This window comes from Delphinapterus leucas, chromosome 13 (assembly GCF_059928025.1).
Source record: "Delphinapterus leucas isolate spDelLeu-1000000601 "Yukka" chromosome 13, BTC_Dleu_Yukka2, whole genome shotgun sequence".
NCBI classification, from domain to species: Eukaryota; Metazoa; Chordata; class Mammalia; order Artiodactyla; family Monodontidae; genus Delphinapterus; species Delphinapterus leucas.
In genome coordinates, this window is record NC_143141.1 from 54,377,227 (window position 1) to 54,612,516 (window position 235,290).

The following is a 235,290-nucleotide window of genomic DNA, read 5'->3' on the forward strand; positions in this document are numbered from 1 at the left end:
ATGGCCAATCTGGGAGGACTTCCTGGGGAAGGTGAATTAGAGCAAAGAAATGGAGGCGCAAGAAATAACAAGCTGTACCTGAAAGGAAAAACCATATATGGAAGGATGATAATTCTAACCTCAGTAACTCCTGACACCTGCAGTGCACTTTAGTGTGTATGAGATAGCTTAATACACAGCCATCAGCTTCACAAATTATGGAGAGGTAATACAGTGGCCACTGCCCATTTGTTTTGTCTTGTATTTGACCACCCAGCGTCCAAAAACCTTCCTGTTGAGGGGATTCTCTGGGACTTTTGGAAGACACCATAGAAGCCAAAAGAGCGGACGTTCTTTCTTCCTGCTTTCACCGGCTTGGGCCTAGCATAGGGTCCAGATGCAGCGATCACATGCTCCTTCCTGGGCCTTTGAATCTGTGAGGAGTGACTCACAGACACAAGAGACAGCTGACAGTCATTCAGGGGCAGCAGTGAGTGAAGAGCACCAGAAGGCGGGTGCGACATGGGCATCCTCACCAGAGGGCTCCCGGCTACGACCTGGGCTGGGATCTCTGCTTCGTGGCCCTTCCTGGTTTCTGCCACTTTCCCCATTGATTCTAGGAGCTCCCTACATCCTCTAATACACTGCTTTTCTGCATCCATCAGCCAAAAGTCTGTGTCTGTTGTTTTCAGCAGAGAACTCTAACAGGTACAGATAGGTTTTGAAACCCCTTTTTACAGATAAGGAAAACTAGATCCAGGAAGACTGACATTTTCCCAGGACCCCACAGCTAGCATGTGGCTAATGCTTTATCCATGACACTCAGTTTTCAGAATTACCAGTAAGTAATGTCTTATGAACAGCCTGTGCAGCTGTCACTGCTCTGACTTCTCTTCTGAAAACGAACACCTTTTTGATTGTAGGTTCTGCTATCAGATTTAAACAACTAATATCCAATTCTATTAAAAATTGATATTGTCAGGAATATATGTAATCTAACTTCTTGGCTAATTAGCAGCCTGTTTTCTCTCAGATACTTGTCAAGCCTCTAGGGAGGGCTTCTCCAGGAAGGATAGAGTTTTTGAGAAGCCTTTGCAGTAATTACAGTGCATCGTGCATATTCATGGCCTGGCTTCCTTCTTTGGAGAGGCCAATCAGAAGAGTGCTGATGGAAATCTCTCCCCTGATCAGCCAGAGAAAGTCACTGCCTGGGACGCCTGGCCTATGTTGTATGTTCTTACAAGAAATAGGGTCCCCTGTTCCCATCCCTGGCCAAGAGGCAATTGCAGACCAGTTCACAGCCTGAGGCTGAGAGGGTGCAGAGGGTTACCCCAGTGGCTGCCTTCCAGTTATTGTAAGGCAGAAAGGGATCCTTTGAATCACAGAATCTCAAGGATAAGATGGACTCTAACAATCACCTTGAGAATTACAACCAACGTTCCCTGACTCGATTCCACCCCTACTAACCCTTGCCCAGCTAGATCTGAATAGCACTGGAAATGCACCCGTTCCCACCTTTGCAAAGCTCCATCCATCAGAAAGTTCGTGTTTATTTTGATTCCAAATTTGTCTGCCCACAGTTTCCACACATTGGGGTCAAACAATCCAATTATGTTTTTCACATGAAAATTAAGTCTCATCCCATATACCATGTGTCTTTGAATATTAGTGGAATCCTTTCCCCCACCTCTACCTACAGACTTGCAGTTTGTCCTTACAACCCAGCTCGAGCTCCTGCAGGAATCTAGTGACGCTGTCACCACCAGCATCATCACCAGGCTGTGCTCCCAGCGTCCTGTGTTCATAACGTCATCACAGTACGTATCGGGCTGCAGCCCCCCGATTTCTAGTCTAGCCCCACTAGACTATGAGCTCCTTGAGGGATGGGTCTATTACTACAGATATCCCCAGCATATAGCCATATGAATAAATAATGTCAAATAAATAACTTTTTAAAAAAATGACTAATAAGGGTCGCCTCTGAGACTTCTTCAGGCTTCTTCTTTCCCGTGTATGGTGTTGAATTTTCTCACTGCCCCAGGCATCCTCTACAGGCAGCCATGTGAATCTCCCAGTCCCCCAGCTATAGGGAGTTTGATCAGTCAAGGGCCCCAGCTGCTGCCTCAGAAATCCACTCCCATGTTTGCACTAAGACCACACTCCCACCAGGCTGCTCTCAGCCAACGATCAAGTGCGTTAGGAATATTAAATCCTGGCAAAACACAGGGTGCTCAGACAGCTGACTTCGGCTGGAGGACTCCCTGAGGCCCTTGCCAACCCTTCCTTAGCCTGCATGACAGTCTAGAATGCTTCGACCCAACCTTTCTCCCCTCTCTCCTGCAACTGGGGTAAGACTTATATTGTGGTCTGATGGCTCTCCCAGCCTTCCCTGACTCTCTCCCTATTATTCTCCCAAGGAATTTCCCTTAATAAAATTATTACATGTTTAACCTCATTTTGGCATCTAGTTCTCAGAGGTCCCAGATTAACACATCCATCCAATTCTACATGTACATCCTTCATCTATACATAACAGCTCTATAATCAGAACAGCACCACACAATCATCTCCTTCTTCATTCTAGGAACTATGCTTTCATTAATACAACCTAAATGGAACAAGGAGGGACATGTGGACAGCAGGATCTTAAGAACACTAATTGGGTGACTCTGGAGTGGCCTGGATGAGCCAACCACTCAACTCATTCAAAAGTGATTGTGAGTAAACAGCCAGTTATACATATTGACTAAGTGACCCAGTTGCAAGATACTTTATGCTGAATTTGGTACCGAACCAGTGCAGCTATAAGACACAGGTGAGGGCTTTCCTGGCGGCGCAGTGGTTAAGAATCCGCCTGCCAGTGCAGGGGACACGGGTTCGAGCCCTGGTCCGGGAAGATCCCACATGCCGTGGAGCAATTAAGCCCGTGTGCCACAACTACTGAGCCTGCACTCTAGAGCCCGCGAGCCACAACTACTGAGCCCGTGTGCCACAACTACTGAAGCCCACGTGCCTAGAGCCCGTGCTCCGCAACAAGAGAAGCCACCGCAATGAGAAGCCCACACACCGCCACAAAGAGTGGCCCCTGCTCGCCGCAACTAGAGAAAGACACGCGCAGCAACGAATACCCAACACAGCCAAAAATAATTAATTTTTTTAAAAAAGACACAGGTGAGGGCTGCGTGCGCAACATGGTCTGTGAAAAAGGGAACAAGTGTGGCACAAAGCAGGAAAAGGGGGGATGCAGACAAGATATTGGGACAGATTACACAGCATTTTTTCAAAATTGAGGACTATCGCGCATCATTGCTTATTGCTCACTGCAGGTCTCAGGTTGAAAGAGTCCTTGCTCCCTTCAGAGTCTTTGCCCTGTCTCCAAATTCTCCTCAGCCCACAGTTTAAAATCACAGGGCCTCCTCACTAAGCCAGCCTCGTCAGCTCATGTTTAATAAAGTCTAAAAACCATCCTGTGATTGCTAAGGAAAGTGCCTGCAAAGTAGCCCACCCTCCTCTCCCTGAGCGGAGGTCCAGGTGGAGGGCTGCCACGAGAAGCCTTCCCCACTGAGCTCCCTGGGGTTTGCAGAGAAGAACAAAGGCTTGGCCAGATCTGCAAGATGATGAGCTGGCTCCGCCACCCACGCCTCCTGGCTTGCAGGAGCCATCACTCGGACGGTGGTCTAGTTGCTTGTGAGCGTCTAGCCCGCTGCGGACTTTGAGCTCAGGAAAGGGACGGGCAACTCATGTGACCACAGCACCCCACATGGCTTTGTGGATCTGAAAGCACTCACATACTCAGGTGGGAAATGTCTCTGACCACAGGTCATGTTATTAACCACTTCTTTCACCCGGTCTCCTGACACTCTCGATGCTCCTGCAGAGAGAATCTTCCAGGGCTCTGGGCCACTGAAGGACTTCGAGGTGGGTCATCCTCCTGAAACATGCCACCAGGGACACAGCCGTGAGATATCCAGAGCAGCTTCTAGCACAGACTTGGAGACCAAGGCGATAATCAGGCCGTTTCTTCTGAGCGAGAATCGGCACTGGTTTCAGGCAAGCTGAGATGGAGGAAGAGAGCACCCGGGCCCCACGGCTGGAAACAAGGAGCCGGAAGCTTTGTGAGCTGAAGATCAGACTGCTTAGTACAGCCCCCTCCCCAAAACTCTATGACAGGACGGGGGGGGTTTCCTCTTCCCGGCACACAAGACGGATGCCAGAGACCAAAGGCTCCTGAGGTGCCTCTCTGCCTGAGGCTGCACAGACATCCAGCGTATCTGTCACTGGCTACAGCCTGCAGTTAACGTCCTCAATGTCAAATCTGGACGCCTTCCTGGCAGTGCTCCCTCCACGGTAACCTTGGGGCAGGTGAACATGCTAGGCATTCCAGGCATTCAGCGTCTTGGAATGATGCCAGAGGAATACCCTCTCTCCAGCTTACTCTCTTTCCTTTTCCCGTTGGGTACATCTAAAATAACGGACAAACCATCGTTCCACGAAAGTACACTAAGACAATCAGTGGAACATGCAACATTACACCTATTTCCAACACTGAGGATGCTGCTGCAAAGACACATGGGAATTCCTGGGATACATCGGCCTGGAAAAGCCATTGCCCTCACCTGCCTCTGAAACAGGCAGAAGCGTGCCGCTTTGTGAGTCAGGGCTTCTCTGCAGACGTGATGTCTGCCTGGCCCGACACATCCCTCACAACATGGGCTCCTCTCTGCTGTAGCTAGCACCTTCTGGCAAATCTAAGAGTCATGCCCCCATGGTGACCAATTTAGCTGCCTATCTTGGTTCATGGCTTTTCATCACAGAACAAATCCGGCCGCTACAGAATGGGTGGGAGAAATTTAATCCCCTTCACGGGAGTGTGCTCTCTTTTCTCTGTTCTTCCCTTCTCTTGTTAGAGTCCCAATATCCACTGGAACCACCAAGGTGTCCACTTCTCCACAGTCTCCTGTTTCACTATATTAAAGTTGTCAATTCTGAGGCATTCTAAGTAATACTGCCCAACCTGTAGTCTCTGCTCGAGGGAAAGGCATAGGGAGCCATGTTTTGTCCCACAAGTGCCTTCCCCACCTGTCCCTTGGCCATAGCTTATGGGGCCAGAGGTGAACTCTTGAACCAAAGACAACCAAACAGCAGGCTGGTCAGCAGCCCATACAAAACACTTTCTATCTCTGAAATTTAAGCTAAGAAACATGGAAAAGACTGCTCCGTCATTAGCAGGAGCCCAAACTTTTAAAATGCCTTAAGGGGCTTCCCTGGTGGCGCAGTGGCTGAGAGTTCACCTGCCGATGCAGGGGACACGGGTTCGTGCCCCGGTCCGGGAAGATCCCACATGCCATGGAGCGGCTGGGCCCGTGAACCATGGCCGCTGAGCCTGTGCGTCCGGAGTCTGTGCTCCGCAACGGGAGAGGCCACAACAGTGAGAGGCCCGCGTACCGCAAAAAAAAAAAAAAAAAAAAAGCCTTAAGGTAGAGTGCAGCCAGGGCATGCTGAAGCCATGTGCAAACCACATAGTTATGAGGAAGAAGAAACTACGAGTAAGAACTAGAGGACCTAGTGACAAGGATGAGGTAGAGCAGTCACACAGAGGGCAGTGAAGATGTCACATGGAGGAGGAGAAACCACGCAGCCCGTAATGGTGAGGATCCCGGTACCTCGACCCTGGGGTGTTTTCCATTCCAGGTGAGGTCCAGGTTCCTGTGGCCTTATCCCTTTTCCTCTTCCCTGGGGCTCTGCTCCTTGTAGCCAGAAGAGCCTTATTAGACACACACACGCCTCCCCCTACGCACACACTCCCATATAACTCATACTCTGTTCTTCTATCCATGTGCTCATATTACACATGCATATGTAAATGCATTGAAACCCATATACACACTCCTAACTGGTGAGATGTGTGCAAGGAGCCAGTTCCCATTCCAGTAATATTATCAGATCAGCTTTAGTGCCTAGATGAATCCAATCTTAACACATAACCCACTGCAACAACCTTCTGACCTTCTTGGTCAAGCACATAAGGCACTGAAGACTTCTTTAAGAATTTACAATTTTAAGAATTAACGAGTTTGCATGTAACTTAAGATGTGTGCTGCTTACGGAATGCATGTCGTTATCTCAATAAACAAATTGTTTTGAAAAAGAATGAATTCAGAGATGTAGAACTTTTAGAAATATCAAAATAACACCTTATATCTGTCTCCCATTTTAAACTTTCCTAGACGATTTCACATTCAGTGTGCTAACAAATCTTGAATTTGGTTGAGTGGCCGATGTGAAACTTGTTTGTAGAACAGAAAAATGGCGACTCTTAGTAAATGCTGAATCACAGACACTCGTAAGCTGTCTCAGGGCCGTGTGCGGAACCGCCTCTCACCAAGCTGATTCATGGCTTCGTGGTTCCTGCTGCAAGTATCGCCTGATACTGCACATCTCAGATGACCGACGACAACTTTGGCAGTGCCACAGCAAATTCCTAACTTCTGTCATCCACCAGTGGTCCTGGAACCACTGGTCTCCCAGGAGCTATGATTCTGCAATGTGTTTTAGACGTGATTGACTACCTGTCACACAGGTAAATGGGGTCGTGCATACATTGAGTTCCCCAGATGAAAGATTCCTGGTTATCACATAATTTTGAAAAATAAAAAATAAATCATTGTCAAGAAAAAGAGAGACGATCCCATATGCTGCTGGCTTTTCTTTTTAAAACTTTTTAAAAATAGCGTTGATTTTGAACTGGGCTTCTGAAAGGTGGGCATCGATATAAGGACTGTGATGCATTTTCCCACCATGGCTTTGTATAAAGATCAGGCCTAAAACGATAGTGCTGTTTGGACTTGGATAGGTGTATGTTTCCCACAGAAGTCCCCTACCCAGTTCCCTCTGACCCTCGCAAAGACTTTGAAGACAACACAAGTACCATCCCCGGTTCACAGATGAGAAAACCAATGACTAAGAGAGCCAGTGTCTTATCCAGAGTCACTCAGCTGGCTCGTGACAGATAGAAACAAGATCCCAGATATCAGGACTCCCACTGAATAAGTACATGGCACTGGCCTCCTCCAACCACATAACAAATTATCTCCAAACCTGGCGACAGAAACCTCAAAAATAATAATAATACAGGAACTACAGCCTGAGGCTAACCTAGGATCAGCACGACTAGCCAGAAGTCTCTGGCTGCAGCAGCAACGTGGCCCTCCGCCGGAAGAGTGCTGACCTTCTAGAACCATCCTCAGCAAGTGTCCCCAGGAAGGAGACTAGATGCTGCCCACCACACACTCGGAGAGTGAGCCTCCTCAAACGTCTCTTCTGCTCCACACATGAGAGGAGAAATGGTTAAACTCTGAGGCCCTGCATAGACTTTATCTTATTACTTTGGAAACATCTGTGATTCACATCCTCATTAGATAAAAACATTGCAAAGGCTTTTAGGGTTTGGGGGGAAAACATCACATTGCAGCAATAATGACACAGAGGAACGTTAGCTTTTCTGTTTGTTCATTCAGTCCAGAGCCAGAAGCAGCAGCAGCTACTATCAATTTACAGAAATTCCTGAATGGCAATCCTGCCACTCAGAGTCGAGATAAATGAGCTCTGTGGGTGCACAGAGATAAGCACAGAGCTGTGAAGTATATGCCTATACATGTATGCTTCTGGCGAATTAAAATTATAGCTTTCCGTTACATTAGTTTTATCTCCTGGCTAATAACGAGGATGTAGTCAGAAAGTCAACAGCAAGTTCAAGCTTAGTCAACAGTTAATCAGTGGTGTGTGGACATTCAGAACAGAGCGTCTTCATACCACTTCAGATAAGGGTAAATAAACTCCACTTGTCAAGTGGGGTCCATAGACCCCTGTTTCAGAATAAGCCTGTGTGGCTGTTAAATTTTCAGGTTATGGGGCCCCAGTCCACCCAGAACTACTGAATCGGAATCACTGGGGATGAGTCCCAGGAAACTGCGATTTTAACAGGCACCCAGGGGATTCTTATGCATCTAAGGAAGAGCTGGGAAAAGAAAGAAAAGGCTAAAAGCAGGGTGAGAGACAAGGAGACACACAGAGCTGAAGGCAAGACCAAGAGAGAGGTCCCAGTCATTACCCCAGCACACCTGCCCCAGCTGCCCTTAACAAGCTCTGCTCCTGCAGGTTCAAGGTCAGTCCTGCCAAGGCTTGTGCCCACAAGAGCCAGAACTGTCGATTCTATATAAGCCCCTCCCCAAACATCAGGGGGGGCCCAGGCATGGTCTGGCTCCTCCACAGCTGGCCTCTAACTCGGGAATGACAATTTTTAGTCTCTGCACACCTATATGAGCACTGGGCTGCAAACATCCCCACCTGCACTCTTGGGGGTGGCCTGAGAGCCCTGAGTACAAATGACTTGGGGGTGGCCTTTCGACCTCAGCTTTCCCACACGGAAGCCCTAGACCTTCTGCCGCAACCCCTGCCAGCCTCTCCTCTGACTGGACTCCACACTGGGTTTCCTCTCTATCATCCTTTCTCAGCTGCTTGAGAGCCCATGGGAGAGAGCAGTTGCTGTGTGTGGGTATTGTCATTACGTGGATGCTATGACCGTTATGTGGTCAGATCTTACAAAGAGCGAGCCCTCCCTGCGCGAAAGGGCTGGGAGTCACCTACAGGCTAAGTCATTCTTGGCTTTAACTAGTTGGGGGTGTGACAGACTGGCTCTTAAACTGGAAGCCTGAACCCTCAGGGAAAACTACAAAGTGGTGAAGTGGCTGCAGTCTGCGTTGGAGGAAGGCATCAGTCGTCACCTCCTAGCGAAGAGGAACAAGGATCTGAGGATGAGGAGCTCATGCCTGCGAAGGTGTGCCCGTCTTCCCTCCCTTTCTATCCCCCAGCTCCCTGTACCCATGACGCTCCCCCTCACACACACACCCCTAGAGCGTAGGGTGTCAGGAAGGATCACAGGACAGGGCCTGAGAGGCTTGAGTACAAATGACTTGGGGCAGAATCATGCGTGAAGTATGTAAACTATTCCTACTCGTTGTTCCCTAATACTTAGGAGTGCTTGAAAAGGTCAGCTGCTTCAGCTGTACTGAGAGAAGCAAGAGACAGGATTTTTATTCTCTTGGGAAAGATGCCTTCCCATAGACTGTCCGCTTAGGTCATATCTAAGTCAAACTTCAGAGCTGAGTTATGAGTATATCCATGCTTATAAGTAATTTAAAGTCAGAGGATGGAGAGGAGGATATACTCCTGAGGGTGGCAGGGTGGTACCAGCAATAACAATTGTAAGAACCCAAAAGGAAGGGCGAAACACACCAGGTAGGATTTGAGCTTTTTGTTTCAAATTCCTCTCCATCACCGTCAGAAAACTGGGGTTTTTTTCCCGCTTAATAAAAGAGAACAAGAAATGAGGCAGCAGTGTGGGGAGATGTGTGTGCCAGGGTAAGTCTGCTGGTTTTCTTAAGTAAAAGAGGAAGATCCCCTTACCCTCTGATTCAAAAAGAGACAGAGCATTTACTGAGAGCTAATAAGGTATCAGGTATTTTTCCAAACCTTTGCATACATCATCTCTTGTAATATACACAAAAAACTCTGGGAAGTAGGTATTATTATGTTGACTCATAGACAAGAATGTTGAGCCTCACAGAAATTTAAGCCAAAATGAGCCTAAGGTCAAACATCTAGTAAGTGGCAAAATCAAAATTCAACCACAGGTCTGTCTGCTTCTCAAATGTGTTCACCTTCAACTCTGTCACATGGCCTCTAACAGGCACATACTTAACCCAGAGAATCAGCCAGAATCACTGCTGCCCAGCAGGACTGATACCACCCCTGAGCCTGTAAATCAGACTATTTGGACACCGACAGCAGCCAGACTGGATAGGCAATGGCTAGAATGCCTTGGATCCCCTGGCCTGCAGTGCTGACTACTGCTGTCTTGGTCAGCGCTCCTGGTGCCACCTGTGTTTGCTGGCACCTGGTGCTGATTCACCCACCTGCCCCACTGAACATACCATCACGCTAAGAAACCAGGAATAGGCAGTTTATGACACATAAGATGGTTTCACCTATAACACAGCTTGAAGTTCCTCCATAAATTCAAACCCACATATATGACCACATTCTCCAACCTTTCTAAAACCACGACTAACAGAAAATTTGCTGTTACAAATCTTTAAATGCTGGGTTGGTTGACTATGTTTTTAAAGAGAACCACCACGTGCAGCTGGGTTTTCTCTGGCAGCATGCCTTCCTAGAGAGTCAGCTGAGACCACACAGAAATAAAGCAGCAGAGATGCGTTTGACTTAGCTGAAATCCTGACAGTACGCTGCCAAGTGAAGCACTCATCTACCAGAGAATCTACAATATAACTCACTTTTCTTTCCTTCAAACCTAGAGAGCGATTTCTTGCTTTGGCGGAAAAAGGTGTGTTTGACCATGCCACTTTGCTGCACGTTTGCAAGAACCATGCAGATACCCACTAATCCATATGCTTCACAGCCATCAATACCCTCACTAGGTGGGAGACACGAGGTGCGTTTCAACACGGAGGCCAAAATGCACAGACTCTCCCCAGGATGAGATCCTTTGCTTTTAGCAAATTATCCAGAGACTGTGCACTCAATGGTCACATGAGGCTCCAGAACAACTGAGACCCTCCATGCTCTACTTGCCATGATGTGTGCTGCCTTCCACGTGTCGGTGAGAGGGCTTCGCAGTTGTAGACTTGATAGATCACGTGAGGTGTGGTGGCTTTGCAAATGAATAGAGAGGAAAGGGCAGGGGCAGGAGGTATACGCACAGTGCTCAAGAGGTGAACTGTCTTAGATATATCACTCACGAGACTGCCTCTCCAGCGGCCTACAGCCTCTGCTCCGGGGAAGTGGTGCTAAAGCTGACTCGCCACAGAGGCGACCACTGACTGCATTAGAGCCCACGGGGCAGCACATTCACATTCTTTTTAGTGGCCTACGGCAGGGCCTGGCACAAGACTCTGCCCAACCGGGGACAGTAGTCATTAGCTGGTTCAGATAGGAGGAACTTTCTCACGAATCTGAATTGGAAATACATAGAGAATTGGTCATTATAGTAGTGAGAAGCATACTCCAGCAAATATGTGGGTCCTATGTATGAGAAGACACCAGAGTCCACGAGCTCTGCACGTGAGCAACTTGGATCCTCATGGGAGCCTCCCAGCCCTTGAACACATCACCATCTCCGTAAGGCCCACCAGTGTGACTGCCCTGATTTTTAGAGAGGTTCATATTTTCCTTATTCTCCCATGCACCCTTACACTACACACCCCCATGACTAGAGGTAAACCAAGGGATTCTGGAGAAAGCTGCACACTGTGGCTTTCTATTGGGGGATTCACAAAGCTCAACAGTATACTAAAGGCTCTGATAAGTCTTGCAAAAAACAAACAAACAAACCTTTTTACCTTTAACGCAACATTCCCCAAAGAACTTGTTCACACCCCACCCCGACTTGCTTTCTCATAATAACTATTAGTATCTTGGGAAACTGACAGAAATCCTTCCTAAAATAACTGGCACTTTTACAGATAATATCGATCTGTCCCTTGAAGGTAACAACGTTGATTCTAATGAAAGCTTCCAGGGACAGGTGGGAATGAAAAGGATTCTTTGAACTGGAGAGATCTGGAGGGGCCAAGCATGGCACAAAAAGGGAAGAGCAGAGGCACAGACGCCAAGATGAGCACCTCGAAAGGGCAGGACAGGGGGAGAGGGAGGGTCAACAAGGACAAGTCGACCAAGACACGGTGGATCCAAGCCTCGCCATTAGTGCTGACATTATGTCCGCAATTTATCAAACAACAGACTTTTAATACATCTATGACAGCCCTTGATTTGTTTTAGTCTGTATTCACATCCCTGTTATTGTTTTAAATTCGCTGGGGATAATTTTAAACTAATCATTTTTCCAAGAGCCCTCATCAATAACAACTGAAAGGATGATTAAAATAACCCTCTGTACCGAACAAAGTCAAAATTACTGTGGGGAGTAAATTACTCAAACAGAGATATAATGTCAATGCTGTCATTTATAAAAGATTTGTTGCCAAATGCTATGTCAATTCAAAAGGATGCTTGGGTTGTAACCTGGTCTCTGCCAGAGTATCTAGGGAGAAAAAAAGATACATGAAGCCTGGGTTTTGGTCTCCACTGGCCCACCTGTGTTGTAGGAAAGGTATGGACAGATGAAGGAACTAAGGTTCTGCACAGATGAGAGAAGCCCTAGCTCTCCTCCAAGTCCAACTCTGTTCCATAAACCCAGTCACCCTCCCAGCTCAGCTCAGCCCCCGTCCCTTGAAATGATCTCTTTTCAAGAACATTTAATCCTTAAAGAGGGGGCTAATGCTGAGAGGCGAGAATGGCATAGCGATTCGAGGTATCCACGACCTCAGTCATGGACAGAGATTGTACTCAGGCTGGAAATGGCTTCCTACCAGGGCACTGTGGGCATTTTTCCCCACCGTAGGCTCCTGGGCTCCAGATAGAACAGCTGGTGGTTAGCAGCCAGCGAGGCCACTTCTGTCTCAGAGGTATAGCCAGAGAGCAGTGTAGAGAATGAATGCCAGGAGAGACGTTAGAAATCATTTACTTCATTCCCCTAAACTTGCTGAAGGGGAAACTGAGGCCCAGAAGTGATCAGCAATTCACCCAAGGTTACACAAGCTAATTAAGGCCTGAGACAGAGTTTTGCCTAGAGCTGAGATTTCCCAGCCATACTGCTCAGAATCCCAGCTCGACTGCCAGGCTTGATTTCACTTCCTGCTTTGGTCCCAAATTGCCATTTTAAATGAAAACACCCTCCGTGTCCTAGCAAAGGCCCACTGGACGGCCAGTTTGAGTCCGAGGGCTTCAACATGGCAGGGCTTGACAGGATGGCCACAGTAACCAACTGTGGCAGTGGAGGACAGGGGCTGTTAACCGGAGCAGAGAGGAGCAGGTAACAAGGAGTTCCAAAGGAGGAAGCTCTTCCTGGGGACTGAGCTCCTGCCGAGAATCTATACGCCGGTGGTGAAGAGCCCTGCACACGAGGGCAGTTACTCATGGGACTCCAGCCCCCGAAAGCCCCCCAGCAAAGAAGGTAGGTATACATTCATTCATGCACTTATTCACTCACTGCTGAATACCACAGACTGTGGTGAGGACTGCTAAGTCCAAGGAAGGAGCGGGGCAGGAGGAAATGGGAGGGGAGTTACTCTAGCTACCACCCAGAAACCAATTCAAATCAAGGAGTAGTCCAGAGGCAGGAGTGCCAGTGCAGGGACCACCAGCTCAGCTTGCCTCTGTGCTTGGAAATTCCCACCAAGCCGGAAGGGATAACGAAGTAACTAATGCTCCGCAGATCATAAAGTGCTTTCCTCTCCCCATCTTCCCCAACTGGCTTGCCTGTCCTGAAGCCCAAAGAGGAGCCTGACAGGTTTCAGGCAAGCCCCCAGCAAGGCAACAGTTGTTCCCTTAGCACATGCTGAGGGTTCGGTCTAATCTGGAGTTAATAAACCCCTAAAACAACACCTACTCCTCCCGCGAAGGGGACAGAAGCAGACTTGAAATGCAAACAGATATTTTAGGACCCTAATCAGGGGTAAATATTATTTAATAATAGAAGGTAGTCAGTGCCCTCGAAGAGTTTAGAGTCCACTGTGTGGCTGGGTTGCGGGGAGGGGGGATTATAAGACAGGGACCTGAACAAAGCCAGAAATGAAGGAAACGGCACTGGATGGCCAGTGAACAGCGCGGGCCAGTGGGTTAAAGGGATTCCACTAAGAAGAGAGCCCTTTGTGCTGGCTCAGTTCCTCCCCAGCTCGGCCCTTCCCAACACTCAGGACACTTGCCCATCTCCACTTACATGCATCTTACATACATGACTACTCACATATCTATGGCACTTTACAGTATACCAGTATGAGCAGCATCTCATCGGACCTTCACAAAAGCCCTGTGCATGGGCTAGAGAGCTCACTCTACCCTGTTTTACCTCAAGAAACTGAGGCACAGGGAGGCTGAAGAATGTGCCAGTGATGCATATGTGAAGGGTGGAGCTAAGGTTCAAAAGCAGGCTTTACCCGAATCCTTTTCATCCTCCCAGCCCATTCCAGTTCCTCCTCCCCTGAACGCATCTCCCCAGTAACTGCAAAGAGGGTTATGACTCAGAACCATTGGCTCCCACATCTTGCCATATTCTTAGTCAACTAAAACAAGCCTTCAAGATTTCTAACAATCAAGATTTTTAAGATTGCTTAGCATATATCAAGTTCCTATTACATGCCAGGTACTATGCTAGCTATATTTGCCTACAGTCCTATGAGACCAGGTTTTGCAGTTGTTCTTTGTTTTTAAATCACTGCTGTACATGTAAGACAGCTGAAATATGGATAATGAAAGATGTTGTTTATGGTCATGCAGTTGTATCAGAGCAAGAATTCTAACCCATGTGTTCCAGTTAATAATCTTTAAGTTTCCTCAAAAATTCGGTCATCCAGGCTTCCACTTATGGAATATTCCAGTGAACTGAGTTGTTCTTGGCACTATGATGGGATGTTTGGGTTTGGGGGGCTGCCTCATTTCTGCCTTCCGGCTACTCATCATCTCAAGCACCAAGCACACCTTCCCCACTTCCCGCCACAATGGACACCAGTGCATGTAAAGGCAAGTGTGCACATGTGTACACAGCCACACATACACACATATACACAAGCATGAGATGAGGCTGCAGGTTCTCAAATCAAAACCTTCCCGAGTCTGTTTGGAAGTCCCTGGCTACATCAGAATGAAGGAGCAAGTCTCACAACATGTTTTTCAATGTGAGAAACTTACTTTCAAACATCCACACTACACAGTGCGTAAGTGCCATATGATCAAAGGGGAGGCCTTTGGTAAAATCCCAGATGAAAAGAAGAAAGACACGGTGGTTTATTTTAAATGAAGTTGGACCATTTTAAAATTATGAGCCTGTCACAGGAGAATCTTGAGTGTGTAATTAATTTTTTTTCTGGCCATCTGGTTTACCAAAAAGTTAAAAAATAATGACAAATCCTGAGATACCTGACCTGCCTAAAAAGAATGAATTAACTCTAAAGGAATGTATAAGAAACATACAAAGGTCCTGGAAGTCTGTGGCCATGGGGTCAGAAAAGCATGGGTTCTAATCCCAGCTCTGCCATTTACCCAGGAGTGTGACCTTGGGAATGTTAACCTCTGAGTCTGTTTCCTCATCTTCCCTGTGGGAATGGAAAGGCCATGAGATTGTTGAGGGGATTAAAGGACAAAGTAGGTAAAATACCTGCTCCATTGCTGGTATTCAATGTTGGTCTCTCCTCATTGATGGGTCCCTAGATGCCCACACCTAAGACCTTCACTACCAAACTTAGACAGTGTAACGTCCTGACCAGTGGTTCTTCATTCTGGTTGCAGTTGGAATCATTTGGGAAGCTTTGAAAAATCTAGATGCCCAGATCCCACTCCAAGTGAATTAAACTAGACTCTTTAGAGGTGGGCCCCAGGCATAATAAGTATTTTTTATAGCTCCCCAGATGATTCCAATGGTCAGCCAGGGTTAACAATCACTACCTAGATTCCTATTCCTGCACAGTAAAGACTTTACCAGAGAAGCTATGTTATTGGAACTGAGCAGAACCCTGCACAGCTAAAACAATGGCTTGACTTTACAGAAGCTAATTGCTGATGCCAAAGAGCAACACTTCTGAGCACATTCACATACTCAGAGCCGATACGTGTGTGCTAAGCACTTCCATGCTCTCATGTGCTCTCCCCTCAACCCTAGGAGGTGAATGCTCATATCGAGCGTACATTACAGATGAAGAGATGAATACTCAGAGAGGGTATTTAAATTACCCAAGTGCAAGTAAATCCTAAGTAGAAATGAAACTTGAACTCAGGTCAGAGTGATCCCAACACCTTTTAAGGCCCTGACCACATCTTCCTAATCTTTAACTCAGCTAGTACTACCCCACGGTGCCAGCCACTGACTGACCTGCAGTCCCCATCAGCCTTCACGCTGACTGGTAGGAGCTGTGGGCCCTCCTAGAATCTGAGCTGGACAAAGTGACCAGATCACTATAACTATTCCCACCACTGGGAAAACAACCCAAAGAATAATCTTGCTTATGTTATCAGTCAAGGTCCTAGCAGGAAACAATTCTACTCACATGCTTCAAATGAAGATAAAGAAAGAACTGCCCTCAGAGGAATGGGAAGGGCTAGAGAAACAACAAGAGCTGTGGAGCTGCCAGAAATTAACAACAGGAGGAAGCCATTCCCACCCTGAGGCCTAAAGGGGCAGAGGGAAAAGGAGTGTGATTGTAGCCTGGTGAAAGAGGGGCCACAAGGAGAAGCTGTGATCACCCAGGGATGCAGCCACTTCCAGACCCCTTGGTACCTAGCAGGGAGGGAGCTGGTAAGAAAGCTCCAGCTTTCCCACCTTCCCAGCTCCTGCTGTTGCCTCAGTCTGCTCAGACCCAACTAGAAGCCTGCCAGCAAGAGAGCCTGGATCAGGCAGCCCATAAAGGTCAGCCTCCTGGGGCATGGAATAGAGCAGGGGAGGGAGTGGATGGGTCTGGACTGGGAGCATAGGGAAGTAGAGAATCATCCACATGAAGAGAAAAATGTGGTTTTACTGGGATGGATATGCACAGTGTAAATGCATTCTGCACTTTTCCAAAAGGATTTCTTTAATACCTTTCTTAGTAACAATAACTGTGGTTTAAGGTGTTCACTGTGGGCCTGGCACTGTTCTAGGTGCTATGCAGAAGTAGTAGGTATGAATCTCAGTTCAGATTCAAGGGTGCAAGGAATATTACACCTTTTTATTTTCTATAAGCTAATTTTTATTTTGAGCTCGTATCCTACCAGGATGACAGGAGACTTCACCTCAGTCATCTTTTGGGCTTTGCCAATCCAAGAGGCCGTGGTACTAGGTACCAAGGTACCATGGCACATGGTACAAGGGCCCTCTAGCCTGAGTCACCTATGCACACAGCCTCCCTCGAGAATATCCACTGTCCCAGCTGGCACAGTCTTTCAGATCCAGTGGCTCCTTTGACACACACCAGCTGAGGCCCGAGCCCTTCTACTGAGACACAGAACCCCAACAAGTCTCATGCACCTGTGGCCACTGTTTTCTGGGGTCCTGCCAGGAAGTAGGACCTGGGTCCCCACTGCCCAAAGACATGCAGAACCTCTCAAGAAATCTAGAGAATCTCCATTTAGTCTGAGGAAAGCATCCCTTCCTATTACTTCTAACAACTTTGCTTCTTCCGCAATTCCTCTTCTCCCTTCTACTTCCTCTGGAACCTCTATATTCTCTGATGCGCCTCCATTTTTAAAAACAAAAGCTGGTGTGTCTCTGAAGGCTACTTCTCCTTCCTTTCGCCCCACCCAGCTCCTCTTGGACATTGCACTGTGCTTCAGTGGGTAGTAGACAGGGAGGTAGATGGAGAAATCTAGGCAGAAAAAAGACATAAATTAATAGCTCAAAATATGATCCAGCTGCACATATATTTCTTTAAGACAACATATGCCTCAGTTCTTACCAGTGGGGCTCCGAGCAGTTCAATTATTTGCCCAAGGCTACACGGTAGGCAAGGATGCTGTACATCCTTATCCACCTGCCTCTAAAACCTACCCTCATAACGAGTCCAGAGATGGCAAACAGATTTTACCTCGTGCGCCCACTCTGACTGGCTGGTATGGCTCCCTAGAATCTGTGCTGAGAAAGATTCTGATGTCATAACTAGCTCACTGGGAAACAGTGCCATCACTGATTGCCAGTGACTCTGTGAGAACAGGAGGCATGCGTATTTTGCATCCATCTACTAGAAATTAAGTCATTTCTTATAGATAATGAAATAAAAAATTTTAAATGGTTTGAATTTGTAAAAATTAACTTTACGCAAAATTACAAGAGCACATCTATCTTGTGCAATGTATCAACAGGGCCACGAAGAGAATCCATCAAGAGGGTCTCCCAAGAATCAAGAATAAATGCTTCTTTCAATCTTTATTTTAATTTTGTACTCCTTTTATTCTCAGGGTGGAAGAAGGTATTCACTGTTCCTGCCTGATGTACCTCCCACTAGGGACAACCCTAGAAATTAACTTGTAGAATCTGCTATCTCTCTTCCTCCTGGCTTCCCTTCCCCACCCTGCAACCAATCACCTGCCCCAAGGAAAGGAGGTCAGCAAAGCATGGATTATATCATTATGTTTTTTTCCTACATTCTCCTTTCAGCAACTCTTAATTTCCTTCCTTTAGGCACTGTAGGTTTGTTGTTTTTTTATTGATTTATGTGGAACTGGGGACCTTTATCAGTTTAATTAAGAAAAAATTACACTGCTGTATATGCTTGTCAACTTAATCTTCAGGATTTGTCTTGTTTTACGTTGTAAACTTTGGGGACAATTTGTTCTGTCTTTAATCAACACTTAAAGATTTTGTTTTCTTTTTTAAAAATTTTTTGCTTGTTGGCTTCTAAGCCCAATATGGACGAAAATGCTTCACATTTTCCCTTGTTTCATAACCTGTACCATCATGTTTACACTCACTGTACTTTGAAGAAAAAGATTAACTGTTTGTATTTTTATTATAGGAAGCAGATTGAGGATAATATAGACAAGTCCAAAGAATACTCAACAAAGAGTCAAATAACCTGATTCTAGTTGGCTCCTCCAATTTTCTGGATTGCCTTAGACAGTCATGTGTCTTCTCTTTTCTGTGAAGTGGGTACAATTGAACTCACAGGATAGGTGTGAAGCCCATGTTTATTTTGGAATTTATGGATCCTGTGTTAATGTTCTTGGTTGCAAGCAACAGAATATTACTCTGGTTAATGTAAATAAAAAACTGAAAGGAGCCTGAGATCACTTACAAAACTGCAGAAAGAACTGAACTCTTAGCCCTAGGGAAGACACAAACCAAAGAAGTGTTGGAAATCCCAAGCATAGAACTTGCAGACCTTCACTCAAGGGTATTACCATGGTGTGGTTCTGCACTGACAGCCTTCCATCCTCCTACACCTTGGCTCAGGTTTAGAAGTTCCAGTAGAGAGAATGCAATTGGCCCAACTTATTCCTGGAACCAGGATGTGGGATACTATTTGGAGGCCCAGACTGGAACAGTGTCAGGGATACAGCAACTGTTAGCAGAAGAAGGGATGGGAAGGGGGTCCAGAAAACACAATAGGCAGGTAAAAACAAATTGCTACCTTGGTCCACAGCTTGGTGGCTACCCAGGACACAAATACATACACATGCACACACATTTCTCTAGGTCCAGCGCTCCTGGAAAATTCCATAATGATCATATCTCTTTGTCTACACTTATAGATTAAATGATAAACAATCCCAAAAAACCTGAGGAAGAGAGAAAATAAAAGAAAATCTTCATATATACATATAATACAGTAAACAAGAAGATTCAAGTAGAGGCTATAGTTTCACCTCCCCAGCTGGCCATAAAACTATAGCCGGTGTTTATGACTCATCACCACCTCTAATATCTGCTTCATGTTTCACTGATCTTTGACCAGAACTTCTGATAGAACCAGCTGAGGTTCTGTAATGACAGGAGAAGTGACTCTTCTAAGGGACCTTGGCCCTTGACGGTCTTTCCCGTAGAGGGATAGGACAAATACACGTTGAACTTGACCACGTGGCGTGGCACAATAATGGCTTCCTTAGATTGCACACATTTTCTTTATGTAGCAGGCACCTGACTTCTTGACAATCAAGGTGAATCACTCCAGTCAACTCCATCACCACCTCTCCCCCTTCCCAAATGGTATGAGGAGCCTAACATGGCCTGTCTCAACTTCCAGTTCAGTGGACCCATTCCTGCCCCAATGAAAGAATCTTACATTTGGTTACCAAGACCTCTAAACCAGCAGAAGCCGGATTCCCAGGAACAGGGACCAAAATTCAGAAAGCAGGTTGCTATATAAAATTATTAGATCCTCCTGACTCACTGGGTGAACAGCAATGAAGGGTGAGAGAGAACTAGGCAGATGAGGGTAACAAAGCTTCAAATAACAATGTCTTAAGCAAGACAGAAGTATACTTGTCTCGTGTATAAGTCCAGGTAGGTAGCACAGGGTTAGTATGGCATTCCATGGTTGCTATCATGGATATCATGAGGCTCCATCACGTCCAACAGGCTCCTGATGGTCCAATAGATTGATGTGGTCCAAGCCAATATGTCTGAATTCTACTAACTAGAAAGGAGAAGGAGAAGAGAAGATTCCCTCCTGAAAGCTGCACTAGTTGCTCACATCCCATTTGCCAGGATTTAGTCACCCAGTCCCACTGAACTACAAGGCAACTGGAAAATGGAATCTTTATTCTGGACAGCCATGGGCACTGCAAAATAATCAGGAGTTCTATTTACCTAGAGGAAAGGGAAAAGGGATATTCAGGGATAACCAGTGGTCTCTGCCACTGAGAGTGGGTGGGAGTTGAGATTTTTCTCCCATAGGAAAGGGGTGAGGGGGTGCGTCCTAGAGCACAGTGGAGATCCAGATTCTCCAAATGCCCAAGATCCTCTTGGAGGTCCCCCTGTCAGTTGTCTAGGTTCCAATCCTTCCCAAACAATGTTCTAAGTAGCCAGAGTGTTGCCAAAGATGTTAATCCAACTGATACTGTAACCCGGCAACTGCCTATCTCTGTGTTTCATTTTCAACATTCCCAACCCTGCAGAGTTAACAACAATAAAAGATTCTTTCATTGTGATTGCATAAAAGCTGCAGATTCATTCTCTTTGTGGTGAGAATTGTGAGATATGAACTTGTCAGAAGAGCTGTCAGAAAAACCACCCTGGCCCCAGACTCAACATTTACCATCCCCCTTGCATGAGTCCATGACAGCAACTCTCTTATCCATTCCCCCCAGATTCATCCTCAAAGAGCATGTGGTCCCAAGAGAACAATGCTGACAACTTGAGTAGCTCTTTTATTATTTAATAGCATGAGTTATAGTTTCTATCCTAAAATAAAGAGAAGGAGGAAGTCTCATTCCCTTTTGCCCCATCTTGGTCCAATAACCAATGCCAAGTGACCCATGTGTCTTCTGCTTGCAACCCTCTAATTTTGGCATCAGTTAAGGTGTCGTAAAGGAGTATTGAAAGGAACTATCCTTTAAGGCTCAATGCCATTAACCTCTATAACTCTCTATCCTCTTTATACTGTAATTTTCTGATCTCCTAGTCACCCCCTCTGTCACTAAAGATTTGGACAGCTGTGGGTCTCCTGAAATAGATGCAAAATTTTGCGTTTGTTAGTTATGTATTTTCCTTGAGAGGGAGCCTATGCTTTTTATTTTCAAGATACACCATAACTTCCCCCAAAGATAGTTAAGAAAAACTTTCCTAGATATTAAAATTGCCCTTAGTATTTTCACCTGTCCACAGCCTCCCATCTTTCTGTCTTCTTCCCTTAGCTATTCCACTGATGTCTGAGTATCCATCTCCTCTTCAATGTTTCACTTTAATCCCCATCCAATTTAAATTCCATGATCCATCCTTTCAACAACTCTTCACTCATTCGTCAATTCATTCAATCAATGTTTACTAAGCATCCATTAGTCAGGCACACACAGGCAATAGAGACCAATAGTTCCTGCCCTAATAGAGAATACACTCTGATGAGAGAAAGAACAAAAAACAGGCAAAAATAAGTAAATTCAAATTTGTGACTAATGCCATGAAAGCTAACAAGAGCTAAACAAGAGACTTTCAAGGAGATCTACTTTAAATATGTAGTAGACCGAATATGCACACACACCCGCTCCCGCAAATGTCTGCGTCTTAATACCTAGAACCTGTGAAAGTGTTAGGTCACAGGCCAAAGCGGCATTAAGACTGCAGATGGAATTAATATTGCTAATCAGATTATCTTAAAATGGGGAGATTAACCTGTCTTTAAAGGTGGAAGAGAGCATTAGACAACCAAAAAGATGGCAGTGTGAGAAGGGTGTAATTCACTGTTTCCAGCTTTGAAGATGGAGGAAAAGTTCATGAGTCAAGGACTTCAGATGACCTACAGACGTTGGGAAAGGAAAGGAAGCACATTCTCCAGAAGAAACTCAGCCCTGCCAAAACCTTGACTTTGGATTTCTGACCTCGAGATCAGTAAGGTAATAAGTCAGCACTGCTTAAACTCTAATTTTGTGTTGTTTTGTTATGTTGGCCCCAGAAAACTAATTCAGAGAGAGTGGACAGTAAAGGCTTTTTACTAAGGAAATGACACTTAAAACAGACCCCCCCCCCCAGGGCTTCCCTGGTGGCGCAGTGGTTGAGAGTCCGCCTGCCGATGCAGGGGACGCGGGTTTGTGCCCCGGTCTGGGAAGATCCCACATGCCGCGGAGCGGCTGGGCCCGTGAGCCATGGGCGCTGAGCCTGCGCGTCCGGAGCCTGTGCTCCGCAACGGGAGAGGCCACAACAGTGAGAGGCCCGCGTACAGCAAAAAAAAAAAAAAAAACCGACCCCCAAAATGAGTAAAGGTCATGAGATGAAGGAAAAGTATTCCAGGCAGAGAGAAGAGCATGTGCAAAAGCCTTGAAGTAGGATAGAGCCTGGTGTGTTTACAGAACTGAAAGTAGACCTATGTAGCTAAAGTTCAGAGACTGAGGGAGAAAGTTCCATACAATAAATTTTAGAGGGTTGGGGTAAGATCCTGCCCCTGGACACATAGGGCAGAGTGATTTTTCTAAAACATAAATCTGATCATGTCACTCTTCTGTTTAAAAAACCTTCCAAGAGTTCCCAGAGTGCCTCAGGTTGATCCAAATTTCTCAACATGTTTACCACCATACGCTTCATAACCTGGCTTCTGCACCGCCCCACTTCTTGTGTTCCAGTCACTTTTCAGTTTTCAGTGTCTTTTTTTCTTTTTCCAGCTTGCTCACTGTTATATCTGCTCCTTCCACACTTCAGTCTGCTTCCTCCCTCCCTTAGCTTTCACCTTTGGTGTCATTTCCAGCAAGTCTGGGTTCAGTGCCCCTCCCAAGTGCTTCCTTAGCATCTGAGCCCTTACTATCATCCAAGAGTTTATCATAGTGTTTAGAACCTCTGATATTACCTTGAACAAACACTGCCTGATGAATGAATCACCTTTATTCTTTGATTCCCTCTGCTCCTAAGGTATTTATCATCAGAGAGTATTTTTCCCTTCCACTGGATGAAAACTCTGGCAGGCCCTCTGATTTTTTTCATCCCTTTTAGAAACACGATGTAATTTGGTCACTTCAAGTGGTAAAGTATAGACTCAATTGAGAAAGTAGAATTTACACTCCAGTCTATCAATCCATATTCTCTCTTCATTCATAATTAAGACTCCTTTCCACTTCTTCACCAGCTAGAAACCTATGGTAGGTAGACCTCCTGCCTTAGAGAAAGGGCATATGGTTGACTTCATCTCCTGTTCCCTCTCTGCAGTAGGAACATTAAGGAGAGAGAATGGGAAAGGACTCAGAAGGTTCTTACCTGACTGGTATAATCTTAAGATGATGTCTTACTCTCACCAAGCTCATGTTTAAATCTGGTTCTTTCTTTGTGAGTGACTTCCAGGTTCTTTGGAGGTTGCAACCTCTTTGGTTCCCCAGCTGGGATCCCCTGACTTGCAACTCTGATAATGTGGGCAGTGCCATTGGTTCTTCTGCTGATGCTTCTTCTCCCTATACCTCAGGCTTTCTGGTTGTCTCTACCACCCAGACACTCGCTCTATCATCAATGTCTCCTTGCTCTGTAGTCTACCTGTACAGGAGTCAAAATAGCTCCAGGTATGGATCACCAAAAAAAATAAAAAAAGAAATAAAAAAATACCTCGAGACAAATGAAAATGAAAATACATGGATCTAAAATCTGTGGGATGCAGCAAAAGTAGTTCTATGAGGGAAGTTTATAGCAATACAAGTCTACATCAAGAAACAAGAAAAATCTCAAATAATAAACCTAACCTTACATCTAAAGGAACCAGAAAAAGAACAAACAAAACCCAAAGTTAGTAGAAAGAGAGAAATCATAAAGATCAGAGCAGAAATAAATGAAATAAATTTAAAAAATAGAAAAGGTCACTGAAACTACAAGCTAGTTCTTTGAAAAGATAAACAAAATTGATAAACCTTTAGCCAGACTCATCAAGAAAAAAATGAGAGGCCCCAAATCAATAAAATCAGAAATGAAAACAGAGAAGTTACAACCAACACCACAGAAATACAAAGGATCATAAAAGATTACCACAAACAACAACACACCAATAAAATGGACAACCTAGAAGAAATGGACAAGTTCCTAGATATGTACAATCTCCCCAGACTGAGCCAGGAAAAACTAGAAAATATGAACAGACCAATTATCAGTAATGAAATTAAATCAGTAATTAAAAAAAAAAATCCCAGCAAACAAAAGTACCAGACCAGATGGCTACACAGGTGAATTCTACCAAACATTTAGAGAAGACTTAACACCTATCCTTCTCATACTATTCGAAAAAATTGCAGAGGAAGGAATATTACAGACTCACTCTACGAGGCCAGTATCACCCTGATAGCAAAACCAGACAAAGATATCACACACGCACACACACACACACACACACACAAATACACAAAAATTACAGGACAGTATCACTGATGAACATATATGCAAAAATCCTATATAAAGTATTAGCAAACCGAATTCAACAATACATTAAAAGGATCATACACAATGATCAAATGGGATTTATCCCAGCCATGCAAGGATGGTTCAATATCCTCAACTCAATCAACGTGATATACCACGTTAACAAATTGAAGAATAAGAACCATATGATCATTTCAACAGATGCAGAAAAAGCTTTTGACAAAATTCAGAATTGATTTGTGATAAAAAAAAAAAACTTTCCACAAAGTGGAAAATACCTCAGTGAAACATAATAAAGGCCATATATAAGTCCACAGCTAAAATCACGCTCAACAGTGAAAAGCTGAAAGCATTTCCTCTAAGATCAGTAACAAGACAAGGATGTCCATTCTTGCCACTTTTACTCAACATAGTTTTCGAAGCCCTAGTCAAGCAATCACAGAAGAAAAAGAAATAAAAGGAATCCAAATTGGAAAAGAAGAAGTAAAACTGTCACTGTTTACAGATGACATGATACTATACACAGAAAATCCTAAAGATGCCACCAAAAAACTACTAGAGCTCATCAATAAATTCAGTAAAGTTGTAGTATACAAAATTAATATACAGAGATCTGTTGCATTTCTATAGACTAGCAACAAACTATCAGAAAGAGAAATTAAGGAAACAATCCCATTTACCAGTGCATCAAAAAGAATAAAATACCTAAGAATAAATCTAACAAGGAGATGAAAGACCTGTACTCAGAAAACTATAAGATACTAAAACAAACTGAAGAAAACACAAACAGATGGACAGATGTATCATGTTCATGAATTGGAAGAATTAGTATTGTTAAAATGACCACACTACCCAAGGCAATCTACAGATTCAGTGCAACCCCTTTCAAAATACCAAAGGCATTTTTCACAGAACTAGAATAATCCTGAAATTTGTATGGAAACATAAGAGACCCTGAATAGCTAAAGCAATCTTGAGAAAGAAGAACAGAGCTGGAGGCATCATGCGCTGTGACATCAGACTATACTACAAAGGTACAGTAATCAAAACAGTATGGTTCTGGCACAAAAACAGATACATAGATCAATGGAACAGAATAAAGAGCCCCAAAATAAACCCATGCACTTATGATCAATTAACCTCTGACAAAGGAGGCAAGAATATACAGTGGAGAAAATACAGTCTCTTCAATAAGTGGTGCTGGGAAAACTGAACAGCTACATGTAAAAGAATGAAATTAGAACATTTTCTCACACCATACACAAAAATAAACTCAAAATGGATTAAAGACCTAAATGTAAGACTGGAAGCCATAAAACTACTAGAAGAGAACATTGGCAGAACACTCTTTGACATATATCATAGAAATATTTTTTGGATCTGTCTCCTAAGGCAAATGAAACAAAAGCAAAAATAAACAAATGGGACCTAATTACAACTAAAAGTTTTTGCACAGCAAAGGAAACCATCCAAAAAACAAATAGACAACCTACTGAATGGGAGAAAATATTGCAAATGATATGATTGATAATAGGTTAATTTCCAAAATATATAAACAGCTCATACAACTCAATATCAAAAAAACAACCAACCCCATTAAAAAATGGGCAGAAGACCTGAACAGACATTTTTCTAAAGAAGATATACAGATGGTCAAAAGGTATATGAAAAGATGTGCAACATCACTAATCAGAGAAATACAAATCAGAACTACATTGAGATATCACCTCACACCTATCACAATGGCTATCATCAAAAACCTCAAAGTTCATAGAAGCATCATTTATAATTGCCAAGATGTGGAAGCAACTTAAGTGTCCATAAACAGATGAATGGATAAAGAAGATATGGTGTATATATGCAATGGAATACTACTCAGCCATAAAAAAAGAATAAAATTCCTCCATTTGCAACAACATGGATGGACCTGGAGGGCATTACACTTGGTGAAATAAGTCAGAGAGAGAAAGATGGAGAAAGACAAATATTGTACATTATCACTTATATGTAGAATCTAAAAAATGAAACAAACAAACGAATGTACCAAAAATAAAGAGACTCACAAGTATGGAGGAAAAAACTAGTGGAAGAAAGAAGGGGGAGGGGCAAAATAGGGGTAGGGAATTAAGAGGTACAAACTACTATGTACAAAATAAATGAGCTACAAGGATATATTGTACAGCACAGGAAATACAGCCAATAATTTATAATAACTTAAATGGAATATAATCCATAAAAATTTTGAATCACTATGTTGTACACCTGAAACTAATATAATATTGTAAGTCAATTTTACCTCAATTAAAAAGTATGAAACTAAAAAAAAAAAAAGGAAAAGAAAAAAAGCTCCAGGTAGGTTTTCTCTACTTCATGACCAATATCTAGTTCATATTCCTTTTGCCCTGACAAATTCTGCGAGTGCAGGTTAATCTCGAGCCATCCATCCTTGTTCTGCTGCCAAACAGTTGTATCCTCTAAATTTCTAGGACAGGAGTCAAACCCAAGTCCATGGTGCCAACCAACTGCAGGGAACATATATTAACCTCTTCAGGTGGTCTTACTGACGTCCCTCTCTCTAGATATAGGGTGGCAAGATATAATTACTTATGTTAATATTAGTTACCTTAACAAATAAATTCACAAATCTCAGTGGCTTAACACAATAGAATTTATAATCATGGGTGGGAGGAGTGTCTGCTCTATGAAGTCATTCGAGGCTCCAGGGTAATGGAGGCTCTGCCATCTTCAAAATTGTTTTCAAGTTTGCTGGGGATATCAATATCTTGTTAGGAAATGAGGGAAGAGGTTGAGGCTTGAGCAGCGAGGTTTACATGGGCCAGGCCTGAGGGTAAGGAGTCCTACTTCCACCCACATTCCACTGGCCAGAACTCAGTCACATGGTCACACCCAATTGCAGGAGAAATTGGGAAATGTAGACTAGCAAGAGGAAAGGAGTTTGGTGTGCAGCTAGCCAGTCTCTGCCACAAGGGAGTGGTGATCTAGCAAGACCACTGGACTCAGAATCAGGCCACCCGATTTCAGTCCCACTACTGACCACCTGTCAGGTCTTAGGCAAGCCAGTTCATCGCTCCCTAAGCCTTGGTTTTCCCATCTGTAAACCAGGGGACTACAGGACCCTAAGAACCAGTTCTCTCCTTCTATGGATCTGTGATCCTAAGTATCACAGCTGCAAATGGGGCAGAGCCATAACTCAAAGGGCAGCCATGCCATGACTGAGGTGAGGAAATGTATTCTGGTCATACAAAGAGAGCTATTGCCTTCAACAGTACCTTTTTTTCAAAACTGAGGGACACAGATCTTCTAGGAAGGGGCAGCACATGTGGAAGCTGAGACCAGAAAGTCTAAAATTAGAACCCCACCCTTTCTCACCATCTTCATCACTACTAATTTCATCTAAATCACCTTTCCTCTCACCTTGATTATTGCACTAGCTTCCTAACTGGTCTCCCTCTATGCAGCCTCTTTAAAAGTTTCAAGCTGTTGGATTGCTATTGCATTGCTCCAAATGATGCTTATTTCAGTTCAATTCAAAAAACCATTACAGAACACAACATTCTTATTTCTCCCACCACTCAAGCTTGGAATACTCACCTACTTCCCCTCATTTCAATCTCTGCATACCCCACTCCTTCAACTCACCACCCAAACCATTCCACCTGCTCCACGAAATAATTCCCGGCAATAACTTATCTTCCCCCGCTCTCAAATTCGATTCTTGGCTATTTGTCATCCACTTATGTGCTCCTATATTAGAGCCTAGTTATTTGTGCACATCTTATCTTCTCTAATAAACTGTAAGTTCCCTGAGTGAAGAGATCATAGATTATACTATTTGCACTTGCACCATGGCCAGTGCTTAATTATTTATTGAACGAATGAATGACTAATGACTGGGGAGAATTATTAAAAGGCAGAAGCAAGGCAGCCCTGTTGGAAACAGCAGTGAGCCCAGTTTCGGTTTGGCAAGGACATTGTTTTCTGATTGTTTTTTTCAGAGTCCACTGTGGTTGCACTGAACAATCTATAGGAAGAACTGTAGGTGTCAATCTTCAGCCAAGATAATGATTGCACTGGGGTCTGATTCAACTCAGTCTTTCCCAGGAGCAGTATTAGGAAGCAAGTTAAATGAGAGATCATAGTCTATCAAATCCTATGAATGCGCACCTGTGAAATGAGAAATTGCAGCTGGACAGTAATTTTCCTCTTTTCCTCTCCTTTAAATGTTAAGCTGTGTGCTCTGAAACAAAACAGTGCAAGGAAATGAGAAATTATTTGAAGCATTCAATCAACGTGGACAATTGTTCTCCTAAATTCAGACAAAATAAGCCTTTTCCCCCTCAGTAGCAGAAAATTATGAACTAGTTCTATGAACCCATGTTTCAGCCCCCATTTCCCTTTGTCCTGTCTAAATCAATGGCCATAAGTCAGGCTGCAGCCAGTCTCTCCTTTGGACAGAGCCTAGAGTTTACATCATGCCCGCCCTGAGCCTGTTGCTCCTAGGGGCCCATTAGCTACACTTCCTTTACACATTCATATCACGCCCTCAACCACAGATGGACAGCATGCCACGGGTACAAACAGGTCCAGGTGAGGTAAAGGATCAGCACAAACCCATCCTCACTATGAAAGAAACAGCTCAGGTTCAGATGACACATCCTACCTGCAGCAGCAGTACTATCCTAACACCATTAGGCACAGTAACTTGCCCACGATAGGGCTATTGTAAGTATCCATCTGATCACGCGCTCACCAGGCTCACTCTCAGAAAAAGAACAGCTGTCAGTTACCGGGCTGCTTCTCTGGACCACGCGCAGGGCAAGGTATTTCATACACATTGTTTCCAGTCTACACACCAATCCTGGGAAGTAAAATGAACCCATTTTGCCAATGGGGAAACTGAGGCTCTGAATGGTCCAGCACATAGTCCAAGATCACACAGCCAGTGCGTAGTGGAGTCAAGACTCCAACTGATGAACAACTCCAGAGCCATGCATTTTCCACTTGAGCACACTGTCCACACATTTTGCTGACTTCACCCATCCCATTTTGGGTCATGGAAATAATGGGTGCTCGGCAGACTGCAATGCTCTTTAATATATGTTTCTCATTTATTCCTCACAGAAGGCTGGTAGATAAAACAGATTAAAACCTCCACTTTACAGATCAGGAAAGTTCAGATTATATAAGAAGTGAGAACTCTTTCCCTAGATCCTGAGACTTCCTATTGTTAGACGACACGACAACTTGAGACATAAGAGTGAAAATTATTTTCATTTTCACAACAATTATGTCACACTGCCCTATTTGAAAACCTCCCGTGATTTTCCATGACTGTAGAGTTAAACCTAACCACACTATTCAATCAAATAAGACCCTTCCGAGCTGGCATCCCCTACCTCACCAGTCTCCTCTCTGCTCCCTTCCCGCCTCTCCACTCTTGCACGGCCATCTCAAGCCACAGCAAACCGTCCTCCTTTCTCCAAAATGTCATGATGTCGCACGTCCTAGCCCTCGCCTACGCTAATCCCTCTGCCTGGAAAACTCCTCACGCTTCCAGACTTCCCAATTCCCCCGGGCAGAGGTGGCTGTTCCCACTCAGCCTTGCCATCACCTCGAATGAGATGGTGCAAATGTAGGGCACTGAGTGGGTGTGCACCTCTATCCATGAGACTCCCCCACTAGCAGCGACCGTCTCCTCGGAAAGGAGAGCTGAAGCCGTGACAAAGGACCACAGAGCACTGCCCACTCTGGCCATGTATTACAGCACTCAGCTTCAGGACCCTACCCTCGTCCCCCCTCACTGCTCACCCTGCCCTTCTCACTCTTCTCCAACCTTCCAGGCAAGCTCTCACCTCAGAGCCATCGTCCTTGCTCCTCCCTTGGTCTAGAGTATTTTTCTCCCCAAGCCATTCACAAGCCTGACTTCCTGGTGAGTGAGGCGTTCTCGGAATTCCCTATTAAATTGCTACCCCTATTCCTACCCCAATACCCTTTCTCCCCTTTACATGTTTTTTTAAGGCAATTCTCAAAATCTGACAGACTGTATATTTTACATATTTTTTAAATCTTCTGTCTTGAATGAATGAATAAGTGAATGAATCTTTAGAGCCCTAACTCCTCCCACCCACAGCATAGTCCCCAGCACAATGCCTGGCCACGGAGTCACCTGGTCCCCTCCCCTGCCTAGAAAATCCTAAAGGGTTAGCCAAGCCTGTTTTGTGGCTATGGGCCAAGACAAAGCCAAAGAACCACAGGCAAATCATAATCCAGGGAGAGCTGTGAGTAAGGGCCAGCTGATTGTGTCCAGGCCGCCTTGCAGAGCAAGTTGGTCCTGGAACAATTACCATCAGGAACAAGGGTGCCGGACCATGGGAGCAGAGAACCAGGGAAGATGAAAGAAAGCCAAGGCCAATGAATCAAAACCGACACTGTATGAGAGACCTGTTTCCTCCCATCCTTGCCCACAATGAATATCATACTCTTTTAAATATTTATCAGTCTCATAGATGAGAAATTATAACTTGTTTTCTTTTCATTCCCATGATTACTAGTAGGGCTGAACATCTTTTCATATGTTTATTGCCCATTAGGATATCTTGTTTTATGAATTGCCTGCTGCTATTTTTTGTCCACTTTTTGGTTAGGTTGTTTGTCTTTTTTTTTGAGTAATTTGAAAGAGCAGAAATGCTCTTTCTTCTACCTTCCCCATACACGTTAGAACTTTGTTTCCACAGTGACTTTTTTCTTCTTGATAAGTTTGTTTCATCTGCCCAGCTGAACTGTAAACTTCTCATGAGGGAATATATTACTGCTGCTATGTTATCTCTATGTTTAGCATTGCTAATCTCATTTATTGGCTGCTTACTATGTACATGTCATATATAGTCCCATGTAGGCGGTGCTGGCAAAGTGAACAGAGCCTCACCTCTGCCCCAACAAGCTGGACATATCTTGTAACCTCTCTAGTATCAGTGACCTCACTGAGTTCTCCCAACCAACCCACAGAGTTGGATGCATCTACTTTGTACAGATATAAGTTTCTACAACCATAGGTCCTGTTGCCTAAGAAAAGCATCCAGCACAATTTTGCCTCATATCCATGTCTATCACATCTGCCTCAAGCCTTGAACTATTTTGTCACCACAGCTAAACTCTAAATAATTACTTGCAGGCTACTTTTACAGCCCATGACAAATTTGAGAGAAACCTGAGAACAGTAACCATGCCTTACAGCACCATGACAAAAGATTCTTTCCTGGTTTTTGCTCATGGAGGGGAACTTCAACTATTGTTTCATACCCAGTATACAACATTTATAAATCTACAAAATAATTAACATTCCTTTAAATATAAAGGAATCAATAGTGCTCAAAATTTACAGTTCAGTTATACAAATAATAAATCAATGCCTATGACATAACAATTAGATTTTCCTAAACATTCAAACGTTGAATACAAACATTTTTGCACAAACTCTCCTAAACATTTAATTACAATCACAAATCTGGTATGTCATGTTCTCATAAATGCTTTAATCATAGAAGTAGACAAAACTATCACAAAGTACCATAGATATTATAAACTTGTTATTAAATTTAAACTAAAACTACTTTAAGTGTTAATAACATTAGTTTAAATTCTGTATCTTCCTGGGGCTGCATAAGCAATGATATCAAATCCACTCCCCCTCCCTCTCAAAAATATATCAGACTAGTCAATTGAGTTTGCAAGTTTTGTGTTATTGAGATTTTGAGGGAGGGGATAGTGTGGGTGTCTGTTTTGATTTTTTTGTTTGTTTTCATTTTGGTTTGGAGTTTTTGTCTGACATGGGATCTGGTTAAGCTATTTTAGGAATTAAACTTCCTTTCTTATGTCAGTAAGACTCTAAGATCACACTTTTCACACAGGTTTTAATATCTCCCATTGAAATTATGTACAGCACTTGGTCAGCATGAACCTTTGTCCTAACATCGCCCCGGTTTGTTAACGTTATTAGAATAGCTTATATTCCTAAATACTATATAATTATGATTAGTAAGGCCATCCAAGTGCCCTGCTTCCTAGGAGACGAGAGATTGAGTCTGTGCAATTACTTCTCCTCCTTAGGACATCTGGACAATTGAAAACCTTGCCCACACAATGTTAACCTCTCTCTCAACTTAGTGTGGGTTATCATTGCACCAATTAAATCTTGGGCCCTCTATGTCATTTTTATGTGAGACAATGGATACTGACCAGTTTGTCCTGTTCTTAATAGTTTCTACTATTTTTCCCTGGACTATTTGGTAATCCATTTTTAACAATATCTCTAAGATGTCGTAAGGACAGATATACACTTAATAGAAGAAACAAAATACTCACACATATTAACCCCCTTGATTTTCTGATGCTCAAATTGTTACAACTTGGTTCTATAACCTGGTTCCTTTGTCCTTTTAGAGCCACCTGACATCCACGAAAGTACCTTTTTTTTCCAGCAAGCACAGAATATTCTTGAATTTTCCTGTGCCACGACATGGAATCATTTCCCCTCCAGGAAGATTTGGCTCCTACTGGGGGTCAATACGTGGGAAGCTAGGAGTGTATATGAGAGTCAGTAGCGGTCAAAAGGGCTGCTTTTGCTGCTGGACCACTTTTGGCAGTGATAGAACTGGAAAAGATATTCGTTTTTGAGCTCATGAATTCAAAATGGTTTTTTTTAATCTAGCACATTATGTTGATATACCCTACCTTTCTTAGAGATGACTTTCTACCACCTTGACAATAAACACCCCTCCAAGGCCTAATAAGATATCCCACAAATGCCTGTTGAGCCACATTAAATTGACAGTATTCTGCACAGAGGTGTGGCTTCCCATCATCCTGTTATCCCTGATGTAAGCCTGATGATGACTGATCTATGCTGTCTTCATCCCATGCTTCCCCACCCCAACCTCACACAACCTACGCCTCGCAGCTCACAAACAGAATTATTCCATCAAATAACTAACCTTCTAGGATGTAGTAAAAGTGCCAGAATCCATTCTAATCTTTGGAAAAGTTGTGATAGCCATGACTATTTTGTGCTAAGGTGAATCAGTTGGTTCAAACAGGCGCTTACCTAAAGGAGTGGGACATAAAAACTGAAGAAAGGGACAACAGATCGGTGGTTGCCAGATGAACACATGTTCATCTTCACGCCCTGCAGGGGACCCTCCTTCTTTCATTCTGTGCCCTCATCCTGCGCCCTAGGCAACCCCACTTCAAAGACATGACAGAGCTGTCCAGAACCCCGTGGCCAGAACTTTCCCTTCCCCTCTTCTCTCATCCAAATGAACCTACTTTTTGTCCCACTTCTTTTTCTTTTGTTGTACCTTTTGACCACCTTCACCCATTTCCTCCACCCCCGCTCCCGCCTCTGGCAACCACCAATCTGTTGCCTGTTTCTTTCAGTTTTTATGTCCCGCTCCTTTAGGTAAGTGCCTGTTGGATCTAACTGATTCACCTTAGCACAAAATAGTCATGGCTAATGAAGAATTAAGCTATTACTCTTCCAGGGAATCATAAGCACCCTGATAGGAAGGGGGGTTACTTGCCCCTCAATCCCATCATGAGTGATCAACCAAACTGGCTTTTATTTAGAGCTAGCACTAGGAAGTTAACCCTTAAAAAGAAAGCCAAGGGAATAATCCAAAATAATCAGATATAAAGACAGTGAAGAGAAGTGTGGCAGGAAATAAGATTGGCGTGGTAGACAGTCATTCTCCTCACAACCTCTGGTAGCATTTTTATGCAACATACAGAGGTTTGAACTTTATCCCCTTAGAACAGGGTTCTGTTGAAGGTTTTTTAGTAGCTGGTATAGTCAGATTTGTATTTCATAAGTATTACTTTGGAAGCTGTGTAGAGAATGGGCTGGGAGTGGTTCTGTGCAGAACTATAGCCTAGGCTAGAAATGACAAGACCTGAACTAGTGGCGGAGGTGGAGATGAGTAGAAGAATTAACAATACATCCAAGAGGAAGAATCGGTCAGATTAGTGGATGAATTGGATACAGAGGAACAGAGACAGGGACAAGTCTAGGGTGTCTCCATTTCTTTGATGGGTATCTTCAGGGATGGTGACCCCATTCACTGCATCAAGGATACATGAGGAGGTACAGGTTTGAGGGGAAAACACAGATTCAGAATTGGAGCTCTTGAAAGATATTACCTATTACCTATGGGTTTGTGGTACAGAATTGAAATCATATCTAGAGGTGTGAATCTGTGAGTCACCCACAGAACTGGATACCATGCGGTGGCCTAGGGTGGAGATGAGGGTGGCCTAAGTAGGAGAGTGAACCAAACAAGTTTCAAATCAGCCCAGAGGTGACAGACAACAAGGCAAAAAAATTACTATGCAGACAAGTGGTAAGAATATTCTCCTCTGTGAAGGAAATATAACTCCATATTTATTTTTTAATTAACTAATTTACTGATATTCTAACTCATTCTCACTAAGAGAGTGTGAAGCAGTTTACAAAATATAAGACAATTTGGTAAAGAAAGAAAGTAGATAAAGAGAGCAGCACAAAGGTGAAACAAGGGTAAAACAGTATGAGAAACTATAAGCAAGTTGAATATACAAAAACATGGACGTTAGAATGTCATATACAAAGGTTAAATGTCCCAAGTTTACTCCTAAGTGTCACAGCAGCCAAACTTAAAAGGGAAAAGTTATCGATTACAAGAATCACAATGAAGAAAAAATTTCTCAATTTGTTTAGGGAAAAGGTAGATATTCCTCGCATTTAGATCTGAAAAAAAAAGTCTCCTATTGGTCCTCATAAAGGGGCATGATGTAATATAGCTGAAACTCCTTCAAGAAGTACGACAAGCAACTTTCATATGACTTCTCCTTATAGCATCCTCACTGATTCACTCCAAAGTCCAGCTCTGTAAAGATTATAAGCTGTATACCTTCAATACGGTTTTATCAACAAAGCAGGCATGTAATCTCATTTTTCTGACTCCTCAGAACTGGATGAGAATAGAAGGGTGTTCTTTACTGGCCTCTGAAAACCCCAGTGTAGGATGGGGATAAGAAAGGTGAAGAATGAACTTATGAACTGCAAGTTCATTCCTAGTAGTCTCTAACAGACAACAGGAAATGGTCCCAAGAGCTGAAGCCATAGACCAGGAAGAGAGTGGCTTAAATTAGCTAAGGAGCTTCTGGCTGCTCTGGTGGACGTTAGGAAGGAGGGACATATGCATATGGCATTTCCTGTTCTTGGTACAATCTTGTAATGAGGGTGAGGTGTTGGGTGTCTCTGTTCTTCAAACTACAATCTAAGGTGACCGAGCTATAAACCCTGGTACTGTTTAGCAACTGTCTCTCTCTCCAGAATCTTCTCTGCATGCTTTTGGCTGCTAGTCTCAATTTCGGACCAGAAACTCTGAAGCCCCTCAGAAAACTCCATACACTGATGAGTAGGGTCAAAGCAAGCAAAATATAAACCTTTCCTGCCATTTCCAAATATAAGTAGATCCAAGAAGCCTCATAAAGATCCTCGCCTCATAAGGATCCTGAAGCACAGGAGGTATCTCAGTCTCCACTTGATGATAAAGGAAAACAACCTGATTACCTACACCTACCAGTTTGCTGGAAAGTAATCTATATCCCTCACTGGCACCAGTAACCTATACACAAACCCATGCCAAAGACTTCAAAGGAAGTGCTCTTCCTTAGGGAAAATATTCTTGTGCCTTTTCCTTTCCTTAGAGAAAACAGTGATCAGACTCATCAACAAGCTGCTCAGGACCTGAACCCTGCAATGCTTGAGTCAGAAGGAGCTTAGAGAATATATTCATCTCTGGTTGCAAGCAACAGAAATTGACTTTAGGTGACTTAAGTAAAAAGAGAACATTCTGAAAATCTATGGGGCTGCTCAAAAGATTGAAGGGAGGACTAGAGAACCAAGCTTGGAAAACACAGATATGAGGAGGCTCCAGAAGGTTTTGCTGCTTGAACCCTGGTCCCACAGCTGTGACGATGAATTTCAACAGCTTCTCTCTACTTGGTTCACGCTACTCAAGATTCAAAGTCCTGGGCTTCCCTGGTGGCACAGTGGTTAAGAATCTGACTGCTAATGCAGGGGACACGGGTTCGATCCCTGATCCGGGAAGATCCCACATGCCACAGAGCAACTAAGCCCGGGCACCACAACTACTGAGCCTGTACTCTAGAGCCCACAAGGCACAACTACTGAAGCCTGCGTGTCTAGAGCCCGTGCTCTGCAACAAGGGAAGCCACCACAACGAGAAGCCCGCACACCACAAGGAAGAGTAGCCCCCGCTCGCCGCAACTAGAGAAAGCCCACGTGCAGCAACAAAGACCCAACGCAGCCAAAAATAAATAAATAAATTTATTTTGAAAAAAGATTCAAAGTCCTAGGAGAGAGAGAAGCCAACCAAGCAAACTTAGGTCCTACCCTGCCTCTTGCTGTACCTGGGCTATAAGACGAAGGTCATGGGAACTGAGATAGGAGAGTCTCCATCAGCTGGCATAACGAAATGGAAAGTCTTGAAACTTACCTACCTACCACAATTGCATACAAAGGAGGGAAGTAAATTCCCCAGAAGAAAATCAAAGTGCTATTAGGAAGGGGCAATGCATGCTGGGTATAAAAATATATAAAATGTCCTTCTCAGGAATGTTAAAGCCAATTCTCTTCTTTTAGAGTTAAGGAAGCTGAGATCTAGAAGGGTAAAATAAATTTGAAAGGTCAAAGAGCAAGTCTGAGGTAGATATGGAACAGAAGTTAAGACAGCTGCTACCCAAAGTGTGGTCTATGGACCCACAGCACCTCATCCCCTGAGAAATGCAGACTCTCAGACACCACCCCAGACCTAGTTAATCAGAATCTGCATTTTAACAAGTTATCTGGGTAATTCACATGTACAGCAACGTTTGAGAATCACTGCTCTACCTGTACAGATCTCAACCTTGAATCACCCAATGATAACTGACCCTAGGTATTCCTTGCCTGAACTCGATCTATGATGGTTTTTCCTCAGTTCACAGGGGGAAAAAAATTGGCATAATTGTTTCTTCATCACTTACTAGCCTCTGGGATCTATTTCCATGTGCTAGTTAATACGCCCAGACAGAGGGAAGCTTATGTGGTCATGAGAAGCTTAACAGCAGGGTGTGCACTTAAGCCAGGTTCCAAGACAGTGGTGGGAGGAATTCTTCAACTCAAGACTTTATAAAGGCATTGTTGAGAATGAGTAGTCCCAACTGTGAAATAAGAACCAAAACCTATAGTGATATGAATTGCTCCATGGCACTCGGGTGCAAGAAATATCACATTTCTTCTTTTCTTTCCTTAAAATATTTATTTATTTATTCATTTTTGGCTGCGTCGGCTCTTAGTTGCAGCACGAGGGATCTTTGCTGAGGCAGGCGGGATCTTTCGTTGTGGCGTGCCAGCTTCTCTCTCTAGTTGTGGCACACGGGCTCCAGAGAACGTGGGCTCTGTAGTTTGCGGCACGCGGGCTCCCCCATTGAGGCACACCAGCTCAGTAGTTGTGGCGCGCAGGCTTAGCTGCCCTGTGGCTGTGGGATCTTAGTTCCCCGAGCAGGGATCGAACCCGCGTCCCCTGCGTTGGAAGGCAGATTCTTTACCACCGGACCACCAGGGAAGTCCCATAACATTTCTTTATTATTCTAAATCAAACTAAATCTTTTTCAGTCCCACCTGGTGGGCAGGAAATCTAATTGCAGTTACTCAACCTTCCCTTGGTTGAATCAGAACCAGGAGGCTTATGTATTTTTACAAAAATCAGGACAGGGCCCTTTGTCTTCAGTTGGCCATGACCACTGACTTTGCCATCAGCCCTTCTACTCAGGTTCACTGCTCTGGGAGGGTTGCAGCCATCGTGCCTGTTATCTGAAGACCTGTGGTCTCTGTATCAGCAGGCTGAGATGTCAACCTCCACCACCACTGAGGTACTGTGCTTTGTTTTGTATTGGTGGAAATGTGCTTTTGATACTCAGATTTTATTGCATACATATAATATAGGCAAGGTTTCCTTGTTTGACTGCTGGGGTAAAACATATCAACATTTTATGGTGCTCCACAAAGAACATGATGTAAGTATAGAGCACCAACTTGTCCAGGGGCTCTGTCACCTAGACAAGTTTGAGGGGCACTGCTCTTGGCTCTCTGTAATATATACATGGCCTGTGCTGCTGTTGAGCTGTGTAACTGCTGTTACTCCACTCTTTTATGTACTCTTAATTTTGAACCTATAACATGTTGCTCATCCAACTTATCACCTTTTACCTATTATTGCATACTCTTCCTCTACTGGAAAGCATAATGAAGTGTGGTAAAGCATTTATGGCTCAGATTCTTTGGGGAACTTGGAAAATGAAGGTTTCCTCAATGAACGATTAGTGTTATTAAGGCTGTATAATCCATCATACAGAAGCCAGTTCCAGCCGTGTATGTGTGTGTGTGTGTGTGTGTGTGTGTGTGTGTGTGTGTGTTGGGGGAGGGGTGAAAAGGATGGTATAGATGTTAAATTACCTGGTGTGATTTAAGTATGAGTCACTCGCCCCCTAAATTACTTTCATATTGTCAGATCTCTGGATTATCTTTACTAGAAAACTAAGTTTTTCATGCCATAATTAGAAGTAAGACTCTGTAAATAATCCTGGAATAAAGAATAGAAAGGCTGCCATTCAGACTAAGGTCTAAATAATTTATAGCAAATATTTTCCTGAGTACAGATTTAGGTTGTGAGAGGGGATACCCGAGACATGTGATGCCAGGGAAGAGGGAACCTTGAAAGTATACCAAGGATGTAGTCATCATCATCACAGTTTTGCCAGGATCTCATACTAAGTGCCAATACCTTTACTGCATCCCAGAATGCCTTTAAATATCAAACACGGCCACTTTCCTTCACTCCTTCTATATCAGAGACCTCAGAGCCAGTGGCTACCCGGGTAAGCAATCCAATATATTTACAGATCAAGAGACCTTCAGAGTCATCAGGTTCTGGATGACTCACAGTACAACAGAGGCCCTTCCAGCACATGTTCTACAGCAACCAACCAAAATGGAAGAAGAAAAAACTGTCCATTTGGACTCCTGTATATGCCTGATTATATTCTTTGACCAATCAAAGCAACATACACTGATCTATATACAATTCCAAGAGGTATGTGGCAGGGCCTTGCCTTCAAGGAGCTTTTAGTTTATTTGGGGAAAAAGAGCTTGTGCATAGAAAGAAAACAAATAATACACAGTAGTCTTCAGTCAGTACCAAATGAATGGAAAAGACAATTTCAGTGGAGTTCAGGTGAGAAAGGAAGGGGTAGGGGAGTTCTCATCACCAGCCAGAGTGATTCAGGAAGGCTTTAGGGAGGACTGAGGATTTTAACTTTACCTTGAGCAACAATTCTTAATTTAAGGTCAGTGCTCTCTTAATGGGTACATGAATCGAGCTTCAGGAGTCAATGAACCCTTTGGATATGCACTTTCCTGGGACAAAAGATAGCTTTCATCGGATTCTCAAAGGGGTGACTGAAGAAGTTACAAGCCATTACCTCGCAAGAAATTGCATAAGCAGTGCGGAAAAAAGCAGCATCCTAAATAGGGGGACAAGTAAATGAAAAAACGAGGAGGAAATGAACAAACCACATTTAAGCAGAAAATGATCACTGCCCATCTTGCGGGAGCAGTGGTCCCATGCTCATCTGAGGCAATGTCAAGAGATGGAGCTGGGAGAGCAGATTAGAACTGGTTGGTAAAGGGCCTTAACTATCGGGATTATGCTGTGGGTAGTGCTCAGATGAATGACACAATGATGTGGAATGCAGGGTGATTAGTCTGGCCACTGAGGGCAGGATGAAAGTGGAAGCTATTAAGCCTGAAATCAGAGAGACACCTAGACCAGTGATGAGACTCAAGAAAATGAGTTGAGCTGCTGGCTGTAGCCATGGAATGAATGAGAGCGATCCTGGAGCATTCGAGAGAGAAAATTTAGTAACTTTGAGATATGGGAGGAGAGAGAAAGAACCAAGGATGACCCAAAGCCCCGAGCCTGGATGTCTGGAAGGATGCAGACCCATCTGTAGAAATAAGGAACAGTGGATAGAAAGCTGGTTTCCAAGAGTATAGCAGAGACTTTAATTTCCAACATGCAGAGTTTGAGGTGCCGTCCCAGTAACAGTTGAGAGCCCCTTTATCGCTGGCGCCAAGTATCCACAAACCCAAAATAAGATAGGAGCGTCTCCAATCATATTCTTCCAGCCTAGTGCCCTCTATCCTAGACAACTGATTGTCTGACTAGTTGGGGGGACTGTTAACTGGAAGCTGTATCATTTTTGTTTCTTATTAGCAATCTTCCCTAAAGCACTTTCTCGGAATGATGTTACCACAGCGTGATTAGGAGACGTGCAAGGACATAAACATTCCAATAAGATAAAAGCAGCCCTGCTTTCCCAGTACTCTCACAGTACTTCAACTTCATTAGGCTTGTTGTTGTTTCATTAGAGTCAATGCCATTTAAATTTTTATGTTCATTTCAAGGCTATTTGTTTTGACAAAGGATTTTAAGAAAACGCAGTAAGAACTTTCTGGGTTTTATTTAACTTTATAACCATCTAATTTACTCCCCAATAAAGGGATAACTAAGCATTCCTGTTATGCTGCTAAAAACCTCTTTGCATAAGTTTGAAATACAGTGCAAGACTGCAAGGAGGAAATTCACACCAAGGAAATACTGACACAAGCTATCCAGTGTTTGGTGCTGGGGTTTAGGGACTCAATACTTCCTCTCTCCATTAGCACCCACATACCCTACAGGACCCAAAGTCACCTCTTCTACTTACACATTATTACTTTTCTAAACAAGCATGTCTCTGACCCTGCCACATAGAGAATAGATGAAGCCCCACAGCCTAGGAGTGCCAAAAGACAGAAGGTAACAGTGGGACAGGGTGATTTAGAGGGAGAGAAGCAGAATGTACGGATTTTACAGAATCATTCCTCATTTCTCCCCAATATGACACTCTAATTGATTCAGACAGATCTTCTCACTTGCCCCCTCAGGAATCAAGCCACTGCTCACCTCTTTGTTGTGTACAATGTTTCTCCCTGGTAGGTAGGACTTCCCTCTTACCCACCTAAATGCAGCTGATCTTTCAATATCCAACTTAAATCCTGCCTCCTCCCTGAACCCCTTTCTGTTTATTTCATGCCCCTGGATCACTGTCTTCTCTCAACCACCCAAGGGACAAACACTTTTGAGCACCTACTAACTGCAGGTATGAGTGTCCATTGTACCTACCCCTTGTTTTCCCCTCTGATTATTGGAGGCTATTCACTGTCACTCTAATACAGGAGATTTTCACTTCTCTATTTCTCTAAGTGCCAAACCGATTCCTAGGCAAAGTATCAATTAATGCCTGTATGTCAAAATGTGCCTGGTGTGTGCTAAAGAAAAAATTAAGAAATGAAAACACTTAGGCCAATCCAGAACTACCTATCATTTCAGCACAATCAGAAAGAAAATTCAGAATAATATATATATATATTTTTGTTTGTTTGTTTTTGTTTTTTTTTCCTTAAGAAGAAGGAACAAGAAAATGAGCCCATTGGAAAGTGTTTCTACTACAGTAAGCTGGGGAATGTGTTTGGGTGGCTTTGTGAAGCACAAGAATCTCCGTTTGAATCTCACCAAGAGTTACTGGTCTCCAGGGCGTCACGTGTCTCAGGCTGCCCTTGGATGCGAACAGCAACTTGTTCACTTCATCCATGATAACAGCCAATATGTGCTTCCAGAAATGGGCCTGGAATTCACAAACTCTAAAACTCGTGTCCAGTGAACTTCCCCTGAGGTCACCTTCTAAACACAAAGTATGAACTCTCTGGAAAAAAAATAGCATCACAAGCAAAAGAAAAAAGTCATTATCCTTAGACTAAAAAGATATTCTAAAACAGGAGACCTGTGTGTTGGTGTACCCTCACATTCAGGTTTTTTCCTAACTATGAAGTCAGTGCCACTACCCTCTTTGCCTGACACAGATGAGGGCCTTTTTTTTTTACTTCATGGCTCCCCAGCAGCTCATATTACCATAGGAAGCAATAAATACTCACCCACCTGACCTGCTAGCTTCTCACACAAACATCTGGCAAGTTTTGTGGGCCTCTTAACTATTGAATTTCCATATCAAACACATATTCTATTTAAATCATTTATTCATAATACTTTTGTGTAAATCCAAACAAGAGAATATGCTCTGAGGCAGAGATTTTAGCAGATGAATAAAATTTTTAACATTTATAACTTTCATACACTGGGTTTTATAACTCAGGGAAACAACCAGGGCAATTAATATTATCTGTGGACTCAGAATAAAGGAAAAAGAAAAGCCTTTATTCAAGCAGCCAGTGAAGGAACATCTCCTCAAACACATGATTTGTCCTTTTCCCAGAACAGAGCCTAAACGACATGAATGGGATCTTTAAGTCAGAGGAATCTCTGTGAACTGGTTGCAGACACTTATCTTTGGTTTCAGCTCTAAGAAGCCATGGACATTTCAATGATTTGTTGCAGATACTGAGGGAAAGCTTAATAACACATATGCCTGTGGGCTCTAAAATTATATAGTCCTGGAGTCGAATATCAACTTTGTCTGGTGTTACACGAAATGGACCCATTTAATGATAGCTGGATGGTCTGTGTGACTATTAGAAGGTTTCACAGCCTATCTGAGCTTCATCTGTACAAGGAAGACAAAAATACCAACCCCACAGTACTGATGTGAGGATTAGACGAGATCATATGTAATCCCTGGTACAGTCTCTGGCTGTCTGGCATACAGTAGGAGCTCAAAAAAATGTTGGTTTTTCCTTCTTAGAGATGCATACCCTCCTCCCATCCTATGGGCCCCAACTGCTCAGAATTTAGGGACTCTATTCATGTACACCCTAAAATAGCATTTATTAAAAGCATCCTTGAACATGACTCTTCACATCAGTTTCTCCCTCTGTAAAATGGAAATGTTACCTAACCTAAGAGTGCTGTGGCATCTTTGAAAAATACATAGGACTGAAAAGAATGTTAGTGAGAAAAGGGAAAGCTCTGGGCTGACCTTCAGAAGACTGGATTCTAGTCATGTGACCTCGGGCAAGCCTCTCAACACCAAGGTCCTCATTTTTCTTACGCTTAACATATAAATAACGATACACGCATTACTTGTCATAAGGTTGTAGTAAACCCTTTTTCTCCATCATGTATCTTGATCTTCACACCTGTGAAGCCAGAAAACATTTGGCTGATGGTCACCCAGCTTTACACCATGCCTGGAGTCCCAAAGTCTTGCCTTCCCCGATAAACAGGACATTGACATTGAGAACATTATTTCAGAGGGTAAGTTCTTTGAAGGCAGCGACTATGCCTTTCTTCTTAAGAGCTGCACTCCTACCTCAGCAAGGATCTATACTGTACCTTATACAATTACATGCCAATGTGTTTATCAAATTGATTTTAATGCATCCTCATTACATGTAAAAAATTTCATGTAGAATTATGAATGAATAGTTGTACAATTAAGTACACTGACACAATGCAGTGTATTGGTAAAAGCATGGACTTTAAAACCAGAGCAGCTAAATTCAAACCATAGTTGTGCCTTGTTATCTGTATGACTCTAGGCAAGAGACCACATCTCTCCAAGCACTGATTTCTTCATCTATCACATGGAAAAAACTAGACCTGCCTCATAAGGTAATATAGAAATTAGGTGAGATATCAAATGCAGGTAAAAATGAAGACATTTTGTACTTTCAGATTCTGTGCAAGGAGGGGGCAGAAGTAGAGAGCACAGCATGGGAGTTAAGAATGAAGTAGAAGTTTGGGCAACCAGAGAACTCCAAGAAAGTCCACAGTAACCCAGTGAAGGGCAGAGAGAGCTGAAAGGGCACTGGGGAGTGGAATGAAGTTGAACGTCACAGTTTTGCCTGTGTTCCACCTGCTCTCATGGTTTCTGGTTTAAAGAGATGAGCTGAAGGGCCAGGTTAAGAAAAAGAAGGAAATATTCCATCGAGGCAGAATATTACTCCAAAACGTGCAGGTCCCTCCTCCTCCCTGTTTTTCTCCCCATGTTTCTAATTCCTCACACTCACTACCCCAGGCTTACTTATAGTTCCTCGGCTAACACGCTTATTCTCATTGTACCATACTCACACAGAATCTCATACATAGCCTCACATGTACACAAAGAGACACAAACATGCACACGTGTACGTATACCCTTTACACCTGACCCCTAACCCCTCCAAACAGTTCAAGGGACCCACAACTGAGTAGTAGGAATTGATAGTGTTAGTAAAATACAACTGATAGGGCTTCCGGTTAAACTGGACAGATTGAACATGTGCATTTTTCTCCACTTCTCCTCAAATCCCATGAAAATGGAGGGCAATGCTTAAACTGTGGATGCTAGAAAGTAGATGGACAGTGGTAAGTGACTTAAGAGACCAGAAAGGCTGAAACCTAAACTAAAAGGCACGTGGTTTGTGCTGCAGACCCCAGAGAAACTGACCTGGAGTCACTAGGGACCTCTGGAGACAGGGTAGAAGAAAGGAAGGGACTGCCCAACAGAGGAGGAGGTGAGTCACTGCACAAAATGCAAGGGGTTATGTCCGTTATACGTCAATAAATCTGTTAAATTTACTGAAAAATTTAACAAAAGAGAAAAGCAAACCACAACACACACACAACCCTACCAAAAAAGGGGAGATTAAGTAGAAACTAGCATCCTAAATGGTAAGACGCCACCCCACTCCCAATTCCTGGAACTCTGGCAGCCAAGCTTATACCTCCAGGCAGAAAATACAGAGAATTGCTCTACAGAAACTGACAGGCCCAAGAACAAAGAACTACAGATGGTGGTACTTAGGGGTCCTCCAATAAAATAGCTGAGTCCCTATGTGATTAGCCATCACTTAGTACAATCCCTGTTCCCTCGTGTGCATCTTTCAATCATCTTTTTAGCACTTCCCTCTGAAATAAAATGGAAAGCCATTTGAGAGAATCTTTGAACATAAAGGAGAGAGATCAAAACAAAAGAAAAAGAACTCAAAAGAAAAGAGACAAAACAGGGAACAAAAGAAAAATTCAAACACTCAGAAAGCATTATTTCGAAGATACTGAGACCAGTGTTCCGGTAGTGCCAAGACAAAGCCTGGGACAGCAGTGAAAAGTAGAATCAAAAGAGAGACTTATCCTTTATTTGATTCATGTTTGTGTGTGTGCTAATGAATGCAAGTGTTAAGGTTATGTGTTTTACGTTGTCTTTATATATGATTTTTTTTATCCTGTACTTAACTGTTAACTAATAAGGAAGATAATTAAAGCTAAAATAAGGATCCAAATAAGGTATCCATGAATAAAGAACAAAATGCCATATAATGTAAAGACAGAATTTTAAAAATTCAATTGATTAGGAAACAAAGTTGGGAAAACATCTTACAGTAAAACAAAAAAACAAAGAGATGAAAAAAAACGAGAAATGAGAAAACAGAGAACCAGTCAAGAAGATACACCATCAGACTTATGTAAGTTCCAGAAATTGAGCACAGGAAGTTCAGTAGAGAGAAATGATCAAAGATATAATACACCGAATTTCCTGGAACTAAAAATACCTAGATTTAAAATTTTTCCAGAAAGAAAGAATCTAGCAAGTATTCCATGCAATAAACAAACAAACAAACAAAAATCACAAACCATCCTCATGAAATTTCAGAACAGTGGGAATTAGGGAAGATCCTAAAAGCACCCAGGAAGGAAAACAAAAAGCAAAACAAGGGCTTCCCTGGTGGCGCAGTGGTTAAGAATCCGCCTGCCAATGCAGGGGACAGCGGTTCGAGCCCTACTCTGGGAAGATCCCACATGCCGCGGAGCAAATAAGCCCGTGAGCCACAACTACTGAGCCTGCACTCTGGAGCCCACGAGCCACAACTACTGAGCCCAAGTGCCACAGCTACTGAAGCCCACGCACCTAGAGCCCATGCTCCACAACAAGAGAAGCCACCCAATGAGAAGCCCGCAAACCGCAAGGAAGAGTAGCCCCCACTCGCCACAACTAGAGAAAAGCCCGCGTGCAGCAACAAAGACCCAAGGCAGCCAAAAATAAAAATAAATAAATAAATTTATTTTAAAAAAGCAAACGAAACAAAAAACAGGTAAGAAGAATCGTATCCGATTTCTCAAAAACAGAAGAAATTAGAAGACGATAAAGCAATGACTACAAAATTCTGAGGAAAAATCATCTCTAGCCAAGAATTCTAGGCCAGCCAAACTATGAATCAAGTGAGGAGGTCAAAAAGATATTTCCAGACACGGAGGATCTTAAAAAAAAGAAACCCAAAAATGTATTCTTTCTTAGAAAGCTTCAGGAAGATGTGTTGCAGCCAGACAACAGGGGATCCAGGAACAGAGACTCCAGCACAGGAAGGAGGCCAAAAGGATCCCAGGATAGCATCGGAGACAGCAAAGTGTGAAGCAATCAGAGATAACAACCAGTCCACATGGGGGAGTTGTATGGAAGGCTCCAGGAGAGATGGCTTCTAGAGGAAAAAGGAATTATTGGATTACTTCATGTGTTTAAATGGAACAAAAAGAGCTTTACAGCTCCAGTGGAATGTATAGGAATGAATTACTGATAGACACATAGAAAACTAAGCAAATGAAAAAGCAAGTCAATTAACAATGACAAGAAAAGAAGTTGCAAAAGAAATGAAATTATAGAGCACTATATGACAGCTGTGAGTGATACTGACAAAGTCGTGACGAACAAAAATAGTGAGATAGCTAAATTGAGATGGAAGAAGAGACATTAGGGAAGTGTGTAAAAGGAGTGATTTAAGAAAGCAAAATCCTCATCTTTTTATTTTAGGTATTTAGTTGAATGGCAAAGGAAAAGAGCTAAGAGGTGAAAGTGGTTCCCTGTAAGAGGCAGAATAAGGATGAGCAGGCAGGAGGCAAAGAACTATTGCTTTTGCTTAAGCTAAATTAATGAAGATACTTTTGGCTACCAGTAGCAGGAAACTAAACTAACAGTGGCTTATCACATAAGGACATTTGTTGTTTACTTTAAAATATATATGCAGAAGTAGATGGCCCCAGGGTTGATTTGGAAGCTCAGTGACATGACCGGGGGCTCATTTCTCTCCAACCTTCTGTTGCACAATCCTCATCTTTGTCCACTCAGAATCACAGAATGGCTGCCACAGCTCCAAACATCATGTTTTCACAGAAAGGACATGGAGAAGTGAGCAGCCAATGACCGAGGGAGAGTTGTCCTCATGTAACAGTTAGGATTAACTTGGTAATGAGAACAGAGATTCAAAGAAAGAGTGACTAGAACAGACAGAACACTGATACATGTAAGAGTTTAGAGGTAGGTAGTCCAGGGCTGCTATGGAGGGTCTGCTCATTATCTCCTCAGAGAACAAGCCTCTTTCCCTCTTGTTGCTCCACCAGACACGGCTTCCATTCCCAAGGCCACGTCGTGGTTCCAGATGTTACTCTCAGCCATCATGTCGACATTTCAGCCAGCAGGAAGGAGGAATAAAAGGGCAGCACAGGAGAGCTTTCTTTTAGGGAAATTTCCTGAAAGCTGCTACAAAACACTTCTGCTTTAGCCCGTTGGCCAGAATGTAGTCCCAAAGTCACAAGTAGCTACCAGGGAGGCTGGAGAATGTAGTATTTATTCTTGGTAGCCACAGGCACAGAAAAAAACAATTAGAGGTTCTAAAAAGGGAAGAACAAAAGAGCAAATGCCTTGCAGTTTCTACCACAATTAAAAACGGAAAATCTTTCCTGAAAGAGCCCTGGCAGAGTCCCTCTTACATCTCATTGGCCAGAACTGGGTCACATGGCCACCCTCAGCTGAGAGAGGCTAGTAAAGGGAAGGTCTGGGTTTTCATGTTCTGTGATGGGAAGTGAGCAAAGGAGGAAGGGGTATAACCAACTAACAGAGTCTCCTAAATCTTGTAGTACAATTTGACCTTAAAAAGCTACAAACACATATTACTCTTTTTTTTTTCTTTTTTTTTTTTGCGTTACGCGGGCCTCTCACTGTTGTGGCCTCTCCCGTTGCGGAGCACACGCTCCGGACGCGCAAGCTCAGTGGCCACGGTTCACGGGCCCAGCCGCTCCGCGGCATGTGGGATCTTCCCAGACCGGGGCACGAACCCGTGTCCCCTGCATCGGCAGGCTGACTCTCAACCACTGCGCCACCAGGGAAGCCCTATTACTCTTATTTTTAATGTATATCAATAATATATAAATACATTTAAGTTTCTATGAGAAGATTATGGGAAAAGTTATTAAGAACAGCTGCCACCTCCCTCCACCTTCTTAGTCAATAAACACAAAGAGGGAAAAAGTTACAAGGTCAAAATACATACACATAAATGGTAGCAAAGGCTGCTCAAATAGTCTATTTCATTCTTTTCCAGGTTGACTTTTGTCATTCATTCAACATTTATTGACGATACCTGCTGTGTACAAAAGGACCGTGGACACGACTGAGTCTTGGCCTTCAAAAGGTCACAGCTTAGAAGGAAAGAGAGAGATGGAAACCATCTTTTACAATACGAACTGATAAGCCCTATGATGGAAGAATGCACTGGGTGATACCTCAGCAACCCAAAGCAGGGCCATCTCAGCCCAGGGACACTCTCCTATAGAGGTGATTTTTGAGATGTGGTTTGAAAGATAGGCAGAAATTTGCCAGGTGAAGAAAGAGGCATGGAAAGTAATCTAGCCCACAGATGAGTGAGGACCAAGGCATGGATCATATTACAGCTTGGAAAAATAAGCCACATTCTTATCTTGACTATCACAGATATATGAAAGGCTGCGCACATAGTTGGCACTCAATAAACACCTGGTGGATTGAATCATGATGAGGAGGAACTCTCTTAATTTATGCCAATTTACCAATATTCTAGACAAGGGGTTGGCAAACTATGGCCCTCAGGCCAAATCCCACCCCCTGCCTGTTTTGTAGATAAAGTTTTATTAAAACATTACTACACCATTTCATTTACACATTGTCTATGGCTGCTTTTATGCTACAATGGCAGAGCTGAGTTCACAGAGATAGAAACTATGTGATCTGCAAAGCCAAAAGCATTTACCATGTGGCCCTTTGTAGAAAATATACAACACTCTGAGCTCAAAGCTAGTAAGTAATAAGTAATACGCTATTTCCTCCCACCAGTTGAGTTTTATACTTTCCAAGAGTAAATTGTTCCCAAATGTGTTTCGGCATTTGTTAATGGAAGTTTTGAACGTGTAACTTTTAAATGTAACATTTATGTGTTAATTGTAAGTATCTAATTTAATGAAATATTGTATATACGGATAAAATATGAATCTCGAAAGGAAGAGTTGTTTCTATAAAAACTAAAGTGGGATGCTTAAAAAAAATCTCAAACCTCACATGCTAATAAAAACTGTTACTGAGCTAGATGGCAGTGAGACAACTACAAAAGATTGGGGGTGGGTAGGTATCGTAAAATTTTAAGATTCTACTTTGTAAGTGAATATAACTTTTCACTCCATTTTTTAAAAAAACCTAAAATTAGAAATCAGAGCTGATGCACTGGGGGGACTGGTTTATACAAGAAAGGCAACACAGAATTCTAATCAGCAACATGTCCTCTAAGAGGAGTCTTGGCCCTACATCCACAGACTGGCACTCACCTGAAAGTTGAGGTTAAAATAAGAACAACTATTTTAAGTAAGTGAGTGAGTAAGTAAGTAAATAAGTAGATAGATAAGTAAATATTAGTGTATATTTTCATCTTTTTTTTATATATAATTCTCTAATTTAACTAACTTTTTACTGTGAGGGGAGAAAAGAATGAAGTAACTATAAGGTTTGTTTGGGCAAACAAAGACACAAGATTACAACGTCTTAAGTTTGATGAGGCCAACCTAGCTCTGCTAACCTCACCCCTCACTCAATCACTACCTTGGTACTCCAGCCTATGCGCACCCATTTCAAAGCCCAAGGCTGGTTCCAGGAAGGTTAGACAACCAGCACTCAGACCTCACTCTCCTGGCTCTGGATCAGGAAGAAAGGACAAGACAAGCCCACACCATCCCAAGTAAGAGCAAAGATTAATTTAAAAGTTAGCCTGAAAATGCCACCTCATTAAATCCCCAAACTGTGACATCTAAGGTCTGACAAGCCAGCCTAGGAATGAAATGAATGAAATAAGACAGTCCCTCTCCCCCTCCAGTCGCACCAATTCAAAGTTCAGAAAGCCTTTAATTTGGTCTCTCTGCCCATCACCTCGGAGAACCCTAGATCCACCTTCAATCTGAAGCTTCAAACTCCTGCTTCCTCGGGACCCTAAAAATAATTGTTCCTTGAGGTGCCTTAACTCTTTACAACAGATAGCCAGTTACATTTAATTAGTTTTAAACAGCTGGTTATTTCCTTGAGATCCTTGATTAAACATCATTTTTCCAAAGAAGAATCTATTTGTTTTGTAACTAGACAATTAGCCTGTTTGCCCCCAGAGATGATCCCTTCCAGGAAAAGGGCTTCCTTGTTCAAAAATGGGTAAGGAAGGGCTGAATGGGTGCTCCAGGCATCCTGGGCCCTACAGGAGCCCCCTGAAGGAGGCCTGTGTTCTTCAAGGTCACTCCTGGCTCTTGGCTTCTCCACGGCCACCCATTACAGAGCTATGCAGGCAGGAGACACCCCCCCAAAAAAAAACACACTGAAGATGAGGAGCAGGACAATGATGAAAAAACCAGGGCCCAAACTCCACAGACAACCGCCCTTCAACCAAGCAAGATTCCAAATGCAGCACTGCCCTTCCGCTCTCAGAGCCTCCACCGGCATTGTTTGCCCACCTCCACTCCGACAATTTCAGGTGCAGCGAGGTCTCCCCTCTTCTTCAGTGTCTTTCCCCAATACTAGGTAGGTCCTTCCAACATTGTGCTCTGCCCACTCCTGTGTCTACCAAGAGGTATAAAGAGCATTTGTGGGCTTCCCTGGTGGCGCAGTGGTTGAGAGTCTGCCTGCCAATGCAGGGGACACGGGTTCGTGCCCCGGTCCGGGAAGATCCCACATGCTGCGGAGCAGCTGGGCCCATGAGCTATGGCCGCTGAGCCTGCGCGTCCGGAGCCTGTGCTCCACAACGGGAGAGGCCACAACAGTGAGAGGTCTGTGTACCGCAAAAAAAACAACAACAACAACAAAAACAAGTTAAATCTAATGTGGGTCTGCTCCTCCTCCTTCCCCTGCCAGACTGGCAGGAAATTATCTTATTCAGTCCTATAAATCTCTACCCACATCTACTCCTCTAGGGTCTTATCAAAGTCCCAGGGCATTTAGGACAGAATATTTGGGAAAAGGCCTCTGGTTGTTGGTGTGTACTGGTCACCACTAATAGACTCATTGCCCAACTGCACTTGGCCCTTGGAGTTAGTGGTCAGGGAGTTCCACACTTTCTCTGCTAAGCCTCAGCTTGGCCCTCACTGGGACTTTTGCTGAGGCTGGAGCCCAACATCCAGCACCCTGGGCCCAGCTTCCCTTCTGCAGTCTGGTAAGCTCCCCGTCGGGCCCTCACACACCTTCATCACTTCCCAGGCTTCTGGGATTCTCCCTTCTCTTGCCACTTCCACTCTCCTCTCCACAGGCCCTCCACGCCCAAACAGACACACACACATACTCTTAGCATAATTTCAGAGCTTCAGGTTTTTAAAAAAAAAACCCGAAAATAGATTATCTTCGAGAAACTACTACGAAAAGGAAACACAATGGCCTTCTCCAAGTTCAGAAAAATATACAAATAGTTCTCGTTCCTTCTAATGCTTCAATTGCCTCAAAAACAAAATATAAATTAATGCTTCAATAAGTAATTCCACTACAATTTTCCCCCAAATATTTAAGAAAACATTCATACCCCAAGACGGATTGCCATGCTTACCCTAGGGATCTGAATACCTTATAGTAAACTGTAGCAAACCATCACCTACTGCTCCCTCCCTGCGACCCACACACAGCCCGCTATAAAGCAGCTCAGTGATGGGGCAACATGATGTTTTGTAGTCGGAACTGACTTTTTCCTAAATCTCTCCTCACCCTGTTACAAAACAGCCCAAGCAACCAGCCATGAGACAGGCATCATGCAGGCATAACTGAAATGAGCTTGTTGCTTCTGTGTATGATTTCAGTGGAACCAAGGAGCTCTTTATTGACCCAAAATATCTTCTGAGGGTTCTGCAGCAGTGACTGAATTGGGTTGAAAGCGTTGTTACTCCAAAGTTGAATTACCCATTGACCTGTTTTTAGCCAGGAGCACCTTCTGACAGTTTAGCTTATCAGTTCTTTTCTAACAGGCAGCTTATTGAAAAAAGTGTTTGGGTTCATATGTGAGTGAAAGAATAAGAAGAAAGAGATTTTGAACAGCAGCAGTGAAGGCATCTTGAATGTAAAGCCCAAGGCGGCTTTACAGTGAGAGAGAAAGGAATAGAAAAACGCCTCCCTTTACTGCAAATGTGACATGACTACCGGGGTTATGACAATATGTACTATTATGGTTATTCTATGAAGACCAGAAAAGATGAAGGCCACTCCTAGAACCAGATAGGGTCTCATGAAGGGTTAGTGTCCAATTCTAGGAGTACAGGCTAGTCCTTGAAGAAGAAAAACCAAGAGCTGAAAGGTCTAGACATCAAGGTCCAGATGCCTGGACCGGCATCACTAGGTAATGTCTATAAAGATGGTTTCCTCCCTGTGAGGGGAGACCAGGGGCTGGGAAGAAAAGATATCAGGCTGGGTCTCCAAGAATGGGATAGCAACAGCCTGAACTCAAGAGAAATATATTGTCTAGATTGACAGTGCTCTCTCTATGGTAGAAAGACTCTCAGCTTGACGCTCAACTTGTGGTTGAGATCAAGTCAGTTGGGCAACTGCCTGGAGTGCCCCTCTAGAAGGGGCTACATCGCCACTGGAAATGCAGCAAAGAGGAGGTTGTATTTACTAAAGCTCTTCTCAAGGAAAAAGCATACTGATTAACAAATCACTTGGGAGGATGGGGAGAGATCCCTGAGGTCAGCTCTTCCATGCATGATGAAACCAGTCAATTGTTAAGCTTCTGGTTTGCTAGATGGGATATGAAAATTTGACTTAGTGGTTAAATTATTCAGGGATCATCAGCGTAAGGCTAAGCTCTACTACCGGAAGTCTTCCTGCTTCCCAAACACAAAAGGATATCAGATTAAAGGAGCACAGTGCTACTATCCTTCTTGTGGGGTTAGGCCTACTCTAGCTCTACTCATGAGAAGACCTACTTGAATGTCTACTCTTGGCTTGACCACTGAGAAACAAGGGAAAGGATACTTGTAACTCACTTGGGACAGAGGGCTAAGGGGCAGCATTCTCCTGGGGCCAGTTGTGTCTGTCTCATTTAAGAAACCTCAAAAGGAAGATGAATCTATGTACAGGCCAACACTCTCGTCGCTTCCTCCCTCCCCCAGGAGATTCTCCTCTACTTACGGCCAATCTCCGAAGAACTGGAGTTTGTCTGTTTGCTAGTAATTGAAAGGTATTATTTCCTTGTGGGGAGCACTGGCCATCCCTGATGAGAGAAGTCACAAGAGGAGAGAGAGACCTTTGAAAATAAAGATCATCATCTTGTTCCCAGATTTTCAGAGGACCTGCCTGGACATGGACTTACTGGTTAGAAAGTGCTCTCATAACAAGAATTCTTAAAAATAATAGAAGTCTAATATTCTGGGCTTCCCTGGTGGCACAGTGGTTGGGAGTTCGCCTGCCAATGCATGGGACATGGGTTCGAGCCCTGGTCCGGGAAGATCCCACATGCCGCAGAGTGGCTAAGCCCAGGCGCCACAACTACTGAGCCTGTGCTCTAGAGCCCACGAGCCACAACTACTGAAGCCCACGTGCCTAGAGCTCATGCTCCGCAACAAGAGAAGCCACTGCAATGAGAAGCCCGCGCACTGCAACAAAGAGTGGCCCCCACTCGCCGCAACTAGAGAAAGCCCGTGCAGCAACAAAGACCCAACGCAGCCAAAAATAAAAAATTTAAAAAAATAATTTAAAAAAAGAATGTTATTGCCCTTTAAAAAAAAGTCTAATATTCTATGTATTGTACATATGTATACAATATATGTATAACTGAATCACTTTGCTGTACACCTGAAACTAACACATTGTAAATCAACTATACTTCAATAAAAAATTTTTTTAAATAATTCTTAAAAATAATAAAAGTCTAATATTCCAGCTAGTCTTCTCTCCTCTTAACAGGTGAGTTTACCTCTGCAGCAGCAATACAAGCAGGAAGAAAATTAAAGACTGGCTCACGGTGTCTGCTTTTCCTCACCAAATACATTGCACTTCCACTTTCTGCTTCCTCCGCTGGCCCTACCATCAAAAGGCACCAGATCTGAGATGCCCAGAGAGCTCTTCTCCTTTTGTCCCCAACACAGACAGTCCCCAAATAAGATTCCCAGGACACAACAGTGTACTTGAGCTTCCAAAGTAGCCCGAGCTCATACAAATTTTTCATTCTTTGGTGGCCACCTCTCCTAATCCTAACCTTATCCCTAGGCTAGAAATTATAGCACCATTAGAGCTTAAAGGATCTTTAAAGAACATCTAACTCACCTTCATCTTTTTTTTTTTTTTTTTTTTGCGGTACGCTGGCCTCTCACTGTTGTGGCCTCTCCCGTTGCGGAGCACAGGCTCCGGACGCGCAGGCTCAGCGGCCACGGCTCACGGGCCCAGCCGCTCCGCGGCATGTGGGATCTTCCTGGACTGGGGCACGAACCCGTGTCCCCTGCATTGGCAGGCGGACTCTCAACCACTGCGCCACCAGGGAAGCCCCTTCTTTTTATACATAAAAACGTCAAGTCTACAAAGGAGCAGTGATTTGTCCAAGATTCCACAGCTGTTTGCAGCAAAACACAGTCCAGTTCTGTGTAGTCAACTTACAAGAGTAACTGCTGCCTAAAGCCTGGTTTCCATCTGTCCTTAGCCTGATTTCACTCAGCCTCAATTTAGTTAGCTGTGTCCTCCAGCTACCTTGTCTGAAGAACTTTCTCAAGGTCACACTCTACAGGACCACCTCAAAATTCTGCTCAAGAGGGCCAGGGTGATTCGTGAATCACTTACTAACTTCCTTAATTCAAGGTTGCTAAGGGGCTCTCAAGTAACATCCTCTTACACAACTAGCAAAATTAGTTCTCCTTTTAAAGGTTAGCTCAAAGGGGAACGACTGCTCCTTCTCCCACATGAGGTCACCGCTGAAAGGCAGCATGTGGATGAGTGTCATGGAAGTCTGCCTGGGGAGGAGACATCCACAGAGCTAGTTCTCAGGTCTCTGAATCTACAGCTTGACCTCAAATGAGGTATGAAATCCCACCCTTCATGTTTGATCTGGAGGTTTAAGACTTTTGTCCCTGTGAAAATGCAAATATCCCTGTCAACTGTGCCATCAAGACATCAACAAATGGAGAATCAGAGTGTATGGGTGGTGGCGAGGGAAGGGAGAGCAAAGAGCTAAGAGGCCTGTTTTGGGGAAGGTAAGGATGAGAAGAATAAAAGGGGCAGAGGAGTTTCTCCAAAAGCTGACGGGGCAGAAAACAAAGCAGGGAACCCCAGGAAAGAAGCTTGCCCCACTCATCCCTCAGCGCCCCCCGTATCTCTTTTAACGAGCAGTTTGCCCTCTCTTCTTGGTCGTTCACAGTTACCTTGAAGAGGCTGATCCTGTGGTGCCCATGGCAGCTCCGTTTGCAGAAAAGAGAAGCCCAATTAGCTCCAAGGAGGAATTATTTCACAATCACCCCCACCTTCACCCACTCAGGACGCCCACATCTCTGACCCTAAATACCTAAAGGGTGTGGGCTACTTCCCTCTCCTAGAAAAATAAGGGCACTCTTTCAAAACTTCTAAGCTTTAAGATGCAACAGAGGAAACACAGAAGAAAAATACCTTCCTGTCTTCCCCCAACTTTGTTTTAGGAGAAATAGGATTTATAAAAAAAACTTTTTTTTCCGTCACTTGCACTTCATTGTTTGACATAAATATTTTTGCCTTCCTTTTTCTTCTTCCGGTTATCCCTTCATTTTTCTGTTTCTCGATAGACTACTACAATGAGTGAGACAAACTGCACGGTCTGAGGATACATTCCTTGTAAGACTGCTGTCATTTCAGACACCAGTCACAAGTTTGGAGCCCCAAGGCCACTCTCACTTCACACCAGCTGACTAAGAGTTCAAGGATTTCCACAACCACTCTCAGGTTTGATAACCTGCTCGAATGACTCACAGAACTCAGGAAGGTGCTATACTTATGATTATGGTTTTATTATATCAAATGGATGTAAATTAGAACCAGCTAAAGGAAGAGAATTGTGAGGTCTGGGAAGGTTCCAAACACAAAGCTTCTGTCATCCTCGGATGGGTTACCCTCCCTCCCAGCACTGATATGTGGCAATTCGCACAGAGTAATGCCAACCAGAGAAGCTCACCCAAGCTTCAGTATCCAGAGTTTTTAACTAAAGTTTCATTACGTAGACACAATTGATTGAATCACTGCCCTCTTGATTGAACTCAATTTCCAGCCCCCCCTCCCCTCCCTGGAGGTCAAGCTGAAACTACCTGCCTCAAACCCCAACCCTCTAATCACATGCTAGGTCTTTTGGTGTGGCCAAAAGACCACCCTGAGTCATCCTGTTAGCACAAACTACCTGGTGGCCCACCATAAGTCACCTCATTAGCGTAAACTATGGTCAGGTGTGCTCTGAGGGGCCCCCCTTGAATAGCAAAGACTCCCCTATCATTCTGGAGATTCCAAGGGTTTAGAGGTTTTACCTCCCAGGAGCAGGGACAAACACCAGACTTCTCTTTGGGTAAGTTTAATTCTTCACTATATAATTACAAAAAAAAAAAAAAGTATCTGGCATGTGTTAAAAACGTACAAGTCACTGACAGCAGATGGGAAGTTCAACACAGTTGAACACATAGCACAGTTTAGGATTTTGAAAAATGTCAAACATCCATTGAAAAGCGGATGGTTGGATCGCTTAAGTAGTGCTTTGGGAGGGGAAGTGATCTGCTTTAGCTGACTGTACACTGGCCTATCTTTTTTTAAAGACAGCCAAACCTAATCATTCAGCATGGACCTCCTAGATTAGTTGGGAGGGATGACAGTGGTAGAAGTATGTGCTATTACCTTGAAACCACATAGTTGGTCTCAGTTAAAAACTGATAAATCTCTCCTAAAATATTCAAGGATTTTCTCCTTTCTTCTGGCAAAAAAAAAAAATAGTAGTGAAATATAAAAAAATCAAATCATGTGCCCTTGAGTTGATACTAAGGAGAGATTCAAAATGTGCTCTGCCAGGTCTTGGAAACTGCAAGTTCCCAGCCTTGCCCTGTGCTGGGGGCCATCCATCACAACCTCTCCTCCACTGTCCTTTCCCTGTCTGATGATCTCACAGAAGGATATGAAAATTCTTGTCATGACAGATGCTCAAACTAGACTTAGAACGCTTTTGTGAGCAACTACAGCAGCACTTAGGGGCATTGCTCCAGCAATTTCAAAGAGCATATTCTTTCTTATTTGTGTGTTTTTAAAGAAGAGTAATGATCCCCAGCCCTGCCTTCCTAGACACAATTCCCTTCCTTGGATTTTGCAAAATTTCAATTCAACTAGAGGTATATGATGTCCCTAGCACTCTGCAAAGGTGAATAGGGAAACCCATAGGAAGAGAAAATATGGTCCCCACCCTCAAGGAGTTTCTAATCCAGTTCAAAGAAATAATACTAACATATATAAATCCTGTATCAAAAAAGTAGATGACATAATGAATATCTTAGGAATCCAAGATGCAGAAATGTTAGTGCTCAATTGAATCTAGAGAAAGGCTTCTGAAAGGATGTGAAATTTAAGTTAGGCTTTGAAAAACGATAGGAATCTTAGCCCATCAGGGTGTGTTGTGGGGAGACAGTCTAGAAAGACAGCTAGGACAAGGAAGGGTGTAGACATAGGAAAGAGGAAATTGTTTGATTATTTGGGAAGGTTTTTTGGGGTGTTAGAGAAGTATAAAGCATTGTCCCTGCCCTTGGAGACATCAAAGTCTTTTTTTTTTTAATATTCAGATTAGAGATAGAGAAAAAGGATTTCTAAATAGTTGTCTTATTACTTAAGTGGACCTGCAAGTGTTTATGTGGCAGAAAAAGAATGAGCAAATATTTGATAGGGATTTGAATAGGACTATATCCTGTCATTCTATCATGAAGGAAAATTACTTTTTAGAGAAACTATATTCCTTAATTATGTGTTAGCTCAGAAGATACTTTTCTGACCCCAAGTTCCTGCTGTGAAATACAACACTGGGTTAAATTCCAACACATAAACAGGTATTCACAAGACAAATGACATCACAGGAAAAACCACTTACAAGGAGAATTCTAATTTAACAAATGTCCTTCAAAGTTCCGGTCACACTGGGTACAGGCCAACAACTTAAACTAACATTGTTTTGATGCCACAAGTCTGAGATGGCCAGAGAATACACAGGTGGCAGGACTGGAATCCATAGTAAAATATAAAATTATATGATGGCCTCAACATAACCATATATATTTCAGTAGGAATAAACCCAAATATTAAGTATAAGATGTAGAAGATATGGCTTAATAACTAAAGGTAAAAACTAGGAGTCACAAATACAATGCAGCTACCCCCAAAGAGAGCAAAAGCAAGCTCAGGCTATGTTAACAGCAAGTCAGTGTCTAGAGGCGGGGAGGGGAGTGTCCGATCCAGTCTACACAGGTAGCATTTCCCAGCATCACCACACACTTTAAACAGGGGTATAGAGATCCAGGGGTGAGTATAAGAACAATCCATGAAACTCAGCCTGAAAAGTATCAGCCCAGGGAAAAGAGGGATGTAATTGTTGACTTCAGAGATCTGAAGGGTTGCACCAAGCAAAGGCATTAGATTGTGCAGTTCCCAAACTTTCCAAACCAGAAACCAGGACACATTCCATGACGAAGAGTCTTTGTGTCACTTTCAAGTGTGAGAAACAACCTAGGGCATGTGGTTTGAATACCGAAAGCTGAAAATTTCCAGGACCTTGAGATGTTTTATAAAGGCAGTAAATATTTGAAATCAGATATTGTGTTCTAGAAAATCTGGGGCTTGTGATTACATAATATAATTACAGTGAAGGAGTCCAAATTGTAGGATGATAAATTCTAGCTCAGTACAAGGGAAAAGATGTTACGGAAAAACCCAAACGAACTTTTTGGCCAACCCCGATATTTTAACAGAAAGAGTTATCCAAAGACCAAATATTCTAAATACCTCAGGAAGAAGAGACTTTTGTATTAAAAATTTATTGTGAACCTGTTGTATAAAAGCCATTACCCTACCCTTAAGTCATTCAAGGTCTAGAGTGGAAGCCAAGCAAGGGAATAGGCAACTACAATACCCAGAGTGAAAAGTTGTATGATAGAGATAAGAAAAATGTAGGATGAAAGCCTGAGGAGTGGAGAGTAGGGGCAGCAACATTTGAGTTTAATCTCATGGTTTGGTTGAGGAATGGAAAATCTTAGATTGTGATCACCCAGAAATCAGAGATACAAGTGGAGAGGGCATTGCCACAGTGCAGGAAAGATATGGCAACAGCCAGAGCTAGGGCAGAAGTGATGGGGAAAAAGAGTAGTGGATAAATTTAATATTCATCAAAGAAGTAGAATAAATAGGACTTGGACTGGTGGATGAGGAAAAAGAGTGTCAATGAGAGCTGGATTTCCTTGAAATTTGGTAGCAGCATTCCCCAAGACAGAGAATAGAGAGCAAGCAGTTTTGCTGAAGATGAATTCAGTCCTGAACTGGCTGAATTTGAGAGTAGATATAAAAAACCACATGCAGACATCAAGCAAGCAGCTAGATATGTGGGTCTAGAGTTCAAATCAAGGACAGAGCTGGAAAAGAAAGTTGAGAGTATCTTGTCTTAGTCAGTTTGGGCTGTTCTAATAGACTAAGTGGTTTAAACAACAAATATTTATTTCTCACAGTTCTGGATTTCCAAGATCAAGGTTGCAGCAGATTCAGTGTCTGATGAGGGCCCACTTACTGGTTTACAGATGGCTGTCTTCTTGTTATGTCCTGACATGGCCTTTCCTTGGTGCACCCATGTAAAGAGAGAGAGCTCTCATGTCTCTTCCTCCTTTTAAAAGGGCATTAATCCCAGCACGAGGGCCCACTTTCTGATCTAATTTAACCCTAATTACCTCCCTAAATCCCCACGTCTAAATGCCATCATATTGGGGCGTAGGATTTAAACATATGAATTTAGGAGAAAATATTCAGCCCATAGTATAACTCATAGAAAGTAAATCAAAAAGACAAATAAATGAAAACTAAGGGATCTAAGAGGTCCAACATCCCAAACAAGGAGTTCCAAATAGAGTAAACAGAGAAAATACAAGGGAGGAAATAGTCAAAGAAAAAAATACAAGAACATATAATATGCGTTATAGAAGGAAACAAGTTTCCAGATTGAAAAGCACAAAGGCCCAATATAATGCTGAAAAAGGTTCACGTCAAGGACATAACTGTGAAACTTCAGAATCCAAAGGATAAAGAAAAGATTCTAACAAGAAAAGAACAAATGACATGAAGAATTGGGAATGGCATCAGACTTCTCAACAGCAACATTGTAAATTAGAAGATAGTGACGTATGTCTTCAACATAATCATTAAAAATAATGTTGAACTTACAGCTCTATATCCAGCCAACCTAGGAACTGAAAATAAAGATAGGAGATGTTCCCTTATATGCAAGGTCTTAAACATATACCTCCTAAGCTTGCCTTCTCAAAAAACTTCTAGAGGATAAGTTCCTGAAAACCAAAAAAGTTACTACATAACAAGAAAGAGGAAGATGTGGGAGCCATGTAACTGGGGTCTCAGGGCAAGAGAGGCAAACAGAATCCCCAGTATGATAGGAAAGTCCCATGACAGCAGTTGAGCAGCCATTTTAGAGGCAACTAGTCCAGATTAAAGCAGAAGGGTAAAAGCTGCTGAGAGGGAGGTTTCAAGAAGAAAATAAAATTGACAGATCTCCTGACAGGTTTATGGTGGGGAAAATTGGATTGAGAGTCACTTTAAAAAACTATTGGAGGATGGGCTTCCCTGGTGGCGCAGTGGTTGAGAGTCCGCCTGCCAATGCAGGGGACGCGGGTTCGTGCCCTGGTCTGGGAAGATCCCACATGCCGTGGAGCGGCTAGGCCCGTGAGCCATGGCCGCTGAGCCTGCGTGTCCGGAGCCTGTGCTCCACAACGGGAGAGGCCACAACAGTGAGAGGCCCTCGTACAGCAAAAAAAAAAAAAAAAACCCTGCAATTTTATTTGCTTATGAGTTTGTAGATTAGCAATTTGGACCAGGCCCAAAGGTCATTTCCTCACTCATATGACTGCTGTTATCTGGAGACTCAACTAAGACAGTGTCTAGGATGGCCTCACAATCATGTCTGGGGACTGGTACAGGCTCTCTTCTGATGGTAGGTCTAGGGGCCTCAGCTAGGACATCTGTCTGTGTTTCTTGTGGTCTATCACCCTCCAGTAGGTCAGATCAGATTCATGTACTTAAGAGCCTCAGGGCAGTGTTCTCAGAGGGTGAGAGCAAAGGTGCCTCCTCTTGAGGCCTAGGTCTAAAAGTCCCACAGCATTACTGCCAGTACAACTATAGGTCAAAACAATTCACATGGCCATCCCAGATTCAAAGGGTTGGGAAACAGATCCTACCTCTTGATAGGAAGAGCTTCAAAGGCACATTGCAGGTATGCATACAAGATGAGAGAATTTGTTGCAGCAGTGTTTTCAAACACTTTTTTACAATGGCATATAAGAATTAAGTCTTCATCTTCTGTAGTGGGAAAACAATATAATGTCTACTGTGGAAAAATCAGCAAATCAGCATGTAATTTAGAAATATGGTAAACAGAACAAACAGCTGAAGAGTTTAAAGGGGTTGGTTTTGAAGAAGGGATCAGGGATAGAGAAAGGCAGGACAGGCAACTGCTCTTCTTATTATAAGATATAGTGTTTGACTTTTAAAACTGTGTATATGTGACTACTTAAAAAGCAAACAAAAGTAAAAAGTTTGGCTATACCAGCAATTCCACATCTAGATATATACCAAAAGAATTGAGAACAGGGTCTTAAACATATACGGCAATGTTCAGAGCAGCATTATTCACAATATCCGAAGGTGGAAACAACTCAAATGTCCATCAACAGATGAGTGGATAAAGAAAATATGATACATGCATCCAATGGAATATTACTCAACCTTAAAAAGGAATGAAATTCTGACACATGCTACAACATGCGTTAACTTTGAAGACATTATGCTAAGTAAAATAGCTAGATATAAAAGGAAAAATATTACTTGATTCTACTTAGGAGGTACCTAGAGACAAAAAGTAGAGTAACAGTTACCAGGAGCTGGGGTAGGAGTAAGAATAGTGAGTTACTGTCTAATGAGTACAGAGTTTCAGTTTGGGAAGACAAAAAAGTTCTAGAGATGGATCATGGTGATAGTTGCACAACAATGTAAATGTACTGAATGCCACTAACTGTGCACTTAAAAATGGCTAAAATGGTAAATTTTATGTTAAGTATATTTTACCACAAATAAATACTGTTGGAAAAAAGTTTGGCTAGGGAGGGAAGGAAAGATATTGAATGGTTGATAAAGGAAGACAATGTTTGGTTGATTTCCTTACTTCTTTCTTTTTTTCTTTCCTTTTTTTAAGACTAGGGAAGATTTGAGCATACTTATAAGCTGAATGAAAAGAATCTGTGTAGATTTGGGGTTTGACAAAGCTGAGAGGAGGATAACTGTCAGAGAGCCGAGTCTGCTAAAGGGGGAGGTATCTGAGGATGTGTTTAAGACAGTTGGGTAAGCCCTTGTGGAGATGACACAGACTAGAATGGGTGACTCCTTTCCTTACAAAATCATACCTGCCTCAAAAATTTCTACCGAGTAATGTATGTCAACTGACAAGAGCGTTCACCAATCGCTTTGCCTTTATGCATTTATCAATTAGTGAATGAGTTGGAGGAAAGAGTATTTTTAAGTAGACTATATAGTCAAAATATTGGTAATCTGTTTTCATTGCAAACTTGACTGCATTTGTTGTTGCTATTTTTCTAAAGGCTGGAATATAAATACCTCCTTCATCTTCTAAGAGCAAATTTTGAAGTATTTGAAGATTTGAAGAGCAAATTCTCTTGACATCACAGAAAAACAACCAGTTTTGAATGATTTGGACTCTGGGCTTCCAGGGTCATCAGAGTCTATTGTGAATGAATGGCAGGAGAACTGGTTTGCAGGTTTTGGAGGTAGAACAAGAAGAGGAAAGAGAAGTGTCTCTCAGAAAGATCGAAAGAAAGATGATTTTCCCCAAACTAACAGCGATCACAATTTAGTGAATTTTGTTCACTCTTCACCATTTAATTAGCCCATTACTTCTGCCCCCAACTAGAATGGTACATAACCTCCAAGAAAGGTGTGACCCTCATCACTGTACAGGACAGTGGACAGGAAGCCCCCATATTTGTGTTTACATTGAGGAGAGAGGAAAAGCATTCTGGAAACTGGTCTGAGACAGGGATGATACCCCTGTTACCTAAGTTAAAATAGTGGATCAAAATGAAACAATCGCAAACAATTTGATATGCTTTGTAAAATGTGATGTTATTGATTTGGGGAACCAAAGACAACTTTGGCATCTAGAAAACCAAACTTTTTTATTCTACTGAAATAGCAACTTTTTGTGTCAGGTTTGATATGAGAGAATAGGCAAAAATTTCTTCAAACTGTCCTCAGAGACATGAACCATATCCTTTTATAAATAAGGAATCATCAGAAAAATACTGCAATTATTCTTTATTTTTTCAGCCTCTTACACTCACAGCTACATTCGCCTATATTGTTAACAGCTGATGTGATTATGGATAGTGTGAAACAGAAGAAATAACTATTTAGATGCCTTTCTCTGTGGACACTGACCTACACCTCAAATGACCTTGTGTCTCTTGGTTTTCCTTATCCAGAAATCTCAAGGACAGCCTTGGCCTCTGACCCAAGCAGGGTCTGACCCCAGATCACTCTGCCAGGACTCAAGGTCTTGGAGTCTGTGTGTTCCCATGACAAACAGCCAACATTACAGAGTCTGCCTCTTTGGAAGGCATTTTACAACTACTTTCTGGAGGAAAAGAAAAGAGGGCAAGGACAGAAGAAGAGAGAAGGAGAAAGAGAAGCAGGTGGGGAAAGTAAGGGGGAGGGGAGGCAAGTAGAGGGCATGTAGCGCTGGGGAGGAGGCGAAAACCCATTAAATACAGAACCAACACACCAAACAGCTTTAATATGAACATTATTCACAATCAGAAAGACTTTGGGGAACATTTCTATTATAATTATTTTCTTTTTCTTTCTCTATTTCTCTCTTTTCTTACCCTGAATTTCCTAGCACCCTGGCTTTTCTCAATATATTTTATCTACAGGAAGGTTGTTGGAATTTCAATCAAGGAGCACTCTCAAGTTTTCTCCCTTTCCTTTTTAACATTTAATATATAAAAATGAGCAGGGGGGTCAAGTATAACTGGATGAAATCACTAATCATTACAGTACTCAAATCACAGCCCCCTGTGGTATGGAAAATTGCTTTTTACTGTGACTGAATGTGTGAGGGTATATCCACAGCCTTAGTATGAAAGGGAGCACAGATATTGGTCATCCCACAAGCTCACCAGTAAGTTTAGAAAACTTATGAGACTGGAATGGATCTTCAAGATGCTGCAGAAACACACACACACACACACACACACACACACACACACACGAGTTTGTTCTCTGAGCAGTTCCCCCTGTCACGTAACACCACCTACTCTCCCTCCTTTTTGATTGATTGAAAGTGACACCGTGTTGCTCCAAAGTTCTTTAGTTCTGCATTTCCACTTACAAGCAATTACTTCAAAAACTGTTAAAAAATTGCAATAAAATACTGCTCAATTCTTGAGAATCTGTTATATCTCTACTGAGGGAAGGTCGGAGAACAGGAGGATGGAAAGCCATACCAACCTCTTCAGAAAAATCTGGCTCTTTAGCGTGAGGTAAGAAAGAGGCACCGCACATTTCATAACAGTTACTATTCTTTTCAATTGTGTCCCTTTAAATTTCCAAAGAAACGGTGAGGTATTGTTCAGCCTACTTTTCTTTGGTTTTTACAAAGAAATCCGAGGACATCTGATCTGGTGATAAAAGCAAACAATTTAAGACCAAATTAACTGGTTATGTTATACTCTAGCCCCCTGGACCTCCCAGTCACACAAAAGTGCTGAAAGAAATGTAAATGAGGAAGACAGAGAAGAGTATCTGGTGGATCCACCTCCGCCCCTAGCCTGCGCACAGCAGACGGGGAAGACTGCTGAATCCTCCAGGGAGAGTACGCAGTGGGAGATGAGGGTGAAGAAGAAGAGAAAGGCAAGTACACTGACAGAGTCTGAGGAGGGTGGGAAATATAAAAACAGGGAGAGAAGGTGCAGAAGAGCTGGTAAGGGCAGAGGTGGGTGGAGAAAGAAGAAAACGAATAGGGATGCTGGAGGGAAAGCAGGAGAAATCAAAGCAACAAAGGACGGAAGAGCAAGAAGCAGATAATAGGAATATAGAGACAGAAAGAAATGGTCCAAAGAGAAATGGTGGCATCCCGCAGGTGACATTAGATGTCTGACACAACCATGCCTGCCAGTAGGACACTGCTCCCATCTAAAGTGGTGGGCAAAGGAGCCTCCCTGCTCCGGGGTCCTTTGGATACTTGAGCCAGCGCCCCTGAGGATGATCTGATTAATGACTTGTGGCAAGACCTCATTGCCTCTTAATGATTTAGGAATTTTCCTTTCACTTCCTGTGTGTGGTTATGGATCTTTTATCTGTTTTATCTGCGGAGCCTAATGAATTCCTGTTAAGTCTTTATAGCAGTTGTCCCTTCCACTTAAATCTCCCCCTGATCCTATTTACCAGAGTTTACAGTTCAGGGTGTCGTGTGCTAAACTGTGTTTTTACAACCATCACTAAAGGCTGACTCTGGGAAGTGATTAAGTTGCCAGGAGAATCCACGGAAAAGGAATAAATGGAGCCGGATGGTTATGTAATGCTTCCTTTCTTCTTCCACCTGCTCTGTGGTCCCAGGAGTAGAGATTCAGCATGCCCTGAGGAGACTTCCTAGAACCTCTGCTTCCCTACATTTTGAAGGGCAGGGAGGTCAAGGAAATGGACTGTCAGTCAGGAGGCCTAAATTTGTCCCAACTGTGCCATGGCTAAGCAGGTGAGCTCAGGCAAGTCATTTAAGCTTTCTGAGCTCCCGTTTTCTCACCTGTAAAATGGGATCAGTACACCGCTCTCCCCTACACTAGAGTTGGGAGGGGAACCTGGTATAATTGGGGAATGATTTTTTTTAAAAGTGGTGTGATGGCTGCAGAAGGTGATACTAAGGTATTGAAGATAAAAAGGAATAGGTAAGCTGGAGCCAGGTAAGAGATGCCTTGAATCTCTCTGTGCTTCTCAGTTCCTCGCCTGTAAAGTGGGTAGAAATTATGCCAGTTCTTCTCTTCACAGGCAAGTTGAGAGGCTGCTTTAGCTCTCTGGATTAAAAAGTACTAAGAGGGCTTCCCTGGTGGCGCAGTGGTTGAGAGTCCGCCTGCCAATGCAGGGAACACAAGTTCATGCCCCGGTCCAGGGAGATCCCACGTGCCGCGGAGCGGCTGGGCCCGTGAGCCATGGCCTGTGAGCCTGCGCGTCCGGAGCTTGTGCTCCGCAACAGGAGAGGCCACAGCAGTGAGAGGCCCGCATACCGCAAAAAAAAAAAGTACTAAGAAACACAGAAGTGTCCCTGCTCTAATCATCCATACCCTTCATACAGCCCCAGCCCTTCAATGTCTTGTCTCCCAAATTCCCCTAGTTCTGCATACGGTCCTATCTCTGTTATGGCTAAAGTAGCCCCAAGGAAATCTCTGACTCATCACAGCGCCTCTCACTACAGGATATTCTACATCATTTTATCATGAGGTCTAGGATCCTTAGAGAATGATGCCAAATGCACCTCTGTCAGACAGGTCTGCTACAAAAACAGAGGCTTCTTAAGACAAAACAGCAACATTTGGGAAGACTGGTGTTTGGTGTGCTGCCTTTCCTGTGTCTCTCTCTTTCTGCCCTTGCCTTCAGAGGTGATAAAGTGCTCAACTCTGGTGACCATTTCTAGGCGTCCCACTGATAGTGACATTTTCAGAGAGGAAAGAGACCCTGAAAATGTGAGCTTTAACATACTACTAAGATGACTCAAGTATCTTACCAGGTCTGTGTGTTTAGGTTCAAACCAACTAGGTAAAATTTCAAGAACAGACTCCTAATATTTTGTTGCTTAATTTTTAACTGCTAACGTTAACATAGCTTCTGGAATACACACAGCATCCCCCCCCAAAAAAATATCCATTGATATCGAATAAAGGAGTAAATGATTGAGCTAATTATCTAGAATAAAGTGCAAATACCACAAAGAATGGTAACTCATTAAACAGTCTTATTAGTCTTTAGTGCCTTGTTTTGAAAGCAAGTTTTTGAAGGGAGAAAAATGGGAAGGAAATAACAATTATTGAGTGTGTACTATATGTTTGGTGCTATGCTAGACATGTTATACATATATTTGTGTAGCACTAATATATTTAATCCTCACAATTATCCAGGAGAACATTAATATAATGTTCATTATACAGTTGAGATGAGGCTGAGAATGTTTACATGACTTGCCTAGAGTCACAAAGTTGGTAGAAATGAGAAAAGAAAGAGGGTATTAGATGCTTGGAGTAAAGTATAGCAAGGAAACACTATGGCCTGGAGCCCTACTTACAGCACTCACAAAAATTAACTCCAAATAAAGTAAAAACTTAAATCTAAGAGCTGAAACCATAAAACTCCTAGAAGATAACATAGGGAAGAGGCTCCTTGATATTGGTCTTGGCAATATTTGGATATGACACCAAAAGCACAAGCAACAAAGCAAAAATAAACAAGTGGGACAACATCAAAGTATAAAGTTTCTGCACAGCAAAAGGAACAGTCAACAAAATGCAAAGGCAACCTACTGAATGGGAGAAAACATTTGCAAATCATATATCTGATATGGGGTTAATATCCAAAATATACAAGGAACTCACATAACTTACAGCAAAAAAACCCAAATCATCCAAATAAAATATGGGCAGAGGAACTGAGTAGACATTTTTCCCAAGAAGACATACAAAAGGCCAACAGGCACATGAAAAGGTGCTCAACATCACTAATCACCAGGGAAATGCAAATCAAAACCAAAATGAGATATCATTTCATACCTGTTAAAATGGCTATGATCAAAAAGACAAGAGATAACAAATGCTGGCAAGGATGTGAAAAAAAGGGAACCCTTGTGCACTACTAGTGGGAATGTAAATTGATACAGCCATTATGGAGAACAGCATGGAGGTTCCTCAAAAAATTAAAAAGAGAACTACATTTGATCCAGCAATTCCACTTCTGAATATATCCAAAGGAAATGAAATCACTATCTCAAAGAGATATCTGCATCCCCACGTTCACTGCAGCATCATTTACAACAGGCAAGACATGGAAACAAGACATGGAAACATATATCTATGCATATATATATGGAATATTTTTCAGCCATAAAAAGAAGGAAATTCTGCCATTGTGACAATATGGTTGGACCTTGAGGGCTTTCTGCTAAATGAAATAAGTCAGACAGAGAAAGATAAATACTATATGATAGCACTTATACGTATATGGAATTTAAGAAAAACTGAACTCATAGAAACAAAGGGTTGATCGGTGGTTGCCAGGGGCTGAGAGGAAGGATTTGGGATACTGGAGTCATCTGAGCACCTTCCCAGGCAGAAAAGAAGTAGGAGAAAGGGAACAACTGAAGGCATAAGAAGTAGGGGATACCTGACAGCTCTTTCTAAAAGATGCACCAAATAATTTAAGGGGAGAGCTACCTTATAACACTTAAAATAGAATTTAACTTGCAAACATTTCATTTTCTGGAAAACACATCTTTCCTAAAGCAACACATGCCAGCACTAAATGGTTCGATGTCTTAGCAGGTGACTGAAGGGCAGCATGACTAAAAATTAGGCAATATTCTCGTGTCAAGAGCCCCAGTATCCTGCCAGGATCTGCCATCTAATGTGTAAGTTGGTGCTGAGTGTTTAATCTCATGTAAATGTGTAAGTCGATAAAGAATGACTGATGGTGAGCTGATTCAAAAAAGTCTCCACTGAGGCACTTTCTATCAGGTCTTGTCAGAATTTGTAAAAGTCCATGTGACTGTCAGAGAATGAACAGAAGTTGTTGAATGAAACTATTAATATCTGAATGAGAAAAATGAAAAGGTTTAATTAAAGGATCAGACCTGGAAATATCTACTCCTCATTTTTATTTAGAGAGGCAAAGAAAAAATACACATGTGTTCCTGTGCAAATATTGCCAATAACTTAGTCGCTTTAATCTTACTGTGGTACCACAGATTATGGTCTTAAATACTTGGGGCTCCAACTTTCATTAATTTAAACCCACTGTGTTCATTTGGATATTCACTTTTAATCAGCCTCTACAAATGAGCCTGATTACCTTGAATATTAATAATAATAATCAACTTGCTAATGACTTCTTCTCTCTCTTCAATTACAGGATTAAGCACAGCCATTTAATGATACTCATTAGCATTTTTTCCACTGGAGAAACTAAATCAAATGCAAATGCAGGAGCTCATTTTTCCATGCATGTCCACACAAACTTGTCAAAAAATTTTTCTATTCTTTTTTTGTTTTTCTACTCTTATCTCCAGGTTCAAAAGCCACTAACTATACCCTCCAAAATGCACTAGATCCTATGTCAGATAATCATTAGGGGGGAGTGAAGAAGCCAGAGCATTTGTGCCATCATAATTATCATTAATTATAGCAACATTTGCTGTTGAACACTCATGTTTACAAACTACGTATACATCTCAGATAAAACTTAAGAAGTAGGTACTCACAGTATTGCAATTTGTCAGATAAGGAAACTGAGACTTACAGAGATTAATAGCAGATGGCAGAGCTCTTGTCTGTCTCTCTGACTCCAAAGACAGTGCTCTTAATCACTGGACTGCCTTACTCTCTCATGAAACATTCACATTAGGTCACAAGATCCCTGGCATAAGACCTTCAGAAAGGAAATGTCCCAGACCAAGAGCTACCTTGGATGAAATTAATACAATAAAGTGGATGCCACCCTAAATCTATCCACAGTCATGCTGAGCACCAGGTAGCAGGACCAGCTCCTGGGACCCAGAGGGCTTTGACCATCAACAACCTGAGGCCTTAGAAAAAGTAGCCTCTACCCGCCCAGTCCTTGACTGAGCCACAAACCAGTCCAGAGGCCAGAAGAAAGCAGCAGGGAGTGTTCAGGGACTGAGAAAGCCGCAGTGGCTGGGAGCATGGTATTGAGAGAAATCCAGGACCACTCTAGATGAGAGGCTGGGACCACAACATGCTGAAGGCCTAGAGAGATGATCGGTCCCAGGTGAGATGGTATGGAAGCTGTAAAACAACACTGCCTCAGATTCTATCTTTTCTTACCTCATCAACTGTCCCCCACTCCAGTCTTCCTGTTCTCCTTTCCACTCTGGTCCCTGCCCAAGACACATGTCAGTGCACCTGCCTGTGAATCCCACTCATGTCCAACCATGAGCCTCAGGCCATTTATGATTTCCCAGTTCTAACACCTTTGACCATGCCCTGGATCTGGCCCTGTCAGCCCCATTTCTTACCCTTTGGATAAGACAACTATCCATCTCATTGCCCCCTGTCTTAGTCCCTTTGGGCGGCTATAACAAAAAATACTATAGACTGGATGGCTTAAACAACAAACATTTATTTCTCACAGTTCTGAAAGCTGGGAAGTTCAAGATCAAGACACTGCAGATTCAGCGTTTGGTGAGGGCCCACTTCCTGATTTACACATGGCCATCTTCTGTTTCTGTCCTCAAATGATGAAAAAAAGGCAAGAGAGCTCTCTGGAGTTTCTTTTATAAGGGCACTAATTCCAATAATGAGAGCTCCACCTTCAAGACATGGTCACCTACCCAATACCATCACATTGGGGTTAGGATTTCAACATATGGATGTCGGGGGGGACACAAACATTCATTCCATAACATCCCCAAAGGATACATAGCTAACAGTTCCCAGTTTCTCCTGGGAATGAATCCCAGGGCTAGGCTTAGCAAGATAATTATACATAGTCACCTTTAGTCATATACATAGTCACTAGGCTGAGCCTAGTTCAAAAGCAAAATCTCCCACAGCAACAGAAGACAGCAGCCAGGCTTTTCCAACTTTTTCATGGTCTTAGTTAAAAGCAAAATGGAGTTGCAGGGTTGGTTTAACCTCCTTATTAATATAATAAAGTATTAAAAACCACATGATCATTTCAACAGATGCAGAAAAGTATTTGACAAAATCCAATGCCTTTTCATGATAAAATAATTACAAAACTTATTACAAAGTAATCAAGACAGGGTGGTACTGGCATAAGGACAGAGATATAGATCAGTGGAACAGAACTGAGAATCCAAAAATAAACTATCACATTTATGGCCAAATGATTTTAGACAAGCATGCCAAGACAATTCAATGGAGAAAGAATAGTCCTTCAAGAAATAGTGCTAGGATGACTGGATATCCAACTTGGATCACTACTTCACACCATCAACAAAAATTGACTCAAAATGGATCATAAACCTATATGTAGGAGCTAAAAATGCAAAACTCCCAGGAGAAAATATAGGAATAAATCTTCATGATCTTGGGTTATACTTAAATATCTTAAATAAGGCACCAAAAACAAAAGCAACGAAAAATATACAAATAAGTTGGACTTCATCAAAATTAAAAACATTTGTGCATCAAATGATACAATCAAGAAAGTAAAAAGATATCCCAGAAAATGGGAGAAAATATTTGCAAGAAATATATCTGACAATATATATATGATATATCCAGAACGCTTACAACTCACCAATAAAAAGACAATCCAAATTGTAAATGGGCAAAGAATTTGAACAGATACTTCTCCAAAAAAGATATCAATAATCACATAAAAAGGAGCTCAACTTCATCAATCGTTAGTGAAACGTAAACTAAAACCACAATGAGATGCCACTTCACATGCACTAGGATGGCTATGATCAAAAAGAGAGATAATAACAGGTGTTGGTGAAGATATGGAGAAACTGGAGCCCTTATACAGTATTGGTAAAATTGGGACTGTAAAATGGTGCAACCATGATGGAAAAATGGTTGGCAATTCTTCAAAAGGTTAAAGCATATAATTACCGTATAACCCAGCAAATCCACTACAAGATACGTACACAAGAGAAATACTGACGTCCACACAAAAACTTGTACGCAAATGTTCATAGTAGCATTATTCATAGTAGTCAAAAAGTGGAAACAAGCCAAATGTCCATCAGATTATAAACAGATAAACAAAATGTGGTATGCCCATACAACATAATATGATTTGGCAATTAAAGAGAATAAAGTGCCGATAGATGCTATGACCCAGAGGAAACTTGAAAACATTATGCTAAATGAAAGAAGCCAGACACACTGAAACCACATATTATATGATTCCATTTACCTGCAATGTCCAGAATAAGCAAATCCACAGAAACAAAAAGTAGATCAGTGCCTGGAAATGGGTCAGAACAGTGTGGCGAGGGAGCAAGGATAAAGAGCGACTATTAATGCGTACAGAGTTTCTTCTGGGGGCTTGTCGAAAATGTTCTAAAATTAGATTGTGATGATGGTTTTAATTTAAGAAAAATACAAAACTGAGGACGGAAACCTAAGAAAAGTGATTGAGGATAGCATGCTAAAGGTTAGGTTTCTCCTCCAGATTGAAGACTGGGAACTAGATAAAATATGCAAAAAGAAGTCCACCATTTTACATTTAAGCCCCATATAAATTTATATGGATCCATCCTACATAATCATAGGCTTTCCAAAACCGACAGGATAGCAAACCAACTTGGCTCCATCAGAAATCTGGAATTTAATCTCACCTCTATCAGTAGTTTGCTATGGAATTTGTTCATATCAAACCTGTATATCACTTCCTCACTAATATTTCATCCCTGTCCTGTGTGCCTGCACAAGTATCAAACAAGTGGATATGGGGAAAAATGTGGAAACCTTTCATGTGTTCTGAATACCCTAGGATAAGCCCATGTAAATGTGTCTGAAAAGCTGGTGAAAGAGCCACCAGGGTGTACTTGCCCAAAAGACCTGAGTGCAATGGTGTGCTGCAGCAGGCTCATTGCACCTCTCGAGAGCCAATCCTGGGGACTTCCCTGGCGGTTCAGTGGTTAAGACTCCATGCTCCCAATGCAGGGGGCGTGGGTTTGATCCCTGGTTCGGGAACCAAGATCCCGCATGCCACCTTGTGCGGCTGCAAAAAAAAAAAAACCAGCCAATTCTTTTCCTCCCTTCCCTACTCTATGTTCAATGACATCACATTGGTAGTTTGAAATCAACCATAGTGGAGGTTAAAATGATACCCATTTTCTTGTCTTACTTAGTCCAAGATGCCTCTTTGCTTGGGCCATTTCCTTTCTGAAGACCTTACAGCTGGGGATCTTTTGAGTTCCTGTGAGGGTTTTAGGAGTGAGTGGGGCAGTGCAGTGATTAAAAGCACCTCCTTTGGCATCCAAGTGACAGAGGCTCTAGCCCTGGCTCTGCCATTTGCTACTTAACCTCTTTTCTGGAGAGCTGTGGTTTTTTTTTTTTTTTAATTTTTATTTTACGTTGGAGCATAGTTGATTAACAATGTTGTGTTAGTTTCAGGTGTACAGCAAAGTGTTTCAGTTATACATATATATGTATCTATTCTTTTTTCAAATTCTTTTCCAGTTTAGGTTATTACAGAATATTGAGCAAAGTTCCCTGTGCTATATGGTAAGTCCTTGTGGGTTATCTATTTTAAATACAGTAGTATGTATATGTCAATCCCAAACTCTCAATCTGTCCCACCGCATGACTTGCAGGATCTCAGTTCCCCGACCAGGGATTGAACCTGGGCCCCGGCAGAGAAAGCCCAGAACCCTAACCACTAGACCACCAGGGAACACCTGGGAGAGCTGGTTTATGGGCACAGTCCTAGTAGCTTCCAGGGAAGCCTCTCATTCTAATGGTATAATGGCTCACAATTTGATTTAAGAACCATGGGTCAAAGGGGCCATCTTGAAAACAAAACAGTTTCTATCACTTAAAATTGTCCTCCAGCAGAAACTGAGTGCAGGTGAAACCTGAAGGAGATGCTTTACAAAGATCTCTGAACCACATGGGGCAAGAGCCCAGGGGAGCCCTGGGGCTCCTTCACTTGGGGGCAGCTAGCAGGAGCTGGGGGGACTTGAGCACTCCGCACAGGTGAACCCCACCTAAGCTGCATCTGTACCAGCCCACATTTGGAATAAATGGGAAGAAAAAGGAGACGGCCATTTGCAGACTTGTGAATTGGTTTGCACACACACAATTAATTACTAATATGAACAACCTGCTTTAAGGGTCTATTGCTAATTCTTATTCTCTGCATCCTCTCCTCCAGAGCCCAGGAGACCCTTAAAGCTTTAGGTCAAGTGGTTGACTCTTCCGTTTTTTAATAACAGCTCTATTGAGACATAATTCACATACCATACAATTCAGCCTTTTAAAGTATATAATTTGATGTGCTTTAGTATATTCACAAATACAACCATCACCAATATTTAATTTTAGAACATTTTCATCACTTCAAAAAGAAACCTCGCATACACTGGCAATCACTCCCCACTCCTCCCTCCCCCAGGCCCTGGCAACTACTAACCAATTTTCTGTCTCTATCGATTTGCCTATTCTGAACATTTTATATAAATGACCTTTTGTGACTGGGTTCTCTCACTTAGCACAATGTGTTCAAGGTTCACACTGTAGCATGTTCTGGTACTTCATTCCTTTTTACTGCCAAATGATATTCCATTATATAGATATACCACATGCTGTTCATCTACTCATCGGTTGATGGATATTTGGGTTGTTCCCACTTTTTAGCTATTATGAATAATGCTGCTATGAACATTCATGTTTAAGTTGGTGCCCAACTCTTCAGGCATTTGAATTTCTCTCCTGGCTGTGCTCCTGGCCAGATGAATGGACCTGGAATAACAGGTCTCCCAGGCTCCCCCAGCACTGCTTTCTCCACTCTACTTTTTCAAAGAGACAGGCTCACATTCACTCCTAGCTGGTCTCTCTGCCTCCAAGTTCTTTCCAACTCCAGTTCTCCACACATTTTGACACCAGGTTTACTTTTCTTGGCATTGACCTTCATGGTTTCCATTCCATGATCAAGAGCCTTGGCTAAGGCCTTGCCACTCAGGTGTGGCATCCTCATTATACCCTACCAGCTTCACACCCTTCTATATTTTGTCCTGGCAACTGGACTGAAAGCCCCTGTCTCTTCATACCACTCACTCCTACCTTCATCCAATATCTGTCTAGCAGGAGTTGCCTTACACATCCCTCTGCCATCTTATGCTCACTTCTTCATTCATCCAGGAAACATTACTAAATTCCTATTAAGTGCCTAGGCATAGTGCTAGGCACTGGAGACATCAGGATGAATTAGAAAAGATCCCTGGCCTTAAGGAATTCATATTCCAGATCTGAGTACAGCAGTGAGAGGTTGGATTGGAGAGGGTGTATAGACGTGTTGACAGAGAATGAAGAAGCAATGTAGCTGTGCAGAAATGGCCTATTTGTCTAGTCACATTAGTGACTCGCCCAGGGTTTGCAGTCTTTTTCTCACTCCAGAGGAACTTTTTGATAGTCTTTTGTCCAGGGTTTTTAATAACTGAAATTTTGAGAACTTTTTTTTTCTTTTTTTTTTTTTCCACATATATGACCCCAAAAGGGGTAAGCAAGCCCTATTTGTCCCAAGAAGTGACTGAGGCTGGAGAGTGGGAGGCACTCTTAGATTGCCCTGGACAGCCAGGATTATCAAAATTGCCATGACAATGACCCAAGGGCTCTTCCTTGGATAAACCCTGTAAACACTCAGCTGATTTCAGCCAGACCCAACTGCACACCCTTGAAATTTGCATGCTATTAAAAAAAGAAAAAAAAGGTAGTGGGGAGGAGAAGGGAGGGATAGGAAGAAGAGAAAGCCTGAAGCAAGGAAGAAGGCTGCTCAACCATGGAATAATACTCAGCTCAAGTATGACGAGAACTCACTTGACATGCTGAATTCATCTTCCTTTAAAAACGCTGAGGTACCTGCTCGCAGCTCCAGATCAAACTCCAAGTGTCTCAAGGTCTCAGAACTTTCCCTCACTATTGGCCAGACCTGTAAAGAAGGAGGGAATGTATGGAGTTTAATTCCCCAAGGGTTCTTATTCATACCATATATCTAGAGCTTGGCCTCTGCTAGATGTAATGTTAGTACATTTAGACTTCAGAGTCCTGGCCTCTTCTCTCTCAACCCTCCCACTCTCACCCTGGGACCTGATTCAAACTGAAGATCAACTCCCCTAATCATAACGATGAACACAGTGAGGCCTAAAAATAGAGAGACTAGATACTCATTAGGCAGGATTATTGTAGATGAAAAGCCTTTGTCAAAAGAAGGTTGGACTACAGAAGTAGACCTTCGGAGTTCCGGGAAGATGGCGGAAGAGTAAGACACGGAGATCACCTTCCTCCCCACAGATAACACCACAAATACATCTACACGTGGAACAACTCCTACAGAACACGTACTGAACGCTGTTAGAAGACCTCAGACCTCCCAAAAGGCGATAAACTCCCCACATACGTGAGTAGGGCAAAAGAAATAAGAATAAACAGAGACAAAAGGATAGGGACGGGAGCTGTGAAGGAGGAAAGATTTCCACACACTAGGAAGCCCCTTCGCGGGCGGAGACTGTGGGTAGCGGAGCGGGGAGCTGCGGAGCCGCGGAGAAGAGCACAGCAACAGGGGTGCGGAGGGCAAAGCGGAGAGATTCCCGCACAGAGGATCGGTGCCGACCGGCACTCACCAGCCCGAGAGGCTTGTCTGCTCACCCGCCGGGGCGGGCGGGGCTGGGAGCTGAGGCTCGGGCTTCGGTCGGAGCGGAGCAACAGAACTGGGGCTGGCGGCGTGAACACAGCCTGAAGGGGGCTAGTGCGCCACGGCTAGCCGGGAGGGAGTCCGGGGAAAAGTCTGGACCTCCCGAAGACGCAAGAGACTTTTTCTTCCCTCTTTGTTTCCTGGTGCGCGAGGAGAGAGGATTAAGAGCGCTGCTTAAAGGAGCTCCAGAGACAGGCGCGAACTGCGGCTAAAAGCGCGGACCACAGAGACAGGCATGAGACACTAAGGCTGTTGCGGCTGCCACCAAGAAGCCTGTGTGCAAAAACAGGTCACTATCCACACCCCACTTCCTGGGGAGCCTGTGCAGCCCGCCACTGCCAGGGTCCCGGGATCCAGGGAAAACTTACCCGGGAGAACGCACGGCGCGCCTCAAGCTGGTACAACGTCCTGCGAGCCTCTGCCGCCGCAGGCCCGCCCCGAACTCCGTGCCCCTCCCCCTCCAGGCCTAAGTGAGCCAGAGCCGAAGCAGCTGCTCCTTTAACCCCGTCCTGTCTGAGCGGAAAAACAGACGCCCTCCGGCGACCTACACGCAGAGGCGGGGCCAAATCCAAAGCTGAGCCCCGGGAGCTGTGAGAACAAAGAGAAAGGGAAATCTCTCCCAGCAGCCTCAGAAGTAGCGGATTAAAGCTCCACAATCAACTTGATGAACCCTGCATCTGTGGAATACATGAATAGACAACAAATCATCCCAAATTGAGGAGGTGGACTTTCAGAGAGCAAGATTTATTCTTTTTTCCCCTTTTCCTCTTTTTGTGACTGTGTATGTGTATGCTTCTGTGTGAGATTTTGTCTGTATAGCTTTGCTTCCACCATTTGTCCTAGGGTTCTATCCGTTTTTTTTGCTTTTATTTTTTTGTTTGTTTTAATTATTTTCTTAATAATTATTTTTTATTTGAATTATTTTATTTTATCTTTATTTTATTTTACTTTATCTTCTTTCTTTCCTTTTTTCCTTCCTTCCCTCCTTCCTTCATTCCTTCCTCCCTCCCTCTCTCCCTCCCTCTCTCCCTCCCTCCCTCCTTTCTTTCCTTCTTTCTCTCTACTTCTACTAATTCTTTCTTTCTACTTTTTCTCCCTTTTATTCTGAGCCGTGTGGATGAAAGGCTCTTGGTGCTGCAGCCAGGAGTCAGTGCTATGCCTCTGAGGTGGGAGAGCCAACTTCAGGACACTGGTCCACAAGAGACCTCCCAACTGCACATAATATCAAATGGCGAAAATCTCCCAGAGATCTCCATCTCAACACCAGCACCCAGCTTCACTCAACGACCAGCAAGCTACAGTGCTGGACACCCTATGCCAAACAACTAGCAAGACAGGAACACAACCCCACCTATTAGCAGAGAGGCTGCCTAAAATCATAATAAGTCCACAGACACCCCAAAACACACCAACAGACGTGGACTTGCCCACCAGAAAGACAAGATCCAGCCTCATCCACCAGAACACAGGCACTAGTCCCCTCCACCAGGAAGCCTACACAACCCACTGAACCAACCTTAGCCACTGGGGACAGACACCAAAAACAACGGGAACTACGAACCTGCAGCCTGCAAAAAGGAGACCCCAAACACAGTAAGATAAGCAAAATGAGAAGACAGAAAAACACACAGCAGTTGAAGGAGCAAGATAAAAACCCACCAGACCTAACAAATGAAGAGGAAATAGGCAGTCTACCCGAAAAAGATTTCAGAATAATGATAGTAAAGATGATCCAAAATCTTGGAAATAGAATGGAGAAAATGCAAGAAACATTTAACAGGACATAGAAGAACTAAAGATGAAACAAGCAACGATGAACAACACAATAAATGAAATTAAAAATACTCTAGATGGGATCAATAGCAGAATAACTGAGGCAGAACAACAGATAAGTGACCTGGAAGATAAAATAGTGGAAATAACTACTGCAGAGCAGAATAAAGAAAAAAGAATGAAAAGAACTAAGGACAGTCTCAGAGACCATTGGGACAACATTAAACGCACCAACATTCGAATTATAGGGGTTCCAGAAGAATAAGAGAAAAAGAAAGGGACTGAGAAAATACTTGAAGAGATTATAGTTGAAAACTCCCCTAATACGGGAAAGGAAATAGTTAATCAAGTCCAGGAAGCACAGAGAGTCCCATACAGGATAAATCCAAGGAGAAATATGCCAAGACACATATTAATCAAAAGGTCAAAAATTAAATACAAAGAAAACATATTAAAAGCAGCAAGGGAAAAACAACAAATAACACACAAGGGAATCCCCATAAGGTTAACCGCTGATCTTTCAGCAGAAACTGCAAACCAGAAGGGAATGGCAGGACATATTTAAAGTGATGAAGGAGAAAAAACTGCAACCAAGATTACTATACCCAGCAGGAATCTCATTCACATTTGATGGAGAAATTAAAACCTTTACAGACAAGCAAAAGCTGAGAGAGTTCAGCACCACCAAACCAGCTTTACAACAAATACTAAAGGAACTTCTCTAGGCAAGAAACACAAGAGAAGGAAAAGACCTACAATAACGAACCCAAAACAATTAAGAAAATGGGAATAGGAACATACATATCAATAATTACCTTAAATGTAAATGGACTAAATGCTCCCACCAAAAGACACAGATTGGCTGAATGGGTACAAAACAAGACCTATATATATGCTGTATACAAGAGACCCACTTCAGACCTAGAGACACATACAGACTGAAAGTAAGGGGATGGAAAAAGATATTCCATGCAAATGGAAACCAAAAGAAAGCTGGAGTAGCAATTCTCATATCAGACAAAATAGACTTTAAAATAAAGACTATAAGAAGAGACAAAGAAGGACACTACATAATGATCAAGGGATCGATCCAAGAAGAAGATATAACAATTGTAAATATTTATGCACCCAGCATAGGAGCACCTCAATACATAAGGCAAATACTAACAGCCATAAAAGGGGAAATCAACAGTAACACATTCATAGTAGGGGACTTAAACACCCCACTTTCACCAATGGACAGATCATCCAAAATGAAAATAAATAAGGAAACACAAGCTTTAAATGATACATTAAACAACATGGACTTCATTGATATTTATAGGACATTCCATCCAAAAACAACAGAATACACATTTTTCTCAAGTGCTCATGGAACATTCTCCAGGATAGATCATATCTTGGGTCACAAATCAATCCTTGGTAAATTTAAGAAAATTGAAATTGTATCAAGTATCTTTTCCGACCACAACGCTATGAGACTAGATATCAATTACAGGAAAAGATCTGTAAAAAATACAAACACATGGAGGCTAAACAATACACTAATTAATAACGAAGTGATCACTGAAGAAATCAAAGAGGAAATCAAAAAATACCTAGAAACAAATGACAATGGAGACACGACGACCCAAAACCTATGGGATGCAGCAAAAGCAGTTCTAAGAGGGAAGTTTATAGCAATACAATCCTACCTTAAGAAACAGGAAACATCTCGAATAAACAACCTAACCTTGCACCTAAAGCTATTAGAGAAAGAAGAACAAAACAAAAAACTCAAAGTTAGCAGAAATCATAAAACTCAGATCAGAAATAAATGAAAAAGAAATGAAGGAAACGATAGCAAAGATCAATAAAACTAAAAGCTGGTTCTTTGAGAAGATAAACAAAATAGATAAACAATTAGCCAGACTCATCAAGAAAAAAAGGGAGAAGACTCAAATCAATAGAATTAGAAATGAAAAATGAGAAGTAACAACTGACACTGCAGAAACACAAAAGATCATGAGAGATTACTACAAGCAACTCTATGCCAATAAAATGGACAATCTGGAACAAATGGACAAATTCTTAGAAATGCACAACCTGCCAAGACTGAATCAGGAAGAAATAGAAAATATGAACAGACCAATCACAAGCACTGAAATTGAAACTGTGATTAAAAATCTTCGAACAAACAAAGGCCCAGGACCAGATGGCTTCACAGGCAAATTCTATCAAACATTTAGAGAAGAGCTAGCACCTATCCTTCTCAAACTCTTCCAAAATATAGCAGAGGGAGGACCACTCCCAAACTCATTCCACGAGGCCACCATCACCTTGATACCAAAACGAGACAAGGATGTAACAAAGAAACAAAACTACAGGCCAATATCACTGATGAACATAGATGCAAAAATCCTCAACAAAATACTAGCAAGCAGAATCCAACAGCACATTAAAAGGATCATACACCATGATCAAGTGGGATTTATTCCAGGAATGCAAGGATTCTTCAATATACGCAAATCAATCAACATGATACACCATATTAATAAATTGAAGGAGAAAAACCATATGATCATCTCAATAGATGCAGAGAAAGCTTTCAACAAAATTCAACATCCATTTATGATAAAAACCCTGCAGAAAGTAGGCATAGAGGGAACTTTCCTCAACATAATAAAGGCCATATATGACAAACCCACAGCCAACGTCGTGCTCAATGGTGAAAAACTGAAAGCATTTCCACTAAGATGAGGAACAAGACAAGGTTGCCCACTCTCACCACTCTTATTCAGCATAGTTTTGGAATTTTTAGCCACAGCAATCAGACAAGAAAAGGAAATACAAGGAATCCAAATCAGAAAAGAATAAGTAAAGCTGTCACTGTTTGCAGATGACATGATAGTATACATAGAGAATCCTAAAGATGCTACCAGAAAACTACTAGAGCTAATCAATGAATTTGGTGAAGTAGCAGGATACAAAATTAATGCACAGAAATCTCTGGCATTCCTACACACTAATGATAAAAAATCTGAAAGTGAAATCAAGAAAACACTCCCATTTACCATTGCAACAAAAAGAATAAAATATCTAGGAATAAACCTACCTAAGGAGACAAAAGACCTGTATGCAGGAAATTATAGGACACTGATGAAAGAAATTAAAGATGATACAAATAGATGGAGAGATATACCATGTTCTTGGATTGGAAGAATCAACATTGTGAAAATGACTCTACTACCCAAAGCAATCTACAGATTCAGTGCAATCCCTATCAAACTACCAGTGGCATTTTTCACAGAACTAGAAGAAAACATTTCGCAATTTGTATGGAAACACAAAAGACCCCGAATAGCCAAAGCAATCTTGAGAACGAAAAACGGAGCTGGAAGAATCAGGCTCCCTGACTTCAGACTATACTACAAAGCTACAGTAATCAAGACAGTATGGTGCTGGCACAAAAACAGAAAGATAGATCAATGGAACAGGATAGAAAGCCCAGAGATAAAATCATGCACATATGGTCACCTTATCTTTGATAAAGGAGGCAGGAATGTACAGTGGAGAAAGGACAGCCTCTTCAATAAGTGGTGCTGGGAAAACTGGACAGGTACATGTAAAAGTATGAGATTAGATCACTCCCTAACACCATACACAAAAATAAGCTCAAAATGGATTAAAGACCTAAATGTAAGGCCAGAAACTATCAAACTCTTAGAGGAAAACATAGGCAGAACACTCTATGACATAAATCACAGCAAGATCCTTTTTGACCCACTTCCTAGAGAAATGGAAATAAAAACAAAAATAAACAAATGGGACCTAATGAAACTTAAAAGCTTTTGCACAGCCAAGGAAACCATAAACAAGACCAAAAGACAACCCTCAGAATGGGAGAAAATATTTGCAAATGAAGCAACTGACAAAGGATTAATCTCCAAAATTTATAAGCAGCTCATGCAGCTCAATAACAAAAAAACAAACAACCCAATCCAAAAATGGGCAGAAGACCTAAATAGACATTTCTCCAAAGAAGATATACAGACTGCCAGCAAACACATGAAAGAATGCTCAACATCATTAATCATTAGAGAAATGCAAATCAAAACTACAATGAGATATCACCTCACACCAGTCAGAATGGCCATCATCAAAAAGTCTAGAAACAATAAATGCTGGAGAGGGTGTGGAGAAAAGGGAACCCTCTTGCACTGCTGGTGGGAATGTGAATTGGTACAGCCACTATGGAGAACAGTACGGAGGTCCCTTTAAAAACTACAGATAGAGCTACCATATGACCCAGCAATTCCACTACTGGGTAAATACCCTGAGAAAACCATAATTCAAAAAGAGTCATGTACCAAAATGTTCATTGCAGCTCGATTTACAATATCCAGGAGATGGAAACAACCTAAGTGTCCATCATCGGATGAATGGATGAAGAAGATGTGGCACATATATACAATGGAATATTACTCAGCCATAAAAAGAAACGAAATTGAGCTATTTGTAATGAGGTGGATAGACCTAGAGTCTGTCATACAGAGTGAAATAAGTCAGAAAGAGAAAGACAAATACCGTATGCTAACACATATATATGGAATTCAAGAAAAAACATATGTCATGAAGAACCTAGGGGTAAGACAGGAATAAAGACACAGACCTACTAGAGAACGGACTTGAGGATATGGGGAGCGGGAAGGGTAAGCTGTGACAAAGCGAGAGAGAGGCATGGACATATATACTACCAAACGTAAGGTAGATAGCTAGTGGGAAGCAGCCGCATAGCACAGGGAGATCAGCTCGGTGCTTTGTGACCGCCTGGAGGGGTGGGATAGGGAGGGTGGGAGGGAGGGAGACGCAAGAGGGAAGAGGTATGGGAACATATGTATACGTATAACTGATTCACTTGGTTATGAAGCAGAAACTAACACACCATTGTAAAGCAATTACACTCCAATAAAGATGTAAAAAAAAAAGAAGGTTGGACTAAATGACCCCTAATTCCATTCCAACACAAAGGCTCTACAATTCTAAGACTTGTCAAAAGGAATCCAGCTACTTAGAGGCGAAGCCTGGACCAGAACCCACGTCTGTCCACTGCCAGTCCGGAAACTACTGGGAAATGAATCCCAGTTTCTCTTTCCTGATGAGTCCACCATCAATTTGGAATTTTCAGCTCAAATCTTAAACATCTGTTAAGTATACAGACATCTTCATAATTTTCATGGGGAGAGGAGAATACAGGTGGAGGGCTGAAGAAGGGATGAAGTAAGAGGACACTTGGAACTCCCTTTATGCAACTGATATTTTCATTAGAAGCTAAAGAGTGTTGGGGAACCCAAACACTTCCACCCACCACCTTGCCAGGCCCTAAACTCCATGAGAACAGAAGCTCCTTTGTTCGGGACCTCACCCTACATATCTCTTCATCTGACTGTTGATTCATATCCTTCAATATCCTTTGTAATAAACTGGTAATCTAGTGATTATACAGGTTTCCTGAGTTCTGTGAGCCACTCTAGCAAATTAAACCCACAGAAGGGGTTGTGGGAACCTCTGATTTATAGCCAGTGTGTCAGAAGCATGAGTAACAGCCTAGGCCTGAAATTGTCATCTGAAGTGGAGGGGAGTCTTGTGGGACTGTGCCCTTAACCTTTGGAATCTGATACCACCTCTGGGGTAGACAGCGTCAGAATTGAGTTGAATGATAGGACACTCAGCTGGTGTCAGAGAATAGATTGATGTGGGAGAAAACAACACACACACTGGAATTGGTGATGAGCATCCCTAACCATCCCACCAATAACGATAACCAAAAATGACTCCAGACATTGCCAAATGTCTCCTCATGGGAAGGGGGGAAGGGAAGAGACACCACATGTCTATAGGGATTTAGCAGGTTACAAAGGAAGTAAAGGAAGAGACTAACCTGAGTCTGTGTGGACCAGGGAATCTATTCAGACCTAACAATCAGTGCTGCAGATTGAACAGAGCCGCGAGCTAGTGGCAGGAGCAGGAGGGTGGCTGGAGGGCTGTGAGCCTCCTGACGGAAATGCCATGAAATGCCAAAGCCAGTGCTATAGGAACAGAGAAGGCTTAAACTGTGGCAAAGTAAGACTCAAGGGGAAAGTGAGAAGTATTTAAATAATACCCTGAATTTGTTCATGTTTCCCAGAGTACTTTTATTCATCTTACTGGGTCCTTACAAGGTCCATGCAAGGAGGAAAAGGGCGAATATTGCTCTCCTTGTTTTTCAGAGGCAGAAACTAAGACCTAGAAAGAGTATCCATCAGCCTCTGAGTTCCTAGGTCTCCGAGCACGGCCTTAGTAAAGGAGGGTTAGATAACCCCTCACCTAATTAGGGCTTCCAGGTAAGAATTCTGAAGGGCTATGATTAAGGGTTCTTAATCTCTCATGGCAGTCCAACAAGAAACAGGCTGTAAAGTTGCAGGTGAGGAGCTCAGTTTAGGAAGTTTAGCTTAAGGAAGCATTTCTGGGGTGAGTCTTGCCAGACAAAGAATGTATGATTGACGGATGTTGAAGAACATCCTATTCTGGTGTTTAAAAATAGAGAAACTGGACTTCCCTGGTGGCGCAGTGGTTGAGAATCTGCCTGCCAATGCAGGGGACACGGTTTCGAGCCCTCGTCTGGGAAGATCCCACATGCCGCGGAGCAACTAGGCCCGTGAACCACAACTACTGAGCCTGCGCGTCTGGAGCCTGTGCTCCGCAACAAGAGAGGCCGCGACAGTGAGAGGCTCGCATACCGCGATGAAGAGTGGCCCCCGCTCGCCGCAACTAGAGAAAGCCCTCGCACAGAAACGAAGACCCAACACAGCCAAAAAATTAATTAATTAATTTTTTAAAAAATAGAGAAACTTACTTCACTGGAATGATTTCAAGTTGCTGATACAGGGCAGGAGGATAAATTAGAGGGCTATGCCCAGCTGCTTCCAGCCCTGTGGTTCTCTGAAGCAGTTAGAGGAGGGGAGAGAACTTAGGCGTGAGAGACCAAAAGTCATTTGAACTGGGATCTAGATTCATCCTCAGCATATTTAGGAATGGGCTAGATTTCAGAGAACCCAGTCTCTCCTTTCACATATTTCTCCCTTCACAGATATTGAAACACTTCCTTTAGAAAAGCATAATCATTTACATGTACTGTAAAGGTCTCAATGCCTCTACTGCAACAAAGGAAAACACTTCCACACACACACACACACACGTTGCCACCAAGAAAAAGAACTGCAGACCTGTATGGGAGGTAGAGAAATATTTGGGGAAGAGGCCTTCAGACATCACATAGGTGACACCACCTTTTTCACCCTCCCCCAGCCCCAAGAAACCTTACTGCAGGCTGACCATTGCAAGAAGATCCACAGAGACTCAATCACACCAACATTCCAACTAGAACCTAGCTAGTTACCAGAATTTAATGACCATCCTTGCATGTGCATTTATGATGTGATAATAATTTGATGACCATGTTTATATTTTTGGAGTGCCTTTCTTCTAGGGGATCTCAAGGAATGTTCCATATGGGCTCTTTAACTTTTTAATTATAAATTAACAACTTAATAGTGAAATATAAACAGAATCATCAAAAAAGAAAAATCCACACAGCAAAAGAAACAATCAACAAAGGGAAAAGACAACTTACAGAATGGGGAAAAAAATATTTGTAAACCATATATCTGATATGGGGTTAATATTCAAAATATATGAAGAATTCATACAGCTCAAGCAAAAAACAAATAACACAATTTAAAATGGGCAAACAACTTAAACAGATACTTTTCCAAAGAAGATATACAAATGGCCACTGGTATATAAAAAGATACTTAACATCACATAATTAAGGAAATGCAAATCAAAACCATAATGAGGTATCACCTCATGCCTGCTGGAATTGGCATCATCAAAAAGACAAGAGATAACTAATGCTGGCAAACATGTAGAGAAAAGAGAAATCTTGTGCACTCTTGGTGGGACTGTAAACTGGTACAGCCACTGTGGAAAAGAGTACGGAGGAGTCTCAAAAAATTAAAAATAGAACTACCATATGACCAAGCAATCCCACTTCTGGGAGTATAGCCAAATGAAATGAAAACACTAACCTAAAAAGATATCTGCACCCCCATGTTCACAGTGGCATTATTTACAATAGCCAAGACATGGAAGTAACCTAAGTGTCCATTGATGGATGAATGGATAAAGAAAATATCATATATAATCACATTTATATATTTATATTTATTATATGTATGTATAAAATAGAAAATTATTCAGCCATAGGAAAACAAGGAAATCCTGCCATTTCCATAACATGGATGAAACTTGAGGGCATTATACTAAGTGAAATAAGTCAGACAGAGAAGGACAAATACTGTATGATCTCATTTATATGTGAAATCTTAAAAAAAAAAAAACCAAACTCAGAAAAATAGATCAGATTTATGGTTACCAGAGGGGCAGTAGGGGTGGTAGAGGGCAGATTGGAGGAAGGTGGTCAAAAGGTACAAACTTCCAGTTATGATATAAATAAGTACTAAGGATGTAATGTACAGCCTGACGACTATAGCTAACACTGCTGCATGACATACAGGAAAGTGGGTAAGAGAGCAAATCCTAAGAGCTCTCATCATAATAAAAAAATTTTTTTCTCTTTTTTTTTTGCTTTTTCTTTTTATTATATCTATATAAGAAGATGGATGCTAACCAAACTTACTGTGGTAATCATTTCATTATGTATGTAAGTGAAACCATTTAGCTGTACACCTTAACTTTATACAATGATGTATGTCAACAAAACTGGGGGGGGAAAAAGAAAAAAGAAAATTTCCAGCCTTCTTTACCATAAAACCTAAACTAGTGTCAAGATATAATGGTCTCTCCTTGCTTTAATATTGTACAGATACAATTTTTCATAATTGCTATCAATGTACCCATATTATTTTAAGGTTTTATTTTCAATACTTAACATCACAGAATCTAGATTTTTTTCATGTCCCTACCTCATTTACATATTTTTAAAAGTAATGTGATATTCAGTTTGTTAACATATCAGATTATCTAAACAAATCACAGTTTGATCATTCACACTGTTTTCACTGAAAGAGAAAAGTGTTTTTTTTCTTAGGGATCTGTATAAGTAATATTTATTCCTTGGAAAATGTTTTCCATGATTCAGTTAATGGGTTAAACAGTAAATGAGAAAAGACCTAATGGGAATATTATAGCTATCTCCCAATATTTTGCTCATTCATTCATTCATTCACAGAGTAAGATGGAGCAGAAAGATGGAAGGATCTTGAGTCCTTGGCAGCATCTTATTGCTGCCATACTTGCTCTGAACTGCCTATCACATAAATCCCTACTTACATAACCACAGTAGTCAAGTTTCTGCTTCTTGTAACTACAAGCAATCCTAACTGATAAAACACTGAAACATTTCTTTACGTCTGCACGTCCCTCCCTCCTTTGCTCCTATCTCTCTGGGAGAAGCATCTCTCCTGTTTTCTGAACTAGCCATCCACGTGCATTCTTGATCCCATCCCCTCCCCTGCCTCCTCTTAGACCCTGTTCATAATGTCCTTTCTTATTTGCATCCTCTATCTCTCCCCCGCATTCTGGCTCTTTATATCTACTAATGAACCTGTTAGGAGCTCCCTTTCCTCTACCCAGCTCACCCCTAGGTTAACTCTCTCTTCTTCTCCTTCCCTTCACCACCAGACTTCTTGACAGACTTGTCTACACCTACTCACTCCTCAGTCTCTTTCAAGCTGACTTTCACCGCCCCCCAGCTGTGGAACCAGCAGTAAGTTCACCCACGAGCAACTTCCTAGTTAGCACACATCACACAGCCTTTTCTCTGTCTCCATCCTCCTCCAGCTTTCTGCCTATGACACTTCTGACCACGTTTTCCTCCTTCTTTTAAACTTTTTTTTAAAGTACAAATATATTAAATAAGTTTTGGAGAAAATTAGTTCAACCGATTGATAAAATGAACATAGAACTATACCATCTATTTTCTTTCCTTCCTTAGATGCCACTAAAATATAGTAAGGATTTCTTTTCAAACACAGCCACGCTACTTCCCCCAAAAAAGGAATCATCCAAAGGATAAAGGGAATGAGAGAAGAAATAATTTGTGGCAGCCATGAGACTCCTCAGGCCTCCATCTACTGGAGTGTAATTGACGAAGGGCCCCTGCTGCTGTGCTCTGAAACTCACCTATAATCCACAGCTGAGTTTGGGCCCAAGACATGCTTCCCTGAGATTGCTCCCTACCAGTGACTGAGCATGGCAAGGAACTAAGGCAAGCCCATTCCCGGGAGACTCAAGACTCTTCCAACAGCCAGCTTTGGCTCAAGGACTCCTACCAGCCTTGCTGAACGGCCTTACACTACACTGTGGTCCGGGACGCTCCGCCCAGCCTTCCTCCCTCCTCTCCTTCATTCTCTTCTCAGTCTCATGCTCTCTCAGCCTTTTCTGGCTCCCTCCCCATATTCTCTCACAAAGGCAGTTCTCTAATAAAATCTTTGCACATTTAATATTATCTTGAAATCTGCCTCTTGGAGGACCCAGACTAATGCATAACTGCAGGTGAAAGATTTCAACAAATATTTGGAAGATAACAAGCAGACAGAGGAGCAGTAGCTACTGTAAGCAGTGTGACCCAAAACTCAGTGGAACGGAAAGCTGATAGGCATTGAGCCAATTCCACCAGCAGATCCAGAAAGACTCAGGACTCGGAGTTGCAGCTTATTGCAGAAGGTGAAGGGGGTAAAATGTGGGGCTAAAAACAGCTCTATCCAGGGGCTTCCCTGGTGGCACAGTGGTTGAGAATCTGCTTGCTAATGCAGGGGACACGGGTTCGAGCCCTGGTCTGGGAGGATCCCACATGCCGCGGAGCAACTGGGCCCGTGAGCCACAACTACTGAGCCTGCGCGTCTGGAGCCTGTGCTCCGCAACAAGAGAGGCCGCGACAGTGAGAGGCCCGCGCACCGCGATGAAGAGTGGCCTCCGCCCGCTTGCCACAACTAGAGAAAGCCCCCGCACAGAAACGAAGACCCAACACAGCAAAAATAAATAATAAATTTCAAAAAACCACAAAAAAAACCCAGCTCTATCCATTGAAAGTCTGTATCCAGAGAAATTAGGCCAGCATCTCCTCTCCCGGATCCTGCCCACTCTCTACAAACTAAGCCGTGCCCAAACCCCTGACCCACAGCAACTGTGCAATAACAAATATGTGTCGTTTTAGGCTGCTTAGTTTGTGGTAATTTGTGACACAATAGACGATTAAATCACACAGCAAAAATAAATAGAATAAAATACACAGCAGTTAATTAGAAAGGAAGCAAATGCCAGGGCTGTGGATGGGCAGGAATATGAGAAAGTATTATATGTTTCCATATTAGCTGTTTAAAGCCATTGGGATAGTTTTAGCAAGAACATTACTTTGATGTGATTTTTGTAAAGTAAAAACTTAAACACATTAAAGGACTGTTGAAATGGGTGTTAGTACCTGAGGTGGTCTGACACTGGGACAGCCAGTCACAGCAGGGTCTGAGGGGAAGATGAAAGTCAGGAGTGGAGGAAGCCACATGCTAATATAAAGTGAGGAGGGTCAGACGTGGCATCCTAAGCTTGTATAAAGAGGCAAGAGTGGGAAGGAAGAGTTGGAAACCAAACCAGTAATGAAGCTAGCGAGAGGGGAGGGGTAGGATGTTTGCAGAGCTATCTTGGCCACGTGAGAAACATAACACCAACTGGTATCTGTGTTTTGGTTTATGGATTACCGGGTATACAGTACATGATGTACTGAGCTGACTTGGAGGTGTAGGATTAGGACAGAAAATAACTCTCTGTTGTTTTTCTCCTCAAAGAAATATGTTTACCTTATTGGATTTACAGTGTAAATATTACTTTGTATTCTGACTTTTTTAACACATTCAACTTTCCTATGTCTCTCAAATTATTTTGTTACTGCATACTACATTGATTAAATGAATCACAATTTCTTTAAATCACTGTAATACTGCTGAATATTCAGTTTATTTCAAATATGTCATGTGGAATTGACCATAATGAGCATCTTCATTCTCATGGCATTTTTAGTCTGTTCAATTATTTTCTTTGGAAAATCCTCAGTTCTAGGGTCACTGGATTGAGGAGCATACACATATGCCTAGATCTGGATGGGAATTACCATATTGCTTTCCAAAAGGCTTAAACCATTTTCAACACATGAGTGTATTTGTTTTACAGTTATTTCTCTACCATTTGGTGTTTCCTTTAACTGACATTTCTCTTGGCTAGTTAGTAGAAGTAAAGTCATACACAGGATTTTCTTTAATTTTTGTATCTTTAAATTCAAGGAAGAAAAAAATTTACTTTGTGTTTGTCTATCATTTGTCTCATTTCCTGCATGGATAGTCTATTCTCTGCTGCACAGCCGGCTCTGACAGCTCCTTTTTTTTTTTTTTTGCGGTACGCGGACCTCTCACTGTTGTGGCCTCTCCCGTTGCGGAGCACAGGCTCCGGACATGCAGGCTCAGCGGCCATGGCTCACGGGCCCAGCCGCTCCGTGGCATGTGGGATCTTTCCGGACCGGGGCACGAACCCGTGTCCCCTGCATTGGCAGGCGGACTCTCAACCTCTGCGCCACCAGGGAAACCCCTGATAGCTCCTTTGATTCCTCCTCCTTCCTGGTAGGTATCCTGCCTGCCATGCCCTCCTGAGCCCACGGCTTTTCTCTTCCAGCGATCTCTCCCAGGGTTTCATTAATCACTCTGGAGCAGTGTTTCTCAGAGGGTAGAATGGGGTCCCTTCTCCAAAAAAAGTCACTTGAGATACTTTTAAAATGCACATTTCCTATCCTGATGCCGATGTACAGAAGCAGAGTCTCCCTGCATCTGCCTCTTAAGCAACTTCCCAGAAGTGATTCTAAGAACTTGACAACCACTGATGTAGGAAACCCAAGTTTGTCTCTCCCATTTCACTGCTTCCCTTGCTCTGCACCAGTGAGGTTCAGCCACCTCCTGGGTCTCTCCAGCCTGATGTCACCTCAAACTCCACACATCCTAATAGCACTCCTCATCTTCCAGCAGGGCCCCTCTCTCACAGGCCCCCTCAGCACTGCTGCAAGTCAGCCCCTGCTCCATTCCCTTGTGATGAAAACAGGACCACCATTCTTCCAGTCCATGGGCCCCACGTGCACCGTTCAGTACTGACGGCTATTTCCAAACTAATCTTTGAAGGAGATTTGCCTTTTGATAAAGGCCTTGCAGACCCTAGGGTAATGACTGGCCTTTCTGTTTGTCTGCATGCCACATCATGTCCGGAAAGCATAACTCAATGTGACAGATATGATCAGCAGTAGGCAGACAGATGGTACAGCTCTCCGTGCATCTCTAATAGAGCCGCACCCAGCAAGTGGCTCTCTCAGCAGGCCTGACAGCCCATCACCATGCCCGCCCAGGACAGGATGAGAGCAGTAGGGTTGAGGGGAGAGGGCCGCTGCCTCCACACAGAGCAGCCAGGAGGAAAACAGAGGTTCTCTTCACTCTCCAGGCCCTGATCTCTGTGTTTTAAATGCATCTGAAGGCAGATCACAGACCGGGGTCCTGACACAGCTCTCACGGTAGGAAGCTTTCTGCGAGCTCTTCCCTCTGTGCTGGCAAAGTGCGTCTACCTCCTAAACTCGACATACACATGGACTTCAAAAAGTATTCTAAAAATTAATAATTCAGGTGAAGATACAATCGAATCAATGTGCTCTCACCCTGTGCTGTATTTTCATTTTTAAAAGCGACCTGGGAAAGCAATGCTTAACCTAAAATAACATATTGATAACATTGGGATTTCTAGATCTTGAGTATCTAAAAATACTCAGAGGATGGAGGGAGAAGAGGGATCCAGGCAACCTTGCCTTTCACCACCAAAGCCACACATTAGTGGGCTATATCCATGCTAAGGTCAGCTCTGACTTCTAGTTCAGTGAAAGAATTCTTTGCCATAAAAGTCAAGTGCCTGAGCATTTGTGAATAACTCAGTTTTCTCAACCTGTTTTCCCAAATCCATATTCTCAAAACATGTCCCAAAGTCACAGGGCCATATGCTATGGCCCTCTTGGAGATTCAGAATGCATGTTAAAAGTTCTTAGAAATTGTCTAGTAAAAACCTTATTTAACTTTTTTAACCCAATTTTTCCCAAATTTCTTGAACTTTGACACATTTTCCCTAAATATTGCCAATGAGCACGGCAGGCAACCAGTATCCTGTGGTACACACTTTGATTAATGCTATATCTGCTTTTAAAAATCAAATCCTGGGCTTCCCTGGTGGCGCAGTGGTTGAGAGTCTGCCTGCCAATGTCAGGGGACACGGGTTCGTGCCCGGGTCTGGGAGGATCCCACATGCCGCAGAGAGGCTGGGCCCGTGAGCCATGGCCGCTGAGCCTGCGTGTCCGGAGCCTGTGCTCTGCAATGGGAGAGGCCACAGCAGTGAGAGGCCCGCATACCGCAAAAAAAAAAAAAAAAAAAATCAAATCCTGCAAGAGGGAGGAGATATGGGGATATATGTATATGTATAGCTGATTCACTTTGTTATAAAGCAGAAACTAACACACCATTGTAAAGCAATTATACTCCAATAAAGATGTCTAAAAAAAAAATCAAATCCTGTTTCCTTGTGGATTTATTTGACCATTTCAGAAAGTTTTCTCTCTTTCCTTGTATTGGCTCTAGCTAATATTTTAGCTTGAGATTTTATTTCTAAACCAAGGTCTCCGTTTGCTAGGAGGCCTTCCCTCAAATGCAAAGAATGTTTTGTGAATTCTTTAGCAAAATGCAGCTTCTCTAGAAAGAATAATATGGTCCTATGTCACTACCTCTTTGTTCACTCATTTATCATTCATTCATTTGTTCATTCACTGACTCCACTCCTTTATTCCCAGAAGCACTGTGATAAACGCTGCCAGTGCAAAGGGGAAAAATTCACTGTGTTTGTGATGAGTCCTATGACAGATATAAGAATAGAAAAGTCCTATTTCTTTCCCAGTTGAGAAGGGGTGAATGAAGTAGACAGAATAAAGGTCACGGCAAGGCTGATAGTGGAGATTAGGAATTCTGGTTGCAAATGAGTGAGATTCAATTTCAATTTGCTTTTAAGCAAAAGAGGTGATGTATTGGCTCATTACATTGGCAAGTCCAAGGGAGGTGCTAGCCTCTGGTCTGTCTCCCAATGTGTCTCTCATCTCTGTTTTTCTCTCAGTAGCTTTAGTCACTGCCAGAACAGACAGGCTTTTTCCAGGAGACAAGGAGGACAGCAGCCCCCAATTCATTCACAGCCTTCTGGCAACATAACCAAAAAGGCAAGCCCCCTTCTCTAGCTCTCTCTCTCTCTGTCAGCGTTGCAGAAGGAATCTCATGCCCCAGACCAGCCTTTGCCCTCCATTTCCAGACCCACTCCTAGGACCAGGGCCCAGGTGCCCATCAGCCTGTAGCGTTGAGTTCCTCTCAAGGCCCACAGGAACCCCAGGGCCGCGTTGGAGGTGGCACACAGCTGACCACATCTCTGTTTCCACACCATGGATGAAATTTTCAAGCAGGCAACAGAGAGGTGGCATGAAATATCAGAATGTAACTTTCAGGGATCATCTTTTTTTATTTTCTTTGTTTTGTTTTTTGTTCCCAGTGGCAAAAGTAGACAACTGACAGGCATAACTCTATTTCTTTTTTGTTTTCTTATACATTTTTTCTTCCTCTGCACTTACATTCACATTTCTTTTGAGGAAAAGGTAAAACCGCTGCTTTTAAGAGGAAGATGTATCAGTTATGGTACTCATAGGGCATGTGTTCAGAATCACAGAATCTTGCCTAGTGTACTTGAGGGTTTTTTTTTATTACTTTGCTGACTTCTTCCAACTCCAATGTCTTAGTGTGACATCAAGTGCTGTTGAGTTTTGATCTAGTAAGACATGAAGAAAAATAGGATCCATGATCTTGTAAAATTGCTCACTCCCGCCAAAAAAGAAAAAACTTAAAATAAGTAAACTGATTGCTACTTAAAAGGAAAAGCTTCAGCATTACAACCAATTGAGCAATTTTGTACACATACTCTCTCTCTCTCTCTCTCACACACACACACACACACACATGCTATTTGTATGCATGTGCTTGTATACACCAGGTTTCTTTGACAGTGCATCACAATTCTTAGGCTTCACTCAGAGTCCTTCAAAAAGATTCTTGAACTTTGTCTTCCCAAAGCAAAATTAATTCTAGAATTTCCATTTTAGTGTTTCGCCAGTTGTGCTCTGGCAACCCCGTGCATCAAAATTCCATGGGGTACTTGTTAAAATGCAGACTCCTGGACCCCACTCCATACCAATTAATTCAGAATCTCTTTAGAGAGGGTGTCCCAGGAATCTTTGTTTTTAAAGCTTCCCAAATGATACTTCTGTACACTACAATATGAGAAGCTCTGTTCTAGAATTCTGGAGAGCTCTATTAGGATTTCTGAGTTGTGGTGTCAGATATTTTTATATCTCTAAGGTAGAATAAACTTCTTATGAATTCCATGAACTTTAGTTTGTCAGCAAAATATAGTTAGCAATCCTTGTGGGTCATGCTCTTTTGCAGTTCTGTGACAAAAGCAACTACAAGCATAGTTATATGACTCAGAAGTCCTTCAGGTTTAAAAATATTCACTCTAAATAGGTCACATATTAATGAGTAGGATAGGTAAGTTCCATTGTAACAAACTTTTGTGATTATAGCAAACAATTCCATATGATTTTGTTATAATAGGTACATTGCAAGAACTGACGTGACGATTAAGATCCAACTGAAATTACTCATAGATAGAAAAATTTTATGAAAACTCATTACAGTTGTGAGTTTTCTTCCAAATAAACAACTTCACCTCTTCATAAACAGGATTTGATTTCCAAGACAAGCAATAAGAAATCAATGTAAACAATTCAACTCCTTCTACTTCCAATACAATAAGTGCTGGCCACAAAGTCCTTGCATTTTAGAGCTAGAAGAGCCTTAGGGATCGTGGACTCCAACCCCTCCTCCTACAGATAAGGAAACTGAAGACCAAAGTCACACTATTGATGATGGTCAAGATATCCTGACTGCCCAAAACTTCTCCTACTGGAGTGTAAGTAGCCCCCAAGGATATCCAAGCACAGAATCAAATGGTTCTTCAGGGATGACTGAGAACAATGGTTCATTTTATATAACAGAAATGCTATGAAGTAAAAAGAAAAAGCCACATAAAACATAAGACTTGGAATAAATGCCACTCGGCCACCTTGAGTTATTCATTCCTTCCCTCCTGCACTTCATGCTACATGGTGGCAACGTTTGAAAAGCCAGTGCTATCCCAACTCCCTTACCAAAATCTGACAAATTAAAAGGGGAAAGAAAATGTGACCTCAAAGTAGTCATGAGTAATTACTTGATACTTATCCAGATAGATCCATAGTGGTTGAGAATTAATCAAGCAAGTCTGTTAAGCTCATCTCAGATGATTTACCAAGCATCTATATATAGATCTGTGCTTGGGTTTCATTTATTCATCTTGTTATTCAACAGATATATACTGAGCACCTATTAGGAGCTAGAAACATGTCCTAGCAATACTAAGATGAATAGTCGGGGGGAGCAAAACTAAAGCAATAATTACAGAGTGTTATATTACAGGCCATAAAATCAAGTGCTATGGGCACAATTACTCAGCTAGGTTGGGTCCAGGAAGGCATTACAGTGGAAATGACTTTGGGCTGAGTTTTGAAGGACAACCAGGAGTTTACCTAATGGAATATGGGAAAGGAAGAGAAAATCATTCCAGGTGAGTGAATAGCATATACAGTGGTATGAAAGGGTGAGGAAATCAGGTAAACAGCAGAAGAGAGGGATCCAGAGAAGAAAGACAATATTATAGACAAAAGCTTTGTTGTTTTTTTTTTTATGCCATCTAGCACAATGTGGCCAAAGCCATATGATTTTTTTTTTTAATTAAAAAAAAACAATCTGGGCTTCCCTGGTGGCACAGTGGTTGAGAGTTCTGCCTGCCGATGCAGTGGACACGGGTTTGTGCCCCGGTCTGGGAAGATTCCCACATGCCGCGGAGTGGCTAAGCCCGTGAGCCATGGCCGCTGGGCCTGTGCATCTGGAGCCTGTGCTCCGCAACGGGAGAGGCCACAACAGTGAAAGGCCCGCGTATCGCAAAAAAAAAAAAAAAAATCTACCTTCCTCAGGCAAGAGACTCACAAGACACTACAGACTGGTGACTTAGCTGGTCTGACCTTGAGAGTTAGCTTCAAAAGAAAAAGAGGGAACTCTGTTCTTTTACTTCCTGTCTGTAGAGTCTTAGACACCTTCTCAACTCTCAAAGTCCACCTCTTTCCAGAATCCAAACAGAGTCCTTGGAAGGAGGAAAGGAAAAGTGTTTTAATGATGAAATTAAATAGGGGAAATTTTGCATCCCCGTGGTTAACCATAAAATTTGTCTCCTTTTCAAGTCCTTGGTATGCAAATCATGTATTAATTTTTTTCATAGGTAAGACAAAGTGAGTGAGAGACATGAGTTCAAACAGGTTTCCACTAGTGATTTAAGAGCTCTGTGATTTCACAGAAGTCACGAAACCTCTCAGGACATCATTTTTCTCGTTGCAAACACCCTTCTAGTTTATGGTGAAACTTAGACGTGATGTGAGGGAGAGAACATGTCACAGGGTCTAGCCTATCCTGGGCCTCCCATTGCAGCGGCCGCTGTACATTATTATAGCAGTTTCATTCATTCAACACATCTTTATTGAGGACTTACCATGTAGAAGCCAGAAATATAAAAATAAATCTGAACTGGACTTTGCTTTCTAGGACCTCACAGTCTATAGTGAAGGTAGAGAACACGCTCAAATCACTACTGTTAGGAGGAAAGTGGTTACTACCAAGAGAAAAATTACCGGGGTTGTTGGGAGGACAGAGATTACCCACAGCCTGAAGGAGTTGCTGGGAGAGAATGGGAAAGGATTTGGGGGCTGAGAGCGAAAGAGCGGAGGAGGAACGTCTTTCACCCCTCCTGAAGTGGCCAGGGCTGGTATCAAGTATCATCAGTCCGTCCCTCTCACAGATGAAATACGAGAGATTCGGGAAAGGAACACAACTCGCTCAACTTCACACTCATAGTTACACCAGAGCCAGGAAGAGAATTCAGAACTCCCCACCTCTTCCCGTATCCAAAGCATTCACCACTTCCACACGCTACCTCCTGTAACTAGGGCCATTTGGAGATGCAGAGGCCAGGCTGGGGAACGCAGCAGAGAGGAGGTGATGGGGTCCCTCAGGCCACTGTCCTGGGTCGAGGCAGAGCGGAGACTCAGCAGCGGGGGCGCCGTCGGGGTTGGGGGGGGGCAGGGGCGGGCCGGCGCGGGAGGAGCCGGAGGGCAGGCCAGTGGGCGGGAAGAGGGGCGCGGGCCGCGCTCCCGGGCTGTCCGGGGCACTGGCCCAGCCGCAGGAGCCCGCGCTCAGGCTCCCGGCCATGGGGCGGTGGCCCCCCGCGCTGCGGCCGCTGCTGCTGCTCCTGCTGCTGCCGCCGCCGCCGCTGACCCGGGCAATGCGCGGGGAGCCCTGCCCCGAGCCCTGCAGCTGCCCGCCGGACGGCGCCCTGCGCTGCCCCGGCCCGCGGGCCGGCCTCAGCCGACTGTGAGTACGCGGCGCCCCCGCCCCGGCACCCTCGCTCGCTACGGCCGCCTTGCCTCCCTGCTCTTTGGTCCCCTGGATGCTAGGAGAAAGACGCTGCGCCACCTCTCGGGGTGATAAGCCCAAGTTTAGCGTCTTTGCCACGCCCCGCCACACCTGGGGTTGGGGTCCCGAGCACCCTCCAGCCCCAGATGGCCCCAGGCCCTCTCTTTCACCCTGGTTGGGGCCACGGCCAGGGGCGTGGAACTGCCCAGAGGCCACACGGGATGGCTTCGCTCCCTGCAGCTGCTGGAAGCGGACGGGGTGTCATGCTCCTCAGTCAGCAGCTATCTCTGCCCGGAGAAGTCTTACGTGTTCTTTGAGCCTTGGGCCAGCCAGGATGGCGAAGATTACTGTGCGCTCTGTTTACCCTATGTTCCTCTAGGAATGGGGCGCTCGGGCCCAGTGTCCAGGCGTGACCTGGTCACTCAATGGGGACTGCTGGCTGGCGCATCCCCCAACCAGTGCTCACCTACACCTTAGTGAGCATACAAGTCATTGCTCCACCCCAGCCCCAGATGTACTTGCATTTCAGCCTGGTTGTCTGATCAGATGTACTTGCATTTCAATCTGGTTGCCGAATCGATGTGAGGCCTTGAGTTCCAGCTCTGGCACACCACCACCCCTTAGGGAGCTGTATACACTGGCAGGCAGGTGGAGGAAGCTGGCTGTTGTAGTGATGGGGTATAGAGGAGAGGGGGGGTCTTCGATACTAGCGTATCTGAGTGTCACCAGACACTTTTTCGGGAAAAGGTACCACATAGTATATGGTTCTATGTATATGGAATGTCCAGATAGACAGAAAGGAGATGAGTAGCCATCAGGTTGGAGTGAAGGCCCAGTGACTGCTAATGGCTGTTGCTTTCTGTGGTGATGAAAATTATCTAAAATTAGATGGTGGTTATGGTTGCACAACTCCATGAACATACTAAAAACCATCGCAATGTACAATTAAAATGGGTGAATTTTAGAGTATATAAATTACATCTTGATAAAGTTGTTAAAAGAGAAAAGGAAAGAAAAAAAAGAAGAAGACTATAAAAGTGTCCAAAAGGCACCAGGCTGGTAGAGGTGTTGGTTATGTTCTAACCGTTAGACGTGATGGAATTCCATGCTGGGGGAGGAAAGAGATCCCCACCCCCCCCGCCCCATGCCTTTGGGCTCCCAGCAGTCTGTCAGGAGCTTGCTTCATGGAGGGAATTCCTCCACCCTCCTGAAGGGCTGAGATTCTCCTCTGGGACAGTTAGTGGCCTTTGGGGAATATTTGTGGTTGAGAGATACAGTTTTTAAAGGTTGAGGGGCTTATATTAATTGGTTTGCATTAATTGTCTTGTCAGCTCAATTCCCTGAAGGTGAGGACCACGCTAATAGAATTTGTTTCAATCAATAAATAAATCCATAGAAGCTGCCCTCCAAGTCCCAGCCCTTGTCCTTCCCTGACAAGCCTCCCATCTTGCTCTTAAGGACGATTGTGCCACTAACACTGTGCCTTTCTCACTCACCTGGTACTTATCATACAGGTTATAAGAACCTGAGATCCAAAGAGTTGGAAAAATCTACCCAAGGTCCCACAGCTATTGAGTCGCAAAGACAGGGCTTCACCTGCTATCTTTTTATATTTGCTAGTTTTTGTAAGAAAATTACCCCTTCCTTAAAAAAAAGAAAAAAAGAAAAAAAAAATTCTCAGCTTCTCCAAATTGGCACTGAGTTAGAAAACCTCCTGGTTTCTACCAGGAGACAGGCATGGGTGAGGCAGGCATGGGTGAGGCAAGTCCCAGCCCCTTTCAGATTCAGCTTTTCACTGAGGTCTCTCTGCCACACCCACACTGGCCTCAGGAGAGTAGTACCTCTTCCCTGGAGTAGGCTGAAGTGAAAAGACTAAAACGAAACAAATTCTCTCACTGCCCCACGGCACAGTTTAAAGAAGCCTCGAACACCTCAGAAAGATTTTACAGGGTTAACTAGGTTTGGGGATGGAAGTGGGAAACAGGTACAAAATAAGTACTGCTGGCATGCTGAGGCTGGTTAGTCCCACTCCCCAAAAGAAGCCAGTTGTCCAGGCTCTGAACATTCCTGTGGGATTCTAGAGAATCCCTGACTCCCTCCCTTCACATGCATTATCTTGGCATGCACACCAGCAGCATCTCCTCCTAGACATTTAAACCCCTTAGGTCAGCACGCGCTCTGACCCGCACAAAGTCAGGCTTCCCAAGGATCAGATAATTGAGAGATGACCTCATCCTTCAAGGGAGAACCCTATGGAGGTGGAGCCTATAAAAGCCAAAAGGGGATAAGTTTTTCGGCATGACAAGGTGACTTCAACATCCGTATGACAAGAGGATGCATAGAACGAATAGGAGGGTAGTTCCTTGAAGGCCATGTTCTTCATACCAGCAGCATAAGTACCACCTGGAAAATGTTAGAAATGCATACTCTCAGGGCCCCAGTTTCTGCATCAGAAACTCTGAAGGTGTAGTCCAGCAATCTGTAGTTTAACAAGCTCCCCAGGTGATTCTGATGCATGTTAAAGTTTGAGAATCAAGGTATTCCTCCATGGAGGATATAATCTGGAAAGCAGGGAGCATGTTTTAAACTTCTTTGTGCCAGACACTTCTCTTCTCCATCCCCTCCAACACCCCTGACACACACACACACACACACACACACACACACACACACACAGACAGTACCTATTTATTGCAAAAGGCAGCTGTGATCAGATTAAAACTTCAAAGTCTGAGATATGGAAAAATAAACAAGATTAAGAAAAAATTTTTTGTTTTGTTTTGTCTTCAAAAAAAGGAGTAGAGGAAGGAATCCATGGAGAAGGACAGATTGAAGACACAAGGGATGATGGTATAAGATGCCCATGGGAGTGGGAGGAAGACATGAGTGTCAGATCAGAGGGGAAGGGTTCATCTTAAAAGAGAGGGATACTTCTGAGCTCTGGCAGAAGAAGACAGATGGATGAAGGTATAACTTAACATTGAGGCAAAGGAAAGAAAAAGTGAATGGGTTCTGCTTAAATCCTCTTTTCTTGACGATGAATGAATGAAGTGGTAAACAGTAATTACAAGATAGAAAATGCCATGAATAACAAGTTATTGGGAGTTCATAAAAAGAAGAGAGCTGAAATTATGAGATAAGGGATAAGAGGGATGTGGTCTTGCACTGTTATCCACAGGGTCTGATTCTGCAGAGAGAAGGGTAGATTTCTCAATTCTGGGGGTTGGAGGAGGTGAGTACCACAGAGCACCTTAAAATTCATCACTGGCCCCCCCCCCCTCAGTAGATGCTAGTTCATGTTTTAATCATTTCAGGCCTTGGTAGTCCTGCCTTATAAAACTCCCATCTAAAGTCCACTATTTGGTTAAAAAAAAAAAGGAAAATGGATAATAATTGCTTATCATTGATAAGCCCACTGCTTGCAAATTTTGAAAATTGCATTGTTCAGATCTTTCCAGCCCAATAATATTTTATTAAAAACTTAGGTATTTAAAATCTAAAATGTGACACAAAAAAAGAAAAAAAAAAGCCTCCCATGTATTCACTCATTTTAATTGGAGAAAAAAAAAGTAAAAGAAAATAATTAATTTAAAAAATGTCCTTTTCCTTTTGTTATTAGTTCCAGACAAGTCGAAGGAGGGAGAGGGAAAAAAAAAATCTCACCTTGCCCATGGTTATATAAAGATCTTTGTCTCTATGACAACAGAAAGGTTGATCTGCTTGGTATGGAAACAGCTTCTGAAAAATCTGTTAGTAAGAAAATGCTAATAATAATAATAGCAATTTATTTTTTGCATGCTGTGCCTACTAAACAGAGATTAAACTTTCAGACTTTATTATAAGACACAATCCAGAGACTTTGGAAGGATAAAATGTGCTGTATCCGTCAGTCCAGTGTCACAGGAAGATGTTAATTTTCTGACATCTTTCCTGAATGTCTTTCTCCTTCTCCTACCTTGAGAACAAATCAGGATCCAGAATGGTGTTCTATGTTGTAGAAGGATGTACCAATGGAGGGCGTGGCCCCTGTCCTTGAGGAGCCCACAGTCTAGGTGGAAACACACCCGCACCCAAGAGACGTGTAGGTAGGAAGAGAGAGGCAACAAGGCTCTAAGGAATTCAGGAAATAGATCAGTCACTATGGACTGAAATCTCCAAGCGAAGGTGTCATGGACCGGGGTTATGAGGCTAAACCTTGAAGGAGAGAAGGGAAGGAGAGTCCAGGTAGAAGAAAAACACAGGTGAGAGTAGGCCAGACATTTCCTTACTGAGAAGCAAAGAATACGGTTGAATGGATCCTTCCCTTTTTATACCTCTCCCTGGTTCTGTGGAGAAATTTTTTGGTAAGGGAAGATATAAAGTCATCAGAAATATTTGATTAAATTACCCAGAGAGTTGTTCAAAAAGAAAAAAAAATTCCTAATATGTAGGAACTAATAAACTAATCTTAACTAATAAACTTTCAAAGTCATTCTTGGACAGTTGATTACAAAGGCATTAAGTAAAAATCATGATTTGGAGTCACTTCCAGCAAGCTTTCCCCAATGTCCCCTCTCTCCCACACACACATACTTGCTTTGATACCTCGTACTTACATCTACTTTTGCATACACCCCACATAACGTAACTATTTATTCCATGTGTACCTCCTCTGCAACAGCAGGGTTTCTCAGCCTCAACACAATTGTCATTTGGGGCCAGATAATCATTTGCTGTTGGGGGCTGTTTCATATACTGTAGGGTGTTTAGTAGCATCCCTGGCCTCCACCCACTATATGCCAGTAGCACTGCCCTCCCAAATGATGACAACCGAAAATGTCTTCAGACATTTGCCAAATGCCCCTGGCGTGTGTGTGTGTTGAGGCAAGGGGTGGGGGAGTCCCCACCTCACCCCACCATGGTTTTGAATCATTGTGCCAAAGTGAGAAGCACCTGAAGAGGTCTTAGTCAACTCAGGATTCCCCAAATTTCACAGGTAGTATGATTAAAGTGTCTATTGAACTACATGATGATCAAACTGAGTAGAGAGCTGAATAGGAACAATGAACCAATGCAAAAAGGAAGTATGTATGTTAGTTAGCATGTACCACACCTAAATGTCACTTAAAAATCTCCATCCTAGAAAATGGGGAGGTGATGAGGTGCTATGAGTAGCAGAGGGAGTCAACATCCAGGTCCCAGATTTGCAGACCTCCCAATCTCTCCTTTGAAAGGGCCATCCAGAGAAGCAAGACTAGAAGCTTACCTACATTAGTACAGCCCAACAATTCCATAGATTGTTCTACTGTTTGTTGTTAATTTGTTTTAACTTACTTATTAGAGAAAAATCAATCCTCAGCCCAGGGTCCATTAAAACAAAACAAAACAACCACCAAGGCAGCCTGAATTGAGATCTATTGGTTCCCGTCCAGGACACCAGGTAAGAGTCCACAGGATAGAGGGAAGCCTACCAAACTCTTACAAGTAGGACAGCTTGGCCCTACCTACAGCTTCCCTGAAGCTGAACCAGACAAAACAAAAACAAAAACAAAACCTTGGAATTCTGAAAGCTCATGTCCCACCTTCCTACCCTACTCCCACAAAAACAAACCAAAAATAACCAACAACAGCAAAAAACAAACAAAAAAGAAAAACAAAGACCCAAGGTAGAGGTTGATCTTGAACCTCAGTTCTGACTCAGCCCTCCCAGCTATTACCTTCAAGACAATTCTTAAACCTGGCTGTGCCTATAAACAGACTCCCTGGGGGAAGCTTTGCAAGGGCCAGATTTTATTAGTTTAAAAATCATCCTTTTGGGGAAAGTGAATGGTGACCCCTAGCAGGACACTAAAAAGCAAGCAACAGAGTTCCTAAAATCTCAATGAAAGTGTAGAGCCAAAAATCTTCACACACGGATCCCTTTGTCATTGGACCCAGCTCTCCCTTTGGAGAGCAATAATTCTTTGGATTTTTTTCTACATTATTCTTTTCTTTTTAAATTTCAAAAGCAGTATGTCAGGGACTTCCCTGGTGGTGCAGTGGTTAAGAGTCCACCTGCCAGTGCAGGGGACACGGGTTCGAGCCCTGGTCCGTGAAGATCCCACATGCCGCAGAGCAGCTAAGCCCATGCGCCACAACTACTGAGCCTGTGCTCTAGAGGCCATGAGCCACAACTTCTGGGCCCATGCGCCACAACTGCTGAAGCCCACACGTCTACAGCCTGTGCTCCGCAATGAGAGGCCACCACAATGAGAAGCACGTGCACCGCAATGATGAGTAGCCCCTGCTCGCCGCAACTAGAGAAAGTCCACGCACAGCAATGAAGACCCAATACAGCAAAAAACAAAGGCAGTATGTCAGATTAATTCAGGGCTCCGGTTCTGTTCCTTTACCCACCTCTATCTTCTTCCCAAGCTCCTCAATTTGGCTTCTTTTCATGTCTTGAAATGAGGCACAAAAGCTTTCTTTCCAAAATACAATCTCCCAGGTTGGCTGCACCAGACGGTGTCTTGGCCTTGTGTAATTTTGATCTTACACATGGAATTTTAAAGCCAGTTGAGTCATGGTGGTGCAGAGAGGCCCTGCTGCTCACTTCCAGACCCAAGAGGGCTGGCTCCACGGGAGCATATGTGTTCTGTTCTGGCAGCTCCCCTTGGTGTGTGAAAAATCACATTTAATGCAGATTTTAGCAAATTTTGCACCAGCTCTTTTTTTTAAGAAGGCAATTAAAATAATCCCACCCACCAGTCAGGTGGGCTTTCTAACTCCGTGGGCAGCTTCTAGCAGCTTCTCCACATGGTCCTCATTTACTCTCAGCTTCTGCCTCCCAGGGAGATGCCACGCCATCCCAGCCAGCAAACCACTCACAGCTGCTCTCTGTGTGGCCCTGAACCACAGCTCTTTAATGCCACCTGGGCCAAATTCAGAAAAGTCCAATTTACAAGTAAAACTCAACTTTCAGAATGAAGGCTTTATCCCTTGCTGCTGTTAAATTTGTCCTTGACGCTGATAAAATGAGGTGACTCCTAGGTTCATAATTCTACCTCACGAGCATCAGCGGACAGCATTTCTGAGGCCACAGGGGTGGAGATGCCCTGGTACGACAGGGCAGGGTCCAACACAGTCCCCAGATTATCTGAATTGCTCAACAGGACAAAGACCTGCAGACGTGAGTTCTAGCACCAGGTCCCTCTTTCCCTAAATGTGCACTGTGGGCTCAGGACAGTGTTAAAACCTCTGTGCTGTCTGTAAAAGGGGCGTGATGATTCTCGCCCCTGAGTGGGGCTGACTGTGGTGAAGATAAACAAGACAGCAGGGCCCAAAATACTCGGAAATAAAGGTTTCCCATAACTACAAAGTATCATTGTAACAATCTGATGATGCAGAGAAGACCTGAAAAAGCTGCAGCCCATATATGAGGTTGAGCAGTAAGTATCTGTCATCCAAGGGGGACGCCTGATGGGATAGTTCTGTTCCTGTGGGGTGTTAATTAGAGAAAATGACCCACTAGGTCTTCTCAGCCTGGAAGGTGAATAAGTTAGAATCCCGGAATAGCAGAGCTCATTACTGCCTGGAGTCTGATATGCTAGTTTTTTCAGCCCAGGCTGAGCTGCCCCTCAAACATGCCACCTAACACCTGATTATAGCCTGTTTTCTATCATTCAATTGGGTCAGTCCTATCTGTCCAGCTAGAGCGTCCAAGCCTATTCTGGGTCCTTTCCCCATTCCGCATCCCTAAACCTCCAGCTGGACACATAGAAAACCTTCAGGTCAGACGTGTTGACCGCTCAGGAACTACATACTGAAATGTACAGGATAATGTGCAGGATCCATAGACACCGCCCGTGCCCTCCAAGAGCTTACAGTCTTCCAGCCATAGGAGAGAGAGGACTAGTTCTCAGATGACGGCAGTGAAATGCAGAAGGCGATAAAAGCCAGATGATGGTTATAAACAAAGGCTGGTGAGAGTTTAGAGAAGGGAGCTATCCCTTCTAGCCAGAGTAACAAAGATACCTTGGTGGAGGTATTATTTGAGCTGTAGTTCTTTAAGCCTCAAGCTCTCTACAGGGGCAACTGGGCTAACACGCTTATCCCATAAGCTCCATCCTGGCCTTTGACACCAGCTTAGGCCACCAGGGAAGCACTATTCAAAGCCTTCTGCTCTCTCACTGACCACCAGGCACGTGCCCTGTCTGTGTTATGGATCATCAATGAAGAGTGGATGACTTCCCCCGGAAACCTTGGGTGGGTCTCTGATTAAGGCTTTTCTCATTTGCAAGCACCAGAAATCATCTCTGACAAATTTAATCATAAGAGATTAACTTAACAGAAGAATAAAGAGGTAGAAGGATGTGAGCAAGATCCAGAGAGAATATGGCGGCAAGAGGTCAGGGCACTTTTCTGTAGATTCCACCTTTACAATGAATCAGCTCCAAAGATTCCTCCCATCTATTACAAGTTTAAATTCCTGAGAGAGAGAATCTGATGGCTCCACACCCTACTCCTGAGACAGAAGCACAGTCAATGAGATGCTTCCACCCTATTGCAACCAGCAGTGAGATGCTTCCAGAGAAGGGGCATTTTTGAACCAGGCGCCCACACAAATCAGTGTCTACCAGAGCTGAGGAGTTAGTGAAAAGTGACGGTGCACATGCCAGTAACTGCAGGCAATTCAGACCCATTCCATCAAGTTAATTAAAAGTATGTAGGGCTTCCCTGGTGGCGCAGTGGTTGAGGGTCCGCCTGCCGATGCAGGGGAGACGGATTCGTGCCCCAGTCCGGGAAGATCCCACATGCCGCGGAGCGGCTGGGCCCGTGAGCCATGGCCGCTGAGCCTGTGCATCCGGAGCCTGTTGCTCCGCAACGGGAGAGGCCACAACAGTGAGAGGCCTGCGTACCGCAAAAAAAAAAAAAAAAAAAGTATGTAGTATATCAGTTGCAACCAGCTTTTACAGGCTCACCAAAAAAAATGTGTCTGCAAACAGAAGCTTGTAATGAAAGAGTTTCCTGGAGCATATCTGCAATGTCACTGCCCTGACAACATAATATTCTCTGCTTCTAAAAAATATTTTTGAGAAATCATTACACAAAATGCAGACCCTCCCTGGGGAGAATTCAACATGTAGTTTTATTTACCAGAGTTATTCTTGTCATGTTATATTATTGCTAGAAGAATTCTAGTTTGGGGGTAAAGATTGGGTTACTTTGCTTTGTGTCTTTAGAAAACTTTAAATGGGTTTTGAGTAAGTGCTAAGATGTGTTACCGTTCTCTGAGGCTTTATATTTTTAATTTAGTTGTTGCACAAATGACTTGGAAAATCCATCATCCAGGGAATCTTCTTGAAAAATCTTGGTTTACATTATATCAATAATTCGTAAACTCCCCAAGCTTCTTGGGTGCTCTGGAAAGGCTGTCTTGGAGAAGAGTCACGCAAACTGAACTTTCCAATGGGAGAGTTCCAACTGACTGAACTTTTTTTTTTTTTTTGTGGTACGTGGGCCTCTCACTGTTGTGGCCTCTCCCGTTGCGAAGCACAGGCTCCAGACGCGCGCAGGCTCAGCGGCCATGGCTCACGGGCCCAGCCGCTCCGCGGCATGTGGGATCTTCCCGGACCGGGGCACGAACCCGTGTTCCCTGCATCGGCAGGTGGACTCTCAACCACTGCGCCACCAGGGAAGCCCTGACAACTTTTTTAAATCAATGAGCAAATGAGAATTCTGCAGAGTGGCTCCCTAGAGTTGAAATATTTAATGGAAGGTTGTCCTTTATCACTTCCTTGTCATTTCTTTACAAGGCTATCAGACAAGGTCTATAAGAGATACTTGAGCCCAACAGAAAGGTACCAAGGGGGAATGTCTACCCTCTCTCTCAGTTGTCCTGTGTATAATCAGCAGACAATAGAGAGCTTGAGACAAGCCACAGGCATTTTGTAGACATAAGGGTGTGAAAAACAGAAGAGTCCAAAGTGCTGAATCCACCCCATCCCCAGCAAGGAAGGAGAGTTGTCATCAGGCATAGCTGGGGTAGCCTGACTCCTTCATAGTAAGCAGCTGTGAATTTAAAGTACTTATTGAGCTCTAACCTTGTACTAGATGCTGTATGAGTATTACATAAACATTTTCTTATTTAATCTAAAAAATTTCTGCAGTAGTTAGTATCATCATCACTTCATACATGTGAAATGAACCCAGGCAACCTGGCTCCAGAGCCTCTACTCTTCACTACCCCACTGTGCTGCTTCCAGAGAGAAAGCACATGCAACCGGTGATGAAGACACATCCCATAAAGTATATAGCGCCTGAGACAGACCTTTAACCAAGGGTAGAATAGAATCTGACCGGCAGAGAAGGGTGGATGTGCCAGATGGTAGAAACAGTGTGAATGAAGGCAGGAAAATGTGACGTAAATTCAGGAGATACAGTAGTCTGATTTGTCTAGGGAGGCACTGTCCGGTAGAAATATAATGTTAGTCACAAGTGTAATTTTAATTTTTAATAGCCACATTTTAAAAGGTTTTAAAAGGTGCAATTAAGTTTAATAAAATATTTTACGTAATCCAACTGTACCAAATATTATCATTTTGTTGGAAGGCAGAAATATTGAATAACATCCTCCAAACCTGAGACCGAAAAACAAAGCAGGCCGCTCCGTGAAGTGCAATTATGAAGCTTATTGAGGGTAACTTACACACAGGTGGGATCAGGCTGACGCGACATTCCACATTCGAAGTTGTACTCCATACCACAGGGTATGGAAAAGGGGATAGGGGGCTTTAAAGGGGCCAGAGCTAAAAATAAAACCTGACTGCTAGAGAGAAGCACACCCACACTGGATGGAAACCAGGGGTTTTTCCTTCCTCTGGGGGTCTCATGACCATTTACCATCTGCATCAGTAAAAGGCATTCTTCCAGTTTTCATTTCAGATGAAGACAAGGGTAAAAGTTGATAGGGAACTCATCTGGTTTGGGTGCATTCCTCAGGAGAAGGCTAAAGCTCAGTCTTGTAGAAAGGGGAGGGAGTAGGACTGTGGGCCTAAGAGAGAGCTGAAAAAATAGTCGAGTGGTTTAGCCACACCCATCTCAACATGTAATCAATATAATAATTGTTAATGAGATCATTTCCATTATTTTTTCTTGCTCAGTCTTTGACATCTGGAATGTATTTTAAACTTACAGTGCGTTTCAGTTTGGACTGGACATACTTCAAGTGCTCAATGGTCATATGTGGCTAGTGGCTGCCTTTTTTGGACAGTGCAAGTTTAGTGTATTGGTTATATGAGGGGAAGAGTGGGTGACAGGACTGTCAAATAAAGTTCAAGCCTTTATTTCGGGGGCCTTGAATGCAAAGCTGAGACATTTGTAGATAAGTAGACTGGCCAAGGGGTGGCACAGAAGAATCTGAGTGTAAGAGTGACATGGTGGGAGTTATCAGGGAGACCAATCTAGACTGGGCAGAGGAAACCCGGGATGGAGTACAGGGAAACCAGTTTGGGGACTATAGAGCAGTCGAGGTGAAGAAAAGAATGACCAAGGAGAGTGGCAGTGGAAAAGGAATAAAGGGGCTGGAAGCAAGAGACAGTCAGAAGGCAGAATCTACCAGAGACTGGGAGTTCAATGGTAGAACAGGAAACATTCATACAAGGCACCTGATAAATTCTCAAAAACGAGGGCAGGAAAAAGAAAAAGAAAACTGGGCAGTCATTAGTGCTGAGGAGGACAGGAGAGGAAGAAAAACACTCTGGTAGGCTCTGAAGCTTCATGGGAGAACAGGAATTTGAGCTGCACCTTTGAAGTTAAAGACCGTGAGCACATGCGCTCAAGAAGCTGGTGGCTCTATCAGAAGGTGAGGTTTTTGCAGAAGAACCGGAGGATTGCATAGTGGGGTGTATCAACAAACCCCCAAAGGAACAGTACTGATGTGATGTGACTAATGTAGGACACAGCACTGGACCAGGAATGAAGTGACCTATGTTCAAATCCAGATCTGCTGCTGAATTGCCATGTGGTTTCAGGGAAGTCATTTTACTTTTCCTCACTTAAGATTCTTCATCGAAAGTGAGGGGTTGGACCAAACCAACTGCAAGCAGCCCTTTTAGTCTGATTCCCTGAGTCTAATACAGTAAATGCTTAAAGGAGTGTTCTAAAATTTTCTGATGTAAAACTTAACGTCTTGGATGTCCATCTATACTGACTTCATATTTCAGTTAACGTTGATGTCTGAGCTCCCTCTAGGTAAATGCTGAAGACAAGAGGCCGATAACTGAAGACATACCCAATAATGAAGTTACCAAATAGATCAATGCATTTGAAAGCGCAAAGATTTAAAATCGTTTGTAAAGGGGAAAGCCATTTTTATTTCACTCCAAGATGAAAGCAAGTTTATTATAACTACCGAGTGACTTTGATAAGAACACAGGAATTCTTAAGCCTCTGTTCAATGTAGAACAAGGTCTCATGTAATAAATATAAAAACATTAACATTCTTTTGAATTTAAATAAGGTAATGTTTCCCTCTCCCCATTTCTATGAGTTCATTAGGCAAAAAATCTTTGACCATCCCTGGTTTCTGTCTTTTTGTCTCCCCCTGATTTTGTAGTGTTTTAAAATTCAGGGTGTATAGCTCTAGCAATAAACTAATCAAAAAGATGGATGGATCTTTGTAGCTTTCTTAAATCGATAATACAGATGGCTTTTCTAAACCATTAGAGGGAAGTGAAAAAAATAATTCATTTCTGTCATTCTGGGCAGAAGAGGTAAAGGCTCCTGCAAGGCAAGCAAAGACCCCAGCCAGGCTTTGAGGACTCCAGATGAGTGCTCGGATTTCTTCCCTGGCTGTTGTCTTCCTCTGCCCCTGCTCAGCCTGTGGGCTTCAGAAGGTGGTCCTGCCCTGGAATTCCAAGCTCTTAAAAACCAAAGTGAGGTGGGGGAACCTACAGTTGTAATTGGCTTTAGGCAACACCTGTGTTTAAAAGTGTCAATTGAGCCATATTTTCCATTTACCTAAGGAGTTTGCTATTTAAGGAACCTTTCATCAATCCTCCTGTAGAGCAAAGAACTCTTTGATAATGCAAATATCTCCCAGTAGATAGGTTTTTATAAGCAAGGATTTCTAAATCTTGGGTTCCCGTGAAGGGGAACAAAGAAACTCCTGACCCTGAAACTCTCCAGCTAACATTATTTTGAGGGTTCATTAACAAGCCAGTGAACAGGACAAACTGGCTTTGTCCAAGGTCATCTGTGTTATTAAACTTAGAAGAAAAAAAATAAGAGAGGCCCAAGCCCCACCCTTGAGTACTCAAGTTAGGGACAATTAAGGAGGACCTGATAATGTGGCATCATCTTCTTCAAGGAGATTAGGTTTATCTGAATGCTATTTGTTTATCTGTTGCTAGGCTCTGACAGAAGGTGAGCTGGTGCCTTGACAACTGGGGCTGGCTAGGAAGGGGACTGAGTCAGGGCCCAGAAGAAAGAGTTGATGGAAAAGAGCTCTGAAAGTGGGATGGCCCTCCTGAGCAGTCCCACCATGAGGCAAAACAAAAGGGCTGGGCCTTTATTCTATGCATTGACCAGTCACTGGATGCAGGCTGCAGAGGACAGCAGACCTGATACTGGGGGAGGTGGCAATCTTAGGCTGAAGGTAATTCCAGGAGAGCAACTCCGCTGAGAGCTTCAGCTGGGGGAATGAGTACCTCAGTCCTAAATGGTGGTTTTGGCAGCCCACCAGCATCCACTGGAGGAACTAACCCAGCTGCACTGGGTAGCCCCAGCACAGGGTCCCCATCTGTTCCAGGGGGCCCAGTTAGAAAGTCAAAACCAAACAGTGAGAGATATTACATTGATCCTAACCAGATAGCAACTAGGAACTGTTCTGGGTCAGCAGTGTCTTCTAAGAGGGAAAAATACAGGGATCAGGATCTGGTGATTGACAAGAAGAGAAGGCAAAGGCTCCACTCCTGGATGGACTCTGGGGAGACCGAGCAGGCTACAGGATAAGCAATCAAGGCCAAAACAAGTACCAATATGGGGCGGGGGCCGTGTAATTCAAGGTACTGCAGGCACACTCCTGCCCTCCAAGTAGTGTTGGGTTTAGTGTAGACAATGCAGAAAGACACAGGACTTCACCAGGGTCATGACCAATCACAAGATCCCAGAACTAGGGTGAGTCCTTACTTCCAATCCTAAGGAGTAGAGACTGCTTCTACATCAACTTTAACACATAACTGGAAGGTTTGGGGGACTTGTATGTGGGATTCATGAGTCGATGGAGTTTCCAGAACTGATGAAACTAAGGCAGCCTTTGTCATCCAGTCTAAGTATTTGCTTCAACATCTCTGGTAAAGGCTCTTTGACCAAGGTAGAATTTGGCCATAATTCGGGTATCGCCTGTGTTATATCATCAATTAATTTAAAAATCAAAGTTTAAAACTATAAAAAGGACTATGAACTGTAATAAATATGAGTAACTGCATGATTCCACACCACATGCCTCCACAGCCACCTCACGCACGATTCAAGAGGCAGAGAGAACGCTCCACGCTGCAAGTTCAACTTCACATTTGCCCAGTAACCTTGGTTCTCTACCACCCATCTGAGGTGCATAGTGTGGGAGTGTCAATCTCTTATGTTTCTTTGCTCCATGCATAGCTTTCATTCCCTTTGTTGACACTGGACAACAGAGCTGCTGGACTGTCCTTGCTTTTGGCCCCTTTTTCCTCAGTTCTCCTTGGCTTCTGCTCTGTATCAAATGATATTAACTAGACCTTTCCATAAGAGTTCCTGACGTTCACAAAATTCTTAGAATTCATGTAGACCTAACTTTCAAAAAAAAAAAAAGAAAGAAAGAAGGAAAGAGGAAGAGAAGAGAAGGAGGGGGGAACTCAGTACATCAAAATGAAAATTTTATCTTCTCCATTGGTCTCTCAGGTACAGAGGGTTAAGTTGACCATACTTTTGCCTTCAAATAACATAATCAGTGGGTCATTCAAAGTCCCCTCATTTTAGTTATTCATTTTATCCCCTCCTCCCACTTTCTCTCAACTCACCATAGGCAACCACGCTGATGTACGTTTATATGCTTTCTAATGGCTAATGTTTGGTGTGTCTGTATTTTAATCCTGCAAGTGGTGTCGTGTATACATATCATTAATTTCTTAGTTGTTTCTCTTAACACCATGATTCTAAGACCCACACATGCTGCTCTGTGCACCTTTACACTCTTGCTCCTAACTGGCGACCCATTCGCAGGTGTACACTTTAGCCCCCCTCCCTCAGCAGTGGACACTCAGGTTGCCTTCAATACCCCTTGATGCCACAAGGCTGTGAATAAAATCCTTGTGCAAGTTTCCTGGGGTATCAGTGTGCAAATTTCTCTGGGATATATACAGGAGTAGAACTGCAGGGTTATTGAGACAATTGTTCACATTGCTAAGAGCTTCTGGCTTCATGGAAAGAATCACAGAAGCATCCATCAGAGAAGGGATCACCTTCAAAGGGAGTACATTCAAATGGTTATTAACAAATCATGGGCCACGTGAACATTTAAATACAGGAGACAGCCGCTTGAATGCTTAGTAACTGCTGCCCACTGCGATGAATCAGAAAGGAATACACAACATGTCTAAAATAAAAATATAAGTCAGTGGGGAAAACAGTTTGGGATTCATAGAAGCACGCTCTCCACATCACTTCATGAGAATACTTCTGTTGTGAAAAGCTTGGTGCACCTGTCTCACCCCACCTCTCTCCCCATTCCCTGACCCCCAGGCCCCTTTCTTGTCCCAGCCACACCCATAAAGCTACCTCCTGTTTGCTCAGTGCCTCTTTTATGGTAGGAACTCTATTTTCACTCTCATCACTGCTGCCTTTCCTGCTCTGAAGCATCAACATCAACTCTACAAAATTTCATCTTGCACCAGGGCTGTTCTGTAGTCACTGGGGACAGCCAGTGCATGATCTACAGCTTCTCTCCCTTCTGTCCAACCTTTGCTCCTTATCCCTCATCCCTACATCCATCAAAAACTCAGGCACCCTCCCTGGTCAAATCTGAGCCACACTGTTCTCCGGGGAGCCACACTGCGTTCCTTTTTTGGAGGAGGAGGGTGCCTGCTGAGAGGCTCCAGCTTCTGGGCTCCATTTACATGAATAAACAGCTCTGAAAGGTTCAGTTGAAGCTTTTATGTAAACACTCTCCAAAATATGTTCTGCACTGCATTATCCCCAGCAATAAAGATTCTGGAATCAGAATTTGGCTGTCAGTTTTATTGATGTTGCATGGGGTACAGTAGAATACAGCTTTCTCTTCTGGAAATTTATTGACTTGGCAGTGCAGACAGCAATAAAACTGTGTTTTTAATCAGTAAGCCAAGCAGACATGATTGCAGAAGAAATATAGGAAGGAAACATGCCATCATAGGAAGATTTCTCCCCCTACAGTCCCTGTTCTTCTCGGATGCCCTGTTAAATAAGTTTGGGTACTGAAGGATGTACTTCGTGGGACTGTCTTCAGGAATAAAATCAGAGGAGCAAGTTTGGATTACTTGTTCTAGGTTGTAGCATCTCTAAGAGACAGTTGAGTGAAAGCATTTTTCTGCAATGAAATTTCTTTGCATTAGCCCTAGAGAGGAACTGCTGGTAAGCTGCTTTGCAGGAGGAATAGCAAGGGTGTGACATGCCTCTTCTCAAGAGAAACAAGGTTCCAATTCATGTCCCTTCACCTTGCTCACTGAGAGAGAGTGAGTGACCTGGTATACATCCAAAGGAAACGAAAGCACTATCTCTAAGAGACATCTCCATCCCATGTTCATTGCAGCATTACTCATAATAGCCAAGAATAAGGAAACAACCTAAAGTCACTTGACAGATGAATGGATGGAGAAAATTTGGTGTATATATATATGTATATATATATATATACATATGTATATATATACACACATGACAGAATATTTTTCAGACATAAAAAGAAGAAAATTTGCCATTTGCAACAACCTGGATGGAAGTGGAGGGCATTATGCTAAGTGAAATAAGCCAGAGAAAGACAAATACTATATGGTATCATTTCTCTGTGGAACCTCGAAAAAAAGCCAATTTCACAGAAATAGAGAATAGAATGGTGGTTGCCAGTGGCTGGGGGTAAGGGAAAATGGGGAGATACAGGTCAAAGGGTACAAACCTTCACTTATAAGAAGAATAGGTTCTGAGGATCTAATGCACAGCATGGTGGCTATAGTTAAGAATATGGCATTGTATATTTGAAAGTTGCTGAGTAGATCTTAAGCATCCTTACCACACACACAAAAAAGTTAACTACTTGAGGTGACAGATGTGTCAATTATCTTGATATGGATAATCATTCCACAATGTAGGCATACATCTAATCATCATGTTGTACACTTTAAATATATACAATTACATTTGTCAATTATCCCTCAATAAAGTTGGGGTAAAAATTTAAAAAGAGAGAGAGTGGGTTAGGAATCATACACTTCAGGCCAGTATTGCACAGTAAAGAACATTTGGAGACTCTCTTCTTGGTCATGCTACCTTGTCCAGGTTACTTAATCTCTTGTGATCAAGTTTCTTCTGCTATCGAAGGGAAATACCCACCTCACACCATTGTTGAGTGAGTAAAATAAGGTTACAGGTGGGTGTGCATAGTTCCCACAGCACGTTACAAGCATGTTACAAGTCCCTTCTGGGACCGTAAGACAGCTCACTGATTTGAATATGCTCATCATGATGGAGGTGCTCTCCTCCAGCAGCTAAGCCAGTCTCTGCTGCATAGACACACGAAAAACAAGGCAGAATCTCCCACTTCTATTCTCCATATCCTTGATATTCACGTCCCTCCTGAAATGTCCTGGTCCACTCCCCTCTTCTCTTCCAGTCCTTGAGCCAAATCCTTGAATCACTGTACATGCTTGATAAATACTGGTTGAACATTCATCTACGCCTCGCAGATGCTTTCTCCTGAGTTATCTTAACCCCAGTTTCCTTTATCATCCTGTTCTGGTTTTGCTCTCGCTGAGTAGTCACTCTTTGCTCAACTTTTATGTAACGCATAACTTTTATCTCAGTCCAAGAACACTCAGATTGTTCTTCTGGATATAAGTAAGTGCCTGAAAGAATCTCTATAGATACTCCCCGCATAATGGCATGAGAGGCCCACTTGACTTAACCATAGGAGCAAAGTGGTCTGGTTGGGATAATATTAAAATAGGCTGCCTGGGGAAGGTGGTAAAGATCAAAATAGGAACATGTTCTTAGTGAATCTTCCCTTCTCTTGCCTGCCTGGTTTTCAATTGTAATTTCACCATCTATTTCTCCACTCTACCCAAGATAGCTTCTTTTCCATCCTCCCAACAAGCCCATAAGTCCACTCTAAAACTGTGTGTTAACTATTTACTTGGTGCCAAGCCCTATCCTTTATACAGGTTATCTTGATTAATCATCATAACAACCCTGTGAAATAGAGATTATTATTTCAATTTTATAGATGAAGAAATTGCAACAGAGGACTTAAATAATGTGCTCAGAGTCCTATAGCCAGGTAGTAGGAGAGTGGGGATTTGAACCTGGTTGGGTCTGATCCCAAAGTTCACTATCTTAAAAACAAAATTACACACTCTTTGATAAAGACCAAGAATGAGTCATGGCACCTCTCTTTATTGATATAAGTTAGAACTTTCAACCTGAATCTAGCTATTTGGAACTCTGTAGTCACACACACACATTTTATTCATGAATTTAAAAGGCACCCAATCTTAAATCTTAAGCTCTTGGCTCTCCTTTTTTCTTTTCTAGATCACTCACCTATCTCCCTATCAAAGTAATCCCATCTCAAGCTTTCAGAGGACTTAATGAGGTCATAAAAATGTAAGTAAGATACTGCATATCAAAAGACATTTATAATTGGAATAAATTTTTCCCTCAGAGAACACATAGTTGAAAGGGGATAATTTTTCTAGGAGAGGAATTGTGTTTAGGAAACCCTAGTATTTTTATCTTTAAAGTACAAATAATACCCAGGGACCTTTGAAGAAAAGGTATGATTTTCAAGAGTTATTAAAATCCAGATAACTAACCTTGCTTCAGTGAACTGAATGTCTTTTGATAAGTGATGATAAATTACTCAAGTAGAAAAGAAGATAGATTTCAGTCATAAAAACTGACGTCCCCTGCATCGGCAGGCGGACCCCCAACCACTGCGCCACCAGGGAAGCCCAAATGTTGAGTTTTGATAGCTTTTAATATATTAAGACCTCCTAGTGAGGAAAGCAGCCACAGTTAAATAAGTGAACCATTAGGGAGGAATAAGACGAATCAGCCTAGGAACTATCCATCACTGTGTTGTTCATAAAAGACCTTAACCGCCTTAGGCTCAGCCTTTCTGTGGGCTAAAGCTCTCATCAAGTCTGAAGCCTTCAGGGAATGTAAACATTAGATTTTGCGACTTCTTTCTCAGCCGGCAGCAAATGGTAGCTTCTGCTGGGATTTTAGGGGAACATTGACATTACCTACATGCTTGGCGGTGGTAAATATATGGCAAAATTGGTTCCTTTACTTTTGTGTCTTTTTTTTTAAAAAAATCAGCTCATTCACTTATCTATTCATTCATTTATACCCTATGTGCCAGGCTACATGAAGCCACCAGGGATTTAGAAGTGAATAGGACAATACACCTTGTCCTCAATTTGCTAATGAAGTGAAGGAAATGGTCAAATAAACAGACAGTCACAACACAAGAAGGACACTTCGTGTAGGAGTTGACCACTTTGCAATTGCATCAGAACAGGGTTTGGGGAAAGGGGTAAAGCGTTGAGAAACAATGAATCCTAACCCAAATTAAAACCCTCACTAGAGTGATGGAGTTGAGAACCCAGACATTCTGATCCTGGACCTGAATCTTCCCATGAGCATTATTTGCCTCTCCTCTCAGAGCTTTAATTCCAAAAACTGTAAAACAAGGGAATCTGACTGGATTTTCCCAAAGGACGTGCCCACTTCTAACAATCTGTGACTCTGAGTCAGAGATAAATAAGGAAAAGAACCTGTCGCGTCAACAGGGAATACTGAAACTTGCATTTCAACTGCATCTGGGTTGCAGGTGCCCACTGGTGTTCCTAAAGGAGGGGGGCGGGGGGGATGGGCGTGTTAGCACTTTATGATGTGAGGACAACTTAAGGCTTCCCTGTTCTTTTTTAAAAGGACACACTGGAACCCCCAGTTGTTGGGTTGTACACACAGCTTATTATTATGCAGACACAGTCATTTCTTTCATGTTTCTTCTTCTTCTTCTTTTTTTTTTTTTTTTCTCTCTCCCCTAGTGAAATCTCTCAGAGTGATTCCCTGGAAAAGATAGAAGCTAATGCCTTTGACAGCCTCCTCAATTTGTCTGAAATGTAAGCATCATATTGCTGTACACTATTACCCTCGCTTGCTGGAGCCCACTCAGTATTTGTATTCAAGCATCCACTGCTAGGAATCCAAGAGGAAAAGACCACAGCAATTACTAGGTCTGGGCAGGCACTAATTTCTCTCACTGCAGTGGCCTGAAGGTTGCCATGGTGACAACTGCTTCTCCCTGGGAGCTGTATAAACTCTGAAACATCACAACACAAAGCTGGAAATTAAAATTGACATTGTGGAGTCCTGTCAAGTAGCTCTTACCTTATGGAAGGGAGTGTATGGAGTTCTTGGGGTGGTGGAAAAATTTGGAAAGGAGCTTAGAGATCATGAATTAGTTCACTGGGGACTGTTTGGGCATATTCGTTTGTTTAGTAAATGGTTCTTGGAAACCTACCATGTAAAAGTGTTTGGCATGTGTATGTTGGATTTGTTGTTATTATTGTGATGTCTTTGAACTGAGTCTTAAAAATAATCCTTTCCAAATTATCATTTTCCTCCAATTTACAAAAAAGAGGGGATGGGAGAAGACTGGCTCTATTCAGTTTTCAGATGATAAACCTGTGGCCCAAGGAGGTTAACTGACCTGTCACACAGCAAGTTAGTGCCAAGTTAGTGCTAGAAATCAGGTCATGTGACTCCTAAACCAGACTTCTTACTGCTGTCTTATCTGGCCCAAACCTGACCTTCTACAAACCACACCTGCAGAAGAGCTTCAAAAGTTACGGAAGCGAGAAAGATGTTAGCAACAAACATATTTTGAGCACTTGTGCTTGGCCTTTATTTATTCTAGGTTGTGTCATTTAATTCTCACAGCTGCCCTGCAAAGTGGTGTAATTATCTCTTTTGTTCATGGGAAGGAATGGGGGCTCAGAATGGTCGGTAACTTGACCAATGTGGCACCTTAGACAATGGCAGGGCTGGAATTCAACCCCAGCCTATCTTCAAAGCTTGTGTATTCTCCACTATACCACAAGGCCTCCCTATGAATGGTCCAAATAGCAATTATCTAAAGAGAATAATTAATTAATAAGTATGTGGGTACACATGCCAACCAAAGGTCAAATGCTACTGGAATACAGAGGAGGTAAAATATAAATCTCCCCCGGGAAATGATGGTGTAACCAGAGAGGTAAGACTAACTCACCAAACAGTTATGGGGAAATCCGAAGTAATGGGTGTTTTAGTGCAAAAGGTATAGTCTGGACTTCGCTGTGAAGTAGAATTTCAAGAGGGCAGTGGGGAGCAGGGGAAGGTCATTTCCATTACAGGTGACAGTCCTATCCCAGACCTGGAAATCTGAAACTCTTCAGTTTTAACAGACTTCCCAAGCAATGTTGAAGCAGAGCAGCTTGAGATAAATAAAGCTGTTCGTGATGCAGAGCAACATTTATTAATAGATAAAGTATCAATTTATCAATACAGAAAGAAAAATAAAGTGCTCTAAGGGAAAGTTTATGGACTTTTCCCAAAGAAGGCCCTGAGACTAGAATGTTAGCTCCCCGCAAGCGCTCTTTGTCTTGTTCACAGCTGTATCTCCAGCACCTAGAACAATGCCTGGCACATGTAGGTGCTCAATAAATGTTTGTTGACTGAATGAATATATGGATGAGTGGTCAGACCCCAAAAGAGTCTTAAGAAATAAAAGTCCTTTCCATCCTACCCACATAATGTCTTATGTGGCCCATGATTGCTTGACTCAGTTGTTGTAAAAATAATTACAACAAAACGTCACTCACCTCTTAAGAATCAAAGGGACAGAAAGGACGGAAATGGGCACCGAGAGTGGGTAACTTTAGAAGGTAGAATGCACGCTAGACTCAGAGTCAGAAAAACCGAGTTCACCTCCAAGTGCTGCTACTTCTCAGCTCTGTGGCTAGAGACAAATCATTCAACTTCCTGATTTCATCAACTGGAATAGTCACTGTTAACACTGGTGGAGGCCTTACTGTGATCGCGACACAGACATTTACTGCTCAGAAACCACACTACGAGGAAACCAAGCTTTAAGTGATGTATCCAAGGTCATACAATTAGTAAAACCAGCATGTAAAACCAAGCTGACTCCAGAGTCCGTCCACCTAACCAATACACTAGATTTTCTCTACAGAACAAGAGTAATTATCATTTCCTTAGGTGGTTGCTGCATGGGTTAAAAAAGCCAAATGCATGTACTACCTTTTATTGAATCCAAAGTAGACAGAACCCAGTAAATGTGGCTGCTTCCCAAAGTCACTGGGGAACTAGGGAGACGAGCAATAACGCCACTGTGGTATTATGGCTGTACTTTTGTATTTTGCAAAGCCCTGCCTTGTACATTATCTCTACCTATTGTGTTACTCACTACCTGCCAACCTGTGAGGTAGGAAGAGTACTATTATTATTCTAATTTTACAGAAGGGAGCATTAGCTCCGGGAAGTTAGGAGGCTTGGCATCATCACACAACCAATTATCTATAGAATGGACAAAAAGTGCCCCCAATCCAAGCCCCCGGCCTCTGCCCTGGGCTTTTACAAAGACTGAGTGCCCATCTGGATAACTGGTCAGTGTGACTGCCAGCACACTACAAAGAAGACCAGTTTGCCTGCAAGGACAAGTAGCCAATTTGTTCATTTCTCCTGAGAATGGAATCTCCCATCACCCCCAGCGTGCTGGCTCCGTGGTGGGGCACGACCTAGCTGGCCAGGAGCCCTGGATGTTGGTGCTTCCTCAGGGGGTGCAAAGGAGAATGGAACAGACTGCCAGCTATGATGCTGACACCTATCTCAGCAAGAGGTTGGCAGCAGAACTTCCTGGCAATAGCCAACCAGCTCTCACCATTCCGTTTCTATCCCCAGGGTCCCTGGAGCTCCCCTCAAGCACAGGAAAGTCACTTGATTTTGTTGATGCCACTTTCAGCCAGCATCCTCTGGTGACCATGACCTTGGGCACTGCAAACGAAACACGTCTATTAAACGCTGCCTGTTTCTCCCTCTCTCTTTACAGACTGATCCAGAACACTAAAAATCTGGTGTACATTGAGCCCGGAGCATTTACAAATCTCCCCCGCTTAAAATACCTGTGAGGAATTTTCCTTTTTTAAGCAATTGGGGAGGGGAACATGGGCATCTGATGAAAACCTAAACAATTAAAAGGTTGGAGAGAATTTTTAAACCACATATTTAGCATTACCTGCATGTCTGTCCTCAGCCCTCTGATTAAAATTTAATCAGCATTTCTTATCAGCTACCGTGCTGGGTGCTTTCAAATACCCGTAAGTGGTTCCCAACATTTCCTCCGTCCCAAACATCCAAGAAGAGTATCACCCCTTTGCAATGATTTTCAAAGTGATGGTAGGCATGGAACAGGGAGGTCAGGACACTTTAAAAAGGGTAAATCGGCATCTCTAAGGTGAGGTGGTGAGGTAGAGAGAACATAGGTGAAAGTGGAAGAGGCAATTCTGATTTGATCCCCATCCCTGGTTGAAAATTACTGATCTCCTTTCTCTCATGTGTTCATTCATTCGTTCAGTGAAAACTTCTAAAGCATTACTTTGAGGTAGGCACTGTGCCATATAAGCGAAATCATTATTTTCTATTTCCCATTAAAACTTATTTAAGTCCACTAGTTAGAACTATAAGTTAAGTACCACTGTAGCCCAGCAGATTCATTGCCTTGCCAGCAAAACCAGAATTCCTGAAACTTGATACAAATCTATAAATTAATCGCCATGGATCTTCTCATATATCAAGTAATCACTTATTCACACAGAAAAAAATGAACATTTAACCCTCTAACACAGATGTCCATTCTCTCTTCTTCCTGATGAATTAAATTTCATAAAATCTCTAGAGGATGCAAAGTCCACAACCCCTACCAGCTGGAAAAAAAAAAAAAAAAGAGGAGGAGGGGCAGACACCTCTCTAGTGTTCCACAACATCCAAGCAGTCCTGCCCTGGGGGATGGGCACGAGTGTAGCTCCTTCGGCAGCTCTAACGCTGGATGATGATTTCTAACCCGAGTGTCCTGATTTTCCAGACCTCCGAGGGGTCTATGGGACACATAAGTATCTGCAGCATCAACTACTCTGGAAAAACATAAGAAAATCCCAGAACCAAACTTGACCACTGCAGCCCCTCGTTGTCGAAGAATCATTGTCTTTATTAAATAGCATTTCACCCCTAAAAAGCAATATTCCCCCAACCCCGGTACACACTGCAGTCCAAGCCCACACTGCCTTCACCAGCCACAGACAGGGCAAGGATTGTGTGATCTGGGGTAACAGGTAAGGAAAAGAACCAGAGTGAGCCCAAAGAGAAAGATGGCTTCCTTTCATTGTCACCAGAGTGCTGGGCAGTTCATTTCAGTTGTCCAGTGTCCATGACTGGTGAATTTAAAACGTGATTGGGGGAAGATCCAGATGCCTGGACTCCTCTCCCATTCTTGTGTAATAAAATATCCTTCAATTTAACCTATCACTGAAGCCTCTCTCCTCTTTGAAGGCTAAATAGAAGGTGGGAGGAAAAGAAGGGGAGTCCTGAGTAGCTCCAATAACCCAAAGAATGTTTAATGATCTCAGTGAGATACAAGGAAGAACTCCCTGAATCGCAAGGTAGCTAAATAAAGGGAGATTGTTAATAATGAGGAAATGGATTTCTCACATGGAGATTAATCCTCCTGAAGTGTTTGAGTTAAAACCTGTTCTAAAGTAGTGAGATGCTTTCTGGAACCATCAAGAGCACGGAATAAACTAGTTAGCAAAAGGAAATGGAACGCAATACAATACGAAAATGCAATTGATGCAATAGTAAAAAGACAGGCTGGAAATATTTACAAACGTAAATGAAAAAGACTTAAAAGTTTAGTCCCATCTCCTAGATCTCTAAATCGGAACCATTAGAGTAACTACTCCCACAGTGTTAGGGGCTTTTAAATTCTGATGACCTTCAGCAGCTAGAAGTGTTACTGATAAAGCCAAACTCCATGTTTTTAAATTTAATGTGAAAATAGTATTACAAAGTGCCTTTCTACCGCTTTTATCTTTATTCCTTTATAACAATCACTTTTACTCACTCCGCCCACATTCCCACCCTGCCCCAAACCACAGGAGCATCTGTAACACAGGCATCCGAAAGCTTCCAGATGTTACGAAGATCTTCTCCTCTGAATTTAATTTCATTCTGTAAGTACCAGGCTGATTGCTATGCATAACAGTTTCCTATTTGCATCTGAAATTTGCAAAGTAAATATTTCTCATTTCATTCCTCAAGGGAAATTTGTGATAACTTACACATAACCACGGTACCAGGAAATGCTTTTCAAGGGATGAATAACGAATCCATAACACTGTGAGTAAACTGGCATATTCACGCTCTGCCATACAGTTCCTGCCATTCCCACTTCTAGCTTGAGGTGGGCTCTTTCTCATCTTTTACCATGTTCCTGACTCTCTGGTGACATTCTTTTTGACCTAAAATGCCAAGGGTGAGAGGAGTTGTGTGGGATGGCAGCTAGGTCACATGTTCACATGACAATCAACCAACCCATTAAGTTCAAAATTAATCAAATGGGCCCTGAGGATTTACAGTGACCAAATTTCCAACTGATGAAATTATTCACTACATCAGTGGACTGCTTTGAAGCTAAGAAGAGACAGCCTGGAGGGGAGTCGCTGCCCTGGTTAAAAGAGAGCATAGAAATTTCAAGTTTCAACTGAGAAGAGTTTGAAAGGATATTCTCCAAGTAGGTAGAGTAGTTGATCAATGGACCCTGCTCTCTCTCTCTCTCTCTCTCTCTCTCTCTCTCTCTCTCTCTCATTTTTCACCCTCCCCTTAGAACCTGCTCACTTTGCTTCTGAAGGGACACCATCGATGCCCATTCCCTAAATCCTTTAATACCTGAAAATAATCTTTTTATCTGGCAGTCACTTATCAGGTTATCAGGCTCACAGGCCTATCCCTTTCATGCTCTTTCCTAAGGCCTTGCTACTAAAAGTATGGTCCATGGACAAGCACCTACAGCGTCTTCTGAGAGCTGGTTAGAAATGCAGACTCTCAGGCCCATCCCAGACCTACTGACTCAGAATCTGCATTTTCATAAGATTCCAAGTGATTCCCATGCACGTTAAAGTTCAAGGGGCATCATCCTAAGATAACCCAACTCATTCTCTTCACTGTACACCTGCCCGGCTTCCTTCCCCTGGGATCCCTGCCATCTTTACATGGGGCACCTTCCTTTGCCCCACCATTCAGAGGCAGCATCCTGGGTACCATGTCTCATTTATGTCCAAAGCCCAGTGACAAGTGTTCAACCCTGCTCCCCACATCCACATCCTCTCACTCATTCTGCTTTGGTTACAGCCCATGGCAGGATCTGTGATGAGGCCATAAATGAGCTTAAATGTCCTTAAAGAAAGACGGAGCGTGCATTGGGTGACCCTGAGATGAGGAGGTAGTTGTGAAACAAGAGAAGTGACCATCTCAGAGGACTCTCTTCTCTACAGTGGATTCTAGAAATTGGTATCAACGGTACACTGCATTTGAATAGTACTTTTACTTTGTGTAGGTGTAGTTCAACACATGCAAGTGTCATGTTACAAAGCTGTGGCCAATACGGCATTGACTCAGAGTGTTGCAGTCAAAAGAATACAGAGCAGCAACCAAAAATAGTTTCAAAATAACTCAAATTCTTAACTTAAAACTCTTGAACACCAGAAATGAGACTAGACCCTAGAAAACCTTCTCTACAGTCTTTCTACTCCTCCATTTCCCTCATGTACTGTAGCTCTTCCAGCTGTTTAGAAAGTGTTTCTGACTCACCATTGTATACGGATCTGGAACTACTCATTCATCATGCCCCCTGTCAGAAACAGGGCATTTACAGAGCAAACACTGAGTGGGGAGGTACCTCACGCTTTAGGATTTGGGGTCTTTCCACGTCTTTATTGAGGACACAAAAGACATGTAAGATCCATGGCTTTGAGAAGCTCATAATCTCAATGGGGGAAAACATGAAAGAAGGAAAGAATAATACAAGCCACTAGACATTCACTGTGAGTGTGTGGTACACAGAAATGAGAAGTATTGGAGAAGTCCTCTTGGGCTGGAGAATCGGAGAGGCTGCAGACTTGAGTTAGACCTTGTAGAATCAGTAACATTTGTATGAGTAAAAGTGATAAAAGCAGCTAATATTTATATAGCACTGACACTGTTTTAAAGTACTTTTTTAAACTCATTTTAGTCCCGCAGCAGCCCTATGAGGTAGGAACTATCAGCCCCACTTTTAGATGAGGAAACCAAGGCACTGAGAATTTAAGTAATTTGGCCAAGGTCAAGCTTTAGACTCGGACAGTCTTGGCTCCAGAGTCATGGTCTTACCCATTTTGTGATACCATATACCGAGAAAAGGGGAATGAATATTCCAAGTGGACGTGAGCGAAAGCATGGCTGTGGGAAGGAGGAAAATGGGATGAGGCATACTTATTGCGAGTAAACATCCTGCTTAAGAAACGGAAAATACATTTAGATAAATGGCGGGGGTGGAGGAGACACTGGATTGCAGAGGGTTTTAAATGCAGGGATAAGGGGCTAAAGGCTTAGAAATAACCCTGAAAAAAGTATTAAGAAGAAACCACTCAGTAGAGTAGACTTTAATTCAAAGATCACAAATATCCAATACTCCCTTTGATTTTCACCTAAATCTAAAAATAAGCAGGAACCAATAGGTACTCCTCCCAGATACATGCACAGCAATGGGGGTGGAGTGGAAAAAGAATGAAAGAGCGGAAGATGTGGAAGAGGACCAATAAGAAAATGAACGTTGAGATAACCCATAGGGGCCTATGAGCTCACAAGATGGGGCCACCCCACCGACGCCAAGGGACAACTAAAGGTTTCTTCTCACACATCACATTTCAGCATTGGTACATAAGAGCTGCACAGTGGTTTTATTAGGGGCCATTAACTTATTTTCGTTATGATTTTAAGAAGAACAGTGCCTACCGGCAGGGCACAACTGCCCCACCTCTGAAGTTAATGACTGCAGCTCCATCTCTCCCAGAGAGCGTGCGTTGGGAGCGTGCATTGGCATTGTGCTTCCAGCGCCTCCTCACTCTTGGCCCTTCATCTGGAAAGAAGTGATTAGTCATTCGCTTGGCACCTGTTCTCAGCCGAATGGGCCCTTCTGTAAGTGAAGGACCATGTGGAGCACCCCGTCGGAAAAGGGTATTACATTCAAAGAGGAAAGCCTTATTTCCTGAGCTATAAAGTTCAACTCTCTAATTAGAAAATAATGAAAGCAAGCCTTCTCTTTTCATTATTAGTAGTATTTGAGAGTTTGGTTTTCATGGAACCTTTCCTGTCCTCCCTCCACCCAGATCTTTACCAACTGTGAGCTCATTTAATGAAAACAAAACACTTCACTTGATGCTCGAGAAGCTCAGTGGGGCTAATGCTAAAGCTATGCATTATGCTGTTATGTCCCTTCATAGCCAATTTGGCTTCTCATTAAATCCCCTCAGGAGGCTACCTTGAAATGTTCCCCCCTGAATGCGCAGGGTTTGGCTGCACCACCTTTCAAATATTCTAGATGACTTATCACACCAGTCTCAAAAAGGAGTCAACCTTGATTCACGTCTGAACTCCACACAGAGAAGGAAAGATCACAGCAATTAATTCTCTAAGACCCTTCGGAGAAGGGTGACCTGGCAAAGGAAGACAAGACTCCAAGCTACACCTGTGACAAGCCGCAGTGGAGAGGCTACTGGGCGCTGAAGTAGAAAGCCTGGCTTCCAGTCCTGGCTCTGAGTCTAACCAGCCTTAGTCGAGTCACACCACGGCAACATGCCTCTGCCTCTGTCTCTCCAGTGGGATTATTAATACCTCCTTGTGCAAATTCAATTACATTGTGTCAACTACACTGTACCACCACTTAAAAGCTCATATTCAGCAAGCCAGTTATTTCAGACCATCATGAAAACATCGTGTGTCATCTCTTTTTAAACATTTTTTATTTTGAAAATTTTAACTGACAAATGGAATCCATTTGTCTTTCCACTGACAAGTGGAAAGAACTGCACGATGAGTAGCCCTGTACACCTTACCGAGTTTCACCTACTATTAACAGCTTACCACACCCACTCCATCTCTAGATAGCTAAGTACATACAACGCATTTCCCTCTTGCCAAACCATCCAAAAGAAGTCTATAGGCATCATGACACTTCCTACCTAAATTCTTCAGCATGTATCTCCTTAAACAGAAACATTCTACATTACAACACCGCTACACCTAAGAAAATCAGCACGGATTTAATGACATCATCCAACCTACAGTCTATATTCAAATGAAAATGTCTTTTATAGATTTCTTTAAAGTCAGAATTCAAAGTTTATACATTGCATTTTTACTGTTATGCGCCTTTGTCCTCCCAACCTTACCTCCCATCCCCCCCTCCTGAGAACTGCCCCCCTGCCTTCCTCTGTTCTGTATGACACTAATTCCTTTGAGGGCCCAGAACAGTTGTCTGGACTCATCTGACTGCATTGTCCTGATTAGATTCAGGTCAACATTTCTGCAAGAATACTGCAAAGGGGAGGTTATACATCTCCCACTGCATCCAACCAGGAGGCCCATTGTGTCACGTTGTGCCACTCCTTGGCCATCTGGTTAAGGTGGTGATTGCCAGACCTCTTCATTGTAAGGGCACATTTTTCCCTTTGTCGTAAATAAGTAAACTATTGTGGGATACTCTGAGTTCATGTGACTATCGAGTTGGCCAACAACCTTTCGCCAACGGTTTCAGCATCTGTTCATTACTGAGTTATTATATAGAGAGCTACAAAATGATGGTTTTAAACTTATCACTCCTCTACATTTATCAGCCAGCCCTCTTCTGTATAAAAGAGGTTTCCTTCTTTTTCCTTTTCCTCTCTTTCTCTCTTGCTCTCTCTTTTTTTCTAAAATCTTTATTGGAGTATAATTGCTTTACAACGGTGTGCTAGTTTCTGCTTTATAACAAAGTAAGTCAGCTATACATATACATATATCCCCATATCCCCTCCCTCTTGTGTCTCCCTCCCACCCTCCCTATCCCACCCCTCTAGGTGGTCACAAAGCACCGAGCTGATCTCCCTGTGCTATGCGGCTGCTTCCCACTAGCTATCTATTTAATATTTGGTAGTATATATAAGTCCATGCCACTCTCTCACTTCGTCCCAGCTTACCCTTCCCCCTTCCCGTGTCCTCAAATCCATTCTCTACGTCAGTGTCTTTATTCCTGTCCTGCCCCTAGGTTCTTCATAACCTTTTTTTTTTTTTTAAGCCTCCATATATATGTGTTAGCATACAGTATTTGTTTTTCTCTTTCTGACTTGCTTCACTCTGTATGACAGACTCTAGGTCCATCCACCTCACTGCAAATAACTCAATTTCTTTTCTTTCTATGGCTGAGTAATATTCCATTGTATATATGTACAACATCTTCTTTATCCATTCATCTGTCGATGGACACTTAGGTTGCTTCCATGTCTTGGCTATTGCAAATAGAGCTGCAGTGAACATTGTGGTACATGACTCTTTTTGAATTCTGGTTTTCTCAGGGTCTATGCCCAGTAGTGGGATTGCTGGGTTGTATGGTAGTTCTATTTTTAGTTTTTTAAGGAACCTCCATACTGTTCTCCATAGTGTCTTGCTCTCTTTTTAAGCATCACTATGAAACATGGATTTTTCTAAAATTTTATTCAATATATTATACTGCATTGCTGTCATCATTATTTTAGATACCTGTCACCTTTTTATTGTTGCATGTGGTAAGTTGACATGAACTTGGCTGTGGTGGAGGGAAACAGAAAAAAACTCAGTACTGCTGAAAAGCAAGAGGCATGCTCATATCAGAGAGAGGAATCCCTTGCTATAGAGACTGCGAGCCCCACAGAAATGGGGGAATTCTGATGAACATCCAAAAGTAGGGTCATGGCAGCATATAGCAGTGACCAGAGACAGCTACCCATACAATGACTGCCAGGGTATCCACTAAAGAAGTGTCTTCATACATGAGGAATCATTCAGATATAAAAGGACTTCAGCAAAGTACTGCATGAAGAAAGTGGTGATGGATAGGATAGGATCCCTCTGCTTTAGGATGGTGTTTATATAGTCATTCGATAAAAATTTGCTTATAGATATACTACCACGAGGCATATTTTCTAAACTAGTATGCTTTCCCCTTCAGTAACAAATATTCCTAATTCTGCAAGGTCTGACTCAAGTCTCAGCTCCACCATGCAGCCTCTCTGACTTCTCCAACCCAGGAGGACTTCTCCAAGACTTCTCATTTCTGTGTACCACACGTGCTCACAAGGAATGTCTACTGGCTTGTATTATTCTTTCATTACTTCATGTTTTCACCTATTGAGATTATGAGCCTCTCAAGGACATGGATCTTATATGTCTTCTGTGTCCTCAGTAAAGACATGGGAAGACCCCAGATCCTAAGGCGTGAGGTACCTCCGCATTCAACGGGGTCACTTTGTGAGACCCCAAGGATCTGTAAACCTAAATTAGGCTTTCTTCTTTGAAATCATCCAAAAACTAGGTGGCTACATGATCAAGTGGGAACTATGGCAGAATGTCTAAGACTGCTAATATAACCCCAGAAATGCTTTTAAAGCCCCAGGACTATTTGGAGTTTGCTACAAGGCAGTATTCAGAATTAGAGTGTCATCTATGATTAAGTTCTAAAGCCCGAATCTTATTTTGAATAAAAAGGTGCCATTCTCTCTGTCTGAGTCAACATTTCTGACATTTGAATAGAGAATGTAGACACTGCTTTAAAGTAAGGTGCAGCTATTATAATAGAGGAGAGAGAAAAATTCATTTCTATGCCTGTGACAGCATCCTCAAAGCAAAGGAAGCCCTCCTCATTTAATTCTGACACCACGATGTTTTAGAAAAAAGCTGTGTGAAGTGACTCCCCAGATGTTTTAAAGGGCACTTAAAGCATTGTGCAGCCCTGACAGCATGAGGTTTCCCACTCACGTCTGTAATTTCTCCGAAGTAAGGAAGCCACTCTTTTAATCAAAACAAGGCAGGACATTCTGTTGTCTGCACACGTTAAGAACAGAGCCAAAGAGCGGTAGCTGAAAAGGAAATGGTGAGCCATTTTCTTTGGAAAGTTGAAAGAAGCAGAACCCAGGCTATAAAAAAAAAATTTTTTTTAAGACATAAAAAATGTCCAGATACAAAAATGTCAATGGTGCCAGCATAGACCAAAGGTGGTTGAGGGCCCCCGGAGAATGAGTTCATTCGGGGCAGCCCAGGCCACTGAATTGACCTGCTCTACCCGGGAGAAGAAAGGCCCCTACCTCAATAGAGGAGAATGACAGTTCAATTAGACAGGTCACTGTATTTCATGACATGCTGTCCAAAGCATGGAAAGGGAGATCTTTTTCTCTGTTCTGGCCAGACAGCTGGAAGCCACTGTTAAGTATAAGAAGAAGAAGAATCGTAGGAGCAACACATGAAGCACTTACTTTGTTCCAGAACCTATTTCTAAGTACTCAGTGCATGTTTACTGTTTTAATCCTCACAACAGCCTTTTGAGGTCAAGACTATTATTATCATCTGTTTTCAGATTACCAAATTGAGACACAGATAGGTTAAGTAAACTGCCCAAAGTAACTCAGTTCATAGGTAGCAGAGCTGGGATCCAAGCCCAGGCAGTTGGGTTCAGGGCTTGCAGACTTAACTGCGAGGCTGCACTTAGAGCAATGGCATTGTAAGCCCCACCAAAAAAGCCAAGCATAAAATCCTAATATGTATCAAAAGTAGGATCAGGGTATCACATACCAGTGATGAGGAACTGGCATCCAGACAAGTGCTGGCAGCTTTGCTTTGCTAAAAGCACGGCAGGGGCTACTTTTTCTACACATGTAGCTCCACCACTAAGAAGGTAGAGAAAGCAGTAAGGGGACCAGAGTCTGGACTCAATTCTCTCCAGCAGACCATCTGATTTGCGCTATGGAAATAATGAGAGCTGTACCATCCTGTGATATACCCTAGGGCAAGGTCCCAAAGTGGCATGCCCAAAGCTGACTGGGAGAGCTTGTTATAAAAGTGCACTTTCCTGGATACCACGGCCAGGTTCTGATTCCGTAGGTCTGCAGTGCACCCGGTCAGTAGGTCTGCATCTGCATTTGTGGCCAGCAGCTCCAGATGATTCCCATTCAGTGGATGGAGGAGAATGATTTGACAGACACTGGCCTAGACTCTAAGAAATCCAGTTTCAAAGGAGTCCAGAGAAAAGACAGGTATGATTTCTTCATCTAAAAGAGATTACTGCAAAGGAATTCAATCCCCAAAATGACAAGAGACTGCCAAAGGGACAATATTCTAAGTGTAAAATAAAAAGAGAATTCTAGTGGGATTGTGTGTAAGTTGTGTGTAATGCCACAAGACAACAGAGATAAACCAAATACCAATCCCCTCGGATTCTACAATATAGACGGGGACAGAAAACTATTGAAAAATGGCATCCAACAATCCATTACAGAATATAGTTAAGAGCTCGTGTGTGAAGCTGTAAACTCAGAAGAATTCCAGAAGGAAGCCCATGGGAGCAGGGAAAGCCAGAAAAGGCTCTTCCTCCCGTGGAAGGGCAAGGCCACCGCTCCACCCAGCCTGTTGACTGAACTCGTGTTAGGTAGCAAGCATTATGAGAGATCTGGGGGTTTAACAAAACGAATTAAATATGCTCCCCTGCTCTCTTTGAACTCAATTATTTTGTAATCTCTATATTTTCTGAATTTCAGTGTTCAAGTGTCAAGCTTCAACACTGAGTCCCAACTATACTTATTTACATGCTGGTTTGTCTCAGGTGTGCTGATGGAAAGAGACGCCCCCCAAACACACACACACACAAACACACACTATATACATACATATTACACACATCCACACTACACACATACACATACAATGAAGTTAAATCCCACGCTTGTTTTATTTAACAAAGGCTAGAGAAACCCTGTGGACAGCAGCCACCTGGAGGAGTAGCTGGAGACTGTGTCTAAACTGTTTCTCATGTCACCCCCAACCTGTCCCTGACATGGGCGTACAGCTGCCAGCAACCCTGTAAAGGGAAGCTAGCACCTGGCCAGATGCGGTGACTTAATTTTATATCATACCACAGCCCTTTCTCACTTGAGTCTCACAGCATTGTTCATAAAGAATTTACACAAATATTTCTATCTGAGACTGTGGCTTTCAAACTTGCTTGGCCATGATTTACAGTGAGAAATTCATCTTATATATAACCATTTGTTCATCCAATTCATTTAACACATATATACTGTAATCCTCCCAGGCGCCAGGCACTGTCCTACATGCAGGGGATTCTGCAATGAACAGAACAGTTTGAATCCTTGCTCTCATAAAGGTTACATTCTGCCGGGGAGGCAGACAGTAATATAATCATGGGTCAGATGCTAGTAAAGCAAATCAGAGAAGGGAGACAGAGAACGCTGGAATGCTGGGGGGGCAGTTTAAATAGGGTGGCCAGGAAAGCCCACGCCGAGAACATGACATCAAACATAGCTCTACAGGAGGAGGAAGAGGGGCCGTGTGGCTGTCTCAGGGAAGAAGAGTCAAATCACCCAGCAAAACTGATGTGCTGGAAGTAGCCCCAGTCACAGTGTGTGCTGGTCTCATTTCCACCTATTGTGAACTTTACACAAGTCACTTTCTTCTCTGAGCCTCTTTCCTTCTCTGTCAAATGAAGGGTTGCCGCTTGCTCCTCTCCAAGCTCTTTTCTGCTTCTAACGTTTCCCAGCATCTGTGTTCTAAGGAGTCTCCTATGTCTTGTTCTGGGCAGACTTATACGTATATATGTATACATATACTTACATGTACATAACATTCAAAAATGGTGGAACAAAACTTCAGAAAGAGTACTACCCCGATTACAGGCAACATACTCTAACATTTTCCATTTTGTTCCATTCTGTTCTATTCCATTTTTTTTAAGGCTGATTGTACCCAACTAAATTGATTTCACTATCCACTAATGGGTCTTAAAGAACTGTTTACAGACATTGAAATCTTGGTTGTGGAACAAAATGTGGCATCAGCAAAACCACAGACTCATCCAAGAAAAAGAAACACTCACTCAGTACTGGAGCCGCCTTCTGCCCTCAGCTTTCGGCGACCCAGAAAGCCCATGTGCCCAGATTGGCCTGTAGAACCAGACACAAGACTTGAGTGTTAGACAGCTCTAGCCTCACATTCCAGTTCTGCCACTGTTTTCTCTGACCGTAAGCAAGCTACACAACAACATGAAGGCTTAGGTTTCTGACCAGAGCAATGGAAGTGACGATGAGGATGAAATCATAAATATGTAGAATGGTTGATCAATATCTGGCACTTAATAAACACTTAACAAATTAGTGGTGGTGCTGGTGGTAGAGGTGGAAGCCAACTAGAGCAAGAACACAGTCTCATCTCAGCAGGCCCCAAGGGTCTAAGATGTTAGAGAAACAGAGCTAGATATTGTAAATGCCAGTAATTATCTTAGTAATAAATGTCACAGAAGGAAGAATGTGTGATTCCAAACTGTGTTTCTTTCGCTCCTAAAACCTCTCTCCTCCCTCCTTAGAAAACTATATGGAAATGGATTTGAAGAAATACAAAGTCATGCATTCAATGGGACAACGCTGATTTCCCTGTAAGTATGTGCTTATTTCCCCAGCTCATGAATAAAAATGAAATATTACTCTGGCTACCAGATCACATTCAATCTTCAGCAACTAAGTCAGAACAAAAATAAACTTTCAAGTGGCTGGTCCTCAGTGCGGTACGCATGTTACTAGGCAACTGGCTGGCTGGAAACCACAGAGCACCCTGATATCGAAGATAGATGCAGCCTGCATACATTGAAGTTGACAGTTTGCTGAAATATTCAACACCCTACTTTAGGCTCCCCCACCTCACAGCCTCCCTCTCTAGTCCCCTCGCTCTGGTCGATGGTGTGTTAGAGGCAGCGTGATTTCAGTGAAGAAATTCTTCCTCCCGGCCCCACTGCAGAGAAATCGGATAATGCCATTTACCAGCCGATTCAGCCACAACAGGCCCACACAGAAGCCCATCTCCTTACTGCTGCGGGCTGGGTCGGCGGGGGGGACGCAGGGGGGAGTAAGGAGTTCACATTCCACAAGGTGAGGGAGCCCTGCGTTTTCACCACATCCTACCCCAGTCCCCAGTGTTAACAGCCTTCAGCTTTAGAGAAGCATCCCTACTGCTCCCTTCACTGTTCTCAACCTTTCTTTCTATGGCTCCTTTCCTAAAAAAGAGGCTCATTCACAAAGCTCGCAGGGCCAGGGTGGAGGCTGCTTGAACCATGACAGGTACCGGGTAGGGTGACAATCAGCATACACTTGTGTACAGTAAAACCTAACAGCACATGAAAGGCTCAACTAAAGCCAAAGTTAAGGAAAACAAACAAATGAAAAGGCTTTTAATAATAAATAAGCCATATGTATAAACCATGGTCTACACCAGTGCTTCTCAAATAACACACATAAGAACCACATGGAGACTGCTAAAACACAGGTTCCTGAGCCCCACCCCCAGACATTTTAATTCAGTGGGTCTAGGGTACGGCCCGAGAATTTGAAATTTTAACAAACTCCCAGGAGATGCTGACGCTGCCGGTCTGAAGTTAAGTAGCCTAAGTCTATACAATATACTATTTATTTTAACTACAAATATTAACCAAAGACCCTATTATATGGATACCATGTTATATAGCTTGGTGGAGAAGAGAATGGATCTAACGGTCACGAACTGGGACTCAAACTCCAATCCCATTATTTATCACCTTGACCCTGAGCAAGTTACTCAACCAAAATCTAAACCACAGTGTCTTCGTCCGTAAAGTGGAGCTGCTGACAGTCTTGTTTTGAGGATACGGCCACCAAAATGAAAAGGTCTGTTTTGCATCCTCAGTACTTAGCACGGTGCCTGGCATAGAGTACGTGCTCGTTTATTATTTGTTACATTATACAGTTAATTATGAATGAATGATAATTAAATAAGATTGTATTTTTATGCAGTTAGCACAGGTCTGGCACATACTAAGTGCTCAAGGAATGGTAGCTTTTTAAACAGTTGTCCTTCCTACCATGGAGTGGGTTTTCCCTCATTTTCTTGTTGGCTTGAATTCAACGCAGGGTTCACTCTGGCCAATCGAATCTGCTTCTGCCAAATTAAAATCAGAGGCTTATCCTCTCCTGGCACAGTGCTCTCAGATGCCTCGTTCTGTTATTCACTCGACAAGTGTTTGCCAAGCATCAGCTACGTCTGAAGGAACATGCTATATTTTGAGGGGAAATGAAGATGAAGAAGCCCTGGTGTTTGCCCTGCAGGAGCTTACAGCCTAGGAAGAAACATCTCCAAATGGTATATAAACTGTACACTAAGTAGTTACTAAAACAGAAGGCAAAATATGGTGCCTGGCCTAAGAGAGATAAAGTCCTCTGAGATTTCGAAGGCAGAAGAGAAGGAGATTAGAGAAAGCCTCATGAGAGATGTAGATTTTGAGCTGAGCCTAACTTGGACAGGCAAAGATGGAAGGAAAATGCACTCCAGTCAGAGGACAAGAAGAACAGCCCAGAGGAGAATGCATGGGATGTGCTCAAAGACCAGAAAACAGTACCTTTTAGAAAGTCCTAGATGTGGGTTAGAGACAAAGCAGGAAGGGCCTCAGATGCTAGGGTAAACAATTTGGACTCTCTTCTGTAGAGAATAAGCCGTTGAAAGTCCTGGGATAGGAAGTGTGAGAGGGGTGCTTAAAGAAGGTTGGCTCATGGGTTAGCAGGGAGGACAGAGGGCTGGAAGGGGCAGGCCAGGGCTAGGGACACAGAAGTCAGAATTACCTGAGGAGAGGGGATGGGTGAAGTTCTTTGTGGCTGAGGTCACCTGCACAAGGAGGAAAAGTAAGAGGACTGAATATAAAATTGGGGGGAAACAAGAGATAAGGAAAAGAAGCCAGAGCAAAAGCAGAGGTGAGAGGCCAATCAGCAGAGTACATCTTTGGGAGGTCAGGGAAAGCAGAGCGTAAGGTGGGAGGTCCTTGGTCAGCAGTGTCTCAACGGCTTTAGAGGCGCCAGAATGGGTGTGGACTTAGAAAAGTCCCAAAGTCCCGTTAGTATGTATTCCCCATACCTCACTGTCGCCAGAAAGAGGAAGCCGAGAACACAAATCAGTTTGCCAAGAACACAAGTTAATTCCATTCATTTATTCATTCAACACACCCTTATTAAGCATCACCAATACATTAGGCACTACGTTAAGTGCTGTGTCTACAATGGTACAGTGGAAACAGTCCCTGCCCTAACGAAGTTTCTGTACTAGCAGAAGAGACAGGGAAAAGGCAAGTAAATAAATGAAGTTATTGCAGGTAGTGATACGTACTGTGAAGGAAATAACCTATCCCTGAGATCTGAGAGAGTACCAGGGGCAGACTGACTCTAGGTTAGGTGCTCAGGGACAGCCTCACCAAGGGTATGATATTTAGGCTGAGCCTAAAGGATGACAAGGAGTCCGCACTGGCAATCATCAGACAAAGCGCATTACAGAAAGAGGGGGTAGCATGTGCAAAGGTCCTGAGGTGGGCAAGAAAAGAAGGTGATAAACTCCAAGAATTGAGAGGAGGCCAATGCGACTTAAGGGTCATCGGCAAAGGGAACACTGGAAGAGATTAAGCTGGAGACGCAGCAGGAGCAAGTCATCAGGACTGAGGGGCCGTGAGAAGGAGTCTGAATTCTCTTCCAAGAGCGAGCAGACCCATTGAAGGGTTGAGCAGGGCAGAGGGAGTAGTTTTCAAAACCGTCAAGCAAAAGTTTCAAACTATGGGCGTGTCCAGCCCCATTTCTGACACCTTCCTCATATAAAGGCCTGTCCAAAGTTGTTCAGAACAATGACACCATAGCCCTACAAAGTTCTCAAATGCGTTATTTACTAAGACAGACAGGGTGGAGAGGAGCAGCTTCAGAAGGTTACCCCCAGACACCTCCAGGGGTCCGAGAGCCCAGCCCTACCATTCCCGGAGCACCCCCATCAGGGAAGCCTTGGCTGGAGTTTGGGAGTTCTCCCACTGTACTTCAAAAGGTCATCCTTCCTATCCTTCTCACACCTAGAAGGCCTTGCCACTTGGGAGAGTTCCCAAAAGCAACCCCCAGGAAACTGTGGTAGATAACTTTTGCATTTATTTTTGACCAAGTTACATAATACAGAGTTATCATTACACAAAAAGATCTGAGTTTTAATAAAACATGAGAAATGCTGTCCTGAAATTTGAACAATTAATTTGACCTGGCTGACATGAGGATTATTTGCTCACAGAGCCCGGTTTCAATGATTTATGACCATAACTGAACATAATTAAAACAAATCAAATCAGGAAGAAGAGCCATGGAGGTCTGGGAAGGAATTTTTCTCTTGATTTAGATTTTAAACAGCAATTGACTCTGACAACCTCATCTCCTTGAAAGTGGAAATACACCCAGGGGATGGGACGATGTGAGACTGACGGGTGCATTGTGATGAAAGGGCCGAGGCTTTCCGAGGAAAACGCTTAGTAGAAGCATGTGGAAGACAGCCACCGAGGGAGTGAGATGCAGGGGCTTTTACAGTTTTTAAATGGCAGGGGTGATGTGGAGACTTGCAGAAAGACGATGAAGAAGATATAAAGCTATGAGATGAACCAGGTAATTACTGAGGATCCTGCAAGGGAGGGGGCAGTGGGTGTGGGTGTATTTGTTTTGCCACTGTAACAGTGGTGCAGAAGAATCATGCCCTATGCTCAAAATCATCACGCCAGCAATGAATGTACACTGTGCCCACGGTCCAGCGTTTTCCAGAATGCTCTTTGAGACGCCACCCTTCTCTTGTAGGAAGAAAGCAATCAAAAGTAAGCTGACAAGTCTGGGCCCAGGGACTCCTCTCCTGGCTTCCTTGTCCACCCAGAGAGGGGCCTGTCCTTGGAGACACCAGCGTCAGGGCCCAGACGGGAGCTGCTCAGCGGGGCTAGGCTCAGCTGGTCCTGAGCAGTTCACCCTGAGCTGTCCTGAGCTTAGGGAACAGAAGCCCTCAGGTAGTTACTCCCATTGCAGCTTTTGGCTTCCTGAAGAGCAGTGGCCTTCAACCCTTTTGTTTCTACAGTACACACACCTGGCAACGATCAGGCACAGGGCACAGACCCGTGGGGCACCCGGGGTAGGGGGAATTTTCTATACAGGCTGTCCTTCCTCCCCTTTCTAACCCACTGAGAAATGCACAGCTGAAAGAAAAAGAGTCCAATTAACATGATGAAAGGGGCTAGCTTTGAATGGACCCTACTTTTCTTTTAAGTAAAGAATTTGCAAACTTCAGTATATCACTATGAACAAACATTGAGCCCTCCAAGGTCATGACGGCCTGATGCAGAGTGGGCTGCACTTCCACCCTTCAGCCTTGAACACTGGAGCAGCATTTTCTTCCCTGCCCAGCTGCCTGGTAGTAAATGTGCACAACTCCAGGACAGAAGTAGGGAGTACTTTAAGTTGTAGGACAAAGCGTTCCGCTGAGCGAGGGGAAAATCGCAGAGGAAAGGCGGAGCCAAGCACACCAGCGATTTCACAATTTCTCCCAGGACAAGAACGTCTTTTTCTCATTTTACCTACAGCCCCGCCTTGTCCCCTCGACCCCTGAGCACCATGCCCACAGGCTGGTCTCACCGTGCACGCGCACAGCTATGACTGTTTACACATGAGCTGCAAACTCCACTGAGGACACTGTCCTTCCCCACAGGGAGCTAAAGGAAAACGCGCACCTGCAGAAGATACACAATGGCGCCTTCCGGGGGGCCGCCGGGCCTAGCATCTTGTGAGTACAGTACTGCTGCCCCCCTCCCCACCCGCTGCAGCCCAGCAGGCCCGCTCAGGGTGTCCAGCCACATGGTTCCCAGCCTGCTTTGAGGGGAACCAGTCTCTGCACGTGCAAGGGTTACCGTAACAAAGCACCACCACCTGGGGGGTTGAAACAACAGGAATGTCTTGTCTTGCAGTTCTAAAGGCTAGAAGTCTGAAATGAGGGTATGGGCAAGGCTGGCTCCTCCTGAGGGCTGCGAGGGCAGGACCTGTTCCAGGCCTGTAGTTCCTCCTGGTGGTGGGAGCATAAGTCCAGTCTTCACAGGGTGCTCTGTGTGTCTGCCTGTCTGTCTGTCTCCAAATGTCCCCCTTTTTGTAAGGATGCCAGTCATACTGGATTAGGGTCCATCCTAACGATCTCATTTTAACTTCATCGCCTCTGTAAAGACCTTATTTCCAATTCAGGTCACATTCTGCAGTACTGGGGGTTAGGACTTTAACATGTGAATTTGGTGGAGACACGGTTCAACCAACATCAAACACGGAGGGCCTCCTAATGTGCTGGCAGGGGGGCGTGGTGTCCCCTGGCATCCCCTCGTGGGAATTAAGGCTGTGTGAGCTGCTATGCGTCAGGCTCCCTCAGGAGGCAAGGAGCAGAGGCAAGTGCCCTCAGTTAATGGGAGCTGAGCCTAAGGACACAGGGGAAAATTAAGAGGAGCAGGAAACTGAACCATTAGTCTCCTGACAAGGCCTTAGGAAGCCGGAAACATCCTGTAGGAAACAACTGCAGCTGCGGTCAGCCTTCAGGGAGCGATGCAACAGGGCTCCAGAAACTCTGCAGCAGCAACGGCAGTGGCCTCGTCACCTTCGCCACAGAGATACCGGCCCATTAGTCCCTACCCGGCACGCTATCACTCATGCCTTCAAGAGGCGTGGGTGGAACACGTCCTGTTTACCAGGCACCAAGCTGCAGGGACAGCGGTGAGCTCTGGGACCTGCTCATAAAGAGATTAGAGCCATGGAGGGGAAAGAACAATAAACAGGCAAAGTGATAAACAGGCACGTGACTTTAAAATGAGAACAGTACTAGAAACATAGTGAGCAGTGTAACCCAGTTCATTTGTTTGTTTATTCATTCATTCACTGATTTATCCGGTAACTGTAAGTCCACACTATGTGCCGGGCACTGGATTAGGCATCAGGGAAGCAGCAGAGAAGAAGAAAAGACAAACGTCTCTGCCTTCATAGAGTGGGGAAGACAGACAAGGATCAAATGAGTAAGGAAAATATGTAGTATTCCAGATGGCCGTGGAGGAGAAAACTTCAGGTGGCTGGGCAAAAGGAGTTCTAGGGAGGGAGCTAGCATTTTAAGGAGGATGGTCAGGTAAGACTGTCCTGAACAAGTGTTATTTAAGCAAATACCTGAAAGAAGTGAGGGAGCAAGTTGTGTGGGTATCGGTAGGAAGAGCATTCCAGGTGCAGGGAACTAAGCAGGAGGCCAGTGTGGCAGAGTGAGCCAGGAGGAGGGGCCTAGAACAGAAGGACTGAGAGGTGGCGAAAGCCAGGTTATGAGGCTTCTGGCTATTATAAGGACTTTGCCTGTTCTCTGAGTGAGGTGAGGGGGCTTTAGGGTTTTGATCAGGGGGAGGAATGAACCGACCCAGGTATTCTTTATACCCTAGCTCCTGCCAGTATCCAGTCATGATTCTGTCTACTTTCTACAGCCCACCGAACTCTACTTCTTAGCCCCCGCCGCTGTCATCTCCTGGGCATCTACTTCCTACCTCCCCTCTATCAACTCCCGACTCTGTCTACCGCCTACTTCTGCCACTGTCAACTCCTGACTTCGTCTAGCTCCTAGCTCTTGCCACTATCAACTCCTGTCACTACCCATTCTGACTCTGTCTACTTATTTCCTGCAGCCGTCAACCCCTGATTTTCTCTACATCCTAATTCCCACCAGTAAAACTCCTGACCTTCTCCACTTCCTAACTTCTGCCATCATCAGTCCTAACTCTTCTCTATTCTCCACGTGACGTCATGATTTCTACTTACTCACGGCTTCCACCTCCTCGTGCTTCCTGCCTACTGTTTTTTCTGCTGTCTCTCAGCTTCTGCCATCCTACCCTAGGGGTCCCTGTCTGTTATGTCTCATATTCAAAGTACACCAGACTCAGAATCTTACACATTGCTTGAATACTCTCCAGTCTAGCACACCCTATAGGCAGAGTTCTTACAGCAAACTGGTCACCTACTTGGGCACTGAATAGCTAAGGAGAGTTGCCTTTGGTCAGGCACAAGAACGAGTGAGTATGATCATAAGACACCCTGCACGACAGTTTTTGCTTGAAAACCTGCTTGGTCTGCCTGCTTAGAAATGACTGTGAGCCCGGTAGGCATCTACACTGACTTTTCCAGAACAGTGGGACCAGACCTACGTCTCTTACTCTCCAAATAACTATTCTCATTATACCCTTAGGGTTTAAGTGATATCTAGAAGTGGTCCTTCCTTCCACACCCCCAAAATATTTCCCCCATGAGTCTCTCACTGAAACTGAAAATCAACCATCAGAGATTCACTCCTTTGTAATGAGACCTTGCCATTTCTAGAATCTTAATTTAAAATATTTTACCCCCACCAAAAAAAAAAAAAAAAAATCACCAGGCCTGCAAAGAATCATGTGGTCAATCCCTAATACACCTAAGATAATAACTCTGTAAAGCAGAATGAGAACGCTGGTTACGTAAATCAATAAGGACACAAAAGCAATGAGTCTGCAGCCCCCGAGGCAAATGCTGCCACCTTGATTATTCCACCAAGGGCCTACACTAGTCATCATGCCACGTTGTCAAGTTCATCTGTCCATCAATCCCCTACGAGCCCCCCCCATGAGATGGGCACTAAGTATTGGGTCAGTTTGCTGCAGGGGGCTATGCTCCTGGAAAACATTCATGGCAGCAGCCACTTAGAAGATAGGCAGAATTTTTTAATTCCCACTGACTCTTCCTCCTCACATTTAATTTGTTTGGAGTTTTCTCGGGCATTGCCTCGAGTCTAGAAAAGCTGAGGCATTCAGGACCTTGTGTGAAAAACCCGAGCTTTCCACACAGTTTTGCTTGCGTGGCCGAGCGTTTGCTTGCTTTGGACTGATGAATCCAGCTTGCCTTTAGAGAAGGTAGAGGGTGGCTAAGGCCACACAGTGGCTCTGAATAGCGTAACTAGCCTGTGCTTCACGAAAACCTACCCTGCAGAACTTGATCAATCAAAGACCGAGGCATCTGAAGCCCTAACTATTTCCCCCTGGAGTAGAGCACAAAAGCTGATGTCACCGCACGTGCCTGCTCTCTCTTAAAGCAAGTAGTTCTTTCACTTCTGCTAAGTGGAGAGAGGTAGAGGGAGGGAGCGAGAGGGAGAAAGGAAGCAGCAGAGGGGAGAGAGAGAATGCTAATGAATGTATGACAGGTACGAGGAGTCATACTCAGCCTCGAAAAGAATAATGGGGTACCTATCAGAAAAGAGACCACGTAGCTTTTTTGAATCCAGATCTTAATGAGACTAACTGAAATGGAGAATGAGGGAGAAAGCAAGATGGAGAAAAGATTCCTCAGAACCTAGAAGGATACTATTGTTGAGAGGAAGTTTCATTCTATGAATCATACATGTTAAGTAAATCAATCAATAAACCTTTCTCCCTTTTACTTTTCAGGGATATTTCTTCCACTAAACTGCAGGCCCTGCCCAGCTATGGGCTGGAGTCCATTCAGACGCTAATTGCCACATCATCCTATTCTCTGAAAAGACTGCCCTCAAGAGAAACACTTACCAACCTCCTGGACGCCACGCTGACCTACCCCAGCCACTGCTGTGCTTTTAGAAACATGCCAACAAAAGAGTGAGTAAAAAACAAACGGTAAAGCCTGCCAAGCTGTGGCAGAAACTCAGATTCGAAAATAGTCAGCGGGTCAATGGCCCCCTGCCCCTTCACTCCCTGCCTTCTAGACCAGCTCCATAGTCATGGGGTCACTTTCAGACAGACCAGAAGAAAACGAACTGTCCTATTTCCTCCTGAAAACTGACTCCAAGTAGTCGATTCAGCCTGCAGCTAGAAGACCCTCATAGCTTATTCTTAGCTAATTCAAAACTCTAGCCTTAAATCAGACTATAACTGCAGTTGCAAAATGGAGTACAAAACTGGTATCTCAAAGATCAACTAGCCCTAATCCTTATCAGAGAGCATCATTTCTAAAGAAGTGGAGGAAGTAGGCTCAGTAGGGTGAATTTTACCTAATGACTTAATCCTTAGTTAAAAAAAAAGAAAAGAAAACACTATAGAAGGTTTCCAGTGTTTGGTTTTTTTCTTGTTTTCTCAAGATATTTCTCTCCCAACAGAAGACTATCTTCCATTACAGAACAGATTCCTAGCCCCCTAAGGATTAGCTTAGTGTGGGGACAGAAAAGGCACAAGCTCCTGGCTAGTTTGCGATCAGTGGGGGACATCTTACTGATTCAACTAATTCACTTCAATCCAGAATGGAATGGCAGGGTGTGAAGGATTTCATTCTTTCCTTAAAGCACTGTTCTCCGGACTTTTTTTCTTTCTCACTGAAATGCAAACTAAGAAATACTGTTTTTACATTGCAACCCAGTAAACACGACACATGTAACTGAAATAAAACAAAGCACTACTTAACTGTTTTACATGTGATACACTGATATTCTCCTGTCTATTTTATTTCATGTTTTCTGCTTTTAATGCTAGTCTTGATTTACTTATTGTTTTCATGACCCACTAATGGGTCACAACTCACAGTTGGAAAAACGTCACCCTAAAAGGATATTATACAGCCTAAGCAGATATTCTCAATCAATTAATTAGATGAGGCAGTAAGAGAGGGACACTAGAATGCCACTGTCTTAGAATCAACCTATTTATAATTAATCAACCAGCACGTGTTATCATCATACACCTACTTTGTGCCTTGCATAGGTAGGTGCAGTTCTACCTGAAGCTTTTGAGGTAACCAAGAAGACAGACCACTCACTGTGCTCAGAGAGCTATGCACTATTAACTGAGCTTCAAAGAATATTAACTGAGTACTCGCCGTGTTCCAAACACTATGCAAAAGTCTGAAGATACAAAGATGAGTAAGAGCTCATCCCAACCATCAGAGTCACAGGCAGCTGTTTGGGGACAACACACATGACAGCCAGCATTTAGGTCCAATAAAGCAAATGTTATGATAGAGCTGAGAACAGAACAGAGTACTCTGGGAGAACAGAGGGAGAATTTCTAAATGGCAGCAGGGCTTATGGAAGGCTTCCTGAGGAAGTGACTTCTGCTGAACCCTGAAGAACAGACAGGAGTTAGCTAGACACGTGTGGGGAAAAGCACACCAAGAAGATGGAATAGCTTGTGTGAAGGCACAAAGGCAAGAGACAGTGGGATGAAAGTCATTCAGAAAAACTAAAACAAGAAGACTTATGGTTACATGGAGGAGGATGAGTGAGGAGAGGAGACCAGGGAGAAGCGGGCTATGATGGGCTCTGAGTACCAGGCCAAGTTGTTTAGAGGACGGGGAACCACTGAAGAATTCAAAACAGAATTACTCAGATTTGCTTTTGTAAAGTATCACTCTGGCAGCAAGGTGGAGGATGGGCTGGAAGTGAGCAAAGCTGGTGAGAGAACAACTAAAACAAAGGATACAGATGCCGGTTTATGATAAAGTTGATTCTGGTCACCTCCACTTTTGTGGCAAAAAGGTCACATCACTTCTGAAATTACTGACATGTTAAAACTTTAGTTCAGGGGTTTTTTATTTCAGTAGATGAAAGAGACTACAACCTCCGGGTTAAAAAACAAACAAACAGCATTATGCAATTGTGGGCCAGTATCAAAGTGAGATGGGAATGCAGTCACACAGAGGTTGTCTTGATTGGAATTACAAGCTTCAACTGACTCCCTCTCTATCTCTAAAGCTAGAAACCTTGGATGTTAGTGAGGATGGAGAGCCTGAAGCTGGGTCAGCGGACTGTTTGTGCAAACTCTGGGTCACCCCTCTGCCCTGCAGCTGCTGTGTGGATAACGCACACAGCTGCCTAGGCAGATGGCCCCCAAACTCTCCTTGGTATCTATGATTAAAATTTCAAAAAAGATACAGTAGACAGAACCCAGTGCTATTATCTGAAGGCCAAGAACAACCACATTTCCTGTTAACTGTAGACTGGTTCACACAGAGTGTCTCTAAGTATCAGATACAGAGCCAGCATCGAACACACACACAATCTCTCTCTCTCACTCCCTCTCTCTATCTCTCATGCAAAGTAACAAGCTGATTAATTTTTGAAAGTGAGTCCAGAAGCTCAGATAGTTCTTATATATTCTCCACCTTCCTGCTTTTACACAAAGTCATTCCTACAAGGAACTGTCTTATTAATCCTGGAGAAGAATAATACATAGAAATATGCATTCTGGATTGCCTCCTCCTGAGGTTCGCACAGCCCGCTCTCCTTCCCGCTATTTCTTCACCCAGTTTTCCTTTGTTCCTCCCTTTGGTTTCATCTTAGGAATAATATAAGTACAGCCTTCTTTTAATTTCTTGACATTTGCCCCTTTCCATAGGCTAAATTTCTTAGAGGGAAACATGAATGAATAGGGAGCAACCACATTATATTTCTGCACATAATCCAAAAAAGCAGAAAATTCACATCATAATGTCAGGTCCAGAATCTTCAAATCTTTACAAAAGAGATTCCCAGTTATAATTCAAAGCCATGGATTTTGAATGGTTACTTGTTCATCGAGGCCGGTGTGGTGAGGAGAGCAGTGAGGAGCAAACCTTAATACGCCACGAAGATAGCTTTAAATGAGCATTGAAAAATCCGTGATTCAATGGGATACATTTAAGTTTTTTTCATCTCTAGAGCCCACACAAAAAAACTTAGCATTCAAAAGCATCTTATCTAAGCTGGAAGCATGCTAATGATAATTCAGAAGCCTTTACTCTCTCTCAGGAAGCGTTTCAGATAGGACAATGGTGCAGAACACGAGGCTGATGTAATAAGTAGCGAATTTGGATGAACAGAGCATAAATAGACATGATCAGGTTTAGTTTAAAAACCAAAAGCTCAACTGTGGTTGTTTGTTTTTACCTCTTTCAGGCAGAATTTTTCATTTTCCATTTTTAAAAACTTTTCCAAACAATGTGAAAGCACAGCAAGGAGACCAAATAATGAAACACTGTAAGTATTTGCATGCAAAGAAACTCGGGAAGCCATGTCTCATCCTGCGTGCATCTTATTATTATCAGTGCCAAAGATTTCTTTTTTATATATAACATCTTTATTGGGGTATAACTGCTTTACAATGGTGTGTTAGTTTCTGCTGTATAACAAAGTGAATCAGCTATACGTATACATATATCTCCATATCCTCTCCCTCTTACATCTCCCTCCCACCCTCCCTATCCCACCCCTCTAGGTGGTCACAAAACACCGAGCTGATCTCTCTGTGCTACGTGACTGCTTCCCACTAGCTATCTATTTTACATTTGGTAGTGTATATATGTCCATGCCACTCTCTCACTTCGACCCAGCTTACCCTTCCCCCTCCCCGTGTCCTCAAGTCCATTCTCTACCTCTGTGTCTCTATTCCTGTCCTGCCCCTATGTTCTTCAGAACATTTTTTTTTTAGATTCCATATATATGTGTTAGCATACGGTATTCGTTTTTCTCTTTCCAACTTACTTCACTCCGTATGATAGTCTCTAGGTCCATCCACCTCACTACAAATAACTCAGTTTCGTTTCCCTTTATGGCAGAGTAATATTCCAGTGTACATAAGTGCCACATCTTCTTTATCCATTCATCTGTCGATGGACACTTAGGGTGTTTCCATGTCCTGGCTATTGTAAATAGAGCTACAATGAACATTGTGGTACATGACTCTTTTTGAATTATGGTTTTCTCAGGGTATATTCCCAGTAGTGGGATAGCGGGGTCATATGATAGTCCTATTTTTAGTTTTTAAAGGAACCTCCATACTGTTCTGCATAGTGGCTGTATCAATTTACATTCCCACCAACAGTGCAAGAGGGTTCCCTTTTCTCCACACCCTCTTCAGCATTTATTATTTGTAGATATTTTGATGATGGCCATGCTGACTGGTGTGAGGTGATACCTCATTGTAGTTTTGATTTTCATTTCTCTAATGATTAGTGATGTTGAGCATCCTTTCATGTGTTTGTTGGCAATCTGTATGTCTTTGTTGGAGAAATGTCGATTTAGGTCTCCAGCTCATTTTTGGATTGGGTAGTTTGTTTTTTTGATATTGAGCTGCATGAGCTGCTTGTATATCTTGGAGATTAATCCTTTGTCAGTTGCTTTGTTTGCAAATATTTTCTCCCATTCTGAGGGTTGCCTTTTCGTCTTGTTTATGGTTTCCCTTGCTGTACAAAAGCTTTTAAGTTTCATTAGGTCCCGTTTGTTTATTTTTGTTTTTATTTCCATTTCTCTAGGAGGTGGGTCAAAAGGATCTTGCTGTGATTTATGACAAAGAGTTCTGTACCTATGTTTTCCTCTAAGAGTTTTATAGTGTCTGGCCGTACATTTAGGTCTTTAATCCACTTTGAGTTTATTTTTGTGTATGGTGTTAGGAAGTGTTCTAATTTCATTCTTTTACATGTACCTGTCCAGTTTTCCCAGCACCACTTATCGAAGAGGCTGTCTTTTCTCCATTGTATATTCTTGCCTCCTTTATCAAAGATAAGGTGACCATATGTGCATGATTTTATCTCTGGGCTTTCTATCCTGTTCCATTGATCTCTATTTCTGTTTTTGTGCCAGTACCATATGGTCTTGATTACTATAGCTTTGTAGTATAGTCTGAAGTCAGGGAGCCTGATTCCTCCAGCTCCGTTTTTCGTTCTCAAGATTGCTTTGGCTATTCGTGGTCTTTTGTGTTTCCATACAAATTGTAAAATTTTTTGTTCTACTTCTGTGAAAAATGTCATTCATAGTTTGATAAGTTTATTGCTAGGTATTTTATTCTTTTTGTTGCAGTGGTAATTGGCAGTGGAATGCAAGAGATTTCTGTGCATTAATTTTGTATCATGATACATTACCAAATTCATTGATTAGCTCTAGTAGTTTTCTGGTAGCATCTTCAGGATTCTCTATGTATAGTATCATGTCATCTGCAATGACAGTTTTACTTCTTTTCCTATTTGGAAAAGTTTTATTTCTTCTTTTCCTATTTGCACAGTTTTACTTCTTCTTTTCCTATTTGGATTCCTTTTATTTCTTTTTCCTCTCTGATTGCTGTGGCTAAAACTTCCAAAACTATGTTGAATACTAGTGGTGAGAGTGGGCAACCTTATCTTGTTCCTGATCTTAGTGGAAATGGTTTCAGTTTTTCACCATTGAGAACGATGTTGGCTGTGGGTTTGTCATATATGGGCTTTATTATGTTGAGGTAAGTTCCCTCTATGCCTACTTTCTGGAGAGTTTTTATCATAAATGGGTGTTGAATTTTGTAAAAAGCTTTTTCTGTATCTATTGAGATTATCATATGGTTTTGCTCCTTCAATTTGATCATATGGTTTTTCTCCTTCAATATGTTAATATGGTTTATCACATTGATTGATTTGCGTATATTGAAGAATCCCTGCATTCCTGGGATAAACCCCACTGGATCATGGTGTATGATGCTTTTAATGTGCTGTTGGATTCTGTGTGCTAGTATTTTGTTGAGGATTTTTGCATCTATGTTCATCAGTGATATTGGCCTGTAGTTTTCTTTTTTTGTGACACCTTTGTCTGGTTTTGGTATCAGGGTGATGGTGGCCTAGTAGAATGAGTTTAGGAGTGTTCCTCCCTCTGCTGTATTTTGGAAGAGTTTGAGAAGGATAGGTGTTAGCTCTTCTCTAAATGTTTGATAGAATTTGCCTGTGAAGCCATCTGGTCCTGAGCTTTTGTTTGTTTGAAAATTATTAATCACAGTATCAATTCCACTGCTTGTGATTGGTCTGTTTATATTTTCTATTTCTTCTTGGTTCAGTCTCGGAAGGTTGTGCTTTCCTAAGAATTTGTCCATTTCTTCCAGGCTGTCCATTTTATTGGCATATAGTTGCTTGTAGTAATCTCTCATAATCCTTTGTATTTCTGCAGTGTCAGTTGCTACTTCTCCTTTTTCACTTCTAATTCTATTGATTTGAGTCTTCTCCCTTTTTTTCTTCATGAGTCTGGCTAATGGTTTATCAATTTTGTTTATCTTCTCAAGGAACCAGATTTTACTTTTATTGATCTTTGCTATCATTTCCTTCATTTCTTTTTCATTTATTTCTGATCTGATCTTTATGATTTCTTTCCTTCTGCTAACTTTGGGGGTGTTTTTGTTCTTCTTTCTCTAATTGCTTTAGGTGCAAGGTTAGGTTTATTTGAGATGTTTCTTGTTTCTTGAGGTAGGACTGTATTGCTATAAACTTCCCTCTTAGAACTGCTTTTGCTGCATCCCATAGGTTTTGGGTCATCGTGTTTTCATTGTCATTTGTTTCTAGGTATTTTTTGATTTCCTCTTTGATTTCTTCAGTGATCTCTTGGTTATTTAGTAGCATATTGTTTAGCCTCCATGTGTTTGTATTTTTTACAGATTTTTTTCCTGTAATTGATATCCAGTCTCCTAGCGTTGTGGTCAGAAAAGATACTTGATACAATTTCAATATTCTTAAATTTACCAAGGCTTGATCTGTGACCCAAGATATGATCTATTCTGGAGAATGTTCCATGATCACTTGAGAAGGGACTCTATTCTGTTGGTTTTGTATGGAATGTCCTATAAATATCAATGAAATCCATCTTGTTTAATGTATCACTTAAAGCTTGTGTTTCCTTATTTATTTTCATTTTGGATGATCTGTCCATTGGCGAAAGTGGGGTGTTAAAGTCCCCTACTATGATGGTGTTACTGTCGATTTCCCCTTTTATGACTGTTAGCATTTGCCTTATGTATTGAGGTGCTCCTATGTTGGGTTCATAAATTTTTACAATTGTTATATCTTCTTCTTGGATTGATCCCTTGATCATGATGTAGTGTCCTTCTTTGTCTCTCATAATAGTCTTTGTTTTAAAGTCTACTTTGTCTGATATGAGAATTGCTCCTCCAGCTTTCTTTTGATTTCCACTTGCATGACTATCTTTTTCCATCCCCTCACTTTCAGTCTGTATGTGTCCCTAGGTCTGAAGTGGGTCTCTTGTAGACAGCATAAATACAGGTCTTGTTTTTGTATCCATTCAGCCAGTCTATGTCGTTTGGTTGGAACATTTAATCCATTTACATTTAAGGTAGTTATCAATACGTATGTTCCTATGACCATTTTCTTAATTGTTTTGGGTTTGTTATTGTAGGTCTTTTCCTTCTCTTGTGTTTCCTGCCTAGAGAAGTTCCTTTAGCATTTGCTGTAAAGCTGGCTTGGTGGTGCTGAATTCTCTTAGCTTTTGCTTATCTGTAAGGGTTTTAATTTCTCTGTCAAATCTGAATGAGATCCTTGCTGGGTAGAGTAATCTTGGATGTAGGTTTTTCCCTTTCATCACTTTAAATATGTCCTGCCACACCCTTCTGGCTTGCAGTGTTTCTGCTGAAAGATCAGCTGTTAACCTTATGGGGATTCCCTTGTATATTATTTGTTGTTTTTCCCTTGCTGCTTTTAATATTGTTTCTTTGTATTTAACTTTTGATAGTTTGATTAATATGTGTCTTGGTGTGTTTCTCCTTGGATTTATCCTGCCTGTGACTCTCTTGCTTCCTGGACTTGACTGTTCTCTTTCCCATATTAGAGAAGTTTTCAATTATAATCTCTTCAAATATTTTCTCTGTCTCTTTCTTTTTCTCTTCTTCTTCTGGGACCCCTATAATACGAATGTTGGTGTATTTAATGTTGTCCCAGAGGTCTCTGAGACTGTCCTCAATTCTTTTCTTTCTTTTTTCTTTATTCTGCTCTGTGGTAGTTATTTCCACTATTTTATCTTCCCAGTCACTTATCCGTTTTTCTGCCTCAGTTATTCTGCAATTGACTCCTTCTAGAGAATTTTTAATTTCATTTATTGTATTGTTCATCATTGTTTGTTTGCTCTTTAGTTCTTCTAGGTCCTTGTTAAACATTTCTTGTATTTTCTCTATTCTATTTCCAAGATTTTTCCATCATCTTTACTATCATTACTCTGAATTCTTTTTCAGGTGGACTGCCTATTTCCTCTTCGTTTGGTCTGATGGGTTTTTACCTTGCTTCTTCATCTGCTGTATATTTCTCTGTCTTCCTATTTTGCTTAACTTACTGTGTTTGGGGTCTCCTTTTCGCAGGCTGCAGGTTTGCAGTTCCCGTTGTTTTTGGTGTCTGCCTCCAGTGGGTTAGTTTGGTTCTGTAAGTTGTGTAGGCTTTCTGGTGGAGGAGACTGGTGCCTGTGTTCTGGTGGATGAGGCTGGATCTTGTCTTTCTGGTGGGCAAGACAGTGTCCGGTGGTGTGTTTTGGGGTGTCTGTGAACTTAGTATGATTGTAGGCAGCCTCTCTGCTAATGGGTGGGGTTGTGTCCCTGTCTTGCTAGTTGTTTGGCATAGAATGTCCAGCACTAGAGCTTGCTGGTCGTTAAGTGGGGCTGGGTCTTAGCATTGAGACAGAGATCTCTGGGAGTGCTCTCCCGGATTGATATTACGTGGGGCCGGGAGGTCTCTGGTGGACCAATGTCCTGAACTCGGCTCTCCCACCTCAGAGGCTCAGGCGTGACACTCAGCCAGAGCCCCAAGATCCTGTCAGCCACACGGCTCAGATAAAAGGGAGAAAAAAAAAAAAGAAAGAAAGAAAAAGAAAAAATAAAGTTATTAAAATAAAAAAATATTATTAAAATAAAAACGTAATAAAAAAAAAGAAAAGAAAGAAGAGAGAAACCTAACCAGTAAACAAATCCACCAATGATAACAAGCACTAAAAACTATACTTAAAAAAAAGGACAGATGGGGCTTCCCTGGTGGCACAGTGGCTGGGAGTCCACCTGCCGATGCAGGGGACACGGGTTTGTGCCCTGGTCCAGGAGGATCCCACATGCCATGGAGCGGCTAGGCCCATGAGCCATGGCTGCTGAGCCTGCGCGTCCGGAGCCTGTGCTCCGCGGCGGGAGAGGCCACAACAGTGACAGACCCGCATACCACACACACACACAAAAAAAGATGGAACACTAGGACAAATGGTAAAAGCAAACCTATACAGACAAAATCACACAAAGAAGCATACATATAAACACTCACAAAAAGAGAAAAAGGAGGAAAAAATATATACATATACATATACATATAAAAAAGTAAAGGAAGAGAGCAACCAAATCCATAAACAAATCTTCAATGATAATAAGCTCTAAATACCAGACTGAGATAAACATAAAACCAGAAACAAATTAGATGCAGAAAGCAAACCCCAAGTCTTCAGTTGATCCCAAAGTCCACCAGCTCAATTTTGGGATGATTCCTTGTCTATTCAGGTATTCCATAGATGCAGGGTACATCAAGTTGATTGTGGAGATTTAATCCACTGCTCCTGAGGCTGCCCAGAGAAATTTCCCTTTCTCTTCTTTGTTCGCACAGCTCCTGGGGTTCAGCTTTGGATTTTGCCCCGCCTCTGCATGTAGGTCACCCTCTGGTGTCTGTTCTTCGTCCAGACAGGAGGGGGTTAAAGGAACACTGACTAGGAGGCTCTGGCTCACTCAGGCCAGGGGGAGGGAGGGGTATGGAATGCGGGGTGAGCCTGTGGTGGCAGAGGCCGACGTGATGTTGCAACAGCCTGAGGTGCGCTGTGTGTTCTCCCGGGGAAGTCGTTTCTGGATCACGGGACCCTGGCTGTGGTGGGCTGCACAGGCTCCCGGAAGCGGTGGTGTGGACAGTGACCTGTGTTTGCACACAGGCTTCTTGGTGGCTGCAGAAGCAGCCTTAGCGTCTCATGCCCGTCTCTGATGTCCACGCTGATAGCCGCGGCTCGGGCCCGTCTCTGGAGCTCCTTTAGGTGGTACTCCGAATCCGCTCTCCTTGCGCACCCCGAAACAATGGTCTCTTGCCTCTTAGGCAGTTCCAGGCTTTTTCCTGGACTCCCTCCCGGCTAGCTGTGGCATGCTAGTCCCCTTCAGGCTGTGTTCACACAGCCAACCCCAGTCCTCTCCCTGGGATCTGACCTCGGAAGCCAGAGCCTCAGCTCCCAGCCCACACCCACCCCAGCAGGTGAGCAGACAAGTCTCTCAGGCTGGTGAGTGCTGGTCGGCACCGATCCTCTGTGTGGGAATCTCTCTGCTTTGCCCTCTGCACCCCTGTTGCTATGCATTCCTCCGTGGCTCTGAAGCTTCCCCCCTCCGCCACCCCCCCGTCTCCGCCCACGAAGGGGCTTCCTAGTGTGTGGAAACTTTTCCTCCTTCACAGCTCCCTCCCAGAGGTGCAGGTCCCATCCCTATTCTTTGTCTCTGTTTTTTCTTTTGCCCTACCCAGGTACGTGGGGGAGTTTCTTGCCTTTTGGGAAGCCTGAGGTCTTCTGCCAGCATTCAATAGGTGTTCTGTAGGAGTTTTTCCACATGTAGATGTATTTCTGACGTATTTGTGGGGAGGAAGGTGATCTCCATGTCTTACCCCTCTGCCATCTTGAAGGTCTCCCCCCAGGGATTTTCTTTTGATAAAAGTCTTGGTTGGGGGCATGTTTGCAAAGCATTTTTTATAGTTTTAAAATGGGGATTCTCTTGTGTGTTTTTTTGCAAGTGGCATCCAGTTGATCAATTATCTCTTTCAACTGGTTAAAAATAAATACTTTTAAAAAACATACCTAGGGCTTCCCTGGTGGTGCAGTGGTTGAGAGTCTGCCTGCCGGTGCAGGGGACACAGGTTCGTGCCCTGGTCCGGGAGGATCCCACAGGCCGCGGAGCGGCTGGGCCCGTGAGCCATGGCCGCTGAGCCTGCACGTCTGGAGCCTGTGCTCCGCAACAGGAGAGGCCACAACAGTGAGAGGCCCGCGTACCGCGAAAAAAACAAAACATATTCATTCTACAGTTACATTAAATTCTCTTCAGGAATTAAAATTTTATTTGCAGGTATTTTGATGTCACTAAGAGCTTGTTTAATGATAGCCTCATTTGTAAGGATTTTCACTAGTCATGTGGTCAGCATTCCACAAAGATTAACTGATTGCAGGCACAGCTTCCACAAGTAGCCACTTCCCCTCAAGGAGACTTAGGCCACCTTGATCATTATGCTCTGGAGCTTAAAATTATTCAGACTTAACGCTATCACTGACACACACTAGACAGGAGTTCCACTTCTATTCTACTGATTTTTTTTTAACATTTTTCAGCTGCTTTGGCACTTCACATACCTTAAAATGTAAAAGAGCATGCCTCAAAAGATAATCCCAGTGTCCCTATGCCACATTTACTGTGATTTAGAAGTTTTATTATTTCCCTTCCACTCCCATCCCCTCCCCCATGTCCTTCAGGCTACAAAACCAGATGCCCTTCTAAGATACCTTGCCAATCTCCATTCCCTCCTCTACATCTTTTTCTTTTCTTTTCTTTTCTCTTTTTTCCTATCAATCTGCAAGATATATAGAGTCAGCAGGGTAATATGATAGAAGGATCCTGGGCTTCGGAGCTCCTCAGAGTTGGATATGAATTCTTTTTTTTTTTTTTGATGTGGACCATTTTTAAAGTCTTTATTGAATTTGTTACAATATTGCTTCTGTTTTATGTTTTGATTTTTGGCCACGAGGCATGTGGGATCTTAGCTCCTCGACCAGGGATCAACCCCATACCCCCTGCATTGGAAGGCAAAGTCTTAACCATTGGACCACCAGGGAAGTCCCATGGATATGAATTGTTGGCATTAATGTTCCTATAACACTAGGTATCCCTGGGCAGTACTTATCTTTTTTGAGACTTTTTTCCTTAACTGTAAGGGACAGCAGAAATATCATTTGGCTTTCAGAACCATGAGAGTGAAGGGAGCTTTTAAAGATTGTGACAGCATCGAGGGTACCTTATATTATAGCCTGTATTCTTCTTTTCTTTTTTCCTTCATTTAGGTCTGACACCAACTATCCTCGAGCGTTCCTTTTCCTCACCATTCCTACTCTTCTCTCAATACTCTCTCCATCATCACCTTCCACATAACTCTTTTGCAACCATATGGCTTTTTTTTTTTTTTTTTCTCATTAATAGGAAACCACTTCTGGGTAGAGTCAATGGTACCATCAAGGGGTGTTATGGGGGAAGGGGAGACTTACTTCAGTCTCAGTAACCATCAGCCCCTACCACTCCATGCCATTCAAACTGAGCATCCAACCTTGAGTTTACTATGCTAACACTGTTTTAAAACAAGTCCTCTAATCTTCAGCATCCCCAAAACTACCTGAAATTAACACATAATCTAAGTAAAAAGAGTGTGTTCCCTGTGAAAGCATCTTGTGTGATGAGTCCCCTTCCTTCCCTTCCCACCAGATTGCTATTCCCGAGTCCCTGGAGTTTAGAAATTCTAGAGCCAGCCACTAAATCTTATCTGCTCTCCCCAAGGTATTACGGTGCCCTTACTGCTATGGTTGGCCCCACTGTCCTCCTAAAATCCCTGTCTTTTCTCCTGCCTGTTGATTGTAACTGGAGCAATGGTGCTACTGCTTCTCCTTCCTCTGACTCAATATTGCTAAGCCCATCCAAGTCCATTCACACTCCCTGCACAGCCTTCAGTACTAAAGACAACTCCATGCTGGGTTTTGTCAACAGTCATGTTGTTGCCCTCAGGAGCCATCCCAGGACACATGTTAAGTAGCAGCAGGTAGGTTTTTGGTCTGAAGACAAATCACCAAGGAGAAGAATTGCTAGACATGTGCCCAGTAGGGCAAAAAAAGAAAGAGCAAGGGACCAGGGGAATGGGAAAGGGAACTTTTTTTTTTTTATTTATTTATCTATTTTTGGCTGTGTTTGGTCTTCGTTGCTGCGCACAGGCTTTCTCTAGTTGCAGCAAGCGGGGGCTACTCTTCATTGCGGTGCGCGGGCTTCTCATTGTGGTGGCTTCTCTTGTCGCGGAGTGCGGGCTCTAGGCACGCAGGTGTCAGTAGTTGTGGCATGCGGGCTCAGTAGTTGTGGCTCACAGGCTCTAGAGTGCAGGCTCGGTAGTTGTGGCCCACAGGCTTAGTTGCTCTGCAGCATGTGGGATCTTCCCAGACCGGGGCTCAAAGCCACGTCCCCTGCATTGGCAGGCGGATTCTTAACCACTGCGCCACCAGGGAAATCCAAGGGAACATGTTTGACCTCTCAGTGATACAAGTTTATTCAGAAATCATGGCAGAATTTTTAGTGGCTTTGAATTAGTGCTTCTAATAGCAGCTGAAGTAGTTCTAACAAGGGGAAAGTAGTAAGGGAAACTAAAGTGGCAATAGTTGGGAAGTTTTCATCTGATTAAATATAAAGGCTATTATTTTGTAGGAATCATCTGGGGAACTTGCTTAAAATGCAGATTCCTGGGCTCTGTCCCTGGAGAGTTAGATTCAGGGTCTGAAGTAAAGCCAGGAATCTTCATTGTAACAAAGACTCTGGTGATTCTGATGCAGGTGGTCCAAGGACCACACCTTGAAAAATACTGACTGAGAGATAGTGAAGTAGAAGAAAGGCCCCTGGACTATGCATAGGAAGACCTAGCATTGCCACTAGTGCCTAGTGCTGAGGGACCTGAGGCAAGTCACTTACCACCTTTAATCTTGGTCTCCTTACCAATAAAATGAAGGGTTCAATGAGCTGGTCTTTAAGGACCTTGCCAATGGTAAGAAAAAACCTATTTTCTCTCATCATTCTTATAACCACCATATCTCTTTAAAGATTTAAAAATTAGGTAATTATGCTGATGTGCATGAGGACAAACAACTGTGCTACTTATATTTAATAATAAAACAAGTGAGGTTCCTATGCAGTCTCCTGTGTGTGGCAGCAGTACTTCTCCAGTTCCAGTGTGGTTTCTATGATATGCTAGCACGTTTCTGGAGTCCCCAGTCATAGATTTCTTTTCCTTTTTTTTTTTTTAAAATGTGTTTCTTCCCTTAGGTAATTGTATTGCTCAAATATATCATTTTATCCACTCACTGTATTAGGTACACACTTCCTTCTACAGAAAATGAGAAGCTAAGTTTTAAGACTAGAGAAAAATGCTCTTTTAATGTGTGAGGAACTCTAAGGTGAAATATATATTTGTAATGGCCCTGACAGAAAAATTATGCCCCTTTCTCCACCTCCCAAGATTGTATTAGCCGACTGTGGGCAAAGAGAAAATTTGTTAAGCCTACATGCATCATACTGTATCATTCATTGTCTCTGTATCCTCTCAATTCCTTTCCAAGCCAGCATCACCCTGGTTTATTCATTCCACAGACATTTATTGAATGGATAGTCTGAGCTAAAACTATGTGAGGCACTGAGATTTTAGACATAAATAAGACCTAATCCCCTGACTTCAAGGCTATTAAAGAATAGCCTCACAGACTATGAAAGAAGACATGCATCATCACATAATGGCAATCTAGTTTGAGAATTACAATAGTACTTAAGTGCAGTCATGGCTGAGAGAAGGGGTGATAAACTCCTTAGAGGTGTAGAGGAAAGGCTTCATAGAAATGCTTATCTTTAAAGATCAGGAGGAATTCTCCAGAGAAATGAGGAAAGAAAGGGAAGAAGAAACAGCACATTCAAATACAAAGGGATGAAACAGCAGAACTTATTCTGAGAGCCACATGTCATTTCATGTGACCAAAGGGTTGGTTGCACAGGGGATTTGCAAGAGATAATTATGAGAATCTCTAACAGTCACTGAGCACTTAATAGGTGTCAGGCATTATCCTGAACAATCTACAATCTACATTTAATCCTTAGCACAACCCTAATGAGGGAGGTATGATTATTATCCCTACTTGGCAAATGAAGAATCTGAGGTACAGAGATGTTAAAATAACTCTCCCAGGTTTACACAGTCAGTAAAAGCTGGAACCCAGGCAGTCTTGCTTTAGAGCCCATGTCCTGCACTGTGCAGCACGACTGCTTCTTAGAGATGAGACTGGAGAAGGAGACAGGACGAAGATCAAGGAGAGACTTAGAGGTTATCACAAGGAGTCTGGAGTTTATCCCCTAGCCAATGAGAATCTAGGAAATGTTTGAATTAATATATTTGTGCGTAAGAAAGGCCATACAGAAGGAATATACAGATGCACTAGAAGAGGGCTAAAACTAGAGGAAGGATGCCAGGAAGAAAACTAATGTAATTGTCCCTTAAGAGAAAATGAAAATCTGAACTCAAGCAGTAGCCAGTGTGGTTGGGAGTAAGGGAGTGGCGGAGGTGGGACTATTCCTTCTCTAGGGACAGAGCCCCTCTTGAATCCACTCTCTGAATTTGACTCATACTGTAACAAATATCTATTTAAAACTATTTCTTCCTATTGTTCATGACTCTATTCTTCCTCTGCTCCTAAATTTCTATCGAGCAACCTACCCTTGGTTTCTATTTCTCAACTGGCCTATCTGACTAGCCAGGGACTTAAGTGCAAGCATGTCCTTCAGTAGCTGGTGATCTTTAACGATGTGAGCCTTCCAATCCCATTTGTGTTCTACTACAGACAGACAGCTTGGTAACAGTTTGGTTGACAACTAATGGAGATAAATAGTTAAGAAAATGTCAAGAAAGGGTTCTTTTACATTGAGCAAGCAAGATTATGTCTCTAAATTTGTTTTCCCAAGAAAATCATCCTCTGTAAACAGCTTCATTAAGTCTTTGCTTCATTGTGTAAAATCTACATATTAAAAAAAAAGTCTAAATGGCTTTTCATTCCCTTCTTAAGGAAATCCTACATCAATTCCGAGTTCTCAGATAAATAAATGTAAGACTAAGGCTGTTGTGACTTTGTTTGCTTTTTATTTCCCTTAAAAAAACACTACGGATGATTGCTGAATATTTTCAATACCCAGAATCATAAAAATTCTAAGTTTACATTGAGCCAAACTATTCTTCTTACAGTTATTCTGCCATCTTTGCTGAGAGCGAACTGAGTGGCTGGGATTATGACTATGGTTTCTGCTTACCCAAGACACTCCAATGTGCTCCTGAACCAGATGCTTTTAATCCCTGTGAAGATATTATGGGCTATGACTTCCTTAGAGTACTGATTTGGCTGATTAATATTTTAGCCATCACGGGAAATGTGACTGTCCTCTTTGTTCTCCTGACCAGTCGTTATAAACTGACAGTGCCCCGCTTTCTCATGTGCAACCTCTCCTTTGCAGACTTCTGCATGGGGCTCTACCTGCTACTCATTGCCTCAGTTGATGCCCAAACCAAAGGCCAGTATTATAACCATGCCATAGATTGGCAGACAGGGAGTGGATGTAGCGCTGCTGGCTTCTTCACTGTATTTGCGAGTGAACTTTCTGTCTACACCCTCACAGTCATCACACTAGAAAGATGGCACACCATCACCTATGCTATTCAGCTGGACCAAAAGCTGCGATTAAAACATGCCATTCCGATTATGCTTGGAGGATGGCTCTTTTCTACTCTAATCGCCATGTTGCCTCTTGTGGGTGTCAGCAATTACATGAAGGTCAGCATTTGCCTCCCCATGGATGTGGAAAACACTCTCTCACAGGTCTACATATTAACCATCCTGATGTTCAATGTGGTGGCCTTCATCGTCATCTGTGCTTGCTACATTAAAATTTATTTTGCAGTTCAAAATCCGGAGCTGATGGCTACTAACAAAGATACAAAGATTGCTAAGAAAATGGCAGTCCTCATCTTCACTGATTTCACCTGCATAGCACCAATCTCTTTCTTTGCCATCTCAGCTGCCTTCAAAGTGCCCCTTATTACAGTAACCAACTCTAAGGTTTTACTGGTTCTTTTTTATCCTGTCAATTCGTGTGCCAATCCGTTTCTGTACGCAATTTTCACAAAGGCATTCCGAAGGGATTTCTTTCTGTTGCTGAGCAAATTTGGCTGCTGTAAATATCGAGCTGAACTTTATAGGAGGAAGGATTTTTCAGCTTATACCTCCAACTGCAAAAATGGCTTCACTGGATCAAATAAGCCTTCCCAGTCTACCCTGAAAGTGACCACATTACAATGTCAATATTCAGCAGTCCTGGACAAGACTTGCTGTAAGGAGTGTTAACTGTTATATCAGTAACCACATTACTGAATTATACTTAAATATGTAAAAAAATTATCTGTACCAGTAATTTTAACAAAGAGCTGATTTCAGGAAATTATGTTAGGCACATTAGGCAAAAAAAGACCTCTTCCTAGCTCAAAGTGTGGTCTATGACCATTGCCAGTCTAAAAACTATGCGTCACTGGCACATAACCATACAGAAGTTGAGAGTGTTTAGAAACTTTTACAGCAATTTTGGCAGAGTAATTTTATGTCGGTTGAATCTATTATTTTAAAAATGAGGTAATATTTTGCATGTCTTTAATTTTTCTCATTTTGTCATTGCAATAATTTTTATTGCATTTTATAAAAATGTTAGTCCATAACATTTGAAGTTTAAAATAACTTGTTCTTTTCATCAGATAGCTTGAGAAATACACTGTAGAGATGCACTGTTCAATCTGGTACCCACCAGACACATGTAGTTAAATTAAAATGAAATTAAAAATGTAGTTTCTCAGTTGCACTAGCCCCATTTCAAATGCTCAATAGCCACACATGATCAGTGGTTACCCTATTAGACAGCACATACACAGAACAGTTTCATCATCACAGAAAGTTCTATTGGATAGTGCTGTCCTAAAGACGTTTATCTATCCCATCTAGGTTCTACTATTTAAAGTAAAGTAAGCATCTGAAGGCACATTTCAGCCTGTTGGTTTGGTGTTTAGTCTCTAAAGAGCAATGAAGCATTAAACAGTATACTGTAAACTCCTTGTGGGTAGGAACCCTGTCTCAATTTTGTTTCCGTCTCCTAGCTCAGGATCTCGGCAATAGTATCCAACAAATGTGCTGAATTACACTGAAGTTATGAAATCAATAAGGGAAAAAAAATTTTTTTTTTCTTTCTAGGGCCCTATCTTTTATGGAAGTAAAAGAAAATATTTAAATATTTTTAAATGCTTAACTTTCATCATTTCTATCTTTGAGGGTATAGAAAAATACATCCAATATTTGCTAGAGGTATTTTTATTTATCAGAATTGACTCTTATAGTACAATGAAATTATGGTTTTAATTGCAGTGTTTTTTGTAAGTTCTTCTGACACTTTAAAGTAACTTACTGAAAGTTTATTATATGCCAAACATGTTGATAAGTATTTTATATAATTTAACCCATTTAATCTTCATAAAACTCTATGATGAAGATATTATTCACATTTTATAATAGAGGAAAACCTATTACAATTTTCCCAAGTTCTCAAAACTAATAAAAGATTCAACTAATGGGATTCAAACTCAAAGTTCTGATTCAGGACCCCAGCCTCTTAACCACTGTGTTCTACTGCCTCCCATACTGGTAAATCATAGTCATCCAAAGGTTTAATATGTGTTCAAAGTTCTTTCAATTTCCCCCAACATTTTCCAACATAAGAAAAGTTGAAAAAATTGTGTGTGCACACCCGTACACTTAGATTCAACATTTTACTATATTGGTTTCATAACATACCTATATAACTATCTACCAGTATTTATCCATCCATTTCGGATGCATTTTAAGTTGCAGACCTCAGTAACTGTCAGCCCTTAAACGCTTCAGCATGCTTATCATTAACCAAAGTTTAGTATGTGTCTACATTTTTAAGGTAAAATTTACATATGGTGAAATGGACAAATCCTAAGCATACCATTTAATGCATTTTGAGAAATGTAGACACCCCAAACCTCCATGAAGATATAGAACACTCACCCCAGAAAGTTTCCTCATGCCCCTTCTTAATTAACCCCTCACCCCTACCCTACAGGGGTAATAATGGTTATGATTTTTTCCCCCATAGATTAATTCTTGTCTGCTCTAGAACTTCATATAAATAGAATCATACAGTTTATACTCTTCTGTGTAAGGCTCTTTGACTCAATACAACGTTTTTGCTCTTCATCACTGCTGCTGCTTGAATTAGTAGTTCATTCCTTTTTCATTGATGAATAGTATCCCACTGTATGAATATAACACTGTTTTCCATTTTCTTGTCAATGGATATCTGGCCTATTTCCAGTTTTTAGCTCTGCTTTGGCATTTATTAAATAAATGTGTAGGCATAACTAGACTCTCCAAACATTTAGTCTGCTTTCAATCATAATGCCATTTTGTAAAATAATTCAAAATAGATAAAAAAGTATAAACTTTATAAAATATCTCTTCTCTGTAATGTGTTTTTTATATTTCTGACTTATCTACTCCACAACTAGTTACTTGTCTTTACTCAAATGCAGTCCTCTCTCTTGTAAGCCAGCGTTCTAGAATTTGTCTCAATGATATGAGAGAACGCTAATTAGTCATGTTGCTGTATACACACACAATAAACTTTTTGATTCACAATCACAGAACCAAAACAACTAAGCAAGGAAAACAGAACGTAAAACAAAAGAAAAAATAAAATATAACCTTGTGGAGAAACTTTAAATTATGAACTCTTAATTATTGTTTGAGCCTAAGGTACTTGTACCCATACTCTGAAAACAACTTTTACAGCCTTTTCCACAAATACTGATCTTTATTTTCTACATTATAATTTGTTTTAACATATAGAGTCATAGTGTACTGTCTTCCTCATTCTCACATCCTTTCATTCACTAATTATTCCTTTCAATTGTCTTCCACATCAGTTCTTTATTTTGCTTCCCTACCACCATGCCCACATCTCAGGCCATTTCCCCTTACCTCTGGAGTATTACTATACCTCCCTCATTTTTATTCATATCCAACCTTTCCCATGTCCATGCTCTCATCCCCACCACCACTGATTAATCATCCTAAAGTGCTATCTCATCTTATTACACACCTGCCAAAAATTCTGAGCAGCTCATCATTACCTATAAATTTTAGCTCCTAGCCTAACATTCAAAGAGCTCCAGAATCCACCCTCAAGTTTGCTCACTTTATCTCCTGTTTTTTTACATGAAACAAGTTGTTCCAATTACTTTTCCCTAGCTATGCATCTCCATGCTGGTGCCTGTGCCACTCTTACCATCTGGCGCACCTTCTTCCTTACCCGTCCTCCTCCTGCATTAAGACCCCAGCTACAGGTTTATCTTATCAAATTCTTCTTAATCCACTCCTTCCCTAATCCACTATAGTCAAGACACTGCCTTTACTTCAAATAAAGAAGGGCATAAATAATAAATATGTAACCCACAATGGTTTATCTCTTTAGACTTCTTTAGTACCTGTCATCTGTATCACGTATTTTTTGTTCTACACTGCTGGTATTATCTTTACATGTATATCTCTTATTTCACCTACCTTATAAATTCCTTTAGTGATATACTCATCTCCTACTTCTTCATTTCTCCCACTATATCTATCCTAGTCTTGCACATGAGGTGATTAATATTTTTAGCTGATTCACTTTTATAACTGAAATATAAAACAATCCTTGTTAAGAAGCATTTTCCTTATGAGATGGTCTCACAGAAAGTGTGTATGTTCCTAATCTGTATAATCTCTCATACATAAATCATAAAAACATCAAATGCCTAAGAAATTTATATTTCTATCATGTATTTTTTTTACCACGTTTGACGTTATCACTTGTAGGTTGCAAAATGACTAAAAAGAGTTAATTTGGAGTAGCTCATCTAAACTTACAAAATATTTTTAAAAGGCGTTTTGTCCAAATGTTGTAACATTTGCTATAAAGGGCCTGGTTTTAGTTTCCTCAAAAATGTATTAATAAGCCCACGTGTAAATTAACAATCTTTATGTCATTAAGATTTCAATAAATGTGTTCACAATTGGAAAGAATCTTTTCTTCAAAATGTGCAATACTTTTATTAATATCAAGTCACTTCCTAAGAGTTATTACCATGAGCTACCTATTTATAATTTAGCTTTCTAGTTACAAATAGTAAAATTTCCACCTAGCTCAGAGTATATTTACATGAAAAACAGCACAGCATTAACCTACTAACAAGAGTCAAAAGAAATTCTCCCACTAAATTCCCCTGCTCGCCACCCAATTAACCTTTGCTATTCATTCTAAGTTATTAGTTTGGCTACACAACTTAAATGACTTCAACTGAGTGCCTCAGCCAGAACTGGAGTCTCATTGCCCTATGGAGTCTGAGCTGTAACAGATAATCTTTTACACATATTATAGCACACTGAATAAAATAGGTAAAGAAGGTAATCCAGGCAAGGTCAGTTGGTCAGTCCCTAAGAGACCGTGCAAACTCAAGGTCTTCTTAGCCTACAGGGAGAGGTGGAAAGTATGTTAAAAAAGCACTGCAGGATGCATGCATGAGAAAAAGTTTGCGTTAGGAAATTACTATACGTGATACTTACATAAATTTCATTTAACACAACAAACTAACTTCTTTCACAGAGACATTCACCACCTATAACATGATGTAGGGTGACATTTGCCAAGTTATCGTATTTATAAGAACATATAACTTACTTTACGATATTTTGTTAAAATATGCAACAAGAAATGTTAAGCTTGGACATGATAAAGAGGTTCCTGAAAGTAAAAGTAGTATCACATTAAAGCCAAGTCTCAGGTAAACTCCACCAACTTGCAGGACTTAAAGTACAATTTACTCCTTCAAAATGGATTAAGATTTGTCTCACTTTATCTTTGGCACATGGGCTAAAAATATTTTTAACTGTGAATCATGACCCATCAGTAGGTAGTGAAATCAACTTAGTGGGCCAATACCATCAAAAAGTTTTCTGTAATGTAACAGAATAGAATCAAATATAGGAGGGACACACAAATGGGACAGTGACTTTTTCTCTGATAAAATGTACCACATAAATAAAGACGGCAATATAGTAGTATTTGTGATATAATTTTTTTTTAATCACTAAAGCAAAGTGAGAATTTAAAATTCACAGTGGAGAGGAGGAAAGGAATTTTAGAAACTATTATTGCCTCTCCCAAACACTTAAACCAACACATTAAACCCCAATTTCCAAGTGAATGCACCTTGTCGACAAATTCAGCAGTTAATACAGGGTGACCCGGTGAGCCTGGGAAAAAAAAAAGCAGGAAGAAGAATAGAAAGTGTACCCCCTCCTCAACACTGGAGGGGGTACATTTCAGCAATGACACAAAGAATAAGTGCCCTCATTTGCCTCCCATGTAGAAAAGATGAACATTTCATGGTAGGCAACATCCATGAGGGAACCCATAGTTCCTGGGAGTTCTCAAGAGACGGAAAAGGATTTGGAATAGCAGTGGTGGTGGTGGACAGTCACTCTGAGGATGAAGAAGGCATAGCTGGAGAATCTGGAGAGGGGACCAGCTCACTCACTAGTACTAACTGAATCCTCATGCAGCTGCCAACTTTAGGCCAAAGACAGTGTCCCACTCATGTTGTCCATGACCCAGATAAGATTTATCCAGATTTTGAGAAGACCTAACAGTAGCTGAGTCCCTTGGGTAGAACAGAACAAGTGTTGGAATAAATTAAACTCTCCAAGTGGGGTTGCCTCTGAAAAAGAAATGGGGAATTCACCCTGTGACCAGCCAGATCCAGGTACCTAACCCTCAAGGAGCTTTCACAGACCATAACCCACTCAATCCCAGAACTGCTTTTTGTGAGAGAATTACTAACCTGGCGAACACCATTCAGGGCCAAAACAGGGATCCTAGACTTGGATACCATGTGTACTCCACCCACTAAAAGCAGCAGAATGATGGAGAAAACGTTCCTTTGAGGAATTTGAGTCTACTAAGGAAAAGAATATTACAGAATAGGTTACTAATATGCTTTATTTTCATTGGTGTAGGAAAACGGTGCTATTTGCATTTTACATTTTGTTTTCTCTCCCTGGTTTTAAGAGTTATCCAGGTCTTCTCTTTTCAAATGAGATTGTCTCACCTAAGCAGAAGGTTCCTAAACAGAACATCTCTTCTTGACTTTTGTTTTAGAAAACCTAAACTCAATGAGGGAATTCCCTGTTAGGAAAAAAGAAGAGACAGTATCTTTGAGGGGTAAAGACTCTGCAAAGGGGTCTTCAACGGTAAGAAAAATAGGGAAAGAGGGAAGAGGACAGAAGTATGAAGTAACAAGAATTAGAATGGGAACCCAACCCACTCCCTACAGTTCCCCAGGGAAATAGCAGGTACAAAGAAGAATGCCTGGCCACATGATAAACCCAGAAAGGCTCATCCTTGGCTCTAGGGATCCTGGCCTCAGCAACTATTTTCATGTTTAGTATGAGCTCAACTGAGGCATCTGCCTCCAAGGAAACATCTGGGCTTGCACAATCAGCATACTGCTGGTGATAAGCGTAGACTGAAGTTCCAGAGAAGCCTTCTTAAAATCCTGCTACTTATAAGACTCTCCAGGATCCTTTTTTTTTTTTTTCAAATATGATTTTTTTTTTAATTGGAGTATAGCTGCTTTACAATATTGTGTTAGTCTCCAGGGTCTTTTGTAACATGGTTTGGTGAGAGGTGGGAAGAACACCAGCCCCAATCTAATAATTGATACTGACTTCACCATGAAGGGGAACTGGAGTCTGATTTAAATTTTACTTCAACATTAAAGAAATATGACATTTTTTCATGCTACATCACACCCGATACATCTATGCTTTGTAATGGTATAGACAATGGGGGTTAAAAAAGAAAAACCTGTTCAAACAGTTTGAAATGTAAAATGAAAGAAATGTAAAATTGTATATTTGTATTTGCATCTAATTTTATTAAATTCCACGCAGGGAACAACATGTGATATAGTCCCACTGATCTTAGTGATGTACTGAGCTCATCAGTTTTACCACTCTGCATCACCAACGGCTTTTGCAAATACATAGTCTCTCCCTCCAAAACACATAATACCATCTTTCAAATAGAATTTCCATTTGTTCTTGCTTCGATGAATCTGGAGGGAGAAAAACAGCCTAAATTAATTAAATTTAGAAGTTAAAGGATCATTTACATTTCTTTGCATATCCCATGGGATTATTCTGGCCCTAAATGGGAGTTCTTTATAAATAAGACCCTCCTCAAGATAGTGTATTCATTCATTCAGTTCCTATGTGTCAGGTATTGTTTTAGGCATTGGAGATCTATATTAGCTTTTTAAAGAGGAAAATATAGATATAATTTTTTAGAACAGGAAAAAAATTCCTGTCTTTGAAGAGGTTACATTTTAGTAAGGATGGGAGAAACAAACTTAATAAACACGTAAACTATACAGAATATTAAAAGGTGGTTAAGTGTTATGAAAAATAGGTCTGGAAAAGGAATATCACAAACACAGAGGTGGGGTTAGAATTTTAAATAGAAGAGTCAGGGTGGGCCTGACTTGTGAAGTAACATTTGAGCAAAGACTTAAAAAGAAGATATTGACTAGAGAGCATTCCAGACAAAGGGAACAGAAGTCCTGAGGAGGGGCATGCCTGGATTGCTCAAGAAAAGCAAAAATTCACTATGTCTGCAAAGGAATAAACAAGAGAGGATGTAGTTAATATTATCCGGAATGAAAAAATAGTGGTGTTTCATTTCTAAGAAGAAAGTCACAATAACGCACTGAGCAAGGTCTGAAAATACAACTTATAATCTATCAGATTCTATTAGCTATTCTTTGGATTCAGTAAATCAGCCTGATACAAAATTAAAACCAGAAAATCCTACTACCTTAAGAGGTAAGAAATCATACAATCATTGTTACTTCTGGGTAGACCACAAGTGACTATTTTAAAAATGTAGAAATATATGATCTGAAATCAAGGGTAAAAATTAAACCTAGGTGTTGATTGCAAATAGTCAAATCAAGGAAGAAAAGCCTGTGACTAGTATTTGGATGCATTTTGTGAAGCATAAGAAAATACAAAGGATAAACCCTCTATTTGTGTGGGGGGGAAATGGCCTGGCAACAGAAAATTTCTTTTCTGAGTTTGACTTCCAAATTTCCACTTGCACTTATCTTAAGTCTCGGGGAACACAACAGTGACAACAGAATCCTTAACAAAGATGATAAAATCTGGCCAGAATTAGGAAAAGAACAACGGTAGAAGCAGCAGCAACAACTCATCCCAGTAGCTTTATCTAGTGACTACATTATTCTAGAAATGCAACAATGGTTCAAAATTAGGAATTTACTAGTACAAACACTATATTACTAGACCTAAGGAGACAAATAATATAATCATCTTCAGTGATGTTGAAAAGCTTTTGATAAAACTCATGCATTATAGATTTTTTTCTTTTAAACTAAAATAAGAAAGACTATGCCCTACAAACATACACACACACACATACCCCTACCTCAACCCAAAAGCCGTGACTTACTGCTTAGTGCGGAAACCCTAAAAGTACTCCCGCTCAAGTCAGGACATAGACAAGAATACCCACTCTTAACCAACTTTTCACTCTAGAGTACTAGCCAATACAATTAGACGAGAAGAAGGAACTACAGAGATAAATATTGGAAGAGATGAACTAAATTTGCAGATGCAATGACTGGATGTCTGAAAAACCTAAGATAATCAATTTAAAATGACTAAATAAGAATTCAGTATTGATACAAAATTAATAAACTGAAATTCATTGCCTTCAAATACTGATATATAAGCAACAGTTAGAAGATATAAAGAGCCCGTTTACCACAGCGACAAAAGAGATAACATAATAAGGAAAAAATTTTTTTAAATACTTGATCTACTGGCACCATTCAATATATCCTCTTTGAAATATTTTCCTTACTTGGCTTCTAGAACATTCCTGGCTTTCCGCATGACTCTTTGGCCACTCCTTTGATTCCTCCTTCTCTCTCTTACCTCTCAATTTTAGAGTGTACCAGGACTCTTCTTTCTGTTGATATTCACTCTCTTGGTGATCTTATCTAATCTCATGGCTTTAAACATCATCTATATGCTGATGACTCTCCAAAATTATATCTCTAGCTCACACCTCTCCCTTAAACTCCAGATTCTCATTCAACTGCTTCAGCACCTCTTCATAAATGTCCAATAAACATCTCAAGCAAGTTTAAAACAAGGACACTATTATACTCTCCCCCAAACCTCACAGTCTTCTGCATCTCAGTGAGGAATGGCCACTCATTTTTCTCATTCAGGCCAGAAATCTTGGACACAATCCTTACACCTCCTACTCACACCTCATATCCAGATCCATCAGTAAATGTTAGTTCTACCTACAAAGCATATTCCAACCACTTCTACCACCTCCACTACTATTACTCTTGTCTAAGCCACCATCCTCTCTCACCTGGATTAGTATGTCTCATGACTAGTTTCCCTGTTTTCACCCTTGTCTTCCTCTTAGTCTACTCTAAACATGGTAGCCAGTCTACTTTTACTATGGCCCTACTAAAAACATAAACCAGATATCATTTCTATGCTCAAAACTTTCCAATGACTTCTCATCCAAAAAATAAAGTCCTTAAAATGGACTGTAAGATCCTGCTCTTCCCCTCACTTACTGCTCTGCTCTCCTCATTGTTCCCTGAACACACAGGTATTCGTCTACCTCAGGACTTATGTATTATTTACTGTTCCCTCTGTCTGAAATGATTACATCCAAATATCCTCATGGTTCATTCTCTTACCTCCATTTTTAAAAAAATTTTTTTTAATTTATTTGGTTGCACCAGGTCTTAGTTGTGGCAGGCGGGCTCATTAGTTGCACCTTGCCAACTCCTTAGTTGTGGCATGTGAACTCTTAGTTGTGGCATGCATGTGGGATCTAGTTCCCTGACCAGGGATCAAACCCAGGCCCCCTGCACTGGGAGCACGGAGTCTTAACCACTGCGCCACCAAGGAAGTCCCCTCTCTTACCTCCTTTTGATCTTTACCCAATCACATTCTCAGTAAGGCCTCCCCTGGACATCACATCCAAAACTGCAACCTACCTCTCCTTAACATCACTAAAATACTAAATTCTATTAATTCAATGTTAATTAATTACAAGCTATTGCCCACAATGCAGTACCACAAAGAATACTATATCCATAATAGTCTAGAAAATTATTTGTGACTCTAAGAAATGCATATATAATCTAGTGTCTAAACAGCACAATACACTGTTTATACAACACAATACACTGTTTATAAGAATCTAAAAGAACTTTCAAACCAAGACCAGTCCCTTTTCTATTACCTATTCCTTCTTATGCTTATGTTTACCAGCATCTAAATTGCCATTTTCTATCTATAAAAAATGTTATAGGAGAGAAAATTATCTTATTTTTAGAGAAAAGGATTCATTTTTTACAGCAATTCAAAGTACCATCCTCCATCTCCCCTGAGTATATTGAAATTGTTACTGAAAACAAGTCAAAGATGTAAATATGCATTAGTCATCAGGGAAATGCGAATCAAAACCACGAGATACCACTTCACACCCACTAGGATGGCTAGAATCAAAAAGTCAGATAACAAGTGTTAGTGAGAATGTAAAGCAATCTAAACCATCATACACTGCTGATGGGAATGAAAAATGGTACAGCCACCTTGGAAAACAGTCTGGTAGTGCCTCAAATCATTACCATATGACCCAGGAATTCCACTCCTAGGTATTTACCAAGAGAAATGAAAATATATATTCACAAAAAACTTGTACATGAATATTTATAGCAGAATTCTTCATAACAGCCAAAAGGTGGAAACAACTCAAATATCACTCAACAGATGAATGGATAAACAAAATGCGGTATATCCATTCAATGGACTAGTATTCATCAATAAAAAGGAATGAAGAACTGTTACAAGCTATAATATGGATGAATCTTGAAACACGGTGTGAAATAAATGAAACCAGTCATAAAAGACCACATATTATATGATTCCTTTCATATGAAACTCCAGAATAGGGAAATCTACAATGATGGAAAGTACATTAGTAGTTCCTTACTACTGGGGATGGGAGAAAGGGGGCAATATGGGAGTAAGAACTAAAGGGTATGGGCTTTCTTTCTGAGGTGATAAAAATTTTCTAAAATTGTGTTAATGGTTACACATATCCATAAATATACTAAAACCACTGAATTGTACACTTTAAATAGGTGAAGTGTATAGTATGTGAATTATATCTCAAAGCTGCTAAAAAATGTAAATATGAATAAGTTAAGAACACAAAACTGACTACATAATCACAGTTATAGTGTTTAAAAACAAATTTAAGCTGTATTATATTTTAGTTGCTAAAGTTCAATTGCTACTAACCTAATTTTTAGGCTTGAAACCTGATAGACACCTTTAACTCTCCCTTGTCAATCATTCTCTCATGACCAACTAATCACCAAGTACCAATGATACTTCTTAAATTTTATTGAAGTACAGTTGATTTACAATGTTGTGTTCATTTCTTCTGTACAGCAAAGTGACTCAGTTATACACACACACACACACACATATTCTTTTTCATATTCTTTTCCATTATGGTTTGTCACAGGATATTGAATATGGTTCCCTGTGCTATACAATAGGATCCTGTTGTATAATATTATATTATTATAATATATATATTATATTATATATATAACTGCAAACTCCCAATCCTTCCCTCCCCTACTCTCCCTCCCACTTGTCAACCACAAGTCTGCTCTCTGTAACTATGAGTCTATTTTCGTTTCATAGATATAGTGATTCGTGTCATATTTTAGATTCCATATATAAGTGATATCGTGTGGTATTTCTTTCTCTTTCTGACTTACTTCACTTAGTATGATAATCTCTAGGTCCATCCATGTTGCTGCAAATGGCATTATTTCATTCTTTTTTATGGCTCAGTAATATTCCACTGTATATATATACCACATCTCCATTCATCTGTCGATGGACATTTAGGTTGTTTCCATGTCTTGGCAATGGTAAATAGTGCTGCTATGAACATGGGGAGGGGTGCATGTGAATTAGTTTTGTTTGGGTATATGCCCAGGAGTGGGATTACTGGATCATATGGCAACTTTATTTGTAGTTTTTTGAGGAACTTCCATACTGTTTTCCATAGTGGCTGCACCAATTTACATTCCCACCAACAGTGTAGGAGGGTTCCCTTTTCTCCACACCTTCTCCAGCATTTGTTATTTGTAGACTTTTTAATGATGGCTATTCTGATCAGTGTGAGGTGGTACCTCACTGTAGTTTTAATTTCCATTTCTCTAATAATTAGCAATGTTGAGCATCTTTTCACATGTCTATTGGCCATCTGCATATCTTCTTTGGAGAAGTGTCTATTTAGGTCTTCTGCCCACTTTTGGATTGGCTTGTTTGTTTTTTTGTTGTTGAGTTGTATGAACTGTTTGTATATTTTGGAAATTAAGCCCTCGTCAGTCACATCATTTGCAAATATCTTCTCCCAGTCTGTAGGTTGTCTTTTCGTTTATTTTTTTTTACTTAATTTTATTTTTTTTTATTGAAGTATAGTTGACTTACAATGTTGTGCCAATCTCTGCTGTACAGCAAAGTGACTCAGTTATACACATATAGGCATTCTTTTTTTTTTAATTCTTTTCCATTGTGGTTTATCACAGGATATTGAATATAGTTCGCTGTGCTATACAGTAGGACCTTTTTGTTTATCTTTTCATTTTATTTATGGTTTCCTTTGCTGTGCAAAAGCTCGTAAGTTTGATTAGGTCCCACCTGTTTATTTTTGCTTTTATGTCTATTGCCTTGGGAGACTGGCCTAAGAAAACATTGGTACAATTTATGTCAGAGAATGTTTTGCCTATGTTCTCTTCTAGGAGTTTTATGGTGTCTTGTCTTATATTCAGGCCTTTGAGCCATTTTGAGTTTATTTTTTGTGTATGGTGTGAGGGTGTGCTCTAACTTCATTGACTTACATGTGGCTGTCCAACTTTCCCAACGCCACCTGCTGAAGAGACTGTCTTTTCCTCAGTGTATATTCTACCAAACATACAAAGAACTTATACCAATCCCTCTCAAACTCTTCCAAAAGATTAAAGAGGAAGGAACTCTCCCAAAAATATTTCATGAAGCCACCATCACCCTGATACCAAAACCAGACAAAGACAACTACCAAAAAAGAAAATTACAGGCCAATATCTCTGATGAATATAGATGCAAAAATTCTCAACAAAATATTAGCAAACTGAATCCAACAACACATAAAAAAGGTCATATACCATGACCAAGCTGGATTCATGCCAGGGTCACAAGGATGGTTCAACATTCACAAATCAATCAATGTGATACACCCCATCAACAAAAAAAAAGGACAAAAACCACATGATCACCTCAATAGATGCAGAAAAAGCATCTGGTAAAATTCAACACCCACTCATGATAAAAAACCCTTAGGATAGTGGTATAGAGGGAACATATCTCAACATACTAAAAGCAATTTATGACAAACCCACAGCCAATATAATACTCAAAGGTGAAAAGCTAAAAGCCTTCCCACTAATATCTGGAACAAGACAAGAATGCCCACTCTCACCACTTCTCTTCAACATAGTATTGGAAGTCCAATGATTCTTCCACCATAATCTCTAACTCTTCCATCCTTAATCTGGGCTCTGTTACTTTATGTACTATCCCTGTTCTTCTTACTATTTGCCTCTTCCAAATTAGCAAACAATGCCAGTTTTTAAACCCAATTACAATTTTCTCAATATCATCCTCATAAGGTTAATGTCCATCAAATCAAGTTTGAACTTCCCCTACCAGGATTCTGGATTTTCCAATCTGCTCCCACCTCTGTCCACCACCCAGCCTCATTTCCTAACACATTCAAAAGGAAAACACCTCATTCAAGGCAGAGCTGTCTCTTCACTGTCCCTTATAAATTCTACATGCATTCATTTCTCTGCCTTTTATCAGGCTACTCTACTCTGAATGCCTACTCTCCACACTTATCTATATCCTACAAATAATTCAAGATCTATTTCAAAGCCCCACATCACCCATGAAGGATTTGTGGAGAACTCCAACTACAAACGATTTCTTGCATTTCCTAGCCCCTTTTAGGACTAACTGTCTGTGCCACTTATCATAGCATTTGATTTACATGCCACTCATCTTAGCATTTGATTTATATGCCATGTATTTTAGTATTTGATCTACCTGTCACATATTTTAGCTTTTGATTTACCTACTATCTTATTGTATGCCATTCTATTATTCCATACAGAAACACCTTTCTTCAATAAGACTATCACCTCCATAAGACAAGGCCTATCACTTTTTTGGTATCACCAAGACCACACAGCACAGTGTTAGACCCAAAATACCCTCCCAAATTTATAGAATTACTTAGCTATTTTGAGATTAATTTAACTGAACAGTAACTGATCATCACATTTCCCATTATTTTGCTTATTTTCTACTATAAATGCAATTAATAAACCTAAAGTCTAAAAGGTGAATACAGTACCTTTTCATACTGACAGACAATTACATTATCTGTGTCAAACAGGTCCGGCACATCCTGCTCACTAACATCATCCCCAGAATTTAAAGGGTCCTAAAGATGAAAGATACTCACATTAATGAATTTCATGATGCTTTGAATTTTTTAAAGACAGAGGGACATATTCTCTCCCTCCAAGGACACAGAATAGTACTGTATTTAAAAGTCAAACAGCCTGAGTTTGAATCCCAACTTAGTCACTCAATAACCACAAGACTGACCTTTGGCAAGCTACTAAAACTCCTTGTATCTCAGTTTTCTCATCTGCAAAATGAGGACAGTAATAAGACTCATAAAACCCATAAGGCAGTGGTAATATTAAATAACAAAAGGCAGTAAGATTTAGTATGGTATCTGGCACATATGTACGGCACCATAAATGATAGTTAATACATACCACTTACATGCTTCTTAATTATCACATTCCACAAAGATTTCACGGCATTTATTAGGATTAGAGCAGATATGATATGCTTCTACCCGAGCTGCCCTCTTTACCTCCACTCCCATCCATTAAACCTCTCACTACCCTCTAGTTAAGACCAACAAATATAGTAGCTGATTCCTAAATACTTAATACTGAGTTAAATTACAGTTTAAGATTAAAAGTTTAAATACTAGATACAAATAAGTCTCATTTTAAAGACAAAAGACAGGATTAACCTTAATTGTTATTCCTCTTGGTTCCAAAGTATATTAAAGTACAAATGCTATAAATTTTAAAAAGTTTCAGCTCAAAAATAATCCTTACCTCTTCCACAAGGTCTACTTGAGGGTCTTCATTATCACTACTGTTGGCCATTGAATCTTCATTTGATATACTGCTGGCTTCTTCAAGTACCTTCAGGTCTCCTGCATCAGTAATCCCTAGAAATTTGTTCTCATCTACATCTCCTGTACTTCCTATTTCATCATTGGAAGCTGTATCTCCAGTTCCATCTATTTGAATTATCTCATTAATATCATCATCAGTTACCTGAAGGCTTAAATCCATCTGAGAATTAGAATCCTAAAAAGAGAAATAAATGCAATAAAGTTTTTTCCTGTCAAACAAGGTATATAAAACATTGGATCACACAAAATATAAAATTACTTAAACAGTTCACAAGTGGCCTCTGAAAACATATTTCTTCCCTGTCAGATGATATTCCCTAATTTTGAATTTTGGAACACCCCTAGCATTTCTATATAAGATGGGAATAACTTTTAAGTTGTAAATAAAGTAAACCCACTTACAGTCATACATAGACAGCAAATCAGTTGACTGTTTTCAGATAATATTTACCAGTTTTTATAAATACTATCTTAAATTTATATACCTCTTAGGTTTTAACTATTTTATTTTAAACAATAATTCAATGAAGTAGAAAGGACAAGTGACATCATGCTCAATGGATAAATAAAAAATATAAAGGATTGTACTAACTAGAATAAGCCAAATACAAAAGGACAAATATAAATCAAAACTGACAGAACTGAAAAGATTAACAGACAAATTCACAAACATAGCTGGAGAATTCAACATTCTTCTTACTAATCAATAAAAAAAGCAGACTGAAATTCAGTAAGAATGTAGAAGAACTGAACAACACAATCAACCAGCATAACCTAATTGGCATTTATAGAATACTCCACCCCCAAATAGCCAAATGCACATTCTTTTCAAGAGCACACAGAATGTTTACCAAGATGGACCATATTCTGGATCATAAAACAAATCTTGGCAAATTTCACACATACAAAGTATGTTCTCTTAGCACAAAGGAATTAAACCAGAAATCAGTAACAGAAAAATCTGGAAAATCCTCAAATATTTACAAATTAAACAACGCATTTTTAAATACGCATGGGTCAAAGAAGAAGTCACAAGGGAAATTAAAACATAATTTTAATTGAATGCAAACAAAAACATTACATTTCAAAACCTGAGATGTAGCTAAAGCAGTGCCTAGAGGGAATTTATAGCATTGCATGACTATATAAGAAAAGAAGCAAGTCTCAATCAGTGGCCTAAAATTCTACCTTAAGAAACTAAAAAAGAGAAGACCAAATTAAGCTCATAGCAAATAAGGAAATAAAGATAAAAAGAAAAATACATGAAACTGAGAACGGAAAAAGTCAATTAGACCAAAAGTTCATTCCTTGAAAAGATGAATAAAAATGAAAAAACGTAGCCAGACTAACAAAAAGAGAAAAGAAACGATATTACTAATTAAGGATAGGGTGTCACCATAGATCCCCAAAACATTAAAAGGATAAGGAAACTGTTTTAGATCATTTGGGCTGCTATAACAAAATACCATAAACTAGGTAGCTTATTAACAATGGAAATTTATTTTTCACAATTCTGGAGGCTGAGAAGCCTGAGATCAAGGCACCAGCAGATTTGGTATCTGGTAGAGCCCACTTTCTGGTTCACAGACGATGGCTTCTCACTGTGTCCTCATATGGCAGAGGGGCTAGGGAGCCCTGTGGGGTCTCTTATAAGGTAACTAATCCCATTAATTGAAGACTCCATCCTCATGACCTAATCGCCTCCCAAAGGCCCCACCTCCTAATTACCATCACCTTTTGGGGGTTAGGATTTCAACATATTAATTTGGGGATTACATAAACATTCAGACTGATGTAAGGCAATTTACAAAAATTGTATGGCTGTATAGTAGCAATAAACAATTGGAAACTGAAATTAAATAACAGCACTATTTAAAGCAGCAAGAGAAAAGCAACTCATCACATACAAGGGATCCTCGGTAAGATCACAAGCAGATTTCTCACCAGAAACTTTGAAAACAAAAAGGCAGTGGTATGACATATATTTAAAGTGCTGAGGGACTTCCTTGGTGGTCCAGTGGTTAAGATTCCACGCTTCCAATGCAGGGGGCATGGGTTCGATCCCTGGTCAGGGAACTAGGATCTCACGTGCCATGTGGTGTGGCCAAAGAAAAAGAAAAAATAATGAAGTGGTGAAAGAAAAGACTAAACTAGGAATTCTATATCTGGGAAACTGTCCTGCAAATAAGGCATTTCCAGATAAAAGCTGAAGGAGTTTATTACTACTAGGTCTACCCTACAATAAATACTAAAGGGAGTCCTTTAAATCGGCATGAAAGGAAGCTAGACAGTAATCTGAAGCCACACAAAAATATAAAGTTCTCTGGTAAAGATAAATACAACGACAAATATAAAAACCAGTATTATCATAATTTTGGTTTGTTAACTGTACTTTTTAGTCCTCTATGAGATTTAAGAGATAAGAGCATTAAGAAACTATAATTATAAATCTATATCGAGTACACAATATATAAAGACATAATTTGGGACATCAGTAATATAAAGTGGGGGAGGGTAGAGCTGAAAAGAAGCAGAGTTTTTATATGAAATTAAAGGTGAGTTGGTATCAGTTCAAAATAGATTATTACAACTTTAAGATGCTATAAGTAATCTCCATGATAACCACAAAGAAAATATCTATAGAGAACACACAAAAGGAAATGAGAAAACAATCAAAATGTGTCATTACAAAAAAACTACACACAAAAGAATGTAATAAGGGAGGAAATAAGGGAGAAAATAAGGGACAAGAAAGCTAAAAGACATACAGAAAACAAAATAGCAAGAGTAACCTCTCCCCTATTAGTAATTACTTTAAACGTAAATGGATTAAACTCCCTAACCAAAAGCAACAGACTGGCAAAATGGATAAACAGTATCCAGTTACATGCTGTCTACCAGAGACTCACCTTAAGTCTAAGGACACACAAAGTTGAAAGTAAAATGATGGAAAAAGATATTCCATGCAAATAGTAACCACAAGAGTTGGGGAAACTATGCTAATAACAGACAAAATAGACTTTAATTCAAACACTGTTACAAGAAACAAAAAAAAATTACATAATGATAAAAGAATTAATTCACCAAGAAGATATAACAATTACAAATATATATGCACTAAACATCAGAGCTCCTAAATATATGCAACAAAAAGGGAGAAACAACTCTGCAGTAATAGTAGGAAACTTTAATACTCCACTTTCAATAATGAATAGAACCACCAGACACAATATCAATAAGGAAATAAAGAACTTGAGCATGACAGACTAACTGTACCTAACAAACATATACAAAACATGCAAAATAGCAGGATACACATTTTTCTCAAGTACACACAGAACGTTCTCCAGGATAGGCCATAAATTAGGCCACAAAACAAATCTTAGTATTTAAAAGGACTGAAATCATACAAAGTATCTTTTCTGATCACAATGGAATGAAACCAGAAATTAACAGCAGAAGGAAAACTGGAAAATCCACAAGATGTAGAAGTTAAACAACAGTCTCAAAAAAAAAAAAATCAATGGGTCAAAGAAGAAACAACAACAAAAAATCTTTTGTCAAAAGATAAAAAAAAATCTCGAGACAAATGAAAACACAGCATACCAAAACATATGGGATTCTGCAAACGAAGTGCTAAGAGAGAAATTTATAGCTGTAAATGCTTATATTAAAAAAGGAGAAAGATCTCAAATTAACGACCTTAAGGAACTAGAAGAAGAACAAATAAAGCCAAAGCTAGTAGAAGGAAGGAAATAATAGCAATTAGGGCATAGATAAAGTAAAGAATAGAAAAACAGTAGAGAAACTAAACAAAACCAAAAAAGATCAATAAAATTTATAATCCTTTGGCTAGACTGATGAAGAAAAAAAGAGAGAAGACTCAAATAACTAAAATCAGAAATAAAGAAACTTTACTAGTGATTTTACAGGAATAAAAAGAATTATAAGACTAACTGTATGTCAACAAATTGGATAACCTAGATGAAATGAACTAATTCCTAAAAACACAAAACCTACCAAGACTGAATCATGAAGAAAGAGAAAATATTAATAGACTTATAACCAGTAATGAGATTCAATTAGTCATCAAAAACCTCTCAACAAAGAAACGCCCAGGACCAGATGGCTTCACTAAAGAATTCTACCAAACACTCAAAGAATTAACACCAATCCTCAAAAATCTTCAACAAGGGAATTATCTGGCAGTCCAGTGGCTAAGACTTTGCACTCTCACTGTGAGGGCCCAGGTTCAGTCCCTGGTCAGGGAACTAAGATCCCACAAGCCACACAACATGGCCAAAAAAAAAAAAAAAAAATCCTCAACAAAATACTAACAGAATTCAACAGCACATTAAAAGGATCATACACCATGACCAAATGAGATTTATTCCTGAAATGCAAAAGTGGGTCAACATATGAAAAATCAATGTAATACAACACATTAACACATTGAAGAGGGGAAAAAACGACAGTCACCTAAACTAATGCAAAAAAAGCATTTGACAAAATTCAACACCCTTTCATGATTTAAAAATAAAAACAAACACTCAAACTAGGAATAGAAAGAAATTACCTCAACATAATAAAATTGACCTATGAGAAGCTCTCAGCTAACAGCATATTCAATGGTGAAAACTGAAAGCTTTTCCTCTAAAATCAGGAACAAGGCATGGATGCCCACTCTTGCCACTTCTATTCAACATAGTACTAGATGTCCTAGCTAGGGCAATTAAGCAAGATAAAGAAATAAAAGGCATCCGAATTAAAAAGGAAGTAGTAAAACTGGCTCTGTTTGCAGATGACATAATGTTCTATGTACAAAACCCCCAAAATTCCACACACACACAAAAATGTTAGAACTAATGAATTCAGCAAAATGTACAAAATACAAAACAACATACAAAAATCAGCTGCATTTCTATACACTAACAATTAACAACCTGAAAACAAAGTTAAGAAAGCAATTCCATTTACAAAACCACCAAACAGAATACTTAGGAGTAAACATAACCAAGGAGGAAAAAGACTTGTTCACTAAAAACTACAAAACATTGCCAAAAGGAGTTAAAAATGATACAAATAAATGGGAAGACATTCCATGTTTATGGATTAGAAGAGTTAATATTATTAAAATGTTGATACTACCCAAAGACAACTAAGATTCACTGCAATCCCTACCAAAATCCAAATGACATTTTTGGTGCGAATGGAATAGTAAAGCATCTTGAATTTCATATGGAATCTCAAGGGACCCTGAATAACCAAAACAATCTTGAAAAAGAAAACACAAGTTGGAGGTCCCATTCATCCTGATTTCAAAGCTTGCTACAAAACTACAGTAGTCAAAACAGTGTATTTGCATAAAGACAGACAAAAGACCAATAGAACAGAGAGACCAGAAATAAACTCTCACATATATGGTCAAATGATCTTCTACAAAAGTGACAAGACCATTCAACAGGGAAAGGACAATCTTTTCAACAAATGCTAAGAAAACTAGATATCCACATGCAAATGAATGAAGTTGGTCCCCTACCTTACACCATATACAAAAATTAACTCAAAATGGATTAAAAAGTTAAACGTAAGAGCTAAAACTACAAAACTCTTAGGAAAAAAATCATAGAGGAGAATCTTCATAACACTGAATTTGGGAATAATTTCTTAGATATGATACCAAAAGCATAGGCAAAAAAAAAAAAAGATAAAATGGACTTCATCAAAATTAAAACCTTTGTGCATCAAAGGACACTATCAACAAAGTGAAAAGGTAACCCACAAAATGGGAGAAAATATTTGCAAATCATATATCTGATGAGTTAATATCCAGAATATATTTTAAAACGCGTACACTCAACAACAAAATGAAAAACTTGATTTAAAAATGCGCAAAGAACTTAGACATTTCTCCAAAGAAAATATACAAATGGCAATAAGCACATGAAAAGATGTTCAGTATCACTAATCATTAGGGAAATGCAAATCCAAACCACAATAAGATACCACCTCATACCCATTAGGATGGCTATTATCAAAGAAAAAAAACAAACAGAAAATAAGTGTTGGTGAGAATGTGGAGAAATTGTGTGCTGCTGGTGGGAATGTAAAATGGTGAAGCTGCTATGGAACACTACAGTAGTTCCTTAAAAAATTATAAACAGAATTGTCATATGACCCAGCACCATATGTGGCTATATATTTGAAAGCAGGGAATCAAGGAGACATTTGTATACCCAAGTTTATAGTAGCATTAGACACAACTGTCAAAAGGTATAAGCAATCCAAGTGTTCATGGATGGATGAATGAATTAACAAAATACAGTATATACACACAATGGAATGTTATTTAAGCATAAAAAGGAAGAAAATTCTAATATATGCTACAACATGGATGAACATGAGACATTATGCTAAGTGAAAAGGGACACAAAAGGACAAATACTATTTGACCTCCTGCTTTGAGATACCTATAGTCAAATTCATAGAGACAGAAAGTAGAATGGTAGCTGCCAGGGGCTGGGGGAAGATACAAATGGGGAGTTATTGTTCAATGGGTACAGAATTTCAATTTGGGAAAATAAAAAATGTTCCAGAGATGGATGGTGAGGACTGTTGCACAAGAATGTGACTGCACCTAATGCCACTGAACTGTACGGTAAAAAATGGTTAAAAGGTAAATTTTTACAATAGACAAAATCAATGGTGTAAACTGTCGAGTATGTGGTAAAACTGATAAAGAGTGCTGGTGGCAGGAAAAATTGCACAACCTCTTGAAACTATTGTGGCAATGTACTTGAAGAACCACGGAAATTTTTAGCATTTTTCCTCAATAATCCTATCTTTGAAAATAATATTTTTAAAATTAATGCAAATGAAGCTTAAAATATAAATAACGTTGTGCTTTATGGTGTGTATTATTATTTATGACAGCACCCAAAACCATGAAACACTTAGATAAAAATAGAATATGTGCAATATATGTATGTTGAGAACTATAAAACTTTAAAAGTCAAAGACCTAAATAAAAAATGTAGCAATAAATTGGAACACTCATTGTGAAGATGTCAATTCTCCCCTTGTTGATCTATAGATCCAACAAAACCCATATCAGAATCCCAGCAGCTTTTTTTGTAAAAAATGACAAGCTCATTCTAACATTTATATGGAAAAGCAAAGAATTAGAATAACCAAAATAACTTTGAAAAAGAATAAAGTTAAGAAACTCGGGGCTTCCCTGGTGGCGCAGTGGTTGAGAATCTGCCCGCCAATGCAGGGGACATGGGTTCGAGCCCTGGTCTGGGAGGATCCCACATGCCGCAGAGCAACTAGGCCCATGAGCCACAACTACTGAGCCTGCACAACTGGAGCCTGTGCTCCGCGACGAGAGAGGCCACGACAGTGAGAGGCCCGCGCACCACGATGAAGAGTGGCCCCCACTTGCCACAACTAGAGAAAGCCCTCGCACAGAAACGAAGACCCAACACAGCAAAAATAAATTAATTAATTAATAAACTCCTACCCCCAACATCTTCTTTAAAAAAAAACAAACAAGAAACTCATACTCTCTGATGTCCAGACTTACTACAAAGCTGACATAATCAAGACAGTGTGGTGCTAGTGAAAAGATGAATTAATGAAACAGAGTGGAAGTCCAGATATAAACCAACATACATTATGATAACTGATTTTCATTAAAGGTGAACGTGCTTTAAACACTCAATGTGATTTAGGCAACTTAATGGAGACAGGGTAGTCTTTTTAACAAATAATGCTAAAACAACTGAATATCCATATGCAAAAAAAAAAAAAACCTAAACCCTAACCTTGCACCATACACAAAAATTAACTCAAAAACGGATCACAGTCCTAAATGTAAAATCCATAAAGTTTTTAGAAGCATTCAATGATCTTCACAACCTTTGGTTAGATAAGACACATTAGCAGAAATCAAAAGGAAAAACGAATAAATTAGACTTCATCAAAATCACAAACTTCTCCTCTCCTAAAGAGAGCATTAAATAGCAAGGACATGAAGCAACTACAACTCTTACCCATTGGTAGCAGAAATTTGCATTCCACCATACACTGCTGCTGGGAATACAGCCACTTTGGAAATGAGTTTGGCAGCTTCTTATAAGCATACAGGTATCATATGACCTAGAAATCCCACTCCTACGTATTTACTCAAAAGTAAAGAAAACCTAAGTCCACACCAAAAAGTTAGGAAGGGAGGGAGCGAGAGAGAGAGGAAGGGAGGAAACCCACAAACCCACACATGAATGTTTTTAGGGGATTCATTCACAAATGCCCAAACTGGAAACATCCAAATGTCCAAATGGTGAATGGATAAACAAATTGTGGCACAATGGAATATACTAATATATGCAAAAACATGAATGAATTGTGAATATATCATATTAAAGTTACATAATGCATGATTCCATTTGTTTGACATTCTGAAAAAGGCAAGCCTATACCAAAAGAAAACACATCAGTGAGTGCCAGGGACCAGGTGTGAAGGGAGGGTATTGGCTACACAGGGGCCTAAGAGACCTCTTTGGGGTGATGGAAATGTTCTGTATCTCAACTGTGATACTGGTTATATAACTCCAAGTGTTTTGTCAAAATTCATATGTACATCTAAAAACTGTATACCTAAATAAAGGTGAACTTTACTGTATGTAGGTACTACCCCAATAAATCTGTGTGAAAAGTAAATTATGGTAAGGTTAGTCCTGGGCCTAAATCACATGTTGGAATTGGCTTTTCATGTTAATAGCAACAAGTACTGAAAACCTTAAACCGCAAGATCTTTTGTTACAAAATGAATCAGCGCTCCCATGGTACTTTACCAGATTAGTATAAGCTTATTAAGGAATATTAAAGATTCCAGGACTCTTGTAATTGAATTCACGTAGCATCATCTTATTTTACCTATATCAGTGAGGTCCTCTTTATTCTGGGAAAGGAGTAAGATTACAAATCCAAATTTAATATCAATAACTGCAAAAGAGTTTCGTCACTTTCAACTTCTTTCTTCAGAAGCACTTCCACCAAGCATGAGAAAGTTCATATGGTTATCTGACTCCAATCTCCTTTTCCAAGGTGGTAGTTTAACCAAAATAGCAGGCAGTTTTGCAGCAACATCCATAATTGATACCGCAGGCCCATGAACAGAAAGATTTAAGCCTTTCATATGGCAAACATCCACTACATAGATCAATGAAATCCTCCAAGTCAAATTGTTATTAGGAGGTTTCCACTGTCTCTCAACAATAGTTAATGTCTCCCCAAGGATCAATTAAGGGCTTCAAGTACTGTCCTTTGAAAAGCCATAAAAATTTGCATAAAAAAGAATAGAACATTTTCCCCACACTTTTTGACAAATGTCTTGGAAAAGATAATGACTGGAAATTAAATTGGAAATCATTAAATCAATTTAAATCATTAAATTGGAAAATTTAATAATTCAATTAAATTCTAATGCATTTGAGTGTCACGGCAGCCGACAAAACTTCTTTTAGAATTATTGGCTGGGTCTCAGCACTAAGGTATGCCATGTGCTGAAAAAGACATTGAAATGCTCTCTCCACTGAAGCAGCAAAACCATGTGTTGCCAAGCATCTCAGGGGCTCCATCAGTACAGAGAGTACCAAATTCTGTTAATCTATAAAAACTTCATTATTACAAAGATGTCAGTTTCCAGTTTCAAAAAAAGGTCTCACAACACAGGAATTTTTTACTGTGCCAATGTGCAAATATGATTAAAATCAGATGTCGGCTGCCCTGAGAAGTACTGGTATTTTTATCCTGCTGAATGTTAAGGAAAAGTCACTGCTGATTCTTCTATGAGTTCTGGCTGAACGTGAAGAAATGTCAACAGTTCTAGTGCAGATGACGTCATCTGACAGAAGCACTGCTTTAGTTTTCTTTCTCTGCTCTAAACAAACCAGCTCAATGATTTCCAAGATTCTCAGCTTCACCCAAGGTCTTTTCAATTGCATACAGCTTCTGTGGCTGGGCAGTACAATGAGCAAATGCATAGGACGCTTCAAGATAAAGCTTTATTTGCCAAATACAGCTTCCAACCTTTTCAACTTAAGCTTTCCCCTAATGAAAGGACAATATTTTTCTAATGGTTGGTAAGGACTGATACAACTTCATATGCATATGTGGGAATAAAGATAAAACAGGAGAAGCCTAAGCTATAACATATTTTCTCTTCACATTTTCAAACTAAACTATGTGAAATTCAGTTGCCTATAATCATAATGGAAGGGTACATCTTTAATTCTTAACAGAAACTTAATCCAGCTATCTCCCACAACATAATGGCAATAATGATTATATATTACCTAACCATGTACAGTAGCATCCCATGCCACTCTACTCTTATTTGGGATGAAATATACCTCAACATATTCTGACAAATACAAAAAAAAAGTATCTTGTTAAATTGGCTTTTTTCCTCTAAAGAAATAAAAATGTCATGTATCTTGTTAAATTGGTTTTTTTCCTCTAAAGAAATAAAAATGTCACATACCTGGTTTAAAAATCTGATTTAGAGATATTCATTTAGAAGTAGCATACAGTGACTCAAAAAAATATGTGCTCAATTAACTGAATCATGAATTCAAATAACTATTGGTATGATATTTTATCTTTTAGAAGAGTATCAGAATGGATTGGAAAATAAAAGCTCTTAAAGTTATATATTCTCTAATCCCCTCACTCCATCCATTTTTCATTCATAAATTGATATTTAGCTAGATCAGTCGTTCTTAATCTTAACTATGTATTACAATCACCTCAGAAAACTCCAACAATAGTAAGTGGACCCCACTCCAGACCAATTAGATCCATATCCCTTGGGGCGGACTTGAACATTTTTTTAATGCCCCAATAATTCTAATATTTAGCCAGAGTTGAGAACTATTGAGCCAAGTAAACTAGTCATAGATCCTCTTCTTTTAAAGAGAATATATATATGAATATATATATGTGTGTGTATGTGTGTGTGTATTCTTAGGTGTTGGGTATACAAAGATTAATAAAATGTACCTCTCAATGCACACAGGACATTTTAATGCATCTCTTAACTACATTATGACAGATACATACATAAGGTGCTATGATAACACAGAAGAGATACATCCAACCTAATAATGAAAGGGGAGAGGGCAGATAGAAAGGTATTAAGTAAGATTTCTGGCGGAAGTAATAAATGGGTAAGTAGGAATTAACTTTGTTGTTTCCTGCCTCTCTTTGCTTTTGTTATCCCCTCTGCTTTGTGCCTGGCTTTTCTGCCGCCATCCTTTCTTGCGGTTAACACAGATCATTGCTCACAGTTTGTTGTTACCAATAAAGTAGTAGGCATGAAATAAAGAGCAAATAAGAAACTCTGGCCAAAAAAGAACATGGAGGTCCTCATATGCCACATTAAGAATACTGACCTAAAAAAAAACAGACTGCCAGATATTTCTCAGGCAAAGATAGGTTTATTCAGGATCAGCAGAAATGTGGGGTGTGCAACCATGGCGAGCCACATGCAAGTCCCCTCGAAGGAAGAAAGCTTATATAGAGAAGAAAAGGAAGTTGGGAGGGCTACAGTAAACAGAGTCCACAGCTCTTCATTGGTTAAGTTGTTGTCAGGATAGAAGCAGAGTCTTCTAGTTGAGCTCTGCTATTGTCACAGGGCATGAGAGTGCCCCCCTCAGGTCTCCCAACTCTATTTAATTGAGATTTCTGTTTATTAATTTTTTTTTCAAGGAGCTTAAATTTTATCCTGTAGCTGATAGGCAGTCAGCAACATGTTAAGCAGGCTGCATGCTGAGTAAATCTATGGTAGCCATGAGGAGCAGAGGTCATAGCTAATACTCACTGAGCTCTTACCATCTGCTAGGCAGTATACCGCTGAGCACTTCACACTGATTATCTCACATAATCCTCCCACCACCACAATTCTATGGTAGCTACTATTATCTTTATTTTACAAACGAGGAAGTAGTAGCTTGCCCAAGTCATGTAGTTATTAAGGGATAGAGAAGGAATTCAAAACATTTCTGATCCCTGAAGCCTTTAACCTCTAGGATAGATGGATTGGAAGGAGTGGAGTAAGAACCAGCAGAGACTACAGGCTAATAAATTAGTTAGAAACTATATTGTCCCAATTGAGAGACAATTAGGGCAATGGCAGTAGGGATGGAGAAGAGGAAAGATTCCAGAAATATTTGGTTTTAAAAGTTGTCAAAAGTTATATGATTCAGCCTTTAAAAGGAATGAAATTCCCATATATGCTACATGAATGACCCTTGAAAATGTGCTAAGCAAACTAAGCCAGTCACAAAAGTACAAATATTGTATGATACCACTCACGAGGTACCTAGTAGTAGTCAAATTTATAGAAACAAAAAGTAGAAGTTACCAGGAGCTGAATGGAGGGGATAATGGGGAGTTATTGTTTAATGGGTACAGAATTTCAGTTTGGGATGATTAGAAAGTTCTAGAGATGGATAGTAGTGATGGTTGCACAATAATGTGAACATGCTTAATGCCATTGAACTGTACACCTAAAAATGGTTAAAATGGTAAATTTTATGTTATACCGAGGTCCCTTGAACAACATGGGTTTGAAATGCGCAGGTCCATTTATACGTGGATTGTTTTCAATAAATACATACTACAAGGTCTGTGACTGGTTGAATCCGTGGATGCGGAGTCACGGATACAGAGGGTTAACTATAAAGTCAGACGCAGATTTTTGACTGCGTGGAGCTCAGTGTCCCTAACCCTTGCACTGCTCAAGGGTCCACTGTATATACTTTACAAATTTTTTTTTCAATTTTTAAAACAATTTTTAAAGGACTTCCCTGGCAGTCCAGTGGTTAAGACTCTGCACTCCCAGTGTAGGGGGCACAGGTTCGATCCCTGATTGGGGAACTGGGATCCCACTTGCCACGTGGCGTGGCCTAAAATAAATAAATAAAAATAATTCTCGGGCTTCCCTAGTGGCGCAGTGGTTGAGAGTCTGCCTGCCGATGCAGGGGACACGGGTTCGTGCCCCGGTCCGGGAAGGTCCCACATGCCGCGGAGCACCTGGGCCCGTGAGCCATGGCCGCTGAGCCTGCGCGTCTGGAGCCTGTGCTCCACAACGGGAGAGGCCACGACAGTGAGAGGCCCGCGTACCGCAAAGAAACTAATAATAATTAAAAAAATAATAATAATTCTCAAAAGCACATGACATAAGGAGGATGAGGGGGAAAGGGGGCCAAAAAGTCATTGTAGTCCTTAGCTTGGGAGACCAGGTGGGCAGTGGTACTATGCAGTATCTCTGATGAGGAAACAACGACTTATTATAACATTCAGGGAGAGCTGTCTAGAAAGGAAACAGACATGAGAATGAAGCTCAAAGGAATAACTGGGCTGAAAATGCAGTCATCAACAAGCAGGTCATAGTTAAAAACCACGATAATGCATGAGATTGCCCAGGGAAAACATAAAGTAAGAAGAGAAATGGGCTGAGGATAGAACCTTAGGAAACAGCAAGGTCAGATAAAGAGGAGCTCACAAAGGAGATAAGAGGAAGCAGTCAGAAAGGTAAATAATTAAAAGAGAAGGTAGCAGAAATGATAATATTTGGGAGAGAGGGCAATGAAGATGGTGGGGAGAGCCAGCAAGAAATAAAAAGGAGCTGGAGAAGATACACCACCATACCCATTTCTCTCCTTCTGCTCCTACTTTTTGCAGTTCCAGTGAAGACCTGAGTTTCTAATTTTCTATAGCACTATAAGATTAGCAAACAAATCCTACACTGAGGAAAAACTTAACATAGTAATATGCACTTTAAAACAGGAACACGTCAAAAATTGTCAGGAATATATTTTATGAAACAGTAATAATGCTCAACCTACATAAAAACTTAAGATCTCTGGCAGTCTATACAGGAAAAGTAAATAAGTAGGGCTAATTGTAACTTGCTTTAAGCAATTAGAATTTCTGAAAAGCTACTTATAGAGAGCTATTTATAAAATTTTCTGAAAATTAAATCAGCATAAACTTTACCAGATTACTATTTTAAGTTAACCTACAGTAAGTTTTTTAAAATGTTATAAATTAAATTCTTTTGACTGTTTGGATGTTTGTGTTTTAAACATAGATTTTAAAACCAAGCAACAAGTTATATGAAAAGTTATCTAATATATCACATGCCCATAAAGCATAATAGCACTAATCTAAAGCTTATTATGGTGACAGAGCTATTAAAAACTCTATATACATCTCTGATAATTCTAAACATTATGAGCTTGGTTTTATGCCCAGTTTACAGACTTATGACTGAATTTCAGAGAGCAACATTACCTAGCTTGCTTGTAAGTGGTAAATCTAGAATTTGAACCTATTGTGGCTTTAAAGCTTAAACTCTTAACCACTAGCCCCTAAACAATCCTTAATCTCCCTTAACTAATCTACTTCCCCATATCAGAACAAAGTACAATGTGACATCTAATAAGTAAGTAGAATAAGTCCTTGAATCATCACACCAGAAATCTTCAAAGTTCATACAGAGTGCAGGAGAAAAATGCCTCTAAAAGTTATATTCCAAGTGATAAAAACAAACGCTTATTTTACAGTTATTTTCCCTCAAAACCAAATGTTTCATAATTACGAGTTTATCCTCCATTTCTTAATTTTATATATTATGTGAAAAATATAATGAACACTCAATAAACATTTTAAACTTAATACATTATACCAAACTAAACCAAAAACAGACTTGCTAAAAGATTTTGAACAGGCTTCATCAAACATCTGAAATATTCTAAAACAAGTCAAATGGTTTCTGATAGACATATTCTTTGTTCATTATCCTTCACTGTACCCTGTACCTTCCCCTTCTATCTAGAAAAATGTTAAGGTGACACTTAACTACTACATTGCTACAGATTTGTACAGCGGTTCTAAAGGACCACTAAACCATTAGCTAGAGACACAAACCTTTATTTGTCATATGTCACTAAATTGTATAAATGGAGTTAGCTGTAAGACATAATTTTACATTTGTAAAAAGATAATGCAAGATTTTTAAATTTTACCATGTGAAATTCTCCATGAATCTTTCTGCCATCACTATGAATTCCTTGGAAATTAATAATGTAAACCTATTTTTAATATGGAAGGCTAATTAGGAGCTATTTTTTAGTGGTTTGAATTCCAAAAGAAATTAAGTTAACTAGTATTTTAGCAAATGGAGAAACAAAGTATTTACTAGCAAGATAATTCCTCATGTAGAGAAAACTTTCACATGGGAGTTTAAGAAAATTAGGTAGAGCAAGAAAAAAAATACTTTGAACCTCTTTTGTATATTAAGTATGACAATGAATTACCTCAAAACACTCATTTAATTACTAGAATGCATTTCTGAATCTTAAATTTTATCTGCAGACACAATGTAAGGGAAAGGTAAATGGATTACCTTAAAACAAATGCATTTTCTTTAAAGAAATATTCTAATTCATTAATTGAAACTAAAAGTTTAGAAATGTTGAGCATTTAGTTATACTAAAAATAATAAAGAAAGAATCTTCTAAAGGGAAAAACAAAACATGCTTTTGAGTAACCTTACAGTTTAAAAAAAAACACTCAGGACATCTAATCACTGGCTACTGTTTATCTCCTAATTCCATTAAATTGAACATAGAACTACCTTCTTTGAGATAGGTAGGCTGCTGGGCTCCTCTGTATTTCTTGGCTGCTTTACAGAATCACATCCACACATCCTATTTTTAAGAACACGAAGCTGAACATCAGGCGTGTGCTGGTGCTGAGCCCCCTGAGGGCCTGTGGACAGGGGCCCACCACGCAGATTTTGAGTCATGCTAGCTGAAACACTGAGCACTGGCTCCACATTAGAATCCATTTGACAGAGCTGTGAAGGAACTACAACACCTGAAAGGCTGATATACTGAGAGTTTTCCGGCTGACTCAGTAAAGCTTCAGACATGATTTTATGCTGATTTCCAGGATGTAAAAGAGTATCACCAGTAGCATTTTCTAAACGTTTCCTATCCACTGTCCCAGAACGAAGAACTACAGGTTGTTGGAGCACAGTTTCCATTCTCTGTGATTTTTCAGTAGTTGCTTGAAGACACCATGGGTTTAATTGTGGAATACTGGTCTGTATTATTGAAGGCTGCCCAAGCTGCTGAAATACTTGCTGAAATGGATGCTGAAGAATACTTGCTCTTCCAGAAGTCTGTGTCACCATAATTGGTACATTAACTTTATAAAGGTAACCTTAAAAAGAAGAAAACAAAACTGTAAGTATAACAGAATCCTAATTTCCTTTAAATTTCCTAAAAAAAAAATCTCATGCACAGGAGGCTAGGAGGAAATATGTCAATATGTTAATAGTGGTTACCTCTAGGAGTTTTCCTTTTATTTTTCAGATTTTTTGTGTTTTCTATAATAAATATATATTACTCTTATTTTTTAAAATTAAATATATCTTGCTTTAACTCTAGCCATTTCCCACTATTGCTTATATGGCACATTTTGAGACACATACAGGCTACCAATATTTATTCCATGAACCTCTCCCATTGTTTAATAAATTACAGTGTTAACAACCCAAATTGGGATTTTAAGAAACCTAACCGTGGAGAACGTATTTCATATAGTTAAGGTGTAAGATACCATATAACAACTATAAGACTAGGATATCCAAAAAGGGTTTAATAATTTCAAAAGTTATCAAATTTCCCCCCTCTTTCCTTTAAAATAATACTAACCAGAAGAAAGAAGAAATTTATTTTTTGAGCATTGAGTCAGGTGCTTGCTTAAACTCTGTAACAACCCAAAAAATAGATATGATTCTCTTTCAAATCAAGAAACAGTTCTTTGAAAAGCAGAGGTTAATCTCCAAATTTTTCAAATATTCTTATACAATCTCCAATAAGAAAGGAGGCAAAGGTTGATAAATCTAATCTTTAGCTTTTCTTGATTAAAGCTAGCCAGGACACATGTGTGTCAAAATTCAGGTAACTGACTTGAATTAGAGAAAACCTATATAAAGCATCTTACACAATGTTGGGATGAGAACTGGAAGTGAAATATAGGACAAGCTTAGTACCTGCCTTAGTAGACAGGCTTAGTGTATTTCGTGGTAGACTGCTTCCATAACAATAAAAACTACTATTTATTATTTTTAAATAAGTTTTATTAAAAGTTCCTATAACTTCAATAACTTGTGGTATACAGTTTATTTAAAATCATGAAAGTTAAGACCCAGAAGTTAGTACCAAAGCTAAAAACAAAATATTTTTAAACTATACTCTTACCAGATGCCGTCTGTAATGTCACACCTGCTGGTACATGAACAGGATAACCAGGAAAAGTAAAGTTTGCACTGGAGTTTGAGGTGCCCTAGATATGAAAATTTCATATTAGAAAGTTAGAAAAAGGTTTTTCTTGAAGCTTTTTTTCCTGATCTTACGGAGGATAAAAAAAATCTGATTAAGGTCAACAGGACAATAGTAGCACTTAACATTAGGGCTGAGTTCTCTGAATAAAACAACTTTTTAATATTTGATTTAGATCATCTCATTAAAAATAAAAGGAATTCTGGGCTTCCCTGGTGGTGCAGTGGTTGAGAGTCTGCCTGCTGATGCAGGGGACACGGGTTCGTGCCCCGGTCCGGGAGGATCCCACATGTTGCGGAGCGGCTGGGGCCGTGAGCCATGGCCGCTGAGCCTGCGCGTCCAGAGCCTGTGCTCCGCAACGGGAGAGGCTGCGGCGGTGAGAGGCCCGTGCACCGCAAAAAAATAAAAAATAAATAAAATAAAATAAAAGGAATTCTGTTCTATGGCTATTAGCAATGAAGTCAGTAAGGCTTCATAAATAACATGAACACTGACTCATAAAACTTGCCCACAGCACAGCTTTGCGTGGGCCACTGATACCCAGATATCAAATATAAGAACCACAGCTGTTTATAGGAGTCCTCTAATCTGTAAGTTGATCACTAATGTTATTTTAAAACAGATAACACAACAGTGTATAATTTTTATTTTGGAATAATTAAACCGTAGGGTTTTACATTTTTAATACTAAATGAAAAGACAAAAAAAGTTTTTGCCTACTAGACCTGCAAAAATTTAAAAGATTGATTAATAATAGCCAATGTTGGTAAGGATGTGATAAAAATCAGTTCTCTCAGACCACTGCTTATGAGTGTATATGGTACAATCCTTTCAGAGGCCAATTTTGTAACATATACCAAAACTGAAAACATGTATAATCTTTGACCCAGAAATTCTACTTCTAGGAATTTATCCTGATTACCTGATTATCACACAAATACACCAAGACATATCTACAAGTGTAATCACTGGAATGCTATATTAGAAAAACACTAGCAAGAATTTAAATGTCCATAAACAAAAGACTGGTTAATTAAGCTTGATACATCCACTAAGGCTAATCAGTATTTAACTGGCACTGAAAACAGTCCATCTATATTACTAAGTTTAAAAAAAAAATTACGGAAACGGTACAGAGAATGATCCTGCTTTTACCCTGAAAATTAAGGTTAACTTTCTTTAATGAAAGAAGTCTAAATGGATATACATCATACAGTTAAACAGTTATCTTTGGGTTATAATACTACAGGGCTCTATCACTTTTTACTTTATAAATTTGTTTGGTTTTACTCTTTAGAAGTATATTATTTCTTTAATGAGGAGAAAAGGTATTTCCAAGAATTTCAAAGGCAGAGATATTTCTTCACTGGTTTCATATCAAAACCAGCACCATTCTTCCCAAAAATCCTAGAAAGGGCTATGCTTTTTGTTTGTTCTTAATGAAGAAATAGAAATAAATGGCCTACTAAAATCCTGTACCCTAGAAAGGAAGCTCATGGGCTAAAAGAAAATGAAAAACTTTATATATCACATTTTACCTTCAAAGAAAGGTAACAGAGAAAAAGTTCTATTTTGCCCCACCTGAAAAGTACTCAATTTTCTATATATAAGTTTTAATTTTATCTTCTGCCCCCAAAGCCCGGGGGGGGGGGGGAGGAAATCTAACCTCTATTATACAATGGTAAAAAAATAACCAAAATATTCCACTTGAATAAAAGGAAGAATTATGATGTGCCTCAACCCTAGGGGAAAAAAAATCAGAAAAACATTCGTATCAAAATCATCTATTTAGGATCCACCAAGTATGTAACATTATACAGTCTATTAAAACTCCATACAATGTAAGTTAAGAAATTTCCTAACCTTGTAGGTACAGTCTTGGCAGATGCTAACAACTGCTCTGGAAGACAGGAAAAGTTGGTAAGAAAATATTAATTCTGGAACTCCTGAATTTTTGCAACACCTATGTTATAGGAGCTATTTCTATCTCCTCATCCCTTACCACATCTTTTCTCATTCAACAGGAGGATCACAAATTACATCTCTGCCCAGTCTTCTGTCACCATTCACTAAAACTGGGGCATCTCTGTTAAAATATATCTTAGATATTGGTTCAAGATGGCGGAATAGAAGGACGTGCTCTCAGTCCCCCTTGCAACAACACCAGAAACACAACTAACTGCTGAACAATCATCGACAGGAAGACACTGGAACTCACCAAAAAAGATACCCCACACCCAAAGACAAAGGAGAAGCCACAATGAGACGGCAGGAGGGGCGCAATCACAATAAAATCAAATCCCATAACTGCTTGCTGGGTGACTCACAAACTGGAGAACACTTAGACCACAGAAGTCCACCCACTGGAGTGACGGTTCTGAGCCCCACATCAGGCTTCCCAATCTGGGGGTCCGGCAACGGGAGAATCACACTTGGAAGGCTAGCAGGAATTGATTGCAGGACTTTGACAGGACTGGGGGAAACAGAGACTCCACACTTGGAGGGCAAACACAAAGTAGTGTGCGTGTTGGGACCCAGGGGAAGGAGCAGTGACCCCATATGAGACTGAACCAGACCTACCTGTTAGTGTTGGAGGGTCTCCTGCAGAGACAGGTGGTGGCTGTGGCTCACCATGGGGACAAGGACACTGGTAGCAGACGTTCTGGGAAGTACTCCTTGGCGTGAGCCCTCCCAGAGTCCGCCATTATCCCCACCAAAGAGCCCGGGGAAGTCTCCAAAGTTGGGTTGCCTCAGGCCAAACAACCAAGAGGGAGGGAACACAACCCCACCCATCAGCAGACAAGTGGATTAAAGTTTTACTGAGCTCTGCACACCAGAGCAACACCCAGCTCTACCCACCACCAGTCCCTCCCTTCAGGAAGCTTGCACAAGCCTCTTAGATAGCCTCATCCACCAGAGGGCAGACAGCAGAAGCAAGAAGAACTATAATCCTACAGCCTATGGAACAATAACCATATTCACAGAAAGACAGACAAGATAAAAAGGCAGAGGGATAGGTACCAGATGAAGGAACAAGATAAAACCCCAGAAAAACAACTAAATGAAGTGGAGACAGGCAACCTTCCAGAAAAAGAATTCAGAATAATGATAGTGAAGATGATCCAGGACCTCAGAAAAAGAATGGAGGCAAAGATCGAAAAGATGCAAGAAATGTTTAACAAAGATCTAGAAGAATTAAAGAGTAAACAAACAGAGATGAACAACACAATAACTGAAATGAAAAATACACTAAAAGGAATCAATAGCAGAAAAACTGAGGCAGAAGAACAGGTAAGTGACCTGGAAGACAGAATGGTGGAATTCACTGCCTCAGAACAGAATAAAGAAAAAAGAATGAAAAGAAATGAAGACAGCCTAAGAGACAACATTAAATGCAACAACATTCGCATAACAGGGGTCCAAGAAGGAGAACAGAGAGAGAGAAAGGACCCGAGAAAATATTTGAAGAGACTACAGTCGAAAACTTCCCTAACATGGGAAAGGAAATAGCCACCCAAGTCCAGTAAGTGCAGAGAGTCCCATACAGGAGAAACGCAAGGAGAAACACACCGAGACACACAGTAATCAAATTGGCAAAAATTAAAGACAAAGAAAAATTACTGAAAGCAGCAAGGGAAAAACAACAAACAACATACAAGGGAACTCCCACAAGGTTAACAGCTGATTTCTCAGTACAAACTCTACAACCCAGAAGGGAGTGGCATGATATACTTAAAGTGATGAAAGGGAAAACTTACAACCAAGATTACTCTACCTGGCAAGGATCTCATTCAGATTTGACGGAGAAATCAAAAGCTTTACAGACAAGCAAAAGCTAAGAGAATTCAGCACCACCAAACGAGCTCTAAAACAAATGCTAAAGGAATTTCTCTAAGTGGGAAACACAAGAGAAGAAAAAGATCTACAAAAACAAACCCAAAACAATTAAGAAAATAGTAATAGGAACATATGTATCGGTAATTAAACATGAATGGATTAAATGCTCCACCCAAAAGACACAGCCTTGCTGAATGGATACAAAAATGAGACACATATATACGCTGTCTACAAGAGACCCACTTCAGACCTTAGGGACACAGACTGAAAGTGAGGGGATGGAAAAATATTCCACGCAAATGGAAATAAAAAGAAAGCTGGAGTAGCTACACTCACAGCAGATAAAATAGACTTTAAAATAAAGAATGTTATAAGACACAAGGAAGGACACTACATAATGATCAAGGGATCAATCCAAGGAGAAGATATAACAATTATAAACATATATGTGTAAGGTCGGATCTTAACGAACGGCACCGCAAAACAGAGGAAAGCTTCAAGTGAGCTTTATTAGGGAGTGCTTCCGGGCGAGGTTCACCGGTCCGAGAGAAAGGGGCCAGAGAAGTCGCACCCGGGTGAGGGTTGGGCAAGATTTTATAGGGGAAGAAGGGAAAGGGGTGTGGTGAATCTGGGAAGGCGCAGGGTATTCCGTATTTGGTGGTCTTTTCGGGTATCCTGGGGGACCGTTAGTCCCGCCCCTCAAAAGGCGGGAAGGCTGGGCTGGGTTCAAAGTCCCCAGGTCAGTTCCTGGAACTGGGTGGTCCGGAATGTCTCCAGGGCAGTTTCTGGAACTGGGTGGTCCGGAGAATTTCGTTCTGATGCAACCTGTGAATCTGCTTGTGTTCCCCTGCCTCCGGCCAGTTGGCCTTACAATATGCACCCAACATAGGAGCACCTCAATACATAAGGCCACTGCTAACAGCTATAAAAGAGGAAATCGACAGTAACACAATAATAGTGGGGACTTTAACACCTCACTTACAACAATGGACAGATCATCCAAACAGAAAATTAATATGGAAACACAAGCTTTAAATGACACAATAGACCTCATAGATTTAATTGATATTTATAGGACATTCCATCCAAAAATGACAGATTACACTTTCCTCTCAAGTGCAGACAGAACATTCTCCAGGACAGATCACATCTTGGGTCACAAATCAAGCCTCAGTAAATTTAAGAAAACTGAAATCATATCAAGCATCTTTTCTGACCACAACGCTATGAGATTAGAAATCAATTACAGGGAAAAAAAACATAAAAACACAAACACATGGAGGCTAAACAATACATTACTAAATAAACAAGAGATCACTGAAGAAATCAAAGAGGAAATCAAAAAATAACTAGAGACAAATGATAATGAAAACACGACGATCCAAGACCTATGGGATGCAGAAAAAGCAGTTCTAAGAGGGAAGTTTATGCTATACAAGCCTACCTCAAAAAAAAGAAAACTCTCAAATAAACAATCTAACCTTACAACTAAAGGAACTAGAGAAAGAAGAACAAACAAAACCCAAAGTTAGCAGAAGGAAAGAAATCATCAAGATCAGAGCAGAAATAAATGAAATAGAAACAAAGAAAACAATAGCAAAGATCAATAAAACTAAAAGCTGGTTCTTTGAGAAGATAAACAAAATTGATAAACCACTGGCCAGACTCATCAGGAAAAAGAGGGAGGGCTTCCCTGGTGGCGCAGCAGTTGAGAGTCCACCCGCCAATGCAGGGGACGTGGGTTCGTGCCTCGGTCTGGGAAGATCCCACATGCCGCGGAGTGGCTGGGCCCGTGAGCCATGGCTGCTGAGCCTGCATGTCCAGAGCCTGTGCTCCGCCATGGGAGAGGCCACAACAGTGAGAGGCCCGCGTACCGCTAAAAAAAAAAAAAAAAAGGAAAAAGAGGGAGAGGACTCATATCACTAAAATTAGAAATGAACAAGGAGAAGATACAACAGACACCACAGAAATACAAAGCATCCTAAGAGACGACAAGCAACTCTATGCCAATAAAATGAACAACCTGGAAAAAATGGACAAATTCTTAGAAAGGTATAACCTTCCAAGACTGAACCAGGTAGAAATAGAAAATATGAACAGACCAATCACAAGTAATGAAACTGTGATTAAAAATCTTCCCACAAACAAAAGTCCAGAACCAGATGGCTTCACAGATGAATTCTATCAAACATTCAGAGAAGAGCTAACATCCATTCTTCTCAAACTCTCCCAAAAAACTGCAGAGGAAGGAACACTCCCAAACTCATTCTATGAGGCCGCCATCACCCTGATACCAAAACCAGACAAAGATACTACAATAAAAGAAAACTATAGACCAATATCACTGATGAATATAGATGCAAAAATCCTCAACAAAATACTAGCACAGAATACAACAACATATTAAAAGGATCATACACCATGATCAAGTGGGATTTATACCAGGGATGCAAGGATTCTTCAATATACGCAAATCAATCAATGCAATACACCATATTAACAAAGAATAAAAACCATATGATCATCTCAATAGATGCAGAAAAAGCTTTTGCCAAAATTCAACACCCATTTATGATAAAAACCCTCCAGAAAGTAGGCAGAGAGGGAACTTACCTGAACATAATAAAGGCCATATATGACAAACCCACAGCCAACATTGTTCTCAATGGTGAAAAAGTGAAACCATTTCCTTTAAGATCAGGAACAAGACAAGGTTGTCCACTCTCACCATTATTATTCAACATAGTTTTAGAAGTTTTATCCACAGCAATCAGGGAAGAAAAAGAAATAAAAGGAATCCAAATCGGAAAAGAAGAAGTAAAGCTGTCACTGTTTGCAGATGACATGATAGTAAACATAAAGAATCCTAAGGATGCTACCAGAAAACTACTAGAGTTAATCAATGAATTTGGTAAAGTAGCAGGATACAAAATTAATGCACAGAAATCTCTTGCATTCCTAGACACTAATGATGAAAAATCTGAAAGAGAAATAACGAAACACTCCAATTTACCACTGCAACAAAAAGAATCAAATACCTAGGAATAAACCTACCTAAGGAGACAAAAGACCTGTATGCAGAATACTTTAAGACAGTTATGAAAGAAATTTAAGATGAAGCAGATGGAGAGATATACCATGTTCTTGGATTGGAAGAATCAACATTGTGAAAATGACTATACTACCCAAAGCAATCTACAGATCAATGAAATCCTTGTCAAATTACCAACGGCATTTTTTACAGAACTAGAATAAAAAATCTTAAAATTTGTATGGACACATGAAAGACCCCGAATAGCCAAAGCAGTCTTGAGGGAAAAAAACGGAGCTGGAGGAATCAGACTCCCTGACTTCAGACTATACTACAAAGCTACAGTAATCCAGACAATATGGTACTGGCATAAAAACAGAAACAAAGATCAACGGAACAAGATAGAAAGCCCAGAGATAAACCCACGCACCTATGGTCAACTAATCTATGACAAAGGAGGCAAGGATATACAATGGAGAAAAGACAGTCTCTTCAATAAGTGGTGCTGGGAAAACTGGACAGCTACATGTAAAAGAATGAAATTAGAACACTCCCTAACACCATACACAAAAATAAACTCAAAATGGATTCGAGACCTAAAATGTAAGACCAGACAGTATAAAACTCTTAGAGTAGAACATAGGAAGAACACTCTTTAACAAAAATTAAAGCAAGATCCTTTATGATCCACCTCCTAGAGTAATGGAAATAAAAACAAACAAATGGGACCTAGTGAAACATCAAAGCTTTTGCAAAGCAAACTACAAACAAGACAGAAAGACAACCCTCAGAATGGGAAAAAATATTTGCAAATGAATCAATGGACAAAGGACTAATCTCCAAAATATATAAACGGCTCATGCAGCTCAATATTAAAAAAACAAACAACCCAATCAAAAAATGGGCAGAAGTCCTAAATAGACATTTCTCCAAAGAGGACATACAGATGCCCACAAAGCACATGAAAAGCCACTTAACGTCATTAATTATTAGAGAAATGCAAATCAAAACTACACCTCACACCAGTTAGAACTGGCATCATCAGAAAACCTACAAATGGGCTTCCCTGGTGGCGCGGTGGTTGAGAGTCCACCTGCCAATGCAGGGGACGCGGGTTCATGCCCCGGTCCGGGAGAATCCCACGTGCCGCGGAGCGGCTGGGTCCATGAGCCATGGCCACTGAGTCTGCACGTCCGGAGCCTGTCCTCCGCAATGGGAGAGGCCACAGCAGTGAGAGGCCCACGTACCGCAAAAAAAAAAAAGAAAGAAAACCTACCAACAACAAATGCTGGAGAGGGTGTGGAGAAAAGGGAACCCTCTTGCACTGCGTTGGTGGGAATGTAAATTGATACAGCCACTATGGAGAACAGTATGGAGGTTCCTTAAAAAACTAAAAATAGTATTACCATATGACCCAGCAAACCCACTACTGGGCATATGCCCAGAGAAAACCATAATTCAAAAATACACATGCACCCCAATGTTCACTGCAGCACTATTTACAATAGCCAGGTCATGGAAGCAACCTAAATGCCCATCGACAGACGAGTGGATAAAGAAGATGTGGTACATATATACACTGGAATATTACTCAGCCATAAAAAGGAACGAAATTGGGTCATTTAGAGAGACGTGGATGAATCTAGAGACTGTCATACAGAGTGAAGTAAGTCAGAAAGAGAAAACAAAATATCGTATGTTAACGCATATATGTGTAACCTAGAAAAATGGTACAGATGAACTGGTCTTCAGGGCAGAAATTGACACACAGATGTAGAGAACAAATGTATGGACACCAAGGGGGAAAGCGGTGGGGGGTGTGGGGGGTGTGATGAATTGGGAGATTGGGATTGACATGTATACACTGATGTGCACAAAATGGATGACTAATAAGAACGTGCTGTATAAAAAAATAAATAAAATAAAATTCAAAAAAAAGAATAGATTTTTAAATGCACATAATATCACAAAGTTGGTAGAGACAGAAATGACATAACATTAATGCCATACCATACTGAAAATGCTATTTAATACTATATACTCTCTGATTATATTTTGTCCTTATTCAGGCTTTGCATTGTACAATGACAAACTGTTTTAAAGCTGAAAAGAAAAATTTAAAAAAAAAAAAAAAATATATATATATATCTTAAATAAGATACATACCAGTTCTGCTGTGGTAAAAGTGGGAAGAGTTTTACCAGCAGGAATAAGTAACGATGCTGTATAGGAAACAAAACAAAAATTACACATTCGTTAGAATTTACCAACTGAATAAAATTGCTAAGCATACCTTATTTTTTAAAAATGTTTTCCATCACTAACATATTCAAGCATGATGCATTCTAAACTTTCTGAGTCCACGTGAGGTAAAAGTATTTAATTACATCTCTTCCCAACAATTTTAAGTAAAGTATAGGTTAGTTGTAAGTCTTTAAGTAGAGGTTATAGATTATAGTATAGATTTCCAAAATGAAATCTCATTGTAATCAAGTATACTGTAATATAGAAATCCATAACAAAATACCTAAAAGGTTGTCTTTAGGAAGCCAATGTACCACTAAACCTCCATTACAACTTTTTAGACGGGAGAAAAAGTAGTATTTGTTAAAGTGGCATGTTTCCAACCAACTATTCTTTGAGCAAAAAAATGTAACCCAACATAAACCATTCCAAATCGTATAGGTTCAAAAAAAATTTCAATTCACCAATTCAACCTGCAATAAACCTACAATTTCATATATCTTTCCTTTATTATCACCAATTTTCTATGCTAACTATCCCTTCATTTATCATACATCTAAAAGACTGACATGAGAGAAACCAAGATGGTGGAGTAGAAGGACGTGCTCTCACTCCCTCTTGCGAGAACACCAGAATCACAACTACCTGCTGGACAATCATCGACAAGAAGAGACTGGAACTCACCAAAAAAGACACCCCATATCCACAAACAAAGAAGAAGCCACCATGAGATGGTAGGAGGGGCGCAATCACAATAAAATCAAATCCCATAACTGTTGGGTGGGTGACTCACAGACTGCAGAACACCTATAGCACAGAAGTCTACCCACTGGAGTGAAGGTTCTGAGCCCCACGTCAGGCTTCCCAACCTGGGGGTCTGGCAATGAGAGGTGGAATTCCTAGAGAATCAGACTTTGAAGCCTAGTGGGAATTGATTGCAGGACTTCGACAGGACTGGGGGAAACAGAGACCCCACTCTTGCAGGGCACACACAAAGTAGGGTGCACATCAGGACCCAGAGGAAGGAGCAGTGACCCCAGGGAAGACTGAACCAGACCTACCTGCTAATGTTGGAGGGTCTGCTGCAGAGGAGGGAGGTGGCTGTGGCTCACCGTGGGGACAAGGACACTGGTAGCAGACGTTCTGGGAAGTACTCCTTGGTGAGGGCCCTCCAAGAGTCTGTCATTAGCCCCACCAAAGAGCCCAGGTAGGCTCCACTGTTGGGTTGCCTCAAGCCAAACAACCAACGGGGAGGGAACCCAGCCCCACTCATCAACAGTCAAGAAAATTAAACTTTTACTGAGCTTTGCCCACCAGAGCAACAGTCAGCTCTACCCCACAACTAGTCCCTCCCATCAGGAAACTTACACAAGCCTCTTAGATAGCCTCATCCATCAGAGGGCAGAAAGCAGAAGCAAGAAGAACTACAACCCTGCAGCCTATGGAACAAAAACCACATTCAAAGAAAGAAAGACAGGGCTTCCCTGGTGGCGCAGTGGTTGAGAGTCTGCCTGCCGATGCAGGGGAAACAGGTTCGTATCCCGGTCCGGGAGGATGCCACATGCCATGGAGCGGCTGGGCCCATGAGCCATGGCCGCTGAGCCTGTGCGTCTGGAGCCTGTGCTCCACAATGGGAGGAGCCACAACAGTGAGAGGCCCGCGTAGCACAAAAAAAAAAAAAAAAAAAAAAAAAAGACAGACAAGATGAAAAGGCAGAGGGATAGGTACCAGATGAAGGAACAAGATAAAACCCCAGAAAAACAACTAAATGAAGTGGAGACAGGCAACTATCCAGAAAAAGAATTCAGAATAACGATAGTGAAGATGATCTAGGACCTTGGAAAAAGAATGGAGGCAAAGATTGAGAAGATGCAAGAAATGTTTAACAAAGACCTAGAAGAATTAAAGAACAAACACACAGAGATGAACAATACAATAACTGAAATGAAAGCTACACGAGAAGGAATCAACAGCAGAATATCTGAGGCAGAAGAACAGATAAGTGACCTGGAAGACAGAACGGTGGAATTCACTGCCTCGGAACAGAATAAAGAAAAAAGAATGAAAAGAAATGAAGACAGCCTAAGAGACAACATTAAACACAATAACATTAGCATTATAGGGGTCCCAGAAGGAGAAGAGAGAGAGAAAGGACCTGAGAATATATCTGAAGTGATTACAGTCAAAAACTTCCCTAACATGGGAAAGGAAATAGCCACCCAAGTCCAGGAAGCGCAGCGGGTCTCATATAGGATAAACCCAAGGAGAAACATGCTGAGACACATAGCAATCAAATTGACAAAAATTAAAGACAAAGAAAAATTATTGAAAGTAGCAAGGGAAAAACAACAAATAGCATACAAGGGCACTCCCATAAGGTTAACAGCTGATTTCTTAGTACAAACTCTACAATCCAGAAGGGAGTGGCATGATATACTTAAAGTGATGAAAGGGAAAACCTACAACCAAGATTACTCTACCCGGCAAGGATCTCATTCAGATTTGACGGAGAAATCAAAAGCTGTACAGACAAGCAAAAGCTAAGAAAATTCAGCACCACCAAACCAGCTCTACAACAAATGCTAAAGGAACTTCTCTAAGTGGGAAACACAAGAGAACAAAAGGACCTACAAAAACAAAACAATTAAGAAAATGGTCATAGGTACATACATGTCAATAATTACCTTAAACGTGAATGGATTAAATGCTCCAACCAAAAGACATAGGTTTGCTGAATGGATACAAAAAGAGAACCATATATATGCTGTCTACAAGAGACTCACTTCAGACCTAGGGACACAACAGACTGAAAGTGAGGGGATGGAAAAGGATATTTCATGCAAATGGAAATCAAATGAAAGCTGGAGTAGCTATACTCATATCAGATAAAATAGACTTTAAAATAAAGAATGTTACAAGAGACAAGGAAGGACACTACATAATGATCAAGGGATCAATCCAAGGAGAAGATATAACAATTATAAACATATATGCACCCAATATAGGAGCATCTCAATACATAAGGCCACTGCTAACAGCTATAAAAGAGGAAATCGACAGTAACACAATAATAGTGGGGGACTTTAACACCTCACTTACAACAATGGACAGATCATCCAAACAGAAAATTAATAAGGAAACACAGCTTTAAATGACACACAGACCTGATAGATTTAATTGATATTTATAGGACATTCCATCCAAAAATGACAGATTACACTTTCCTCTCAAGTGCGGATGGAACATTCTCCAGGACAGATCACATCTTGGGTCACAAACCAAGCCTCAGTAAATTTAAGAAAATTGAAATCATATCAAGCATCTTTATTGACCACAACGCTATGAGATTAGAAATCAATTACAGGGAAAAAAAACATAAAAACACAAACACATGGAGGCTAAACAATACATTACTAAATAAACAAGAGATCACTGAAGAAATCAAAGAGGAAATCAAAAAATACCTAGAGACAAATGACAATGAAAACACGACGATCCAAAACCTATGGGATGCAGCAAAAGCAGTTCTAAGAGGGAAGTTTATAGCAATACAAGGCTACCTCAAGAAACAAGAAAAATCTCAAACAAACAATCTAACCTTACACCTAAAGGAACTAGAGAAAGAAGAACAAACAAAACCCAAAGTTAGCAGAAGGAAAGAAATCATCAAGATCAGAGCAGAAATAAATGAAATAGAAACAAAGAAAACAACAGCAAAGATCAATAAAACTAAAAGCTGGTTCTTTGAGAAGATAAACAAAATAGATAAACCATTAGCCAGACACATCAAGAAAAAGAGGGAGAGGTCTCAAATCACTAAAATTAGAAATGAACACGGAGAAGTTACAACAGAAACCAAAGAAATACAAAGCATCCAAAGAGACTACTACAAGCAACTCTATGCCAATCAAATGGACAACCTGGAAGAAATGGACAAATTCTTACAAAGGTATAACCATCCAAGACTGAACCAGGAAGAAATAGGAAGTATGAACAGGCCAATCACAAGTAATAAAATTGAAACTGTGATTAAAAATCTTCCAACAAACAAAAGTCCAGGACCAGATGGCTTCACAGATGAATTCTAAGAAACATTTAGAGAAGAGCTAACACCCATCCTTCTCAAACTCTTCCAAAAAATCGCAGAGGAAGGAACACTCCCAAACTCATTCTATGAGGCCACCATCACTCTGATACCAAAACCAGACAAAGGTACTACAAAAAAAGAAAATTACAGACCAATATCACTGATGAATATAGATGCAAAAATCCTCAACGAAATACTAGCAAACAGAATCCAACAGCACATTAAAAGGATCATACACCATGATCAAGTGGGGTTTATCCCAGGAATGCAAGGATTCTTCAATATATGCAAATCAATCAATGTGATATTAACAAATTGAAGAAGAAAAACCATATGATCATCTCAATTGATGCAGAAAACGCTTCTAACAAAATTCAACACCCATTTATGATAAAAACCATCCAGAAAGTAGGCACAGAGGGAACTTACCTCAACATAATAAAGGCCATATATGACAAACCCACAGCAAACCTCATTCTCAATGGTGAAAAACTGAAAGCATTTCCTCTAAGATCAGGAACAAGACAAGGATGTCCACTCTCACCACTATTATTCAACATAGTTTTGGAAGTCCTAGTCATGGCAATCAGAGAAGGAAAAGAAATAAAAGGAATACAAATTTGAAGAGAAGAAGTAAAACTGTCACTGTTTGCAGATGACATGATACTATACATAAAGAATCCTAAAAAGGCCACCAGAAAACTACTAGAGCTAATCAATGAATTTGGTAAAGTAGCAGGACACAAAATTAATGCACAGAAATCACTTGCATTCCTATACACTAATGATGAAAAATCTGAAAGAGAAATTAAGGGAACACTCCCATTTACCACTGCAACAAAAAGAATAAAATACCTAGCAATAAACCCTCCTAGGGAAACAAAAGACCTGTATGCAGAAAACTATAAGACACTGATGAAAGAAAGTAAAGATGATACAAATGGAGAGATATACCATGCTCCTGAACTGGAAGAATCAACATTGTGAAAATGACTACACTACTCAAAGCAATCTGCAGATTCAATGCAATCCCTATCAAATTACCAATGGCATTTTTCACAGAGGTAGAACAAAAAATCTTAAAATTTGTATGGAGACACAAAAGACCCCGAATAGCAAAAGCAGTCTTGAGGGAAAAAAACGGAGCTGGAGGAATCAGACTCCCTGACTTCAGACTATACTACAAAGCTACAGTAATCCAGACAATATGGTACTGGCATAAAAACAGAAACAAAGATCAATGGAACAAGATAGAAAGCCCAGAGATAAACCCACGCACCTATGGTCAACTAATCTATGACAAAGGAGACAAGGATATACAATGGAGAAAAGACAGTCTCTTCAATAAGTGGTGCTGGGAAAACTGGACAGCTACATGTAAAAGAATGGAATTAGAACACTCCCTAACACCATACACAAAAATAAATTCAAAATGGATTCGAGACCTAAATGTAAGACTGGACACTATAAAACTCTTAGAAGAAAACATAGGAAGAACACTCTTTGACATAAATCACAGCAAGATCTTTTTTGATCCACCTCTTAGAGCAATGGAAATAAAAACAAAAATAAACAAATGGGACCTAATGAAACTTAAAAGCTTTTGCACAGCAAAGGAAACCATAAACAAGACAAAAAGACAACCCTCAGAATGGGAGAAAATATTTGCAAACGAATCCACGGACAAAGGATTAATCTCCAAAATATACAAACAGCTCATGCAGCTCAATATTAAACAAACAATGCAATCCAAAAATGGGCAGAAGACCTAAATAGACATTTCTCCAAAGAAGACATACAGATGGCCAAGAAGAACATGAAAAGCTGTTCAACATCCCTAATTATTAGAGAGATGCAAATCAAAACTACAATGAGGTATCCCCTCACACCAGTTAGAATGGGCATCATCAGAAAACCTACAAATAACAAATGCTGGAGAGGGTGTGGAGAAAAGGGAACCCTCTTGCAGTGTTGGTGGGAATGTAAATTGATACAGCCACTATGGAGAACAGTATGGAGGTTCCTTAAAAAACTAAAAATAGAATTACCATATGATCCAGCAATCCCACGACTGGGCATATACCCAGAGAAAACCATAATTCAAAAAGACACATGCACCCCAATGTTCACTGCAGCACTATTTACAATAGCCAAGTCATGGAATTAACCTAAATGCCCATTGACAGATGCATGGATAAAGAAGATGTGGTACATATAACAATGGAATATTACTCAGCCCTAAAAAGGAACAAAATTGGGTCATTTGTAGTGACGTGGATGGATCTAGAGACTGTCATACAGACTGAAGTAAGTCAGAAAGAGAAAAACAAATATCGTATATGAACGCATGTATGTGGAACCTAGAAAAATGGTACAGATGAACCAGTATGCAGGGCAGAAGTTGAGACACAGATGTAGAGAACAAACATATGGACACCAAGGGGGTAAAGCCGCGGGGGGGTGGGGATGGTGGTGTGCTGAATTGGGTGATTGGGATTGACATGTGTACACTGATGTTTATAAAACTGATGACTAATAAGAACCTGCTATATAACAAAATAAATAAAATAAAATTCAAAAATTAAAAAAAATTGGGCTTCCCTGGTGGCGCAGTGGTTGAGAATCCGCCTGCTGATGCAGGGGACACGGGTTCGTGCCCCAGTCCGGGAAGATCCCACATGCCGCAGAGGGGCTGGGCCCGTGAGCCATGGCCGCTGAGCCTGCGCGTCCGGAACCTGTGCTCCGCAATGGGAGAGGCCACAACAGTGAGAGGCCCACGTACAGGAAAAAAAAAATAATAATAAGTCTTAATACTACTCAGCCATAAAAAAGAACAAAATAATGTCATTTGCAGCAACATGGATGAACCTGGAGATAGTCATACTGAGTGAAGTAAGTCAGACAGAGAAAGACAAACATCATATGATATCACTTATATGTGGAATCCAAAAAAATGGTACAAATGAACTTATTTACAAAACAGAAACAGAGTCACAGATGTACAAAATAAACTTACGGTTACCAGGTGGGGAAAGGGGGAGGGATAAATTGAGAGATTGGGATTGATATATACACACTACTATATATAAAATAGGTAACTAATAGGGATCTACTGCATAGCACAGGGAACTCTTCTCAATACTCTGTAATGACCTATATGGGAAAAGAATCTAAAAAAGAGTGGATAGATGTATACGTATAACTGATTCACTTTGTAGTACAGCTAAAACTAACACAATATTTTAAATCAACTATACTCCAATAAAAATTTTTTTTAAATAAGTCTAAAGAACAAATAGTTACTAGAAGGATCTCAGTTGACCAATGTAACCTTAAACCTTACCTCAAGGTTCATTTTACCTACTTGAACCTGACAGAAGACCATTTTGCCTTTTCTTTAATAGAAACAAAAACATTTTAGCATGTTTATGCAGCATGTATATACTGAATGTAATGTATTTTATGGTATTTTTTCACATACTGTATTAAGAAAAACTGTCCTAAAGATCCATTTCTGACAATAGAATGGCTCCATGATATACCACAAACAGCTCAGAAGAGCAAATTTTCTTTAACTAACGATTCTTCTCACATTAAGACAACAGAAGTGAAGCTACAAAGACTGATGGTTAATGAAGTACAAAATTATTTTTATCCTCTGTCATCTATAGCTTTACTTCTTAACCAGCATTCTTTTTGGAAAGGCTAAATTAGAACTGGAGTGGCAGGAACACAATGGTATTAGTCTTAATTAGCTGAAGTGAGAAAAGCTTAGGCTGGTACAGCATAAGCCATAGCCTGAGAGGAAACAAAAATCTGTTAACATACTGTCTGAAGCAATTAAATGAATTTCTTGAGGAAAAATAGCAACAATTCTCCCCTGTTAAATACTCGGCAATAAATCCCAAAGGATAATTCTCTCTACTCATACAAATCAAACAGAGCTAAAAGAGTTTTAAGAGTTTCTTTAGAGCCATCAAAAAAATTGAACTAACAAAATTTTAGAGTAAAGTTTCATGTAGCTTCTACTTAATTTTAATACTAAATTCACAAGTTATATTCATCATTCATATACATTCACTAATTATGTACACCATTATATGTGCCTGAAACATACTTTTTAAAATACTCAAGATAGTGTCAATAACCAATTAAGTTTTAACTGAATACATGTTTTTACTTAAAGTGTCAGAATTTTGGTCTTCAAGTATATATTCTAGAAATAGTAAATTTCACAAACAATAAGCTTTAGAATAAAGGAAGAATTTAATCCGACAAATATAATTTAAGGAGTTTTGCAAAAAAAACAGTATAGCACAACAACATTCACATTTATAAGTGTATTTTTCCCTACACACCAAAAAGTCTTTGATACATTAAGGCAGTTAATCATTTAACAATATTTGGTCCCTCTTTGAACCATACCAAATTTTAATATCCAAGTCACATTATTCAAGAGGTGCAAAAACTGGTAAATTTCTTTTTTGTGACTACTCTTTAGTATATGACTGTCTCCTGATGACCAAACTGAATATTCTAACTCAAACCACCTCAAGAAACAACAACATTGCTGAAAATTTTAACAGATCCAAATTCAAGAACAATAGGACATACAGTTTGTACCTGAAGTTTAAGAGTTTTAATGCTCAAAGATGAAAGCTAACAAATCTCTCAATGTTCCTGGTTCTTCCCTGTCTTCCTCCCACAATGACTGATGGCTTCATCAAAAAGACTATGTGACATGAAGACCAAGTAGCAGAAGATGATTTGAATTGCCCTAGAAATAAGGCAATTATAGACAAAGTGACTACCTGTCCCAGTGTGCTCAGGACAGTTCTAGTTTACACCTCTTATTCTGAGGTTATTATTATTATTACTATTTATTTATTTATTTATGACTGCCTCGGGTCTTCGTTGTTGCGCGCGGGCTTCCTCTAGTTGCGGCAAGTGGGGGCTACTCTTCGTTGCAGTGTGCGGGCTTCTCACTGCGGTGGCTTCTCTTGTTGCGGAGCTCGGGCTCTAGGCACATGGGCTTTGGTAGTTGTGGCATGCGGGCTCTAGAGTGCAGGCTCAGCAGTTGTGGCGCACGGGCTTAGTTGCTCCACTGCACGTGGGATCTTCTCAGACCAAGGATCAAACCCGTGTCCCATGCATTGGCAGACAGATTCTCAACCACTGCACCACCAGGGAAATCCTGAGGTTATTATTAACAGAATCCCATCTCTCTCTCAAAAGTGGATTATAGGGCTTCCCTGGTGGTGCAGCGGTTGGGAGTCCGCCTGCCGATGCAGGGGACGCGGGTTCGTGCCCCGGTCCGGGAGGATCCCACATGCCGCGGGGCGGCTGGGCCTGTGGGCCATGGCTGCTGGACCTGCGCGTCCGGAGCTTGTGCTCCGCAGCAGGAGGGGCCACAGTGGTGAGAGGCCCGCATCCCGCAAAAAATAAATAAATAAATAAATAAAAGTGGATTATAAGCAAAAGACCCAGAACAGCCAATATGATATTCAAGGAGAAAATGATGAACTACTATCACTATCCAACTTCAAGACTTACTGTAAAGCTACAGTAATCAAGACAGTGTACACAAATAGATGGCAAAAAAATAGACAAATACATCAGTGGAACAGAACAGACAGCCCAGAAATAGATCCCCATAAATATAATCAACTGATCTTTGACAAAGAAGCATAAGCTATACGATGGAGCAAAGATAGTCTCTTCAACAAGTAGTGCTGGAACAACTGAACATCCAGTGCAAAAAAAAAATGAACCTAGATACAGACCTTACACGCTTCACAAAAGTTAACTCAAAATGGATCACAGAGCTAAATGTAAAATGCAAAACTATAAAACTCCTGGAAAATAACATATGAGAAAATCTACATGACTTGAGTATAGCAATGACTTTTTTAATACAAGACTGAAGGAACAATCCATGAAAGACATAACTGATAAGCTGGACTTCATTAAAATTAAAAACTGCTTTGCAAAAGACAATGTGAGGAGAATGAGGAGACAAGCCACAGTTTGGGAGAAAATATTTGCAAAAGACGTACCTGATAAGGGACTGTTATCCAAAATAAACAAAGAGACGGAGGACCTTCAAGGTGGTGGAGAACTAAGACATGGAGATCACTTTCCTCCCCACAAATACATCAAAAATACATCTACAGTCTACCGCCATACCATCCTGAACGCACCTGATCTCGTTTGATCTCGGAAAAATACACCTACATGTGGAACAAATACTACAGAATACCTACTGAATGCTGGCAGAAGACCTCAGACTTCCCAAAAGAGCCATGTGGCTCACAGGGTCTTGGTGCTCTGGCCACGGGTCAGGCCTGAGTCTCTGAAGTGAGAGAGCCGAGTTCAGGACACTGGACCACCACAGATATCCCGGCAAGATATCAATATAATATCAATCGTTAAGAGCTCTCCCAGAGACCTCTGTCTCAATGCTTATACCCAGCTCCACTCAACGACCAGCAAGCTCCAGTACTAGACATCCCACGCCAAACAACTAGCAAGACAGGAACACAACCCCACCCATTAGAATAGAGGCTGCCTAAAATCATATTGAGTTCACAAACATCCCCAGAACACACACCAGATGTGGTCCTGACCACCAGAAAGACAAGATCCAGCCTCATCCACCAGAACACAGGCACCAGTTCCCTCCACCAGGAAGCCGACACAACCCACTGAAGCAACCTTACCCACTGGAGGCAGACACCAAAAACAATGGGAACTACGAACCTGCAGGCTGGAGACCCCAAATACACTAAGTTAGGCAAGACAGGAAGACAGAGAAATATATAGCAGATGAAGGAGCAAGGTAAAAACCCACCAGACCAAACAAATGAAGAGGAAATAGGCAGTCTACCTGAAAAAGAATTCAGAGTAATGATAGTAAAGATGATCCAAAATCTTGGAAACAGAATGGAGAAAATATAAGAAACATTTAACAAGGACCTAGAAGAACTAAAGAGCAAACAAACAATGATGAACAACACAATAAATGAAATTTAAAATTCTCTAGAAGGAATCAATAGCAGAATAACTGAGGCAGAAGAATGGACAAGTGACCTGGAAGATCATATAGTGGAAATAATTACCTCAGAGCAGAATAAAGAAAAAAGAATGAACAGAATTGAGAACAGTCTCAGAGACCTCTGGGACAACATTAAACACATCAACATTTAAATTATAGGTGTCCCAGAAGAAGAAGAGAAAAAGAAAGGGACTGAGAAAATATTTCAAGAGAATACAGTTGAAAACTTCCCTAATAAGGGAAAGGAAATAGTCAATCAAGTCCAGGAAGCACAGAGAGTTCCAAGCAGGATAAATCCAAGGAGAAACACACCAAGACACATATTAATCGAACTATCAAAAGTTAAATACAAAGAAAAAATATTAAAAGCAGCAAGGGAAGAACAACAAATAACATACAAGGGAATCCCCATAAGGTTAACAGCTGATCTTTCAGCAGAAACTGCAAGCCAGTAGGGAGTGGCAGGACATATTTAAGTGATGAAAGGGAAAAACCTACAACCAAGATTACTCTACCCAGCAAGGATCTCATTCAAATTTGATGGAGAAATTAAAATCTTTACAGAGAAGCAAAAGCTAACAGAATCCAGCACCACCAAGCCACCTTTACAACAAATGCTAAAGGAACTTCTCTAGGCAGGAAACACAAGAGGAGGAAAAGACTTAAAATAACGAACCCCAAAAAACTAAGAAAATGGTAATAGGAACATACATATCGGGAGTTACCTTAAATGTAAATGGATTAAATGCTCCAACCAAAAGACACAGACTGGCTGAATGGATACAAAAACAAGACCCGTATATATGCTGTCTACAAGAGACCTACTTCAGACCTAGGGACACATACAGACTGAAAGTGAGGGGATGGAAAAAGATATTCCATGCAAATGGAAATCAGAAGAAATCTCGAGTAGCAATACTCAGATAAAATAGACTTTAAAATAAAGAATGTTACAAGAGACAAGGAAGGACACTACATAATGATCAAGGGATCAATCCAAGAAGAAGATATAACAATTATAAATATACAGGCATCAAACATAGGAGCACCTCAACACATAAGGCAACTGCTAATAGCTCTAAAAGAGGAAATCGACAGTAACACAATAATAGTGGGGGACTTTAACATCTCACTTACACCAATGGACAGATCATCCAAAATGAAAATAAATAAGGAAAGAGAAACTTTAAATGACATATTAAACAAGATGGACTTAACTGATAATTATAGGAGATTCCATCCAAAAACAACAGAACACACTTTCTTCTCAAGTGCTCATGGAACATTCTCCAGGATAGATCATATCTTGGGTCACAAATCAAGCCTTGGTAAGTTTAAGAAAACCGAAATCATATCAAGTATCTTTTCGAACCACAACACTATGAGACTAGATATCAACTACAGGGAAAAAAATCTGTAAAAAATACAAACGCATGGAGGCTAAACAATACACTACTAAATAACCAAGAGATCACTGAAGAAATCAAAGAGGAAATCGAAAAATATCTAGAAACAAATGACAATGAAAACATGACGACCCAAAGCCTATGGGATGCTGCAAAACCAGTTCTAAGAGGGAAGTTTATAGCAATATATTCTTACCTCAAGAAACAAGAAAAATCTCAAATAAACAACCTAACCTTACACCTAAAGCAAATAGAGAAAAAGGAACCAAAAAAACCCCCAAAGTTAGCAGAAGGAAAGAAATCACAAAGATCAGATAATAAATGAAAAAGAAATGAAGGAAACAATAGCAAAGATCAATAAAACTAAAACCTGGTTCTTTGAAAAGATAAACAAAATTGATAAACCATTAGCCACACTCATCAAGAAAAAGAGGGAGAGGACTCAAATCAATAAAATCAGAAATGAACAAGAAATTACAACAGACACTGCAGAAATATAAAGGATCATGAGAGATTACTACAATCAACTGTATGCCAATAAAATGGACAACCTGGAAGAAATGGACAAATTCTTAGAAAAGCAAAACCTTCCGAGACAGAACCAGGAAGAAACAGAAAATATAAACAGACCAATCACAAGTAATGAAATTGAAATTGTGATTAAAAATCTTTCAACAAACAAAAGCCCAGGACCAGATGGCTTCACAGGTGAATTCTATCAAACATTTAGAGAGGGGCTAACACCTATCCTTCTCAAACTCTTCCAAAATATAGCAGAGGGAGGAACACTCCCAAACTCATTCTATGAGGCCACCATCACCCTGATACCAAAACCAGACAAAGCTGTCACAAAGAAAACTACAGGCCAGTAACACTGATGAACACAGATGCAAAAATCCTCAACAAAATACTAGCAAACAGTATCCAACAGCACTTTAAACAGATCATACACCATGATTAAGTGGGGTTTATCCCAGGAATGCAAGGATTCTTCAATATACGCAAATCAATCAATGTGATACACCATATTAACAAATTGAAGGAGAAAACCCATATGATCATCTCAATAGATGCAGAAAAAGCGTTTTACAAAATTCAACACCAATTTATGATAAAACCTCTCCAGAAAGTAGGCATAGAGGGAACTTACCTCAACATAATAAAGCCCATATATGACAAACCTGCAGCCAACATCATTCTCAATGGGGAAAAACTGAAACCATTTCCACTAAGATAAGGAACAAGACAAGGTTGCCCACTCTCACCACTATCATTCAACTTAGTTTTGGAAGTTTCAGCCACAGCAATCAGAGAAGAAAAAGAAGTAAAAGGAATCCAAATAGAAAAGAAGTTAAACTGTCACTGTTTGCAGATGACATGATACTATACATAAAGAATCCTGAAGATGCTACGAAAAAACTATTAGAGCTAATCAATGAATTTGGTAAAGTAGCAGGATACAAAATTAATGCATAGAAATCTCTTGTATTCCTATACACTAATGATGAAAAATCTGAAAGAGAAATTAAGGAAACACTCCCATTTACCACTGCAACAAAAAGAATAAAATATCTAGGAATAAACCTACCTAAGAAGACAAAAGACCTGTATGCAGAAAACTATAAGACACTGATGAAAGAAATTAAAGATGACACAAGCAGATGGAGACATATACCATGCTCCTGAACTGGAAGAATCAACATTGTGAAAATGACTATACTACTCAAAGCAATCTGCAGATTCAATGCAATCCCTATCAAATTACCAATGGCATTTTTCACAGAGGTAGAACAAAAAATTTTACAGTTTGTATGGAAACACAAAAGACCACGAATAGCCAAAGCAATCATGAGAAAGAAAAATGGAGCTGGAGGGATCAGGCTCCTGGACTTCAGACTATACTACAAAGCTACAGTAATCAAAACAGTATGGTTCTGGCACAAAAAGAGAAATATAGATCAACAGAACAGGATAGAAAGCCCAGAGATAAACCCATGCACATATGGTCACCTTATATTTGATAAAGGAGGCAAGAATATACAATGGAGAAAAGACAGCCTCTTCAATAAGTGGTGCTGGGAAAACTGGACAGCTACATGTAAAAGAATGAAATTAGAACACTTCCTAACACCATACACAAAAATAAACTCAAAATGGATTAAAGACCTAAATGTACAGCCAGACACTATAAAACTCTTAAAGAAAAACATAGGCAGAACACCCTATGACATAAATCACAGCAAGATCCTTTTTGACCCACCTGCTAGAGAAATGGAAATAAAAACAAAAATAAGCAATGGGACCTAATGAAACTTAAAAGCTTTTGCACAGCAAAGGAAACCATAAACAAGATGAAAAGACAAGCCTCAGAATGGGAGAAAATATTTGCAAACAAAGCAACTGACAAAGGATTAATCTCCAAAATATACAAGCAGTTCATGCAGCTCAATATCAAAAACAACCCAATTCAAAAATGGGCAGAAGACCTAAATCGACATTTCTCCAACAAAGACATACAGATTGCCAATAAACACATGAAAGGATGCTCAACATCATTAATCATTAGAGAAATACAAATCAAAACTACAGTGAGGTATCACCTCACACTGGTCCGAATGGCCATCATCAAAAAATCTACAAACAAGAATTGCTGGAGAAGGTGTGGAGAAAAGGGAACCCTCTTGCACTGTTGGTGGGAATGTATATTGATACATCCACTATAGAGAACAGTATGGAGGTTCCTTAAAACCTAAAAATAGAACTACCATATGACCCTGCAATCCCACTACTGGGAATATACCCTGAGAAAACCATAATTCAAAAAGAGTCATGTACCACAATGTTCACTGCAGCACTATTTACAATATCCAGCACATGAAAGCAACCTACGTGTCCATCGACAGATGAATGGATGAAGAAGATGTGGCACATATATACAATGGAATGTTACTCAGCCATCAAAAGAAATTAAACAGTTATTTGTTGTGACGTGGATGGACACAGAGTCTGTCACACAGAGTGAAGTAAGTCAGAAAGAGAAAAACAAATACCATATGCTAACACATATATATGGAATCTAAAAAAAAATGGTTCTGAAGAACCTAGGGGCAGGACAGGAATAAAGATGCAGACGTAGAGAATGGACTTGAAGACACGGGGAGGGGGAAGGGTAAGCTGGGACGAAGTGAGAGAGTGGCATGGACATATACACAGTACCAGATATAAAACAGATAGCTACTGGGAAGCAGCCACATAGCACAGGGGGATCAGCTCAGTGCTTTGTGTCCACCTAGAGGAGTGGGATAGGGAGGGTGGGAGGGAGACTCAAGAGGGAGGGTATATGGGGATATATGTGTTCGAATAGCTGATTCACTTTGTTCTACAGCAGAGACTAACACACCATTGTAAAGCAATTATACTCCAATAAAGATGTTAAAAAAAAAGTAAAAAAAAAGATAAATAAAAGGCAAATTTACTAAAAAAAAAAAAACACAAAGAACTCTCAAAACTTAACAATAAGCAAACAAACCAATTAAAAAATAGGCCAAAGACCTAAATAGACACTTCACCAAAGAAGATATATATATGGCAAATAAGCATATGAAAAATATAAAAGATGCTCCATATCATATGTCATTGGGGAAATGTAAATTAAAACAACGAGATACCACTACACCACTATTGGAATGGACAAAATTCAGAACACTGATAACAGCAATATGCTGGCAAGTGTGCGGAGCAACAAACTCTCATTCATTGCTGGGGAATGTAAAATGGTTCGGCCACTTTGGAAGACAGTTTGACAGTTTCTTACCAAGCTAAACATACTCTTACCATATGATCCAGCAATCACACTTCTTGGTATTTGCCCAAAGGAGCTGAAAAGTTATTTCTTCACAAAAACCTGCACACAAATGTTTACAGCACTTTTATTCATAATTGTCAAAACCTGGCAGCAACCAAGATGTCATCCCTCAGTAGGTGAATGGATATATAAACTGTGGTACCTCCGGACAATGGAGTATTATTCAGTGCTGAAAAGAAAGGAGCTATCAAACCATGAAAAGACATGGAAGAAACTTAAAGATCATATTACTGAACTTCCCTGGTGGCACAATGGTTAAGAATCCATCTGCCAATGCAGGGGACACGAGTTCAAGCCATGGTCCGGGAGGATCCCACATGCCACGGAGCAACTGGGCCCGTGTGCCAGAACTACTGAGTCTGTGCTCTGGAGCCCACAAGCCACAATTGCTGAGCCCACCATGCCACAACTGCTGAAGCCTGTGTGACTAGAGCCTGTGCTCTGAAGCGGGAGAAGCCGCCGCAATGAGAAGCCCGTGCACCGCAACGAAGAGTAGCCCCCGCTCACCGCAACTAGAGAAAACCCGGGTGCAGCAACGAAGATCCAACGCAGCCAAATATAAATAAATAAATAAATTTTTTTAAAAAAAAATCATATTACTAACTGAAAGAAGCCAACCTGAAAAGGCTGTATACTATAGCATCACAACTACATGACATTCTAGAAAAGGCAAAACTATGGAGACAGTAAAACGATCAGTGGTTGCCAGGGATTGGTGTGAGGGGAACGGATGCAGAGGAGAACAGAAGACATTTGGGGCAATGGAAATACTCTGTATGAAACTATTACAATGGAGTCAAGTCATTAGAAACTTGCCCAACCCCACAGAATGTACAACACCAAAAGTGACAATGTAAACCATGGACTTTGGGTGTTTACGATGTGTCAATGCAGGTTCATCAACTGTAACAAAGGTACCACTCTGGTGGGGTATGTTGATAACTGGGGAGGCTATGCATGAGTGGGAGCAAGGAGTATATGGGAAATATCTGTACCCTCTCTCAAATTTGCTGTGAACCTAAAGATGTTCTAAAAAATTAAGGTTTTTTTTAAAATTTATTTATTTTATTTAATTTTTGGCTGTACTGGGTCTTTGTTGCTGCACGCGGACTTTTCTCTAGTTGTGGCAGCAGGGGCTACTTATTCATTGCGATGCACAGGCTTCTCATTGTGAAGCATGCGTTCTAGGCACGTGGCCTTCAACATTTGTGGCACGCAGCCTCAGTAGTTGTGGCATGTGGGCTCTAGAGTGCAGGCTCTAGAGCGCAGGCTCAGCGGCTGTGGCACATGGGCGCAGTTGCTCTGCGGCATGTGGGATCTTCCCAGACCAGGGCTCGAACCCGTGTCCCCTGCATTGGCAGGCGGATTCCTAACCACTGCGCCACCAAGGAAGCCCCATGTATTTTTTAAAAGTGGATTATAAATTATATATAATAGAATATAAGAATAGAACAGCAGTTCTCAAAGTTTAGTGTACAAACCCCTGGGGGTCCCTAAGATACTTTCAGGGTGTTCATAAGGACAAAACTATTTTTATAATATCAAAACAATATATGCCTTTTTAATTTTTCACTAAATATTTTAAGGCGGGGGGTGGTGCTGACATTTGCACTGATAGCACAAAGCCGTGATAAATAAAACTGAAGGCACCTTCACATGAATTAAGCCTGTAAGCACCAAACCTTACTAGTGCTCATCGTATTTACTCTCCATTGCTATTTACTCACAGTTTAAAAATAAACAAATAAAACCAGCAACAACAAAACTGTTTCACTTAAGAAATTCCTTAATGTAACCATAAAGAATTATTTTTACTAAATTTCAACCCTCAAGTATTCTTGCTTTTAATATTCTGTGTGAGGAAATAGGAAGAACATATAAAGCATTTCTGTAGCATACAGAAGTACAGGGAAGTATGAGGAAATCCAATGGTGCTATTGTTTAAGTTGGGAGCTGACCTAGCTAATTTCTTTTTTCAAGAAACACTATTTTACCTGAAAGAAAAACTGACAGAAACTATGGTTCATCAGACTTGGGTATTTGGCAATCTTTTGAAAATGAACTAAGTGTGCCCATCACCTCAAGGAAAACAAACTGACAGCATTTGTTTGGCAATGATAAAATTCAAGCTTTCAAGCAAAAATTAGAATTTTCAAAACTATATCCACTACAGTAAGCTTCATCGCTTTCCACTACTTAAACACTTTTCTGTGAGATATGTGGAGATATTAATATGATTTTTTATCCTGTACAATGAACCATGTGTCAAATGTATAACTCAGTGAACCAATATTTTCCACGTCACCCACGTATGTTACAAAATTACACAGGGGTTAGACAGTCATTCAAAATGCAAGATATACCAGTGAACTTTAACATCACAAAAAGTCCATTGATATGGTTTCAGATTACACTTTGCAGCTAACCTCTCAGAAACTACCACGTGTTGAGTTTTAGCATAGTACCAAATTACCTGAAAAAGCTATTAAAACACTCTTCCTTTTCCAATTATCTATCTGTGGAAGATTAGATTTTCTCCTGCCAAAACTACATATCACAACAGATTAAATTTAGAAATAGATATGAGAATCCAGCTGTCTTGTATTAAGCCAGACATTAACAAGAATTGCAGAAGAGTAAAACAATACCAGTCTTCTAAATATTTTTTTGTTCTGGAAAAGAGTTATTTTTAACAAATATATATTAACATACAATCATTTTTTTAATTAATAAATCAACATTTTAAAAATCCCAGCTTTAATTTCTAATATGGTAAATAGATACTAACAACCCACATAAAAGGAAGCACTTTGAGGTTCTCAATTTTTAAGTGTAAAGAGGTCCTGAGACCAAAAAAAAAAAAAGTTGACAACTGAAGATATGGCAAATGACTAAACAAATGGATAATAGAGTCAAAGAAAATACAACAGGGCAAACAAATTTTAACAGTGGAGAAGACAAAGGCAAAGGACTTATTCCACTGTAGATTTAATTTGAACTTGTTATCAAGAGATAAAAAGGTTGTAGTGTACGTTTAGGCTATCTTAATCAGGCTTTTAGAAGCATACAACAAGATGATATAATTAAAAAGTACTTCAATTTTATGAGGCTGTTTACTTCAAGAATCTTATTGCAGGGTACCTAGAAATGAAGAGGGATAGGAAAAAGGCCTATAATGCAGTTTTACAGGATACATGTGCTTCCTCTTCACTTCATCATGAATGATGTAGAAAAGAATAAGAAGAAAAACTGTCTTGTTTAAATGTAATTATTTCTATTATTCTAACCTCTAAGACAGAATTAGAAAGAAAGAAGTGCTGAGTGAAAGTCAGCTAGATATATTAGTTGCAAGACTATTTTGTGATTTAAATCACTGGTAATATTACCATCTTGAGGCAAAATCAAGTATTACAATAGTGTTCCAGCTAGTCTTTTCTTAAGAACCATGCTTTTCATAAAAGACAATCAAATATTTTACTACTCCACATTCACCACCCTCCAAGCCACTCCTAAGGAAAAAAATCTTTAAAGTTCTTTAATGAAGAAAAAATTTAAAAGAATGTTGTTTAAATAGAGAAATAAAAGGGATGCCATAATAAAACAGTAAAGTTAAAAATGAAAGCATAGCCAAAAACTGAACAATTGATGTAATTCAATGTGTCAACTTAATAATTAAAACAGCCATGGCTAACTCTTAAAGAGCAACGTTACACATTTTAAGCACAGCATTATATAAGTTGTGTTTGGTAACTCAACACTCATTGTTATTTTCATTTTTATACATTATAATTGCTGTCACACTTAAATTCTCTCATTTTGTAACAGACGAGGTAGTAGCCTCCTTACTATCGATATTTTCCCCTCACCTTGACCCACAAGATTTTCATGTGAATTTCCCCAAGTATGCCATGAACAATCTAGTTTTTACTGACAATCTAATCCAAAATCTACCCTTACCTCTTGCAGACATTCATCTATTGAATTTCGGCTAAATCCAATAAAACCTACTTGTGTGTGTCTGTCTGTATCTGCACACGTCTGTATCTGGGTGTGTCCCCTGAGTCTGGATATGTCTGTTGGTGTGTGCCTCTGTGTCTGTCAGTGCATCCCTATGTGCCTGCGTCTCTGTACATCAACATGTATATACACACACACATCAGGATAGCATAAGGATTATAAGAATCAGAGGAGAAAAAAAGAAATAAAGGCTAGAAAGATATAATAGTATTGTTTTATCTTTTAGCAGTTAGTCTTTTCCAGTTTAAATTGATAGACATAATATGGACAAATATTTCCCTTAAAAGCAGAGGTCTAGATTTAAGTCCAAGATTAAAGACAATACGCATATGGTCCATTTCTAGCCATCATTTTATATCCAAAACTGTGAAGTAGCCTGAATAACCTCCATATTCCTGTTTATACTCCATTTTGCTTCCATTTCAATTACAGATTTACAATACATACAGATAGCAAGAGAAAGAGAAAGAATGCACAAGCTTGCAAGCACCCATCTTTCCCTCTGCTTCTTCACCAAGTGGCTGGATTACTCCCTTACTAGAGCCAATCAAACCCTCTGAGATAAACAAAGGGTATTTCCAATAGCCCACAAACTATATAATTTGTTCCTATGAAGTAAGGCTTTGTCACCTTTGTGGACTATAATAGTTTTAAAAATAGTTTAAATAACCTAATTTTTTTGTCAATAATTACATGGCAGTGATGACTTATCCTGTGTTCTTTTAATAGCAATGATTGTGAAGTCCAAGCCCTCTCCCCTTAAGAACATTACCCTAATTCCAAACCGCCACCAAATGAGAATTTGTTCTGCATATAGTACTAATTTATTAACTATATCCAACCTGTTGATGACTGCAATGTTTGGTGCAAGCTGTGTGGCAACTGAAGGGTGAACAAAGGCAAATGGACACCATTTCTGAAGAAGTCTTCTGTTGCTTTAGACTGCAAAACCTTTGTTTCCCAGAGCTGCAGAGAAAAACAAAATGTTTGCTCTAAAAAAAAAAAATTAGGATATTTACTCCTATGTTTTTTACTTTTAAATTGTCAGCTGAAGGCACAATAAATGGGTAAGTATTAAACTATAATTAAGGGGTTTGAATTTAATTTATCCATTTTTTTTAAGCTGAAAAAATGAGAAACTTCTACTGTCTACAAACCTGCTTCAGGTCTTTTAAGACTTGTTCCTCTATACCTTCTTCAGCAAATAGATCCCGCACTCCTTCAATTACATCTTCAATTACAGATCTGTAGAGTTTAGACTACATAAAAGCAATTGTTAAAGTTTTACATTCTCAAGTTTGAGTGTATCCAGCCTTAAAAAACATGCAGTATACACTTTCTAATCTTATATTTGAAGAAAAGCCACTATAAGGATTTTCACTCTGTGCATCCTATTCCCAATACAGTCTTAGCTTTCCATAAATTGGTTAACTTCAGACCCATAGTCTCAGCTTATCTATAGGGCTGAATCACAATACTACAAGAAAATATGAGATAATAATCTCATCAAGATGTATGGTTACTTTTAGGATCCTTGGCTTTTGTGTCAGTATTTAACCTCCACACTCCTTTTTAAAAAGGAAATTAATTTAAGACAGGTGGAAATGAACCTTTTGTTTTCAATTTACCTTTTTCTCAGAGGGACCCAGAGAGCTTTTTTAGAGTTTACTATATTACTTCCATAAATGTAAATAAATTCCAAGCCATAAATTTGGGGCAAGCATCTACAACAGAGTCACCAAAGTCTGTCCCGCTTCCAACATACAAAGTCCAAAAAGATATTCTGAACCACGGTCAAGTAAAAGTACAACTGCACCAAAAAGGATTTCCTAAGAGAAACTAAGGAGGACATAAACCTTACCCTTCCACAATCTGCATACTGCAGAGACTAAGTAACATCCTAAAAGCAGATCTTTACCAGATTAAAAACTGGTCAATATCAATAGAAAAACAACCCTGTGAAATAAACTCAGTCCTTCAAATCTATGTAAACTGTGCTCCACTCCCACCCTAGTCCAAAATGGCAATGCTAGGAAATTCCCTGGCAGTCCAGTGGTTAGGACTCGGCGCTTTCACTGCCTGGGTTCAATCCCTGGTGTGGGGACTAAGATCCCACAAGCCATGCGGCACCACCAAAAAAGATCAAATAAAAATAAATAAAATTAAAAAATGCAAAAAAAGAATGGCAATGCTAAGTGTACTGACAATACTGACCTAGTGGAAGTTTTACTGATAAGAAATAACAAAATAGGAATTTAGTTGAATTGCTCTTATTTCAAATTGCTTAATCAGGCCAAATTGAAAATTCTGTCATTCTAGGACTGCTTTTTCATACTACTCAGTAAATATTCTAAGTACTCCTATTCATGTGAAGAGTAGTTAGGTATTAAACTTATTCCTTCTAAAGACCCAGAGTGAGCCTATGAAAAAGCCAATCAGTAATATTTAAATAATACGTTATTCACAAGCATAGTCAATAAGATTAAGTGCCCTAGATTAGTTCCTTCTTCTAAAACAGTCTACCCTGATAAAGCTGTGCTTAACTGATGTGTCAGTGTTAGGCCCAGCTAGTGTGATCACACTTAAAGCTAGAGGTAAAAACTCCTAGGGATAAAAACATCTTTTAAGATCTACCCTCAGAATGTAACAGCAACCATCAAAAATAACCCATTAGAACATAATTTTTCAAAAGCAAAGTAGGAATTGAACATACTTTCTCTTCTAGGACTACAGCTAGACTTTATATTCTTTCCCTGTTATCTTCATTAGTATATGTATAGTCCACTATGCATAGCCCAGGAAATCCATCTTAACCTCTTCCCTATGTAAAAGAAAACACACACACATTCCTTGGAGTTTCACCATCAAATAAAATGGTATACACGGTAAGCTTACATTCAAGCATAATTATTTCACATATATTAAAATACATTATCAGAAAAAGGATACACATTAAAAGAATAACTTGTCTTCAGAAATGAACCATTTTATCCTTCTTATGTATAGATGGAACCCATAAAACAACACAGATCTGGACAAGCACATTGCCTTTCACCAAATGTGAAGTCTGTTGAAATGAACTGAAAATAAACGTGATTTCTTGACTTTCTTTCTTTAAATCAATTTTTAGGATTGATAGAGGGTCTCACAAGACCATTTAGCCTGTCAGTTCTCACGCGAGGTTTACGTACTCCTGAACGGTAACAAAGCAACGTCTGGGTTTATCAATTCCAACTGTACACTTAAACATTAAGATGCTTAAGGATAGGGAAATGGAGGGGTGCGGGAGAACTCTAAAAACCTGTTATTTCGGGTAAATAATATAGCTTAGACTCAACAGTGGTCATACTAAAATTAAACTACAATTAGAGTACAACTAACTCAGTAATTCTAAACACACTAAACTGGGAGGCTTAAGGTGCGTTCCATCTCTAACCACCTTCTCAAATCCTCACTCTAGAGGACCTCAGCTCCATGAGGAGTAAGAAGGAGAAGAGGGGCACTTGCTCTTCTGGCGGGGGGCCAGGTCCAACTTCCGGCTGAGCTACGGGCCCTCATCCACTTCCTCTAACACGGAGGAGAACAGAGGAGCCCCTAAGGAAGAGGGCTCCTGAAAGTCTGTAAAGAGCCAGGAGGGAAAAAAAAAAAAAAGGGTGTGCGGAGCTCCACTGCCATGAGCCCGGGACCGCGCTCCCTCTGCACGGAGCACAGGCCGAGAGGCCAGGAGGGTGGTCCTTACCACCGGGTTGACGGACTCCATGACCGCTTCTCCAGCGCCTTGCCGCTTGCGCCTGCGCAGCACGCGATGCGCCTCCGAGGACCGTTCTTTGCGTGCTTTGAACGTACGTGCACGTTGTCCACGCAACGACGTCAGGACGCTGGGGGCGGGGCAGGGGAGGAGAGAAAGGTTAATGATGAGGGCTAAGTGGAGTCGCGCTGCAGAGGCAGTTAAGAGGTTGACCTGAAAGTGCAAAGAGACCAGATAAAACGGGGTCGTTAACTCTGGTGTAACCAACTTTGGGCCGTTCACATGACCCTTGAAGAGCCTTTATTTTCTCAATCTATAAAATAAGGGCTAAGAAAATAGGGGATGAGCAATGCAGCGGTAGATCCCAGTTCACTTTACCTTTGAGAAGAGGGGAGCTAGTGGTAGCTGTCCTCTCCTTCTGCCAATTTTCATTCCTCCCCTTACCCCCCAGTCACAGCTGAACTCCAGTATATAATAAAAGTCAAACTCTTCTAAGATTGGTTCTCAAAGTGTACAACAGCAACATCAGCTTCATCTGGAAACCTGTTAAAAATGCAAATTATTGGGTCCCTCCCCAGACCTACTGAATCAGAAACTCCGAGGCTGGGACCTAGCCTTCTGTAACTTTAACATGCTCTCCAGGTGATTCTGATGGGCACTTCAATGAGACTCTTTGTCCCAAAGCAAAGATTTTCAGCTTTGGCTACACACTGAAATCACCTGGGGAGCTTAACAAAGGTTTGGCACCTGAGTCTCACCCCAGAGAATCTGATTCTATTACGCAGCCAAGTTGGAGAACCACTGCTAAAATAAAGTCAGCACCCCAATACCACCCAGGCTCCTTTTCCTCCTCAGGCAGAAATGACACTCTTGACCTGTAATAATTCCCTCCTTCCCCTGAAGGGTAGAGCATCTAGGGGCATACCTTGCCTAGGGCTGAGGGTAGATGTAAGCACAGATAACCTGGAGGGTTAGATAAGGGAACAAGTCATTTATTGCCACTACTCTGCCTTTTAAAACAGCCTTTCTAGCCTGCAGATAGATCCTGACCTAACCAGATGGCTAAGTTACTGAATGATTAAAAATCCTATCAGGTTTAAAATTGGCTGTTTATTTATTTATTTGTGCATGTAAGTTCAGTAAAGCTATTTATATCCAACCATTCTGTATTTGCTTTGCCTGGGCCAGGTACCTTATAGTTTGTGAGTTTCAAGAAGCTAATTTATATGAAGCCCTTTAGAAGACTTTCCTAAATTGAAAACTATCTGAAATTTCTTTTACAAAAAGCCGAGAATGTTACATAGTACTTTTTAATGATTGTATCTCTACCTGGCAATTTACTACCAGAAGTATTCAAAGTGACTTAACTTACACCCAAAACAGAAAGCTAAAAGCAGTCATTGATTCCTACTGATATCATAAAAATTCAATTATTCAGCTTATTGCCAAAAACTCTCATCTTTCATCTTTTTCACAGCCAAGTTTTAAAACTTTATTCCTAAATGCATAGGATTAGTAATCACCTAACTTTTTGGGACAGCATACTGTTTTATATTACTTCATTATACATTTTATCCTTCTCAGGGCTATACTATAGATCATACATACTTTTGAAATTAAATTTGGACCTTGGTACCCATAAAAAGTGTGACTGAGTTGAACTGTTGTTTCTTAGTATACTTAGTAGGCTCAGGTTGCCAAGAGGTTATGTAACTGGCAGAGAAATGTCAGTAACTTTCCATTTGCCCCTGGTGGTCTGTCTGCATGGTCACTAGTAGACTAAGATATAGTTTCTTCCCAGTAATAGACAATGGCTTTTAGAGGAGGTATACTTTAACCTACATTCCAGGTGAATCCAAGTTGCAAATCTGCTCTGGACCTGAGATAGCCAGCTTCCAAGATGGCCCCCAAAGATCCTTACCTCCTAGTATTCGCAACCTTGTGTTCTCCCCTCCCACACTGTAGCACGGTTTGTCTGGGTGACCAACAGAAAAGCAGAAGTAATGATGTATCACTTCTAAGATTAGGTTATAAATGACTGTGGCTTCCTTCCTGGGGATTCCTTCAGATCACTCACTTGGGAGAAGACAGCTGTCATGTTGTGAGGACAGTCAAGCACTCCGCCTATGGAGAGGCCCGGGTGGCAAGGAACGAAGACTCCAGCCCATAGCCAACAGGGATCCCTGTTGGAAATTGATGCCTCCCCATTTGGGCTGTCAGGTGATTGCAGCCCTGACTTGTCTGCATCCCTTTGAGAGACTCTGAACCGGAAACTGTGTGAGATAATAAATATTTGTCATTTTAAGCAGTTAAGTTTGGGGATAATTTGTTACACAAAATGGGATAACTAATACAGGACCCATTCTCTGATTGGACTGTGCCTAGTGAAGGCTTGGTTTTTCCTCATTGTAATCTCAGCATTTAAGCTTTCTTGAGTACCCTCATCAGTCACAAGAGCATTTGAAAAGTATGTAAAGGAATCTTTATAGGCTGATATTTGATAGTGTTGACCCCAGGTTATCATCAAACAAGCAGACTGTTGTAGTCATGTAATGATCACATTTCTTTTGTCAATTTTTCAGACTCAGAGGGGAAGTGTGTTGCATACACAAAAGACTTTTGATGCTAAAATTGAAATTTCAAGATCCCAAAGCCTCAGTGAGGCAATTTTACAGTAACGTTTTTTTTTTACGTTAGTAATTAGAGAATAAAAAAGGAATGCTGAGCTTTGGTCTGTCTTTGAGTACACAGTTTTTGAAATTACACCTGTGGCAAAATATAAAGCTCTTCCCCAGTTGCCCATCACAGTTCAGAGCATCAGATTTTCATTTTCTCCTGTTTTGTTTAGAGGCTATAATAGCTATTTAACATATCATTTGTAATCAACACTAGTTTTGTAACATTTAAGCAAATCTTAATAATCAGATTAATTTCTCTGCATTCTGTAAGTTCATATTACTTTTGCCTAGAGGTTTCAGTGATATTATAAAAGTAAAGAAAAAATCTTCTCTTTGTTTATTGTGAGAAAAGGCCATATCTATGAAGTCCTTTCTCTGAATAAGAATGTTTTTAAAAATGTATTTTAGAGACAGCCCATTATCTTTTACGTATTAAATTTTACAGTCAAATGCAGAGCATTTCAGTAACTCTAGACTCTAAATAATATATTTATCAGTAATGAAAAATACAAGCTAGGCTATGAGCATATGCCTTAAGGCAGCAAATATTCACAATTAGTTTCTGAACATTTTTCACCCAATGCACTAAACCCAGCAGTACTGTGTTTCTCTGCCTCTGTTTCATCCTTCACATCATTCAGGAAATGAAAATCCACATAATCTCTACCTCACCTTGTAACTTTGAAATGGCTGCAATGTTAGTAGTTCTGATTTGTTTATACTCTGCACTTTTATAACATTTTCCATTTTCTAATACAACTCTAAAATCAACTTACATTATTTGAACATCAGATATAATTCCACCACGATGAATCCCTCCCCCCTCCCCCAATAGGATTTCAGTTAAAATGACCATGTGACACAGTGCGATGGCCAACTGGTGACCTTATCACACAGTGGAACACTGTTAATGTTCACATTACTACCTATTTTTAAATGTTTTAATATTAAAGAGATGTATACATTGTGTGCATATGAAAATGAGTGACTATAATTAACTCAAGGAAAGTGTGAAGGATGACTTCAAACACAGTTTTCCCTATGGCTACTTTTCAACATTCTCATCGGGGCCTTGATAAGAATTCAGTAATTTCCAAGCTAACAAATTATTCCATTTTCATTTCTTTAATCACAATGTGTATAATCAAATGTGAACATGAAATATTAGCAAGAATAATGTCTGTTGTCTCCAGTGAATTTTCCAACCTAAATTTCTACTTAGAGAAGATGGAGGTAAAGACCAACAAATTTAACTTAAGGCTATGACCTGGAAAGAACCAACCAGCTTTGTTCCCACAGTAAGTGTACTTATCTTCTTTCCTAATTGGTCTCATTTTGTAAGATGTAAAGGTAGCATCTTGAATATTCTATATTATTCTAGATGCTTCAAATATCAGGAGAGGCAGGGACAACATAGAGTAGACACGCTCCTTCCTATTCCTTTTGCTAAGCACAGCTAAAAAAATCTCTGGATATTATACATAAAACAAAGATAAGAAGACTCTGAAGGGTGGAGAGAAGAGCATAGACAGTTAGGGAACTCACAACCCAAAGAAAGACACAGCAGTAAATCCCCTTGTTTTCTTTTTGCCTCACCTATACCAGCCTGGGTACTGGTGAAGCTTGCAAACCCGGAAACATCAAAGGTCACAGACCAAAAAGAACAAAAGCCTTTTTTCTCAAGCTAAGGACCAGAAAAGGGGCAGCAAGACAGAAATCTTTTAGACAATATCTGCTCTACTTCAAACGCCGCAGAAAAAAAGCAGCCCCACCCCAGAGCCGTCAGCAAAGGCAGAGTAGGGAGTTTAAACTTCCATGCTTGCCCAGCTGTAACGCGGTGCAGCCATCCCCACAATGTCACTGGAGGCCACCTGGGATGCCTGGACTCGTCCCCCCAGCCCAGCTATGATGAGGCATCCCCACCAGCCACTAGGGTTGTGTCAGAGAAGACCAAGACCTTCATTCCTGCTGGGTGATATTGAGACCTCCCCCTGCAGTGTCCATGGGGGCCATGTGAGAAGGAGTTACAAGGTCCCCTTCCCTGCGTCAACCAGCGCGATGTCAGTGGAAGCCGGGTGGGGGGCCTGAACCCCTACCCTACCCAACTGTCACGAGGAGGCCCTCCTCCCCTGCACTGTCAACAGAGGCTGAGCCAGAAATAAGGCCTGGAAACCTTGGCAGTAGCAAGTGGGTACTTTCACTTTCCCCTACTGGCCCTGTGTCAGAGGAGACCTACTAAAATAGAAGATTTAAACAAGATCCAGAGTCTCCTAATAACCAGAATGTCCAGGATGCAATTGAAAATCATTTGTTATACCAAGAACCAGGAAAATCTCTACTTGAATGAGAAAAGACAATTGACACCAACACAGAGATGACTAAGAGGTTGGAATTATCTGACAAGAATCTAGCCTTCATAAAACTGCTTTAATGAGCAATTAAGCAAGCAATTTAACAGGTGCTTTAAACAAATGAAAAAATAGAAAGTCTCAGCAAAGAAACAGAAGATATAAAGAAGAACCAAATGGATATTTTATAACTGAAAATACAATAACCAAAATAAAAAGTTCAATGGATAGGCTTGTTATGGATTGAATTATGTCCCCCCTAAAAAGGTATTTTGAAGTCCTAACTCCCAGCACTTCAGAATGTGACCTTATTTGGAAATAGAATCATTGCAGATATAATTAGTTAAGATGAGATCATACTGTAGTAGGATGGACCCCTAATCCAATATGACTGATGTCCTTATAAGAAAAGGACAAAGATAGACAGAAAGACAGCCATGTGAGAACAGAGGCAGAGATTGGAGTGATGCATCTACAAGCCAAGGAACACCAAGGATTATTGGCAAACACCAGAAGCTAGAAGAGACAAGGAAGGAATTCTCCCCTACAAGTTTCAGAGGTAGTATGGCTCTATCAACACCTTGATTTCAAACTTCTAGCCAAACTTCAAACTTAGGACAATAAATTTCTGTTATTTTAAACTACCCAGTTTATGGTAGGTTGTTATGGCAGCCCTAGGGCACTAGTGCAGGGCTCAACAGTAGAATGGAAATGAGAAAGGAAAGAATCAGTGAACTTGAAGATAGAACCATAGAAATAACCCAATTTGAACAACAGAGAGAAAACAGTCAATTCAGATGTAAGTGGATTTCTTGTCAGAAACCATGGAGGCCAGAAGGAAGAGGCCTGAAAGAAAAGTGCTAAAAGAAAAGAACCATCAACTCAGAATACCATGCGCAGTGGTAATATTATTCAGGAAATAAAGGGAAAATCAAAACATTCTCAGATGAAAGAAAACTAAGATAACTTATCACCAGCAAAACTACCCTAAAAGGATGGCTAAAGGAAGTTTTGAAATAGAAAGGAAATGATAAAAAGGAGGAATATCAGGAAGAAGAATGAAAAGTAAAAATATATGTAAATATAGTAGACTTTTCTTCTTTTGAGTTTGCTAGTGTGTATGACAGTTGAAGCAAAAATTGTAATACTGCCTCATGTGGTTCTCAAATTCTATTATCAGTGGGGGAGGATAAAGGAAAACACGGTTGCTTCAATTCACTGGAACTGGTAAAAATGTTGACTATGATAAGTTATGCATGTATAATGTAATACCTAGAGCAACCACTAAAAAAAATGCTACACAAAGAAATACACTCAAAAATACTATAGATAAATCAAAATGGCATTCTAAAAAGATGTATAAGTAACCAACAGGAAGGCAGAAAAAAAGAAAAAGAAAAGAGAAGTAAAGAACAGAGGGAACAAACAGAAACCAAAAAGGCACAAACCGGTGTTGGCAAGAATGTGAAGAAAGTGTAAAATGGTGCAGCTACTTTGGAAAACAATTTTTCAGTTTCTTGAAAAGGTAAGTATAAATTTACCATATGACCCAGCTATTCCACTCATACCCAAGAGAAATGAAAATATATGTTGACACAAATACCTGAACATGAATGTTTGTAGCAGAGCTATTGACGATAGTGAAAAGGTGGGGAAAACCCAAATGTCCACCAAGGGATGAATGGGTAAATAAAATGAGGTATAGGGACTTCCCTGGTGGCACAGTGGTTAAGAATCTGCCTGCCAATGCAGGGGACACGGGTTCGAGCCCTGGTCTGGGAAGACCCCACATGCCACAGAGCAACTAAGCCCGTGTGCCACAGCTACTGAAGCCTATGCGCCTAGAGCCCGTGCTCCGCAACAAGAGAAGCCACCGCAACGAGAAGCCCGCGCACCCCAAGGAAGAGTAGCCCCCGCTCGCCACAACTAGAGAAAGCCCACGCAGCAACGAAGACCCAATGCAGCCAAAAATAAATAAATAAATATTTTTTAAAATGTGATATAGCCATACAATGGAATACTATTTGACAATAAAAAGGAATGAAGTATTGATACATGCATGAACCTGGATGAGCAACATGGATGAACCTCAAAAACATACTAAGTGAAAGAAGCCAGAGACAAAATGCCTATATTATATATATATATATATATATATTTTTTTTTTTTTTTTTAAGAAGATGTTGGGGGTAGGAGTTTATTAATTAATTTATTTATTTTTGCTGTGTTGGGTCTTCGTCTCCGTGCGAGGGCTTTCTCTAGTTGCGGCAAGCGGGGGCCACTCTTCATCGCAGTGCGCGGGCCTCTCACTGTCACGGCCTCTCTTTTTGCA

General features: G+C 41.2%; 2 protein-coding genes across 3 annotated transcripts; one reads left to right on the forward strand and one right to left on the reverse strand.

Moving 5' to 3' along the window:
• Nucleotides 1–99,247: 99,247 nt before the first annotated feature.
• Nucleotides 99,248–162,216, forward strand: LHCGR (luteinizing hormone/choriogonadotropin receptor). The gene is made up of 11 exons (XM_022573887.3): nt 99,248–99,483; nt 118,306–118,377; nt 119,829–119,903; nt 122,894–122,968; nt 124,995–125,069; nt 125,158–125,235; nt 135,536–135,604; nt 140,728–140,802; nt 144,494–144,679; nt 147,946–148,026; nt 160,845–162,216. The coding sequence occupies exons 1-11, from the start codon at nt 99,320–99,322 to the stop codon at nt 161,995–161,997; spliced, it is 2,103 nt and encodes a 700-aa protein (XP_022429595.2). The 5' UTR covers nt 99,248–99,319; the 3' UTR covers nt 161,998–162,216.
• Nucleotides 162,217–166,088: 3,872 nt separating this feature from the next.
• GTF2A1L (general transcription factor IIA subunit 1 like) lies at nt 166,089–228,030 on the reverse strand. Of its 2 annotated transcripts, XM_022573893.2 has the most exons (9): nt 227,924–228,030; nt 225,342–225,443; nt 225,027–225,150; nt 203,678–203,733; nt 194,563–194,647; nt 192,930–193,519; nt 177,141–177,398; nt 176,354–176,443; nt 166,090–168,872 (listed from the first exon to the last, which is right to left on the reverse strand). In XM_022573893.2, exons 1-9 carry the CDS (start codon nt 227,942–227,944, stop codon nt 168,765–168,767), a joined length of 1,434 nt encoding a protein of 477 aa, XP_022429601.2. In that variant the 5' UTR covers nt 227,945–228,030; the 3' UTR covers nt 166,090–168,764. The 2 variants fall into 2 exon arrangements, with proteins under 2 accessions (XP_089778478.1, XP_022429601.2); XM_089922352.1 differs by lacking the exons at nt 225,342–225,443; nt 227,924–228,030 and having other exon boundaries at nt 166,089–168,872; nt 203,678–220,206; nt 225,027–225,127.
• Nucleotides 228,031–235,290: the final 7,260 nt, after the last annotated feature.

What these genes read in the sequence shown, in the direction of transcription:
- LHCGR (XM_022573887.3), top strand. Translation starts at nt 99,320, where the DNA reads ATGGGGCGGTGGCCCCCCGCGCTGCGGCCGCTGCTGCTGCTCCTGCTG. An exon ending in CGGGCCGGCCTCAGCCGACT is followed by an intron (nt 99,484 to 118,305) that starts GTGAGTACGCGG and finishes TTTCTTTTCTAG; the next exon opens with ATCACTCACCTATCTCCCTA. An exon ending in CTCCCCCGCTTAAAATACCT is followed by an intron (nt 122,969 to 124,994) that starts GTGAGGAATTTT and finishes CCCAAACCACAG; the next exon opens with GAGCATCTGTAACACAGGCA.
- GTF2A1L (XM_022573893.2), bottom strand. Translation starts at nt 227,944, where the DNA reads ATGGAGTCCGTCAACCCGGTG. An exon ending in GACATTACAGACGGCATCTG is followed by an intron (nt 193,520 to 194,562) that starts GTAAGAGTATAG and finishes CTTCTTTTTAAG; the next exon opens with GTTACCTTTATAAAGTTAAT. An exon ending in TTGTCTGTCAGTATGAAAAG is followed by an intron (nt 168,873 to 176,353) that starts GTACTGTATTCA and finishes TTCTCCCTCCAG; the next exon opens with ATTCATCGAAGCAAGAACAA.